Source organism: Lissotriton vulgaris, chromosome 8, assembly GCF_964263255.1.
Source record: "Lissotriton vulgaris chromosome 8, aLisVul1.2, whole genome shotgun sequence".
NCBI classification, from domain to species: Eukaryota; Metazoa; Chordata; class Amphibia; order Caudata; family Salamandridae; genus Lissotriton; species Lissotriton vulgaris.
The window spans coordinates 1,524,307,876-1,524,529,787 of NC_141696.1; the positions used below are offsets into that span (position 1 = coordinate 1,524,307,876).

The 221,912-nt window shown below is 45.3% G+C and overlaps 1 protein-coding gene and 2 long non-coding RNA genes across 4 annotated transcripts; 2 read left to right on the plus strand and 1 right to left on the minus strand.

Annotated features, from left to right (window-relative positions):
* The first annotated feature begins 1,159 nt into the window (after positions 1 to 1,159).
* On the plus strand, positions 1,160 to 140,099 carry LOC147699082 (immunoglobulin superfamily member 3-like). Of its 2 annotated transcripts, XR_015299394.1 has the most exons (11): positions 1,160 to 1,316; positions 4,996 to 5,373; positions 24,842 to 25,249; positions 56,062 to 56,451; positions 76,268 to 76,660; positions 81,392 to 81,784; positions 88,973 to 89,383; positions 102,614 to 103,006; positions 128,489 to 128,905; positions 138,517 to 139,035; positions 139,402 to 140,099. XR_015299394.1 is itself a non-coding variant. In XM_086935652.1 (10 exons), exons 1-10 carry the CDS (start codon positions 1,274 to 1,276, stop codon positions 138,780 to 138,782), a joined length of 3,492 nt encoding a protein of 1,163 aa, XP_086791778.1. In that variant the 5' UTR covers positions 1,160 to 1,273; the 3' UTR covers positions 138,783 to 140,099. The 2 variants fall into 2 exon arrangements, 1 of the variants encoding a protein (XP_086791778.1); XM_086935652.1 differs by having other exon boundaries at positions 138,517 to 140,099.
* On the minus strand, positions 120,043 to 121,161 carry LOC147699083 (uncharacterized). The gene is made up of 3 exons (XR_015299395.1): positions 121,063 to 121,161; positions 120,888 to 120,967; positions 120,043 to 120,561 (listed from the first exon to the last, which is right to left on the minus strand). It is a non-coding gene; the product is annotated as an uncharacterized LOC147699083 (long non-coding RNA).
* On the plus strand, positions 123,334 to 123,990 carry LOC147699084 (uncharacterized). Its single transcript, XR_015299396.1, has 3 exons — positions 123,334 to 123,357; positions 123,453 to 123,532; positions 123,859 to 123,990. It is a non-coding gene; the product is annotated as an uncharacterized LOC147699084 (long non-coding RNA).
* Positions 140,100 to 221,912: the final 81,813 nt, after the last annotated feature.

Genomic DNA, 221,912 nt, shown 5'->3' on the forward strand with positions numbered 1-221,912 from the left:
CATGGCTGGTTGCAAAACCCAGCACCAGATTCCTGCTCTGCTGCTGGCATGGAGCCGCTGGGGAGCCAGCAGAAGAAACAGGTCAATAAAAAGAAATGTTATTTCTCTACGTATGTGTGCACATGTTTGTGAGTGGTTGAGAGTGAATGGGGTTGAGTGAAAGTGTATGTTTGGGAGTGTCAATGAGGGTGAAAGTGAGTGAGAATCTGAGTTTGAGAGTATGTATGAATAAGCGGAAGTGAGTACGAGGGAGCGAGTGAAGGATTATGAGTGTGTTAAAACAAGTGATTGTAAGAGGGAGTGGAAGTGAGTCAGGGGTGTAGCTAAAGGTGGTGCAGCAGGTGCAGTTGCACCAGGGCCCAGAGACAGTGAGTGTGTATAAGTGAGAATGAGAACCAGTGAGGATGAGTACGTTTGTGTGTGAGTGACAGTGTGTGAATATGAGTGAGAATGAGTTAGTGAGAGAATGTGAGTTAGGGTGAATGAGGTGAACTAGAGTAAATATGAGAGGGAGTGAGTATGAGTGAGGCAGATTTCTTTTTTAATCGAGTGCACTCCTGGCCGCTATTACGCACCACCACTTTCAAAGATCACCAGCCGCCACTGTCTGACCCCACAAAAGGTTACTGTGCCTATGTCTTAACACTATACCGTGTGCTGACGTGTTAGTCTAAACTTTATTATATACTTTCTTTATGTAAAACTTTATCAAATTAAATTTCATATAATGTGAAAGGAATCCCCATGGTTCTCCATTAGTTCTAGAGGGCCTATATGTGTATGGTAAAATCTCAGAGATGTCACACAATGCTTGAAAGTGGTAAATACAAGTTCTAGCTGCTATGTGTCACGACAGTAAAGATTTGATCACTAAAGAGCCCCCGTCCCACCAGCCCCCAATTCCTCCGCTAAAAACTCTGTACTGGACTGCCTCCTGAGCAACAAAACCCAGTGCAGCCAGCCCTCAACCCAGCAACCACTTACTTCTGTTGGTACCCTTGTTAAAACAACACCTCTCAGACTTTGTGACTTGCTATTTTTTTCAGTCTGACACCACTTCCTGTGCAGAATTGGTTTCAGCGTCCTACAAGCTGTTTCCTTTTTCATTTCCATAACTTGTGTCTCAATGACCTTGAAACAGGAACCACAGAGAAGCCCACATTGAGACACCAGAGTCTGCAGGAGATCGTCTCTGCCTGGCAGTCTCGCTGAAGAGCAGCTGTGAGCGACTTGCCGGCGCTGGTGAAGGACCAGCGGATGCATTCTTCCTTCCATGGCCTCCGTCCTGCACATCGCCCTCTCGCTGATGGCACTTGGTGAGTTTTGCTTCCCACTGGATCTAGTTGGCCACATTAATCTTTAATGGAACCGTCTAGCTTCAAAGGTCTGCACCTTGTCCTATGGAACGAATGCACCATTGGGAGATGAACCAACGTCAGCTGGATCAATCGATCTAACAACGTCCATACGTTCAACTCTAGCTGCAAAGCAAGGGAGTGCCGACCAACACGCTAAGCCATGAGATACGACTCATGATTGCGAATGGAGAAGGATGACACTGGAGAATAAGAAACATTTGGGTGGGATTGAGTAGTTGCACCAACCTAACAATAGGAAATGGACTGAGTGTGGTAGGCAATGTGACGTAGGAGAACCGGGCGAGTACAAATGTGGTGATCGCCCTTCTTAACTTTGGAGTATTGACACCAACTCCACAGTATAAGGTTGTGTAACAATGGAAGACTGCACTAGGTTAGAAGGACCGGGAGCAAAGACCCAAGAAAACCTGGCTATCATTAAAACAGATATTTTGAAGGTTAAAGTGGATTATAAACCAGAGATTTGAGAGTTTGACTTAATTTTGGATAGACTTTTTTGTTATAAGATCTTCAGTAAATAATGCTGCATATGGACTACAGTTATGTTTAATTTCATGATACAACATCTGTATTTGTGGAAAAAAAATTTAATCTCATGGTTCAATTTGCAGATAGATTAAAACTCAAGACCTGATGTACAAAATTTTTTAAATGTATATATAATTAACTCACAATTGTTAGGTATGGGAAGTTCTGTCATGGGTAAATATTACAGACCATGTCAGTTCTAAAGCTTTATCAGAAGTAAGAAAACACAAAGTATGTTGACAGTTTTCTAACAGTTGTGAAGTGGCAGTAAATGTGAAGCGGGACATATGAGGAAGGAAACACTCATGCTCCCACACTGGCCACTGCTGTAATTGGGGTGCAGTTACACTGTACCCTGTGTTACCCATACCACAGATGTCGCGAATTCTATAGTGGATTACTACCCTGGAAGCCCAATAAACTGTGGGAATAGGTATTGCATCCTCAAGTTCCACAAGATAAGTCTTGAATCCTGGACCTTTTGTGGGGACAAATCCCACCAAGTTGGTGCATTTTCCCCTTGATTCATTGGTAGTAATGCTGCATGTCGTTTTACGTCCCGGCTGAGTGAGTCAGCGTCTTACCCGGTGTTCGGTGAAGTAGCTCCTCTCTCTCATGTTGAGGCAAAAATCCCTTCTTCTATTTTATTTTATTCCATGCTTTCCAATCACTATGGTCTCTGGGTTGAGCAGATGTCCTAGATTTCTCTGTAAGTTGACATCATGTCTCCTTGTTGCCTGGATCCACCTTTTGTTAGAGAGCTCTTGGAAAGGAGAAGCAGGGGTAACATTTGGGTTCCAAGAGCTGTAGCAGGTACAAGTTGATCTTCAGTTCTCAAAAACTCTCCCGGTCCTGATGGAGCAAATTCCCAGCCACAAGGAATCAATTATTTTACATTAGGGAATTCTGAAATAAATTAATACATTTTAATACATAGACATTACTTGCAATTGTATTAAATCTAAATAAACCATGCGTAAATCTCTCTATCATAAGGCACCCTTTGAAAGTGAGTGGTCGCCCCTACATATCTATTACAAATCTAATCACTTCCCACATGTCCTCACATCTTTCCTGAAGGCTTACTTACTCTTCCCATGTTTATTTTAGAGATTTGTAAACTCCCTGATCATTCCTTATGATAAGTCACCGACTCCTAAATTCCTGACACGCGGTGCATACATCTTCCGTGATGTTCCAGGAAAGATGAGCATCATCTTCTGTTTATCTCTTGGTCATTTAGGGCCATATGTATCAAGCAAATTCGCATTCGCAAACGCCGAAATTCGCAGAATTTCGGCATTTGCGAATGCTAATTTGCTAAATGGTAGGTATTAAGGAAAATCTGGTGCAAAATAAGGAATCGCAAAATTTGCAATTCCTTATTTTGCAATTGCATTTAAGGAATCACAAAGTTTGCGATTCCTTAAATGCAATGTATGAAGCAAAAAATGTTTGCAAATTGTCCTTAAGGAATGGCAAATTACCGGGAAACAACCTTTACAATGCAACTTTTACAACGGACTACCATTACAACGCAGTCATTACAACGCATGCCATTACAACGCAACCATTACCACGCATGACACTACAACACATACAATTACAACTCATGTCATTACAACGCAGTCATTACAACGCATACCATTACAACGCATACCATTACAACGCATAGTACCCTTACACTATCCAACACTTACCTTACTGTTGCACCCCCTGGAGTTAGAATAGTAATTTTTACCCCTACACTGTCCAACACTTACCCTACTGTTGCACCCCCCTGAAGTTAGAATAGTAATTTTTACCCCTACACTATCCAATACTTTCTAAACATGCAATGTAATGGTATGCGTTGTAAAGGTAGTATACGTTGTAATGGAATGCGTTGTAAAGGTGGTTTTTAAAAATGTGTTGTAATGGCATGCGTTGTAATGGAATGCGTTGTAATTGATGTTGCGTTGTAAAAAATGCGTTGTAAAGGTATGCGTTGTAAAAGTATGCGTTGTAACGTCATACATCCCAAATTACCACCAACTTCAAGTTGGTGGTAAGTTGCGAATTCCTTGAAAAATGCTCATTTTTGCATTTTTCAAAGAGCCATGTGACGCACATACATGCCCTTAAGGCATGTATGTGCGCCACATGTGCACCCATGCTTTTTTCAGGGGTGCAACATGGTGTCCTTAGAACGCCCCTGCACCCTTGAAATTATTCTCAATTTGCGATTCTCTGTGAGACTCAATATCTTCTCCTAAATCTCTTTGTGAGATTGGATGAATCCTTTCAGTTATCTCGTAGAGAGTCATAGACTTGCTTAATTTTCTCTTGAATGCAGAAATGATCCTTCCTATAGATTTTGTTAGAAATATTTATTTAAAAGTTTTCTGTAGCGCTACTGTGTCATCTTTCTACCACTTCAAAGTGCTCCATGTCAAACACACTAAAGGCCTGTGAGAGGGCAAAACAAAAATAGAGTTATTCGGAGGGTCGGGGAGTATGTAGGGTCCTTTCTGAATATAATGTTGGTCTCCCTTTATTTTTAGTCTCTGCAGGTTGAGGCGAGGCCCTGTTCACTGGTTGCTGACTGTAGTGTAAAGTTTTGTTTATCCTACTTTCATCTCTTCGTAGTGCCCTCTCATGACAGATCTGCCTTGAAATTAACTTATGCCACGTGGGAAATGTTTCCTGGTTCTCCTAAATGTCACTGGGTGATTACATGTTTCCTCCTACGTGAGTGAATGTTTGTTCCTAGATAGTTTACAAAGATGGATTGACACCTCTTCGATATATTTTTGGTATGAATTGGCTCATTCCAGATAGCTTTTTGATACTAAGTGCCTGATTTGGATCTCTGTGGACAGTTTACAACTGTGACGGCCATCCCATCCGCCGAAATATAAATCCCATTATATCCTATGGTATTCATAATTCCACAGGCCGGCTATCCGTCATTGTTGTGATGGAGTAACCCATCTGCCGAGATCTAAATCTTTAATTTCTTTGTAAAATCTAATTGTTCAGATACACAAAATCTTTTCCGATTCCTAGTGGGCACTGACTATTCCTGTTCTGTCGCCTTTGTCCACAGGGCTCTCGGCTGCGCAGAGGAATGTAATGGTTCCGAAAGGTCCTCTGATTCGGGCAAAGGGCTACAACATCACCATCTGGTGCAGAGTGAGTGGCTACCAGGGGCCTTCAGAGCAGACCTTCCACTGGTCCGTCTACCTCCCCTCTGCTCCTCAGCAAGAGATCCAGGTAGTCAGCACACAAGGTCCAGGTTTTGCCTACAGCATGTACGGGGAACGCGTCAAGAGTCGAGGCATCTTCGTGGAGCGGATCACAGGCGACCACGTGCTGCTGCACATCACTGACCTGCAGGCCAACGATGTCGGCGAGTACGAGTGCCACACGCCCAACACGGATCCGAGCTACCTTGGAAACTACAGCGCTAAGACAAATTTACTGGGTAAGAATTTGTTTTAGGATACTGGTGGAGAGGTGTGCTGTGAGTATGTTGGAAGATAGCAATGCCCAAGTGACTGGATGAGATTGACCGTGTAGTTTGAGACAGGGGAGGAGGTGGCTCAGAAAAATGTCTCTGAAAGTTATGTGTACCTTGTGGTAGAACACTCAGGGCAGCATCTCTGGAAAGTAGGGTGCCGTTGTTACATTGCTAGGGAGGAGTTACTTTCTCATTGGGAGGTTGGAACCCCAAACTGTACTTCTGTAAATTACATCAAAATACTACACAAAGGTTAGTGTGTGTTGTACAGTTGTCAAGTGACAATGAAGATTACTAAAGCCAACGACGTGATATGCAAGAGAGGAACAAAGCCTTTATCATCACCCACGGATACGTCATCAGAGGGTGGTCATTCAATGTTTCCACTCTCTCCCTGTGTATTAAGAGCGGGGCTCGATGTACGAGGAAGAATAATAGCGATTTTTTTGCGAATTGCTATTTGGTAATCACTATCACTAATGTACAAAGGGGTTATTTAGCCTTTAATAGCGATTCATAGTGGTTCTCAAATAGACCTCCCTCATAAATATTAATGAGGTAGGTGGCAATCTTAAAAAAATATTTTTCAACCATTCTCAAAGGACCCTTTCCTATTTGCAAATGGGTTAGCATCAACTTTGAGTTGGCGGTAAAGTGCAAATGCTTTGTGTCCACATTTCGGTGGCAAAACAGTCATACATACCAATGTGAATCAGTATTTGGAAGGGACGCCCTAAACACGCCCCTTTGAAGTACCGGTCAGCAAACGCAAATTGTGATTCGGTAATAGGTTACTGAATCACATTTAGGGTTTTGTATATTACTGCTGTTTTGCGTTCGATAATCAGAATGTTTGCAACCCAAAAAAGGTTTTGTACATCTAGCCCTTAGTACCATTGCGGGATTGTTAGTTTGTACAATCGGAATACGTTTGAGAATAGATTTTAAATAAATTCTGCTTTTACTTTCACTTCCATGCAGTCAAATTGTCTTTTGTTTACAAGAGTTGTTTATGTTCTTCAATGCATTTAGAGTTATTTTGTGAGTTAAGTGCCACATCCAGAGGGGGCTTCGCTGCTCTGCCTAGGGACAGTATTAATACCTTAATGATAATATTGGTACCTTTACACACCAGGTGGTAGTGACGCTGCTGCACCGAAGGTAAGGCAGAGCCAGCCTGCCTTGAACAAGGCGAGGCGGGGGGGAGGGAGGGCTGTATCTGCTGGCACATTCAATGCATCTGACGCCTTCGGGTAAAGTCTGCGCTATATAAAAACGCATAAATAAATAAATAAATAAATCTCTGAAGTTTCGGATCTCTGAACCCTGATGACATCAGCGTCACGAACGTGGGGAGTGGGGGAGGTGGGGGCGGGGACACAGGAAGTGTTTGCAAGAGGAGGCGGCACTGCAGGAGACTGCGGTGAGCCTACAGACGCCCTGCACCGATGCGCTGTGCAGGTCGGGGCTGGAGGGGGAGGGGTGATGGGGAAGGAAGACAAAATGGTGGTGAGACAGAGGGTGCTTTACTGAACAGAGGGTGGGCACCTCGGGGGGCACGTGCTATGCCCGTCTTCCACCCCTAGAAGCAGACTCCTCGCACTGCTGACCTGGCTCTCTCACCACCCTGAGGGGTGGAGCCTTGAACCCTTAACCCGTGACCCTCTCACCACCCTGAGGCATGGAGCCTTGAACACTTAACCCATGAATGACCCTCTCACTACCCTGAGGCATGGAGCCTTGAACCCGTAACCCATGAATGACCCTCTCACCACCCTGAGGCATGGAGCCTTGAACCCGTAACCCATGAATGACCCTCTCACCACCCTGAGGCATGGAGCCTTGAACCCTTAAGCTATCGTCCTCTTGCCACTCTGAGGCATGGAGCCTTGAACCCTTAACCCAGTGGTTCCCAAACTTTTTTGACTCGTGGCTCCCTTGACCTAATTGGCAGTTGGCCGTGGCTCCCCACCATTTTTTTACCTGCGCACCGGGGTGCTGCGGCGCACCCTTTGGGAACCACTGGCCTACATGAAGAATCAAGCCTAGACGTGATGAAGGATTCAGAGAGTAGCCATCACTGTCATAAAACTTTATTTGCAATCACAAAGATCTTATAAAGTGCATTTCAATGCATACAACACCATCATAGAGTAGTATAAAGCACTCCCACTAAAAGTAACCAGGCTAACGAGACTCAAGGAGCTCTGTGGCGTTACAAGAAGTTTACGTGGGGTGGGCTCTGATCATGAGCATCCGCAGAAATGTTTTGGGGGGGGGCAAATTTGTAACTTCATCACCATCCCCCTTGCTCCCTTCTCCCCTCTGCCTTACACCCTTCTCGCCCTCCCCCTTGCACCCTTCTCACTCGCCCCCTTGCAACATTCTCCCCCTCCCCCTTATACCCTACTCCACCTCTGCCTTGCACCATTTTCCCCTCTGCCTTGCACCCTTATCCTCTCTGCCTTGCACCCTTCTCCCCTCTGCCTTGCACCCTTCTCCTCTCTGCCTTGCACCCTTCTCCTCTCTTCCTTGCACCCTTCTCCCCTCTGCCTTGCACCCTTCTCCCCTCTGCCTTGCACCATTCTCCCCTCTGCCTTGCACCCTTCTCCCCTCTCCCTTGCACCCTTCTCCCCTCTGCCTCGCACCCTTCTACCCTCTGTACCCACCCACCCAACGCTCTCCACCAGGCCCCTGAACCTGCACTCACAAATGCTCTCCACCAGGCCCCTGACCCCGCACCCACCCACCCAACGCTCTCCACCAGGCATCTGACCCTGTACTCACCCAACGCTCTCCACCAGGCCTCTGATCCTGTACCCACCCAACGCTCTCCACCAGGCCCCTCACCCTGCAACTACCCACCCAATGCTCTCCACCAGGTCCCTGACCCCGCACCCACCCACCCAACGCTCTCCACCAGGCCTCCGACCCTGCACCCTGCATCCAGCCACCCAACGCTCTCCATGAGGCCTCTGGCCCTGCACCCACCCCACACAACGCTCTCCACCAGGCCCCCAGACACCTGACCCTGCAGCCACCCACCCAACGGTCTCCACCAGGCCCCTAACCCTGCACCCACCCAAAGCTCTCCACCAGGCCCCTGACCCTGCACCCACCCACCCAACGGTCTCCACCAGGCCCCTGACCCTGCACCCACCCACCCACCCAACACTTTCCACCAGGACCCTAACCCTGCACCCTCCCACCCAACGCTCTCCACCAGGCCCCTGACCCTGCACCACCCACCCACCGCTCTCCACCAGTCACATAACCCTGCACCCTCCCACCCAACGCTCTCCACCAGGCCCCTGACCCTGCACCACCCACCCACCGCTCTCCACCAGTCACATAACCCTGCACCCACCCACCCAACGCTCTCCACCAGGCCCCTGACCCTGCACCACCCACCCACCGCTCTCCACCAGTCACATAACCCTGCACCCACCCACCCAATGCTCTCCACCAGGCCCCTGACCCTGCATCCCTCCCCCCACTCACCCCACCCAACGCTCTCCACCAGGCCCCTGACCCTGCATTCACCCAACGCTCTCCAACATGCAGCAGTCACGAATGACGACACCTCAACGAGGAGTGAGGCAAAGACAGAAGCTAGCAGAGTGCGGCTGCATCAGGGCATAGGCCTCGTCCTGGGACGAGCTCTAGAGGACATAAAAAGAAGCACTTTGAGAATCTGTTCGAGTTCACCGACCAAGGGTCAAAGGTCAGCTGATTCTGCAATCGTTCAGAGTCGCCTCCTGAAAGGAAGGCTAAAGGACCCCTAAGCCTTAGGAGTGACCACTCATCTGGGCCCATTAGCAGTAATTACAGAGTCCCCTAGTCCAGTAATGAGCAGCTCGCCACTGCGGCGGCAGGAGCAGGTAAGGCGCTGGGGCTGATGAGCGCAATAAGCAATCACCAGATACAGTGGCATCACTAGGGGGTGCGGGGGGTGAGGACCGCACCGGGTGACACCATCACATGGGGTGACACCGGCCTGTCTGATGTTATTTTTTATAACGAAATGCAGCAAACTGGTTATGTACGTTTCTTGTTTTGTGTAATTAAAATGGAACACGCTTACTTTGCTTCATGTCCCCCCATCTTTCAGATGTGAAAAGAAGGGAAATGTGTTTCACCCCACCCCGCTTTAATATATAAACAGTGTACAAATAGTGTGACATTAGTTCCTGCTATGTTTGTTGTCTTGCACAAGCAGCTTAATAAAGGGGGCACGTTGGCTACTCCTGTGTTTTTGTACCACTGAAACTTATCTATGAAAAGCTCCCCTGTAGGAACTTCAGCGAAAACTCAAAACGTCACTGTTCATGCATTGCTCACAAGTCTGTGCCCCGCTCACATGCACACAACCTTCAGCCACTCAGTTACACCAGGGACCTCACAGTGCCCCCAACTTTCCTCTCTCCCCAAGCACAGCATGCAGGGTGCAAGTGGCAGCTGTATAATACAGCTACATGACCAGCAGATGGCAATGGAGGCCCAGGGGTGCAGCAGGCAGCTCGGGAAGGGGCAGGGAGCATTAGGACGCCCTCTCTCAGCGTGGCGACTGGGCTTGGCCACACAGGGGACAGGCCCTGAGCTGGGGACAGTCTGGGACAGACTGCCACTTGTTCATGCAGGAAACCGGGCGACCCAGAGGAGACAGGGCAGAGCCGACAGCTCATTGAGTGAAGACTGTCCATGCCAGGGGGCAGGGCGCTGCACCTCAACCATAGGTAGAGTGCAAGTGGGTACATGGCAGTGGGACATTCTGCCTACTGTGGACACGGCGCATTCAGACAGGACAGGCTCTCCTTGCAGAAAAATAGGGCAACAGCAGCCTCAGAGACTCAGAGAGTGACAAGACAGGAAGACATGCACTGGACTCATTCACAGAGAATCCGGACAGTCAGCTTAACCGGGCTCACAGAAACAGGACAGGCAGCTCCACTGGGCACAGAAGCAGGACAGGCAGCTTTACTGGACTCACTGAAAGAACTGCACTGGGGGCAGAGAAACAGGACAAGCAGCGCAATCGGGCTCACAGAAAAGGACAGGCTGCTCCACCGGGGTACAGAAAAGAACAGGCTGCTCCACAGGGTCCCAGAAGCAGGACAGTCAGCTACATAGGGGCTCAGAGAAACAGGACAGGCTGCTGCACCGGGCTCAGAGAAGCAGTCCAGATAGGAGCGAGAAGAAAACGCCGGGAGATGCCATGTGTGAGAATTAAAGGCTTTCTCCATCAATCACTAATTGAGATGCAGAGTGACCTGGCAGCACAAAGAAGGGGGAGGAATTGCGGCTGCATTTTCCACGACCCACATCCTGCGCCGCGGCGCCCCTGGCTTCTAATCACGGCGCACCAGGGCGCCGCGGCGCACACTTTGGGAACCCCAGCCGTAACCCATGAATGACCCTCTCACCACCCTGAGGGGTGGAACCTTGAACCCTTAATCATGAATGACCCTCTCACCACCCTGACGGGTGGAGCCTTGAACCCTTAACCCATGGCCCTCTCACCACCCTGAGGGGTGGAGCCTTGTGTGAGAAGTTGGCCTGGTATATGATGTTCACTATTCTAGTGAGCACCTTGCACCAGTCCAAACAACCCTTATGGTGATGGGTGTAAGTCAACCTTATAGACCAGCTATCCTAGGGGTAGCATGGACAAAGCAGACTTAGGCTAAACTCAAGAGGGCATGTGAAGCCAGCTGTTTTACCATATGAAATCCCTTTAATACCAAATGAAAGGGCACCACACAAGATATATATTGAAAATATATATGTATTTATTTCTAAACAAACCCCTGAACTCTTTATGAGCACAGAAGCACAAGCGCAAAACAAGTAACTTAATAGAATAGACAAAAGTTGCACAATTATGGATAGGGCGGGGTGGCCCGTCAAACCATATATCAAAAAAGTGGTATAAGTACCACGACACGAAGAATGGTAAGGCCTAGGGCCTTGGGAATCGCTGGGGCTACACTGGACTAACAATGGTTAGGGAGCAGGAGGCCCACGGGATGCGTGTGCAGTGTCTAAAAGCACACGAGTTCACACATAGAAGTCAATGGGTGCGTAAAAGTTATAAAGTTAAAGATTTAGGAGCCTTCTGACTGGAATAGGACTTAACCACTTGAAACTAGGACACTAGGAGTGTAAACCTCTACAGGAGCACCGTAGTACTCGCGTTACCTAACCCACAGGAAGCGGTGCATAGGTCCCAAAGTGTGTCGGGTTTCGTCATGGAGATCTATGGAGCCTTGGAGTAAAGATGCTGCAGGCGGCCAGAAGAGAAGAGTCCGGGTGGATCCAAGGGTGGATCGGAGATGTAGAGGACCTGAAAGCAGAGGGGACAGAGTCTGGGTCACTAGCCAGTGACCAGGGTGGAACCAGGATGGAACCAGGCGATGTCGGGATGCGATCAGGTGCTGATGGGAAGCTTGTCTCTGCAGCCACGTGGTCCAGGAGTCATCGACGACAACCAGGATAGAGGCACGAACTGTCCCAGAAAGGCTCTCGCTGTCGGCGGTGTCGGCTTCAAAATTGGAGGCAACAAGCCTTGGCAAAGGCAACCCACGCAGGAATTGATGTAGGCTTTTTACTCAGATCAGCAAGCTCGGAGGGGCTGCTTCTTTTGAGGGCAGCAAGGGCCAGTCTGGAGCAACCAGACCAGCAGTGTAGTTTCTCAGTTTCGTTGCCAAGATGGCCACTAGCCAACGGGCAAGTGACCGGGCAGACGCGTCGAGCAGGAAAATGCAAAAGGGCCCCACGCAGAACTCGTGGAGTGTGCAGGGATGATCTTTGGTGCAGATGCTGCTCGGGGCTGGGGCTTCTCAATCCCCAATGCACAGCTTCGAGGAGGCCTCGGGGGCTGCACAGTATATCTGGGCAGTTATATGTTTGAACTGTCACTGACTACATTTTAATATTGGAAGGGCGGGTAGCAACAGAATAAATGTTACCTTCAGTATTCGCTCATCCAATTTTATGACCCTTTTTTCCCCTTTTTTTACTCACTCACTTTATTGCACTGCAACATCAGTCACCCTGTTGTTTCAAAAATTTCACACAATAAGTAACGGGACCTTAGAAAGGCCTGTCTGACCAGGCGAGGGCTTTTTCCTTCTAGGCCCTCGACTGCGAAGACATTTGCCTCCCTCTGAGAAGGTCTCAAGTGAATCCCATATGATGAAGGGCGGTTCCGTGTGGTGACTGATGGGCATCCTTGCCTGACCATCTCATAGGTCTCATGGTGGGTTGACCTGAGGTGTTGGGACACGTGGTAAGGTCTGGTGTGCCTTATGGTTAACATTGTTGGTTTATATCCCCTTTTGTATAGACCCTCTGACATTCTTGTGTAGTTGAATGTATGTGGGGGTTATGTCAGAGCCTGGTCTTTAAAACTCCCCTTGGCCCTCTTCAAGTTGTTGTGTTCGTGGGACTTTTCAAGATGGCCTGTCCCACGTCTCTCGTCGCCTCCACGGGTCTCAGCTTTGCAGGGACTGTGGATCGGGTTGTTGGATGTCTGGGAATCCGGTTCTTGTCAGGCTCTGGACTCGGGCTCCGGCGGGAGGCGGCGGCAAAGCAAGTCGTTGATTGCTGGATGGTGCCTGCTTGTGCAGGGTGGTCACTCCTTGACCAGAAGGGAGATTCTTCAGTCGTCTTCTTCCAAAGTAGAGTGATGAAGGTCCAGAGTTTCGTTTAAAAGTTTCAGTCAGGATAATCTAAAGTCCTAGTGACTCAGCTCCTACCTATATACTGATCTTAGGGGCTGGATTACCTGCTAGGTCCCTCCTATGGGTGGGACCAAGGAAGGGGGCGGTTACACCCCATTCCCTTTGTCCAGTTTCACATCAGAGCTGGGGCAGGGAAGCCCCAGCACCGGTTTGAACTGGACTATGCATGGGACACCTTGTGTGCCCCAGGCAGTGTCTCAATCCTTTCAGCCCTCCCTGTCCCAATACACAGAGTCCTGTCTGGGGTGGTGCTAGCACCTCCCAAGGCAGGAAACCTATTGTCCAAGCCTCCCTCGCTGGAAGGACTCCCAGCAGCAGGAGGACAGACTTGTGTCTGTGGCAGCAGCATCCATTTTGTGATGCTGAGGCTCTGGTTAACTTTAACCGAGAATAGTTAGAACAACATGTCTTCTCCCTCTAGGAGGGTGGAATGCTACCCCCGATGCCAGGACTGGCGAGGGGGTAGTATTCCAAATCGTATGACACCTTACTCGACATGTTTTGATAAAGCCAAACCATAGTTAGCATCTAACTGCGAGGATTATAATGCACTTAAGAGTATATGGTATGGCAATATCCCAGAACAGCTAAAGGACATGGTTCCGAAAGCTGCAGACAGGCTCAGCTCATGCTAGAGCACCATCTCACATAAAACCAAGCACTGCCTCCAGGATTGTTAAGGCCTGCCATAGAAGTGACTTTTAGGTGTATATGTGTCCAGATATAAGGTTAGATATAGGTGTACTATATCTAAGCAAGGGGTGATTACACCACCTTTCCCCAGCTGAGTGATCAGCCAGTTGTGTCGATTTGAATGGCCAGCCAGGGGTGGCAAAAGATATGCTGCAGCCCCTGGTAGGCCTTGGATGCACCAATGCCCTGGGTACCTATGGTACACTGTACAGGGGCTCATAAGGTGACCCAGTATCCAATTGGTAATGTACCTAAAGTACATTGTAGTGAATTTAGAGAGAGAGCAGCTGGGCTGTGGGTCTGATTAGCAGGCCCACAGCCACATTAAGTCGAAAACCAGTGAAGCAAAAAGCAAAAAGTGGGGTGACCATAGGAAAGCAGACCCTACTCTCCTACACAACCCCTCCCCCCCCCCAACGCAGGGACATTAGACTAACCTTGACCAGTTGTGTCTTCATGTTCTAAGTCAAAGTACCTGGAGAGACCATCTGCATTACCATGGTCAGTCCCTGGGCGGTGCTCCACTGTAAAGTCTATCCCCTGTAGGGTAATGGACCACCTGAGCAGTTTGGGGTTTTCACCCTTCATCTGATTTAGCCACAAGAGGGGCTTATGGTCGGTCTGAATCTTTAAGTGAGTGGCAAACAAGTATGGTCTCAACTTCTTCAGGGCCCATACCACAGCAAAGGCCTCCCTCTCAATGGCTGACCAACGTTTCTCTATAGGGGTCAGCCTTCTCCTAATAAAAGCAATAGGCTGGTCTTGACCATCTACATTAAGTTGTGAAAGCACAGCTCCCACCCCCAACTCAGAAGCATCTGTTTTTTGACAATAAACTCTTTGGAGTAGTCAGGACTCTTTAAGATAGGTGCAGAGCACATGGCCTTCTTCAGGTCATCAAATGCCTGTTGACAGCTTATGTCCACTGAACCTTCTTTAGCATCTTCTTTGAAGTCAAGTCATTAAGAGGAGTCACAATGGACCCATAGTTCTTAACAAACTTTCTGTAGTACCCAGACAGGCCCAGGAAAGCTCTGACCTTTGTCAGGGCGGTTGGAGGAGCCCAGTCCTTGATGGTCTGGATCTTACTCTCCAGTGGTTGAACCTGACCCCCACCTACCAGGTGGCTCAGGTACACAACCTTACTCTGCCCTATCTGGCACTTGGTTGCCTTGATAGTGAGGCCTGCCTTCTGCAGAGCCTCTAAGACCTTCTCCAGGTGGATCAGGTGATCCTCCCAGGTGGAGCTGAAGACAGCAATATCATCTAGATATGCTGCTCAAAAGTCATCCAACCAAGTGAGGACTTGGTTCACCAACCTTTGGAAAGTGGCAGGTGCATTCTTCAATCCAAAGGGCATTACCACAAATTGATAATGACCTCCTGGGGTTGAGAAAGCAGTTTTGGCCTTGGCATCCTCAGCTAACCTGATTTGCCAATAGCCAGCTGTCAAGTCAAATGTGCTCAAAAACTTGGCAGAAGCCAATCTGTCAATGAGCTCATCTGCTCTTGGTATTGGGTGGGCATCTGTCCTAGTGACAGCATTGAGACCTCTGTAGTCCACACAGAACCTCATCTCTCTCTTACCATCTTGGGTGTGAGGTTTTGGCACAAGGACTACTGGGCTGGCCCATGGGCTCTCTGATGGCTCAATCACTCCCAGTTCCAGCATTTTCTGCACCTCAGTCTTTATACAATCCCTGACATGGTCAGGTTGCCTGTAGATCTTATTCTTCACAGGCAGACTGTCACCAGTGTCAACCTCATGGGTGCAGCATGGGTGTCAATGAAAACATATGTCTAAAAGACTGAAAACATATGTCTAAAAGACTGTAGAACTTGTCTGCAGTCCTTTTGCTGCTGGTCAGTGAGGCTGTCAGCTAAGGCCATACCTTCAACTGATCCATCATCAGGGTTCTGAGATAACAGGTCTGGTAGAGGGGCACTCTCTTCCTCCTGCCTCTCATCTGTAGCCATGAGCAAGCCCATGTCTGCCCTGTCAACATATGCCTTCAGTGTGTTGACATGGAGCACCCTGTGGGGGCTCCTGGGAGTGCCTAGGTCCACCAAATAGGTGACCTCTCCCTTTTTCTCAACAATGGTGTGGGGTCCAGACCATTTGTCCTGGAGTGCTGCTGGGGCCACTGGCGCCAACACCCATACCTTCTGTCCTGGCTGGTACTCAGTCAGCACAGCCTTTTGGTCATGCCAAGCTTTTTAAAGTTCTTGGCTAGCCTCAAGGTTTTTGGATGCCGTCTTCATGTATTCAGCCATCCTGGAGCGGAGACCAAGTACATAGTCCACTATGTCTTGTTTAGGCTTGTTGAGAGGTAACTCTCATCCTTCCTTCACTAGACATAGGGGTCCCCTTACAAGATATACAAACAAAAGTTCAAAAGGGCTGTAGCCAACCCCCTTCTGTGGGACCTCTCTGTAAGCAAACAGAAGGCAGGGTAGAAGGATGTCCCATCTTCGCCTAAGCTTTTCAGGTAATCCCTTAATCAAACCCTTTAAGGTCTTGTTGAATCTTTCAACAAGCCCATTGACTGAGGATGGTAGGATGTAGTGAACTTATAGTTTACACCACACTCTTTCCACATTGCAGTTAGGTATCCTGACATAATGTTTGCACCTCTGTCAGATACAACCTCCTTTGGAAAGCCCACTCTTGAGAATACTCCCAGGAGGGCTCTTGCCACAACAGGAGCTGTTGTGGTCCTTGAGGGAATTGCCTCTGGATACCTGGTGGCATGATCCACCACCACCAGTATAAATCTGTGCCCAGATGCTGTTTGGGGATCCATTGGTCCAACAATGTCTATTCCAACTCTCTCAAAGGGTACCCCCACCACAGGTAGTGGTATCAGGGGGGCCTTTGTAGTGCCACCTGCTTTGCCACTTGCTTGGCAGGTTACACAGGAGCGACAAAACTCCTTTGTATCTTCAGACATATGGGGCCAGTGAAAATGAGGGACAAGCCTGTCCCAAGTCTTGTTCTGGCCCAAGTGTCCTGCAAGGGGAATATCATGGTCTAAGGTAAGAAAGAAACCCCTAAAGGACTGAGGTATGACCAACCTCCTGGAAGCACCAGGCTTGGGGTCTCTAGCCTCAGAATAAAGGAGTCCTTCATCACAGTACACTTTGTGGGTACCTGTAGCATTCCCTGCAGCCTCAGAAGCACCTTGCTGTCTGAGGCGTTCAAGAGATGGACAGTCTAACTATGCCTGCCTCAAGTCTGCCTTTGAGGGTCCCCCTGTCCCAAGAAACTCAACCTGGTCAGGTTCAAGCTCTTCTAGGACAGTTCCCTCTGAGGCCTCAAAATCAGCTTTCTGTAAAGGCTGATCTTCATTTGAAGGCAGGGGGGAAGGCACTGCCTTGACCCTACTGCTCTTTCTCTTGGAAGGTACTTGGTCCATTGTTCCAGGATCCAAGACCTGTTCAGTGAGGCACTTTGTGGCCTGTGACCTGGTCACAGCAAGGACATGTGATGATATACCTAACATCTCAGCATGAGTCCTGTACTCCACTTCTGACCACTGTGAGTTTTCAAGGTCATTGCCCAAAAGACATTCAACCGGGAGGTCTGCACTTACCACAACCCTTTTTAGGCCAGTTATCCTTCCCCAGGAGAAATTACCAACTGCCACACTATGTGTAGTGGTGACATTGCTGGCATTGGTCACTAGGTAATTGTCACCCAGTATAACCTGACCAGGGTCCACAAAGTAAGGTGTCACCATTGGCACATGTGTCCCAGTATGCTTGAGCCACTTTATCATTTATCAAAGGTGTCTGTCTGTAGTTGCCCAGAGTACTGGGACTCACAGTAGAGGACATAGCCATGTCCACATCACAAACTAGAACAGCCTGAGTTGGTATTCTGACTAGGTCAGAATCCATCTCAGTTCCCAGGGTTAACCCTACTATACCCTTGGATTGATTACTACCACTGCCAGCTGTACTCAGGGGTGCAGGTGCCTTAGGGGCAGCAATGGTAGGGGCTGAATCTTTCTTGATGCAATCACTAGTCCAGTGACTAGTGGATTTACATACATTACACCAAGGTTTCCTTTGGCCATCTTTCTTCTTTTTCTTGGAAGTTTGGGACCCCCCCTCATTGGTCTTTTGGGGCCCTGGAGAAGACTTCTGGTCTTTTTGTTTCTGCTCCCCACCCTTCTGGTCTGCCTTTTTCTGATCACCACCTTGGCCCTAGTTTTTCTGCTTAACCCTGGTTCTGACCCACTTATCTGCCCTCTTTCCCAATTCTTGGGGAGAGGTTAGATCTGAGTCAATCAGGTGTTGGTGCAACAACTGGTTCTGACAATTATTAAGGATTTGCTCTCTCATGATCAAATTATACAATCCTGTATAGTCCTTAGCTTTACTTCCCAACAACCAGCCTTCCAGAGCCTTAGTGGCACAATCAACAAAATCAGTCCAGTCCTGAGTCTGTGTCTTCTGGGTCTCTCTGAACATTAACCTGTACTGTTCAGTGGTTAAGCAAAACCCATCAATCAGAGCACTCTTCAGGACAGTGTAATTGTTAGCATCATCATCACTAACTGTGAGGAGCTTATCTCTACCTTTTTCAGAAAAGGAGAGCCACAAGATTGCTGCCCACTGACTTTGGGGTACCTGCTGTACTTTGCAGGCCCTCTCCAAAGCAGTTATCCATTTGTGGATGTCATCCCCTATCTTGTAGGGGGGCACAATCTTACTCAGGTGTCTATTGTCATATGACCTGTCTTTTGTCCTTAGGGATACTGCTGCCACCAGTGGGTTCTACCCCACCTAACTTCCTTTCTCTGTCCAAGGCAAGTTTCTCTTTGGCTAGGGCAAGTTCTTCTCTCTCAGTTCTGAGATTGACTTCCCTCATCCTAGCCTGGTGTTCTCTCCTCTGAGGAGATGTCATTCCACTCTGAGAACCCCTTGAAGCATTGGAGTGATGAGAATCTCCTGAGTGAGATCTCCCCCTCCTATACCTGGGGTTAAGCCCACTTGGAGGCCTGAATGGGACTGTCCTATTCTCAGCTCCAAATTGGCTTAAGTTAGCCTGGCCTAAGTCTCCTGACCTGAACCTGGCTACCATCCTCATCAGACTCATCCCCACCTCATCCTCATTATCTACAATGGGGGGATCAGTGGCATCTTCAGTGGAGGGTAGGACCACATCTGTATTACCTGAAGAGACTACACCAGAGGCCTTTTGAGCCTCATACTCATCTAAGAGATCTAAGAGGTGTTGAAGTGTAGGGTTAGACCCTTGCTTCATGTTCTTGTTCTACACAAGTGCCTCAGTTCCTTGAATCTGAGGATAGAAAATCTGGAGGGTACCTTGTGAGGGTTACCTTCCACAGGTTGGAGTCCACTGGGCTCTCCTGTATCAGACATTCTCTAGTGAGGTGGATGTGATGCAACTACCTACACTAAGTGTTTACCTACTAAACCTCTCCAGTAGTTGTAGTCAGGGTGTGCTAGACCCTTTGCTCTACAACAACTAAGTTTAGTAGAACTTAAGTATTCTAAACTTGTTTTATATGTACCTATAGGTACCTGTATGATCTTTCAAATGATATTGCAAAGATTCCACTTGGTAAAACAACAGCAAGCTCAAATCCCAACCGCTGCACACCAATGTGAGAAGTTGGCCTGGTATATGATGTTCACTATTCTAGTGAGCACCTTGCACCAGTCCAAACAACCCTTATGGTGTTGGTTGTAAAGTCAACCTTATAGACCAGCTATCCTAGGGGTTGCATGGACAAAGCAGTCTTAGGCTAAACTCAAGAGGGCATGTGAAGCCAGCTGTTTTACCATATGAAATCCCTTTAATACCAAATGAAAAGACACCACACAAGATATATATTGAAAATATATATGTATTTATTTCTAAACAAACCTGTGAACTCTTTATGAGCACAGAAGCACAAGCGCAAAACAAGTAACTTAATAGAATAGACAAAAGTTGCACAATTATGGATAGGGCGGGGTGGCACGTCAAACCATATATCAAAAAAGTGGTATAAGTACCACAACACGAACAATGGTAAGGCCTAGGGACTAACAATGGTTAGGGAGCAGGAGGCCCACGGGATGCGTGTGCAGTGTCTAAAAGCACACGAGTTCACACATTGAAGTCAATGGGTGCGTAAAAGTTATAAAGTTAAAGATTTAGGAGCCTTCCGACTGGAATAGAACTTAACCACTTGAAACTAGGACACTAGGAGTGTAAACCTCTACAGTAGCACCGTAGTACTCGCGTTACCTAACCCACAGGAAGCGGGTGCATAGGTCCCAAAGTGTTTTGGGTTTCGTCGTGGAGATCTATGGAGCCTTGGAGTAAAGATGCTGCAGGCGGCCAGAAGAGAAGTGTCCGGTTGGATCCAAGGGTGGATCGGAGATGTAGAGGACCTGAAAGCAGAGGGGACAGAGTCTGGGTCACTAGCCAGTGACCAGGGTGGAACCAGGCGATGTCGGGATGCGATCAGGTGCTGATGGGAAGCTTGTCTCTGCAGCCACGTGGTCCAGGAGTCATCGACGACAACCAGGATGGAGGCACAGATTTTCCCACAAAGGCTCTCGCAGTCGGCGGTGTCGGCTTCAAGATTGGAGGCAACAAGTCTTGGCAAAGGCAACCCATGCAGGAATCGATGTAGGCTTCTTACTCAGACCAGCAAGGTCTGAGGGGCTGCTTCTTTTGAGGGTAGCAAGGGCCAGTCTTGAGCAACCAGACCAGCAGTGTAGTTTCTCGGTTTCATTGCCAAGATGGCCACTAGCCAACGGGCAAGTGACTGGGCAGACGCGTCAAGCAGGAAAATGCGAAAGGGCCCCACGCAGAACTTGTGGAGTTTGCAGAGCTGATATTTGGTGCAGATGCTGCTCGATGCTGGGGCTTCTCAATTCCTAATGCACAGCTTCGAGGGGGCCTCGGGGGCTGCACAGTTAGCAGGTCGCAGACTATTCAAGATGGCCGGTCCCACATCTCTTGACGCCTCCAGGGGTCTCAGCTTTGCAGGGACTGTGAATCGAGCTATTGGATGTCTGGAAATCCAGTTCTTGTCAGGCTCTGGGCTCGGGTTCCGGCGGGAGGTGGCGGCAAAGCAAGTCGTCAATCGCTGGATGGTGCCTGCTTGTGCAGGGTGGTCACTCCTTGACCACAAGGGAGATTCTTCAGTCGTCTTCTTCCAAAGTGGAGTGATGAAGGTCCAGAGTTTCATTTCAAAGTTTCAGTCAGGATAATCTAAAGTCCTAGTAACTCAGCTCCTACCTATATACTGATCTTAGGGGCTGGATTACCTGCTAGGTCCCTCCTAAGGGTGAGACCAGGATAGGGGGCGGTTACACCCCTTTCCCTTTGTCCAGTTTTGCGCCAGAGCTGGGGCTGGGAAGCCCCAGCACCGGTTTGAACTGGACTATGCATGGGACACCTTGTGTGCCCCAGGCAGTGTCTCAATCCTTTCAGCCCTCCCTGTCCCAATACACAAAGTCCTGTCTGGGGTGGTACTAGCACCTCCCAAGGCAGGAAACCTATTGTCCAAGCCTCCCTCGCTGGAAGGACTCCCATCAGCAGGAGGTCAGACATGTGTCTGTGGCAGCAGCATCCATTTTGTGATGCTGAGGCTCTGGTTAACTTTAACCGGGAATAGTTAGAACAACATGTCTTCTCCCTCTAGGAGGGTGGAATGCTACCCCCGTCACCAGGACTGACGAGAGGGTAGTATTCCAAATTGTATGACACCTTACTCGACATGTTTCGATCAAGCCAAACCATAGTTAGCATCTAACCGCGAGGATTATAATGCACTTAAGAGTATATGGTATGGCAATATCCCAGAACAGCTAACGGACCTGGTTCCGAAAGCTGCAGACAGGCTGAGCTCATGCTAGAGCACCATCTCACATAAAACCAAGCAGTCTGCCTCCAGGATTGTTAAGGCCTGCCATAGGAGTGACTTATAGGTGTATATGTATCCAGCTATAAGGTTAGATATAGGTATACTATATCTAAGCAAGGGGTGATTACACCACCTTGCCCCAGCTGAGTGATCAGCCAGTTGTGTCGATTTGAATGGCCAGCCAGGGGTGGAAAAAGATATGCTGCAGCCCCTGGTAGGCCTTAGATGCACCTATGCCCTGGGTACCTATGGTACACTGTACAGGGGCTCATAAGGTGACCCAGTATCCAATTGGTAATGTACCTAAAGTACATTGTAGTGAATTTAGAGAGAGAGCAACTGGGCTGTGGGTCTGATTAGCAGGCCCACAGCCACATTAAGTCGAAAACCAGTGAAGCAAAAAGCAAAAAGTGGGGTGACCATAGGAAAGCAGACCCTACTATCCTACACCTTGAACCCCTAACCCGTGACCCTCTCACCACCCTGAGGCGTGGAGCCTTGAACCCTTAACCCGTGACCCTCTCACCAGCCTGAGGGATGGAGCTTGAACCCTTAACCCATGACCCTCTCACCACCCTGAGGGGTGGAGCCTTGAATCCTTAACCCATGAATGACCCTCTCACCACTCTGAGGGGTGGAGCCTTGACCCTTAACCCACGACCCTCTCACCTGCCTGAGGGATGGAGCTTGAACCCTTAACCAGTGACCCTCTCAACACCCTGAGGCATGGAGCCTTGAACCCTTAAGCTATCGCTCTCTTGCCACTGTGAGGCATGGAGCCTTGAACTCAACCCATGAATGGCCCTCTCACCACTCTGAGGGGTGGAGCCTTGAACCCTTAACCCATGAATGACCCTCTCACCAGCCTGAGGGGTGGAGCCTTGAACCCTTAACGCATGAATGACCCTCTCACCACCCTGAGGGGTGGAGCCTTGAACCCTTAACCCATGACCCTCTCACCACCCTGAGGGGTGGAGCCTTGAACCCTTAACCCATGAATGACCCTCTCACCACCCTGAGGGGTGGAGCCTTGAACCCTTAACCTGTGACCCTCTCACCACCCTGAGGGGTGGAGCTTTGAACCCTTAACCCGTGACCCTCTCACCACCCTAAGGGGTGGAGCCTTGAACCCTTAACCCATGAATGACCCTCTCCCCATCCTGAGGGGTGGAGCCTTGAACCCTTAACCCGTGACCCTCTCACCACCCGGAGGGGTGGAGCCTTGAACCCTTAACCCATGAATGACCCTCTCACCACCCGGAGGGGTGGAGCCTTGAACCCTTAACCCATGAATGACCCTCTCACCACCCTGAGGGGTGGCGCTTTGAACCCTAATCAATGAGTGCTCCGCCATCGGACGCAGGAGGGTGAACAGAACCATTTGTGATTTTTACTCCTGCTGTTGGAGTCAACACTGTGACCCTGGAGAGGGCGGTGCCGCTGCATTTTAATAACATTACACTCTGCTGTAATTAGGCGTATAACCTTGAAAGGTGGCATTTTAATTTCAGATTTTCCTGATATATGCATGTGAAGTGACTGCCACAGCCCTCTGCATGAGGCGTCCTGAACTCCAACAGCCTAGTGCTGCTCAGTGGCGGAGCAAGGTCAGGTGGTACCCGGTGCGGAAAATTTCTTATCACCCTCCCTTGACAATGGCAAAAATATGTGTTTAAAGCACATATTTTTGCCATTTTGTCACCACCTTCAGTGATGACACCCAGGGCGGCCCACACCCACAAGCACCCCCCTTCCTATGCCACTGGTGCTGCTTCATTGAGAGCTGAGAAGACGAGAAGGGCTTGAGTCAAAAACTGCATTGTGGAGTCCTTGAAGCAGAACTCCAGTGCCAGGGGCAGTGGTAGGAAAATGGGAAATAATTACTTCAAAAACAGGTGATTAAGGGAAAATTAAGGAGGGATTTAGGGAGGGCTATGCCAATAACAAAAACACACCCACAATGTAGTAATACTATTGGAAATCACAAAATTAACTTCTTCTCTCCCTCTCTCCCTCTCCCTCTCCCCCCCTCTCTCTCTCTTTCTCTCTCTCTCTCTCTCTTTCTCCCTGTCTCTGTCTCCCTCTCCCTCTCTCTCTCTTGCTCTCTTTTGTAGCTGACATACGCTGTACTCCAAATCGAAGGGGAGTATCGGCAGTTGTAGGAGTAATCACAGTCCTATTAGTTATCATTAAATTCTCCCGACATTTCACAGACAGGGAGCCGACATCACAGGCTGTGTCATAATGCTTCTTTATATAAAAAATCAGCTGTGACGTGTTTCGACATTGTCTTCAAAGAAGCTCTCAGATTTCCAGTGTTCTAATATAGCCTTAGAGCAAGGCCTCGAGGGCTCAACCGGCCACAAAAGGCCAGCTCCAGCATTAACAAGCCTTTAGCAGCGGTGCAGGTCTTTAATATAGCCCACTGCAGCGGGCTATACCGGCTATTAAAGGCCCACTGCAGCGTTAAAGGCACGAGCTGAAGGTGAGGGCCTTTAACAAGGCAGCGGGACTTAAAATAGCCGGTATAGCCCTACTACGAAGGGCTATAAGGCTATTAGAACATTCTGCCACTAGAGGGCAGAATGTTCTAACAAATAAAACAAAGCCTTCAGGGAGCGCGAGGTGATTGAAATCCCCTCAGGCTCCCTGAAGCCTTTGTTCACAGCCAGAAATGTGAACAAAGAAACATTAGAATGTTGGCGCTCCGGATTTATAGCAGCCATTATAAGCCCGGAGCACTCCATTGTTTTCAATCGAACTATCAACATTCCAATGTTCTAATGGCCAGGAGAGCCGATACGGCTATTAGAACATTCTGCTGTATAGGGGCAGAATGTTCTAATTTGTAAAACAAAGGCCTCACGGAGCCCGAGGGGGTTAAAATCCCCTCGGGCTCTGTGAGGCCTTTGTTCACAGCTATTGCAGCTATTGCTGTGAACAAACATTGGACTGTTGATGCCCCGGGCTGGCTACTACCAGCCATTAGAAGCCCAGAGCACTCCATTACCTTCAATGAAGCACTCAACATTCCAATGTTCTAATCGGCCACAGTGTTGTCTGCTAGCTGCATTAACTATTATTGTTGTTTTCTGATTTCAGTAATACCAGACACACTAAATGTCACCATGACGCCTCAAATTCTGAAGAAAGTTGAAGGGGAGCGACTAAAGCTAATCTGCACAGTGTCCAAAGCTACATCCCAGCACACCCACCTTTCGGTCGCCTGGCACCTGAGCTCAGGCGGTGACAGCAAGGAGATCCTATCCCTGTCCAGGGACTTTGTCTTATCGTCAGAGCTTTCATACAGACAGAGGTTCACGTCAGGAGATCTTCGAATGGATAAGACGGGGAGAACCGTCTACCAGATGACCATCACCAAACTGCATCCCTCGGACCAGGGGGAGATTTACTGCGAGGCCATTGAATGGATCCAGGATCCAGATGGGAGCTGGAAGGATATCGCAAAGAAGAAATCGGAGACTACGCTCGTATCTGTCGAAAGATTGGGTAAGTTGTGTGATCTTCACATGATTTAAAGATTCTCATGTTTCACTAACATCTCACTAAAGCAGGAAATGAATTGGTGCCACTGATCCAGCTGGGCTTAGCCACTATGGACACCATGTGACATTTTACAAGCCCCTTTCGCTGCCCGTGTGTCAATTATAATATGGAAAAAAGTGATGTACTGGTGGTGTACAAGGGTTGTAAATAAGCCCCCATGTTGTTACCAATTCAACCCACTTAGTGCATAATAGCCTCTGACAATGAGGAATAGACAATCCCATCTCCGGTTGTGTAACAGCTCCCACTTAACACTTCCAGCTCAACACTCCCTAAAATGTAAAAGTAATGACCACAACAAGGTCAACTGCAGTCATAAACAACAACACTGACAACCTGAGATTCCTAAAACTGCTAGTCGTCGTTTTTGACCAGCGCTAACCCTCTCCCTGTATACGCACTGCCTTACGTAACAGGTCAAGAGTTTTTGCATCTGGAAGCCAATCGCTGAATCAAAGAGTGCTGGTTTCCATTAGTACCAAAGGAATGCTCCCGGCAAAGCCTGCTGGGTGCTCCCAGTCCTATCAATCACACCTGAGGAGCACTCCCTCTGGGCGCTCTGAAACTCTTCGCCTAGTGCTCCTAGCACATCGCAGAACAATCTCAACACTCCTGGCCACAGCTGCAAGCATTGGTAACCATTCACTGCTGGTAGAAAGTCCAGCAAAGCAGACAATGTTTCCAGTATTCGTAGGTGATTATGTGAGCCCAGACTCTTAATCTAAATCCCAAAATACCATGGCAAACCCATAAATTACCAACCATGAAAGTTAATACATCCAGTGCACCTGCTCCATGGTTTAAGACTAAACCCACAATAACCTCAGCCAGTTGTATTAATCTAACAATGCTGTTCCACAGAACCACAGTTACCAGGTTATCACCACCACAAATTCATACCTGAGTCAAGTGCCTACCATGCAAACGCCTACTCAACACTGGAAAAGTGACGCTGTCAACTCACTGTTCCCAATCCAACACTAACAGTGGGTGGAACACTTGGGAATTTGTTGAATTGGTTTATTTTGTGATTCAGAAGAAAAAAACATTGACCTGGCTGCTGTGGTGTATGATGGATGGATTCATACAACATGTGTGGTTGATTGTTGTGTAGTCACTTTGGCACTGTTGACTTGGCTCTTGTGAGGTGCAATGGATCACTGAATCAGCCACAAGACGAGTGGTTTGTAGTTGTGGATTAGGAGCAGGGTCGGTAAAGTATGCTTGTGATTAGCTATTGCTCCATATCTTCAGGCTGCTCAGCAGAATGGTTGTGCCTTTGTGGACAAACATCTCATTTCTAAGAAGGTTGTATTGTTAAAACTCTACTCTGGAAAAATAGAAGCAGTGGAAGTGCTGATTTTACTTTAGTGGTGGGAGTAGAAGCATATGGGAGAGCCGAGTTTACTCTTCCAGCAGTAGTGCCTCACAAGCCGTTCAAACCCTCATTTTCCCAGATAGGTAGTTAGTCAGGATCACTGGAATTCTGTGGCAGGGGAGGACCAAATTATGTGGCAGAGTTAAATGAATTCTGTGGCAAGAAAAGGCAAATTATACAGCATAATGTGGCACATTTTGTGATGGTATACTTGCTTATTTTGTCATTTTGACCCATGGTAACGTTGTCTGGGCAAAGATTTCACCTTATTAGTACCAGTTTAACATCATAATAAGGAAATAAGAAGCTTAAAGATGACCAGTCAACCTTTCACTGCATGGCAACACAATGTGTTTCCCCTTTGTCATAGAAACCACATTTGTGTGTTAAAATCTGCAGATTATGCAGCAAATGATGCATTGTGTAGCAAATGAGGCAAACACTGGTGTAGCTGGTCCGGTCTGCTTTTTGGGGGTGGCGGGAGTCGTGTCTGTCGATTACCACCTCCCACCCAGCCCTGAGAACAAGTTGTCAGTCGGGCTGACCCCCACCGGAACAAGATGCCCTTCTGCTGCCACCCCACCACCTCCCATTGTACCTGCACTTGGGTGGGAAACTTAGGGGCCGCCCCAGGTGGCAGTACGTCTAGCGGCACATCCACAATTATGCAGAAAATGCCACGGCCACAGAATCTCATAATTTCTGTGGCTCCGGTAGCATAGGATTGGAAGTATCTGAGGCTTTGTGTTGGTTGTTTTGGTTAAAGTGGATTTTTTGGAAATGTTATGTTGCATGTTTTGCTACAGCCGATAAAAAACACGGGAAGAGTTGAGTTGGCTATCTTGGTAGCATGAAGAATGGGAAGTGTTAGGTTGGCTGTTTTGGTAGTGTGAAGAATGGTAAATGTTGAGTTCTCGGTTTTGGAAGTGTGGAGAATGGGAAGCGTTGGTTTGGCTGTTTTATAGTGTGAAGAATGGGAAGTGTTGAGCTGGCTGTTTCGGTGGGGTGAAGAATGGTAAGTGTTGTGTTTGCTGTTTCGGTGGAGTGAAGAATTGTAAGTGTTGAGTTGGCTGTTTCGATGGACTGAAGAATGGTAAGTGTTGAGTTGGCTGTTTCGGTGGAGTGAAGATTGGTAAGTGGTGAGTTGGCTGTTTCGGTGGAGGGAAGAATGGTAAGTGTTGAGTTGGCTGTTTCGGTGGGGTGAAGAATGGTAAGTGTTGAGTTGTCTGTTTCGGTGGAGTGAAGAATGGTAAGTGTTGAGTTGGCTGTTTTGGTGGAGTGAAGAATGGTAAGTGTTGAGTTGGCTATTTTGGCAGCGTGAAGAATGGGAATTGTTGAGTTGGCTGTTTCGGTGGACTGAAGAATGGTAAGTGTTGAGTTGGCTGTTTCGGTGGACTGAAGAATGGTAAGTGTTGAGTTGGCTGTTTTGACAGCGTGAAGAATGGGAATTGTTGAGTTGGCTGTTTCGGTGGACTGAGAATGGGAATTGTTGAGTTGGCTGTTTCGGTGGACTGAAGAATGGTAAGTGTTGAGTTGGCTGTTTCGGTGGAGTGAAGAATGGTAAGTGTTGAGTTGGCTGTTTTGGCAGCGTGAAGAATGGGAATTGTTGAGTTGGCTGTTTCGGTGGACTGAAGAATGGTAAGTGTTGAGTTGGCCGTTTCAGTGGACTGTAGAATGGTAAGTGTTGAGTTGGCTGTTTCGGTGGAGTGAAGAATGATAAGTGTTGAATTTGCTGCTTCGGGAGAGTAAAGAATGGTAAGTGTTGAGTTGGCTGTTTCGGTGGAGTGAAGAATGGTAAGTTTTGAGTTGGCTGTTTCGGTGGAGTGAAGAATAGTAAGTGTTGAGTTGACTGTTTCGGTGGAGTGAAGAATGGTAAGTGTTGTGTTTGCTGTTTCGGTGGAGTGAAGAATTATAAGTGTTGAGTTGGCTGTTTCGGTGGACTGAAGAATGGTAAGTGTTGAGTTGGCTGTTTTGGTGGAGTGAAGAATGGTAAGTGTTGAGTTGGCTGTTTTGGTGGATTGAAGAATGGTAAGTGTTGAGTTGGCTGTTTCGGTGGAGTGAAGAATTGTAAGTGTTGAGTTGGCTGTTTCGATGGACTGAAGAATGGTAAGTGTTGAGTTGGCTGTTTCGGTGGAGTGAAGATTGGTAAGTGGTGAGTTGGCTGTTTCGGTGGAGGGAAGAATGGTAAGTGTTGAGTTGGCTGTTTCGGTGGGGTGAAGAATGGTAAGTGTTGAGTTGTCTGTTTCGGTGGAGTGAAGAATGGTAAGTGTTGAGTTGGCTGTTTTGGTGGAGTGAAGAATGGTAAGTGTTGAGTTGGCTATTTTGGCAGCGTGAAGAATGGGAATTGTTGAGTTGGCTGTTTCGGTGGACTGAAGAATGGTAAGTGTTGAGTTGGCTGTTTCGGTGGACTGAAGAATGGTAAGTGTTGAGTTGGCTGTTTTGACAGCGTGAAGAATGGGAATTGTTGAGTTGGCTGTTTCGGTGGACTGAGAATGGGAATTGTTGAGTTGGCTGTTTCGGTGGACTGAAGAATGGTAAGTGTTGAGTTGGCTGTTTCGGTGGAGTGAAGAATGGTAAGTGTTGAGTTGGCTGTTTTGGCAGCGTGAAGAATGGGAATTGTTGAGTTGGCTGTTTCGGTGGACTGAAGAATGGTAAGTGTTGAGTTGGCCGTTTCAGTGGACTGAAGAATGGTAAGTGTTGAGTTGGCTGTTTCGGTGGAGTGAAGAATGATAAGTGGTGAATTTGCTGCTTCGGTAGAGTAAAGAATGGTAAGTGTTGAGTTGGCTGTTTCGGTGGAGTGAAGAATGGTAAGTTTTGAGTTGGCTGTTTCGGTGGAGTGAAGAATGGTAAGTGTTGAGTTGACTGTTTCGGTGGAGTGAAGAATGGTAAGTGTTGTGTTTGCTGTTTCGGTGGAGTGAAGAATTATAAGTGTTGAGTTGGCTGTTTCGGTGGACTGAAGAATGGTAAGTGTTGAGTTGGCTGTTTTGGTGGAGTGAAGAATGGTAAGTGTTGAGTTGGCTGTTTTGGTGGATTGAAGAATGGTAAGTGTTGAGTTGGCTGTTTCGGTGGAGTGAAGAATGGTAAGTGTTGAGTTTGCTGTTTCGGTGGAGTGAAGAATGGTAAGTGTTGAGTTGGCTGTTTCGGTGGACTGAAGAATGGTAAGTATTGAGTTGGCTGTTTCGGTGGAGTGAAGAATGGTAAGTGTTGAGTTGGTTGGTTCGATGGAGTGAAGAATGGTAAGTGTTGAGTTTGCTGTTTCAGTGGAGTGAAGAATGGTAAGTGTTGAGTTGGCTGTTTTGGTGGACTGAAGAATACTATGTGTTGAGTTGGCTGTTTTGGCAGCGTGAAGAATGGTAAGTGTTGAGTTGGCTGTTTTGGCAGCGTGAAGAATGGGAAGTGTTGGGTTGGCTGTTTTGGTAGCAGCGGGTCAGAAGGATAGGGCGTGTTGAGGTCACTATTCCAGCAGAGCTTCAAAGGTGATACAGGGAGAGACATGCTTGACCCGTCGCTTTCCTTTTGGTGGTCGCAGAAAGATTGCAAGAACACGCCAGCACTCATTTTGAAGATAGATAAAGTGAACCCTTTTTCACTCCATGTGGTTGTACAGTTTTCACATTCCAAAAACGTTACAAAATACAAGCAAACGAGCAGATGCACTGACTTTAACACACAGTGCACACCTGCAGCCATACAGACAGCAGCTCTTGCATTTGGGCTGAGGAGGCGCCAAGGCTTTTGGGGTGGGGTTTGAAGCCAGAGCACAAGATGGATTGCTGAACTTGACACAAGTGTTCCAGGTGGCAACAATGTCAAAGAGGAATCAAATTCTTATTGACATGATCTGTTGAAGCATGAACCTTACGTTTGAGCACTTATATTTCTGTGCTGTTTGTTTGACATTCACCTCTAGGAAACACTATTTCACTCTCTTTTTTTACCCATTCCTATGTTTTTTCTCATTTATATTTTGTAACAATACATGTATATACATTTTATTTTGCACTAATGATATATTTCCTTCCCCTGCTCTGCTATGTAATTTGCTTGTACTTGATTGAAATATTGAACATTTAATTTAGATTGTGCATTTTATTTGATTGATTCAGTACCATACGCACAACGCTTTGGAGTCATATGACCAGGTTCATCAAAAACACATACATCTACAACTGTAGTTTTGCACCTATTTTCAGGTTGTAGATGTATCATGATTTTTTTATTCTCAGTAAACTCCAGGAGTACTCATGAAAAGCTGAAACTGGATCCACATTCATGATTAGTTAAACATGCATAATTTTCACATTTGAAAAAGTTAAAGACCCTGTCCAGTTACCTTGACCAATTTTGAGGTTGTTCAATTTGCCCCTGTAAACAGATCTGTTCTGGCCCATGGCAGTAGTTAGTGTTTGTGAGAAACTGGGTTGTTGTTTGAAAGGGGTGTGAGCCCTTCTCAAGCAAAAGCCACAATCCATGTCAGGGTGAACCACAAAAGCCGCAAAATTAACTTGCGCTTAACCCTCTGGTAGCTTGGTACATAAGTACTCAAACCTAACTTAGAGGCAATGCGTCAAGTATTTATGCAGCACACAAACCGTAATCAAGTGAAAACACGAGGTAAATCCCCCACCAATTTGGAATAATAGAGTAAATTGTAATAATTAAAATGACACTAAAACAACAAAAATCCAAATCAGTAGAAATGGAGGAATGCAATTTTAAAGATTTAGGCCTAGATGTATCAAGCATTTTGCAATTCGTTAAGGCCGAAATTCGCAAACGGACATTTTGCATCTTTTGGGATGTATGTGAAATTAGCAAAATAAGGAATCGCAAAAATTTGCGATTCCTTATTTTGCTTAAGCATTTAAGGAATCGCAATTTTGCGATTTCTTAAATGCCATGTGTGAAGCTTTTTTAATTTGCGAATTCAGGTTAAGAAATCGCAAATTAACACCAACTTGAGGTTCGTGTTAATTTGCGAAATCCTTTCAAAAACCAAAATGTGGCAATTTTGAGGGTGGCATGTGACACACATACATGCCCATAGGGCATGTATGTGCGCCATATGCACACACATGTAAGTTTCAGGGGTGCAGCAGGGTGTCCATGAGACACCCCTGCACCCTTGCAATAATTCTCAAATTGCGTTTAGCAAATTGCGAATTCGCAATTTGAGAATTATTTCGCAATCATTCCTATGGGCCTGCTGGCCCATAGGAATGAATGGGAAATTATTCCTTATTTGCGAATCCGTAACTTTCGAATTCGCAAATTAGGAATAATAAGGAATCGCAAAAAAATAGCGATTTAAAACATACATCCCATTTTGCGATTTCTTAATAGCGATTCGGTAAAAATCGCTATTAAGAAATCGCAAATAGGAACGATGATACATCTAGGCCTTAGATAAAAGTAGCATCAAAAGGTGCTAAGCGCTGACTTAGAGGATCTGTTCACGCTGGACTGGGACAGAGTCACAGGTTCAGGCCGACCGTGTTGGAGTGCAAGCTAAGCACAGGACCAAGTTTTTCCGACTGAGGATTGTACTTTATGTCCTTAGTGTGCGGTCTGCGCGTCGCTGCCTTTCAGGGCTTTGCATCCCTTCACGCTGAATTCGTCTGAACCTTCAGTTAGGCTGGTACAGCACGTTTAACCCCACCTCCAAGGGTCTAGGACTGGAGGGTACTACTTAGAAGGTCCGATTCAGTCAAGGTTTGTCCAGGTCCAGGTTCAAGATAGTTGGAGGCTTTTCTGTCCCTGAGGCTCTGATTAGGGGGCCAGTCAACTAGCCCATGGAGTCACTCTGTTGGTCCTGGTTTTAAGTAGAAAAGCAAGTCTCACGCAGCAGGGCAGTCCTCTAAGGTACAAGGCAGCCTTCAGGCAGCTGAGCAGTCATCCTGGTGCAACAAGGCAGTCCTCTCAAGCACACAGTAGGACACAGACAGCAAGACAGTCCACTGGGAGTCCTTCCACATGTCCAAAAGTGAACTGAAGAGTTAGTCTAGGGGTCTACTTTTATACATGGTGCCCCCTATGAAGTGAGGGAAGCTTCAGGAGTTTTCACCCCACAGACATACCTGGAATTTCCTGCCCTGGTCCCAAGTTGTCTGGGGCACAACAACTTAGTGTGAAGTCCTTTATGAGTGTGCTGATGCAACCCCTTTGAAGTGCATGTCTCGATGACCCAGTTTCTCTATTGTGTGGCCGTCTGGGAGAAATAAACAAAGGCCAACTGCCACTCACACCTAGTTATGTGACATAGGAGCAGACTGCAGGTACAAAATGATTAGGATAAGAAAATGTCAACTTTCTAAAAGTGTCATTTTCAGTATTGTGACTTGAAATCTGACTTTACCATTAAGGAGGGGTTTAAATTACAACTCTTTAGAGACCAAACTTGATATTCATACCTACTCCCAATCAAAAGTTATCACTTAATAATTGTGAAAAAGTAGCCCAATGCTATCCTATTGGAAGAGTAGGTCTTGCCATGGTGAAAACATATTTAAGAGTTTTTCACTACCTGGACATGTAAAACCTAACGGTACATGCTCAACTGTTTTAATACACTGCACCCTGTCCTATGGGTTTTTAAGGGCTGTTTAGAGCCTACCCTATGGGGGTGACTTATATGTATTAAAAAGGAAGGTTTAGGACTGACAGAAGTCACTTGACTTGGGAACCCACTCCTCGCATGTAGACCCCATCTGTGAAGCACCCAACCTTAATCTGCTCTCCGATGCATCCTAGTAGGCATACGGTACTGCCATGGCCAGCAAGGTGATGTGGCCCTTTCTGCCCTTTGGTTCAGACTTCTGTCCAGAACTCAAGGTAAATTCTGGCCATATGGACAACAACTAACAAAGGCCACTGACAGCTGCAGTGTCATGAGCCAGGCCCGGGCCATCCAGGGTTATCTGACCTCTGAGGTTTCTCAGAGTGGTGGGAGCAACAACTCTGGGTGTTAGGCACCCTTCTTTCACTCTCTCGCTCTCACCAGTCCGGGGGTTATCCTGAGACTGGTTCACCAGCCCAGGTTCAGTACCCTGTGGTTGAACAGGAGTCTGGGGTGGGCATTTCCTCCTCCTGCCCCTCCATTTGGGACTCTGTACCCTCTGTTTGAGTTTGGTACTCCCTGAACTTTCAGGGTTCCATGGGTGGCTGCCACCCCCCGCTCCCCTGACACCGGGGGCAAATCATTTTAGAAAATGCAGTCATAGGGCATCTACCTATGGTCCCCTCAGGGTCACCTCCTGACCCTTTATCAGGGATATCAGAGCCATGGGGGAGAAAAAGTTCTGCCCCTGGGCCCAAATCACCCTACACACCTGTCTGGTGTCCTGCTCTTGGGAAACCACTCTTTCCACTACCATCATCTAGGTAGCCCCAGTGGCCCTCAAAGCAGTAAGAGGGATTCCATTCATATTCACCTGGTGGAAGAGACGACATCCACCCTCAGCGGTCACAAGCTCACCCTCTGAATCTGTCTCCCAGCTAAAGAGATTAGGGCATGGTCTACCACCTGCCCATGGGGGACCACTTCCCCAGTAAGCCACATTGGCCATCACTGCAAAGGTTCCACCAGTGGGTGGTCATGGGAACCCTTTCCCCCTACTTTACTTTGGGACATTTCTCTGTTACCCTGGCCATCCCCGTCACTCGGCTGGGAGGAACCTGAAACTTGGGGTCTGTCTCAGGTACCTTCTTGCAGTCTCTAGTACTGACCCAAAGGTCCGCCTCTCTAGCAAGCTCCCAGGAGTCAATAAGCTTAATATGCACTAGGTGTTGGCGCAGCTCTGTAACACAAGTATTGAACATGCGCTCCTTCAGAATCAGACTGTACAGCCCAATGTAATCATTAACTTTGCTGCCCCTCTCCCGACCACTCGGTGCCTTCCTGGACTAGTCAAAGATATCCACCTAAGACTGGTTTGGGAGTTTGTGGTTCTCTGAAAGCCTAAGGTGGTACCTTTCAGGTTTCAGTCCAAACTTAGCAAGTAAAATGGCCTTCATAGGACAAAGACACTGCCAGCTTTGCTTCTCATAAGCAAGGGCTATAAGTACAAAGTGCTTGTTTACGCACAGCTTGCAGGTTTTCAAATGCTTAAATAAAAGGCATTGTCATTTACAATGTCAATAGCTCAAACTCTCGCAAATGCGAGACCCATTGCAGAGCAAATACTTGTTTAAAGGGGGCCTTGAAACAGGTCTCTATCGGTCTCTGTTTTGTGCCCTGGCACAGGCAGTCCAATTTTTTCCAGACTGTAGTGACAGCAGCATATCGATGTGCGCTGCTCACACTGCTCAGTGCTCAGTAGTGGAGAAGTTGCGGCATGACGTCATGCCAGGTGAGCGTTGTAGGGGGAGGGAAATCCTTTAAAGAGTGTCATTTTCTCACTAGATTTACCTTCTCTTTTTGAAACTCAGGAGCAGCAACATTGTTGTGGTGTCACCAGGGCTTCAAGTGGAAGTTTTTTCAATATCATATACAAGCCATAGTTGCTGCTTATTTATCTTATGCAACTAACAACCATTGGCAAAACTAATAGCCATGACTTGTTGTAGGTATGATGTTACTTTTTGTATCCTATATCTGGATGCAATGACAGAAACAGCAAAATAGAAGTTGGGTGGCACACTATGCTAAGCACAGATGTTTAGCTTGCATGTTTTAAGCCATGCCATTAATTACATTGGCCATGCCTCTTCGAGAACCCCCCCCCCCCCCTCCAGTTTTTTAATTCTACTTAAGCCCTGTTTAGCCATGTTAGCTGCCTCGCTGGTAACAAACAGGACAGGCTTGCTTTAAAATATATAAATAAATATTGCAGCAGGGGTGCTGAACCTGAAAAGCTATGGGGCCTGGGGAATGATGACCCCCTCTGCCCGCTCCTTCTTTTTGGGGGGCTGGTCCTAGCCCTTAACCTTTCAAATTTGGTGTACATCAGTCACTCCCGGTGGGTAAGAGGATTACCATGTTTGTGTGTGTCTCTGAGCTGGCCCCTGTCCGCAGAGCTGGGTTACCTGGGTTCGAGTCTAGGGGGCCGATTCACAGAACTAACTTAAGAGAAAATCCTAACAAACACAAGACAGACTTAAGACAGACTTAAGGCAAAATCTTAACTTCTGTGAATACCAAAAGTAGTAAGTTTAGGATTTTGTCTTAAGTTAGTTCTGTGAATCAGGCCCTAGATATTGTTACACAATTCCCTTTCCTCTAGACTTGTCTCGGTGTTGTGAAACACACACAGACAGGCTGCGGTTCCAAGGGATTTCTTTATTAGTGACTCATTCTTAGGTTCTGTTTCATATCATCATCAGCTTTGACTTCTGCTTTTATAATGTCGCAGTTGACAGCCGATACATTATTACTTAGAAGGTGTTTAATAGCTGTGGTCGAAATGCATTAACAAAAATATGGGAACTGTGATGCCGCACTGCGTGGGGGCGTGGTCAAAGGCTTGGCTAAAAACATATATATATTCTGTAACTTTTATCTGTCTTTCACCCCCAAGTAACTGCATATAAAATAACGAGCAAGGTTAAATAAAAATTAAATAGAAGTAAGTTAATCATTCTGAAATGTACTATTGTACATTATGAAACCTCTATTAGTTAATGCACTGCACCAGAGACCCACAAAATTGAATCCTGGTTGGTGCAGTAGAGAATAGTGACTTGTGTATGTTAGTGCTACGAGGTCCCAGTGTGTGACAGAAAGCACTGTGAATATGTAAGTCATTATTTTATACTTGCATTATAAACAGTATATGTTATGTTATGTTATGTTATTGTTATTTGTTGTGCGCACAGCTACTCCAGCGAAGGAGCGTCCTGGCGCATAGACAAGGAGAAACATAACACAACAGTGTTAAAAGTGCTTCCAAAATATAGATTTTAGCAATACCCAGACTGTACGTAATGCATTTTTTAAAAAATAACTGTCTTTTAAAAGCACACACTTTACAGCTTAGCTGGTAGCTCCTTTGTAATACCTCACAAAAAGGATACATATGTGTCATCAGGAAGCTTCAAGTGACTCCATCAATTAAAGCCAATACCGGCTTCCAGGCACCTTTTACATTTTCATATTGACCAGTTGCAGACATTTACATTTTTTTCAGGCAGCAGGCACCCTGGCAAGAAGGCTTGTTTAGCTGTGTGCCTGCCTTCGATTTCGCAGTACAGGACCTGAAGCATTTCAACTCTCGGAATTAACAGTGCGTGACAGTTGTCTTTTCACAAAAAGTATGGGAACCGTTTTCCCCAAATCAAAAAAAACGATTGATACAAATCCGTAGCGGTGAAGGCAGCAAAAAGAGTGCTCACTGGTGTGAAATTAGGGAGTTTAGCAAATCGATATAGTCACACTCTACTCTCTGTGGTACCGCCGCCCCATGGCCACTTACAACAAAACTACAATATAAACAAAAGGAGCGTGCAGTTCATAAATACTTCAAGAGCAAGATGCTATCCAGTTTCAATGTCACACGCAAAGAAAGTCTTCAGGGGGGCCCATATTATATTCTCAATTCTTTGTTTATTCCGTAGTCCATTAATTCATCCAGCAAACATCAGTCAATACAATCCAGCCAACGCGTTTCGTCCTCAGTGGACATCATCAGGGCTCTGGAATTCACGACGATCACAAGTCCTATTTCATCAATAAGACTGTGACAATTAGGCATGGGAATAGCGTCGTGAATACGCTATATTGCCAGTGCTGGCAGGGGGGGCTCCCACATGGGCATCTGTCTCAGTCTCTCAGCCACACCCTGCTGCTTCCTGTACGTGTGGAAAGGGGGTGCTCCCTATATGGGGGCCTTTGAAAGACAGGTGTTCTCATTACCTGTCAGAGCATATATTGTCTCAAAGGGTTAAGTGAAGGAGTGTGTGCTGACTTTCAGTACTGGGCCCTCACCTGTACAAGAGGCCCAGTGCCCTCAACAACCACTCTTGCTTGGGAGCCATGCAGCTGTTACCAGGAAGTAAGTCATGTTGCATGGTATACCAAGCCCTAATAGGAAGGGAGCCCCCCCCCACCCAGGGTCTGGGAAGTAGAGCATTCATAGGGGCATGTCTTTCTCCATGAGATTCGGGGTGGGGCGAATGGGGAGTTTGAGATTTTTCAGCAATCGATGCACCGCACCCAACTAAAAAAGATGGTGCGATGGCATGGGGTGGGAAGTAGCTCACCAGGAGAGGTTGTGGAGGAAGTGGTGCCACTGGGAAGTGAGACCATATTCTAAAAGTAAAAGAATACACAACATACTGGAAGCTCTTCAAATCTTAGAATTGAGGTTTCTGAGCGTCGCCCCACTGCTATTTCAGCAGTGCAAAAAATGTAAATACACTGATAATAACAGGACGTTATTATCATTTTATTTTTCTATGCGATACTCGGAGACTGGGCGGGCTTGGCTCTGTGATGCCAGAGCAGAGTGAGTATTGGTTTGCACTCTTCTAAGTGCGCATGACAGTTTGGCCGACCCACTTGGGCCGTCCAAACCGTCATGCGCACTTGGCAAGCTCTCCACGGGGCCTGTCGCTTTCAAAGTCAGGATGCCATCCTGACTTTGGAAGATGGAGGTTGTCGTCGCTTTCACTCGATGGAAATAAAAATGTATCCTGAGACCTCTTTAAGAAATTATTTTCCTCTTGGATGAAGAAGGGCCTACATATACGTACCGAAGTTTCACATATACTATAAGATGATTCACTTTGATACGACCATCCAATGATTTGGATTCAGCGCAAGGTATTTTCCAAACACAACAACATCTGGAACTAGATGACAAATTACAACCCTGATGAAGTCCTGATATAGGACGAAACGTGTTGGCTGGGCTGAACATTTATATGTATCTGCAAAAGGAATGTAAATAAATCAAGAAGTTTTTCAACAGAAACCACGTGACTCCTGTGCATAATTAATGACAACTCGGCGATGCAGTGAGCGCAAGGTAAATATTTGTATTTATTTATTTACTTACTTTACTCCTGGCTGTCGTATGTCCGACTCCACTACCCCTTCCACCCTGCCCCTCCCCTGGCCCGCTGAACCACCACGCAGCACTTCCTTTGCGAGCTGCCACTGACCCTACCCCTCCATCTCTGGACAGCTCCCTCCCTGGCAGAGTTAAATAAGTAGCACAAAACCTGGCTTTTCGATGGAGAAATGGCAACTCAGCACCCAGATGCCCCCAGGAGTGACAGAGTGTGCTCTACAAATACTGATTATTTGATTGATATCAGTGCAATTCTGAGGCCATGAATCAGATGCGCAACGCTCATTGGGCTGAAAGGGCTTCAGCCCTCCCGTTGCCCAGGCTGAGGCTGTGTTAGTGTCTCTCGGGCGGAAAGCCTGGGCAAGTATGGCTGTAAAACAGTGCATCATAATAAACATTTTCTTTTATCCGACAGTCAGCTTATCTCGCTGCTTGCAGTGTCCTCAAAGGAGGGGGTGGGCCAATCACAGGTGATTTGCAACATTCAGGACAAAAGAACACAGAGTGGGGGTTCTAATTGTGCAAGGCAGTGTGCTTTACTGATCACCCTTGGTTTTAAAGCGAGACAGTGCTGGCCGATTAACACTGGTATGTGAGACCACATCTGTACTTTAAAGGCAATCTCTGCCATCTACCTGTGCTTCCAAGGAACCAAGGCAGAAATCCCAAATTGTCTTGATTTGTAGTTGCATTTATATAGTGCTTAGTACTCATGTGAGGGGTGATATGTGCTAAACAGTGCCTAATTTGTGCTGGTACTTTCCGGTGCTTAGCACAAGCTCTTATTTCTCAGGGCCCGGGTCTGTTGACAAACCTGCCAACTGTGGCAACGTGTGTCACACAATATCGGCTCAATATGTTCACATGGTCTCCCCGGTGAAGATCTGATATCGCGTGGTAAATCCATGCATGCCTCGGTTCAGTGTTTCCAGATTGGGCGATTTCCTGTACAAATTGCTAATTTTTTCTTTAGCTTTGCTTTTCTGCTCAGTCCCACTCTTTCCTTCCCTTAAGCTAGGGTGCAGTTTAACCTCTATTGCATTACCCATGATTAGTCGCCTGGACCTCAGCACTGTTCATCCTGCCCTATGTTCCTCTTTTTCCTCTCTCCGCATGTCACTGCTTTCTCTCCTGTCATCTTCCCCTTTCATTTTTCTCTACCTGCCCCTCCCACCACCCCAGACATTTCACCTTTGTCTAGTTTCATAATAACATTGACTCTTTGTCTCAGCCTGGTCTTCCCTGTTCTTTCTAAATTTCCTTAGTACAAATGTAGATCAAAAGGCCATATCAAGTAAGTACAGCACCGCCGAACACCAGCACTTCCAGATCCACACCGACCCCAACACCACCCTCAGAGGAACCCTCATCTACAGACCGCCTGGACCCCGACCACAGTTCAGCGACGCCATCGCCGATTTCGTCAGCACACACGCCCTTGCCTCCACGGACTACATCCTCCTCAGGGACCTGAACTTCCACCTCGAGAACAATGACGACACCAACTCCACCACCGTGATCGTCAACCTAGCCAACATCAGACTCAAACAACTCGTCACAACACCCACCCACTCTGCCGGTCACACGCTTGACCCCATCTTCTCTGCAAGCCCCCATGTCTCCTTCAACCATACCACCGAACTCCACTCGACCGACCACCGCTGCTTCCACTTCACCTTCAAGAAACCCACCACGCACCACCTCACCCAACAGATGCCTCACCGCTGCTGGAGCAAACTCACCGAAGACCAGCTAACCACCGCCCTCGCCCAGAGCCCACCCCGACACCGCCGCCTGCAACCTCAGACAGTGGATCAACGACTGCGCCAACACCCTCGCCCCGATCAAGAAACCCTCCAACAATCATACCAAGAAGAAAGCCAGCTGGTTCACTGAAGACCTCCGGGCCTCCAAGCAAACCTGACGAAAGCTGGAGAACATCTGGCTCCGTGAACGAACACCGGACAGCCACGCCACCCACAAGAATGCCACCCGCAGACACCATCACCTCATCAGATCCGCCAAAAGGGCCTCCTTCAAAGACCGCCTAGAGAACAACGCGCACAACAGCAAAGAGCTCTTCAACATCGTGAAAGAACTCTCGAACCCCAGCACCAACACCAACGACGTCCCACCCTCGCAAGACCTGTGCGACTCGCTGGCCACCTTCTTCCACCGCTAAATCACAGACATCAACAACAGTTTCAACGCCACGACCGCCCCGACAACCACTGAGACCTCCGCCCCCACGACCACCATCCGCACCAACCGCCTGCTCTACTGGAACAACATCAACGACGAGGACACCATCAAAATCATGAATACCATCCACTCCGGATCTCCGTCAGATCCATTCCCATGCCACATCTTCAACAAAGCCAGCACATCCATCGCACCCCATCTCTGGAAAGTCATCAACACCTCCTTCGAGACAGCAACCTTCCCGGAGAGCTGGAAGCACGCCGAGATCAACGCCTTACTCAGGAAACCCAAGGCGGAACCCAAGGACCTCAAGAACATCCGGCCCACCTCCCTGCTCTCGTTCCCGGCAAAGGTCATTGAGAAGACCATCAACGAACAACTGACCCGCTACCTCTAAGAGAAAAACATCCTGGACCCTTCCCAGTCTGGGTTCCGCAGCAACCAGAGCACTGAGACTGCCCTCATTGCCGCCACCGATGACATCAAGTCCCTGCTGGACAACGGAGAAACGGCGGCCCTCATCCTCCTGGACCTGTCAGCCGCCTTCGACACGGTCTGTCACCACACACTACGAACACGCCTCCACAACGCTGGGATCCAAGAGAAGGCCCTGGACTGGACCACCTCCTTCCTCTCCGGCAGAACACAGAGCGTCCGCCTTCCCCCCTTCCGCTCCCAAGCCACCGAGATCATCTGCGGCGTACCCCAGGGCTCATGCCTCAGCCCAACTCTGTTTAACATCTACATGGCACCGCTCGCCCACGTCGCCCATCGGCACGACCTCAACATCCTCTCCTATGCCGATGACACTTAGCTGATTCTCTCCCTCACTAAGGACCCCCACACCGCCAAAACCAACCTTCACAAAGGAATGAAGGCCGTTGCTGAATGGATGAGGAACAGCCGACTGAAGCTGAACTCGGACAAGACGGAGGTACTCATTCTCTGATCTAACCCTTTGGCCTGGGATGACTCCTGGTGGCCGACCGCATTGGGAACCGCTCCAACACCCACCGACGACGCACGCAACCTAGGGGTCATCCTCGACTCCACCCTCTCCACGACTAAACAGGTCAACGCCGTCTCCTCCTCCTGCTTCAACACCCTCCGCATGCTCCGTAGGATCTACAAGTGGATCCCAACTGAAACGAGAAGAACAGTCACCCAGGCCCTTGTCAGCAGTAGGTTGGACTATGGAAACGCCCTCTATGCAGAAGCCTCGGCCAAACTCATGAAATTGTTCCAACGCATCCAGAACGCCTCTGCACGCCTTATCCTCGACATCCCTTGCCACATTTACATCACACCCCACCTGAGAGACCTGCACTGGCTCCCGGTCAACAAGAGGATAACCTTCAAGCTCCTCACCCACGCACACAAGTCACTCCACAACACCGGACCAACGTACCTCAACAGACGACTCAGCTTCTACACCCTCACCCGTCAGCTCCGCTCCGCCGACCACGCCCTCGCTACAGTCCGCCGTTTCTGAAGAGCGACCTCAGGCAGCAGATCGTTCTCCCACCTCGCCGCAAAGACCTGGAACACCCTCCTCATCCACCTACGGCAGACCCAAGACCTGCTGACCTTCAGAAAACTCCTCAAGACCTGGCTTTTCGAGCAGTCGCAGCATTCCTCACCCCAGCGCCTTGAGACCCTCACGGGTGAGTAGTGCGCTTTACAAATGATATGATTGATTGATTTATCAAATGACATAAAAGCAATAAACATCAAGAAGATGTTCACAACAAATCACACTCTGGCACAGAAAAGGCTTTGCTATTGAGAGGGGATAAGAAGATAGGGTAAATAGACATCAGCAGCAAGTGTCCAAACTCTTGTACCACTTTTCTCAGAAGACTTTGGAAAATGCGGGGTCGGGGGAATTTTGTGGATCCACGCAGATTCCAGAACTTTCCACCACAGAAATGTGAGGAAAATGTGCTTTTTTTACAAATCTTTAGGTTTGCAAGGTATTCTGGGTAATAGAACCTGGTGAGAGCCAGTCAAGTCACCCCATTCTGGATTCCCCTTGGTGTCTAGTTTTCAAAAATGTATAGGTTTGCTAGGTTTCCATAGGTGCCGGCAGAGCTAGGGTTCAAAATCTACAGGCACTTTACAAAAAAAGGGTCAGTTTTCACTGTAAAATTGTAAATTGATACTTGTATAGCGCACTACTCACCCGCAAGGGTCTCAAGGCGCTTGTACGAATACCGCTGTGGAACCCATCCTGGCTTTCCCTGTGAGGCATCCACTCCTGGGCACCCCCAAGGTGGAGACCAGGCATCCTTAGCGTTGTGGGGGCCGTTGTGGAGGTTAAGCAAGCTATTGCCCAGAGGTGCAGAGTGGAACTCCATGATTGGAATAGGCACCGAGGCAAGAATTATCAGGTCTGTGGAATTTTGAGCCCAAGACCCACCAAGGTGGGGAATTGAACCCGGGTCCCGGGCTAGACCTCTGCATCAGGGTCTGCCGCTCTAATCATTGAGCCACACTTCTCCACTGTAAAAATGTGGGGGCAGATTTACAAGACCCTTGCGCCTCATTTATGCCACCGTTGCGTCACTTTTATTATGCAGCGGCGGCGCAAATCCTGTGCCATGGTGTGGGATACTTACAACGTGACGCATCTGGGAGACGGGTCACGTTGTAAAGCCCTGCGCCACATGTAGGCGTTCCTGTGCAGGGGGTTGGGGGGGGTGGGGGGCGTTCCGGCGCAGGAACGCCTCCTAAAAGTGGTTGAGTGAAATCTACAAGATTTCACTCAGTCACTTTTAAGCCCATGCTGCGTCAAAACCCTGCGCCTGCCTGAAGCAGGCGTAAGTATTGACGCAGCATTAACAAGATAGGGCCCCCCCAGAGCACTGCTGGAGCTGCGTCGCACTTGCGACGCAACTCCTGCAATGCGCCGCCTGTGCCGTTTTTGCCCCATGGTGCGCCGCACTGTAAATGCGGTGCATCCATGCTGGCGGAGCCGTGGCGCACAATAACTGGCGCATCCCTGCTGATATGCAGGGATGCTCCAGTTATTGTAAATCTGCCCCTAGTGTGTCCACATTGCGTTTTGGGTTGTTTCCTGTTGCGGGCAGTAGGCCCACCCACACAAGTGAGGTACCATTTTTTATTGGGAGATTTAGGGTAAAACAGAATTGTAGAGCAACTGTTATTACCTATTGACTTTCGATGCATTTCTGCCTTCCAAATGAAAGACAATGATTAAACAAGCATTTGCAATGCAATAGGACTCGCATTTGCGAGATTTTTAGCTATTTTTTATTGTAAATGATATTGCCTTTCATTTATGTTTTAGTTTTTGTAACACAAATAAAGGCCATTGTCATTTACAATGCCAATAGGTCAACCTTGCGTAAATGCGATATCTATTGCATTGCAAATGCTTGTTTAAATAAACTTCTTATGTAACTGTTAGTCACCTGTTGATGCCTTTCCATCAATTTATTGAAGGACCTACATTTTTCTTTAGTTATAGGTGGACCCGGCCTCACTTCAGTCTAAACATAGGTGTGGGTTATGTTACCTTAAATGATTTACTTTGTTTACTATGATTCAGTAAACAGTAATACGGGTAGACAGCAATGCTCGCGCCTATTCTCACAGCTGCAATCAAAAGTTGTAAAAATATGCGCTGACGCTTTCCTCCTAAATTTTGATTAGATTTCTCAGTTGTCGTTTTTTTTTTAATCACCCGGAGTAACCATGTACATGTATTCAAGTCACAGATTAAAGAGAATTCCTGAAGCCACACATTTACTTCTGTGGATGGTCTTGAAAAACGCAAGTCACAAGAGTGAATGTGGCTGAAATCTGTTAAAAAGTCGTGGATTTTTAGTGTAAGTAAACTCTTTATTCAGACTTAAATCTCTGCAGAGTTTGATTTGGAGTCGGGATATGGGAATTACAGGAACAGGTGGAATGTGTGCACCGAGGGAGGGAACTTAGTATGCATAAAGCTTTGTGAATCAGTCGATTTGAAGCATTACAGGCTTCTAAGTGTGTGTGTCTAAACGTCATCCTAACTTAATGATAGCAAACATTTTAAATCAGTCACCGTTTGTGCATGTGACAATCCACTGTCATATTCTATGGATTTCACATTGGCCTGGCTTCTAGGCAGACAGACGCCTAGTTCCGCAGGCTAAATTAATTCGTTAAAACCCGGATTTATTCATTAGGTTTCGCCTGTCGAAAGCTGGGCAGCAGCCTTTTGCGCAGGCGAAATCTTATGTCTTTACACTGTGTGGCTTTGTTCCGCCTCTCTGTTCCATTGGCTAGCTCCATAAATGGAGGCTAGCCATTGGAACAGACATCTGTCCGTAATTGCCGGAGCAGATTCGTGGGCGTTCCTGAGAATTTTTCGCTTTTTGCCCACGTCATGCGGCGGTGGGTGGTGCTTTTTTTTTTTGTTGTCTCTGCATCCTTCATCACACCAGCCTGCTCGCTCTCCCTGTGAGGACGCAGACCCGACCCGCTCCCTACTCCGAGCAGGGGTGGGCTGCACGATTTCACTTTCATTGCAGGTAATCAGCATTTTCACTATTTTTTATCCTGTTCCCGCCCCCCTCCCGCTGTCCGTGTGTCCGTTCCCGCCCCCCCTCCCGCTGTCCGTGTGCCCGTTAACCCGCCCCCCTCCCGCTGTCCGTGTGCCCGTCCCCCCTCCCGCTGTCCGTGAGCCCGTCCCCCCTCCCGCTGTCCGTGAGCCCGTCCCCCCTCCCGCTGTCCGTGAGCCCGTCCCCCCTCCCGCTGTCCGTGTCTAGTATAACCTGGTCTCTACTAATGCCCGTTCTCTACTAATGGCCAGTCTCTACTAAAGCCCAGGCTCTGTTAATGCCCGGTCTCTACTAATGGCCAGTCTCTACTAAAGCCCAGGCTCTGCTAATGCCCGGTCTCTACTAATACCCAGTCTCTAGTAGGATTAAGTTCCTCTTTAGGTTAGATCTCTAGTTAGGCTCGGTCAAGTCTCTAGTAAATTCCAGTCTCAATTAACGCCCAGTCTCTAGTAAGGCCAGGTGTCTTTCACATGCTTTTTTGCCCCTCTACTCTGGCGTGATATTGAATTCCTTCTCTGCGCCCGGTGGATTCCCGCTGGGCTGTGCCTGCTGTTCAGCACTGGTTATGTGTATCGCGTGATAACGTGTGGTGTGGTGTGGCTGGCTCGCAGGGAGTGCCTGATTGCGTCACCCTCCACAAACAGTGATCTGCAGATTACACTGTATGTGGGAGGAAGTAAATACCTGTGATAAAAATAGAGAGGCATTGATTGAAGATAGCGAGCACGAGAATTACTCGATGAGTCCATGGTAACGGGGGTGGGGTATCAATTAAAAGGAAATAAGGAAAGGATAGGACCTTAATCACTTTGTCTTGTAAAGGAGTAGCCAATGTATTCATTATAAACTAGAACAAAAAGTCAATAACATCAAGAACTGCCTGGCTGGCGCTGCCCAAATCAGCTAATTGGAACTGTGGAGACATGAGTGGCAGGAGCATGTCACAGCATGGTGGTTGTAAACTAACGGATGCTCCAGGGGGCACACGAGAGCGGGAAGAACCTCTACGTATTCCCGCCCAGGGGGACGCCGGGCCTTCTTTGGTGTCTGTAAACAATGTGTGTGTGGGTCTCTGTGTGTGTGTGTGTGGGTCTGTGTGTGTGTGGGTCTGTGTGTGTGTGGCTCTGTGTGTGTGGCTCTGTGTGTGTGGCTCTCTGTGTGTGTGTGTGTGTGTGTGTGTGGGGCTCTGTTGGTGTGTGTGGGTCTGTGTGTGTGTGTGGGGGTCTGTGTGTTTTTGTGTGGCATTTGCCAGAGATTAAACTATTGGCATTGTAAATGACAATGCCATTTATTTATTTGTTTTCAAAACCAACACATAAATAAAAATGTTGTCATTTACAATGCCAATAGCTCAAACTTTTCAAAAGGCGAAACCATCGCATTGTAAATGCTTGTTTTTTTACTTTTGGGCCTGCAGGTTAGGTGAAAGGGTGTGGGTACCCTGTCTGAAGAGCACAGCTAGTGAAGTGCACGCCTAGAGTCCAGGCCACGAGCCTCATATCGGTTACCAGATGTCTACTGACTTCTTTATAAACAGAAATGTAATTTGTACTCTCCTTGTAATATAAAAAATACAATGTTTGAAGCATGAAGACTACACAGCTCTACGCGTCAATGCTCCTGCTGATGGCTGCAACTTGCAGAACAGGGATTGTAGACTAGCAGTCACACTCAGGCTTTCAGTCTCCCATATCGATAAAATGAGCACAAGTACACTAGTACCTCCTTCTGAAAATACTACAAGCCTGTGTCAGGAAGCAGATATGAAAAGCAGCAGGCGTGCTCATAGCAGCCAAAAAGTTCCCTGCCAGTCTCGGGCACAGTCACTCTGTCCTGTTTTTTTTTTATTTTTATAAAAGCACTTCCCTCTCATTTGTACACTAATGTTAGTAAAGCTAAGGCGGATAGTAGGAATCCCAGAATGCAAAGTACTCTCGGCTCAAAACTCAGGACTGGATTTAGGTTTCACTCAAACACGACTTGCGGCCCACAGGTAAGCAGCCCCCTTCATTCATGTCCCCCTGTCGCACCTCTCAGAGCACCCTGCAGGCACCTGTTACTCGCACTGTTGACAGAAGCCGCTCGTTACAACGTGTCTTCCTCCCATTGCCCCTTGCACTGCCGTCTCACCTACTGGGAAGTTTGGGGATACTGAACTGCTGTCCTTTTCCTCCGCTGCAACAGGGCAGGTGTCTACAGTCGGGAAGCAGCAGCCCCCGCGGGAATAAATCCGGGCACCTTCCTGTCCCCAGGGCGATGCCGCTCTGCCCAGCTGGACCAGGCCACGGGCGCCGGCTAACTACCAGTGCTAAGACGATGCTTGGCAAAGCCTAGAACAGCATGAGCCCCCAGTTGACTCACTTAACAACGAACGGTACTTAGACTGTTTCACTCGTTCTTAGCAGTTTAACATCGGTGTCACCCTGTGGGGCACCCAGGGATTAGTGTTCTCAGGGCAGCAATAAGAGTTGCTTTTCACACAGTCCCCTCATTGGAAACTAATAAATGGGTGCAGACGGCAAGCCATGCTGAAAAAGTGACGTTTGCGGCTCCAGATTTCACTGGAAATTCCGGAGAACAGCAGACAAATCTCACAAACTCATCACTCAGAACCTCTCCCTAAACAAGCATTGCTAAAGCAATGCCTGAGGCTCAACCTAAAAAGAAGGGTCTTGTAAACCTGCATATATACAACAGTAATTCGGTACAGTTGAATAAAAAATTGGTTCAAATCCTGATCACCATTATTACAAAGATTAGAAATGTTATCCATATTTACTGACTTGGACCAATTGGCAGTTAGAACTGTTAGGGTCAGAATGTTTAAGTGTAATAGGGCCTATGTAATAGGACCACATGTTCCAGGTCTAACTTTCGCTAAAACTCCATTTACTGAAGTGATCACCTTTTATAAGTTCTGTATATAATTCCATGATCTACTTTATATTTGCTTTTAACCACATGGTTTACTAAAACTCATGGTTGACTGCAAGTCAAAATTAAGAGAGCGTAGACAATTTTTTCCACTTGGCAAAATATTAAAATACTATCAAACGTTTACCTAATTTTCTATTCTAAAATCAAATATATCAGCAACAAAAGCAAAAGGGCAGCACAGGGCTCTGTAACTTTTGTCATGCAAAAGAATGCCAATGTATTACAGAAATGGAAAAGACAAGAGAGCTGGATAATTTTCCTTTGTTTCTAACTGTACGTACGTCTTCTTAAATATGTACAACACCGAAGCCTCACCGGGTTTTGGGCAACATGCAGAATGCAACCTGTGCAAGGGTGTCATTGCTTAATCGCATACATAAGGGGCCTGCGTAGTCAGCCATGCCTTAAAAGTGGCATGCCAGGCAGTAGTCAGTGTGACAGCAGGGTGCTACTCGAACCAGTTTCACGAAATAAAAAAAGAATATCTAGGATCAGTAAACGCTAGCGATTCCACGCGTTTACTGAACTGCCACCTCCACATCTTGCAGGACCCTGCAAGGCAGTCACTGGCCTGGCTTGAACTCCAGGAGCTTGGGTAGCAGCCAATGCGACGTCCGGCTGCCAGTCGTCAACATACTGTGACGCTGTAAGGACGCTCCGGGGAGACAGTTCTAGCGGCACTCAGCCGCCCTTTCTCGTTTCTTATCCTTAGTCTTTCCCTTCCAGACGTTAGGAAGCAACAGTCACCTAACCTGGTCAAACTGGTTGGATGAAGGCTATCACTTTCCGGTCCATGACTGACAGGCCAGGCACACCTCTAGCCCAGCCCACCCGGCTGCACCTATCGGCTGCCTGTGGACTGTTTGGGCAGAGGAACGTGTTGACTCCAAAGCCAATCAGCATTTCGAAATTTTATGCAGAGCATTGGGGTTGGCTGAGGTGACCTGATGCTCCAATCCTAGATCGCCTTACACAAATAAGCAGTACCGCCCTCACTCAGACGACTTCCTTGAACATGTTCAGCTGTGGCATTGGTTGTTGTGCGTCGTGAAAGTGTTAGCATTGTGGACAAATGATATCCATTAACAAGCAGAGCTGAGGACTCGCGATAAGCACACGGGGGTGTTGGTGTTGTGTGGGTGCGCATGCGTGTGTGTGTGTGTGTGCGCGCGTGCATGTGTATGTCTGTGCGTGCGTGTCTGCAGGGGGGCTGGGTGTGTGTGTGTGTGTGTGTGTGTGTGCGCGGGCACGCTCACCGTTACTGCATGCGAGCCAAGCGGAAGCAGGGGCTGTGTGTGCGCGTCTGAGAAGCAGCTCCACAGACCAAAATCGGCGCATGCACCGGTCTGTCTCCCTTTGGAGGCAAAACAATAACAATAGGTCTCGCTGGCGACAGCGCTTTCGCGCTGCAACGCCAGGCGAGACCTAAAAATAAGTGATTTTGAAAAATTACCGATAATTCTCATGCTAGTATGGATACTCACAATTTTGGAAATGTGCAAATATCTACTGTTTCTAACTCTATATTTTGTTTCAATTTCAAAAATACTTAGGTGTCTTTCATACTGATTTTTCCATGTATATATTTTCCCAATTTAATTGATATATACTCGGTACATAATAAAAAACCATTGCAAGACGCTGCTCAGTTATTGGCTTTGGATTCCTGGGGTTCTTGGTGAACCTATAAGGATGCAAATTTGGCATGTATACCTAATGTGGTCAAAAAGTTATAGGGGCCTAAGTGCGAACTACCTCAAATAGCCCAAAAAAGGCTTAGCACAGGGGGAAAAGGCCTAGCAGCGAAGGGGTTAAGGAGAGGAAGTTGTTTCTTCTGGAGATAGGCTGAACACTTAGAAGACATACATTCCACAGAGAAAAGTAGGTTCTTGACATACAGAGAGAGTGGAGCTCTGCTTCAAATGTACCGTATCTTCTTGTAGAGCTGAACTCACTCCCCTGCAGATAGAGCTGAGCTCCCGCACAGATGCATCCAAGTCCCTGCATACGTAGTCCTGAACCCATGCACAGACAGAGCAGAGACTGTGTACCCATAAGTCAATTCTTTTATTGAGCTGGAGCTGAGTTCCTGCATACATAGCACTGTGACCCTGGGCAGACAGAGCTGAGCTCTTCCTGAGGTCAAGTGCAGGCAGTGGTGAGCCCTTGCACAGACACAGATCGAGGTGCGATGGTTCGCAGCCAGAGTTGATCTCTTTCAGCATTCATTACTATAATGTAAACCCAGAGGTTCTGTGGGAACTGGGAAACCAGGACCAACTGATATTCTGTGGATGTATCACACATCTCTCGCCCAGGTTAATTTTCTTCATAGGGAGTGAAAAGGAGAAGGTGGCTGACAGAAAAAGAGGAGGGATTGAGAGAAGAGAAGGAAGAGAGAAAGAGTGAGAGAAAGAAAGACAAGGGAGAGATAGTAGAGAGTTAAGTATTTGTGCGAATATAGACATAAAGGTGAGAAAGAAATGAGGAGAGTGTGACTCAGATGGAAAAGAACAGAGACAGAGTGTGAAACAGGAGATACCAAAGTGAGAGGTGTGTGAACAACACCACAACAATAACGCTAAGGCCAACGTTATGTTATGTTACGGGAATTTATGAACTGTGCAGCTCAGCCTGGTGAGTATCCTGTTGTTGAGAAAGCAGGGGTTCTGTCGCATCTGACTTGTACTTGTCCACGTGAAGAGCCATGTTTTCAGTTTCTTGCAGAGCTCAAGTACTGTGTCGGCAGCTCAAATGTGTGGTGGTAGGTCGTACCAGACTTTGGGCACGAGGTAGGGGAAAGCACAACAGCCAACTTTGGTTCTTTGTAGGTGGGGGATGTGTGTGAGCAGGATTCTGACTGAGCAGAAAGTCTGGTGGGTGTGTTGTGTGTGGGTTAGTGAATGGGAGTCAGTTGAGGTCTTTGTCGGGTGGCCTGATGTGAACACGGGGTAAAGCCTAAGTGTGAGTCTGGTCGCTGTTTTTTTTAATGGTCTGAAGTCTTTCGAGCAGATAGAGGGTGATTCCGACAGCGTGCATTGCCGTAGTGCAGCTTGCTGGCGATGAGGGCTGGGTGACCATTCTGCATGCGCTGACTGTGAGTCATTTGAAGATAACATTGAGCATTTTGAGGGTGTGGAAGTAGGAGGTAGTAACTACATTGAACATTGCAAACTTTACAGCATATTTTACCCATATTTTATTTATAATTGTAAAAGGGGATCCAGTCAATATTTTCATAGTGTTTCATCTGAAACATCAAAGGTAAACCCTTTACTTACTGAAAGAGTTTGGCGTTTCATATATTCACTTCCGTGGCTTGGTTGAAGCAGGCAAACTCCAAAGTGAGTGGATGGAGGGTAAATCATAAATCTTGTGAGAACAGGTCAGCTTCAATGGTGCAATGGTGCCTGACCCCAAGATGGCTTCGATAGTGGTCCCCTATACAGTGTTTTACTTCCCTGGGACAACAATTGGACATTGACCAGACCTTCAACCTATCCCCTAACCTGCCTACACATCAGGACTTGGATCCTGCGGAACTTACCCCAGACTATGGAGACCTAGCGATTTGTCTGATGCCTGGTGGAGCTACCACATAGCTAAAGAGGAGATGGGTTGTGGACTCCCCCTCCCTACAGTCACCTACCCAGCCGGACCTTGGGCAGATTTTCCCCTCGTCTCTACCTCCTATCTTCCTCCTACCCCTTTATCCTATCCCCTTACTCTTCCTTGCGACATTCACCTTGTCCCCTATGTTCTTTAAATGCTTTTCGTGATACTTTTGTAACTTTTAGCTGATGTAAATTGCAACATTATTGTCCCTCATGTAAAGCGCTCTGATTCCATCGGGTCTAGCCAGCGCTATATAATAACTCATTAATTAAATGTGTTCCCCTTTAGTACTCTTTCTCTCTTTGTCTACCTCCCTAGCTCCTATCCACTCTCCCCTGAATCTCTCCCCTTGCCTGCTAGTCTGCCTAGCCCCCTGTCCTTTGTGCCCTTTGACTAAGTACTCCTTTTCCCCTTGTTGGGGAAAGATCCAATATTTATACTCTGGAGTCTCAGCAAACCCGCTGAGAGAGTCCACTGCGCCAAGGGAGCCACTCACAGCTGAGGTATGGTATGGCACCCCTTGCCAAAGCACTCCCTCTCCCCTTTTTGGGGAAGGATCCAGTATGTAGGCCTTGGTGTCTCTGAGACCCCTCTGAGAGAGTCCACTGTGTAAAGGAAGCCTCTCGCTACAGAGATGGGGAAATGATACCACTTCCCCTGGGATCACAGCTTACTGGACTTTGGACGTTGCTTTGACTTGTCTACCGGTTTGTGTCCCCGTCCCTCTTCCCCCCCCTTTCCATGCGGTGTCCTTCATCCTCCCCTCCTCTTTCCCGCCTTCATTACCTGTCTACTTCCCCTGCTCCAAACCCCTCCCCTGAATCTTTCCCCTTGCCTGCGTTTCCCCTTACGTATTTGTGCTTATTGTTTATCTTGACCTTACAAGTAACTATGTTGCCATGCGCTAATAACTGTGTAACCTTTGTAATGATGTAACCTGTAACTGTGGGCCCGATTCACAGAATGAATTTAAGACTCAATCCTAAACTTACTACTATTTTGGTATTCACAGAATGCACTTACTACTTTAGGCATTCACAGAATGAATTTACTACTTTTGGTATTCACAGAAGTTAGGATTTTGTCTTAAGTTTGTCTTATGACAAACTTAAAACAAACTTAAGACAAACTTAAGACAAAATCCTAACTTCTGTGAATGCCAAAAGTAGTAAGTGCATTCTGTGAACACCAAAATAGTAGTAAGTTTAGGATTGAGTCTTAAGTTCATTCTGTGAATTGGGCCCTATGATCTGATGCTCATGTAAAGTGCTCAGATACCTCCGGGTCTAGCCAGCGCTATATAAAACCTTTAAAATAAAAAAATTCCTGCAGGATCCTCTGTTAGTGGATGTGCGCGAATCGTTAATGTATGGCTTGGTGGCACCACAAGCAAAGGGATGACTCCAATCATGCTGCCCTCAAACATGTTCCCCTCAGGAGACAAAGCTCCTCGTACTCCCCTCTGCTGCTAGCTGTACCTCCCCTTTTCCTGCGAGAGAGCACCCGGCATCTGTTAAGGTGAAGGAACATGAGCTCTGCACTGGCTGAGGGTGCAGGCGTTGTGCACTGGCTGGAGCTACAGGAGCCCTTTGAGAGCGGTGCAGCGGGGTACGGGCATGCACAAACACCCTCACACATGCGAGGGTCTACTCACAGGTCTCCTTCTGGCTATCCCAAAGTAATCCTGCAGTAGTGTCTTGTGCTGTCGATGCTCAGCACAGCAAGACTGAATGTAATATTTACATGGATTCAACTATTTCACTAACATGGCTGCCAACACTACTTCCCATGGTGAATTTCTGCTGCTGCACGCACACACTTAGATCTGTGCATCTTTGTCTAACCTTCTTTCATTTAGAGAGAAACAGTGACTGAGTGCAAGTCTGGCTTAGGTGTGTGTACTTTATGAAATTAATCTAGAGCTAACACATTGCGACCTGGCTGGATATAGCCTCATTTCTCTCACATCAGTTTAGCCATTTAAAAGAAGTATTGCAGGGCCAAAAATTGAAAAAAGATGTATCAACTGTTTGAACACTGCCTTAGATGACAGAAAATACCACTTTAAAAATATGCTCATCCCCACCACAATCTCTAATAAATAAATAATACATAATTTCTATTTGTAAAGTGCGAACATATCACCCCTTAAGGTTTCAAGGCACTGGGGGCCGCCAGGAAGATTAAATGTGCTAATGCGCAGAATCACATGTTGCTGAACCGAGCTGGCTCCGGCTCCAGGGATCGACCCATGAGCCTTCACTCTGGAGTCAGCCTCTCTGACCGCTGTGCCACACCTCACCTCTCTGCTCCACACTGATGGGTGCAATAGAGATTATTGAAAAGTCATTATATCGTTGGGTAAAAATGCATGTATTATATGTTTTGGTGCTTTTATTGCAAAAAAAAAAAGTGTTTTAAGGAACCGGGAAATATGGAAAATATTTTACGGTTAAATGTGAAATACAGATTTTATTGCCACTGTGCAAAGGTTTTACATTGACCTGGATACTAGGTTTATGCAGCTTGTAGGACCAAAGTTATCAAAATTATGCGACAAAAAATACAAATTATGTGGCACTTTGTCTGGCGGTATTATTTTCATCCGTTTGAGTTGAAAACAACAATTTTGGTGAAACTGCATATTTTGGAAATTATGTGGAAAATTCAGTAAATCCATAATTATGCTGTAAACTCTGCAGTCAGAGTCACTTAAATCCACTGATCTCCCATTGCCTATTGTTTTATCAAGAATTTGTTTGTGACAGGTAAACAAAACCTCAGCATTTTAATTCCAGTCAATGCCTATTGTTAGCTGCGGTTTGAATAAAACAGCTGGTAAAATAGAAAATACACAATACGTGCCTCGTCATTACCATCTCAGATGTCTGGAGACATTTCCAAACTACAAGGCCAAAAATATCCCCAGAACCCCTCAATGGAAATATTGGACCAGATTAGACAGTTACCCACTATGCTTCTCCGTATGTACTCAAATGTAAACTATTGTCTATATACAAATATATAATCCTCAGCCTTAAACAAGAGAAATTTCATTTTGGTGCAACTCATGTATAAAACATAAATACCAAAATAATTTCCATTTGGCCCACTCACTAGATAGCATGAGGAATGCGGCTAAATGGCTGCGTCAAAACATCAACAGAACATGAGTGCTCACATTGAGTGGTGGAATTGAATATTTGGATGTTAGAAAGCGTTGTTGGACTCATGTTGGAGTTTATGTCGATTACTTTCCCTACTGTTGCGCTCACTGGAGTTGGAATAATAAATTATACTATTCGATCTCAAGAGCTTTCCCTAAGGCAAGTCGTTGTAACGACTCGCTTGGTAAATAAATACATTGTAAAGATGCATTCGTGGCTCAGACAGGGTTGTTAAGGCCGGCGTGGTAAATGCCTGCATGGTTCCGACATACAGCCAAGTCACATTCTTGCTGTTGTAACATCTGGAAGATAAGTTGCTGTACACAGAGCAGTGTTGTGTATGTCTGGTGTGATTGAGACTGGGTTGTTGAAATCATGTCCCGATGGAGAACTGAGAGGTTTATGTTACTGGGACAGTACACTGCACAGTTGGTTCTGACATGGTGTGAATTTCCAATTTGAGGCACAGATAAATGATGAGATATGCCTTGGCTCACGCAATTGCTTGGTCATATACTGAATTCCGGTTTGAACGCAGATAGGCCGATTCTGAAACTTGCTGTGAGGCTGTGTTTCCTCCAAACTAATGGGAAAACATCTGTGTCTGGACTCCAAAGTAGGAAAAGTTTTCCAAAAATGAAAATAATTTTTAATAAATGTTCAAAAGAGTATGTCTATTGTCTATGATTCGTGAGGGTATACTGTAAGGGAGGTGGGACAATTTACAAAGCCTTGTATTTAATAGAGCTTTCTGGAAGTAGGTCCTTAACTTCTGGAGTCACCAACAACATCATATAGATGGATCCCACACTAATATTAATCATTTAGAATTTTTCCCAAAAATTCATAATATTTCTGCTAATTAGTGCTTTCTTCCCAGGTCGAAATTTCACAACGAGCATCAAAACCAACAAAAATCCACTGGTGACGGGAGACTCGCTCGATGTCACCTGCTCTATACGAGCCCAAAACCTTGCTGGCCGGTTCTTTCACGTGTCCTGGCTCCTCGAAGGCGCGGAGGTCGCTGCCATGGATCCTCACGGTGTAACCACCCTCCTGAAGGAGTACAGCGCTAGAGCAAGCCTGGGGCAGCTGCAGGTGGCCAGGAGAAGCTTGGAGGAGTACAACCTGTCGCTGTTCCACGTGACACCTGTCGATGGAGGCGTCTACAGCTGTGAGGTCTCCGAGGTGGACAGAGGCTCTTCTCGACCCCTGGTGGTCACTCAGAGCCAGAGGTCTGCAGAAGTATCTGTTCATGTAGCACCAGCAGGTGAGTGTGTCTGAGTCAACTCTGAAAGTCCACCAGGAAGTTGTACACCATTGTCCCAGCTCACTAAACTCTGCAGGTGTCTCTGTTCAGGTAGCACCAGCAGGTGAGTGTGTCTGAGTCAACTCTGAAAATCTACCAGGAAGTTGTACACCATTGTCCCAGCTCACTACACTTGTTATCCTATCCGAGGAACAAAAGTTCAATTTTGGCTTGTAATTCCCATATAATAGATCAAAAAATCAGGATTTACAGTATTTTACGATTTTAAATTTCACTTACAAAGGCAGCAGTTGACCAGGTGGTCGATTTTCCATTGTTGTAACTTTAGAAAAGGATTGGACAAAGGGTTTTTTGGGATGCTCACAGGATGGTCACCTGGAACAGTCTAACCATTGTGGGTGTTCATAAACATTGAAAGTGTTTTACCCTCCCCAAATGAGAGGAAAATTGAGTTCCAAAAACATGTTGCTCCAGTTACATTTTGAGTGAGAAAGTAGAATTTTCGTGGAGTGCAGGTGATTGGATGTTTCCACATGGAACAACATTCTCAAGTGGAGAGGAAAGCGGTGAAAAATATATGTGGAGTTGCACATTTACCCTAATCACAACCCTGGCGTTATTAGGAGACAAGAGTTGGGGCCTTGGGTTAGTGCAACCAGTAATATGGCTAATAATGTATGGCTGCCCTAGATTTCTGCATGTCCGCCTTAGGGTTTTGGTAATATCCCAAAAAATAAAATAATAATAATTGATTGACTAAGATCATAGGTAGGTTCCGAAGAGTGCTAGATTTACCGTTTTATGTTATCAATCACACCTTATATTGTGATGGTTGAATGATGTAGAACTGAGCAGTTCAGTGTTGGCACTTAGTCTCACGTAGTGCGGAAAATTGGGATATTGACAAGCGCTAAAACAAATCACACACCTTCACTCAGTCACCCCTCACTTATCCTAGATGCTTCTACCCAAACCCCTGTAGCTAAGGTTTCAGTCCCTCTACGCTAATACGGGTACCACTGACCCAAAAACATCTTCCCTCTCCGCAGTGTACCCAACAACCACTTGGCTCTCGCATCAGATGAGTGGATGGATTTAAGACCCTCTATGCTAATACAGGTACCACTGACCCAAAGACAACTGACACCTCCGCAGTGTACCCAGAGACCACTTGGCTCTCGCATCAGATGAGTGGATGGATTTAAGACCCTCTACACTAATACGGGTGCCACTGACCCAAAGACAACTGACACCTCTTAAGTGTACCCAGAGACAACTTGACTCTCGCATCAGATGAGTAGATGGATTTAAGACCCTCTACGCTAATACGGGTACCACTGACCCAAAGACAACTTCCCTCTCCGTAGTGTACCCAACAACCACTTGGCTCTCGCATCAGATGAGTGGATGGATTTAAGACCCTCTATGCTAATACAGGTACCACTGACCCAAAGACAACTGACACCTCCGCAGTGTACCCAGAGACCACTTGGCTCTCGCATCAGATGAGTGGATGGATTTAAGACCCTCTACACTAATACGGGTGCCACTGACCCAAAGACAACTGACACCTCTGCAGTGTACCCAGAGACAACTTGACTCTCGCATCAGATGAGTAGATGGATTTAAGACCCTCTACGCTAATACGGGTACCACTGACCCAAAGACAACTTCCCTCTCCGTAGTGTACCCAACAACCACTTGGCTCTCGCATCAGATGAGTGGATGGATTTAAGACCCTCTATGCTAATACAGGTACCACTGACCCAAAGACAACTGACACCTCCGCAGTGTACCCAGAGACCACTTGGCTCTCGCATCAGATGAGTGGATGGATTGAAGACCCTCTACACTAATACGGGTGCCACTGACCCAAAGACAACTGACACCTCTGCAGTGTACCCAGAGACAACTTGACTCTCGCATCAGATGAGTAGATGGATTTAAGACCCTCTACGCTAATACGGGTACCACTGACCCAAAGACAACTTCCCTCTCCGTAGTGTACCCAGAGACCACTTGGCTCTCGCATCAGATGAGTGGATGGATTTAAGACCCTCTACACTAATACGGGTGCCACATACCCAAAGACAACTGACACCTCTGCAGTGTACCCAGAGACAACTTGACTCTCGCATCAGATGAGTAGATGGATTTAAGACCCTCTACACTAATACGGGTACCACTGACCCAAAGACAACTTCCCTCTCCGTAGTGTACCCAACAACCACTTGGCTCTCGCATCAGATGAGTGGATGGATTTAAGACCCTCTACGCTAATACAGGTACCACTGACCCAAAGACAACTGACACCTCCGCAGTGTACCCAGAGACCACTTGGCTCTCGCATCAGATGAGTGGATGGATTTAAGACCCTCTACACTAATACGGGTGCCACTGACCCAAAGACAACTGACACCTCTGCAGTGTACCCAGAGACAACTTGACTCTCGCATCAGATGAGTAGATGGATTTAAGACCCTCTACACTAATACGGGTGCCACTGACCCAAAGACAACTTCCCTCTCCGTAGTGTACCCAACAACCACTTAGCTCTCGCATCAGATGAGTGGATGGATTTAAGACCCTCTACGCTAATACAGGTACCACTGACCCAAAGACAACTTCCCTCTCCGTAGTGTACCCAACAACCACTTGGCTCTCGCATCAGATGAGTAGATGGATTTAAGACCCTCTACGCTAATACGGGTACCACTGACCCAAAGACAACTGACACCTCCGCAGGGTACCCAGAGACCACTTGGCTCTCGCATCAGATGAGTGGATGGATTTAAGACCTTCTACGCTAATACGTGTACCACTGACCCAAAGACAACTTCCCTCTCCGCAGTGTACCCAGAGACCACTTGGCTCTCGCATCAGATGAGTAGATGGATTTAAGACCCTCTACGCTAATACGGGTACCACTGACCCAAAGTCAACTGACCCCTCCGCAGTGTACCCAACGACCCCTTGGCTCTCCCCTTCAGATGAGTCTATGAGTATAAGACCTTCTACACTAATATGGGTACCACTGACCCAAAGACAACTTCCCTCTCCGCAGTGTACCCAGAGACCACTTGGCTCTCGCATTAGATGAGTGGATGGATTTAAGACCCTCTACGCTAATACGGGTACCACTGACCCAAAGACAACGGACACCTCCGCAGTGTACCCAGAGACCACTTGGCTCTCGCATCAGATGAGTAGATGAATTTAAGACCCTCTATGCTAATATGGGTACCACTGACCCAAAGACAACTGACACCTACGCAGTGTACCCAGAGACCACTTGGCTATCGCATCAGATGAGTAGATGGATTTAAGACCCTCTACTCTAATACAGGTACCACTGACCCAAAGACAACTTCCCTCTCCGCAGTGTACCAAACAACCACTTGGCTCTCGCATCAGATGAGTAGATGGATTTAAGACCCTCTACGCTAATACAGGTACCACTGACCCAAAGACAACTTCCCTCTCCGCAGTGTACCCAGAGACCACTTGTCTCTCGCATCAGATGAGTAGATGAATTTAAGACCATCTACGCTAATATGGGTACCACTGACACAAAGGCAACTGACACCTCCGCAGTGTACCCAGCGACCACTTGGCTCTCGCATCAGATGAGTAGATGGATTTAAGACCCTCTACGCTAATACGGGTACCACTGACCCAAAGACAACTTCCCTCTCTGCAGTGTACCCAGAGACCAATTGCCTCTCGCATCAGATGAGTAGATGAATTTAAGACCCTCTACGCTAATATGGGTACCACTGACCCAAAGACAACTGACACCTCCGCAGTGTACCCAGCGACCACTTGGCTCTCGCATCAGATGAGTAGATGGATTTAAGACCATCTACGCTAATACGGGTACCACTGACCCAAAGACAACTTCCCTCTCCGCAGTGTACCCAGAGACCACTTGGCTATCGCATCAGATGAGTAGATGGATTTAAGACCCTCTACTCTAATACAGGTACCACTGACCCAAAGACAACTTCCCTCTCCGCAGTGTACCAAACAACCACTTGGCTATCGCATCAGATGAGTAGATGGATTTAAGACCCTCTACGCTAATACAGGTAACACTGACCCAAAGACAATTTCCCTCTCCGCAGTGTGCCCAGAGACCACTTGGCTCTTGCATCAGATGAGTAGATGGATTTAAGACCCTCTACGCTAATACAGGTACCATTGACCCAAAGACAGCTTCCCTCTTCGTAGTGTACCCAGAGACCACTTGGCTCTCGCATCAGATGAGTGGATGGATTTAAGACCCTCTACGCTAATACGGGTACCACTGACCCAAAGACAACTGACACCTCCGCAGTGTACCCAGCGACCACTTGGCTCTCGCATCAGATGAGTGGATGGATTTAAGACCCTCTACGCTAATATGGGTACCACTGACCCAAAGGCAACTGACAACTCAGCAGTGTACCCAGAGACCACTTGGCTCTCGCATCAGATGAGTAGATGGATTTAATACCCTCTACGCTAATACGGGTACCACTGACCCAAAGACAACTTCCCTCTCTGCAGTGTACCCAACGACCACTTGGCTCTCACCTTCAGATGAGTAGATGGATTTAAGACCCTCTAAGCTAAAACGGGTACCACTGCCCCAAAGACAACTGACACCTCCGCAGTGTACCCAACGACCACTTGGCTCTCCCCTTCAGATGCGTCTTTGAGTATAAGCCCCTCTATGCTAATACAGGTACCACTGACCCAAAGACAACTTTCCTCTCCGCAGTGTACCCAGAGACCACTTGTCTCTCGCATCAGATGAGTAGATGAATTTAAGACCCTCTACGCTAATATGGGTACCACTGACCTAAAGGCAACTGACACCTCCGCAGTGTACCCAGCGACCACTTGGCTCTCGCATCAGATGAGTAGATGGATTTAAGACCCTCTACGCTAATACGGGTACCACTGACCCAAAGACAACTTCCCTCTCCGCAGTGTACCCAGAGACCTCTTGGCTCTCGCATCAGATGAGTAGATGGATTTAAGACCCTCTACGCTAATACAGGTACCACTGACCCAAAGACAACTTCCCTCTCCGCAGTGTACCCAGAGACCACTTGTCTCTCGCATCAGATGAGTAGATGAATTTAAGACCATCTACGCTAATATGGGTACCACTGACACAAAGGCAACTGACACCTCCGCAGTGTACCCAGCGACCACTTGGCTCTCGCATCAGATGAGTAGATGGATTTAAGACCCTCTACGCTAATACGGGTACCACTGACCCAAAGACAACTTCCCTCTCTGCAGTGTACCCAGAGACCAATTGCCTCTCGCATCAGATGAGTAGATGAATTTAAGACCCTCTACGCTAATATGGGTACCACTGACCCAAAGGCAACTGACACCTCGGCAGTGTACCCAGAGACCACTTGGCTCTCGCATCAGATGAGTAGATGGATTTAAGACCCTCTTCGCTAATACGGGTACCACTGACCCAAAGACAATTTCCCTCTCCGCAGTGTGCCCAGAGAGCACTTGGCTCTTGCATCAGATGAGTAGATGGATTTAAGACCCTCTACGCTAATACAGGTACCACTGACCCAAAGACAGCTTCCCTCTTCGTAGTGTACCCAGAGACCACTTGGCTCTCGCATCAGATGAGTGGATGGATTTAAGACCCTCTACGCTAATACGGGTACCACTGACCCAAAAACAACTGACACCTCCGCAGTGTACCCAGCGACCACTTGGCTCTCGCATCAGATGAGTGGATGGATTTAAGACCCTCTATGCTAATATGGGTACCACTGACCCAAAGGCAACTGACACCTCGGCAGTGTACCCAGAGACCACTTGGCTCTCGCATCAGATGAGTAGATGGATTTAATACCCTCTACGCTAATACGGGTACCACTGACCCAAAGACAACTTCCCTCTCTGCAGTGTACCCAACGACCACTTGGCTCTCACCTTCAGATGAGTAGATGGATTTAAGACCCTCTAAGCTAATACGGGTACCACTGACCTAAAGACAACTGACACCTCCACAGTGTACCCAACGACCACTTGGCTCTCCCCTTCAGATGCGTCTTTGAGTATAAGACCCTCCACGCTAATAAAGGTACCACTGACCCAAAGACAACTTCCCTCTCCGCAGTGTACCCAGAGACCACTTGTCTCTCGCATCAGATGAGTAGATGAATTTAATACCCTCTACGCTAATATGGGTACCACTGACCCAAAGGCAACTGACACCTCCGCAGTGTACCCAGCGACCACTTGGCTCTCGCATCAGATGAGTAGATGGATTTAAGACCCTCTACGCTAATACGGGTACCACTGACCCAAAGACAACTTCCCTCTCCGCAGTGTACCCAGAGACCACTTGGCTCTCGCATCAGATGAGTAGATGGATTTAAGACCCTCTACGCTAATACAGGTACCACTGACCCAAAGACAACTTCCCTTTCCGCAGTGTACCCAGAGACCACTTGTCTCTCGCATCAGATGAGTAGATGAATTTAAGACCCTCTACGCTAATATGGGTACCACTGACCCAAAGGCAACTGACACCTCCGCAGTGTACCCAGCGACCACTTGTCTCTCGCATCAGATGAGTAGATGGATTTAAGACCCTCTACGCTAATACGGGTACCACTGACCCAAAGACAACTTCCCTCTCCGCAGTGTACCCAGAGACCACTTGGCTCTCGCATCAGATGAGTGGATGGATTTAAGACCCTCTACGCTAATACAGGTACCACTGACCCAAAGACAACTTCCCTCTCCGCAGTGTACCCAGAGACCACTTGTCTCTCGCATCAGATGAGTAGATGGATTTAAGACCCTCTACGCTAATACGGGTACCACTGACCCAAAGACAACTTCCCTCTCCGCAGTGTACCTAGAGACTACTTGGCTCTACCTTCAGATGAGTAGATGGATTTAAGACCTTCTACGCTAATACAGGTACCACTGACCCAAAGACAACTTCCCTCTCTGCAGTGTACCCAGAGACCACTTGCCTCTCGCATCAGATGAGTAGATGAATTTAAGACCCTCTACGCTAATATGGGTACCACTGACCCAAAGGCAACTGACACCTCGGCAGTGTACCCAGAGACCACTTGGCTCTCGCATCAGATGAGTGAATGGATTTAAGACCCTCTACGCTAATACAGGTACCACTGACCCAAAGACAACTTCCCTCTCCGCAGTGTACCCAGAGACCACTTGTCTCTCGCATCAGATGAGTGGATGGATTTAAGACCCTCTACGCTAATACAGGTACCACTGACCCAAAGACAACTTCCCTCTCCGCAGTGTACCTAGAGACTACTTGGCTCTCGCATCAGATGAGTAGATGGATTTAAGACCCTCTACGCTAATACAGGTACCACTGCCCCAAAGACAACTGACACCTCCGCAGTGTACCCAGAGACCACTTGTCTCTCGCATCAGATGAGTAGATGAATTTAAGACCCTCTACGCTAATATGGGTACCTGTAAGAATCCAATCCAGAAGTCTTTTAAAGGTTTATTAGATAAACAGCAGAAGAACAGCACAGCATAAGTCCTGACTGGATGGCAGCAGGATACAACTGCCTTACTATCCCAGAATGCTACATTAACAAAGCTCTGTTTGGAACACAGAGCCAGTTACAGAAGATAACAAGTCTCATGCCTTAAAGTGGTATATACAATACATGTAAATGATGTGCATGCGCTATGTACAAGATGTAACACATCTCCCCCTTACAATAAAACAACCGATGAATAAGCGAACACAATGAACTTATACACAAGTGAATAAACTAATACAATAACTTATACAAAATCACGTAAGGAAACGGGCCTGTTTTTGACCCGAACATTTCTTTTGATCCTAGATGCTACAGAATCACAAATAGGTACATTATCACAATTGTTATCATTCATAGAATCTTCCTGGAACCGTTTAACATTTTGTACAGGACACTTAGCCACCCTTCTTGAATTCCAAACCTTACCGTCTTGAGTAATGACAGTATACCTGAAAACTTTTTTAATTTGAATGGGTCTACCATATTTACTCATTCCTTTACTGACAAGAAAAGATTTGAGAATCCTGACCCAATCACCAACTTCAAAGTCATGTTCTTTTGTCTTCCATTTGTTATTGTACCATGATGTAGCTTTGTCCTGTTTACAAATCACTCTATCAGCAACAACCTGGACATCAATTTTGTTCTCCACTAATTTTGTACACTTTTCTTTAAACCACCAAGGACAAATAACCGAAGCTGGTTCTCGACCCTTAAGCAGTCTAAAAGGACTAACCTCTGTGGTGGTATGTGGAGTGATGCGATAAGTCCATAATTTTTCTCTAACAATATTCAACCAATCACTTTTTTCCTTAACCGCATCCGCTACAAACCCTTTCAACACCCGGTTAAAGCGCTCAACCTGGCCATTCTCATGAGGTTCATACAAAGAAGTGCGAATATGTTTGATCTGACAGCCCTTCAGAAAGCTCTCCATCTCTGCAGAGACTAATTGCACGCCATTATCTGAAACCAGAGTAGAAGGACAACCCTCACGTGCAAAAACTTCTCTAAAAAAACTAATGACAGCATTCGTAGTAGCCTTAGCAACAAATTTGACCTCAGGCCATTTCGAGTGATAGTCGATCATGACCAGTGCAAAACGTGAGGTTTCCGGTAAAATAGAAAATGGACCAGAAATGTCAAAAGCAATCTTACTCCATGGAGCTTGGGGCCATTGAACAGGTTTAAGCGGTGGAATGTGAACTCTTAACATTTTATCCTTGTCACAACATTCACTACACTCTCTGACAGTGCGATCTATGAATCTGTCCATGCCTGGCCACCAAAAATGCAATCTTACCAAACGTTTCATTGCAGAAATGCCAGGATGTGTTTTATGCGCCAGATTTAAAATCAAGTCTCGCACACCATGTGGTGGAATACATTTTCCGGATTTAAATAGAAAATCTCCTTCAAATAATAACTCATCAGCAATGTTAAAAAATGGCAACAATTCTGACCTAATACAATTCTTGCTGGGCCAGCCCTCCATCACATATTTCTTGAGAAGTACCAATATTTCATCTGTATTTTGCGACTCTTTCCACTTACTTTCAGTAATCTCTTGATATTGGGATGGAATTAGATCCGTAACACCCAACACAAAATCCATATCATTAACTGCATTCACTTTGTCTGAGCAAACACTACAAGGAAGACGTGAAAGAAAATCCGCAGTAACATTTTTTTTTCCAGGAATATACTCTACTGTGAAATTATATTCTTGCAATTTAGATGCCAGGCGCGCAATCCTTGCCGTAGAATTCCATCCCCCTCCCACTGATAATATGTGTATTAGAGGTTTATGGTCTGTCCTAAGCACAAAATTGCTGCCCCAAACATAAATTCTAAAATGTTCCACCGCCCACACACATGCGAGCAACTCTCTCTCTATGACCGCATATCTTCGTTCAGTTTCATTAAGTGTTCTAGAAGAAAAAGCAACATTCCACTCAGTATTTCCATCTCGTTGAGACAGAAAACACCCCAGACCCTATAAACTGGCGTCAGTAGTTATAATGCACTTATGGCCCATCCTAAATGGTTTCAAGGTAGGAGCACTAATAATATCGTTTTTTATATCCTGAAAAGCCTTGTCTTGTTCATCTTTCCACTCAAAAACAACCTTCTGCCTCAACAACTTTCTTAACGGTTCCATTTTGGTTGCAAAATTTTCTACAAACTTACTGTAGTACTCGCACATACCTGAAAAAGAAAGTAGTTGTTCTCTATTTACTGGAGCTGGTGCTTTAAGAATAGCTTCTATATTAGATTTCTTAGGAACTAAACCTTCACCTGACAATGTATGTCCTAAGTATTCAACTGATTTACAAAACAGTTTACATTTATCTGCTTTTAAAGTGAGCCCACTATCCTCTAGTCTTTTGCAAACCTGATCCAAATGTGATGCATGTTCAAGTTCATTTTTAGAGAACACCAAAATGTCATCTTGGAAACACTTAACGAAAGAATCCAAGTCTCTAAATATTTGAAACATTACTCTCTGAAAAACAGAGGCCGCTGAGGCTAAACCAAATGGCATTCTTTTATATTGAAATAACCCCATAGGTGTGATGAATGCAGTATATTTTTTGGACTCCTCAGTTAACTCTATTTGATGATACGCTGATCTGAGATCAAGGGTGGTAAAAATCTGGGCACCATCAAATAGGGAAACCAGCTCATTAATGTTGGGAAGTGGATGACAGTCTATTATAATATTTGAATTCAATGCTCTTAAATCAATGCATACACGCAATTTTTGATCAGGTTTTCGCACAAGAACAATGGGAGAAACCCATTCTGATGACTCAATTGGTTCTATTATATCCTCTTTAAGAAGGTCATTCAACATCTCCTTCAATTCATCTCTCACATTAAGAGGAACACCCCTCAATTTCTGTTTAACCGGAATTGCATCATTCTTCAAAACAATTTTGTGTGAAAAATGTCTTAACTTCCCCAAATCATCACAAAACACTTTGCTGTATTTATGACTCCAAAAACTTGTGCCTTCCCTTATATCTTCTTTTCCAACATCTTCATGACTAACAGTACTTACCATGTCTTTTTCACTACATAAAGAAACCGGGTCTTTTGAACGTGGGTTGAGAATGATACCTAGCTCATATTGATCATGCCACCCTAAAACATTAACACCTTTGACCGCAATGTATAATTTAATCATGGCAGTTCTGTTTCTAAAAGTAAGGGGTACCTTTAAGAAACCCTCAATATCAATGATTGAACCATTAAAACTTTCAGCAATAATATCAGATGGTAGTAGATGTTTAAGATCGCACACATCCACAAGTCTCTCACTAAAATATTCTTTGGTAATGATCGTCCATGGCGATCCTGAATCTACCATAAGTTTAATTTCTTTACTATATACATAAAAAGAACATATAGGAGACTTCCTGTTACCTATGACCACACAACCCCTTTGTACAATAGAAACAACAAAACCTTTGTTGAGTTCTTGAGTTTGATTAACTTCTGTACTTTCACTAATACAAGACACTTTTGTGGGATCTAACTTGTTGGAAGAAGTGCGCGTCTGGTTAGAACGTCTGTCTCTACAAACATTGCTAAAATGTCCTAACCTTCCACAATTCTTACACTCTTTGTTGATAGCTGGACATCCCTGAAATGAAGCAATGTGTGACTTACTACCACACCTAAAACAAGAAAAAGAATTATTATAGTTATCTTGTCTTTTGTAAAGAAAATTATTAGCATTTCCTTTGTTCTTCCCCTGCGCAAAATAGGAACCCTTATTGTCAAATTTTGGTTTGACAACGCAAACCTCTTCTTCAGAAGTGGATTTGTTAGAGTTAGAATTTTGCTTAACGACATCCATCCATTTCTCAGACATTTCGGTGGATTTAGCTACTGCAATGGTTTCTTCCAAATTGGGATCTCCCATGCACCATAGTTTCTCCAGGATCTTTTTATTTTTAACATGGACGATGATTTGATCTCGCAACATTTCATCACACATTGTCCCAAAGTTACAATGTAGACTAAGAGATCTTAAAGCCGTAAGAAAATCATCAAAGGATTCATCCATTTTTTGCGCTCTGGTGTAGAATTGAAATCTATTTAAAGCAATGCTAGCGGTTGGCTTGAATCTTTTTTCAAGTCTGGACAATGCTTCAACGTACACATTCAAAGCATCACCTTCACCCATGCGTGAAGAGGATTGTGGCAAAGTTCTGAAAATTTCTTGGCCTTCTGAGCCAAGGCAGTGAAGTAAAATGCTTTTCTTTCTCTCAGCACCCATGCGTTCCCCGTCAATAGCCTTCATGTAATTAAAGAACTCCTCTTTCCATCTGGACCATGGCATGGGAGGGTCTTCTTTGTTTTGTAAAAATTTCGCTGGGGGATCAAACTGCATGTTTTAAACTATGTTTAAAATCCAGTGAAGAAAAAAAATAGTAATAACTCACAAATCAATGAAGAATAAAACAAAGTAATTATGGTGCAAAATAACAAAATAGTATATATAATGCTAAAATCTGACTTTGTCTAGGTATAAAGGCTTGGTTTCATAAAAGTGACAAAAACAAAATTCCTTCGTTTTAAGTATAAAGTTACCGTGTGAAAACTTCAGTCAGAAAGCAGAAATCCAATGAACAGCAAACTTCTGTGTCCTTCCATTGTGTTTTAATGCGCTTCCGTGTAGTCAAATTTTGTTGTAAAATATCAAGTACAACAGCGTAATGAAAGCGCACTGCTTCCGTGTTATTTGTGTGTTGCCAAGCAACAAGGCGCACTGCTTCCGTGTTATTTGTGTGTTTCCAAGCAACCAAATGAACGAGACACGGCAGCTGCTTCCGTATTGTTTGGTGGTTGCCTAGTAACAACGTCTTCGTTGTGACGCGTGTATTAGATCAGACGCACAGAAATCAGCGTCGTCATCGGACTGTTACTAAGGCAGCAGCGCGAGTAAAGAAAACTCCAGTTCCTCACGCGTCCAAACACACGGGGAATTTAAAGAATGCAGAGGCTTCGTTGCACTTAAAAATGAAGAGCTAAGCTTGACACAGGTACGATAAAAGCAATTAAATAAATAAAAATAAAAGTGTCCATGAAGGTTTCACAGGAACAATTCACAGAAGTTAAAATGGGTGTGAAATAATCCAAACAAAGTGTCTTTGACATCAAAGCGCTGGCAAGTTGAATAAAACGATATAGAAAAAAAATTGTAGAAGATGCCAGAATAGATGGTAATAATCACTCCAGGAATAATGTAAATAAAACAGTACCTTAAGATGTGAACAATCTTTAGAAGTTTCAGGAAATGAAAAATGCTTGTAAAATTCCAATGGGTTCAAATATACTCCGCTCCTGTGCTGGGAAAAGGCAGGAGTAATAGGTCCTCGTCGCCAAATTTGTAAGAATCCAATCCAGAAGTCTTTTAAAGGTTTATTAGATAAACAACAGAAGAACAGCACAGCATAAGTCCTGACTGGATGGCAGCAGGATACAACTGCCTTACTATCACAGAATGCTACATTAACAAAGCTCTGTTTGGAACACAGAGCCAGTTACAGAAGATAACAAGTCTCATGCCTTAAAGTGGTATATACAATACATGTAAATGATGTGCATGCGCTATGTACAAGATGTAACAGTACCACTGACCCAAATGCAACTGACACCTCGGCAGTGTACCCAGAGACCACTTGGCTCTCGCATCAGATGAGTAGATGGATTTAATACCCTCTACGCTAATACGGGTACCACTGACCCAAAGACAACTTCCCTCTCTGGAGTGTACCCAACGACCACTTGGCTCTCACCTTCAGATGAGTAGATGGATTTAAGACCCTCTAAGCTAATACGGGTACCACTGACCCAAAGACAACTGACACCTCCGCAGTGTACCCAACGACCACTTGGCTCTCCCCTTCAGATGCGTCTTTGAGTATAAGACCCTCTACGCTAATACAGGTACCACTGACCCAAAGACAACTTCCCTCTCCGCAGTGTACCTAGAGACCACTTGGCTCTCACCTTCAGATGAGTAGATGGATTTAAGACCCTCTAAGCTAATACGGGTACCACTGACCCAAAGACAACTGACACCTCCGCAGTGTACCCAACGACCACTTGGCTCTCCCCTTCAGATGCGTCTTTGAGTATAAGACCCTCTACACTAATATGGGTACCACTGACCCAAAGACAACTTCCCCCTACGCAGTGTATCCAACGACCACTTGGCTCTCGCATCAGATGAGTAGATGGATTTAAGACCCTCTACACTAATATGGGTACCCCTGACCCAAAGACAACTTCCCCCTACGCAGGGTATCCAGCGACCACTTGGCTCTGGCATCAGATGAGTAGATGGATTTAAGACCCTCTACGCTAATACGGGTACCACTGACCCAAAGACAACTTCCCTCTCCGCAGTGTATCCAACGACCACTTGGCTCTACCTTCAGATGAGTCTTTGAGTATAAGACCCTCTACACTAATATGGGTACCACTGACCCAAAGACAACTTCCCCCTACGCAGTGTATCCAACGACCACTTGGCTCTCGCATCAGATGAGTAGATGGATTTAAGACCCTCTACACTAATATGGGTACCACTGACCCAAAGACAACTTCCCCCTGCGCAGTGTATCCAACGACCACTTGGCTCTCGCATCAGATGAGTAGATGGATTTAAGACCCTCTACGCTAATACGGGTACCACTGACCCAAAGACAACTTCCCTCTCCGCAGTGTATCCAACTACCACTTGGCTCTACCTTCAGATGAGTCTTTGAGTATAAGACCCTCTACACTAATACGGGTACCACTGACCCAAAGACAACTGACACCTCCGCAGTGTACCCAACGACCACTTGGCTCTCCCCTTCAGATGCGTCTTTGAGTATAAGCCCCTCTACACTAATATGGGTACCACTGACCCAAAGACAACTTCCCCCTACGCAGTGTATCCAACGACCACTTGGCTCTCGCATCAGATGAGTAGATGGATTTAAGACCCTCTACGCTAATACTGGTACCACTGACCCAAAGACAACTTCCCCCTACGCAGTGTACCCAACGACCACTTGGCTCTACCTTCAGATGAGTCTATGGGTTTCAGACCCTCTACGCTAATATGGGTACCACTGACCCAAAGACAACTGACACTTTCATATTGTACTCAAGGACCAATTGGCTCTCGCCTTCATATAGGACTATGATGGTTTACAATGTGCCATGGTGTGTATCCCAAACTTTGATTGGCAGTTGACAAGTGGTGAGATTTCGTGGATCATAGTGGTGCAGAAGGCACTTCTTTACCCTGGTATCCCAGTACCCAAGCACTAGCCATGAAGAGGTCACATTCGATGAATAACGGAAGGTCTCAACATTAACCGATTGCATCTTTGTCCAGATACCAATGATATATCCCTCTGAAATTCAAGAATAGGGTCAGATAAGGCGTCTCTTTTGTGTGTGTGTATAGACCAGACATATTTTTGTGTTTATTTGGCATGGGATAGGCTTATCCACTAGAATTGATGCACAGCAACAGGACCTCGATGGGAAGGTCATATATAGTTCAGGTGGCAACCAGTGTCATCTTAAGGATTGTGGGGGCTCTGAGTAATACATAATTTAGAACAACTTTATATTTTTATTTTCTGCGAATTAAGGTCATGATTCCAAGCAATATTGGCTAATATGTTAGAGGCAAAGATAGAGAGGAAGACAGTTGATATAGACAAAAAAGACAAAAAAGCCCCCTTTGCCAGGGGGTCCTTGGAATGAGGAGGCCCTGGGCCCACTGTGCCAATGCCTTAAAACTTCTCTGGTGGCGAGGGATGCATTGTATTTCTTAGTTGGTGCATGGTAGGTATTGATTGAGGGACAAACTACCCATAGTCCAACAAATTAAATGAAGCACTTTATGTAACTTGGAATATGTACATATGCATGAAATTTCGTTAGGGGGTAAAGAGAGGACCTGGTAATGTAAAAGCTGGTAAGTGTTAGGTGTAGACAGTTCCCATCATAAGTTTGGAAGCTGGAAGAGAAGAGGGGAACTAGCTCTGGTTTCCTGGCTTGTGAGTAAACTGCAGACATCTGGTATGTATTCATGCATTCATGCTTTGAAATGACCAATGTCCAGGTGTTGGGACTGTGATATGAACTGGGACTGACTCAGATGTTCCAATATTTAGCATGTGAATACTGCCACTGTCAGCTGTAGTGTCGATTTAATATCACCGTAGGATGTACTCAAGTGTCAGAGGTCACGAAGCTGCACTGGTGCAGGGCAGTTCTGGAGTAGGAATAATAATAATACATTTATTGCTTAGTTAATGAAAAACGTTGCATTGAAAGTAAAATCACATTACAATTTGGTCATAATCAAACTGCTGAAAGTTTCAATAAAAAGCAGAAAAATAAAACACCCTCTTAGGAGATGCACACACTCATTATGAGAGCTGCACCCCAGTAGTGCTTCCAGCTGGACAGTCAGTATTTCATAACAGTAAAAAAATAGTATAAATAAATTAAGCATGTCATTTTTTTTAAGTTACTACATAATAAATAAAAATAAACATATTGTTACGGTGAGCATTTTTAAAATTCTTCTTTGAACATTAATATTTCTAAATGAAATTAATATATATAAATATACATACATGAATATATGTACATTAACTATTTAATTTGATAAGTAACCATGCTGTAACATTTCATTTTCTTAGCTCTAGATTAAAAATGAATACTTACAATTGATTTACATTTATAGTTTACATTAAAAAATGTTTCAAATAGTTTTAAAAATATACTAGACTCTAATAATCCTCCCTGTGCTTTCCTGTAGTGGTATTTCCACCTGCACGTGCAAAGTTACTCGCAGTAACGTAATACTTATAAGTTCTGTTGTTGGAGGCTCCAGTCCCTTGATTTGAGTTTTGGAGATCTGGAACTACACCCATGTGTAAATGCACACTCGGAAATAGCAATAAAGTGCAGAGTTACACTCGGAAGCAGTGAATAGAAAAAAAGGATAGAGTCACAACCTGAAGTAGTGAAAAGCAATAAAGGATAGAGTCACAACCTGAAGTAGTGAATAGCAATAAAGCATTGTGTTACACTCGGAAGAAGTGAATGGTAATATAGTGTAGAGTTTCAGTCAGAAGTAGTGAATAGCAATAAAGTGTCAAGTAACTCCTAGGAGTAACAGTAAATATACATGTCCATATTCACATTTGTGAACAGGCAACCTTTACTCCAAGTGAGGTGCAGGAAACCTACACACTAGATGGTGACTATCCGCTCTACTCTTCACACATTGTCCGGAACAATAAGTTATAAACTCTGAGCTCGACTTTGTCATATAATAAATTTTATTGGTGACATATAAAAGTCTTACTTGTGAGAATTATCACCAACTAAAGACCAGCCATATGTAGGGCAAATACCGCTGGGTAAATGTGGAGTGAACGTGTCGGTGACATACTCTGCCCATTGCCTTGCCACAGTAACCGATGAATATTGATTATAGGTTCCCATTTAATCCATACATACTTCATATCTGAAGATTAACTCAAGGACATTATTAAGACCTACCTAATGCACTGGAGCAAAACTGACATTTTGTGCATTGACAGTGCACGTGCATTTGCTGACTGATGCAAAATGACAATTTACACCATTATGTCCTTGCAAACAGCGTGTGAAGTCGGCAATATAGGACTTCAACATGTTTTGTTTCTTAACTTCACCAACAATCATGAAAAAAGGCAAGCTTTTAGGGAGAACCAGAATTACAATGCCTGCTTCTTGTAGGTAATTCTTGTACAATAACTGCAAATAAAATCTTCCCCAAAATCTTTTCCAGGCAGGAAATTACATTTCCGCCAGCAAAATTATGCTGGTGTAAATATATAGTTTTACACACCCTTAGTAAACATATGGTGAAAAGTTGCCAGTCCTACATTTTTTTATATTTATAATGCAGTATTTTAAGATTTCGTTTCAAAGGGAATCTTTTGGACTTCAAATAGATTTCTCTGTTTCATTACACCCAACAATACCAGATATGTCAATAAAATATTGGAAGCTGGAACTAGTAACAGTGTCCTAGGGAGGGGGTGCAGGGACTGGGGTGTGAGAATTAAAAAGCTGTCATATACATCTCTTTGTCCGAATGCAAGGATACCTTTTGGGCTGTGCATGGTATTGCAAAGAGGGTCACTCACAGCACTCCCCCCTCATGCTGTTCCTCACAAACGTCATCAAGAAGGGTCTATGGATACATTTGCGAATGAACAGTGTAAACAAATTGGCAAATTATCAACATATAACAAGGGAGAAAAAGTAAGGAGGACACCAAACTAGGTAAATAAAAAAGTAGGTTACATTTAATATATTAACAAATATTCATGGTTAAAAACAAGTAATAAAAATACATGAGGAGAACCTATTGTATAAACAACAAAGATACTCAAAACACAATATACTTCATAAAAAATACTTATAGCATAACAGGTAATAGTGGCAGACAATTTATATTATTCGACGCGCGTTTCGGCGTTTTTCGGAACGCCTTCTTCAGGAGCCACAGTAATATCTGAAAAACATATTGAATATATATAAAAAAAGGGGGCAAATAATTTTATTTACAACAGAAGAACCAATACATTTCAAGTCTATATGTAAAAAATTACAGAATCACTACGGTGTCACAATCACAAAATCACAATAACTCCCTACTTATACAGCAGGACGGTATATTGCTGTATAAGGAACAAACTAACACAATTATATTTTGAGCAGTGGTAAATATGAAGGAGAAAACTATGGATGTATTAGGACATATAATGACCAGGCATATGTATGTGGCACAGGTATTCACACGCATCTAATAATTTCAACGTGGCTATTACGCCTGGGGAATCATATTACAGTCTATATTTAAGGGCTCTGATGTTTGAGGAAGAGAGCTCAGAAGTGAGTGCTTAAATGATAAATTAGGGTGGACAATACAAATACAGGGGTCACCAGTACAAGTATTACGGCTCACTTTAACATCAGAGCCCTTAAATATAGACTCTAATATGATTCCCCAGGCGTAATAGCCACGTTGAAATTATTAGATGCGTGTGAATACCTGTGCCACATACATATGCCTGGTCATTATATGTCCTAATACATCCATAGTTTTCTCCTTCATATTTACCACTGCTCAAAATATAATTGTGTTAGTTTGTTCCTTATACAGCAATATACCGTCCTGCTGTATAAGTAGGGAGTTATTGTGATTGTGACACCGTAGTGATTCTGTAATTTTTTACATATAGACTTGAAATGAATTGGTTCTTCTGTTGTAAATAAAAATATTTGCCCCCTTTTTTTATATATATTCAATATGTTTTTCAGATATTACTGTGGCTCCTGAAGAAGGCGTCCCGAAAAACGCCGAAACGCGCGTCGAATAATATAAATTGTCTGCCACTATTACCTGTTATGCTATATGTATTTTTTATGAAGTATATTGTGTTTTGAGTATCTTTGTTGTTTATACAATAGGTTCTCCTCATGTATTTTTATTACTTGTTTTTAACCATGAATATTTGTTAATATATTAAATGTAACCTACTTTTTTATTTACCTAGTTTGGTGTCCTCCTTACTTTTTCTCCCTTGTTATATGTTGATAATTTGCCAATTTGTTTACACTGTTTATTTCCCTGTACTCTGAATTAAATTTCTGAACAGGGGGTCCTTGTTATTTACATTATACATTTGCGAATGAGAAATGGTTATCACCGAGGAGCAGAGAGAACACATTTTGCTGGTGGCTTGAAAGAGTAAAACTGAGCTGCAGATAATGATTCCTTTGGAGTGCCTGATTCACAAAGATTAACTTATACTTTTGTGTAAGTTTACGATGTTTTGCAATTCACAAAGAAATGTTACGAGTAGTATATTTATGACTGTAGTCTCCACACTCTTAGCGGAGACTTCACACATAAAAAGTTAGGCTGTCCAAAAGATGCTACTCATAAAATTGCTTAGTTAATTGTAAAACTTTGTAAACGTATGTAAAAGTGTAACTTTACCTTTGTGAACCAGGCCATACATTGTAAGGCTCTATTGCCCACAGGGATATGATTATTCCAGGTATCAGCCACCTCATTGAAAAACTCTCTACTTAAGGAGTTTTCTCGTAATACCATGAATGTTGTCAATAAACTTTCCATTTTACTTTTGGTACAGAAAACAACTTGGAAGTATCCATCAGAAGCAACAAGTCGCTTGTAATGGAAGGCCAATCCGTTGTGTTTCTCTGCACCGCAAGTGGGACCACCAACCCTCTGTCTGTTACTTGGTACCGCATCCGAGAACAGGAACACACAAAGCAGATAGCACGACTGGAGCGGGACGGCTCGCTGAGGGTGGGACCCTCCTACCAGGGGCGTTGGACCCATGGGACCCTCAGGCTGGAGAAGACGGGGCCCACCTCGTTCGAGCTGGAACTGGACCATGCACTGATGAATGACAGCGGACTCTACGGGTGCCAAGTGAAGGAGTGGTCACAAGCAGCCGATGGCAAGTGGGGCGCACTGGACGAGAAGCACCAGGAAACATCTCTCAATGTCACATGGCTAGGTATGTGAGAATGGTTGCCAACATGGCGCCATTTTGTTTCCATAAAGCCAACTGGGTTGCAATGATGTCTGATTGTGAGGAACCGAGAAAGAGAGGTCTTTGCAGATGGAGACACTAATGTAGGAAGAGGAGGGGGTTCCTCTGAGGGTCCCAGGTGACATCTACAATGGTCATCTTTGCCCTTTGCCCCTGCTTCTAGTGATCTTGGCATGATGGTGGGAGTGGCACAGCTGCTGGGCAGTCTGTACACATTCTGGGGTTGGTAATTGGTTGAGTGTGTAAATGATTGTATCTAGTTATAGTGTGTGGATGAAAGTGCAATGTTGATGATAACGATCAGTTCACAAACTGAGGAAATGAAGAGTAAAGGGTCAAGGAAGAGGAAAGGGGGAATACAGAAAGAAGAAAGGAAAGATCAAACATTCAGACTAGGGACCTGGGGAGAAAAAATGGCAGAACGAGTAAGAATGAGCTCAGAGATAATGTAAATGTTGTATTACTTGTATAGCGCCCGAATCACCCCACATGGGGTCTCTCTGGCGCTTGTACGCATACCGCTGTGGAACCCATCCTGGCTTTTTCTCTGTGCGGCGTCCACTCCTAGGCACCCCCAAGGTGCAGCCAGGCATCCTTAGCGTTGTGGGGGCCGTTGTGGAGATTAAGCAAGCTATTGCCCAGAGTTGCAGAGTTGGACTCCATGATTGGAATAGGCACCGAGGCGAGAATTATCAGCCCAAGACCCGCCGAGGCGGGAATTGAACCCTGGTTTCGGGCTAGACCTCTGCATCAGGGTCTGATGTTCTAACCATTGAGCCACACTGCCCCTCTGGGTGTATGTTTTAAAGAAATGCACAGACAGCTGTGCTATCAAGCCTAATCTAAAACCAGGGAAGATTGCCCCCCAGTAACTTTCATTGTATTCACTTCATGAACTAATCGTGTGCCTTTTGCCTGAGCAGAATCGGCCAAATAAGGCGTAATAAAACCTGTTATCAATAATCCTATAGAAATAATGTAATGGTCCGCAGGCATCATCTCTAAAGCTTGACCGAAGGCCAAACGGTGTGCTCTTTTAATTCTGCAGGAGGTGGGTGCCTTATATATAGGTATGTGATGAGCCCACGGCAGCAGGCGTGGTTGGGGTCAAGTCAGCAGGTGGATCAGGCTTCAGGTTATCAAGCTGCGTCCTGCTGGAGGTCTCTTGTTATAACTTCAAGATCTTCTCCCGCTGTTTATTCCAGAGTCTGGCATAGAGTAGGGCTTCCCAACCTGGGGTGCCCGCACCCCCAGTGGGTGCGAGATAGCATTTAAGGGGGTGCGACAAAGAGGGAAAGCATGTACTGTATGCATAATAGGAATCTAGCGAGACTTTTGTAGGGGGTGTGAACATTAATCAAACATTTCCTAGGGTTGCGGTGCATAGGGTAGTTTGGGAACCCCTGGCATAGAGCCTTGTTAATAGTTGTGGAAACATAGAAATAGGTCACTATGGATTGTTTTCATTATACCCCTTACTCTTCTTCGAGTGAGAAGCAAATAGACGTGTGACACATTCAGGAGTTCGCTTCGTTAATCGCGAGGGGCGCCATTACTTCAGACGCGGCTCACCTGAGCTAGTTCACCTTGCGTTGTTTTGTGAGAAGTGTAAGGGTTGGCACAACACGCGGTAGGTGGCCTGAGTGTTGGCTGTCCACCTTTGGAACGGCTAGGGTTCTGAATACTTGTCTTTGCTTCCCTGCTGGCTGGTGTTGTGGCGGGGCATGTACTTTGACCCCATGGTGGACAGCAGATGTGATGGAGGACTCCTTGTCTCATGCTTCTAAGCAGGACCAATGCAGAGAGGGCCACCCTCAACATGGAGGCCTCCATCAGCTTTGAATAATGTGAACCGGGGTTCAGGTCACTTTATCACTTCCCCTAAACTCTATCATAGACCTTCGCTGTGTCCAAGACCACGCAGCCCCACAACTCCCGCGAGCCTGAGTCCGCACCATCACGAGACCCTCTAATGTTGGCCAAGAGTTTGCTCCTTAAGTTTCTGTTATGACCAATGTTAATAGCATGTAAAGTCACCTGTGGAGTGGACTGTAAAGGAGGAAGCTTGACACACACTGTGCAACAGTTAATGGGATTGTTAATGGGATTTTATAGCGCGCCTAATCCCCTGCAGGCCTCTAAGCGCCAGGATTGATGGTAGTAAACAATAACTTAGCAAGATGGAAGCTGGATTATGCTGTGCTCATGCTTTTTCTGAACAGGAATGTTTTTAGGCTCTTCCTGAATCGTAGTAGGTTCCCTTCCCGACGCAGTGCCTCCGGCAACCTGTTCCATAGCTGAGGGACTAGCACTGAGAAGGCTCTCCCTCCCTTGGTCACTAGCCTGTAGCGGGGGCAGACCAATAGTTGGGAGTCTGAGGATCGAAGTGTTCTCGTAGGGCAGTAAAGTTGCAGACGATCTTTGATGTAAATTGGGGCTTTTCCATAGATTGCCCTATGGGCCGTGCATAAGTTCTTAAATTCCACTCTCTCTTTAATGGGGAGCCAGTGCAAGCTTTGTAGTAGGGGAGTAGCTTTAGATCTCCTCGGTAATCTGAAAATCAACCGGGCAGCGTCATTCATTATGACCTGGAGTCTACTGGTCAGAGTTTTCGGTAAGCCAAGGTACAGGGCATTCCCGTAATCAATTCTGGAGATGATGGTGGCCGCTACTATTGATCGCATCATGGATTGTGAGAGGACAGGAGTTAACTTCCGCAGTTGCCTAATGATGTTTGTGCAACTTCCCACAACCACAGAGATCTGAGGGGCCATTGACAGATCATCATCCAGTTTGATCCCCAAGCTCTTTACAGATGAGCTTGGTTTTGGAGCCGGACCCAGCTCTGTAGGCCAATAGAGATCACACCAAGGTGAGGCAGTAGATGGAATCACTGATGGAATCACTGATCAGTGATGACTTGGGAGGCCTAGAATGCTTAGTGCACCATTCCTGCCAGAACAAGAGAGCTAAACATACTAGTCTCAAAAATTACAAGTCAAAATAGTCCATCTGTGTCAAGGGGGTTTGAGTGCATTGAAGGTGAGAGGGTCTGGTGGCTCAGTGGGCTAATACAACTATTGCAGGGGCCTGTGTTCAACCTCATGGTCACAGGTGCAAACCCTGATGGGTTCACTCAGCCTTTCATCCATCTGAGGTCGATAAAATGAGTGTCATTTGAGTTAGGTAACATTAAACATCCATTATTCAGCACCAAGATACCTTCGTGTGAACGTGCGCTTTACCAATACACCTGTTATGCTATGTTAGGGTAAGGTATCCTCAGAGGCTGGAAGGAGGCAGTTGCTGCCCCTGCTTCAGCCTTTGTTACCCCACGCACAGCCCAGCCCAGCCCAGCCCTTGCTATCTCTAGGTCCAGGGACCACAGGGGCAGAAAGACCAAAGTCCGGAGGGCTCTAAACACCGGTTTTACTATCTGCACTTTTCACTTACTGCCTTACCTTAACATCTGAGATGAAATAGGAGGCTATTGAGGGACTGAGAGTGGCAAGTGGTCTACTCAGTGATGTCATCAGTAGTCAAAGGGAGTATGATGTCACTTCCGTGTCATGAATGGACATCCATGTTCTTGGTTTCTCCCCAGTGATGTCATCGTTGGTCAAAGGGAGTATGATGTCACTTCCGTGTCATGAATGGACATCCATGTTCTTGGTTTCTCCCCAGTGATTTCATCGTTGGTCAAAGGGATTATGATGTGACTTCCGTGTAATGAATGGACATCCATGCTCTGGGTGTCTGCCCAGTGATGTCATCAATGGTCAAAGGGAGTATGATGTCACTTCCGTGTGATGAATGGACATCCATGCTCTGGGTGTCTCCCCAGTGATGTCATCGTTGGTCAAAGAGAGTATGATGTCACTTCCGTGTCATCAATGGACATCCATGCTCTGGGTGTCCCCCAGTGATGTCATCGTTGGTCAAAGAGAGTATGATGTCACTTCCGTGTAATGAACGGACATCCATGCTCTGGGTGTCTGCCCAGTGATGTCATCAGTGGTCAAAGGGAGTATGATGTCACTTCCGCGTCATCAATGGATATCCATGCTCTGGGTGTCTCCTCAGTGATGTCATCAGTGGTCAAAGGGAGTATGATGTCACTTCCGTGTAATGAATGGACATCCATGCTCTGGGTGTCTGCCCAGTGATGTCATCAGTGGTCAAAGGGAGTATGATGTCACTTCCGCGTCATCAATGGATATCCATGCTCTGGGTGTCTCCCTTTGTCGTTGACGTGTGCAGTGTGACCTCATGACCCATCTCCTCACCAAGGGTGAATTCGCTCACTGTGGGTAAAGGGAGTATCTCCTGCAATCATTAATCTATGAACTGTGCTCTATTTTGCCTTTCATTCATTAAAAACAAAGTATATATGAAGGTAAAGCGAGGCCGCCTGGATTGTGCTAGGGTTTGAGAGCAGAGTGGAAGGATCCAAGTGTTCCTTTAAGCGGTCATGGCGGAGGGCAGGTGCAAGGTTTCATAGCGCGGGAGGTTATTGGGCTGCACAGGTTCTTATCATTGCTTTAGGGGGAGGGGTAGATTAGTATTGCCCCTGTTTCTTTCTCTGTTGTTAAGTTTGCTGTGTACATGCGTTGCATATTTTTGCAGTCAATGTGCTAGATATTCCTGGCAGACCTCATTGCTTTCAGTGTGTAAGTATGTTTTCTATTTCTACAGGTACTGGCCTGGGGGTGACCTTACAAAGCCGCACGCACACTGTCCAGCTTGGAGACACCATTGTCCTCATGTGTATGATCTCTGCGCCTGTAGAGGCCCCCGTGTCCATCACCTGGCAGGTGCTGCCCCCTGGCGCCACGGATGACTCCTTCCGCCCCCTGGTTCGGGTCATACACGGTGGTGGCGTGGAGTGGATGGGTCAGTACTTCCAGGACAAGGGTGTGGTCACCGGGACAGCCACATCCTCTAAGCTGACCCTACGGAGGGTGAGCTGGAAGGATGCCACAAGCTACAGGTGCAAGGTGGAGGCGCTGAGGAGGAGTCCAGAGAATACATGGGTCGCTGCAGCGATGACCAGATCCAACCGCCTGACCATAGAAGTGACCCTAAAGAGTAAGGAACCAGACCGAAGGGTTTCGGTTATATAGGGGACTGGGAGCTGGTGGCCCCGGGATGGGGGGAATTTGTGTAACATAGAGAACTTGTGGGCATCTCTCACTCAGATCAGGGTCACACTAATGTAAGGTTTACAAGGGACGGTGAGCATCTCTCACTCAGATCAGAGGCACATTAATGTCTGGTTTACAAGGGACGGTGAGCATCTCTCACTCAGATCAGAGGCACATTAATGTCTGGTTTACAAGAAACGGTGCACAACTCTCACTCAGATCAGGGTCACACTAATGTCTGGTTTACAAGGGACGGTGAGTATCTCTCACTCAGATCAGGGTCACACTAATGTAAGGTTTACAAGGGACGGTGAGCATCTCTCACTCAGATCAGAGGCACATTAATGTCTGGTTTACATGGGACGGTGAGCATTTCTCACTCAGATCAGGGTCACACTAATGTCTGGTTTACAAGGGACGGTGAGCATCTCCCACTCAGATCAGGGTCACACTAATGTCTGGTTTACAAGGGACGGTAAGCATCTCTCACTCAGATCAGGGTCACATTAATGTCTGGTTTACTTGGGATGGTGAGCATCTCTCACTCAGATCAGGGGCACATTAATGTCTGGTTTACATGGGACAGTGAGCATCTCTCACTCAGATCAGGGTGCACATTAATGTCTGGTTTACATGGGACGGTGAGCATCTCTCACTCAGATCAGAGGCACATTAGTGTCTGGTTTACAGGGGGCAGTGGGCATCTCTCACTCAGATCAGGGTCACACTAATGTCTGGTTTACAAGGGACGGTGAGCATCTCTCACTCAGATCAGGGTCACACTAATGTCTGGTTTACAAGGGACGGTAAGCATCTCTCACTCAGATCAGGGTCACATTAATGTCTGGTTTACTTGGGATAGTGAGCATCTCTCACTCAGATCAGGGGCACATTAATGTCTGGTTTACATGGGACAGTGAGCATCTCTCACTCAGATCAGGGTGCACATTAATGTCTGGTTTACATGGGACGGTGAGCATCTCTCACTCAGATCAGGGTCACATTAATGTCTGGTTTACTTGGGACTGTGAGCATCTCTCACTCAGATCAGGGTCACATTAATGTCTGGTTTACATGGGACGGTGAGCATCTCTCACTCAGATCAGGGTGCACATTAATGTCTGGTTTACATGGGACGGTGAGCATCTCTCACTCAGATCAGAGGCACATTAATGTCTGGTTTACAAGGGACGGTGAGCATCTCTTACTCAGATCAGAGGCACATTAATGCCTGGTTTACAAGGGACGGTGAGCATCTCTCACTCAGATCAGAGGCACATTAATGTCTGGTTTAGAAGGGACGGTGTGCATCTCTCACTCAGATCAGAGGCACATTGATGTCTGGTTTACAAGGGACGGTGCGCATCTCTCACTCAGATCAGAGGGACATTAATGTCTGGTTTACATGGGACGGTGAGCATCTCTCACTCAGATCAGGGTCACACTAATGTCTGGTTTACAAGGGACAGTGAGCATCTCTCACTCAGATCAGAGGCACATTAGTGTCTGGTTTACAGGGGGCAGTGGGAATCTCTCACTCAGATCAGGGTCACACTAATGTCTGGTGTACATGGGACGGTGAGCATCTCTCACTCAGATCAGGGTCACACTAATGTCTCGTTTACAAGGGACGGTGAGCATCTCTCACTCAGATCAGGGTCACACTAATGTCTGGTTTACATGGGACGGTGAGCATCTCTCACTCAGATCAGGGTCACACTAATGTCTGGTTTACAAGGGACGGTGAGCATCTCTCACTCAGATCAGGGTCACACTAATGTCTGGTTTACAAGGGACAGTGAGCATCTCTCACTCAGATCAGAGGCACATTAGTGTCTGGTTTACAGGGGGCAGTGGGCATCTCTCACTCAGATCAGGGTCAAACTAATGTCTGGTTTACAAGGGACGGTGAGCATCTCTCACTCAGATCAGGGTCACATTAATGTCTGGTTTACAAGGGACGGTGAGCATCTCTCACTCAGATCAGGGTCACATTAATGTCTGGTTTACAAGGGACGGTGAGCATCTCTCACTTAGATCAGGGTCACATTAATGTCTGGTTTACAAGGGACGGTGAGCATCTCTCACTCAGATCAGGGTCACACTAATGTCTGGTTTACAAGGGACGGTGAGCATCTCTCACTCAGATCAGAGGCACATTAATGTCTGGTTTACATGGGACGGTGAGCATCTCTCACTCAGATCAGGGTCACACTAATGTCTGGTTTACAAGGGACAGTGAGCATCTCTCACTCAGATCAGGGTCACACTAATGTCTTGTTTACAAGGGACGGTGAGCATCTCTCACTCAGATCAGGGTCACACTAATGTCTGGTTTACAAGGGACGGCGAGCATCTCTCACTCAGATCAGGGTCACATTAATGTCTGGTTTACAAGGGACGGTGAGCATCTCTCACTCAGATCAGGGTCACACTAATGTCTGGTTTACAAGGGACAGTGAGCATCTCTCACTCAGATCAGGGTCACACTAATGTAAGGTTTACAAGGGACGGTGAGCATCTCTCACTCAGATCAGCGTCACACTAATGTCTGGTTTACAAGGGACGGTGAGCATCTCTCACTCAGAACAGGGTCACACTAATGTCTGGTTTACAAGGGACGGTGAGCATCTCTCACTCAGATCAGGGTCACATTAATGTCTGGTTTACAAGGGATGGTAATCATCTCTCACTCAGATCAGGGTCACACTAATTTCTGGTTTACATGGGGTGGTGAGCATCTCTCACTCAGATCAGAGGCACATTAATGTCTGGTTTACAAGGGACGGTGAGCATCTCTCACTTAGATCAGGGTCACACTAATGTCTGGTTTACAAGGGACGGTGAGCTTCTCTCACTCAGATCAGGGTCACACTAATGTCTGGTTTACAAGGGACGGTGAGCTTCTCTCACTCAGATCAGTGCACACATTAATGTCTAGTTTACAGGGGACAGTGAGCATTTCTCACTCAGATCAGAGGCACACTAATGTCTGGTTTACAGGGGGCAGTGGGCATCTCTCACTCTGATCAGTGCACACATTAATGTCTGGTTTACAGGGGGCGGTGGGCATCTCTCACTCTGATCAGGGTCACATTAATGTCTGGTTCACAGGGGACTGGTGGGCGACTCTCACTCAGACCAGTGTGCACATTAATGTCTGGTTTACAAGGGACGTGAGCTTCACTCACTCAGATCAGGGTCACACTAATGTCTGGTTTACAAGGGACGGTGAGCTTCTCTCACTCAGATCAGGGTCACATTAATGTCTGGTTTACAAGGGACGGTGAGCTTCTCTCACTCAGATCAGTGCACACATTAATGTCTAGTTTACAGGGGACAGTGAGCATTTCTCACTCAGATCAGAGGCACACTAATGTCTGGTTTACAAGGGGGCAGTGGGCATCTCTCACTCTGATCAGTGCACACAATAATGTCTGGTTTACAGGGGGCGGTGGGCATCTCTCACTCTGATCAGGGTCACATTAATGTCTGGTTCACAGGGGACTGGTGGGCGACTCTCACTCAGACCAGTGTGCACATTAATGTCTGGTTTACAGGGGGCAGTGGGCATCTCTCACTCAGCTCAGGGCACACAATAATGTTGTGTTTACAGGAGACTGGTAGGCGTCGCTCACTCACACCAGGGTGCACATTAATATCTGGTTCATAGGGGACGGGTGGGCATCTCTCACTCAGATCAGGGTCACACTAATGTAAGGTTTACAAGGGACGGTGAGCATCTCTCACTCAGATCAGGGTGACACTAATGTAAGGTTTACAAGGGAAGGTGAGCATCTCTCACTCAGATCAGGGTGACACTAATGTCTGGTTCACAGGGGACAGGTGGGCGTCGCTCACTCAGACCAGTGTGCACATTAGTGTCTGGTTTACATGGGACAGTGAGCATCTCTCACTCAGCTCAGGGCACACATTAGTGTCTGGTTTACAGGGAACTCGTTGCATCGCCTGCTCAGATCAGGTTGCTTAGTGATGTCTGGTTCATAGAAGACTGACAAGCAGCTCTCACTAAGATTGGGGGTGGGGAGTAATGTCTCTTTCTTGGAGCACTGGTGTTTTACTGTCACCAAAATCAGGAGTTAATAGAGGAATCCATCACTGCTTTCACCAGGAAGCAGGGTGGCGCAGGAATGTCTGTTTCATTAATGGTGTATTTCTCTCACTGAGAATAGGGCGCATAGAAATGTCCAGAGAAGGCTGACGGGCAGCTCTCACTGAGACCAGAGAAGATAGGGATACCTGGTTCGTAGAGGAGACCAGGTGCTGAGTAATGTCTCTTTCAGAGGAACTGGTGGGCATCTTTCACTCAGATCATGGGGCACATTAATGTCTGGTTTACAGGGGACTAGTGGCAATTCCTAACTCAGAAAAGGGTGCCTAGTAATGTCTGATTTACAGGGGACTGGTGGGTGTCTTTCACTCAGATCAGGATGCAATGTAATGTCTGGTTTACATGGGACAGTGAGCATCTCTCACACAGTTCAGGGTGCACATTAGTGTCCAGTTTATAGGGGACCGGTGGGCATCTTTCACTTAGAAGAGGGTCACATGAATGTCAGCTTTACATGGGACCAGGGGCTTCTTTCGCTCAGATCAGGGCGCAAATTAATGTCTGATTCACGGGGGACTAGTGGGCATCTCTCACTAAGATCAGGGCATCTCCTATGCCGGTCAGTGCTAGAGAAAAGCTGTGCTCTTGCCGTCCTCACATAGCCCTTATGCCGGTCAGTGCTAGAAAGCCGCTATGCCGGTCAGTGCTAGAGAAAAGCTGTGCTCTTGCTGTCCTCACACAGTTCCTGTGTCGGTCAGTGCTAGAGAGCCCCTATGCAGGTCAGTGGTAGAGAAAAGCTGTGCCCTTACTGTCCTCACACAGTCCCTATGACTGTCAGTGCTAGAGAAAAGCTGTGCCCTTGCTGTCCTCACTCAGCCCCTATGCCGGTCAGTGCTAGAGAGCCCCTATGCAGGTCAGTGCTAGAGAAAAGCTGTGCCCTTGCTGTCCTCACTCAGCCCCTATGCCGGTCAGTGCTAGAGAGCCCCTATGCAGGTCAGTGCTAGAGAAAAGCGGTGCCCTTGCTGTTCTCACTCAACCCCTATGCCGGTCAGAGATAGAGAAAAGCTGTGTCCTTGCTGTCCTCACTTAGCCCCTATGCTGGTCAGTGCTAGAGAGCCCCTATGCAGGGCAGTGCTAGAGAAAAGCTGTGCCCTTGCTGTCCTCACTCAGCCCCTATGACTGTCAGTGCTAGAGAAAAGCTGTGCCCTTGCTGTCCTCACTCAGCCCCTATGCCGGTCAGTGCTAGAGAGCCCCTATGCAGGGCAGTGCTAGAGAAAAGCTGTGCCCTTGCTGTCCTCACTCAGCCCCTATGCCGATCAGTGCTAGAGAGCCCCTATGCAGGTCAGTGGTAGAGAAAAGCTGTGCCCTTACTGTCCTCACACAGTCCCTATGACTGTCAGTGCTAGAGAAAAGCTGTGCCCTTGCTGTCCTCACTCAGCCCCTATGCCGGTCAGTGCTAGAGAGCCCCTATGCAGGTCAGTGCTAGAGAAAAGCTGTGCCCTTGCTGTCCTAACTCAGCCCCTATGCCGGTCAGTGCTAGAGAGCCCCTATGCAGGTCAGTGCTAGAGAAAAGCGGTGCCCTTGCTGTCCTCACTCAACCCCTATGCCCGTCAGAGATAGAGAAAAGCTGTGTCCTTGCTGTCCTCACTTAGCCCCTATGCTGGTCAGTGCTAGAGAGCCCCTATGCAGGGCAGTGCTAGAGAAAAGCTGTGCCCTTGCTGTCCTCACTCAGCCCCTATGACTGTCAGTGCTAGAGAAAAGCTGTGCCCTTGCTGTCCTCACTCAGCCCCTATGCCGGTCAGTGCTAGAGAGCCCCTATGCAGGGCAGTGCTAGAGAAAAGCTGTGCCCTTGCTGTCCTCACTCAGCCCCTATGCCGATCAGTGCTAGAGAGCCCCTATGCAGGTCAGTGGTGGAGAAAAGCTGTGCCCTTACTGTCCTCACACAGTCCCTATGACTGTCAGTGCTAGAGAAAAGCTGTGCCCTTGCTGTCCTCACTCAGCCCCTATGCCGGTCAGTGCTAGAGAAAAACTGTGCCCTTGCTGTCCTCACTCAGCTCCTTTGCCGGTCAGTGCTAGAGAGCCCCTATACAGGTCAGTGCTAGAGAAAAGTGGTGCCCTTGCTGTCCTCACTCAACCCCTATGCCGGTCAGAGATAGAGAAAAGCTGTGTCCTTGCTGTCCTCACTCAGCCCCTATGCCGGTCAGAGATAGAGAAAAGCTGTGTCCTTGCTGTCCTCACTCAGCCCCTATGCTAATCAGTGCTAGAGAAAAGCTGTGCCCTTGCTGTCCTCACTCAGCCCCTATGCCGGGCAGTGCTAGAGAGCCCCTATGCAGGGCAGTGATATAGAAAAACTGTGCCCTTGCTGTCCTCACTCAGCCCCTATGACTGTCTGTGCTAGAGAAAAGCTGTGCCCTTGCTGTCCTCACTCAGCCCCTATGCCAGTCAGTGCTAGAGAGCCCCTATGCAGGTCAGTGCTAGAGAAAAGCTGTGCCCTTGCTGTCCTCACTCAACCCCTATGCCGGTCAGAGATAGAGAAAAGCTGTGCCCTTGCTGTCCTCACTCAGCCCCTATGCTGGTCAGTGGAGTATGACCAGCGGTGGACCAGAGCTCACTGGACCTGTGGGTTAAATCTGCACCTCACACACGAGGCCCATTTACGTAACAAATCTCTGGAGTTGGATGTTTTCCCAATAGGAGGGCATGCCGGGCAGTCCAGTCCGGCTCACCCCTTTCGAGAAAGACCAGCGATAACTTGTATATCAGTAACGTGTATATATTAGAGCACAAATAAGGTAAAATGATGGAATGGAATGTTACCCAGAGGAATTCCCAGTACCTCATGAATGTTGTCTCAGATACACCCTTCATTTTAATTCTGCTTGCTGTAACGTTGTTATTGTCTGGGTGCATTTGCAAACGTCCAAATTCCACCACAGCACATAGTTATTTCAGTGCATCTCATTGCCACTGTAGGAACCAGTCATTACTGGAGCTCATATAACATTGAATATGTGACCTCTAGCCTAAAGTGACTGTATTTCTCTATTTCTCCACCACCAGAAAGCGCGTTGATGCTCGACTCCAACAACAGGCACATCGAAATAGGTCCCGCCACGGACACATTTCAGGTTGTCTGTCGGCTCACACAACTGCAGGATGGCTCTCGATACAATGTGACGTGGTACCTACTCCCACCATCAGACAACGTGCAGCCCAGCAGACTCCTGGGTACCGACTTGGACGGGGTGGTGCAATACAGCCCGGAGGTTGAGTCACTGGACGTGAAGACGAAATATCACACAGAGCGAGTCTCCAAGACCATGTACAAGCTGCATGTCCTGAGGGTGGACCACAGTGACCAGGGGGCATACTACTGTGCCGTGGAGGAATGGGCGTGGCCTGCCGAGGATGGCTGGATCTTCTTAGGAAGGCGTGAATCAGGGAAAACCACCGTGGAGTTTAAACGCTCAGGTAAAGCCACTGAAATGAGATGGGGTCTCACCCAGCTCTGAAACCTATCAAGCAAAGGTGCTCCCCACATACACAGTCATCTGAAGGGTTAATATTCAGCTGTTGGAATATTCTAGTTGTTAATAGGCATTCTAACCTCTACCAACGTAATCTGCGTGGTTATCAAGCATTCATAAAATATTACAACAATCGGAGGAGCTCATTGGTTATCTGTGACCCTTACTATCCTAATCTGACGCAGTTACAGTTCTCCAACCTCTTATTACAGTAACACAAGAGGTTAACAGGCATCTCCAGCTCTTCAAATGCTAGTCTGGGGGGTGAATGGGAATCCAAGGCCCCTTTTTTTAAAGCTACTTCGAGGATTTATTAGGAATCTATCTATTTTAGCAAACTAGTCTCAGGAGTTATAATAAATATACATCCTATTACTGCACTAATCTGAGAAGGTATTAATAAATATACATCCCTATTATGACATTAATATGGGGCGGTAATAATAAGAATCCATCCCTCTTATCACACTAATCCGATGGGTCATAATAAAAATATGTCCCTCTTAACAAACGAATATGAGGGGGTAATAATAAAAATCCATCCCTCTTATCACACTCCTCTGAGCGGGTAATAATAAGAATCCATCCCGTTTACCACACTAATCCAATGGCTAATAATAAGAACCATCCCTCTTATCACACTAATTCGATGGCTAATAATAAGAATCCATCACTTTTATCATACTAATCTGATGGGTCATAATAAGAATATGTCCCTCTTAACAAACAAATATGAGGGGGTAATAATAAAAATCCATCAATTTTATCACACTCATCTGAGTGGGTAATTATAAGAATGCATCCCTCTTATCACACTAATCTGATGGGTCATAATAAGAATTGTCCCCCTTAACAAACGAATATGAGGGGGTAATAATAAGAATCCATCCCTTTTACCACACTAATCCAATGGGTAATAATAAGAATCCATCCCTCTTATCACACTAATCCGATGGTAATAATAGGAATCCATCCCTCTTATCACACTAATCCGATGGTAATAATAGGAATCCATCCCTCTTATCACACTAATTTGATGGCTAATAATGAGAATCCATCACTTTTATCACACTAATCCAATGGGTAATAATAAGAATCCATCCCTCTTATCACACTAATTCGATGACTAATAATAAGAATCCATCCATCTTATCACACTAATTCAATGACTAATAATAAGAATCCATCCCTCTTCTCACACTAATCTGATGGGTCATGATAATAATCCATCCCTATTACCACACTAATCCAATGGGTAATAATAAGAATCCATCCCTCTTATCACACTAATCCGAAGGGTAATAATAAGAATCGATCACTCTTATCACACTAATCCGATGGTAATAATAGGAATCCATCCCTCTTATCACACTAATTTGATGGCTAATAATGAGAATCCATCACTTTTATCACACTAATCCAATGGGTAATAATAAGAATCCATCCCTCTTATCACACTAATTCGATGACTAATAATAAGAATCCATCCATCTTATCACACTAATTCGATGACTAATAATAAGAATCCATCCCTCTTCTCACATTAATCTGATGGGTCATAATAATAATCCATCCCTATTACCACACTAATCCAATGGGTAATAATAAGAATCCATCCCTCTTATCACACTAATTCGATGACTTATAATAAGAATCCATCCATTTTATCACACTAATTCGATGACTAATAATAAGAATCCATCCCTCTTCTCTTACTAATCTGATGGGTCATAATAATAATCCATCCCTATTACCACACTAATCCAATGGGTAATAATAAGAATCCATCCCTCTTATCACACTAATCCGATGGGTAATAATAAGAATCCATCCCTCTTATCACACTAATCTGATGGGTATTAATACGAATCAATCCTTCTTATCACACTAATTCAATGGCTAATAATGAGAATCCATAACTTTTATCACACTAATCCAATGGCTAATAATAAGAATCCATCACTTTTACCACACTAACCCGATGGGTCATAATAAGAACCCATCACTCTTATCATACTAATCTGATGGGTATTAATAAGAATCCATCCTTCTTATCACACTATTTCAATGGCTAATAATGAGAATCCATAACTTTTATCACACTAATCCAATGGCTAATAATAAGAATCCATCACTTTTACCACACTAATCCGATGGGTCATAATAAGAACCCATCACTCTTATCACACTAATCTGATGGGCCATAATAAGAATATGTCCCTCTCATCAAACTAATATGAGGCGGTAATAATAAGAATCCATCCCTCTTATCACACTCATCTGAGTGGGTAATAATAGGAATCCATCCCTCTTACCAGAATAATCTGATGTGTCAAAATAAGAATATGTTCCTCTTAACAAACAAATATGAGGGAGTAATAATAAGAACCCATCCCTTTTACCACACTAATCCGATGGGTAATAATGAGAATCCATCCCTCTTATCACACTAATCTGATGGGTCATAATAAGAATCCATCCCTCTTATCACACTAATCTGATGGGTCATAATAAGAATCCATCCCTTTTACCACATTAATCCAATGGGTAATAATAAGAATCCATCCCTTTTATCACACTAATCCGATGGGTAATAATAAGAAGCCATCCCTCTTCTCACACTAATCCGATGGGTAAAAATAAGAATACATCCCTTTTATCACACTAATCTGAAGGGTCATAATAAGAATTGTCCCCCTTAACAAACGAATATGAGGGGGTAATAATAAGAATCCATCCCTTTTACCACACTAATCCAATGGGTAATAATAAGAATCCATCCCTCTTATCACACTAATCCGATGGGTAAAAATAAGAATACATCCCTTTTATCACACTAATCTGAAGGGTCATAATAAGAATCCATCCCTCTTATCACTCTAATCCGATGGGTAATAATAAGAATCCATCCCTCTTCTCACACTAATCTGATGGGTCATAATATTAATCCATCCCTTTTACCACACTAATCCAATGGGTAATAATAAGAATCCATCCCTCTTCTCACACTAATTCAATGGCTAATAATGAGAATCCATCACTTTTATCACACTAATCCAATGGCTAATAATAAGAATCCATCACTTTTACCACACTCATCTGATGGGTCATAATAAGAATATGTCCCTCTTAACAAACGAACATGAGGGGGTAATATTACAAATCCATCCCTCTTATCACACTCATCTGAGCGGGTAATAATAAGAATCCATCACTCTTATCACACTAATCCAATGGGTCATAACAAGAATATGTCCCTCTTATCAAACTAATATGAGGGGGTAATAATAAGAATCCATTCCTTTCATCACACTCATCTGAGTGGGTAATAATGAGAATCCATCCATTTTAACACACTAATCCGATGGGCCATAATAAGAACCCATCCCTCTTACCATACTAATCTGATAGGTCATAATAAGAATATGTCCCTCTTAACAAACACATTTGAGGGGGTAATAATAAGAATCCATCCCTTTCACCACACTAATCCAATGGGTAATAATAGGAATCCATCCATTTTATCACACTAATCCGATGGGTAATAATAAAAATCCATCCCTCTTATCACACTAATCCGATGGGTAATAATAAGAATCCATCCCTCTTATCACACTAATTCGATGACTAATATTAAGAATCCATCACTCTTATCACACTAATTCGATGACTAATAATAAGAATCCATCCCTCTTCTCACACTAATCTGATGGGTCATAATAATAATCCATCCCTATTACCACACTAATTCAATGGGTAATAATAAGAATCCATCCCTCTTATCACATTAATCCAATGGGCAATAATAAGAATCCATCCCTCTTATCACACTAATTTGATGACTAATAATAAGAATCCATCCCTCTTATCACACTAATTCGATGACTAATAATAAGAATCCATCCCTCTTCTCACACTAATCTGATGGGTCATAATAATAATCCATCCCTATTACCACACTAATCTGATGGGAATTATTAAGAATCCATCCCTATTACCACACTAATCCAATGGCTAATAATAAGAATCCATCACTTTTACCACACTAATCTGATGGGTCATAATAAGAACCCATCACTCTTATCCCACTAATCTGATGGGCCATAATAAGAGTTGCCTTTTTTGGCTAAAGTGATTGAGCAGCATGTGTTAGCTCTACTCTCGGGCCATCTAGAGAGTAACAACCTGTTGGAGACCAATCAGGCAGGGTTCCGTGCCAATCATAGCACGGAACTAGTCATGTTATCCATTCTAGATGAGCTAAGAACTCGGGCTGATGTAAAAACACCGAGCGCCCTGATACTACTGGATCTCTCCGCGGCGTTTGATACCGTGTGTCACAAACAGCTTCTGTCGCGGTTGAGATCCTTTGGCGTCAGGGGTACAGCACATGCATGGCTTACATCATTCTTGCAGGGTAGGACACAACGAGTACAGCTGGGCGATCTACTTTCCACCTCCGCTCCGATCACCTGCGGGGTCCCACAGGGCTCTGCTTTGTCACCCCTACTTTTCAATATCTACCTGCAGCCACTAATTGCTCTCCTGAATAGGATGGACTGCCTAGTGTACAACTATGCCGATGACACCCAGATAATCATCCGGCTGGATGATGGCCCGGGAGCATCCACTAGGCTACAGGACATACTGAAAACCACAGTTAACTGGATGTCCGAGAACTCTTTGAAAGTCAATCCGGATAAGACGGAAGTGTTGCCCATCTCCATCTCGGGCAACCCTTGGAGTGAGAAATTTTGGCCTAGGGAGCTGGGTACACCACCGAAACCGGCAGCCGCAGTCAAAAGCTTAGGCCTATATGTGGACAATAAATTATCCATGGAAAAACAAGTTACCACTGTAGTGGGTACTTGCATAGGCCTCCTAAGACAACTAAGGAAGATCTCTGCCTTACTTTCATTCCCTACTTTGAGACACGTGGTCTCAGCCACAATTGTGGCCAGGCTGGACTACGGGAACTCCCTATATATAGGTTTGCCCCAGCGGTTGCTGGACAAACTACAGGGAGTTATGAATGATGCAGCGAGGCTGATATTTAAAAAACCCAGGACTGCTCATGCCTCTCCCCTGAAGCAGGAGCTGCACTGGCTCCCAATTCGTCAGAGAATTGTCTTTAAAGGACTGTGTATCGCTCACAAGGCTCTGTATGGCAAAGCACCAAAATATCTGAAATCCCGACTATCCCCCTACACACCGGGTAGGACCTTGCGTTCGTCGGACGCCACTCTTTTGTCCCAATCCCGCTTCAAATTGACCACGGTGGGGGGCCGTGCGTTTTCCAACACGCTCCCAGCTTTATGGCACAAACTGGATCCAGAGCTCAGGAAGGAAAGCAACTTACTTTTCTTCAGAAAAAAACTAAAAACTGTATTGTTTAAACAAGCATGGAGCAGATCTTAGGTGCACAGTTGGTTTCAAGTGAATGTAATATCTCATCACGTAAATCTGGACAGACAGCGCTTAGAGACCCCTGTGGTTATAACGCGCCATATAAATTAAATAAATAAATAAAAATAAATGTCCCTCTCTTCAAACTAATATGAGGCGGTAATAATAAGAATCCATCCCTCTTATCACACTCATCTGAGTGGGTAATAATAAGAATCCATCCCTCTTACCAGAATAATCTGATGTGTCAAAATAAGAATATGTTCCTCTTAACAAACGAATATGAGGGGGTAATAATAAGAATCCATCCCTTTTACCACACTAATCCGATAGGTAATAATAAGAATCCATCCCTCTTATCACACTAATCCGACGGTAATAATTGGAATCCATCCCTTTTACCACATTAATCCAATGGGTAATAATAAGAATCCATCCCTCTTATCACACTAATCCGATAGGTAATAATAGGAATCCATCCCTCTTATCACACTAATCCGATGGTAATAATAGGAATCCATCCCTTTTACCACATTAATCCAATGGGTAATAATAAGAATCCATCCCTCTTATCACACTAATCCGATGGGTAATAATAGGAATCCATCCCTCTTCTCTCACTAATCTGATGGGTCATAATAAGAATTGTCCCCCTTAACAAACGAATATGAGGGGGTAATAATAAGAATCCATCCCTTTTACCACACTAATCCAATGGGTAATAATAAGAATCCATCCCTTTTATCACACTAATCCGATGGGTAAAAATAAGAATCCATCCCTCTTATCACACTAATCTGATGGGTCACAATAAGAATCCATCCCTCTTATCACACTAATCCGATGGGTAATAATAAGAATCCATCCCTCTTCTCACACTAATCTGATGGGTCATAATCTTAATCCATCCCTTTTACCACACTAATCCAATGGGTAATAATAAGAATCCATCCCTCTTATCACACTAATCCGATGGGTAATAATAAGAATCCATCCCTCTTCTCACACTAATCTGATGGGTCATAAGAAGAATCCATCCCTCTTATCACACTAATCTGATGGGTATTAGTAAGAATCCATCCCTCTTATCACACTAATTCAATGGCTAATAATGAGTATCCATCACTTTTATCACACTAATCCAATGGCTAATAATAAGAATCCATCACTTTTACCACACTAATCTGATGGGTCATAGTAAGAATATGTCCCGCTTAACAAACGAACATGAGGGGGTAAAATTACAAATCCATCCCTCTTATCACACTCATCTGAGCGGGTAATAATAAGAATCCATCACTCTTATCACACTAATCCGATGGGTCATAACAAGAATATGTCCCTCTTATCAAACTAATATGAGGGGGTAATAATAAGAATCTATTCCTCTTATCACACTCATCTGAGTGGGTAATAATGAGAATCCATCCATTTTAACACACTAATCCGATGGGTCATAATAAGAACCCATCCCTCTTACCACACTAATCTGATAGGTCATAATAAGAATATGTCCCTCTTAAAAAACACATTTGAGGGGATAATAATAAGAATCCATCCCTTTCACCACACTAATCCAATGGGTAATAATAAGAATCCATCCCTCTTATCACACTAATCAGATGGGTAAAAATAAGAATACATCCCTCTTATCACACTAATCTGATGGGTCATAATAAGAATCCATCCCTCTTATCACACTAATCCAATGGGTAATATTAAGAATCCATCCCTCTTCTCACACTAATCTGATGGGTCATAATATTAATCCATCCCTTTTACCACACTAATCCAATGGGTAATAATAAGAATCCATCCCTCTTCTCACACTAATTCAATGGCTAATAATGAGAATCCATCACTTTTATCACACTAATCCAATGGCTAATAATAAGAATCCATCACTTTTACCACACTCATCTGATGGGTCATAATAAGAATATGTCCCTCTTAACAAACGAACATGAGGGGGTAATATTACAAATCCATCCCTCTTATCACACTCATCTGAGCGGGTAATAATAAGATTCCATCACTCTTATCACACCAATCCAATGGGTCATAAGAAGAATATGTCCAATCTTATCAGAATAATATGAGGGTGTAATAATAAGAATCCATTCCTCTTATCACACTCATCTGAGTGGGTAATAATGAGAATCCATCCATTTTAACACACTAATCCGATGGGTCATAATAAGAACCCATCCCTCTTACCACACTAATCTGATAGGTCATAATAAGAATATGTCCCTCTTAACAAACACATTTGAGGGGGTAATAATAAGAATCCATCCCTTTCACCACACTAATCCAATGGGTAATAATAGGAATCCATCCATTTTATCACACTAATCCGATGGGTAATAATAAAAATCCATCCCTCTTATCACACTAATCCGATGGGTAATAATAAGAATCCATCCCTCTTAGCACACTAATTCGATGACTAATATTAAGAATCCATCACTCTTATCACACTAATTCGATGACTGATAATAAGAATCCATCCCTCTTCTCACACTAATCTGATGGGTCATAATAATAATCCATCCCTATTACCACACTAATGCAATGGGTAATAATAAGAATCCATCCCTCTTATCACACTAATCCGATGGTAATATTAGGAATCCATCCCTCTTATCACACTAATTTGATGGCTAATAATTAGAATCCATCACTTTTATCACATTAATCCAATGGGTAATAATAAGAATCCATCCCTCTTATCACACTAATTCGATGACTAATAATAAGAATCCATCCCTCTTATCACACTAATTCGATGACTAATAATAAGAATCCATCCCTCTTCTCACACTAATCTGATGGGTCATAATAATAATCCATCCCTATTACCACACTAATCCAATGGGTAATAATAAGAATCCATCCCTCTTATCACACTAATCCGATGGTTAATAATAAGAATCCATCCCTCTTATCACACTAATCTGATGGGAATTATTAAGGATCCATCCTTCTTATCACACTAATTCAATGGCTAATAATGAGAATCCATAACTTTTATCACACTAATCCAATGGCTAATAATAAGAATCCATCACTTTTACCACACTAATCTGATGGGTCATAATAAGAACCCATCACTCTTATCACACTAATCTGATGGGCCATAATAAGAATATGTCCCTCTCATCAAACTAATATGAGGTGGTAATAATAAGAATCCATCCCTCTTATCACACTCATCTGAGTGGGTAATAATAAGAATCCATCCCTCTTACCAGAATAATCTGATGTGTCAAAATAAGAATATGTTCCTCTTAACAAACGAATATGAGGGGGTAATAATAAGAATCCATCCCTTTTACCACACTAATCCAATGGGTAATAATAAGAATCCATCCCTCTTATCACACTAATCCGATAGGTAATGATAGGAATCCATCCCTCTTATCACACTAATCCGATGGTAATATTAGGAATCCATCCCTTTTACCACATTAATCCAATGGGTAATAATAAGAATCCATCCCTCTTATCACACTAATCCGATGGGTAATAATAGGAATCCATCCCTCTTCTCACACTAATCTGATGGGTCATAATAAGAATTGTCCCCCTTAACAAACGAATATGAGGGGGTAATAATAAGAATCCATCCCTTTTACCACACTAATCCAATGGGTAATAATAAGAATCCATCCCTCTTATCACACTAATCCGATGGGTAAAAATAAGAATCCATCCCTCTTATCACACTAATCTGATGGGTCATAATAAGAATCCATCCCTCTTATCACACTAATCCGATGGGTAATAATAAGAATCCATCCCTCTTCTCACACTAATCTGATGGGTCATAATATTAATCCATCCCTTTTACCACACTAATCCAATGGGTAATAATAAGAATCCATCGCTCTTATCACACTAATCCGATGGGTAATAATAAGAATCCATCCCTCTTCTCACACTAATCTGATGGGTCATAATAAGAATCCATCCCTCTTATCACACTAATCTGATGGGTATTAATAAGAATTCATCCCTCTTATCACACTAATTCAATGGCTAATAATGAGTATCCATCACTTTTATCACACTAATCCAATGGCTAATAATAAGAATCCATCACTTTTACCACACTAATCTGATGGGTCATAATAAGAATATGTCGCGCTTAACAAACGAACATGAGGGGGTAATATTACAAATCCATCCCTCTTATCACACTCATCTGAGCGGGTAATAATAAGAATCCATCACTCTTATCACACTAATCCGATGGGTCATAACAAGAATATGTCCCTCTTATCAAACTAATATGAGCGGGTAATAATAAGAATCTATTCCTCTTATCACACTCATCTGAGTGGGTAATAATGAGAATCCATCCATTTTAACACACTAATCCGATGGGTCATAATAAGAACCCATCCCTCTTACCACACTAATCTGATAGGTCATAATAAAAATATGTCCCTCTTAACAAACACATTTGAGGGTGTAATAATAACAATCCATCCCTTTCACCACACTAATCCAATGGGTAATAATAAGAATCCATCCATTTTATCACACTAATCCGATGGGTAATAATAAAAATCCATCCCTCTTATCACACTAATCCGATGGGTATAATAAGAATCCATCCCTCTTATCACACTAATCCAATGGGTCATAATAAGAATATGTTCCTCTTAACAAACGAATATGAGGGGGGCATAATACAAATTCATCCCTCTTATCACACTCACCTGAGCGGGTAATAATAAGAATCCATCCCTTTTACCAGACTAATCCAATGGATAATAATAAGAATCCATCCCTTTATCACACTAATCTGCTGGGTCATAATAAGAACCCATCACTCTTATCACACTAATATGATGGGCCATAATAAGAATATGTCCCTCTTATCAAACTAATATGATGGGGTAATAATAAGAATCCATCCCTCTTATCACACTCATCTGAGTGGGTAATAATAAGAATAGATCCCTCTTATCACACTAATCCGATGGGTAATAATAAGAATCCATCTCTCTTATCACACTAATCAGATGGGTCATAATAAGAATATGTCCCTCTTAACAAACGAATATGAGGGGGTAATATTAAGAATCCATTCCTTTTACCACACTACTCCAATGGGTAATAATAAGAATCCATCCCTTTATCACACTAATCTGCTGGGTCATAATAAGAACCCATCACTCTTATCACACTACTCTGATGGGCCATAATAAGAATATGTCCCTCTTATCAAACTAATATGAGGGGGTAATAATAAGAATCCATCCCTCTTATCACACTCATCTGAGTGGGTAATAATAAGAATAGATCCCTCTTATCACACTAATCCGATGGGTAATAATAAGAATCTATCTCTCTTATCACACTAATCAGATGGGTCATAATACGAATATGTCCCTCTTAACAAACGAATATGAGGGGGTAATTATAAAAATCCATCCCTCTTATCACACTCATCTGAGCGGGTAATAATAAGAATCCATCCCTTTTACCGCACTAATCCAATGGGTAATAATAAGAATCCATCACTTTTACCACACTAATCTGATGGGTCATAATAAGAATATGTCCCTCTTAACAAACTAATAGGATGGGGTGATAATTATAATGCATCCCTCGCGTTACACTAAGGCCGAATTGTAGTAATAAGAATCCATTCCTCTTATCACACTCATTTTAGTGGGTAAGAATAAGAATCCATCCCTCTTAACACACTAATCTGATGGGCCATAATAAGAATATGTCCCTCTTATCAAACTAATAGGATGGGGTGATAATGATAATGCATCCCTCGCGTTACACTAAGGCCGAATTGTAATAATAAGAATCCATTCCTCTTATCACTAAACTGATGAGTCACAATAATAATCCATCCCTTGGATTACACTAAACTAAAGGGGTAATAATAAGAATCCATCCCTCTTATCACACTAATCCGATGGGTAGTATAAAGAATCCATCCCTTTTACCAGACTAATAAAATCGGGTGATAATAATAGTCCATCTGTTGTATTACAGTAATCTATATTCCTATTAGCCACTAAGTGAGTGGGTAATAATAAGAATGAATTTCTCTTAAAACTCTAAAACAGTGTGGCAATGGGCATCTTTTCCCCTCTTTACTTATATCTGAGGACTTAATAATAAGCACCTATTCTTCTTACTATTCTAATCTAAGGGGATAATAGTCGACACCCACATCTCACTAAACCTAGGGACAATAACCCTTGTATTACACTTATATAATGGGGACATAATAAGCTTCAATCCCTCTGAGGGGTTACCAGTTAACATCCAACCCTCCTATTACTCTCATCCAAGTAGTTAATAGGCCCTCACAGCCCCTACTGCTGTAATTTTAGAAAGTAAAATAAAACACCCGTCCATCTCATTACACTACTCTAAGACGGTATTAATAAGCATCCATCATTTTTATACACTTACCAGAGACAGTTATATTAATCGTCAATCTCTCTTATTGTACTAATCTAAAGGAGGGATAGCACGCATCCATTACTCAGATTGGAGGGAATAATACTAAGCAACCATCTTTCTTACTACACTCTATGGTGTCTCGGTGCAAAGAAGATCATAGCCGCAGAGCTGGTGGTGGTGTTTTACAGACGGTGGTGTTTTACAGGGTGCGGTGACATATCTAATGTAGCACACTGAAGGCAGTCACAGTCACACATTTACAATAAACAGAACACAACATAAGACACACGCAGAATAAAGTACGATGCAAAATAAAATACAACACAAAATGCAACAGCACGCGAATTACAACACAAGACAAAACACAACCAAACATAAAATATCTCACTTTAAGATAAAATACAGCACAAAATAAAACAACACAGCGTAGAACATTAACTCCAAAATACATCATAAAACACAACAGAATTCGTGGCAGTGCTCAGTCCATCATCTTGTTTTGTTTGCTATGTTCGCCCTAAGTTGGCTAAGGGTATGCCTAGGTGTGGGTCCCTTGCTCGCTGTGCCTCTGGATTCAAGCTAGCCTGGATGACGAAGGGTGTTACCCAGAAACCGGTCCCAGGATATCAAGGGAGGACCTGGCTTGGTAGTTCGGGCTGGACTGCTCCCATGAGGCACAGGGTGAAGACTGATTTGCATACGGCTGGGTCTAAGCTGGGGTGGCGGAGTGAGCTAAAGAATGATGGATTAAACATTGATCTCTTGACTGGGGGTGAGTGGTTGAAAAGTTTCAGCACTCGGGCCTTCATCTTGTTGTGTTTGCAACAATCTAGACAACCACACATTTATGTAAAAACAAAATTAGAATTCTTGTCAAAGGGAAGACTTCATGGGACATACTCAAAATGCATTTTAGTTTAGTATTTTAATGTTACCGATTGGGAGAGGATGCAGCCTTACTGCTAGAGCGGTCGACCTAGAAGTTGGGGAGCTGGGTTCAAATATCGGCAACAACGCTCAACATCCTGTGATTCTGGGCAAATCCCTTAATCTCCCCGTGCCTAACAAAAATGAATGTGTCCTTGTGTAACAAAACTGGTGCTCATGTAAAGCGCTTTGATACCCGATATCTTCGGGTCTAGTTCACGCTATATAAAACTCTACAAAAAAAAAATCTCAGTTTTGCTCCTTTTCGAGAGGTCTGCACAAGATATATATTTTTAATAATGTTGCTTTTGAAATTATGGAAGATTTCCTATGAACTCAGTGGAAAGAGATGTGAATTTGTCACCTAATGTTATCTTTGCCTTCTTCAACTCCTAAACAGATAGTAACCTGCAGCTCGTGAAATCTAACAGCACTATCGTGGTGACTGAAAGTGAGGAGGTGACTATGAACTGTGGCTTGGCGAGTTCCGCAAGGCCCGACTCTCTCTTCTCCGTCACCTGGTTCTACAAGCCAGACCCCGGCCGATCAAGGACCCTGCTTAAAATGGGCCACCATATACTGGTGGAATATCCCGATAAGGAGAAGGGACAGAGGATACGGTTCGAAACGCCCTCCCGGGGGAACTATAGCCTGACTCTGCAGGCATTGGAGGAGAAAGATGGAGGCCTGTACTACTGCCAGGTGGAGGAGTGGCTACTGGACCCCACGGGCTCATGGGTAAAGGAAGGCGCAGATCTTTCAGGATTCACACATCTCACCGTGCATCGACCAGGTAATGCTTCAGGCCTGTCTTTTGTGTGCACCTTCTGTGCTTTGAGATCTCACACCTAGGACTTAGTCAGGTGGTGTGGTCCACTACTCTGTAAATTATGCTCACTGCCATTGTCCTAGCCAATCAGCTGCAAATAGGATGGGCCTAGATGACTACCCTGTGAAGTCATCGATGGGCAAAAGGGGCACGATACCACTACTTCTACCCAAGACGTTTTGATGCCTCAATCTCCACATGAAACCCCACACGTGGACTACTCCGAAGTGCATGGCAGAGAGACATAAAAGACGAAAAGTGTTGGTTAAAGTGCCCATGTTTGTGGAAGGCTTTTACAATGCATTCTCTTACACTGGATGGGGTCTCATAGTTCTTTTGAGGTGACATAATTTATTTGACCTGTAACCTGTACCTCATTCATCAAAGAGTGAGGACTTTTGACTGTAGCATACCTTTCAGCTTATAAGAGGAGGGTACTAGTGATAGAGTTTCAAAGTAAGGTAGCCTGTGTCACAAACATGGCTCCCTCTAATGATCACACCTAACTAGTACTAATATAATAGTTCACAAAGTAATTGGAGTAAATGCATGCAATGTTGTTTCTTGAAACAACACGATTTATCACAATAACTAACATTTAACCACTGTATTGACCACTATTCTTGGGTCCTGGAGTAACGTGCTACTTGCCACAAAGTGCTCCAATGCATCGTCAAGAGTAGTAATCACTATATAAGTTTAATCAGAATTCCAATTATAAACCTACTCATGACAGAACGTGGGAACCGTAACCTGTCTGAAGGCTTCTGCCCAAGCATGCGATAAGGGGTGTATCTAATGAACGTCCGTCAGATAAAGACAGAATCTGCATTACAGAAGGCTCTATTAACTATACAATGGGCCTCAAAGCAAATGTCTTTTTGACACCATCACTGGGAGATCCTGATCTAATATCTGGAGGTCTCTGGCCTTATTAGACCCTGCAGTGAATCAGATCTTACCTGTTTTGCATCGTGCAGATAATGGCTAGTCCTCCGTTTTCACCTAAGCCAGCAGGGATCACCCGTGAGGAACCTCAAGGTTCCTCTCTTTCACCCATCTCTTCAGGGCCTGATTCACAGAATGAACTTAAGACTCAATCCTAAACTTACTACTATTTTGGCATTCACAGAATGCCCTTACTACTAATTTGGTAATGTGAATACCAAAAGTAGTAAGTTCATTCTGTGAATACCAAAAGTAGTAAATTCATTCTGTGAATGCCAAAAGTAGTAAGTGCATTCTGTGAATACCAAATTAGTAGTAAGTTTAGGATTGAGTCTTAAGTTCATTCTGTGAATCAGGCCCTCAGTGTCTTCATCCACCCTCTCGTTACACATAGCCATGCCAGCAACTTTGCGTTCTATTCAAGCTGTCGAAAGGAAACCCAGGTCATCCCAAAACTACAGAGCGATATATTGGCTTGAAAGTCATCAATAGGCGAGTTGACGTTGGCTAAAAATTAAACCGGCAGGAAACAGATTTTTCTGCTTAGACGTGAAAGACATCTTAGGTCCTCTGCAATATTGTCAGAGAGGATGGCAACATCCTGGGTTTCTTTTTTGACTCAACTCTTCCACTTCTGCCTCAAGCAGATGCTGTTAAATAATCTTGCTTTTGTCACCTTTGGGTGTCACATAATCTTCTTTCAGCGTTGGCACGGGAGGGTTGCGCTAAATGTTATGTTATGTTATTTGCTTTTATAACGAGAACAGCTACTCCAAAAAGTGTCCCGGCGCGATCAGGAAAGAGTCGTAAATGTTTAAAAAACTGACACTAGAAGAGAAAGGTTTTCAGTTTTCTTTTAAAGTCCACAGAATCGTGGATTCTGCGTAAAGCTAGAGCCAGGGCTTTCCAAGCCTATGCAGCCTTCAAGCCCAGGGAACACCCTCCCAGCCTCTGGCGAGTGAACCGAGGGATCCGGGCAAGAAGTTGTGAGGAAGGAAAATCTCTTCTGTAGATAAATGGGCACGTGGCCATAGAGGTCACTGTGAGCAATGGTAAGAATTTTAAATTTGATCCGCGCCTTCATTTATAGCCTCTCATAAAGAAATTAAAGAAGATCCTACCATAGATCCCTACAGACTCTAAAAAGACAGTGGGAACCACACTAATCCAGTCAAAACTGGATTATTGCAATGGGCTCTACCTGAGCATGCAGAAGCAATTTCTAAAAAAGCTTCAGACAGTTCAAAACACAGTTGCTCGACTGTTGGCAAACATCCCTAATTTTGAATCAGTAACCAAGGAGATCCGTAGACTCCGGTGGCACAACAAATTAAATTCAAGTCTCTATGTGTAGCATATAAGGCACTGAGCAACACAACACCTTCTTTTCTCAGAAATATCTTTGCTTGGTATGAACTGTCCAGACATTTATGCTCTACAGGGACTGGACTCATGAAAGTGCCGAGAATATGGTCCGCAGGTTCGGGAGGCCGAAGTTTCTCCTATGGCACCGCGAAACCCTGGAATATGCTGCCAATAAAGCTCAGAAGTGCAAGCTCCCAGACCATCTTCAGGAACGGGCTAAAAACCTGGCTATTCCAGAACTAGATGCCTGGCTGGGCTTACTGCGTCCATGGTGCCAAGACACCTCCGGGTATTCTCGCGCTCAATAAATCTCATTAACATAAGATCTAATATGTGTTTAATGAAAAATAGCCGCTATGCAAGCAAAATAATGCATGACAATTGTCGTTTCAATGGACCAGACCTTCTGCAGAAACTCAGCTGGGTCATATAATGCTAAAACCCATACATTTCCTGATCATTTTCCAACTGTTTCATCTCAATACAATTGAATGGAAGTGAGAACACGCGATCATGACTGCAACCTGCCAACACTGTCTAAGGACGGGGTGCCAGGACCTCCTCACGGTGAAGATTGCAAACAGATCTTGAAGAGCTGATTCTGGAGGCACAGGTGGGAGCTAACTCCAAAGATTTCTAAAATTCTCACTTAATTGTGCCAATCCTGAGAACACGGCTACGCTTGCTATAAGGGTGCAGAAAATGTGCAATTGTTCAACACAAATAAAATGACTGAGGTGCAGCTGGGGGTAACTTACTAGGTGTAATAGGATTTTAGTGGTCTGTAGGCTGGTATAAAAATTACATAGCAATGCAGTAATAAACATAACAGAATATATTACGGCATACATGAGCGTTAGCAAGTTTGCGATACATGGAATGGTATCACGGCACAGGTCCAAGTAAATCTAATTTCTTACATTGGATGGTGTGTAGAGTAGGCTCACACTTTGTATCAGGGTGCTCACAAATAAAGTCATCAATAACCTCCATTTCACCAAGAAAGATGCTTCTAGAACCATCCTTAACATTGAGACATATGACTTTCTCGATCTGCCTCTCACAAGCCTTGACCGGCTCTCTGTTCATCAACATATCATGTGTAGAGTTCTATGCATTATCCGTCATGACATTACCAATGTTTAATCAAAATAAGTTTGAGTGATACTCCCTAGTGCACTCTTTGCATTCTTCAAATGTTTCACTGCAAAACTTTCCTGTCTAGGCATGTCTGAACCATACCCTATCTCATGGCCTGACACCTGTGACATGCCATAGTTGTCCTTGTGCTCTCTGCATGGATCGCTCTTACCACCAATGTAGAAAGGAACTGAAAACTCCTCCTTCACTTTCATGTTTACCTATATTTAGCATAACTATCCAGTGTCAGCAAAGAATAGGGTGCTTATGCTTATGTGCAGTGCAACAATAATACAATGATGATTGAGTAGTTCAATACACAAAAACATACGTGGGCACACACACAAAACTAAAATGTGAGACTGGAGCAAATGTCTGCCCCCCTACACGTGTTATGTCTGACACCTTCAGCTAGGGCATTTTGAGGAAAGTTAGGGTCTTTTTGCTAAGCTGAGACAAGTGGCAACCCCAAGAAAAATCCAGACTCTAATGGCCTACATGAAGAACGTATGAAAACAAAACAACTGCCAGTACTGCTCGTGTTATTTTATCGAAGACACAAGGAGCTGAGTGTACTTTTCACAACTCCGTGGACCAAACATTCAGTCTACACCTAATGTTTGTATAAAGAAATTTATTATCTACTTCCAAAATTATCAATTTCAAAAGGCTTTTTTTAAAAATTTTGTATATATCAACAGAGAATTGGTTTTCAAGAATCAAACACAAAAATTGGGAAAGAAATTTTCAATATTTACAATCTAAAGTGAACCATGGGAAAGGAGTGTGGGTGATGCGGGGGTTGACAATACACAACAGAAAATGTCCAATACGATTCACTCAAATTCACAAGCTTGGCATTCATACTACAGTCATTCTACATGAAAAAACTTGGACAAGTGAGGGGATGTGATTGGGTTATGTACAAGGGGAAAGGATTCTCATCTACTATGTACAATTTGAGTAAGCAAAAGTCAAGACTCAGTTCTATGCAAAAAACACAAAATACATTCAATAGAAAAATGTAAGCTTGGTCAGCTCGATTCAAATGCACTATATGCACAAACTAGCTAAATCTCAATCGACCAGATGACACAAAGTCACCATGGGGAGAAGTTGGATAATTATTCAATCTAGAGGGGTCGACGCGTTTCGAATCCCATTATTCCTTGGGATTCTCCTCAGGACCAGAAACAGACATAGATCTGTAAAACATAAGATCGACAAAAAAACACTCAGTCAGATGTCTGCACACCAACGGGAAACTCGACAAATCATTCAGCCTCACACACACACAAGTAGTACCTGTCAAGTTTTCCTGTTGAATTCTTCGGGGAAAGCTGTAAAAAGGAAGGGATGGTCCGTGAATACTTTAATCAATCGGGGACTCAAGGTTAAAGGGGGGCGGTAGGTCGCTGAACAACTTACTGGAATGTGTTTTGTAGTCCCTTTTGTGAAATTCGCGTTTTTTCAAATCCGGTCTCAATCACGAGTTGGAAGCGGAAGCTGTCGTTAAGCGTCCATCTGTCAAGAGATCACCAAGAACGTGTAAGCACGGTTAAATGTTACCGTCCCAATTGACCAAACTCCGTTTGAATTGTGGGTTGTTTGCAGTGGGCTCTTACCATCCGCCGTCTATGTCCGTATCCTTCGTTTGGCAATGGAATTAGGCGCCGTGTTGAATGGTCATAACTGGGGCGATTTAAACAATCGTCATCCAGGTCTCTAAGGATTCTGGGATTTGTAGTTTGTTGCATCTTTTTCTACAAATGATACAATTCCGCCATTTCATTTAATCCTTTTGTAGTGGTGTTGAATTTAAGTATAAGCATTGCCTCCCGTTGTCTGAGTTTAGCCTCCAAATCACCTCCTCTTTTATCTGGGTCAATCTTGGAAATGACTGTCCACTTCAGGTCGGTTTCAGTGTGTCCATTTTCTAGCCAGTGTTGGACTAGTGGTGCTGTGAGGGTTTTCATCTTAATTCTCGATTTATGTTGTGAGATGCGTTGTCTTATCTCCTGGTTTGTCTTACCAATGTATAGCTTACCGCAGGGGCAAAAAATCCCATAAACGACATTGCGGGTTTTGCAATTAGAAAAGCTCTCATGTTTCCAGAAAATTCCGTCATGTTCAAACAATGATCCTTCCAATGTTAACGGGCAATTCACACATGTCCCACATTTGTGATGGCCTTTTATCGGTGGCAAACCTACATATTCTCTCAATGTGGGAGTTGGTGTTTTTGGTACCATTGCACGTACAAGTTGATTGGCAATGCTCTTGTCTTTTTTGAACGCAAAGAGTGGTTTGTTTTGAAATTGAGGGTCCAGTTCTTCTAATAGGTGCCAATTTTGGTGGATGGTTTTCTTTAGCCAGTTAGATGATGGACAGTAGGTAGAAACACACACTACTCTAGACAGTTTTTCACGTTTACTTCTTTTAAGTAGTTCTTCCCGTGGTGTCCACCACGCTCTTTTCTGTGCTTGTTTCAGCAATTTCGACGGATACCCTCTTTGTAAAAGTCTCTCTCTTAGGGCATTCGCGTGTTCGGTATATTCTTCCTTGAATGTACAATTCCTCCTGATGCGGAGGAATTGGCCCACTGGTAAATTTTGTTTCAAGTGTCGAGGATGATTACTTGAAAAGTCAAGGGCCTTATTTCTGTCCGATTTTTTCCGGTATAAAGTTGTTACCAATTTATCTTCTGTACAGTAGACCTCTATGTCTAAAAAGGTGATTCTGGTCTTTGAAAATTGAATACTGAATTGGATGTCCCTGGTACGATTGTTCAGCCAGCTATGGAAATTAATTAATTCATCTTCACTGCCTGTCCATGTTAGGAAGATATCATCAATGAATCGTACCCATCCTCTTATTTGGTCTTTGTACGGATTGTTGTTGTATATGAAGCACTCCTCATACTGGCTCATAAAAAGTACGGCAAGCTCTGGGGCAAAGGGGCAGCCCATCGCTACTCCCTTAGTTTGGAAATAAAAATCATCTCTGAACTTAAAATAATTTCTGGTCAGAGCTATTTTGGAAAGTTCCAAATTAAAGCTTGTCGGAATTTTCATTGGTCTCTCTCTGGTCCAGGTATATTTCTAGAACCTCTAGGGCTTGATCTTGTGGAATCTGTGTGTACAATGACACTATGTCCATACTTACGAGTAGATCTTGATTCTCAGTAAATGGTAAGGTGTCCAACTTGGAAATAAAATCCGTAGTGTCTTGTAAGTAAGACTTTACTTGTGACATAAATGGTTTTAAAAAAGAAATCGATGAATTTTGAAATGGGCTCAAACAGCGACTCACAACCGGAAATGATAGGTCTTCCTGGTGGTGTCTTTTCATCCTTGTGTACTTTAGGAAGCACGTAGAATAGTGGTATTCGTGGGTGTCTATTTTGCAAATACTCATACTCATTTTTTCCTAGAAACCCTTCTGAAAAGCCTTTGTTCAAGACAGAAAATAATTCCTTTTGTAGCTCTTTTGTCGGATCATGATCTATTTTGCGATAACATTCTTGATCTGATAGTTGGCGAGTAGCCTCTGTGATGTATTCATTAGTGCCCCAGACGACAATCGATCCGCCCTTGTCGGCTTGTTTTATTATAATGTTGTTATCGTTTTTTAGGGTGAGTAATGCCTCTTTTTGGGCTTTTGAAATATTAGGTTTGATGAAATTCCGCTTCTTTTTTTCTTCAAAGGAGATGGCTGAGAGTACTGTTTTTTCGAATGTTACTACCTCCTTTGGGACCTTGTAGGCCGGTGGGCAGAAAATCGATTTTTTCCTTAGTCCTGTTGTTTCTGAACTTAACGTTGTTTCTTGTCCCGAGAAGAAGGCGGTCAGTCTGATTTTTCTGCAAAATTCTATGAATTCTGTTTTTAGTCTTACAAAATCCATAGCTTTTGTTGGTACGAAAGTAAGTCCTTTTTCCAAAATACTTTTTTCAATCTCAGTAAGAGGTCTCTGCGAAAGATTGTAAATGGATGATTCTTTTAATTTTTGTAATTGTGATGCCTCGTCGACATTTCCCATGGCTGGTGATACCTTGTTTTGCCTCTGGGGTTTGTATGATCCTGTCCTAAAAAAGGCTGCTGTTGTTGAGATTGTAATTGGGAAGTGTTCTGTTGATAATTTGATTGAAAATTTTGTTGGTAATTTGGTTGATAACCTCCTCTTCGTGGAAAAGTTTGTCGATAATTGCCACTCTCTGAGTCACTGCCTCCGGAAGCTGATGTATCCGAGAAAGTTATATATTTATTCCGTGATCTTCCTTGGTTATCCGGTAGAAATCTTTTTGCCTCTGGTCTTGAATAGAAATCTGGTTGGAGGTATGGGTACGCCTTTTCAAAGGCAAAATTTCTCTTATCTCTCTCGAAATTACTCTCCTTTAAAGTAACAGTATAGTCTTTAAACTCTAATATTTCTTTATCGATTTTTTCCAACAAGGTTTTTGAATCAGTGATCTGTTGGTTATTTTTTATCGCTGATTCCAGTAGTTCGATCTCTTTCAGTTGTTCTTTTGACAGTCGTTGGGCAGTCTCTATTGTTAAAACCATGAGATCTCGGCTACATTTAGTCTCTATGAAACTATAGCCCTTTTTGTACAACACGTCCTCTGTGAAGATGACTGGTACGTTTTTGACTATTAGGCCTGTTGGAATTGTGCCTGCTCTAAGGTGTTGAAGCAAATAATGTCCGTGAAGGTCTGTCCGTATTTGTTTTTTCTTTAGTCGAATCAGTTTATCAGACTCGTTATTGGTCTGTGCGGTGCTACTGAGTGTGGCTGAGCCAAATGTTGGAGGATCCCTTAGGAGCTTTTTTATGTGGTCTTCGCTGTATGCGAAGGTTTGTTCTTCACTCATCCTCCACGTGAACTGCACGTGTCTAAGTCACACTAGATCTGAACCCCGCGGGTACTAAACCCACACTCTATTCAAGCAACAATCATTCATAATCACACACACTGGAACAAAAAATAATAAGTAAAAGAAGTAGAAAGGAAACAGTTTTTGAAATGACACAAGAGGAATGACCGAGTGAGAACACAATAAATGTAAACAACCAGATGAATGCACAGGAAAGGGTCTACCACACTGAGTAGACTCACGCAGCCAAAGCGTGAAAAAGCGATACCTCGCGAACTATTGTCCGCTATCACAACCTTGAAACAAAGAAGGGTTTGGCTTGAGCGCAGTAAGGCTACGCCTACAAGAGTATGAAAACAAAACAACTGCCAGTACTGCTCGTGTTATTTTATCGAAGACACAAGGAGCTGAGTGTACCTTTCACAACTCCGTGGACCAAACATTCAGTCTACACCTAATGTTTGTATAAAGAAATTTATTATCTACTTCCAAAATTATCAATTTCAAAAGGCTTTTTTAAAAAATTTTGTACATATCAACAGAGAATTGGTTTTCAAGAATCAAACACAAAAATTGGGAAAGAAATTTTCAATATTTACAATCTAAAGTGAACCATGGGAAAGGAGTGTGGGTGATGCGGGGGTTGACAATACACAACAGAAAATGTCCAATACGATTCACTCAAATTCACAAGCTTGGCATTCATACTACAGTCATTCTACATGAAAAAACTTGGACAAGTGAGGGAATGTGATTGGGTTATGTACAAGGGGAAAGGATTCTCATCTACTATGTACAATTTGAGTAAGCAAAAGTCAAGACTCAGTTCTATGCAAAAAACACAAAATACATTCAATAGAAAAATGTAAGCTTGGTCAGCTCGATTCAAATGCACTATATGCACAAACTAGCTAAATCTCAATCGACCAGATGACACAAAGTCACCATGGGGAGAAGTTGGATAATTATTCAATCTAGAGGGGTCGACGCGTTTCGAATCCCATTATTCCTTGGGATTCTCCTCAGGCCCAGAAACAGACATAGATCTGTAAAACATAAGATCGACAAAAAAACACTCAGTCAGATGTCTGCACACCAACGGGAAACTCGACAAATCATTCAGCCTCACACACACACAAGTAGTACCTGTCAAGTTTTCCTGTTGAATTCTTCGGGGAAAGCTGTAAAAAGGAAGGGATGGTCCGTGAATACTTTAATCAATCGGGAACTCAAGGTTAAAGGGGGGCGGTAGGTCGCTGAACAACTTACTGGAATGTGTTTTGTAGTCCCTTTTGTGAAATTCGTGTTTTTTCAAATCCGGTCTCAATCACGAGTTGGAAGCGGAAGCTGTCGTTAAGCGTCCATCTGTCAAGAGATCACCAAGAACGTGTAAGCACGGTTAAATGTTGCCGTCCCAATTGACCAAACTCCGTTTGAATTGTGGGTTGTTTGCAGTGGGCTCTTACCATCCGCCGTCTATGTCCGTATCCTTCGTCTGGCAATGGAATTAGGCGCCGTGTTGAATGGTCATAACTGGGGCGATTTAAACAATCGTCATCCAGGTCTCTAAGGATTCTGGGATTTGTAGTTTGTTGCATCTTTTTCTACAAATGATACAATTCCGCCATTTCATTTAATCCTTTTGTAGTGGTGTTGAATTTAAGTATAAGCATTGCCTCCCGTTGTCTGAGTTTAGCCTCCAAATCACCTCCTCTTTTATCTGGGTCAATCTTGGAAATTACTGTCCACTTCAGGTCGGTTTCAGTGTGTCCATTTTCTAGCCAGTGTTGGACTAGTGGTGCTGTGAGGGTTTTCATCTTAATTCTCGATTTATGTTGTGAGATGCGTTGTCTTATCTCCTGGTTTGTCTTACCAATGTATAGCTTACCGCAGGGGCAAAAAATCCCATAAACGACATTGCGGGTTTTGCAATTAGAAAAGCTCTCATGTTTCCAGAAAATTCCGTCATGTTCAAACAATGATCCTTCCAATGTTAACGGGCAATTCACACATGTCCCACATTTGTGATGGCCTTTTATCGGAGGCAAACCTACATATTCTCTCAATGTGGGAGTTGGTGTTTTTGGTACCATTGCACGTACAAGTTGATTGGCAATGCTCTTGTCTTTTTTGAACGCAAAGAGTGGTTTGTTTTGAAATTGAGGGTCCAGTTCTTCTAATACGTGCCAATTTTGGTGGATGGTTTTCTTTAGCCAGTTAGATGGACAGTAGGTAGAAACACACACTACTCTAGACAGTTTTTCACGTTTACTTCTTTTAAGTAGTTCTTCCCGTGGTGTCCACCACGCTCTTTTCTGTGCTTGTTTCAGCAATTTCGACGGATACCCTCTTTGTAAAAGTCTCTCTCTTAGGGCATTCGCGTGTTCGGTATATTCTTCCTTGAATGTACAATTCCTCCTGATGCGGAGGAATTGGCCCACTGGTAAATTTTGTTTCAAGTGTCGAGGATGATTACTTGAAAAGTCAAGGGCCTTATTTCTGTCCGATTTTTTCCGGTATAAAGTTGTTACCAATTTATCTTCTGTACAGTAGACCTCTATGTCTAAAAAGGTGATTCTGGTCTTTGACAATTGAATACTGAATTGGATGTCCCTGGTACGATTGTTCAGCCAGCTATGGAAATTAATTCATCTTCACTGCCTGTCCATGTTAGGAAGATATCATCAATGAATCGTACCCATCCTCTTATTTGGTCTTTGTACGGATTGTTGTTGTATATGAAGCACTCCTCATACTGGCTCATAAAAAGTACGGCAAGCTCTGGGGCAAAGGGGCAGCCCATCGCTACTCCCTTAGTTTGGAAATAAAAATCATCTCTGAACTTAAAATAATTTCTGGTCAGAGCTATTTTGGCAAGTTCCAAAATAAAGCTTGTCGGAATTTTCATTGGTCTCTCTCTGGTCCAGGTATATTTCTAGAACCTCTAGGGCTTGATCTTGTGGAATCTGTGTGTACAATGACACTATGTCCATACTTACGAGTAGATCTTGATTCTCAGTAAATGGTAAGGTGTCCAACTTGGAAATAAAATCCGTAGTGTCTTGTAAGTAAGACTTTACTTGTGACATAAATGGTTTTAAAAAAGAAAATCGATGAATTTTGAAATGGGCTCAAACAGCGACTCACAACCGGAAATGATAGGTCTTCCTGGTGGTGTCTTTTCATCCTTGTGTACTTTAGGAAGCACGTAGAATAGTGGTATTCGTGGGTGTCTATTTTGCAAATACTCATACTCATTTTTTCCTAGAAACCCTTCTGAAAAGCCTTTGTTCAAGACAGAAAATAATTCCTTTTGTAGCTCTTTTGTCGGATCATGATCTATTTTGCGATAACATTCTTGATCTGATAGTTGGCGAGTAGCCTCTGTGATGTATTCATTAGTGCCCCAGACGACAATCGATCCGCCCTTGTCGGCTTGTTTTATTATAATGTTGTTATCGTTTTTTAGGGTGAGTAATGCCTCTTTTTGGGCTTTTGAAATATTAGGTTTGATGAAATTCCGCTTCTCTTTTTCTTCAAAGGAGATGGCTGAGAGTACTGTTTTTTCGAATGTTACTACCTCCTTTGGGACCTTGTAGGCCGGTGGGCAGAAAATCGATTTTTTCCTTAGTCCTGTTGTTTCTGAACTTAATGTTGTTTCTTGTCCCGAGAAGAAGGCGGTCAGTCTGATTTTTCTGCAAAATTCTATGAATTCTGTTTTTAGTCTTACAAAATCCATAGCTTTTGTTGGTACGAAAGTAAGTCCTTTTTCCAAAATACTTTTTTCAATCTCAGTAAGAGGTCTCTGCGAAAGATTGTAAATGGATGATTCTTTTAATTTTTGTAATTGTGACGCCTCGTCGACATTTCCCATGGCTGGTGATACCTTGTTTTGCCTCTGGGTTTTGTATGATCCTGTCCTAAAAAAGGCTGCTGTTGTTGATGTTGTAATTGGGAAGTGTTCTGTTGATAATTTGATTGAAAATTTTGTTGGTAATTTGGTTGATAACCTCCTCTTCGTGGAAAAGTTTGTCGATAATTGCCACTCTCTGACTCACTGCCTCCGGAAGATGATGTATCCGAGAAAGTTATATATTTATTCCGTGATCTTCCTTGGTTATCCGGTAGAAATCTTTTTGCCTCTGGTCTTGAATAGAAATCTGGTTGGAGGTATGGGTACGCCTTTTCAAAGGCAAAATTTCTCTTATCTCTCTCGAAATTACTCTCCTTTAAAGTAACAGTATAGTCTTTAAACTCTAATATTTCTTTATCGATTTTTTCCAACAAGGTTTTTGAATCAGTGATCTGTTGGTTATTTTTTATCGCTGATTCCAGTAGTTCGATCTCTTTCAGTTGTTCTTTTGACAGTCGTTGGGCAGTCTCTATTGTTAAAACCATGAGATCTCGGCTACATTTAGTCTCTATGAAACTATAGCCCTTTTTGTACAACACGTCCTCTGTGAAGATGACTGGTACGTTTTTGACTATTAGGCCTGTTGGAATTGTGCCTGCTCTAAGGTGTTGAAGCAAATAATGTCCGTGAAGGTCTGTCCGTATTTGTTTTTTCTTTAGTCGAATCAGTTTATCAGACTCGTTATTGGTCTGTGCGGTGCTACTGAGTGTGGCTGAGCCAAATGTTGGAGGATCCCTCAGGAGCTTTTTTATGTGGTCTTCGCTGTATGCGAAGGTTTGTTCTTCACTCATCCTCCACGTGAACTGCACGTGTCTAAGTCACACTAGATCTGAACCCCGCGGGTACTAAACCCACACTCTATTCAAGCAACAATCATTCATAATCACACACACTGGAACAAAAAAGTAATAAGTAAAAGAAGTTGAAAGGAAACAGTTTTTGAAATGACACAAGAGGAATGACTGAGTGAGAACACAATAAATGTAAACAACCAGATGAATGCACAGGAAAGGGTCTACCACACTGAGTAGACTCACGCAGCCAAAGCGTGAAAAAGCGATACCTCGCGAACTATTGTCCGCTATCACAACCTTGAAACAAAGAAAGGTTTGGCTTGAGCGCAGTAAGGCTACACCTACAAGAGTATGAAAACAAAACTACTGCCAGTACTGCTCATGTTATTTTATCGAAGACACAAGGAGCTGAGTGTACCTTTCACAACTCCGTGGACCAAACATTCAGTCTACACCTAATGTTTGTATAAAGAAATGTATTATCTACTTCCAAAATTATCAATTTCAAAAGGCTTTTTTAATTTTTTTTTGTATATATCAACAGAGAATTGGTTTTCAAGAATCAAACACAAAAATTGGGAAAGAAATTTTCAATATTTACAATCTAAAGTGAACCATGGGAAAGGAGTGTGGGTGATGCGGGGGTTGACAATACACAACAGAAAATGTCCAATACGATTCACTCAAATTCACAAGCTGGCATTCATACTACAGTCATTCTACATGAAAAAACTTGGACAAGTGAGGGAATGTGATTGGGTTATGTACAAGGGGAAAGGATTCTCATCTACTATGTACAATTTGAGTAAGCAAAAGTCAAGACTCAGTTCTATGCAAAAAACACAAAATACATTCAATAGAAAAATGTAAGCTTGGTCAGCTCGATTCAAATGCACTATATGAACAAACTAGCTAAATCTCAATCGACCAGATGACACAAAGTCACCATGGGGAGAAGTTGGATAATTATTCAATCTAGAGGGGTCGACGCGTTTCGAATCCCATTATTCCTTGGGATTCTCCTCAGGACCAGAAAAGAGGCATTACTCACCCTAAAAAACGATAACAACATTATAATAAAACAAGCCGACAAGGGCGGATCGATTGTCGTCTGGGGCACTAATGAATACATCACAGAGGCTACTCGCCAACTATCAGATCAAGAATGTTATCGCAAAATAGATCATGATCCGACAAAAGAGCTACAAAAGGAATTATTTTCTGTCTTGAACAAAGGCTTTTCAGAAGGGTTTCTAGGAAAAAATGAGTATGAGTATTTGCAAAATAGACACCCACGAATACCACTATTCTACGTGCTTCCTAAAGTACACAAGGATGAAAAGACACCACCAGGAAGACCTATCATTTCCGGTTGTGAGTCGCTGTTTGAGCCCATTTCAAAATTCATCGATTTCTTTTTAAAACCATTTATGTCACAAGTAAAGTCTTACTTACAAGACACTACGGATTTTATTTCCAAGTTGGACACCTTACCATTTACTGAGAATCAAGATCTACTCGTAAGTATGGACATAGTGTCATTGTACACACAGATTCCACAAGATCAAGCCCTAGAGGTTCTAGAAATATACCTGGACCAGAGAGAGACCAATGAAAATTCCGACAAGCTTTATTTTGGAACTTGCCAAAATAGCTCTGACCAGAAATTATTTTAAGTTCAGAGATGATTTTTATTTCCAAACTAAGGGAGTAGCGATGGGCTGCCCCTTTGCCCCAGAGCTTGCCGTACTTTTTATGAGCCAGTATGAGGAGTGCTTCATATACAACAACAATCCGTACAAAGACCAAATAAGAGGATGGGTACGATTCATTGATGATATCTTCCTAACATGGACAGGCAGTGAAGATGAATTAATTTCCATAGCTGGCTGAACAATCGTACCAGGGACATCCAATTCAGTATTCAATTTTCAAAGACCAGAATCACCTTTTTAGACATAGAGGTCTACTGTACAGAAGATAAATTGGTAACAACTTTATACCGGAAAAAATCGGACAGAAATAAGGCCCTTGACTTTTCAAGTAATCATCCTCGACACTTGAAACAAAATTTACCAGTGGGCCAATTCCTCCGCATCAGGAGGAATTGTACATTCAAGGAAGAATATACCGAACACGCGAATGCCCTAAGAGAGAGACTTTTACAAAGAGGGTATCCGTCGAAATTGCTGAAACAAGCACAGAAAAGAGCGTGGTGGACACCACGGGAAGAACTACTTAAAAGAAGTAAATGTGAAAAACTGTCTAGAGTAGTGTGTGTTTCTACCTACTGTCCATCATTTAACTGGCTAAAGAAAACCATCCACCAAAATTGGCACCTATTAGAAGAACTGGACCCTCAATTTCAAAACAAACCACTCTTTGCGTTCAAAAAAGACAAGAGCATTGCCAATCAACTTGTACGTGCAATGGTACCAAAAACACCAACTCCCACATTGAGAGAATATGTAGGTTTGCCACCGATAAAAGGCCATCACAAATGTGGGACATGTGTGAATTGCCCGTTAACATTGGAAGGATCATTGTTTGAACATGACGGAATTTTCTGGAAACATGAGAGCTTTTCTAATTGCAAAACCTGCAATGTCGTTTATGGGATTTTTTGCCCCTGCGGTAAGCTATACATTGGTAAGACAAACCAGGAGATAAGACAACGCATCTCACAACATAAATCGAGAATTAAGATGAAAACCCTCACAGCACCACTAGTCCAACACTGGCTAGAAAATGGACACACTGAAACCGACCTGAAGTGGACAGTCATTTCCAAGATTGACCCAGATAAAAGAGGAGGTGATTTGGAGGCTAAACTCAGACAACGGGAGGCAATGCTTATACTTAAATTCAACACCACTACAAAAGGATTAAATGAAATGGCGGAATTGTATCATTTGTAGAAAAAGATGCAACAAACTACAAATCCCAGAATCCTTAGAGACCTGGATGACGATTGTTTAAATCGCCCCAGTTATGACCAATCAACACGGCGCCTAATTCCATTGCCAAACGAAGGATACGGACATAGACGGCGGATGGTAAGAGCCCACTGCAAACAACCCACAATTCAAACGGAGTTTGGTCAATTGGGACGGTAACATTTAACCGTGCTTACACGTTCTTGGTGATCTCTTGACAGATGGACGCTTAACGACAGCTTCCGCTTCCAACTCGTGATTGAGACCGGATTTGAAAAAACGCGAATTTCACAAAAGGGACTACAAAACACATTCCAGTAAGTTGTTCAGCGACCTACCGCCCCCCTTTAACCTTGAGTCCCCGATTGATGAAAGTATTCACGGACCATCCCTTCCTTTTTACAGCTTTCCCCGAAGAATTCAACAGGAAAACTTGACAGGTACTTGTGTGTGTGTGAGGCTGAATGATTTGTCGAGTTTCCCGTTGGTGTGCAGACATCTGACTGAGTGTTTTTTTGTCGATCTTATGTTTTACAGATCTATGTCTGTTTCTGGTCCTGAGGAGAATCCCAAGGAATAATGGGATTCGAAACGCGTCGACCCCTCTAGATTGAATAATTATCCAACTTCTCCCCATGGTGACTTTGTGTCATCTGGTCGATTGAGATTTAGCTAGTTTGTGCATATAGTGCATTTGAATCGAGCTGACCAAGCTTACATTTTTCTATTGAATGTATTTTTTGCATAGAACTGAGTCTTGACTTTTGCTTACTCAAATTGTACATAGTAGATGAGAATCCTTTCCCCTTGACATAGGTGAATGGGGACTCCCTGTGATACTTTAAGGTCTAGAGGAGGGAGTGACAGTCTATGACAAACAATGAGGGGAACCTCTATACTGACCTATATTTCTTTACATCTGAGCATTAAAGTCTCTACAAGGTTACAATTATGATGCTGCATAAGAACAAGAGATAATTCATTCAGACATGGAATGTATATTTGATTTCTTTCATTTATTTTATATCTTTTGCATAACAAATTATTTTTTTCTTCATTTTCTAGTGATCATTTTATCAAAGTTACAAAACAGTGACATGGTAACATATGTATATATAATTAAAAAATGCATGGTTGGATCATGTCTAAACACAAACCCCTAAGCAATACACATAAAATAACTTTCACTCATACCTTCATTCATACAAATTCAAACTTTCATACCCATTATTCTAACACTACTGACAATAACACAAAACAGTGAAAAAAAGTGAACAACATGTATCGTGTCCTTCGATAGACTCCTCAGAATATGGCTAGACCCCGTTATCTTATTTCTTCCTTTTTGTTTTAAGGGTTAGCAGTTTTTAGTGCTCCTTTCCTTTCCTTCTCCAGATTTTGATTTCTGATTTAAACTGAGGGTGTCTGATGCGTACGGCCTACGTACGTTTCGGTGATGTGCTTAGTTTGCTTCACCTTCTTCAGGGCCAACATGTAAATGGACAACAGACAGGTGCATACATACAGTTAAAACCAGGGGGTTTTCATTATCTGCAATGAGAACATATATACCATGATTAAATTATGAGCATCCTGAATTCAGATAAATGTTTCAAAGGTTTAATAAAACTGTTTTGTGCTATGGTTCAACCTGTGACCAGATCAAAGTTAAAAATTAGTCGGATGTGGTAGGAATACTGAATAGTTTAGTACCTTGTTACCCAAGCTGAAAAGGAAAGTTGTGTGAGAAAGTAGTTTAGTAAAGCCTTATACCTCCCAAAAGAATAAGAAAGCAGATTAGGTGACACCTGGTGTGTGGACACATGCATGACAAGTATGTGTCATCTACAACTAGGTTGAGGAGTTACTTATATCACCTGTGTCTGCGTTGACACTATTAGGACCCTTTTAGGAAAATAGATTTTATGGACAGTCGTGTCTCTGTGAGGGTAGCTTCCTGTAGATAGGGATACAAAAATGAAGCCTCTTAATTTTCTATGCTATTTTTTAGAGACGTTTCTTTATATAAGTTTGTTTGTGACTGCATATTACCGAAGAGTTTTGGATCCTCCAGATGTATCTGCGGTTAGGATTAAGGGCTATAATGTGAGTTCACTGGGCCTATGTTATCGGTCATTATTTCTTTGGGACCTAAAACAAAGCAAAACAACGCGGGTCACAGATTTGTAATGGATACCAAGGTATGTTCATAGTTTGGGAGATGACAAGAATAAGAAACGCCTCGGCATATGACCTATCGGGCATATATGTCTTATTTGTGGGGGTAACACAGTGTTTTCTGTGTTCATAATTTTTGTGTTGCTGATCTTTCGGGCTCTGAGTGGTAGCTAAACTCTGTCTCTTTTTACTGTCCTGTACTAAGGTGCGTTCTGCTATTCATATTGACTAAGAGGCGCAAGATATGAACAGTGAGATATTAACTTCTAGCAGACTGATGTTATGTTAAATGATGACCCTCTGTGCGCAGTATTTGGTTGTGTTAATATTCTTAGCTGTGTACTGCCTGTCCTCGAATTTGCCATTAGTACTAGTTGCAGTGTGATTGCTTCTGCTTGTGACAGAAATGATATCTGTTCACTTTTATATAGGAATGCTACACTGTAAACTTAATGATTAAAATTTCTGCGCCGAGATGAGATGGGGGCTCTCTCTGTCTGATTGAAAGTGCTTACTCGGGAGGGCTGCAGTCTGGTAGTTTTCTAATTTTTGGCTCGCTATGATTGTATAAACAAATTCCAATGCATTAATTCCAACCCTTAGACATAGCAGAGCAAGGGGAGTTCGAGCCTATAAGGAGAAAGTGCTGCACGGAAAACATTTTCCTAAGCACTGACAAATCTTTCGCATCCTCGGGCGCTATTGTGTGCTGATACTGCGTGTTTATCCTAATGTGTGCATCTAGTGATATTACTGGGATAGAGGCTCTTACTGTCTGTAAGGACGTGCCAACTGCGGATAAGGAGTGTTAAATAATACACTAGTTGGCCTTCTGTTACGTTTGCAAGGTGAATAGCAAGTGCGCTGGCTGCAACTTTCAATTAAAACCGAGCGTCTGGGAATTGAAACTATTAAGGGAAACATGCAGTGAGGGAAGAGAGTTATGTAATATTCCTGGGATTAGTGCTTTCCCTGACTGCGAGGACGTACTTACTACGGACAAAGAGTATTAGGTCATTCCCTAGCTGGCAGCCCACTACATTTATCAGATGAAGAGCAAGTGCGCTGGCTGCAACTTTTACTATTGGCCCAACATTGAGGGATTTAAACCAATAAAGGGAACATGCCGTGAAGAGTGCTTACCTATATGCAGAGAAATCTACTCGCATCCATGGGCGCCTCCGGCCGATGTCACTGCCACTGACATTCGGCCGTAGTGAGTGTGACGCTTATATAGCGCTCTCAATGGGGAATTGGTAACAGCTGCGCTATAACCCGCGATAACGTTAAACCTGTTCTTGAGATGATGATAGAAAGGGGACTCAGCCAGAGCAAACCGAAAGTGCAGTGGTGAGCACAAAGAAAGGACTGAGATGTGACTATGTTGAGAGACTACAACATGGCGCTCGTTGCCAATAATGCCTCGGTCTGCTCTAGTTATACGTGCTGTTGTAGGTACTGTGTATAACTTCAATGGTGATGTAACCTTGTGTGTTTGTATAGTTTTAGTATCCACTTAGTGGTGTAATAGGGCACTTTCAATCTGACAGTGAGAGCCCCCATCTCATCTCGGCGCAGAAATTTTAATCATTAAGTTTACAGTGTAGCATTCCTATATAAAAGTGAACAGATATCATTTCTGTCACAAGCAGAAGCAATCACACTGCAACTAGTACTAATGGCAAATTCGAGGACAGGCAGTACACAGTTAAGAATATTAACACAACCAAATACTGCACACAGAGGGTCATCATTTAACATAACATCAGTCTGCTAGAAGTTAATATCTCACTGTTCATATCTTGCGCCTCTTAGTCAATATGAATAGCAGAACGCACCTTAGTACAGGACAGTAAAAAGAGACAGAGTTTAGCTACCACTCAGAGCCCGAAAGATCAGCAACACAAAAATTATGAACACAGAAAACACTGTGTTACCCCCACAAATAAGACATATATGCCCGATAGGTCATATGCCGAGGCGTTTCTTATTCTTGTCATCTCCCAAACTATGAACATACCTTGGTATCCATTACAAATCTGTGACCCGCGTTGTTTTGCTTTGTTTTAGGTCCCAAAGAAATAATGACCGATAACATAGGCCCAGAGAACTCACATTATAGCCCTTAATCCTAACCGCAGATACATCTGGAGGATCCAAAACTCTTCGGTAATATGCAGTCACAAACAAACTTATATAAAGAAACGTCTCTAAAAAATAGCATAGAAAATTAAGAGGCTTCATTTTTGTATCCCTATCTACAGGAAGCTACCCTCACAGAGACACGACTGTCCATAAAATCTATTTTCCTAAAAGGGTCCTAATAGTGTCAACGCAGACACAGGTGATATAAGTAACTCCTCAACCTAGTTGTAGATGACACATACTTGTCATGCATGTGTCCACACACCAGGTGTCACCTAATCTGCTTTCTTATTCTTTTGGGAGGTATAAGGCTTTACTAAACTACTTTCTCACACAACTTTCCTTTTCAGCTTGGGTAACAAGGTACTAAACTATTCAGTATTCCTACCACATCCGACTAATTTTTAACTTTGATCTGGTCACAGGTTGAACCATAGCACAAAACAGTTTTATTAAACCTTTGAAACATTTATCTGAATTCAGGATGCTCATAATTTAATCATGGTATATATGTTCTCATTGCAGATAATGAAAACCCCCTGGTTTTAACTGTATGTATGCACCTGTCTGTTGTCCATTTACATGTTGGCCCTGAAGAAGGTGAAGCAAACTAAGCACATCACCGAAACGTACGTAGGCCGTACGCATCAGACACCCTCAGTTTAAATCAGAAATCAAAATCTGGAGAAGGAAAGGAAAGGAGCACTAAAAACTGCTAACCCTTAAAACAAAAAGGAAGAAATAAGATAACGGGGTCTAGCCATATTCTGAGGAGTCTATCGAAGGACACGATACATGTTGTTCACTTTTTTTCACTGTTTTGTGTTATTGTCAGTAGTGTTAGAATAATGGGTATGAAAGTTTGAATTTGTATGAATGAAGGTATGAGTGAAAGTTATTTTATGTGTATTGCTTAGGGGTTTGTGTTTAGACATGATCCAACCATGCATTTTTTAATTATATATACATATGTTACCATGTCACTGTTTTGTAACTTTGATAAAATGATCACTAGAAAATGAAGAAAAAAATAATTTGTTATGCAAAAGATATAAAATAAATGAAAGAAATCAAATATACATTCCATGTCTGAATGAATTATCTCTTGTTCTTATGCAGCATCATAATTGTAACCTTGTAGAGACTTTAATGCTCAGATGTAAAGAAATATAGGTCAGTATAGAGGTTCCCCTCATTGTTAATCCTTTTCCCTTGTACATAACCCAATCACATTCCCTCACTTGTCCAAGTTTTTTCATGTAGAATGACTGTAGTATGAATGCCAAGCTTGTGAATTTGAGTGAATCGTATTGGACATTTTCTGTTGTGTATTGTCAACCCCCGCATCACCCACACTCCTTTCCCATGGTTCACTTTAGATTGTAAATATTGAACATTTCTTTCCCAATTTTTGTGTTTGATTCTTGAAAACCAATTCTCTGTTGATATATACAAAATTTTTAAAAAAAGCCTTTTGAAATTGATAATTTTGGAAGTAGATAATAAATTTCTTTATACAAACATTAGGTGTAGACTGAATGTTTGGTCCACGGAGTTGTGAAAGGTACACTCAGCTCCTTGTGTCTTCGATAAAATAACACGAGCAGTACTGGCAGTTGTTTTGTTTTCATAGTCTTGTAGGCGTAGCCTTACTGCGCTCAAGCCAAACCCTTCTTTGTTTCAAGGCTACATGAAGAACGTGGCACAGCACCAGGGAAGTGTTTGAGAAGAATGAATGAATGAAAGAAGATTTATACAGCGCAACTTATCCCAAGGGCATCAAGGTGCCAGGGAGGTCTTTTGGACTGCAATTCTCACCAGTACACTATTACGGATAGGCCTTAGCAAAGAACCACGTTTTTAATGCTTTACGGAAGAGCACAGTAAAGGGTTGCCCAGCAAGTTCAGAGGGAAGCGAGTTCCACAGCCTAGGGGCTAAGGTTGAAAAAGCTCTACCTCCCCGTGTCGCTTTTGTAAATCTGGGAACCATGAGAAGGATTTTATTGGATGAGCGAAGGACTCTGCTGGGGGTATAGGGATGGAGAAGGGACCTGATACCCTCTGGGCCTGTACCGTACACAGCCCCATGAGCAAGGCAAAGGATCTTAAAGGAGATCCTAGCCTGGATGGGCAGCCAATGCAGGTTTCTTCCAGCCATGAGGCTGAAGAAAGCCGGGGAAGATTGAGAACCATCTTAGCCGCCGCATTCTGTACTATCTGCAAGCGGTGGATATGGCTCTTATTAATACCCACATACAGTGCATTGCCGTAGTCCAGTCTTGAAGAGACAAGTGCCACAGCGGCCTGCTTCCGGGCATAGTGACCGATCTTTTGGAGGATCCGGATGATACCGCAGCAGGTAGAACAGTCCTGCTGACCTAACAGTCAAAAGAAAATGAGGTATCTATCAGAACCCCCAGATTTTTGGCAAATTGAGAGGGTGTAGGACAGTCCCCAAGGGAGGCAGGCCACCAGTCACTTGACCAGATGTCCTGGTTGCCCCCAAAGATAAGAACCTCTGTCTTCTCCCCATTCACCTTCAAAAAGTTCTGAATCATCTATTGTGAAACCGCCTCCATACAATTCCTGAAGTTCAGGGCAGAGTCACTCACAGATTGTGTTAGAGAGACCATAATTTGGGTGTCGTCGGCATACAACAACATCTCCAGCCCAAAAGATCTCACCACCCTGGCCAGTGGGGCCACATAGATATTAAAAAGGGTAGGGCTCAACGAGGAGCCCTGAGGGACCCCACACTGTACAGGTTTAGGGGAGGAGAGGAAACCACCCAGCTTTACCCTTTGTTCTCTTTGGTTGAGAAAAGAGGCCAGGAGGCTCAGAGCCGGACCTCCGACTCCTATCTCCCTAAGACGAGTGACCAGAATGGAGGGAGATAGGGTATCGAAGGCTGCTGTAGGGTCCAACAGGACCAAAAGAGTAGTATGGCCCTTGTCGACTTTCGAGCGGATGTTGTTAATGACCACAGTAAGGGCAGATTCAGTACTGTGGGATCTTCTGAAGCCATGTTGTGACACATCTAAGAGAGTGGAATCATCCAAGAAAGAACTACGGTGGTTATTGAGATGTAGCTCAAGGATTTTTGCAAGGGCAGGTAAAAGAGAGATCTGCCTAAAATTTTTCAAAACCCCTGGATCCAAAGTAGTCTTCTTCAGGAGGGTTTGACAACCACCATCTTCCATGAGAGAGGGAAGATACCCTCTGTGATTGCAGAATTCATCACCTCCAGAAGCGGAGGAATAACTACTTCCCTACAGGCCTTCAGGACCTTAAGCGGACATGAGTCCAGGGAGGAGCCAGATTTGATATGGTCGAGAAGCTGGTTAATCCGTAGCGGGGTGAGAAGAGGGAAATTCAGGAGACTGGCAGAAGGCCCATCCACCTGGCACTCCATAGTAAGGGGGGCAGAGGCGGGGAGAGAACCAAGTTCCAAGTTGAGAGATTCAAGAGTGTCATAGATACCTACAATTTTAGAATGGAAAAATGAGGAAATGTTATCACACAACTCCTGAGTTTCCACTATGGGGCGGAAAGGGAGTCTATGATCTTAAAAAGATCTCTAGGTGAGTTAAGGGAGGCAGTCAAGTTAGCAAAATGGGCCCTCTTTCCCTCAATAATAGCTAATTTATATTCTTTTAGGAGAAGTTTGTGTTGATCCTTCTCCTTGGGAACAAGACGGGTCCGCCAGAGCCTCTCCTGTTTTCAACATCCCTGCCTCATCAGCCTGAGATTATCTGAAAACCAGGGGGCCGAGGGGCTCTTCCTAGCCGAGTAGTGCAACTTGGCTGGGGCCAGAATGTCCAAAGCCCCAGAGATGGTGTTTGACAATTCAAGAGCGGCGGAATTGGTATCCCTCATTTTAGTGGACCTAAGTCTATTCATAAATGGGAAGAGGGTTTCATTATAAATTACCTTAAGATTTCTTCTGAGTTCCCATTTCCTAGTGTCCGAGAGGGAAGGGGCGGTATGATGGTATTTATACTCCAAAGGGACGGCCATATGATCGGACCATGCCAGCGGGATAGGGGTGCCTGCCTTAAGTCTAGAGTCGTTGGAGAAAACTTTGTCAAGCGTGTGGCCCGCTAGATGGGTAGGGCTAGCCACAAGCTGTATAAGGCCGCATGAGTCGAGAGATTCCACCAGGGAGAGGGTGTCTCTAGAACTCATGTTTTCCCGATGGAAATTAAAGTCACCGAGAAGGGTGATATTGGAAAGAGAAAGAAGTAGTTGGAGTTGTCTGTTTGAATTGCCTCCTCTTTGAAGGATGTCGGCATGACAGACTTCCCATCTGCATTCAGCCGGGTCATGGTCAAAACTGACAGACAGGCTCTGAGCCAAGGGTAACAGTGTTATTAGGTGGCAACCACCAATATTTCTTTTTTTTTAAACTGGCATAGCAATTCAATGGAACTTGCAATATAGTGCCCTATGGTGTCCGCATAGCTTCAACAACACTCTCCCTCAAGCACAGACAGGGATCTTGGGTGATTGGTGGTCCCCATCCAGCAACATTACGCTTACATCACTATTCAATACACCCTGCACCTCAAACCTGCATCGGCCTGTCATGAGCATTCATTAAATGCCAAAGAACTAGGTGGTCACCTGCATCAGTGAAGCTGAGTAAGAGGAAGGTTACAATTCCTAATTTGAGAGATGGCAGTACTCCTTCCTCACTGATGTGCAGTAAAACTGGTTGTTTCCACCTAGCAATACGCATGTGTTCCCTACTAGGACAATGAAATTCACCTGGCATCAGTGGGCTCCAGGGGGCTTGTGGGCATTCTCACAGGATAGATGACACTCAGGATTTCTGGGAGCTATTTGTTTTCAATTAAATCAAAACACTGCTGAGGAGTTTGATTGAAATGCTTGTTTAATAACGGAGGCCCTTGTTGATCTCCTGTCTTTGGTGGCAATTAGCAACCACTGCTGCATTGCATTTTCTCTCTCACTCATGCTTTCTTCCCATCAGGGTTACTTAATTGTAACATTCAAGGTTATAACCCCTTTAGTTCATCCATGTAATGTATTCATTCACCTTAGTGTGGTTCTTTCATGGATAAATGAGCGAGTTGTTATTGTAAAACTTATGTTTATAAGATAAACTTGTGACACGTTTTCTCTTTCTATGTAGCCGATAATCTGCGGATAAACACCACTGAGCTGGCTCTTCTCCTGCCAGAAGAAGACCACAGCAGCCTCATTTTACCATGTGAGATCACCTCAAGGTCCAGCCCCTCTTCTATCTTTTCCGTGGCCTGGTGGAAAGTCTCTGGCACAGCGGAGGAGCTGGTCTTCAGAGTTGGGCAGGATTTGGTCTTCCAGTTCGGCCGCACCAGTAACCATGAGAGCGACAAGAAAAGGGATGGCAAGCTGAGGTTTGAGAGGCCATCTGAGATGTGGTACCAGCTCACTATGATGAGGCCGGAGGCGTCCGACAGTGGCGTATACTTCTGTCGAGTGGAGGAGTGGATGAGGAGCCCTGCAGAAAGTCTGTACAGGATCAGCAAAAAGAGGTCTGGGAACTTCAACGTTACTGTTCAACCTGCAGGTAAATATACAGGCATTGGGTCAATGTTGGTCATCGTAAGGCATCTTGGTGGAATCGATCCAGTGTTCGGTGTGAGCATCAGGAAGTAGCTGTCTCTATTTGATGATCTGTTGCTGAACCTACCATGTGAGGTTATGCTTTGTTAGTCTATGTGTTAAAGGGACATAGCCATACTCCATTTTAGAAGGAGGCCTTCATAGCTCCGGTGCCAGGTGTCCATTTTCATGTTCCTGATGGAGGGAGACTCTGCTTACTGTAGCTGGAAATCACAAGATGTCCAGTTTTACTGTCCCTATAGATCTGTAGGGTGAGGTTCTAGCTTTGCTGTACAGAATGCACCAGGATGCAGCTCTTAACAGGCTACCTCTCTGAACATACATCAACTCCCATAAATATTCGCTCCCTCAAGCATGTTACAGGCTCCTCATCCCCGATTTACAAGTACAAAACCATTCCTGAGTAGCATGATGTGTCCTTTATTTCTCTCTTGAGGTAAACACTGCCATGGGCCTCTGCTAACCCCTTCTTTCCCATGGTCATCTGTAGGTGCCTTCACACTTTGGTCCCTTACTAAACTGGAGAGGTGTGGTGCAGCGGCCAGGGCAGCTACTTTCAGGGCACAGGGTTCACGGTTCGATCCCCGGCTCCGGCGGCAGATCAGCTCAGCACCATGTGCTCACTTAATTTCCACGACGGCCCCCAGCGCCTTGAGACCCGTAAGGGGGATTAGTTCACACTTTACAAATATGGATTTACATTTATTCTTTTTACATTTCTTTAAGAAACCAGAGAAGTACTCGGATAGAGCGGCTCTCACCACCTTCATGATCCAGTGTCTTGCTCAGTAAATTTGTTTATAAAGAGACAATTCGAGTGTACCTCTGAAAGCTGGGAAGGGTCAAGCTTTTCCTTGGCAAAATCAGCATTATGATACAATGAGTACCAACCAAACAGTAAAGTTCCCAAACCACTTAGTGTAAAGACAAAACATATATGGATTAAAACAAAACTAAGACTTGATTTAGATCTCGCGGATGGCTTACTATGTCACAACGGTGACGGATATCCCATCTACCAAAATTAAATCCCATAGGGTATAACGGGATTTATACTTTAGCACATGGGATATCGATCACTATTGCAACAGAGTAACCCGTTCACCAAGAGCTAAATCAGGCCCTTAAACAGTACAAATTATGCCAGATAATCAGGATATGTAGAATGTTGACCAAAATGACACAAAACGCACGTGAGCACGGTTTGATGTAAAATCAATGGGATTCTCTGTGCCGTTCTCGAATGGAACAACTTCCACAGAGGCTGGGCGATCCCGGCTGTGTCAGGCTGCATGGTCTAGCCCCCACCAATGTATCAAATCTTTCCAGAGTGGTCATGAAGGGACTCAGTTTATCGTCTGCCATGAGAAGGCAGGCTTGTCTGCCCATCGACTCCCCAGTCATGACCAATAATTGTCCCTCTTTCAAGATTTTGGTTGGATAATATCATTACTCTTCAACTTCCAAGAGCATGGTGTGGGATCTCCAGCCTCAGCTTCTAGAGAGAAAATCGCCCTCTGTCTCTTTGTCCTTCACTTACGGCAACAGCCACGACTCCAGTTCTACTGAATTTAAGGGTTGTTCACAAAGGTTCTACTCTTCCTTGGGATCACAACCACGCAGTCCCTGTTTTGCTCTTTATGTCTTATGGACTCTTTGAGACCCACCTCCAGAGCCGGCGTGCCTTTGTTTGGCCGCAGGTGACAATAGAATCTTGTTCTCTACTTGTTTGTTTCAAGGTGTTTTCAACAACCTACAGTCTTGTGCTGATTTCCAGATAGCAACGCAACTAGATATTGTGGCACCTAACTAGGAAGAAATATCAAGTGGAGTGAAACCTCACTTTATACAGAACCTGAGTCTCTTGGAAAATTGAGAACCTCAAAAGCTAATTTCTAGCAGTGGTATATTATCTCCACTGATGAACTAGTAGCTGGTAGCTTCATCATCGGGTCTCTCCTATACCAGAAGAGAGAGAGTCTCTGAATGTGGAGACTTGACGGGATCTGTGAAGAGTGCAGTGAAAATAAAATTATCACATATCCCAGAGAAGTGTTATTTATGAAAACTAGGATGTGGTAAGGTTAAAAAAACAGTGTTATGTGACAGGGACAAGTTATATATGCTTCACATCAATATGGTCAACATGTTTCAACCTACTTGCAACTGATTAGGTCACCGGCTTTCTTCAGGCCCTCAATATGCCAGATTCCAATACTCCCAAGTGGGACAGTACCCACTGGAACCTTAATTCTAAGTGCATTGACTTATTTAATCTGGGAAGTTGCATGCTATTCCCTTAAGAGAAGAATGTCTATGCCCCATAGGACATGGGGAGGAGGTGCGTCATTATCCAGCACTGCTTGTGAGGCTTCTCATCCGTACTCTGCTCTCAATTTCCTCCCCGCCTGGATAACCTAACTAGAAGAGCCAAGTGGGACTCCATTGCCTATAAATTCCCTTTACATGGCACCTGGCCCTACACACAGACAGAAGGTCTCTAGAAAGTCATGCACCCTTGAATTCTCCCTGAGGCATCAACACACCTCAGAGGAGGCTGCCAGCTTAGCCCTAGAGTGTTTCTGGTATCACAGTTATTCCTAGCACTTTCCAGTCATACATAAGTCTCAGCAAGCCCAGAGCTCTAGGTTCAGATGAAGGCTTCATGTTATTCTAGTATTCAGGCATCGCAACTGCTTAAACTTATACAAACCTAGTTTCAATTCTGTTTATACATATTTCTTTCCATCATAGTGGTGTAAATCAACCCTTCTACTCACAGTGGACCTCTAACCTGTATGACACTCATAATTAACCACTGTGACCATGTGTAGGGGCAGAGCACATGCAGAGGGTATTGCTTTTAGGTCTCTGGTGCCAAGAGTCAAATTCAGTCAAAGATGTATAGGGGAACCACTCCAAGGGGCGCACTTTCCTGAAAGGTCAAACGGTGGACCTGAAACTGCTGGAATATGAAACCCTTATGCGGTATAAGTACTCTAGTGGGAAAAGTTTTTCTCCCACTTTTATATAGCGCAAACTCAACCCTGAAGTATTCGAGCATTTCACATGAGCACCAGTTACACTACATAAGGACACATTCATTTGTTAGGCACTGGGACATTAAGTGATTTGCCCAGCATCACAGGTTCTTGAGCCCACGCAGAGATTCAAACCTGGTTTAACCACTCCAAAGTCAGCAGCTCTGGCCGTGAACCACCTCCCAATCCCCTCAAGCAGGAGCTCTCAAGCAGGAGAAGCCCTAGTGCAGAAGAAGCCCTCGTGCAGAAGAAGCCCTCGTGCAGAAGAAGCCCTAGTGCAGAAGAAGCCCTCATGCAGAAGAAGCCCTCGTGCAGAAGAAGCCCTCGTGCAGAAGAAGCCCTAGTGCAGAAGAAGCCCTCGTGCAGAAGAAGCCCTCGTGCAGAAGAAGCCCTCGTGCAGAAGAAGCCCTAGTGCAGAAGAAGCCCTCGTGCAGAAGAAGCCCTAGTGCAGAAGAAGCCCTAGTGCAGAAGAAGCCCTCGTGCAGAAGAAGCCCTCGTGCAGAAGAAGCCCTAGTGCAGAAGAAGCCCTCGTGCAGAAGAAGCCCTAGTGCAGAAGAAGCCCTAGTGCAGAAGAAGCCCTCGTGCAGAAGAAGCCCTAGTGCAGAAGAAGCCCTAGTGCAGAAGAAGCCCTCGTGCAGAAGAAGCCCTAGTGCAGAAGAAGCCCTAGTGCAGAAGAAGCCCTCGTGCAGAAGAAGCCCTAGTGCAGAAGAAGCCCTAGTGCAGAAGAAGCCCTCGTGCAGAAGAAGCCCTCGTGCAGCAAAGGAGCTGTTAATCGCAGAGGAAGACACAAAAGTAAATCTTGTGGTCTTTCCTTGCGTGGACTAATTGAGAAGGGAATCCCTCAGTTTCATTCACCATTTGAGGAACGGAGACGCACATGTACAGCTTGTGACACCAACATACCTCCACTAGCCACATGAAAAGAGCTCCATCAATGAAACCACCACATAAAAGACAGACACCCAAGTAACACATGGATCTTTCCCAGCATAGAGCACGAGGAAAGAAAACCTTTGGGGATACCATTACGTGAGAGACAAAGAAATACCAAGAAAGCTTGAGGTACTTCCTGGCATAGAGCACTTGAAAAGGGATCCATTGGTGACACCTGCACGTGAGAGACAAAGAAACAGAAAGAAAGCGTGAGGTCCTTCCTGGCTTAGGGCTTATGAAAAGAGAGCCATTGGTGAGACCACCACATGAGTGACAAAGAAACACAAAGAAAGCTTGAGGTCCTTCCTGGCATAGGGCTTGTGAAAAGAGAGCCATTGGTAAGACCACCACATGAGTGACAAAGAAACACAAAGAAAGCTTGAGGTCCTTCCTGGCATAGGGCTTGTGAAAAGAGAGCCATTGGTAAGACCACCACATGAGTGACAAAGAAACACAAAGAAAGCTTGAGGTCCTTCCTGAAGTAGGGCACATGAAAAGAGAGACATTGGTGACACAACCACCTGAGAGACAAAGAAACACAGAAAATACTGAGTTCCTTCCTGGCGCAGGGCACGTGAAAATAGATCCATTGATGAGACCATTACGCGAGAGACAAAGAAGCACGAGCAAAGCTTGAGTTCCTTCCTGACACATGATACGTGAAAAGAGAACCATTGGTGACACCACCACGCGAGAGACAAAGAAGCACCAGCAAAGCTTGAGGTCCTTCCTGGCATAGGGCGCGTGCAAAGATATCCATTGGTGACACCACCACGTGAGAGACAAAGATACAAAAAGAAAGCTTGAGGTCCTTCCTGATGTAGAGCAAGTGAAAAGAGACCCATTGGTGACACCAAAATGTGAAAGCCAAAGAAACACAAAGAAATCTTGAGGTCCTTCCTGGTATGGGGCACATGAAAAGATAGTCATTAGTGACACCACTACATGAGAGACGAAGACACACAAGGAAATCTTGAGTTCTCTCCAGGCATGGGACACGTGAAAAGAAATCCAGTAGTAACACTACTGTATGCATGAGGTATATGATATTTCTATACTGCAAACCTAGCCAATGAGGAGGACTGCCTTATGAAAGATGAAGATGCACAATGTTTAACCTCCTTCTTGGCATAGGCTCTGGGAAACGAGATCTTTTAGTCACTCACCACGTATAGATTGAAGTAACACAAGGAAGGCATGGGGTTCTTTGTGGCATAAGGCACATAAAAACAGATCCATTAGTGACACCACAACATGAGAGACAAAGACATCGAAGTAACGCACGGGTCTTACCAGGCGTAGAGCACATCAAAAGAGATCCATTAGCGACTCCACAACATGAGAGACAAAGACATCGAAGCAACACTCGGGTCTTACCAGGCATGGAGCACATCGAAGGAGATCCATTAATGACACCACAATATGAGAGACAAAGACATCGAAGTAACACTCGGGTCTTACCAGGCGTAGAGCACATCGAAAGAGATCCATTAATGACACCACAACATGAGAGACAAAGACATCGAAGTAACACTCGGGTCTTACCAGGCGTAGAGCACATCGAAAGAGATCCATGAGCGACACCACAATATGAGAGACAAAGACATCGAAGTAACACTCGGGTCTTACCAGGCATGGAGCACATCGAAGGAGATCCATTAATGACACCACAACATGAGAGACAAAGACATCGAAGTAACACTCGGGTCTTACCAGGCGTAGAGCACATCGAAAGAGATCCATGAGCGACACCACAACATGAGAGACAAAGACATCGAAGTAACGCTGGGGTCTTACCAGGCCTAGAGCAAATCGAAAGGGATCCATTAGTGACACCACAACATGAGAGACAAAGACATCGAAGTAATGCTCGGGTCTTACCAGGCGTAGAGCACATCCAAAGAGATCCATTAGCGACTCCACAACATGAGAGACAAAGACATCAAAGTAACGCTCGGGTCTTACCAGGCGTAGAGCACATCATAAGAGATCCATTGATAACACCACCACATGAGAGCTGAAAACACACAAGTAACAACTGGGTGTTTTCTCACATTGGTACCTTAAAAGTGATCTGTTAGTGACACCACCACTTGAGATGCGAAGAAACACAAGGAAAGCTTGAAGTCTTTCCTGGCATTGGGCCATCAAGAAAAAGACAGTGGCTAAATGCCTCATTGTCACAGAGGAGAGTTTTTTTATATAGAAGATCCGCAATGATATTAGGTAACTCCTTGCTGGAAAAGGTGGAAATCCCTTCTGGTGCCTTAAGTACCTCTCCTTCAGCCCTCTGTGGTAGGGCCACGTACTGCTGTCAATGAGCTCATGGCTGAACAGCGCATGTGCAGGAAATACTGTGCCCTGCTGGGTTTCACCTGACACTTACCACATTGTGCGTGTGACACTGCATCACCCGAGCCAGATTCTCTGTTGTTTCTCTGCAGGTCCAATCATTGCACGACTCGTTGATGTGTTCTGTGGGGGTAGCAAGTCAGTTACATATCACTAATGTAGCTTCCGGAAGCTCTCTATGCTCTCCTGAGCTGCTGAATTTTCTCAAACCTCTTCACCACTCTCCTAGCAGTACTGTGAAGAGATGGGGACGTCTTAAAGCTCCCCACCACTCTCCTAGCAGTAAAATGAGCAGATGCGGACCTATTGAGCTCCCCACTAGTTTCCTAGCAGTACTGTGAAGAGATGGGGAGCTCTTTGATCTCCCCATCACTCTTCTAGTATTAAAGTGAAAGTATGGGGGGGTCACTTAAAACTCTCCACCACTATCCCACCAGCGCGTCGAAGAGACAGGACCCTCCTAAACTTCTCCTCCACTCTCTTAGCAGCATTGTGAACAGATGGAGACCTCTCAAAGCTCCCCATCACTCTCCTAGCAGTATTGTGAAGAGATAGAGACCGCCTAAACTTCTTCTCCACTCTCCTAGCAGTACTGTGAAGAGATGGGACCTCTTAAAGCTCTCCACCACTCTCCTAGCAAGACTCTGAAGAGATGGGACCTCTCAGAGCTCCCCAACACTTTCCTAGCAGTACAGTGAAGAGATGGGGACCTCTAAAAAGCTCTCCACCACTCTCTCACCAGCCCTGTGAAGAGACAGGACCCTCCAAAACTTCCCCCATTCTCCTAGAAACAGATAGGGGTTTCTCAAAGCTCCCCTCCTCTTCTCTCCCGTCCTCAAGTGAAGAAATCTGAACCTCTTAAAGATCTCCACCTTTCTCTCAGCAGCTTTCTCAACAGATGTTCTCCACTTCTCCCCTGAGCAGGTCTGCAGCCCAGACGTGAACGTTTTACAGCTCTTTACTGGTCCCCCAGCCATGGTAGGGTAGGGTGTAAATGTATATTTCAAAAGTCAAATTCTGCTTATTTATTTAGCATCACCTTATGTGGGCTGTTTTTTTAAGTCCTTGCCCTCATTCTCGTGTTGGGAGTTAGTTCCACTACTCATGAGTGGCCATCGGTTGAGCTGAACTTACTCCAGGTCTGAGCTGGAGTGCTTTTATTATTATTTTGGGACCTTTTTGTCGGTAGTAGTTTCAGAAGTGCAGTTTGTGAATAGAAATGTTGTACCCTTTATCCTCCTTAACCCTCCCTAAATCCCCCCTAATTCCCCACTGACCCCCTCCTATTAGGTCACATGTGCTCCCCATTATCTCTCCCTGCCCTGGTCCTGCCTACATGTACTACAATAATGTATTGGTACATGTGTAGACATCTCCCCAATTGGGCAGGGGTTCTCTACACATAAAAGGCATGAGAGGGCGAGACCTCCACATGTAGGTTTGTGAATCGCATTTTTTAGTATCTGAGTAGGACTATTTTAATACTACTAAAAATGTAAAAATTGTAAATTGATACTTGTATAGCGCACTACTCACCCGCAAGGGACTCAAGGCGCTTGTACGAATACCGCTGTGAACCCATCCTGGCTTTCCCTGTGAGGCGTCCACTCCTGGGCACCCCCAAGGTGGAGGCCAGGCATCCTTAGCGTTGTGGGAGCCTTTGAGGAGATTAAGCAAGCTATTGCCCAGAGTTGCAGAGTGGGACTCCATGATTGGAATAGGCACCGAGGCGAGAATTATCAGGTCCGTGGAATTTTGAGCCCAAGACCCGCCGAGGCGGGGAATTGAACCCTGGTCCCGGGCTAGACCTCTGCATCAGGGTCTTCCGCTCTAACCAGTGAGCCACACTTCTCCACTAAACACACTACTGAATGCAGTTTGTGAATAGCTCCTTTAGATTTGTGAATTGCATTTTGTAGTATTTAAGTAGAATTACTCTAGTGTTACTTTACGTACTACGAAATGCATTTTGTGACTCAGTCCCCAGATAGCACCATCTGATTGGTGGGAGTGGAAACATGCAAGTCTACACTTTAGGGACTGATTTTGATCTTGGTGGACGGGTTACTCTGTCACAACGGTGACGGATAACCTGCCTGCCGAAATATAAATCCCATTACATCCTATTATATTTATATATCGGCTAACGGGATATTCATCCCCATTCTAATGGACTAACCCATCCGCCAAGATCTAAATCAGGCCCTTAGTGTAAATCTATGCTTGGAATGCTGGATAGCTCAAAGGTCTCGATTTACACCCAGGTGCAGGAGTAGATTTACACGACTAAATTTACATGAGCCAATTTACACATGGTAAATGTCCCTGTTTGAATTGGCCCCGTTATGTTGAACTGCAGCTGGCACCCGTCTATTGACTCCGTCAGTGTTCTATGCAGTAATATAATATGCGCATTCCCTGGTGCCTTTCCTTATGCCCTCTTCATTTTGACTCCTATAGACTGGCAGCACCCATCCTGTAAGTCGCTGCTCCCTCACAGATAATGCTGACAGCAAGGAGAAGTGTGGCTCAGTGGTTAGAGCGGCAGACTCTGAAGCAGAGGTCTAGCCCTGGACCAGGGTTCAATTCCCGCCTCGGTGGGTCTTGGGCTCAATGTCCACGGACTCGATAATTCTCGCCTCGGCGGCTCTTCTAATCATGGGTCCCACTCTGTGACTCTGGGCAATAGCTTGCTTAATCTCCACAACGGCCCCAACAGCGCTGGGATGCCTGGCTTCACCTTGGGGGTGCCCAGTAGGGGGCATCTCACAGGGAATGCCTGGAAGGGTTCCACAGCGGTATACAGCGCCAGGATGCCTGAAAGGTGATAGTGCGCTTTACAAGTATTACATTTTTACAAGCCCACCAGGTTTAAAACTTTGGGTCTGATTTAGATCTTGCGTACGGGGTCCGTCATCACAACGGTGACGGATATCCCATCTGCCGAATATAAATTCCATAGGATATAATGGGATTTATATTTCGGCGGACGGGATATCCATCATTGTTGTGACGGAGTAACCCATCCACAAAGATCTAAATCAAACCCTCTGTCCAGATTCCGGCTCTAGCAGCGACAGTGCTATAAGGCTAATTCACAAACCGCATGGTCAGTGCGATTGATTGTAGGAGTTATCAGTTAAGCAAATGTCAGATTGTTTTTACAATGTACAGAGTTGACAATGGATCAGTCTTTGCATGAAATTCAATTTCCGTTTTGTTCCTACAGAAAAATCCGTCTCCTCCTCGGTCTGTTCCTCAACCTCGTTGGCCACCTACATCCTGGTCGTTGCCATCATCTTGGTGGTCATTCTGGTCATCGTCATTGTGGTCCTGTGGAGGAAGTTAAGGCGCTCTGACCATCAACGTTTTCATCAGAAAAAGGACCTGTGGGTGGCTTCGGGTGAGCCAGTGCGGCCCATCAGTGTCCGGTCAAAGCGAGATGATGAAGACGAAGATGAAGGAGGAGAAGCAGAAGAAAAAAGTGTCCTCTGAGAATGCTCTTGTGTTGCCTTCTTGTCTGGAAACCTTTATTATTGGACAAGCCGGAGGACTCAGCTGCGGAGCGTGGCCAGGGCCAAAGCAAGCCCCGAGCCAGGCACGGCTTCACAGTCCACCCCTGCTACAGATGCATTTTCAAAACAAAATGCTTATAGTACAGAGTCTGCTGGCAAATGAAGGATGCACTCAGTTTTGTTTATTTGTATTGTCAGCAAAATTATGTTTCCTACCTCCCTACTGGAGAAGTGTGGCTCAATGGTTAGAGCGGCAGACCCTAATGCAGAGCTCTGGCCCGGGACCAGGGTTCAATTCACCGCCTCGGCGGGTCTTGGGCTCATAAATTCCACGGACCTGATAATTCTCGCCTCAGTGCCTATTCCAATCATGGCGTCCCACTCTGCAACTCTGGGCAATAGCTTCCTTAATCTCCACAACGGCCCCTGCAACGCTAAGGATGCCTGGCCTCCACCTTGGGGGTGCCCAGGAGTGGACGCCTCACAGGGAAATCCAGGATGGGTTCCACAGCGGTATTCGTACAAGCGCCTTGAGACCCTTGCGGGTGGGTAGTGCGCTATACAAGTATCAATTTACATTTACATATCCCTCCCTGAAGTTTGATGGCTCTTATGATGACAAATCCATCTTGACTCTGGCTCTTTCTCCACCAAAACCCCTGGGGTAGACGTCTATGCACTTATAGTAAAGCTTAATACAACAAGGGTGAATATGAGGTAGGAAGGTGCCTAGGTGCAGGCAGATACACAAGGGTCCGGGGCTCTGCACTCTCTGGTATTTACTGGCCATGTTGGTGCCAAGACTGAAGTCAACAGTGGTGCATAGTCACTCACCTGTGTGTGCAGGAGTACCATGCACTTTATCCACATAAAATGGCTGCACCAGTATCATTTGTGGATGCATCTGGTTACCTATAACTGTATAACCTTTTCAACAGTGACTGTCAATGTCCCCAGTGCAGGCACATAAGGGTGCTGTGTCTGCCTGTGCAGCGTAGCCACCGCGCCTGCTTTCTTAGAGCCAGCACCAGGCTTCCAAAGCTTAAGGTGTTGCTGGAGAGCCCCGCAGTCTGCGTACTGCAACCACCTAAGGCCACATGAACTACCAATCTGTGTCCCCTCAGAGGGGGGACAGTTTTAGTAATGTGCCCAAGAAGTGTACGCGTTGTATTGGGTGTACAGCGCTTTGCCATATAGTTGGCTAAGTGTCCGACCGAAGTCAAACACAAGCAAAATTCCGAAAAAAACATATTATTAAAGTAATAAAATTCATCCTTAGAATTTTTTTGTGCCCACAGTTTTTGTATTCATCATATATTTATTCACCATAAATTGCATACTTAAGCAAGAAAATTAATTAAGCAACAAAACAGAAATATGACATTTTCAGGACTGAATCATTTAAATTCATTAATTTGCACTATGTTTTTCTTTCAAATAAACATTTTGGCGAGCATTAGTTTTTGGTTTCACACTGTGAGAGGTAAATATGGAAGTGACTGAAGGTCGATATATGAATTTTTCAAAAACCAAGGTACTCACTCACAGCACCGGTGACCCTTGTCATGTGTGACACCTTCATACAGTCCTTGCTTTTTGCTACATGGCAGGTTGTATTCTGGGATTGGTACTGTCCTTTTTCACTTTATTAGAATGTTGCTAAATGTTCAACAAACAAAGGCCAGTTCTGCATGTGGTTCCCCTATGGGACAGTGTTTTAAATGACGTCGGATTTCTCAGTGGTTGCTGTCTGTAAATATTCTTGTAGGATTCAGTTCCCTACTAATGGTCTCAGGTCCTCGCGTAGACGTTTCCTGTGGCTCAACCTGGGACAACCTGTGCTGGTCTTCCTGTAAGAAACTCATGTGATTGGCTCGGAAGTTCATCGGAATTAGTAGGAAACAAAAAACGAGTTCTCTCCAAACCTGATCACAGACCCCGGAAGTAATTAGGATGGATTTATTCGGTTGTAGCTATTGTCCCGAAATCTCATTAGACCTTTTTGTCACAATAGGAGGTAAACTAACTGGGATAGGAAACAGGTGAGAATTCTGTTAATGAATACTAAGGGACAGCGGGATTAAGGGGGGCATTTGTTAATAAATAAAATCGTACCTCTTTCAGATTCATTCACTGTGTCAAATTAACTTTCTTTCAATTCTATATTTGAATTTCATTTTACCTTGCATGTTCTTCTGTTTCATAGTGTGGACAATAAAAAATAATTTTTTGTCAGCCTCCCAGATGCTCCAGATCTTACTCCTGCACCTTTAAAATTTGTACTTCATATCATAGCTTTATTGGAGGCGTCTACTAAAAGGTCTCATCTCTCCGCTGGCTTCCCTTAACTCATGTTCAGTTTTTGTTTTCCTCTCTCCAGCCCTGAGTAGGACAGATTGTAGCATGAGACTCTGGGCTGCAGCAGTGGCGGCCCCTCCACTAAGGCGGAGGAGCGTCTCCCCACTGCTCACTGAGCACTTCAAAATGGAAAAATAAAATTATAACGCAACGTTATCATTTTATTTTGCCGTACTGGCTCAGTTGGTTTAGGGCCGGGCAGGGCTGGGCGGGGCTGTTCAGAGCTGATGGAGGAGTGGTGGGTACTTTCTAAGTGCGCATGACATGATGGCCGGCCGTCTTGGGCAAGCCAGTCATGCGCACTTAGCATGTTCTACACCAGGCTGTATTGCACATCCTGCATGGAGAACCTCCCAGCCCCTGCCTGAGCGCCAAACCATGGCGCTCAGGCCAATCACACCACTCCTGTCCCGCAGCATCATGATTGGCTAGGGAATTCTGGGAGACTGTGTAGTTCCTGCTGCCGTAGAAGAGAAGAGGACGAAGGCGAGGCGGCTGCCAGCCGGCTGGCTGTACCCAGGTAAGTGATTTTATATGTGTTTGTTCTCTGCTCTTGTAATTGTATTTATATAGTGCCTGCTACCCCTGACGAGGTGTTGAAGTGCTTTTTTGCAGTGAAGCACGCTACTCCGGAACCGACAGTGGATTAGTGGTCATTTAGTACAGGAAATGAAAAGCTGTAAATTGGAGTGCTGGTGGACATGTGAGTCTGTTAGTCAGGTTGTTATAAAGGAGGGATAAAGGAGGGAAGAGTCTAGAAGGTTTTATTTGGGAAATCTAGTAGTAAAATGAGGTATGTAATGCGTCATAGAGTGGAGGTAGAGGATACATTGAAAAAGGTATAGAGTGAGACAGAGTAGTGTGCGTGAGAGAGTTGAAGTTTTTTTTTCTACAGAGTAAAGTGATAGATATGTAGATACACAACTACATAAAAGGTATACATGCATATTGAAAACAACAAAGATATATAAAATTGTTTTATATAAAGTCATAAATGTACATGTATGGTTATATACTTAGAAACTCAAACTTTGAAGCGTTGCTGTACATAAAACTAATTTATTTATTTTTATTATTTTTTTATTTTATTTTTTGCGGTATTTTTTTTTAATTTAAAAAAAAAGGAAGTATATAATTACCCAAACTATTCAATGCGGCACAAGAAGACTGTTAGGAGGCACAGGGTCGGGTCTACTATTGTGATTCTTTGTGTAAGGTTATGCTAAATTGATGAGCATGGAAAAGTGGACCGCTATTGGCTTACAATGTGAGGAATAAACAGCTTCTTGTTTCTTAGACCATTAGGTTACTCTTCTGGATAATATCTGCAGTCTCACTCAGGCTCGAAGGAGGGCGGTCGGGCCCACTGTTTTGCTTGGTGTGTTGAGGTGGGACCCTGATGACTGGATCTGCTTTTCAGTTTGCGTCTGGCCCCGCCGTCCTCCAGGCACAAGTGGTTGTTTCAGAAAGACAGCCGAGTAAGCCTGAGAAAGCCTGCAGAGTAGTGGTCGCCGTTCATGACGCTGTTCAAACCCAAAGCAAAACACCCAGGACCAAACCAAGCGACACAACCCAGCAACGGATCTTGAGTGACATTTAGAGGGGGGGGAGTTGGTGCCTCTGACGCATGCTCCAGGATCTTTGGCTCACGTTGAGGAGGGTCAAAGATTACAAGGCACACAGAGCAGTGTCAGCACAGTCTGGTTGCAGCAACATCTGCAGATGTTGGTTTGTTATGTCCATTTTGTGCCATACAATTTGTGACCACAGTTCACTTCTGCCCGTGGGATGTCGCCGCATTTGTTCACAGTGTAGCACACCTTCATCAGGGGATACACAGAGTCTCATTTCGATCAAGCTAGGATTGGTTCCTGCAGTGTGACTCCTTATGGCCCTGCTAACCCAATGCTTAATTTGAGCCAGTGGTTTGCGGTGCTGAGCACCGGCACTACATTGTCGACACCTGCACTTATGACAACTGCCACATGGTGGCGCTGTTTATGTAATTTAGAGATGAGCAGAACAGCAGTTGTTTATTAATTCAATGTACATTAAAAACACTAATACCTGCTGCCCAAGCCATTCTTATAGCTTTGTGGACTTTGAATAGGCTGAATTGTCACAGTATGATATTTAATAGTTGTGTATGTACTGACATTGGCAGCGCTGGAAGTGGGATTAGGTGGTTCACGCTGCTGTGGTCTTCTGACGAGGGCCCTGACACTTATTTTTTTACAAACGAAGCACTGTGTTGACCACCGTCCTGATTGCTCCGAGGCCAGGGAAGAGGAAGAAAAACTTCTGAAGCACCGAATGAGGGTAGCCACAGACGCTAACCATAGGAGCTTGGAGCTACCACAGTTGCAGGCGCAGCGTCTGTTATATTGTTGGTCCGAGCTTGACATCTCATCAGTGGGCCAGTCCACTGTTCTGGGCATTTCCTCCTGAAGCTAGCTGGGCTTCTTCATGTTGGCATGCTCCAACTGCAGGGATAATTCCAGCAGGCCTCTCTCAGAGGCAGGCAGGCTCCATACCAGACCAAACCCACTGGGGCTTCCATTAAATAGCTGGAGACTTTTTCAGGTGATGTCCCCTCGCCTCTGGGTGGCAAGCTGGTATAGACGCCAGTCTTGTGTCTCAGAAGTTTCCCCAAGACCCTTCAAGGAGTCACCCACACCGGACATTGAAAAGTCCTGAAACACTGACTGGCATCTTCAGTTCTATTTGTTGGCTTTTACTGAGGATGTGGATCTGTACCGACCACCAAACTAGGGATACTTGATGTAATATATTGTAGAAATGCAAGGGATGATTATGCCCTGACTCTCCCAAATTGGTCACGCTGAAAAATATAGCAGGACCTTTCAGTCATTACATATCCTGAGAAGGGGAAAACAACCAAGACCACTTAGATTAGGCCTGAACGAACGCTAATTATTGAGGGGCCCATTACGATCTCGGTCAGAGGCTTCACGATCAAGATCGTCAGTTTCAATACCAATGACGGTCAGAATTGAAACTGGCCGGTCAATCTGGCTGGCTTTTGATTGCTCCAGGAGCCAGTCGGCCAGTCCGAGACTGGCCCGTAACCCCATTGGAAGGCGTTCCGCCTTCGGGATTACCATGCTGGGTTTCCGACAGGCTTTCCATATCGGGCTTTCCGACATGGAAAGCCTCTCGGAAAGCGAGTTTGGGGGCCCCTGGCAGGGCTCCCTTTTCCTTGCGGCCTCTGGCTGTGGGCCGAGGGGGAACTTATGGTGCCCCCCTGTTCATTCATTCATTCATTAATCCTTTATTCGGTATTTAGAAAATACCATAAAAGTACAAATTGTACAGTTAAAATACGATAAATTACAATTCATGAAAAGATACATTGGAGACAGTTAACCAGCAATTCATTCAGCACAACCCTCTTGAGTTCCTGAGTCTTAAAGCGACCTTTATAAAATTCATAATACATAGCAGTGTGAGGGGATCGTTAGGCCTTTGCAAGAATAAAAGGGCAACCTTGGCATGTCTAAACTTCGCCTGTTTTAAGATCTTTACTAAAAAACTACACCTAGGTGCTCTCCGGTTAATCCCTGCACCTTGTGGCAGGCACCTTGAGGTGCCTGCCACGGGGCGCTGGGCCTAACACAACCCCCATTTCCCTATGGGAGCTTGTGCTACAGCTGGCTTATGGCAGTAACACATGCTCCCATAGAGAAAGGTGGGAATGGAGCGGTTGCTTCGTAATTAGGCGGTCAGTACCGCCGGCCAGAGGTCGGTTGGTCCCATTTCCGCCATGGTGTCGGTCAGAGTAAATTCCGACCGACATTGTAATAAGCCCTAAGAGTCTTTGGGTTAGACCCAGTATAGCCCCACGATGTCCCATATACTTAACGTGGAAAAGTAATACAAACTGGCAACTCTGCAATTAGTTCACAGAAGTCGACCAAAGGATAGTAATTCATACATCTAGGTAAATGTAGTAAAGAAGAGTGAATTTTTATTACTAATAGTGTAAACTTTGTGATGCAGCAACGCACTATTGTACAGTAGGATTGTTGGTCTAAAGAAAAACATGCTCACTGTATACATGTACAGCTATGGTCGAACTATACTAATGTTTTTTATATTGAAAACCTTAAAGGAAAAAGTTTGGAATGCTTTTTACAAAAAGACAAGTCGTGACATTGTTCCTATCCCCATTTACACCATTGTGGGGGAAGGCAGAATCCTTCCCCGGCCTGGAGAGGCAGGCATTTGCTTGTTGGAGAGAGGGGGAAATCAGACCCTCTGGCACATGTTCATGAAAGTGGATGTAACATCCTTCAATCTGATAGAGACTTCTAGCTGCAGATTCCCCACCTCAGAACAATCCCCAGGCGTCAGACTGGAAAGAGAATTTCCTGTGAGCAGCATCTCCCTAAGGCAGAGATGACGTGGGCGGGGTCTAAACAGACGCCACCCCAGAGGGCTAACATCAAGTCTCATCTTTCCGTGCCAGTCAACCCAGATCTGGAAAAGAGCTACCCCAGTCTCTTTTGACTGACCTTTTTTGATTTTTTGTTCGGATTTATTTTTAACTTTGCCTCCTGGTGCCTCAGGATGTCAGCAAGGAAAACTTGTTTCAGTTGAAAATCCCATCTTGACTACAAACTACTTACCTGCCCTGGCTGGGGAAGGAGAGAGATTGGAACAGTATGTACAATAAGAGATCATAGTTTCATCCTCTCTCTCTCTCTCTTTCTTTCTTTTTTCTCTTGCTTTCACTCTCTCTCTTAAAGCTTCAAAAGAAGAATAGTAAATCTCTGATATGCAAAATATGTAAAATCAAGTGCTTCACTCACCGGCTCTCAAGTAACCCAACATGGCGCACATTTGCCTGACCCCTGACTGCTCTCCTTGCCCACTACCTGGAGAATTTGCACTGTTTCTCACAATGTTCAAAAGTAACCTTAACCATTGCTCAATTCCTCCATCACAGCAATCGTTCAGTACACGCCAGAGAACGCCACATGCTGCTTGCGGGGTGTAGAGGACCACACAAGTTCTATTTTCATTGCAAGCCAAACTGAATCTAGACAACAAACGCTTCACAAGCTGGACACATAGGAGTCTCCATCTACCTTTAAAGTCAGGGAAAATAAACTCTTGTTATAACCTCAATGGTAATTACTGTCATGGCTAAACACTGGTCTCCAGAAATGCTTCAGAACATGGGGCATCCTTTGTGCGGCAACAGCTCCCTGATGGCGCATAACACGCGTGATTAACACCAGGTACGTTCTCCTGGAGCTTCATACAGAATGATCTCATTAACTAATAATACCACTGACTCGGGGCAATATCACCCGAAAAATTGATGGCCTCACTACTGGTGACACTCAGCAGTGTTCTGTTAGGTTTCAACACTGGTCATACTGAACAAGGGATTTCCACACTTGTAGGCCCCATTTACTCAGCAACTGCATCAACATCATCAAAACTGTGGCAACATGTTCGGCTCTCGAAGACTCCATGCCTTCTATAAGAGACACAATAAAAGTCATAGTTTACCATCCTAACACTGTGGTATTTCTTCACTCTACTAACCAAAATGGCAGAGATTAAGGAGAAAGAGAAGGGTCATGAAGAGAATCAAAGACTTGAAAGAACAAAAGTTGGTTAGAAATGATCCACACAAGAACCACTGATACCCGACTACCCTATTAAAGGGAAATCAGAGAATACAAATAAAGTGGAGGTGATGCTACAATGCTTAAATTCATTGCAATCAGAGCACCAATGCAACCAAGAACTCCGGCAATCAGAGATAATGGAGCTAAGTGGTGACATTAAAGTTCTAACAAACAGAATAGAAGAAGCGGGAGCAAGAATTGGGAAAGCAGAGAACAATAAAATGCCCTATGGAAGAAAATAGACCTCATACCCAACAAGATGGATAACCTTGAAAAGCGAATTACAGAGCTTGAAGGCAGACACAGGAAAAAAAACTTGAGAATCCTTTGCCTCCCAGAAAATATAGAGCAAGATGTGATGAAAATGTACATTGCGTGTTTAGAATCATAGATTCCGCAAGCCTCGGAATATCCTTTGACAAGGATTCTGAAATCGAACAGGCCCACAGAACCTCCTCCAGAAGCTCAACAGATCCCCACAATCTGAGGCCAATGATCTTCAGAGCACTTCATTAGGAACATTTGTAAAAAATAAAATTGTAGGGTATATGAGAAAAATACAATTTCTGGAAAGGCCGTACACCTGGCACTTCTCAAGACTATACAAACCCCACAATAAAATGCAGAAAAGGCTTCTTGGCCCTAAGAAATTAACAGACATCTCTGACCATTTCCTTCTCCTTCATAGGTCCAGCAAAACGAAAATAATACACAGCGCAAGGCCAATCATGAACCAATGGGGATGGAAACATTTATGAAGGACCTTTCAGATGCACTAATGCCCTATTATCAGAGGCTGCCGCCACCCTCTCTCTTCATCTGTACTAGCACACTAAGACATATCTCCCATGATTAATCTACAATATTATAATCTCCTTTTATAATTAAACTATAATAAACAGCACTATTTCAAATCGCTAATCACAATTAAGGTACCCTTCTACTAATGACCTGCTTATCCTCACCATTACACTAACACTTGTAGAAACAACCAACAGATAACCATCAAATTATTAAGTGCCAATCATACTTGTCTGGTCATACTTTACCCTGTGCAGCATACCCACCCCCAACATCTTCTTGCCTCATAGACACCCTAACACTCTTTCTGACCACCCTCACTAATAGTGATGCTCTTTTCCTTCCCTAAAAACTGAGTCTGTTTATTACATCTTCTGAAGCAGACATAGAGCCTAATTTATATGTTGGAAGGGAAGGATCTCATTAGCAACAGCGACGGTGTTCCCTCCCCTCCAACACAGTGGTCTGTCCACAGGATTTAAATGCAGGCGGACCACAGGTTTAATCACAGCAGAGACTACTGTTGCCCCAGTGCTTAAACCCCTCCGACGTCCTTTGGACGATGGGTCATTGGAGGTAGACATGCAATTCCGCTGACTAATTTAGATGGACAAAATTAGAGGTCAGTTTTTACTGCTTGACATTGCCAGAAAAACCCTGGCAGTAAGAGGCAATGGAAACTGCAAAACGCCATCTTCACCATACGAGTGGACTCCCATAGCAAGGGGAGCATTTTCTATTTTATTTTCAAAAAGAAATCTCTGTCAGAATGATGGAGTCATTTACTCTGTTGCCCTCATGGAGAAATGGGCCGCCTGCCTACATTTGAATTAGGTCTCTAGTCACTACTGATTCTTTGTCTTATGGAACTATTACTGAGTTAGAACAGGGTTTAGCATTGGTAGGATTGCTAAAACATAGGGCTATCAATACATATGCTTCACTTAAATATAACGCTCCTGTGTCTCACCTTACTGTTTCAGGTTATTTAGTTTAGCACAAAATAATAATTGTTGTTTTCCTAGTCTGCGTTGAGCCTCTTTTGACTGGCCATACGAGGCCTCCACTGTTCCTCTACGTCGGTATTGGGTTGGGATGGGAATGGGGTGAGTTTTGAGTATGGTTTTAGGTAATTAAAACCTTGGTCGCCCTCCTATTTTTACTCTCCTCTACTCTCTCTCTTTCTTAATGTTTCCTTCTTTCCTTTATTCACTCTGTGTCTTCTTTAAAGCCCTTCCTGGCGGGTGATTATATTATGGGTTACAGATGTGAACATCCCTGCTATATCAATAACCCAATAAACAGATATGTTACAAGGAAACATATATACACATCAACGCAGAGCCGTTATCAATAAGCTACATATTATTAATCCATACACCTTCCCTCTTTTAGCTTTTTCTTTTCTTGAAAAAAAACAATTTTCATTTAAAATCCTCTTTCACAAAAACTTTTTACTTCTTATATCAGAGAATTTCTTCCAAAATTTCTTGACAGTGATTACTTTCTAATCACATTTAAAACAAAGTACAAGCCCCATGGATAGTTCTTGATACTCTGGTACAGTCACAGCCAACATGTGTTTCACGGCTCACCGACTGTTTCTTCAGGGCTGTGAAAAGTGAGCAAACAAAGCACAATAAATATCACTTATTATTTACAGCATTAAAATTTGTATAAAAATACCACATAGCAGACAAAAAGATCATTGTGTAACTAAATGCAATAAACACGGCTTAGTACTAGTCCTCCTGGAGAGATAGCAAGATTTTAATATATAGCCATGATTGAAAGGAACCCTAATCAATGTATAAAAGCAGTGAAGCGCAGTGGGAATGTTTGTAGAATGGGAACATGAGAAAAGAAGCCATGCTGATTAGAGTTAGAAAAACGTTTTGTAATACACTAGAGAATGTCTGAGGTTCAGCACCCTATATAGATTTGAGGTATTCCTTTTTCAGCTTTTAAAGAATTCTGAGCATGTTCCTCAGAAGCTCAGACAAAATTATTCACAACTAAAATTACAACGAGACCAGATCTAGACAGCTCTGGCTACCCCTAGACCCGTATCTAAATAATAATGTACTCCCTGGACCAGGTCCTGAGCTGAAAATTACTCATCTACCCCCTCCATACCGCCGCAATCTTGGGATACCCCTACCATCCCACGTCCATCTGCCTGTCTATCAATTATAGAGGAGTCCACCATCAAGTTTTTCACCATCCTTTAGTTTTTCCTCTCCTATAAGTGATAAAAAATTTATCTAGACATTCTAATCAACGTGACGGCACCAGGCCACACCCCAGCCTGACTGCAGTGCACACTGCAGGCAGACTGCCTGAAAGGGAAGTGACTGTCTGAAAGGAGGTACACGCTGCCACAACAGTCTCTTAAATGTGTCTATATCATAGCCTTCCCTAAAAGCCAGAAGGGTGCACAAGTAGTCAGAAGTGGAAGGACCTTGGCAGCATAGGGCCCTTCTTATATGCTAAGAACGAAATTCTAACTTGTCGCCTGTTAAATCTGGCCACGCTGGAAGACAGAGAAATAATACTGCTGTCAAGGGTATGGCCAACCAAGGGTACGGCCAACCAAGGGTGCGGCCAAGCCAGGTTATGGCTAACCAAGGGTACGGCCAACCAAGGGTACTGCCACCCAAGGGTGCGGCCAACCAAGGGTACAGCCAACCAAGGGTGCGGCCAACCAAGGGTGCGGCCAACCAAGGGTGCGGCCAACCAAGGGTGCGGCCAACCAAGGGTATGGCCAACCAAGGCTACGGCCAACCAAGGGTACGGCCAACCAAGGGTACGGGGAACCAAGGGTGCGGCCAACCAAGGGTGCGGACAACCAAGGGTGCGGCCAACGAAGGGTATGGCCAACCAAGGGTACGGCCAACCAAGGGTATGGCCAACCAAGGGTATGGCCAACCAAGGGTACGGCCAACCAAGGGTACGGCCAACCAAGGGTAGGGCCCACCAAGGGTACAGCCAACCACAATGCCAAGATAGCACTGACTGGTAATCTGTGTGAGTCTTGGTGCTCCTGGGTTCTAGTTAAATGCTGTTATCCTTAACCCCAAGATGCATGGCTTTTTATTTAGACCCTCTGGACCACTCTGAGGCCCACCAGGTGCTCCATCTGGTAACAGCAGCTCTTCTGCAGAGAACAAGGGAGAGACTTGTCTGGTTCCCCGTTTTGAAAGGCAGCCCCCCTTAAACCCACCTTGCTCTGGAAATACTGATTCAGGGCAGCAAGGACCTCAGCCCAGTCTTATGTCAAAAGCACTATAAATGAGATGTAAAGTCGCTGCCTCTGGGTACTTGGGCCTTGTTTACAAGAGGCCGCCAGAGCACCTCTTTTCGTGGCAGTCCAGCGGTGCAGGCCTTTCAATCAGTGTGGCTTATCATGGCCTCATAGATTTGGAGTAAGGCAAGGCAGCGCAAAGCCAGTATAGACACCTCACAAAAGTATTTCTTTCCATAAAATTCTGTTTGCGAATTCAAGAAATGTGCAATGCTGCAGCCCATCACTGTCCCTAAGGGCCCGCATTGAAAAAGGTGCTTTTAAAAGAACAATGGTTCGAGGTAGGCCTAAAGAGGTCCTTAGGGGAGAGTAGAACAAAAAGTGAGTACTTAATAAGTCGCTAGGGAGCAAAGGTAGTAGGTACAGGTAGGAGGTTTTATTTTACTCTTTTTTCTCAAGGATATACATAAATAATTATACTGTATTGCAGGTGCTCAAGTGAATAGTATGGTGCAGGACGTGACATAAGTGATCAAAGTGAACGGACTGTCACACAACAACAACAAGGATAAAAACACAACAATTATGTACAAATAGAACGAGTGAAATTCCTTGGGTAGGTCGACGGCGTTTCGATCTATATAGCTTTAGATCATCATCAGGACAGATGAGCCTCCTGAAACTTGCCGATGCATTTTAGGCAAGGATGATTATTTGCCAGTACAGCTGATTGGATGTCGCTGTTCTCAATAGAATACTGTAGTTAAAGAGTTTGGATCTTTCAGAGAAGGGAATCAAGTAGCGCTCAGTCACTTCTACTTGAACGAGGGTCCTACTTGAATTGAAGGGTTTAAACGAGCAGAACCCGAGTTAGTATAAGGGGAGTTCTGTTAGCGCGTTCGTCGCTATTGTATTGGGAGAATATAGGCGCCTGAAATTAATCTGGCAGGACGTCGTGGCAGGAGAAGGGGGTCCGAGTACCTCTTCCGCAGTTGCTCACCTGAAAGATCCAAACTCTTTAACTACAGTATTCTATTGAGAACAGCGACATCCAATCAGCTGTACTGGCAAATAATCATCCTTGCCTAAAATGCATCGGCAAGTTTCAGGAGGCTCATCTGTCCTGATGATGATCTAAAGCTATATAGATCGAAACGCCGTCGACCTACCCAAGGAATTTCACTCGTTCTATTTGTACATAATTGTTGTGTTTTTATCCTTGTTGTTGTTGTTGTGTGACAGTCCGTTCACTTTGATCACTTATGTCACGTCCTGCACCATACTATTCAATTGAGCACCTGCAATACAGTATAATTATTTATGTATATCCTTGACAAAAAAGAGTAAAATAAAAACTCCTACCTGTACCTACTACCTTTGCTCCCTAGCGACTTATTAAGTACTCGCTTTTTGTTCTACTCTCCCCTAAGGACCTCTTAAGGCCTACCTCGAACCATTGTTCTTTTAAAAGCATCTCGTTACCCCAGGTTCTACTGTATGGGGTCCCCTTGTTTTTAACAAACACGCATTGAAAAAGGGACACATGCTGGTGTAATGCGCGAGATCAGGAGAGCAGACTGGGGGGTTGGGTGAAGTGGGAAATGGGCAGGGTTTGGGGGAAGCAGGGAAAAAAGGCAGGGCAGGAGAATAAGCCCTCTTCTTCCTGGGCTACTCATCCTTTCTGATGGAGCAGTCCTCTTGTTTTATCCCAAAAGATGCCCTTTCACAGCACGCTTGACCTTTACCCCTTGTAGTCTTCCTAACTCCTCTCTCTCTCTTTCGCTCTTCAGACGTCACCCTCTGCTCTCCTCTCTCCCACCCAGGCTGTCATATACAGGCAATTCAATGAGCAGCGTTTGTGTAATAACTGCACGTATGAAAGTCACAGCATGATGTAAGAGTGACGTAATTACTGAGCAGTCTGTGAGGACCAGTGCTTTCCCACCCAGGCCGCCGCCATGTCGTAGGCAGTGGTCGAAGTTGGGAGGATCTGCATGGCACATCGGGGCCCTACTTCTGTTATTCAATAGATTCCGTTCCCCTACTTTTTTATTTTAACCCCTTCGCTGCGGCGGCTATTCCGCCGCAGAGCTAAGGGGGTGGGGCGGCAGCGCGGCGGCTCCATACTAGTGACGGAACCGCTCCGTCACGCCTCGCGGGTGAGCTGTGCTTGTGACGGAACGGTTCCGTCACGAAAGCGTCAGCGCAGGCGCGAAATCAGCGCCGCGCAGGCGCGGCGAGCGGGACGTGACGGAACTGTTCCGTCACAAGCACAGCTCATCCGTGGCTTGTGACGGAGCGGTTCCGTCACAAGCATGGGAGGGGTTAAACATTCATCCCAGGACGGCAGAAATAGCCAAGCCTGCAGGGAAGCGCAGGGAAGAAGGAGAGGTGTGGCACCGCGGCCAGGGTGACTGACTCCGGAATCTGGGGATTACTGTTCGATCCCCGGGGCCGGCGGCAGATTGGTCCAGCACCATGTGACCCTGGGCAATAGCTTGCTTAATCTTCCCGACGGCCCGCAGCACCTAGAGACCCAAACGGGGGATGGTTCGCGCTTAATAAATTCGTGCCAGTTCGGGAACAGTTGTGGCAGACAGAGACGGAAAAGGGTTTTACTTCTTTCCCAGAGAAGACAAGAACAGTGGCCGCTTCTGCTCTGCCACTGGCAGCTGTCCCCCTTTATGGCTCTCACCTCCTCACTTCCTGAAAACTGTGACTCAAGAAACTGTTCTCACCCTCTCTTTCTTCCTTTCGTTTCTTTGTTCCCCTGTGAAATGGGTCCAAAATATAAAAACATTTTTTGTTGTCTTTTTCTGACATTTTTCTTTTCCACAGTGCAGTCTCGGGAATAAAAGGTTGAAAATATGAAAAATAAATAAAAAATGAAACCAAACAAGACAGAGTGGTCTCAAAGTGGCAAGATTGATTGTATTCACTTCCAAACAAATTTGTGTCACTTTACAGAGTTTGCCAGTGAATCACTACTTTTGTTTTCTTGTCTTTCTTTGAACAGCACTGGGGAAGTGCACCAATCCTGGAGGGACTGCAATGCCTGACTGATGGGTGGATTGCTAAACAAAATGTGTACCACGGCTCTGTGTTCACGGAGGTGGTCTTTTTAAACCATACTGCTTACGTTTTGTAAGGATATAAGCAATGGACATTAAAATGGGTCCCTTCCGGCGCCCTGTAATCAGGTCATTAACTTTTCGGGCAAAAGCACTCACCGATTTCTGAATAGTGTAAAGACTTTAAAGAAACCATGTTGTTCCTGCATAGATTTCACATGCTTTAATTAATCTTGCTTTCCCCACAAGTGTTTTCTTTTTCCAGGTTGTTGGTACTTTTTGTTTCTAGGCAGCATATTGCTCTTGTTCGGTGCGTAATTTGAATTGAGCCGCATCCAGGTGTTTATAGCGGGGCTCAATTCGGTTGCAGTTGAAGGCAGTGTGAGTGTCTCTCAGTGGGGCAGTATGGTGTTCAGTGGGGGAAAGGATGTGGCACTTTTGTCAGAGCTGCCGAATTTGGAACTGGGGAACCAGGTTCAGCCTTCATGACCAGTCCCCCAGACGACTTTCCTGAGGGAGCACATTCCCATGCTGGACCTTAGAATACCAACCAAGACCTTAGAAGCCCTCGTCTCTTAGCACCAGCAGGTGGACCCGAGCGATGGCAAGTTTAGGTTAACCTTGATGCCTGTCCTGTCCACCACAAACCATACTGAAGTTCACCTCCAGTCTTGTGGGCAGGACTATGAAGCAGCACACCTGAGAGCAACACTGACTCTGTCACTGAGGTCACAGGACCCTTGAGAAGAGCTGGCTATAAGGCGCTGTGACCGGTGTGACCACACTGGGCGTGGACTTTGGGTGGGGGCGTTGTGTTTGCAAGTAAAATATGGTTTTAAAAGCACTTGCTGCCTCCTAACTGGCCTCCAGCAATGTTCGGAAACAATAAAAATGTTGATTAATGTTCTTCCTAGAGAGAGAGAGATCCGAGTTTTGTCTAGTAAAAGTTTTGACTCATAGAAAGGTAGCGCAGAGGGTTAATGTGCCTGCTGCAAAGAACATGTACCATGCAGATCACAAAGTGCACATAATGTAAATTGGTCAGTGAGTTAGTGCTTTGTCAGAGGGATCCTTTTGTTACTTGCAGTTTATAAGTTAAAATCCTAACATAGAACAGTGAGTTATTAACTGTCATGTAAGAGCTGCTTGCAAACTGCAAGGTATAGATTAGAGCAGGTTTTTTTCCCAGTCTTCGATTATCTTAATGTTGCAAAAGGTGTTAATTCAGAGGAAAATCAATTCTGGTTATTAAAGAGAATCCGCAACCAGGGTATTACGTTTAAAATTAAGAGTTTGTGTTTCTCCCGACCAATCACTATTACCTATACTGCTTACGAGTATGAATGACATGTGACTCCTATACAGTAATAACAGTAATAATAATACATGTATTTATTATTTAGTTAATTAAAACCATAACAATATTGCAAACGCTATTTAGAAAAAGAGCAAATTGTGTAAAAGTTACATTTCTCCAAAAACGTCTTAAAATATATATACTTGTAAAAGTATTCTTCATGTTTCATCATTGCTCAGATTTAGCTTTCAGTTCTTGTTCATGAATACGTAAAAACGTAATCACTTTACAGTTTATTTGGGGGTCGTTGGAATCCAGTCCTCTTATGATGGCTATTCTACAAGACTTTTTGCCTCTGTCCAGGAATGCTCGCCGTAATATTGTAGTTAGTTCTGGTTGCAGTATCTTACAGTGGCATACAAGATGAACCAAATCTTCCTTTTTATAGCCCCAATACCCGCAGTTTTCGTTTTCCATATATATCCAATAAGGGACATCCGCAAGAATAGGGAACAGTCCAAACCTTAATGTTCTTTTTAAGTAGATAGAGAAAGTGGATTCCAAATAGGCCGAGTGTTTCAGTGTTTTATAAGTATTAATCACTGTCCAAGAATGAGTTCTTGTAGAAAAAAAGCCTTTATCTACCAACAGCGAGTGGAACTTTGAGGCCTTATTTAGTGTTAATTTGAATGTTTGGTAGGGCATATGTTTGTTCCAGAGCTCAGTTGTCCAGGTAACCTTTAAAGCATGTTCCAAAAATGTATAGGCTGGCGAGTATTTATCCTGTTCCATTTCCTGCCATAAAGATTCGATAAGACTATTATCCTCTACATTTTGTTAAATCTGATACCACACTTTTATGTATGTGTAGAGTTTGCCCAGTGATTTGATCAGTAGCCCGAACTCCAGGCGCATCTGTGCCAGAGAGGCAGTCTTCGGGAGCAGAAGAACCTTTTTGTAAATGCTCGTTATTAGTTTGTTTAGGGTTTATGAGTCCTTCCCATGCATTGCAGCACTGGCGTATGATAGTGTTGGCAGTGCTTTAGCAGGAATTGTCATTAATAATGGTTTCAAAGACGGTCCCTCCAGTTTCTTTGCAAGTGTTTTGAGGGCAAATGTTAGGGCCCCTGCTTGTTGCGTCATATTTGTAGCTTGATACGTTCTCCGGTAGATTACCTTTTAAAATATGTTGTAGTTCGAGGCTGTTCAATTTGTAATAAGCATAGATTTGTTTTTTTTAAATATTTAGTTCCAGGTTATTTACTGACAGAAATTCAGAGAGTTAATTTAGTAGTCTTGTCAAGCCTACCTTAGTCAAGCTTACAAGGATGATGTCATCTGCGTAGGCAAGACGCGGCAATTGTTGTTTTCCCAACTTCGGTGAATGTGAATTAATTCCGTCTAGTTTTCTCGAAAGGTCTGAGATGAATAAATTACATAGGTGCGGAGCCTGTACGCACCCCTGTTTCAGTCCAGAGTTGGTGTACACTTTTCTGGATATTCTAGCTCCATTCCCAAGCTTCACGCGTACCCAGGTATCTCTATAAAACAGCGATAGACCCTTCAATATTCTGTCCGGTATACCCCAGGATTTTGATTTAGACCACATGAATTTCTTGTCTACGCTGTCGAAGGCAGCTTTTAGGTCAATGTAACACAGGTGAAGATCCTGTTTTCTGCTTTTGCATCTTTCGGCAATCAGTGAAATGGACAGAATGTTTGGGATAGTTCTGATGCCCTTCCTAAATCCTGTTTGATTTTTTAGTTAGGTTACATTCTCTTGACCAATCAGCTAGGTCTTTAAGGATTATTGAGGCAAAGTATTTGGCTGCAACATCCTGTAAGGCGATTAGCCTATAATTTTTTGGACTGGATCTGTCACCTCCTTTCTAGGTAGGGGTAATGATTGATCCTTGCCAACGTTCTGGGATTTGGTTGTCAATTTCTCTGTCAGTATAAAGTTTTCTAGGATCAAGCTCCAGTACTCTGAATCATATTTAAAAGTAGCTTGGAGAATGCCGTTTGGGCCAGAAGCGCCGTCAATTTTGCCTTTCTTTATTATGTTTGTTATTTCTTCTCTTGTGTAAATCTATTGCTTGGTCTGTGACTGCAATTCATTCTCATTAGTCTGCTTCACAGTCAGCAATTTGCAAGTTTCTATGTCTTGGTGTTGTTTTTCTTTAAATTTGCCCCTAAAGAAATTTACCCATTACTGCTCTTGTATGTACAATGTTAAGGCGTTTTGAGGTCTCGACATGTTGTTTATTGTCTGCCAGAATATATTCAGATTTGAGCGTTTTACATTGTAGATTAGTTTTGACCAGAAACTCTAGGCTTTCACTTTTTTAAATTCCCATATTCTTTTTTTGAATTGTTTTCTCAATTGTTGAAAATTTTCCAACATAACCCCTTGGATTTATCCAATCGCAGAAGCTGCGTGTCTCTGAGACAAATGGCTTGTGCTTCCACTTTTGAGTGTATTTGGGACAATCTGTGATTGGAAACGTATCCCACTTTGTGAATGTATTTTGATGTCAATAACTCATATTAAACCTTAAATAATCATGCATACTTATTGGTCTAATTAAATAACATAATAAGCTGTAACTGGTCTGTGAAATGCCAAACAAATACTACAAATTGGGATGGTTGTGCATTGTGGCCACACCTCTGACTCTGCAACTGATCCAGTTCTCGAGTAATTCCCGCCCTCTGATTGTCCGCCCACAGTTCCCCACAGTTCCCCTCCTTTTTTCCCCCACTTCGACCACTGGTCTTAGGTCATTGATGGGGGCCCCTGGTGAATGTAGGGAAGAGGGCCCCTGAGACTGTCACAGATATCTTACCTGAATTCAGAGGCCTTAGTCTGTATAAAGTGTTCAATGAAGTCTGCCCCCCCGACCCCCGCACAGCGGAGGCTGCAGAGGCCTGTTTTACATCCCTGTCGTAGGCAGCACTTTAAATGGGCTGGTACTGTCTGGTACGGGGTACCGGCACTGTTTTATTTTGAGAGGGAGAGTACTGTCACTTCTCAAGAGAAATGCTATACTTTTAATTGGAGAGTACCGGCACTTATCAGAAACAAGTAGGTAATCTGCTACAGAGTACCTGCACTTCTATTTTTTCATTTCAGGCACTAGTCGTAAGGAACTGGAGTCCACTGACAACTGATGGTTAACCACGTGCAGCAATGCTGATGGAATCATCCCATGCATTAGGTGTGATATGCATGGGGAACAGTTTCATCAGAGCTAGAAAAACAAATGTATGTAACTGCACATTCATGCCTGTGAAATGTTGCACCTGGCAGTAAATCTGCAGAAGTAATATTCCGAGTTGCTCCTGTGCTGGTTATCTATCAAAGATTCCATCCACTCCTTTCTTTGTGAATCTCTCTTTTTGGGTGTGTATCAATTATTATACTGATAAAATTAAGAATTGAGAAATAACAGTTCATATAGTGACATGCAAGTCCGTCTTATACCCATAAAGAGATACAAATGTGGAGTGTGATACATGAATCTCTCAAAAGCGATACATTTTCAACAACCATAAGATGCCTCACGTGTGTTCAAGTTTCCAACTAGTTTTAAACAGTGACATTGTGACTCGGCCCTAAGCACCGATGCATGCTCACAGCAGGAGCCACAGCGGTTGCCTCTCTGAGCTCCGAAGAAATTCATGTACCCCCAGAGGGTGTGGTATTTCAAAGTGAGAACCTCTCGGGTCGATTCCCAGCTCAGCCGCTTGACACTATGGGGTCGATTCCGATCTCTTTCAGAATGGCTCCGAAATCGATCCGGCCGGAAAAGTACGAAATGGACGCGTGCTTTTCGACCGACTCGTACAACTGTACGAGCGAGCAATTACGATGTGGGAAACGTGAAATTGCCGACCGAGACATTTCCAGGTCCGGATCACTCCGTACGTGACGGCCGTAAGCGAACGGTGCCGTGCAATAGATGAGATTTCCGACCAAGCCAGTACGATGCACGATTCAGACAGCCGGATCAAGATGGAGTTCCCGACTCGTAAAAGCTCCGGGAAGCGGACTTCGGGGGTCCACGCCGGAACCCCCTTCACCCGTAGCATTACAAGTCGGTCACAGGGGGGACCTAAGGGTCCCCCCAACACGTGCATGTACGGTGCAGGTGGCACAGGCGCGTCCCCACTACAGGGGGTGCCCTTTTGTGCAAAAATCATCCCATTGGGTGTACATTTTTTTGTTATTAACTCCAGTAGAAGCAATATTTTTGTACACACTATTTAAAATACAAAATGGATGGAAACCATATTCTATTTATGACATTGTTAGAATATTACATTTCAGGAAAGAGTTCTGTGAGCAAATAAAGAAACAAGGCTGAAACATGAGTTTCTTTATAAATCATAGAATTCAGAGTGGTTTGGGGTGTTCTTTTTAAATAGGGTGGGTGGGGTGGGGATGTTAGTGGTCCTGTCATCACCCTCGCACCCGAGCTTTTCATTACATTCGGGGTCCCTCACTCTTTCTAATCAGAGAGATGCTCTGGGTGTAATTAATGCCCGATAATTGTGACTTCTGTAGCTATAGAATAAAAAGCACCACAGGCAGATTGTAATTACTTGCAAGTTCAGACTCTTAAGCAGTTTCATGTAATCGAGAATACACATTTTATCTTCAACAGCGAATTATGGAGGTTTGAAGCGGAACATTTTTTTTTGTTTTTTTTAAATGTTTTTATTGACAGCACAAGAAACATAAAAGGAAAAAAAAAATAGAGTTCATTCAATTGAAGCATACGATTAAACAGTTCAATATAAGTAATTCCATACAGATGTATAATTAATGGCAGTTAAGAAAGATTCGGCACCACAAGGAATTCATAACAAACATAATAAACTTAATACAGTTACAGCCTTGACAGTAATTTAAACTTATCGCCAGTTAAGCACAAAGGAGGGTTAAAGTGAAATTAAAAATTATATAAACGTTCCCCAAATTTTATCCCGTTTCATCATTGATCATATTCCCCTTACTTTAGCTAACGTTAACTCCATGGTATGAATTTCGTTAACCAGTGTCCACCATTCCATAATATGCGGAGGTTTCGCAGAGATCCAAGCCCTAACGATAGTCAGCCTAGCACACGCAAATAAAATAGTAATTAGATCTTTATGTGGGCCATTTATTGATTGTATATCTAATAAAACCGTAGTTACTGAAAGAGGAGAAAAAATAATCTGCTTCTGATTAAGAATACTTTCCAGTCCAGACCAAAACTCCGACAGTGCGGGGCATGAAAAAAGCATATGTTCTAAATCCGCCGCCACAAGATCACATTTGGGACCCTCAGAGCGATCATTTGCTAAACTGTTTGATGACCATTTTGATATTCTTTGCTCGGTATAATACAAAAAACATATAGTCCTATATAATTGGAGTCTTAAAATGGAGGACTGAACCACGCGGTTAATGCTACAAAAAGAGGCAGAAATCTGATGACATGTTATGTTAATACCCAATCTAGTAGTCCACTTTATGGCAAGTTTTATACAATCATCAGCCTTTTGTTGATTAAGACATTTATAACTCTCGCTGATTAATGATTTTGTCTTATCAGAATAAAGACAAGTCCAAATATGTGAATCAGAGACTTCCGACACCTTCATTTTGCGGACTAAATAATCCCGATTTCGTATGTATTTAAACCACATGGAGTCAATCGAATTGTAGAGAAGTTTAAGCGTTGTAAAATCTAAGAATCCAACTGGAACATAAAGATCCCCTAAAGTATTAATGCCACAACTCGCCCAACTGGTCTCCGCACCATCATTGAATATTCCGGAAAGTCCTGGATTGCCCCAGATTTGTAAATTTGAATGAAAAAAGAAAGTTTTACTAATAGTCAAAATCAAGTTCCATAATCTGACTGTCTCCCTAGCAGTCTTAAACTTGACCCTCTTAAAATAATTTGGGGGGGCGTGGCCGAGACAGCGATGTGATCGGACGCGTCTCGTGAGAGCTCCGTCACCCTGCTGCCTTAATACGCCTGTTTCAGCGAAGATCCGGGGGGTGCCTGCCCCTGGGGGTCCCCTGTCCACTGCCACCCTGCCAGCGATCCCCTCCGGTGGCAGTTTGCAGCCGTCCAGATCCCCGCCATCGGCGATTGCTGCCCGGGGACCTCCGAGCTTGACCTCCGGCCGCCATCTTGCAGCGGAGCTCGCCGGCGAGACGCCTGTCTGATCCCTGAAGAGTGGGCTAGAGCGACGATCAGCGGGGGCCGTCGGACGCCCCCAGGCTCCCCCAGCGGCTGTGCCTCTCCAGCGGACCCCCACCGGTCACCTGCATCGCTACCTGGAGGCTGCTGGGGCCGGTCTACCTCCAGCGAGGGACGCTGCGGCTGCCCGGACTCCACTGCCACGGGAGGTCCCGGCTTTGGCGGGAACACCAGGCCTGCCACGGAGAGATCGCCGGAGGCCCCCTGCCGAGAGCGCCGACAGCGACCTTCGCACCCGCCGAGGGACTCTCCCGGTGAGCAGCGGCGCACCGCACCCCCCCCTACTGCCCCCCCCTCCCCCTGTCTGTCCTCGGAGGGGCCCGGCGGTGGGGGGTCCTGTTCGCGGCACTGCCCGCCATCTTCGCTCCTTGGGGTGCTCTTGGCAGCGACGCACCTGGGGACGGCGACCTGGCTCCCCTGCACCCGCGATCCCTGCCGGCACCTCTGGTTGCCATGGATGCCTCGGCAACGGCCCGGGGGGACGATTGAGGGCCGAGTGCTGTTGAGACACGGGCCTTGGAGGGCCCCGGCGCTGTGAGCCCCAACTCCTGGCTGCTTCTCCCACACAACCCACTGTCTGGGGGCCCCTGCCTGGCAGCCTGACACCCCCGCTCGTGGACTACTTATTGCTGGATTGGTGGCTTGTTTAGGGGGCCCACCTGACCGCAACCCCCAGTCACGAACGCAGGACCACGTGGCCCCCTGCACGGGCTCACTCTGGTCACCGCCTAGGGACAGCCTGTCGCCGGTGAAATCGCGCCGGAGCTGCTGGAACTGCGGCGGCCTTGGCGCCGAATCTACGTGAGCTCCCGGCCCTGTACAGCCAGTAGGCCCTGCCACGAGGACAACCAGGTGGCCCATGCCCACGAACTTCTGCACCGTCGCCCGGCGCTGGACCCACCCGGTGAGCTGCAGCGCGCTGACCTCCTCCCTTCCCCGGCTGCCTCCCCGGGGGTCCGGCGGCTGCGGGGCCTGACAATTGACCTTTCCGCCTTCTTCTCCTCTCGGCGACACAGACACAGAGGAGCCCTACTGGGGGGCCCTCGCTTGCCCTGCGCTTGCTGACGGCGACCTGGGGAGCAGTCCGGTCGTTGCTTGCAGGCGGGCCCTGCTTCTTGGTGGTCCCCGCATTCTATAGCTGTGCCCTCTGGCCCCCCCCTTGCTGAGGCCCGGTCCCGCCAAGCCTGGTGGGCCGCGGACCGGACGCACCTGCCGCGCCTGCACGGGGACCCCGAGGACCTCGGCCTTCTGCTTTTCCCGCCGCATTTGGGGAGCTGTGACACCCGGGGGGCCCCCCGGGCACCCTCTAGCTGCTACTCAGGGGCTGACCGGACGCTGCGCTGAGACCTGGCCCTGACCCTGGTGGGGCATAGGGACTGCGCCTTGCCAGGGATCTCCGGCGGCCTCCACCTGTGGGCCTCAGGCCCGAACCACCGTGGGTCAGCCGTGCCCTTCCACGCTGCACGCCACCCCTGCCTTGTCTCTGCCTGAACCCACCGGTTGAGCTGCCTACTCCCGCTCCAGCGGCCCTGCAACGTTCAGGTCCCCCCACCTTGAGTGCGCCCCGCGCCCTGCCAGCAGACGGACCCAGCTGCGGACTCGCCCTGCGACGCCTCGAGTGGACCATGACTCGCGGCAAGGGGAACAAACCGGACCCTCCGTCCGCGACGACCAGGGGGGCGTCAGTAGCTTCTATGTGGGGCAAAGCGGGCTCCTCATCGCCTTCCGGGGGCCCCCCAACAGCCTCGGGGGGCAAACCCCTGCCGCCAGCCGACTCTCCACCGGTGACGCAGGCCTTCATGACCTCCTTCATGGCTGATCTGAAGACCGAAATCGGATCCCTCAGAACGGAGGTCCACACCTGTGTTAAGGAACTGCGCGGGGAAGTCACTGACCTCGGCGAGCGAGTCGACGGCCTGGAGAAAACGGTTGACTCCCGCACCGAAGACCTGGAGCAGATCTGGCAGAGAGTGGCGACCCTAGAGGAACAGCACATCCAGCTCCAGATCAAGCAGGAGGATTTGGAAAACAGGGGGCGACGCAACAACCTCCGCATACGGGGTGTGCCACTTGGAGAAGAAGGGACTAATACCATGGCCTACGTGGCCCTGCTCTTGCAGGCGGTGTGGGGTGAGGAGGACGCCCCCCCGCCACGCCTCGACCGTGCACACCGGGTCTTTGGAGCGGGAGGGAAAGCGGGCCTTCTGCCCGACATCGTCACTAGACTCCACTACTTTACCGAGAAGGAGGCCATCTTGAAGGCAGCCAGGGACAACCCGGACTTACAGTACGAGGGACACAGGATCCAGATCTTCCAGGACTTGGCCCCCACGACGCTCCATAGAAGGAAGGTCTTCCGCCCAATCACCGAGAAACTTCGGACCCTCAATGTCTCCTACCAGTGGGGCCATCCTTTTGCTCTTATCTTCAAGTGGGAGGGCAAGCGTAGGGCTCTCCGATCCTATCGAGAGGCCGCACACCTGCTAGGCATGCCAGAATCCCCGGACCACAGCCCGGCTCGCCCCTCCCGCCCGGAGAGGGCCCCCCCACGTCCGGATTGGTCCACTGTGCGCCCCCGCAGGAGGTCCCCCCCAGTGGACACACTCTCTACTTCCCAGACCAAACAGGACATCATAGCACACATTCGCTCCCTCGAGGGCGATCACGAGGAGCGGGCCTCCCAGCCTTTTGCTTCTGGCTCGGAGGGTGGAGATCGCCCCTCAACGCCGGACGGACTCTGATCGCTGCTGTTACGCCTTGAGCTACCCTGAGCACACGCTCAACTCCTGGGCGCCTGGACTCGCCCTCATCTGCCACGGTGGCCTGACCCCACTGTTCCACACATGGCTGGCACCCTTCGCCTCTCCCTGATCAAGCTCCACGTTGCTGCATCCCAGCGCCCTGTGGGCGCCTGCTCGGGCTGACTGGTCCCCACGGACCCTGTGCACCCCCCGATCTACTTTGAGGCAGCGGGGTGGACGGGCTCTGAGACAACTTGTCTTCATACTACTTCTCCAGATCTCCGCTCCCCCCCCCTTTGTCCCGTAGGAAGTGACATTCCTGAGTTCGTCCAAACCCTTGGGTAGAGGATGTCTGGTACCTGGGACACTGTACTTTGGGCCCGTTGGCCTGTTATGGTTCTGTTTTTACTCTGTGTCTTTTTCTCTTTCCTCCTCTCCTCTTTTCCTACTTCTCCCTTGCGCGCCCTTCTCTTCCTGTTCCCTCCCCGTGCTTGCGAAGGGGTGGTATGGTGGGACCTGCGGGGGCTGCTGTGCGGGCACTGTGCTGACGCTTCTACTGCCCCGCCTGCGAGGGACCTCACTGGGCCAGGACTTGCGCGACCTCCACCTGCCTTAGCACTATGACAGCAAACCTCCCCACCCCCCTGAAGGTCCTCTCCCTCAACGTCAAGGGGCTCAACTCTCCCAATAAGCGTAGGCAGATATGGTGATACCTCCTGCACCACTCCCCTGACATAGTACTCCTCCAGGAGATGCACCTCCTCAGAGGGGACTCCGCGCGCATGGCACACCCTAGGTACCCCACACAGTTCTGGGCATCCTCTGGCGCCAAGACAGCGGGGGTGGCAATCCTCTGTAGGGCTGGCATTAGGCGGGGACCCGGGAAGCCCTTCAAAAGCACTGACGGACGCTTCCTCCGAACCACAGTACAGATGGGCTGTGCACGGCTCACTCTGGGATGTGTGTATGCTCCCAACCAGTCGCAGGACAAATATCTCCAGGCGATACTGCGGGAACACTTCCCGACGGGCGACGCTGCTACAATCCTGGGCGGCGACTTCAACCTTGTCTGGGACCCCGAGCTGGACCGCGCGGGCGGCCCCCTCAACGGCGCAGGGGCGATGTCCTCAACCCTCAAGACGCGGCTCACGGACCTGGGTCTTGTGGACGTGTGGCGCTATCACAATCCAGGGACCCGAGATTACTCCTTCTACTCGCACTCCCATCGGACATACTCCCGTATCGACTATCTGTTCACCTCCCTTGAACTAGCCCGAGACTCCTTGGCTACCGCTATTTCTGACATCTCTCTGTCGGACCACGCCCACGTGGAGCTGTTGTTGCAGGACCCTCAGACCCGTGCCCCTCGCGAACGCCGATGGGTGCTCCCGCCAACGGTTCTTCGCGACCCGGACGACGTCAATAGCATCCGTGACGCCATAGACTCGTACTTCACCGTTAATGACACCCCTGACATGCCCTTCCACACGGTGTGGGATGCCTTCAAAGCCACCATTCGGGGCCACATCACCTCCTTGGCGGCGGCGCGGAAGAAGGAGGCGTACAAGTTGGAAACCGACCTGGCCAGTGAGATCAAGCTGGCTGAGGCCCGAGACCGGGACGCCCCCAATCGAGCGACGAAAAGAACCCTTGCTAACCTCAGGGGGCAACTCCGCGCGCTACGCACTAACAAGGCGGAACTCTCCCTGCTTGCGCTCAAGCAACGGTACTATGAGGGGGGAGACAAGGTAGGTCGCCTGCTGGCTAGTAGGCTGCGGGCGCGCGCCGCTAGGGCCCACATTGCCAATGTCAAACGGCCGGATGGCACCCGAGTCACCTCTGAAAGGGCCAAACAGGCTGCGTTTGTTGATTACTACTCTTCTCTCTATGCTGAGGAACCCACCTCTGCGGAGGCACGGGAGGCCGTACTTGCGAACCTTGGGGGCTCCCCACTGTCCCCGGCATCCGCAGCCTCGCTGGAGGAACCCCTGCGGGAGGAGGAAGTGACAGAGGCGGTGGGGGACCTCCCCGTGGGAAAAACCCCGGGCCCGGACGGCCTGCCACTGGCCTTCTATCGCCTGTTCCTGACACAGCTCCGTCCGCATCTGCTGCGCCTCTACAGCTCCTTTTCTGACGCCACAGGCCCATCCCCTGACATGGGCATGGCGGAAATAGCCTTGATCCCCAAACCTGGGAAGGACCCTGAATTGTGTGCCTCCTACCGCCCCATCGCCCTCCTTAACACCGACCTCAAAATCTATACCAAGATCCTGGCCAAACGGCTGGATCCGCATATGCCGGGTTTGGTGAACCCGGACCAAGTGGGCTTCATTCGGGACCGCCAGGGGGCTGACAATGTTCGCAGGTTGGCGCACCTAGTGGGAAAGGTACACCATTGCAAGATCCCGGCCTGCCTCCTCTCGCTAGACGCGGAAAAGGCCTTTGACCGGGTCGACTAGACCTTTCTGAAGGCGGTCCTCGAGAAGCTGGGTCTTGGCCCCACCATGATCTCCAGGTGCATGGCCCCCTACATCGGGCCACAGGCTAGGATCCGGGTCAACGGTCACCTGACACCGCCGCTCTCAATCCACAGGGGCACGAGGCAGGGATGCCCGCTTTCGCCGCTCCTGTTCGCCCTGGCGGTCGAACCACTGGCGGAGTTAATTAGGCGTGCTCCTGACATACATGGCATCCCCCACGGGGGACGTGCCAACAAGGTGGCGCTCTTTGCAGATGACCTGATCCTTACTCTCACGAACCCTCGGGTCTCCCTCCCTGCGGTGCATGACGCCCTCACGCTGTTCGAGCGGGCATCCGGCCTTAAAATTAACCACACCAAATCTTGGGCGCTTAATCTCACTATCCCTGAGGAGGAAGTCTCCTCCCTGAAGGGGACCACGCCCTACCGCTGGGCGGACGACCACATCAAGTACTTGGGTCTAGACCTCACCCCCCACCTCGACTCGTGGTCCTCGCGGAACTGGGCTCTCTGCCGTAAGGAAGTACTGGCGGACCTGCGGAAATGGAAGCCCCTGATGGTCTCCTGGCTGGGGCGGCTCAACGCGGTCAAGATGTCAATCCTCCCCCGCATCCTGTATGTCTTCCAGTGTCTCCCCACCCCGATACCGGTCCATTGCATCAAGCACCTCCAACGCGACCTCACGTCTTTCATATGGGGGGGCAAACGGCCCCGGTTCTCACAAAAAGTCCTCATGGAGCCGCGTGACAGGGGCGGCCTCGCCTGTCCGAATCTTCTCCACTACTACTGGGCGGCGCACCTCAGGTTCGTGATCGAGTGGGGCGCACGCGAAAGCGACAAACACTGGTTCCACATGGACCGAGTGGTCACGGGACGCACCATCTGGGACCTGCCCTGGCTGCCGCGGGCGGCGCGCTCCAGAAGTGCGTACATGGCGGTCCCCACGAGGACGGTTCTTGAGGTATGGGACAAAGTGGCAGTGTCCAAAGGTCTGACCACGTTCCCCTCCCCACATACCCCCATTGCAGGTAACCCGCACTTTCCCCCTGCTGCTCAGACCCGGGCGTTTGAGAACTGGACCCAGGGTGACTGTAGAGTTGCAGGTGATCTCTTTCTTGGTGGGTCGCCTAAATCGTGGCCGGACTGCAAGGAAGAATTCAACCTTCCTCGCACCGCCAGCTTGCAGTACGCGCAGCTGCGCCACTGGACCACGGGAGAAGATATGTACCAGGCTGCTTCCAGGGAGCACACTCCATTTGAGAAGCTGGCTCGCACCCTTGGGGGACTGAAGCGGCTCATCTCCCAAATCTACAATATCTTGCAACATCCCGCCGCTCCGCCTACACATCCATACCAGAGACAGTGGCAGACCGCCACTGGCTCTAACATCACACCGTCTCAATGGTCTAGACTCTGGAACGACATACCCAAATCCTACCGCAGCATCCCGCAGAGGGAGAACGCATACAAGATGTTAACACAATGGTACTACACCCCCCTGCGGCTCAGCAAAATGTTCCCTGCCTCCTCGCCGCTATGCTGGAGGTGTGGCGCTGCGACTGGCGACTTCATACACATCTGGTGGTCGTGTCCTGCCTTGGCTGTCTTTTGGAAGGAGGTCCTCAGTCACATTAAGGAGGTGTTGGGCTTCCCTCTCCCTGAGGAGGTTTGCACACTACTGCTAGGCGTACGACCCCCTGCACTTAAAGCACTCACGCGCAGCGACTGGATCCTCACCCTCCACATGCTAGGTGCTGCCAAACAACTCATTGCCCTGTATTGGAAGAGGGCCGAGCCACCACCGGTAGCCTCCTGGTTTGTGCGTCTCTGGCAGGTCCTGACCATGGAACTCCTTACGGCCCGGATACAATCAAGGGGGGTGCGCTTTAAGGCGGTGTGGGAACCTCTTGTGCGTCACCTGTGCTCCATCAGCTACGCCCGCCACATGCCTCCCAGACTCCGCGCTCTGCAACTGTTCGAGGACGCCCTTATCCCCGCTGATCCAAGCAGGCTTGGCCCATAGTCGCCTCCCCCCCCAGCACTGATTTGCGTCTTAGGCCCCTGGTAGACGAACGCAGGCACACCTCCCTGGCCCCTCTTCACCTCACCCCTGCTCTCCCATTTCCGACTTTCGCTTTCCTCCTACCTTGCCACTCTGGCTTCCGTCCCCCTTCGGGACAGTTTGGTCCCTGTTGGGCCGTTGAAAATGTGACACCACTGCTCTCCTTTCCATAAGCGCCTCCACCGTACTGTGGCACACTGCCGACCCACGGCTACTCCTTGCTTTCTGCTCCCTTAAGCCACGCGGCCGGCCCCCCCAGGGGTTGTAGGCAGGGCGCTGTGTTTAAAACTTCATCTTCCCCTGGTTACCTGCTCCTATTGCCAATTTTTTCTCTCTGCGCGGCCGGCCCCGAAGAGGGGTTGTAGGCTTATCGCTGTGTTCACAATAAAAACAGATTTAAACAAAATAATTTGGGTTGTTGACTCTTGCCAAAAACTGGTTACAATCTGTGCCCAACATAAACTGATGAAAGTAAAAATGAATATTAGTTTTAAGCAAGCTTCGAAGAAGACCCAAAAAAGTTGCAAAAAAATATAGTCTAAAATCAGGAAAATGTAACCCTCCTTTTTCGATTGGTAATTTAAGCAAGGAGATCGATCTACGAGCTTTTTTGTATCCCCAGATATAACTGCTGCATATCCCATCAAGTTTAAAAAAAAAAATTACTAACGCGTAAAGGGATTGATCTAAATAATTAAAGAAATTTTGGTAGTATTTTCATTTTAATTAAGTTAATCCGTCCACCTAAGCTAAGTGGGATCTTGAGCCATTTTTTATTGAAAGTGCTACTTCTTTTAGGCCCAGATGTAGGTAAATCTGATTAACCGACTCTAGACTACCGAATTGTACTGATTTGGTATTCTAGATTCGGTAAATCAGACGTAGGAAAAAAATCGGTAATTTTTACAGAATCTGTATGATTCGGTAATTACCTATGGGCCTACAGGCCCATAGGAATCAAAATTTCCGAATTTGCAAGGGTGACAGGGTGGTACTTTGACACCCTGTTGCACCCCTGATTTTGGCTTGTGTGCCCTAAGGGCATGTATGTGTGTCACATGGCACGGGTGTACATGCACATATGTGCATGTACACAGGTATTCGTTATTTACCATGCAATAGAATTACATGGTAAATAACGAATCGGTAATGGCCTGTGGCACTGTTTGGAGTGCCACCTACATCTGGATTTGCCAATTCGGTATATTTACCAATTCGGTATTTTACAGAATCGGTAAATTTACCGAATCGGTAAATTTACCGATTCTGTATATTTGACGGCCCCTACATCTCCATTTGCAAATACCTGTCGGTAACGGCCGAAATCGGCCGTTACCGACCGGTATTTGCCGACCTACATCTGGCCCTTAGTAAAGAATCATAACTAAGCGTGATTATTTCTTTTATATTCGACTAGCAGCCCTTCCCGACGTTGTCAGGGTATGAATTGCTGCCGGCTAGTAGTATATTGTTTTGTGGGATTTCGTTTTGATAGCATTTCTTATCTGTGACAAGCCTGTGAAACGCTCCGATTCACAGTGCACTACTGATGCACTTAAGAGTGCGCGTTCAGTTGTGTGTGAACTCGAGTTTCCCTACTTTATTTTTCCTTGCAATATTATATAGCGCGAACTCTACAACATGGCATGACCACAATTTACATTACAGAAGAACACATTCATTTGTGGTAGGCACGGGGAGACAAAGCGATTTGCCTGTAATCACAGGATGTTGAGCTGATGCCGAGATTCGAACGTAGCTCCCCATCCCTAAAGTTCGCAATTCTAGAACTTGTGGCAGGAGGTGTGTCTAAAAGTGTATGTCGTGCTGGCCATCAATGAGAGAGACCTGTGCATTTTTCAAATGGGTGACGAAAGAATATGAGTATGTTGCTGTAGATGTGGGCCGCCATGCCACCAAATTACTTACCGGGGGAGGGTAAACACCCATTATTCCACTTCTTTCTTTCCGCATACCATCACTCCGCATACTTTCATTACGAAAGTACCATGACTCCGCAATGCCATTATAACGCATGGCATTACATTTTATATGCTTTTACCACGCATACATTTACAACGAAATTCGTTGTAAATGCATGAATGGTAAAAGCATGTTTTTTTTTAATGTTTCGATAAGGTAAGTATGGATATAGGTGTATATGTTTTGGGGTACTGCGGTATATGTTTTGGGGTGTTTGGGTATTTTAAGGGTTCAGATAAAGTTTTGGGTTATGGGGACAGGGCCAGTTTTAGGGTTTAGGGATAGGTATGGGTTTTGGGGTGCAGGGGTATTTTTAGGGTTCAGGGCTAGGTTTGGGTTTTGGGGTATAGGGGTATTTTTAGGGTTATGGGGTAGGTTTGGGTTTTGGGGTACAGAGGTATTTTAAGGGTTCAGGGCTAGGTTTGGGTTTTGGGGTACAGGGGTATTTTTATGGTTCAGGGCTAGTTTGGGTTTTGGGGTACAGGGGTATTTTAGGGTTCAGGGGTAGGTTTGAGTTTTGGGGTAAAAGGTTATTTTTAGGGTTCAGGGCTAGGTTTGGGTTTTGGGGTACAGGGGTATTTTTAGGGTTCAGGGGTAGGTTTGGGTTTTGGGGTACAGGGGTATTTTAGGGTTCATGGGTAGGTTTGGGTTTTGGGATACAGTGATATTTTTAGGGTTCAGGGCTAGGTTTGGGTTTTGGGGTACAGGAGTATTTTTAGGGTTCAGGGGTAGGTTTAGGTTTTGAGGTACAGGCGCATTTTTAGGATTTAGGGATAGATTTGGGATTTGGGGTACAGGGTATATTTATAGGGTTAAGATGGGTTGGTGTTTAAGGGTATTGGGGTATTTTAAGGAGTAAGGGTGGGTTATGATTATGGGGTGCAGGGGTATTTAAAGGGAGCAGGGTGGGAGTAGCACACAATATGAGACATGGCATGAAGGGCGGAACGTACCACACGCCCCAGTGTTTGTCACGCCCCAAGCACATGGCCACAGCACAACGCAGTGAATTATGATGGGTTGTGATACCCACCCAATCGCGCACTGTTCACTTGGTGCTCTGCAATTTCAACTATTTAGCTATGAATCAATTCGCTTTCATTTGTCAACAATTATACTTTTAATCATATTTTTTCATTGTCAACTGTTCAACTGATTGTTCATTATTTACTCAACATCATTGTCAGCATTCATTATTTTGATATGTGAGCATTTACATTGCTTTACATTTCATTTTAGGTCAAACAAAACAATTTTTTATATAAACTTTTCAACAAATTTCACATTGAAGCCCAATGCATTTCGGCACCAGGATGGTATTTGTAACCAAATACACTACTCAGTCGAATAACATAAGAAAAATAATCAACAAGAGATGGGAACTACTGGTTATGGAGCGAGACTTTAATGGATTATTCAATGAACCTCCATTACACGCATATACCAGATGATTGAATTTGAAAGAGAGACTAAAACATAAGTACCAACCACAATTGATGAGTTGAACAGTTGACAATGAAAAATATGATTAAAAGTATAATTGTTGACAAATGAAAGCGAATTGATTCATAGCTAAATAGTTGAAAGTGCAGAGCACCAAGTGAACAGTGCGCGATTGGGTGGGTATCACAACCCATCATAATTCACTAGTATCTGAGGACTGACTATCCTCCAATAATCGCAGCACCATTTAAGAACAATATAAACAAGAAATAAAACGGAGTGCTCCTCACAACCACAATTTATTGATTCAAAAAATAGTCAAAAACTGAGGAGGCACCCAACCAACATAACAAAATGCAGTTCGAAACAATCACAGCTATCACGGATAACAGGGCCAACACAATGGCCTACACCAGCGAACAGGCAGACCAAATTTATTCACTAATTAAAGAAGTGAGAAACATGGATGCACATGGGGGTTCCATTAGTCAACAACTCAAGCAGTTGGAATACTTAACTCGACGTCAACTCAACCAAAGGATGCACGCTTCAACGTTAATCCAATACCACAGAGCGAAACGTATCCCCAGAGGTCTAAGGTTATCCATAAAACCGATGCTGTTCAGGTTCAATCTCAATTCCAAGTTCATGGACAAGTGGTATAGCATATTAAACAAATGCTCACTAGATCTAATACTACTAATCATCGAGGAGTTAGCGAAAACGATACGAGATCTGGAAGATGAAATATATACCCTTAAAACAGAATTGGAAACAAGAATGGAATCAGACACCTGGAAGATGAGCTTGGAGGGCATAAATATAAAATTGGACAAATATGAAAAGGAATTACAAGAAGGAAAGCTGCGTAAATACAAGCGAGACACCATAGATTATAAGCTCAACGAAGTTTATACATGGGCTGACATCTATGCCCGACGAAAGTTTGTCCCAAAGAAAGCAGGACCAACCACACATTCCTCGGAAGAGAGCCTTGTAACGGACAAGGAAACATCAATAAGAAGAGGACCAATTAGAGTAACAGAGTCCGGAGAGATACTGTCCGCGGACAGTAGTCAACAAGCAACCACAAGTAGGGATGCAGCTTTTTTGTTACAGGAACAGGACCAAGGCCAACCTCCAACACCGCAAATACCAACACCAGCATCAAGCGGAAAACAAGGAGAGGAAGTGGCAGGCAAAGCTCTGAGAAGCGGACGGACAGTAGTCTGATTATCAATATTTCTTCCACAATTCTATCACAACAACAAATTAGGACTCTGAACAAGGGACTCTCGTTTGTACCAACGACAATAACCAATGAATTGGAAACCGAAGGAGCCTTTTTCAGGTTCATGCGAACATTAAGACTGAAACATTATTTTGAGAACGTCATGGAATCATCCAATAGTTTGACTGAACAAACGGAGAGACAATTTAAACCCAAGAGCACATACCAGGCCCCAGTGTCACATAAAATGCTAGACACATTTGAAATTATGGTGAAAAATGACCTTAAAACTTTGGATTACAGAAAAACACGACATCAAATCTTGACTAAGTCTGAACAAAACATCATTAATAATTTGGCCAGTGATGAGACAATAACTATTCAACAGGCAGACAAGGGTGGAGCACTTGTAATCATGGACACGCATTATTATGTACTCAAAGTCAATGAACATGTATCGAATCAAGAGATCTACTTATCCTTACCATCAGATCCTACGATGACGCTTCAGAATATGTTAAACGGATTGTTACAAACAGCAAAACTCAATGGAAGCGTTGACGACCAAACAGTACAATTTCTCTCAGTAAAGAATCCTAGGCGACCACATTTGTACATGATTCCCAAGATCCATAAACATCCGACAAACCCACCATTCAGACCAATAGTGTCGGGGTGCGGGTCAATATTTGACCCCCTTGGACAATACATTGATTATCATCTACAGAAATTTGTACAACATTGGGGATCCTACATCAAGGACACAACGGACTTCTTAAACAAATTGGCATGGATTCAAGAAGGGTTTCAAGAACATTGGATAATGTGCACCATAGACGTGGTGGCACTCTACACTTCTATACCTCACGCAGCTGGTCTTGAAGCCGCAGAATGGGCATTGCTCAAATTGGAAGATGTGTCAACTGATAAAAAGATTTTTGTGTTGCAGCTGTTGAAATTTTGCTTACACAATAGTTATTTTACATGGCAAAATGACTTTCATGCTCAACTTAACGGAACTTCCATGGGCTTTTCTGGAGCCCCAGCGTATGCAAACGCATTCATGGCCCAGTTCGAAGCACAGAACATAATGAGCACAGAGGAATGGCCACATGTGAAATTATACTGTTGATTCATCGACGACATTTTTCTAATTTGGGACGACACTGAGGAGTTACTGGAACAGTTGATCTTGGGAATGAATCAAGTAGATGAGAGAATCAAATTCACACACAAGATTAACAAGGAAGTCATTGATTTTTTTGGATGTAAGAATCAGAAAAACAGACAGTGGGTTCTAAACTGAACTGTATACCAAACCGACAGACCGGAACAACGCATTAATATATACAAGCTTTCATCCGAAAAGACTTATCACAAATCTACCATTATCACAGTTCATTCGGATCAAACGCATTTGTTCAAACCCAGTAACTTGTGAAACCACATTGGCAAAACAAGTACAAAAATATGAGGAGAGAGGCTATCCGGCGGAGGAACTGCAGAAACAGATACAGAAGGTCACACAGATGAATAGAGCTGAACTACTGAAAACTCGGGAAAGGACCCAAAAAACCAGGATGGTATTTGTAACCAAATACACTACTCAGTCAAATAACATAAGAAAAATAATCAACAAGAGATGGGAACTACTGGTTATGGAGCGAGACTTTAATGGATTATTCAATGAACCTCCATTACACGCATATACCAGATGATTGAATTTGAAAGAGAGACTAAAACATAAGCACCAACCACAATTGACGATGACACACAAAGGAACAATACGCTGTCTTAATTGTACAAATTGTAACAATGTGATACCTGGGAACGTGTGTACACATCCAACTACAGGCAAACAGATTCAATTAAAACACACCAGTGACTGTAAATCACAGAATGTTGTGTACGGAATCAAATGCCCGTGTGGCAAAATGTACGTTGGGAAAACGGAGAGGAAAATAAAAGTTCGGATTACAGAACATAAAAGCCGAATTCGTAATGTAAACTTGACTTCTCCATTAGTACAACACTGGAACCTTGAGAAACACAGTATCTCACAATTAAGATTTTTAGTGTTAGAACAGGTTCAAATTAAACCAGGGGTTAACAACCATCAGAAATTACTACAAAGGGAGTTATTTTGGATAAAATACCTTAAAACCATGGTACCCATAGGTCTCAATGACAAGTATGATCTGGCATGTTATCTGTAGTAAATCAATCTAATTGTACCTGTTGAGATACTGACAAAGTATAATATGAACACTACCAATAGTCGATAGATCTATTTGTACCTGTTGAGACAATTATAATGTATAACGTGAACATTAATGCAGCAGTAATTTGACTTGTAGCTTACAGATCTAATTGTACCTGCAGAGATCATCATAAAGCAAAATATGAACACTATTGTACAAGCAATTTGATAATGCACTATACAATTACTCATACATCCAAATGATAAGATGTATTCACAGAGGTTTCATTGTATCCAAAACTGTCACATTATATCATGAAATCACAACAATTCAACATGTAAAATTAGTGTAGAACATGAACTCCTAAAATAGTTATTTTCTTTCTTCTTCCTCGCAACGCTAGAACGTGGGTATTTTGGCCACTATAAGATGACGTTCAATCAGGTTTGCACATTTAGTGAATACCGATCAAAACCCGTTTTCTATTTTTATTTTTTAACTTCGCGACCAGTGAGGAAGTCACTATATGTAAAAACGTCACACCGTGATATTACAACAATTTAATATGGCCACACATGCATATTATTCAGAGCTAGAACAGATAGAACGATATCCACGGACAACAATTAGAGACTGACTCGTGGCGAGCACACATTCATTAGATCAGGTCACATCAGCCCGCACTGGTGATCACATAAGGTTATGGCTCATTATGGGTATAGCGAAAGGACTATTAGAGTAGAACGAGAACATTAAGTTTCTTTATTCATATTAGCAACGTTAGAACATGGGTATTTTGGCCATTACAAGATGGCGTTCAGTTAGGATCTCATCTTCCGTGAATATTGATCAAAGTCCGTTTGCGATTTTTATTCAACTACGCGACCGTAGTGGAGTTCATGAAGTTTCTAAATCTAGAGACCCCACAGTGAGCACACGCGAAAATAGAGACGGAACGGGGATTGTTCAAGGTGACATAGCGGTACTTAAAGGTAGGAGCAGAGAATATAAGTCTAATTGAGTTGGTGTGAATAGTACTTAAATAGCAGTGGGTAACACACCACTATTTTTCATTCCGTTTTTTTAGACGCCATTACAGAGAAGATAAGGTATGGAGCAGTAATTTTTTACTGTTGATTTAGGTTGGTTTAATGGTTTCGGTAAATTTGAGAAGGCACAGCAGGTTGTAAGTGTGTTTATATTTGTTGTTGCAGAGAGCTACAGTAAAGAACACGAGGTATGTAGACAATCCATGAGACACTAATTATATTGAACACATCTAGGCATTAGTGGGTTATAATCCGACATTATGTCTTATCTCCAACACACTTAGGTTGATAGCGGCGATTTAGGAACACGTGAGTTACATAACAGCAATACTAAGGTATGATTACCTTCACATTCATTCTAAACAGAGAACCCCCAATCAAAGTACAACATTGATTACTTACACCACGTATTTTTTATTCTTACAGAACTGCCCCTGATGAAGGCACCCCACTGGTGCCGAAATGCATTGGGCTTCAATGTGAAATTTGTTGAAAAGTTTATATAAAAATTGTTTTGTTTGACCTAAAATGAAATGTAAAGCAATGTAAATGCTCACATATCAAAATAATGAATGCTGACAATGATGTTGAGTAAATAATGAACAATCAGTTGAACAGTTGACAATGAAAAAATATGATTAAAAGTATAATTGTTGACAAATGAAAGCGAATTGATTCATAGCTAAATAGTTGAAAGTGCAGAGCACCAAGTGAACAGTGCGCGATTGGGTGGGTATCACAACCCATCATAATTCACTAGTACCTGAGGACTGACTATCCTCCAATAATCGCAGCACCATTTAAGAACAATATAAACAAGAAATAAAACGGAGTACTCCTCACAACCACAATTTATTGACACAGCACAACGGAAACACGCCCACAAGGGACTACTTTGCTGGTACGGTTCTTTTACCTTTTAAATGTATATGGTGGGCGTCTGCATAGCCTATATCCTTCTGTGATTGGTGCTGTGGTTCCTGAGATTACCCGCCTCAAAGGTTTGGGCTCTCTCTTTATTATATTAGTATGGATGAAACTTTTACTCCCAGATATATAGCAGTCCTACATGTACCTTGAACCGGAACAGAGGGTTTATAGTTCACTATGACCTGTGTTTTCTTTATATTTAATTTGCATCCGGAGATAGCCCCAAATATATTAGCCTCCTTTGTTATCCCCGAAAGAGCTTTTACCACATCAGTAGTAAAGATCACAATATCATCCGCGTAAGCGGTTATTTTAAGAATGTTTAAACCATATTTGAAAGGAATAATATAGGATTGGGTCTGTAGTGCATTTATGAATGGTTCCATAGAGAGTGCAAACAGCAAGGGTGACAGAGGATACCCTTGCCGAGTGCCCCTGGCTATTGAAAAGTTGGAAGATATCATACCTGCATAGCTGATTTTCGCAGTGGGGTAGTCATATAGCGACTGCATCCACCTTAAGTATTGGCCCTGAAAGCCATATGCCTTCATCACCGCCCATAAATAGTCCCAACCCACTCGATCGAATGCTTTTTTAGCATCTAACAGTACCATTCCGAGTGGGGTGGAATTAATTGTTGCTACATCAAAGGCAGTTATTGACATATTGGGCGGTGGTATCCCTCCCCATAACAAATCCATGTTGTTGTGTGTTAACTAACTTCGGCATAAGGGGTGCAAGTTGCATAGCTACAAATTTTGAGAATGCTTTTGCATCCGTGTTAATTAGCGAAATGGGTCTATATGACCCGCACTCATCAGCAGGTTTGTGCTTTTTCAGGAAAAATACAATTTTAGATGTGTTCCTCGTCATCACTACACATTTTATAAAGTTCCATAGGAAGCATATCCACCCCCGCAGTCTTGCCAGAAGGGAGAGAGGCGATTGCAAGTCTTATCTCTGTTAGAGTAATATTTTCAGCCAGTTGTCCTATTCCTTCTCTTTCTCCATCATTCATCAAATTATTATTGATATATGATAATATGTTATTCTTTGTAGGATAATTTTCAGGAGTGTATAGATTACTATAATAGTTAACAAATTGCTCTAACATCTGTTCTGATTGATTATAAATTGTAGTATTCAATCCTTTAATTGACTTGATTAATGTGTTAGCCTTCTTATCAGCAACTTTATTTGCTAAAATTTTCCCAATTTTGTCATCGCTCTCGTACTGGGATAGGTGATATTTGTGTAGTTTAACACTACATTTCTCCCTAAGTATCTTTTTCATGGCAGACTGTAGGCTCACTAATTTCAATCTTAATTCAACAATATTTTGTGTTCCTTGGCGAAGTGCTTCTGCCAGGTGGTTTTCTAATAACAGGATGTTAGATGTCATAGTTTTAATATCTTTCCTACATTCTAGATTCTTTTTCAAAATATATTGCTGAACAAAACCTCTAATGCTAACCTTACAAGCATCCCAAACAAATATAGATAAAGTAGAGTTTAGATTAATTTTAATACATTTATTAATGTGTACTTTAACCCCTTCACTGCGGCGGCTATTCCGCCGCAGTGCTAAGGGGGTGGGGCGGCCGTGCGGCGGCCGATTACTGGGGACGGAACTGCTCCGTCACCAGCGTCGGTGGCGCTGTGCTTATGACGGAGCGGTTCCGTCATGGCCCGCCCCGCTCAATAGAACGCTAAGCGCAGGCGCGGAGTTCGCGCCGCGCATGAGCAGCGAGCGGGCCATGACGGAACCGCTCCGTCATCAGCACAGCGCACCCGCAGCTGATGACGGAGCGGTTCCGTCATCAGCACTTAAGGGGTTAAGTTGAGAAATAAATGCTGAGTCTGACAAAGGATATCTAGGAAATGTAAACAACCTTAAACCTTGCTTCTTTGTTGTAATATTGAATTCAAAAAGGATAAGATTATGGTCTGATGTAACTCTTGGGCATATCTTTATAATACTAGAGTCTAAGATCTTATCCTCTGCCCAGAACATATCTATTCGTGAACATAATTTGTGGGGTGCAGAATAATAAGTATACCCTGCTACATTAGGGTGTAGAGTCCGCCAAATATCTTTTAAATTATGTAAGCGGCTTAGTTCTAATATGGCAGCTCGAGTCTTACGCATTCGTTGGAAGGCACCCCGCCTAGTAGTATCCACGTCATAATTCATTACACAGTTAAAATCACCCATTATTATCAACTCTCCATCCCAATCCAATAATTCAACATTTAACCGATCGAACATAAATGGGTCATCAATATTAGGTCCGTATATCTCACAAAATACATACTTGCAGTTTTCAAGTTCTATTTGGGCAATTGCCCATCTACCCCATTTATCTGCCACTGTTTGGGTAGTTTCAAATCTTAATTGCTTTTGTTTCAAAATTGCAACCCCTCTAATTGAGGCGTTTAAAGTAGAACATACTATTAGCTCATAACCTAATTGTCCTAGTAATTTCCTATCTTTATAGCCAATATGAGTTTCTGATAGCAACACTAGATGGGGTTTGCACATTTTAAGCTCTTCTTGTACTAGACGTCTCTTATTCTTACTGTTAAGGCCTGCAACATTCCAGGCTAAACACCTAAACCGATACATTTCTTAAATAAATTGCTTTCCTCTGTTCTGTTAAGTACCAAAGTATAAATGCTTAATCATAATAATTTTTGAGAATTCTATATCTCGTGCTGTCATTTTTATCATTTTTTCCCCCATCCCTCCCCTGAAAACCACCCTCCCTTACTCGCCACCATCCTACTCCCACCCATTTTTCCCTGTAAATGTAAAATGTAAATGTAAATGTACAGGAATTTATATAGCGCAAATCACCGAGCGGTTTCCAAGCGCTTGCTTAGGGAACCCGTCCTGGTATTCCCCTGTGAGATAACCCTGGCAGGGTATCCGCAAGGTGAAAGCCAGGCATCCCGCCGCGAGGGGCCGTTGTGGAGATTAAGCAAGCTATTGCCCAGAGTCGCAGAGTGTCAACCCATGAATCGAGTAGGCACCAGAGCGAGAATTGTAGACTCCATGGACATTTTAGGACTCAAGACCTCGCCGTGCTGGGAATTGAACCTGGTCCCGGGATGACCTCTGCTTCCAGGTCTGCCTCCTCTAACCAGTGAAACCATCCCTCTATTCCTTGCTGCCGCTGGTGGGCCGCCTAACAGATAGGTAGCATCAGAGTCCCCCACTGCAACCCATAATCTAAAAAAGATTAAAAAAAAGCATAGATAAAAAGGAAAGGAAAACACTGGAAATTAAGAAAATTGTAACTCTGGTAGTTTCAATCCATGCAGTTTTTTTCTAATCAGAGAACTATTAAACCCGAGATGTAAACCAGAATCCCTAAAAAAAGAAAATAACCATACAAGCCAGATTTCCACTATACCATAATCAAATTCAGACAGGCCCCATATTCCTTACTATATAGTTGATATTCCTTCCCCTGTTAAATATTCATTAACCGGATTTAGAACCAAATTTGGAGGGTGCCACCTCTGCTTCTTTAACATCAATAAAGGAGTATGTATGGCCATCCTTAATCACTTTGAAACTGGCTGGTTCCTGTCCCCCCAGTGATTTAAAAGGATCAATCAGCTGACGTAATTGCCACCTTTTTCCATTGTTGCCTTACTTAAATCAGATACAACAAAAAAAATGATGTTTTCGATCGTAACAGGAGAATTAGGTCTAGCTTTAAGAGATACAGCTCGCCTAAGTAAAAAGTTACCTAAATAAATCAGAAAGAGACGAGCGAATTTACTCTCTCTATTTCTATGTATTATTGGTAGTTTATGCACTCTTTGGAGTTGCAATCCCCAGTCCGCCAGATCCGGGAAGGCCCTTTGAATAAGTATGGGCGGAAAATTCGTTCCGCTCGTGGAATTTGTGGATTTTCCGCGATTTCGCGATCCGCGATTCGCGCAAAATCGCGGCAAAATCCACGAATTCGCGAGCGTAACAAATTTTGCTCAGGAAGCACTTACAGGGTTACAGCAGGTGCCCAAGTTGAACGAGGCTCACAGGAAGCACTTACAGATATAGATAAAGCAGGTGCCAGAGTTGAAGGTCAAATTCAGTAACTCCTTAATCAGCCCCAAAAAATCATGCGCTTTGTCGAGGTGGGGCAGGTGTGCTTTCTCCCTATATCTACAGTCGAAAATTAGCTATGATGCTTGATGGAGGGCTTTGCATCCTTGACTTTCACGAGTGCAATCCCCGTGTAGTTCCTGTAACCAGTAGCTTCTTTCTCTTCATCTGCTGCTCTGGTCTGTGCCTGACCTTTTATACATTCAAGAAGAGGCATGTGAACTTGCAAAGAAGCCCCTCCCCTTTACCCCCCACACACACTAGCGGTGTGCACCGTCTTCCCACCCTTTACCCACTATGAAGGACAACTTACTCGAGGGACCCCAGCGACCTTCGGCGCGATGGCAAAGTTATTCAGCCCCAAAAAATCATGCGCTTTGTCGAGGCTGGGCTGGTGTGCTTTCTCCCCATATCTAAAGTCGAAAATAAGCTATGATGCTTGATGGAGGCCTTTGCATCCTTCACTTTCAGGAGTGCAATCCCCTTGCAGTTCCTGTAACCAGTAGCTTCTTTCTCCCCATCTGCTTGCTGCTCTGATCGGTGCCTGACCTTTTATATACACAATAGGCATGTGAACTCGCAAAGAGGCCCCCCCCCGTTTCCTCCCCCCACACACACGAGCGGTGTGCACCGTCTTCCAGCCCTTTACCCACTATGATGGACAGCTCACTCGAGGGACCCCCGGCGCCCTTCGGCGCGATGGCAAAGTTAATCAGCCCCAAAAAATCATGCGCTTTGTCGAGGTTGGGCAGGTGTGCTTTCTCCCCATATCTACAGTTGAAAATTAGCTATGATGCTTGATGGAGGCCTTTGCATCCATGACTTTCACGAGTGCAATCCCTGTCAGTTCCTGTGACCAGGAGCTTCTTTCTCCCCATCTGCTGCTCTGATCAGTGCCTGACCTTCTATACACACAAGAGGCATGTGAACTCGCAAAGAAGCCCCCCCTGTTTGCCCCCTCTGCACACTAGCGGTGTGCACCGTCTTCCTGCCCTTTACCCACTATGATGGACAGCTCACTCGAGGGACCCCGGCACCCTTCGGCGCGATGGCAAAGTTAATCAGCCCCAAAAAATCATGCGCTTTGTCGAGGCTGGGCAGGTGTGCTTTCTCCCCATATCTACAGTCGAAAATTAGCTATAATGCTTGATGGAGGCCTTTGCATCCTTGTCTTTCATGAGTGCAATCCCCGTGCAGTTCCTGTAAACAGTAGCTTCTTTCTCCCCATCTGCTGCTCTGATCGGTGCCTGACCTTTTATACACACAAGAGGCATGTTAACTCGCAAAGAAGCCCCCCACCTGTCCCCCCCCCACACACTAGCGGTGTGCACCGTCTTCCCGCCCTTTACCCACTATGATGGACAGCCCACTTGAGGGATCCCTTTCGATGGCAAAGTTAATCAGCCCCAAAATATTGTGCGCTTTGTCGAGGCTGGGCAGGTGTGCTTTCTCCCCATATCTACAGTCGAAAATTAGCTATGATGCTTGATGGAGGCCTTTACATCCTTGACTTTCACGAGTGCAATCCCTGTGCAGTTCCTGTAACTAGTAGCTTCTTTCTCCCCATCTGCTGCTCAGATCGGTGCCTGACCTTTTATACACACAAGACGCATGTGAACTCGCAAAGAAGGCCCCCCCGTTTGCCCTCCCACACACCACTAGCGGTGTGCACCGTCTTCCCGCCCTTTACTCACTATGATGGACAGCTCACTCGAGGAACCCCGGCGCCCTTCGGCGCAATGGCAAAGTTATTCAGCCCCAAAAAATAATTGTGCGCTTTGTCGAGGCTGGGCAGGTGTGCTTTCTCCCCATATCTACAGTCGAAAATTAGCTATGATGCTTGATGGAGGCCTTTGCATCCTTGACTTTCACGAGTGCAATGCCCGTGCAGTTCCTGTAACCAGTAGCTTCTTTCTCCTCATCTGCTGCTCTGATCTGTGTCTGACCTATTATACACACAAGAGGCATGTGAACTCGCAAAGAAGCCCCCCCGTTTGCCCCCCCCACACACTAGCGTCTACCGTCTTTCCTCCCTTTACACACTATGATGGACAGCTCACTCGAGGGACCCCGGCGCCCTTCGGTGCGATGGCAAAGTTACACACACATGGTCACTGGAGGCAACTCTTCTGGCCCTACGCAGCTATAGTGCAAGAAAAGCACTATACATTTACCCAACGAGGTAGCACTTACTGATTAGCCTGTAGAAAGTACTCCACTGAAGTATGGTGCAAAATCGCAAAACAATCCGCGATTTTGTGGGGAAATTCACGAATTTGCGGATTTTTTTGCAATTTCGCACAAATTTGCGAACCGCTGATTGACAAAATTCACCCATACTTACCTTTGAAATAGTTTAACAATATAGACTTGTGGATCTGCTCCCTCTGATCCTTCGGGTATACCAAAGAGTCTGAGGTTTTGCCTCCTTTGACGATTCTCCATATCTTCAATCTTACTCTGTAGATTCGTAATCTGCATATCATGTTGAGTCTGCATATCATGTTGAGTACCTAAAACCTCATACGAGCAGATAGTTCTTCAACATCCACCACTCTTTGTTGGAGTTCTTCTATTTCTAGAATGATCCCACCAAGCTTGTTGGTCACTTCTGATAAAGAATTCTTCATCCTACTGTTGTCCTCTCTCAGCTGTAGGAAGTGCTGTTGTGCTTCCTGTCGATTCTCCGTTAGTGTCTTTAATATCAAATCGAGAGAGAAATGATTAGCCACTGGGTCTTCTGTGAGCTCTAATGCAGGCAAATCTGAGACATTAGCAGCATTGTCCTTGTAATTATCTAGATTAGCTGAAGAGACGTCATTTACCCTTATACGTTGAATTTCAAGACCTGTTTCAATTGTATCAACTATTTCAATTGTTTCAGCAGTTATAAACTGTATTAATTGGCGTAGTACATTCAGGTTCGAGTAACGTTTCTGGCTCATCTGAAAGACTTAATACAGAGCTTGCATGTATTATAGAAGCGACCGGTAAGTCGGAAGAAACAGAAGGGGGTGAATTATGGTCAGTCGTTGCAATAATATCTTTCAGATATTCCCCTTCAGTAGGGCTATTGCCAGATAGACGTAATACCATACCCGTAACCCCTCCTTTTACCTGGATCCATTTACGTAAGAGGCTCTCCTCGTTGATAGGATTCCCTCGTGAATTCAAATTAGAGATAGAGCTGGAAAGGAGAGCTACATTAGAACTTTTCCCTTTCTTTGTTTTATTCTTTGCTTTAGACTTCCCCTTTTTATGCCCCAATTGTTTTATCATGTTTACAGGGGAATTAGATATATCATCTTCCTCTACCAACTCTTCGTAGTTGTCATTTGAGCAATCCTCGCCCTCATTGGCATTAGCATTAATCTTCTTTGTCGAACAGTCCATCGCACCTGATATCCTTTTATCCACAGGGTTGCCTATTTTTTTTTAGAATTTTCCGACTCAGATGAAAGAATCAGGCTGAGAGCTTCTGAGCTTGAATTAGGAAGAGTCTCTGCTTGATTAGCTTGATTGGCTTTTTGTAAAAGCATAGACACTGGTTTAACACATTCAGCTATTCCACTTACTTCCAGATTATTAAAATTCGCGGTAGTTGCACTTAAACTCATTCCGTCAAAGGAAGCTAAATCTTTCTCAGCACATAGGTTAAGCATTTCACTGTTGCGAGACAGCTCTTTTGATGTTAAATCTAGGTCTGACACGTTAGACCCATTCGATATAGCCATCTTAACATTAGTATCTTTGTTTGCCATGCTATCCTGGGGGCCCCACTTTTAAAGTCTGTGCTGAATCATCCTCGGGAATAGCAACAATTTTATGAGTCATGTTATCATGAAGTCCATCTAAGTTTAAGGTCTGTACTGTGTCTTCCTTCTGCTTAGCTACAATGTTCCCAGCCTTTAGCATCCGGGGTATTATCTGATACCGTAAATAGTGGGGCACGGATTAGTTGCTCAGACTTCTCGGTAGCTGGAGTAAAAGTAGATACTGATCCCTTTGCCGTCGCTGCGACCGCTACTCCGCCTACGATGTCTCCTCCGCCTGTGACCGCTGTATTCTCCGTCACAGCACCTCTTCCAGCGCGAGTCGGTCGAGGGACATTTATAGGCGCCATAGTATGAGCTGTCGAGCGAGCCCGCACGCGGAACATTTGAAGGAAAATCCAGCCCCCCTTTAATAGTTTAAGTGGCAGTTATGAGTTCTCTCTGTGAATTCCGACGCCATCACTCACCTGTAATACGGCTTTACAGTAGAGTAACTATGTAATCTTATAGTGGTGTTACAGCTAGACTGTAATAAGAGGGTCGCCAGCAGTTTGTACTGTGGTAATTGCAGTCTCCATGATTTACAGACATCTTACGTGTAATAAGTCTTTAGAGTAGAGTAGCTATGCCATCTTACTTCAGACGAGTAGTGGTGATTTACAGGCATCTCACGTGTAATAAGTCCTAACAGTAGAGTAACTATGCCATCTTACTTCATATGAGTAGTGGTGTGACAGCTAGACTGTAATAAGAGGGTCCCCAGCAGCTTGTAGTGTGGTAATTGCAGTCTCCCCGATTTATAGGCATCTCACGTGTAATAAGTATTTAGAGTAGAGTAGCTGTGCCATCTTACTTCAGACGACTAGTGGTGTCACAGCTAGACTGTAATAAGAGAGTCCCCAGCAGCTTGTAGTGTGGTAATTGCAGTCTCCATGATTTACAGGTATCTCACGTGTAATAAGTCTTTACAGTAGAGTAGCTAGGCCATCTTACTTCAGATGAGTAGTGGTTTGATAGCAAGACTGTAATGAGAGAGTCCCCAGAAGCTTGTACTGTGGTGATTGCAAGCTCTGTGTTTTACAGGCAACTCACCTGTAATAAGTCTTTACAGTAGAGTAGCTAGGCCATCTTACTTCAGATGAGTAGTGGTTTGATAGCAAGACTGTAATGAGAGGGTCCCCAGAAGCTTATACTGTGGTGATTGCAAGCTCTGTGTTTTACAGGCACCTCACCTATACTAAGTCTTTACAGTAGAGTAGCTATGTAAGCGTATTTCAGATGAGTAGTGGTGTCACGCCTGGAATGTAATAAGAGGGTCCGCAGAAGCTTGTACTGTGATGATTGCAGGCTCTGTGTCTTACAGGCAACTCACCTGTAATAAGTCTTTACAGTAAAGTAGTTATGTAATCTTACATAAAATGAGTAGTGGTGTGACAGTGAGACTGTAATAAGAGGGTCCCCCGAAGCTTGTGCTGTGGTGGTTGCAGGTTCTGTGCCTTACAGGCATCTCACTTGTAATAAGTCTTTACAGTAGAGTAACCATGTAATCTTACTTCAGATGAGTAGTGGTGCAGCACAACTAGACTATAATAAGAGGGTCCCCAGAAGCCCCTGCTATAGTGGTTGCAGGTTCCGTCTCTTACAGGCATCTCACTTGTAATAAGTCTTTAGAGTAGAGTAGCCATGTAATCTTACTTCAGATGAGTAGTGGTGTAGCACAGCTAGACTGTAATAAGAGGGCCCCCAGAAGCCTGTGCTATGGTGGTTGCAGGTTCCGTGTCTTAGTTACAGGCGTCTCACCTGTAATAAGGTTTTACATTAGAGTAGTTATGTAATCTTACTTCAGATGAGTGTTGGTGTCGCACAGCTAGACTGTAATACGAAAAGCCCCATAAGCTTCTACTGTGTTGATTGCAGGATCCGTGTCTTACAGGCATCTCACTTGTAATACGTCTTTACAGTAGAGTAGCCATGTAATCCAATTTCCGAGGAGTAGTGGTGTAACAGCTAGACTGTAATATGAGGATTCCCAGAAGCTTCTACCGTGGTGGTTGCAGGCTCCATCTCTCTCTCCTGAGCTTCACTGCAGTGTTTTTGGGAGGCAGGCATATGTTTTTGCAGCATCCCGCTGTGCCGATGCACCGCGCATCCCTGCCAGATGCGCGCATCAGCCGCCCCCGGCTCTGCCGCACGTGCAGCCCGCGCATTCAATCAAACGTCCTCGCTGCGTTATCATATCTGGATACAGCTCATCAAAGCGGCATTAATCAAGGCGCTGCTCTCCCCTTCTAAATTACTTACGATGCGAGGGAAATAATCCGCCAACGCGTGAGCCGCTGAAGCGAGGGCGGGGAGCTCCGATCTGTGCCCTCGCCATAACCCGGGGCGCTGAGCAGCAAGAACAGAAGGGGGCAGCAGCGAACCCCATAAATACTGGGGTGCTGACAGGCGCGTGCTGTCCCGGTGCGGTACGTTATAGGCTCACGAGGGCCAATCAGGAATGACTCTGTAATGTATCACAGTCAGATTCATCGCATGCAAATAAACTCATCTGCATAGGCTTGAAATATGGCATGGACGGGACCCGGCCTTCCTGGACCAGCGTTGGACACCTCATCTCTCTCCACCTGCTACCTTCCGCCCAGAGTTCAAGCCCAAAATAAAAGAAGTGGGGGGACTAACCAAGTTAGGCAGTATGCAAGTTACATAGTGGCCCGACATCGCATGTGGCATCACAGGAAGTGACATCACGACAAATGAGCTCACAGGAGGTGACATCAGACCTCACCCATATGTTTAGCAGGTCTATCACGAGTACAGGTGAGCACATTACAAAATTTAACAAAGAAGAGTTTGCTTCAAGGTTGTGATAAAAAAATGTGAGGCAGCCCGGATGGAAAATGTGGGCCTTAATGTATATATTTATCTTTTAATACACTGCAGCAAAGAAAACATGGCAGTACATCTGTTCTGCTTAGTTGATTGCAAAGTCTGCATTTTACAATATCTTAAGGGGTTAACGCACCTGCTGCAGAGATCTTTGTACCCCAGTAAATCTCAGGGAGTAATGGTGTGATAACTATGGAGGTTAACGCATTTGCTGGAGAGATCTGTGTTTTGTTTTGTCTAGAGCAGTGGTTCTTATTCTGTAGTCCAGGGACCACTGGGGACAGCAAATCCTACTCAGGGAGTCTGTGACTACTTAGAAAACGAAATAATGATTATTAACGTATTAACGTACTATATATATATATATATATATATATATATAAAGATATATACATATACATATATATATATATATATATATATATATATACATATATATACATATATATATATATATATATATATATATATATATATATATATATATATATATGTATATATATATATATATATGATTCCAAAGTCCGCTCGAAAGCGTGAACAAGGCTGTCCGCAGCCGAAACATGTTGTTAGTTTAATAAACACCCTTGGAGCTTTGAGAGGTGTTGCGTGGATTTGTGGGCTGAGAGCACCGTTACTTTGGAACTCTTTTGAACATATATATATATATATATATATATATTCCAAAAATGTTAAACTTTCTGTAAATGTGAATGAAATTGAAAACTGTCACATCGCTGCGATAAAAAAGCGATGCAACACTTTTCACTGCGCCCTCCTTGCGACACGAAGGATGCGCCATGTTTAATGTACGGTGCTCAGTGTTACAAGGAATGACAGTCGGGAATCCTGACGTATCTGTCAGCGCAAAAGTCACGCATTGCTGGAATTGTGTTGCAAGCATGACTCAACTCCAGCAATGCATGGTGTAGGCGTTTTACCATTGCAATAGGTCACCCTTACGCCTGCCATGAGGCAGGCTTACGGTTTTGATGCAGTGGCGTCCTAGAAGTGTCGCAGTGAAATCTCATAGGTTTCACTGCGCCACTCCTACGAGGCTTTGTTGCGTGGGAACGCCCACCCTGCATACATTATACCTGTTGCAGGTATAATGTAACAAGAACAATTGATGGACAGAATAAAGAACAATGTTATACATTCACCCCAGTACGGAGATCTGGGCCCAAATCCATTGTTTTTTTGCTCCCCATTCCATTCCAGTTTGGACCCAGCCATATGCAAATCAGTCTTGACCCTGCGCCCAATGGGAACAGTCCAGCCCGAACTGCCAGACCAGGTCCTCCCTGGAGTGGAAACAGCCATGAAAGCTTGGCTCGTTCTGTGCTCGAGGTTACTACAGTACCCCGAGCTAAGCCAGAGACAAGCCTCGGACTCCCCTCTGGCTCACACTTTCAGTGGATCTCCCACCTTAGATATGCCTCCTTCACCCTGGAACCCTGACTATTTTATGTACAACAGCCTTTTATTGATTTACACACCTACATGATTTATTGTCAATCTATAATCTGAATGCGTGATGTAAAGCGCTCCGATACCCTGCACTGGGATGAGTAGCGCTATAAAAGAAGTAAAACAAAATAGTGGTACTTCAAATGTTATCTGTGTAAATACTGGGGTTGACCAACACATCCGACATTCTTACAGCGCATGCATATCTCTTATTTACAGGGGCTGAACAAAGTCAAAAGCATGGCTTCCACAAGAACTTGGGAAGTAATAACCAGCTGTGAGCCTTTTCTTTCCCCTCCAGTGCATTTGCATCTCGGTTTGAGGCTTCAGACCACGCACAGCCAGGATGCCCCAACAAAGGGAGGCCTGATGGACCTCAAATTCAGCTTTTGTTTTGGGCCCAGCTGGAATTTAAAATAACAAAGCTCCCTCCCCGCCTGTACGGTACTGCTCGGAACTAAAGGCAGACAACGTGAAGGCGCTGCTGAACGTGTCCTGAGGTCTGAAAATTAAACAGGGACAAATTCAGCATATTTCAGTGGGGCCAAACTTTTTGGCAGGGTCCTTGGCTAAAGCAACTGCAAGCATGTCATTGTTCACCGCTGTGTCAATGAAGTCTGCTAGTCACATGTCTGTGCATGACCAGCTCACAGGGCTTCCTAGCTTCACTGGGCTGCATGTAGTGGGATCTCTGAAAAGCCTGTTGGGCTGGGGCAGAGCCAGAAGCATATCTGTAGATGGGGAGGTGAAACATCAGTGATAGAATTCAGACAGCCCTGTGAAAAGACAGGGGACCATATTATCAAGAAAGAGCGATAAATTATCGCCGCTTTAGCGGCAGGAAACTGCTGCTAAAGCGGCGATAATGGGCTTGATAATATGCCCTTGTGAATTCCCATAGCAGCCCAGGTTCTTGTGTTAACCTGGGCTTCCATGGGAATTCACTAGGGCCTATTATCAAGCCCAGTGTCGCCGCTTTAACAGCAGTTTCCTGCCAATAAAAGCGGCAATAGTGTATCGCCCTTTTGTTATGTTATGTTACGTTATGTTATTTTTACTTATACCTCGCACAGCTGCCCCAGCGAAGGGGCGTCCTGGCGCTTTGACAAGGCAAACACAACACAACACCGGAAAAACAGAAGGGCCACAGGAACAGCATGAGAGCTAAACAAATAAGAAGGTCTTGATGGCACGTCTAAACTGAAGAAGATCATCAATAGCCCGGATATGAAGAGGAAGAGAGTTCCACCAATTCGCCGCTAGCACTTGAAAAGAGCGGCCACCTGCTCTACTCAGCCTGAAGCGCGGAACCACAACCAGATTCTGACCCAAAGATCTGAGGGTCAGAATAATATGGCCCCGGATGATTCTAAGAGTGTGGTTTTGGGACAGAGCTGGACACCCAGTAGATATTTGCTTCTGAGTGTCCCAGATCTCAAGTGATCTTATAAAATACGCGAGATAAGTGCTCTTAGCTTATATTTGTCCTGACCTTAAGGCCTTGAACACAAATCCCGCAAGGCCAACTCATCCATTCATCCTTCCTTGTGTTGGGAGGCAGGGGCAGCTATCCTTCTAAATCATGTCCTCGACTATGACCCAAGAAAATAGGACCTTAGTCACTTTCATAAGACATGGGAAATATTGGGGCATATTATCAAGGGGGTTTATCTCCGCTTTTTTGGCTTTAAAAGCCAAGAAAGCGGAGATAAAATGATCTCCCTATTACCTAGCTGTCGCTAACACCAGTTAGCGACAGCTAGTAGGAGATAGCGACCATCTTGGGCCCCGCTTTGCATGTCAGTGATATTTATCACTAATGACATGCAAAGTGGGCGTGCCAAGATGTTAGCAACTGGAAACAGTCACTAACATCGCTATCTCCAAAAGCTAACACCTGCCCCTGAGCAGTTCTTAGCCATGTTATCCAATGGTAGGTGGATAACATGGCTAAGAGCATTAGCTCGGTAATGCATGAATTCGTGCATTTCGGGCCGATTTTTATCGCTTAGGAGATAAACCTTGAAAATAGCAATGTTCCTAAGCGATAAAAATCGCTGCAGCTCGGCGATAAAAATATCGCAACTAAACCAACATAGCGATAATTATCGGTAGTTGTTGGTAATATGCCCCTTTGTTTTTTTATTTATGGGGACCTATTCCTAAATTTCTGATAACTTATTTATCAGTGTAAGTGCCTGACCCTATCATGATGGTAGAAAATGTTCCCTCTTGTACCTGAGTCCTGCCTAAACTCTTCACTACCACTCCCAGGACTCAAGGGGGCTGCCCCTCATTTTCTCCTAACATTCATTTGATATTAACTACCTCAGTTCAATGGGAAGCACCACACTAGAAGCCCAACATACCCTGCTCTGGGGCGTGTCCCCTTCGGCTGACGTCAGATCCGCAAGTAACAAAGCACCCCCTCTATTTTTGGTTCATCAAATACGACTTTGTGTTTTTGAAGCAGAAGTGGATCACCAGTCTAGGAATTTTTCCAAATAGGCCTCCAACAATAACAAGCATTGGCAAAGCCAATAGGTCTCACCTTTGGGATCTATCAGCTTAGTCAGTGATATTAGCCATGCAGCAAAGCACCACTGATACTCTGGCATATGGCCAAAGAATTAAAAAAAAAATGCTAGGACCCACACAATGATGCAACAGCTTTTTTTTCTTCTTATGTACTGATCCAAGTTGAAATAGTAAATAAAACAATGGAGAGAGTTCTTTTTTAAGCAAGGGTAGGTAACACAGGGTAAGCAACCTGTGGGGGAGCAAAATGGGAGGGGTGGAAGCAACACAGGGGGGCAAGGGTGGGGGGCAGAAGCAAAATGAGGATTGCGAAAGTAAAACTGGGGTGTAGATGGGGGAACCAACATAGTGGATGAGGGTGGGGGGAATCAAAGGGATAAAGGCAGGAATGTGCAGATGGTGGGGAGAAAGCCCCTGGGCAAGAAGGCAATGCCGCGTGAGTGGGGGTGAAAGCACCTCGGTCAGAAGGCAACACAGGTGGAGCGGGCGAGAAGCACACCTGTGACAGAGAGAGGAACAGGGAGGAGTGAAGCATACATGGGAAAACCAATGCACTCTAATAGTTCTTAAACAAAAAGCAAAATGAAGCACTTGAAAAAGGTGATCAGTGGAAGAACACAGTAATGCTTCAATGCTCCAGGGGCAGGCAAAGACATGAAGAGGAACGAAAGTCCACACAGCTGATGAATGAGAAGTAAGCAAATGAGGGTGACTATGAAGACAACCAATGGTAAGCAATGAGGAGCCTTTAAGCCAACTGCAAAGTTATCAATACGTCTCACAACACACAGCATATGCGCTGACTCGTATGTGAGACCAAAAAAGGACTAAGCATAGTGTATCCTACAAAGCACAAGATAATACTCAGAGGAAAGGTACTTTATACAGCTCCAGAAATCTTTAACATTATATATTTATCCAGTTTATTTTTAATTCACAAATGTTTCTATTCACCTTTTTAGCCTCCACAATTCCATGAGCCTGTGAGTGCAACACCACCATTAATTCCTGATGGAAAGGAGCACACCTTGGGCTGTTCCAGTAGTGCACTCTCACACATGGTTTTGTGCATTCAGCTGTAGCATTACTTCATTCATATTTACAAATAGGAGATGCCATGTCTTACCCCTGAGGACACCGCTGAAACAACATGGGCCGAAACATGTCGACACTTCCACACTGGTGTCAACGAAATGCTCGATAAATCCAGTGGGGCAAATTCAACATCTAGAAGAAACCCTTCACTGCCCCCAAAGACATCTCTTTCACCACCAGGGACCCATCAGATACTATTGGAACAATTGAATGTAAGTACTTAATTGTGTTCCCTTCTTGGAATCTAACAAAACACATATCATTTTGGAATGAGATGGTGTTTTTAGAATCCTTGATTGATATCCAAATGTGCTGTCGACAAATTTCACAGACTGTTCAGTATCTGCTCAGCGGTGACTGGATTCCCTCCCCTTACTGGCTTAACACAAATTGATGACTTGTGATTGATTAAAAAAGGATCAAAGGTTTTATTTGGTTTGATTTAGACATCTACTGAGGTCAACAAATCCAAAATACATGAGTTAAAAACAATTAATATTATATACTTTAAAAGAACTTTAAAAAACTTTAAAAACTTGAACAAATTATGACAGACAAATTCATCAGGAGGCGACTTGCATAACATAATTAAACCTTGAGCAGAAGAGACCTTGGGCCCGATTCACAAAAGTTATCTGAGACAAAATCCTAACTTTACGGCTTTCGGTATTCACAAAATGCATTTAGGAGTACTGAATCAGGCCCCTTGTATTTAAAACAAATGGGCCTAATAAACCTTCACCGGGCCATGACTAGGAGCAAATTTGGGCAGAATTATAGAACATGGGGTAGCTCTTGTACTCCTCCCTTACACAAATCACAAGTAGCTGCCATGTTTTCAAGGTCATTCCATCTGGAAGTACACGCTTTTAATGGAAGAATCACCAACCGCAATAAAATAATACAGCGCCGTACTCTGTGTTCTAGCTGAAAGTGTAGATATTGCTCAGGAGATTTATATTCTATACTTTTTGCAAATTGTTCTTAGTGCAATAATTGCAAACAGTTTTCTGCATTCAAATTGGAGCTTATCCCAGGAGTCAAGTTCTTTAGAAAGTGCTTCAAATGTGGTGGCGCCAAGGATTGTAAAAGTGCTATAGTGCAATGAGATTTTTAGTTACAAGAAAAGGGTAAAGCCGGAATCACTGGGACCTCGGTACTAGACGGTAGATATTAAAGTGGTCCCAGTGTATTACTGTCTTTCACATGGAGGGGAGAAACAATTAAATACATAAATCATGAAACTGGGCATTCAACAGCATGAGAGAGAAAACAGGAATGTTCGACCAATGTTATTTAATCATATTGGGAATGCATTTTAATGAAAAATCGTAGGAACAAACCTAACAAGGTATCAAATTCACATGAGTGGTGCCCAGGGGAAGGGGGTGTTAGATAGTAAGTTATGGCAGAGAGAGTTTGGTGATGGTGACAAACATATCACAAACAGTTTTGGTATATATTGGTCATATACCGGATAGTCATACATATTTGCCATATAACACATGAGATCACGGTTTATTTATCACTGTCACTTCTACTGGTTGCCAAGTTTTACTCAGTATATTTATTTATTTATTTTACTTTATTTATTTATAAAGTTTTATATAGCGCAAACTAGATCCCGAAGGATATGAGAGCGCTTTACAAGAGAGGCCAAGAGTGTAATGACAACAACAAATGAGTAAAAGACGGGGATCATACACTAAATAGGAGTACGCGGGCCATGGGGAGGGGGATGGAGGGGGGGCAGTAATATGCCCAGTAGAATATCCGTATGAAATGAAGGTACTATGGTAATAAGAACAAAAGTCACCCGATCACGTGAGCCTAACCAGCTAGGGTAAGAATTTGCTCATTAGGAATCTTTTGGTTTCCAGTTTGAACGCCGTCGTCGAGGTGAGTTTGCGTACTTCCGGTGGTAGATGCTCGAGGGCATAAGATAAAAAAGGAGGAATGTTCATACAGTAGACCTCAAGTAAGGGTTGAAAGTGTCTGTTCCGGGAGGAAGAGTAGAGCCTCTGCAATGCCCCTACATGAACATCTGCCTTTCACCTTATGTGTTGGAAGTGGGAGGAATTTTGAAAAGTTTGGGAAAACATACACCGCAAGTAAGTGTATTCATTAACGGTCTCAATTGATTTACCTCCCAGTGACCATTTAAAAGGACAGTATTGCTTTTTCCCTCTCAAAGGTAAGGCTTTAGTTTTCGATACGAGTGGGACCAGAAAATTTTCAATTGCATAAGGATTTAATTCTTTTAAGTGTCTTTGAAGGCCTATTGGAGTACGGCCAAGAAAAACGATGTAGTCAGCGTACATTAAGTTATGGATATCGCTGCACTCTATTTTTGGAAGGGAATTATTGATTTGAAGAAAATACTCTGGGTGATCACTTATGTAGAAAAAAAATAACATGCGGGCCAGAGACAACCTTGTTTCAAACCGTTCATTACCCTCCCCCTGAATTTGTACTCAGTAATAATATTATTGTGAGTAAGTCATATGGAATCCTAGCCTCTCTAGCTTCTTCCAGAGTGTTGGCATGTCCACTGTCAAAAGATGTAGTAAAATCAATAAAAGCACATTAGACAACTTGTGATTTTGACACTACGTATTTGTAAAGGACAGTTAGTAAAACTGCGATATTGCCTGTTACTGAATGTTTTGAGCGGAAGCCTGGCTGGTTCATAGGAATCACTCCACTCGAAAAAGCCCAGTCCTTCAAATGGTCCAAGATGCAGGCCGCTAAGATCTTTCCTGTAGCATCTAGTAATGCAAGTTGACCATAGCTGTTTGGAATCGTCCTTGGGCCTTTTTTTAAGAGAGGGCCACAATGCTCCCCCGCCATGATTTTGGAATATTTCCAGTTGCAATGCAATGAAGAAATAAGGGGGATAAAAATGTGCTCACCTCATCGGGGTTGGATTGAAGGACTTTGATTAGAATATTGTCTGGATTAAAAAAGTATTCTAGCACCTTACTGAAATATGAAACCATGCAAATGAATAAAATAAAAATAAATATATGATCGCGTTGTGATTTTGGAAATGTTTTAGATTCATACGACTGTTCCATAAATGTATGACTTTGTTGATAAGGAGGTAGGGCCCGATTCACAGACCTAACTTAAGACAAAATCCTAAACTTACTACCATTTTGGTATTCACAGAAGGCACTTACTCATTTCGGTATTCACAGAAGTTAGGAGTCCTAACTTTAGGACTCCTAAATGCCTTCTGTGAATACCGAAAGTCTTAAAGTTAGGATTTTTCTCAGTTTATATCTAACTTTACTACTCCTAAACTAAGAAAAATCTTATCTTTAAGACTTTAGGTAATAATAATAATAATAATAATAATAATAATAATAATAATAATAATAATAATAATAATAATAATAATAATAATAATATTTTTATTGTATAGTTAGTAAAAACCATTACAAAATGTAAACACGACAATATTAAAACACAAGAAATTTACACTGCTGAGTGAATATAAAAAATTATAAAATGAGAAGGTCTTTTAAGTTAAAAAAGTAAAAGTGTTCAGGGCTCAAGACTTTGCCAGTGTTTTTTGCTTTTTCTCGAAATTGTCAATGAATTTGACTGCCCTGCAAATGAGTTGCGGATCTACTGAGCATAGGATTAGTATGATCGAGGACCGGCAGGTGCGTATTCCATATTCCTTAAACTTGGTCTTTAACCTACTCCGACGTTCCTGGATCAGGGCGGGGCAAATACAGATCAGATGGATAAAGTCTTGTCTTCCTGCGCCACATAAACCACATCCATCACATTCTTGGGGCTTCCATTTTGGTGACTCAGCATTTGTTGGTAAGCTACCCAGCCTTAAATTGAGGTGTTTCCGTTTGATGAATGGCGAGAAAGCGAGGTCTAGGAAGGCTGCCGGTACTAATTTTTTATAAGATTGAATTGTCATCCAGGCATGGGACCGATGACTGAGAGTTATTTTATCATTAAGCAACGAATGCCTGTTGGCAGCCTTTTTTACCAACTGTTTAAAGGAAAGCACTGGAAGCTTGGACTCCCAAAGTGCAGCCAAGTTAGTTGATTCTAGTGATGATTTAAGGTACTTGGCATAGTGCGAGTTGGGACTTTTACTGATTATTTCCCACATGGCACGGTGAAGGACTGGGTTCTTTAAGACCCAGCGGTGCCAGGGCACGACACCTGAAACCTTCGTGGGTAACCTGCTCCGGCGTACGAATCACAGAGACACGGGACACTTCCTTCGACGTCAAAGATTCAAGGTTTATTTGCTGCAGGGAACACAGAAGTCACGACAAGTACACCACGTGCAACTTGGGGAGACTGCTTCAAATTGGTTCTGTGGATCGCTCCTTTTATACAGTTTTTACCCATAGGACAACATGGTACACAAAAGTTTACAACCTAGTTCTCATCATTATCCCCCAGAGGGGTCGCTTTGGTCACTTTGAAACACATGAGGTCCGGAACATAAGTGCGGAAACATTTGGCGGTTCCCAACTGTAAAAACCCATCTTCCCACCATTAGCAAATTCCAATCAGCAGTAAAACAGATCGAAATAGGAACAAGGACAGGTGTAGAGGAAGACGGAGACAGTGGGGAGATCGGAAAGGGTGTAAAAGGGGAGGTATCGGGAAACACGAGATACAGGCATCAAAGGGACGTGCCTAATGAGATGCACGGCTGAGACAATAAGTCCGTGCGGCAAGATGAGCCTCGAGCGGCGCCATCTGCCTTACAGTAGCATCCCCCTCGTCATAAAGACACTTACAAAGAACATGTGTCTTCCGCAAATATCTTGGGAGTCCCAGGGTCGCGAAGCGGACAACGTCCGTTCGCTGGCTACTTGAGGGCAAGAGACAAAATGGATGCCGTATCTAAGATGGAACCCGTGGGTACAGATGAAAAACCCACATAACAAACGAACGGTTTAAGTTAGCACAGCGAAACTGCGCACACTTACTAAACTCGTCATTTGCGGTTCATAGATACCAGACTCGACCATATTCGTGCGAGTCGAAAACACCACTTACAATTGTCACGGAACCTCAGACGCTCCTTTTGCCCTCATGTAGGCAAGCACTAGTCAGAATCATATTCGATATTCATCAGACCATCGAGATGTTGTTGTAGCATAGCTCTGTCCAACTGAGTCCCCTTGGTAACAGGTGGTTGTCTTATACACGTTGTAGCACAGAGGCCACATAAGGCAGGACCACACTGCACACAAAGGCAACATGTGAACAGGAACACTACAACGACTCCGATGATCATCAGAATCTTCCAACCCCAAGTCGACATCAGGCCCCAAAACCATCCAAGCAGCGTCCAATCCCCTACATCCACGTGTATGGATTCGGAGATCTTATGCAACCTCGAGATGGCTTGATAGACAGTAGGAGCATTATCTGGAATAAAAATGCAGCAGCTCGAATGGATCACCTTACATACCCCACCTCGATCTGCTAAGATGACATCTAAAACCATACGGTTTTGTAACGTCATAAGTCTATCCGCCTGAAGTTCTGTGGTGATATTACCGAGGGCACTGGCAGTAATATTAGCTGTCGATTCTACCACTCGAGTCAACTGTCTCAGGTTCCTACTATTGACCATAGGTCCCCAAAACGGGAGGAAACCCTTGAAAAAGTCTCCTGCCTCTTGACCGGCAGTATCCTCTTCGCTAATTACGCCTCGCACAACTCTAGTCTTATGATAATCGGCATCTACAGTGAACGTCGGAGGCAACAGATTTGCAATGAAACATGAGCCCATGAAGTCAGCGGGCAACCATGCGTATGCACGATCATAACAGATAAAGTATGTACCCTTGGCAGCCAAAAACACAGGGGACGAGACCATCGGCAGAATGTAATTTTCAGTGCAAGCACTCTCTCCAAGTCGGGCTTTCGATCTTCGGCCACGACCCATGAGACAAAAATTACCAGTGTGGGGTACGACCCATATCGGAGGCGAGCTTTTAAGCTGCTTTTCGCTAGTGAACGCACTATATTCACCTCTACTTAGGACCCTATAGGCCTGTATCTCTTCTTCGGGAATAAGCGAGGGATCATAGATATCGCTATCTAAATCCTCTATTGCTATCGACAAAGGTTTTTGATACGAGGTAGGACCAGAGTAGGGGGAACGTGGTTCTCGAATGGGGTGGAAACCCAGTGCGCTTCGAAACATTGTTTGAAATGCTCGAGCTGACCCTTGGGAACTATACGGTAACACCAGATATGGAATTCCCTTATCCGTAGTATGTGGCATCAACCCACACACCCAACAATTAGTAGTGTTAACCACTAACTGATGCTGATGAAGGAGTTGAATAAAGGAATTGTTGCGGAATTCTACACGTCTAGCCTGTTCGTGTTCCGGTAACATGTGAAAGGAATGAGGAGAAACAGTATAGACAAGTTTAGGGTCAGGAGTAGGAGTAGGTGTAGCAGGTAAGAAGTAAGACATCGTGTAATACACCCCACCCGCCAATAATGCAGAAGCAGTCAAGAATAATACAAACAGTTAGAATATAAAACATTTGGTACGACTGAGTTGCTGCAGCTTGAATCTGTGAACCTGAGCTCCCTCCAAATCATTCAGCTTCGAGAATGCCATTCCCTACGACCGTCCGCAACGTTTCTTGACGCACTTCGTTCTGCGTAGCAATAGTCAATCCCTAGGAGTTCCCAAGAACCGACGGCCTTTAACCTAGCGTCAAGACCTACTATCCAGAAGGAAGTACGCGCGCGGCCCTACGGCCTTTAATGCACAATATGTATATATGCAAAAAACAAAGTCTCTCAGCTGTGGAAGCAAAAAGTACAAGGAATGAAGCACAACATATATACAGAAATAATTACAGTAATACGAAGGTTCAAAACTGATCACGGAAAACGGGATAATGCAGTTATCAATACAGCAAGGCAAGATCTTTTTTATTTGTCCTTAGTGCGAGATCGCAAAAAGTATCGGGTTTTCCCAGGACGTGTCTGCTCGTCAAACAAAGGATCCGTTGAAGGGACAGCGTCCTGCTGATCAGTTGAGTGTTCTGGTCTTGAGTCTTGTGATGCCAAATGTTCGACAGTGTCTTTCTGCTGCGCTGAGGATTCTCCAACAGGCTGTGCGTCGCTAAAAGGCACAAACGCCGGCAATGTTTCTGTTTCGGTTGATGCAATGCCTCTCCTTACCCACGGGTCTGCCGGCAAAGGGATGGGGACTTTTTTGGTGTGGGTGGCATGCACCCAATTCTTACGTCCCTCGAGACGAACGGCAGTCCTCGTGGCCAGGAGCACTTGATAGGGTCCGGTAAACCTCGGGTCCAGGTTATTTTTGCGTGAAAAATTTCTCGTCACCACCCAGTCTCCGGGCTGGAGCTGGTGGCCTGGACCCTCTGTCTGCGTCGGCAATGCGTCGTAAACCTGTTGGTGAATTAACCTCAGTTTAGCAGTCAAGTCATGTAGATAATCGATCAACATTGGGTACTCAAGATCAGAAAACATTCCTGGCCTAGGAACCCCCCACACATTCGCAGGACGGCCGAACACTATTTCATAGGGACTAAGCCCTACTCGGGAGTGTACAGTCGCCCTAGTTGACAGTAATGCTAAGGGTAAAGCGTCAGGCCACGAAAGACCAGTCGTAGCCTGAATCTTCGCTAACTTTAGTTTAAGGGTGCCGTTGTACCCTTCAACCAATCCAGCTGACTGGGGATGATTGGCGCTGTGGAATTTCTGATTAATTCCAAGGCCCTTACACACACTCCTCATCACAATTCCAACAAACTCACTTCCGTTATCTGACCACACGACTCTAGGCATTCCGTACCGAGGAAAATATTCCTTCAGTAGGATTTTCGCAGTAGACAAAGCAGTATTGTCTTTGAGAGGATAGGCCTCGATCCATCGGGAGAATGCGCAAACCACAACTAAAACGTATTTCAGGTTATTGCATCTCTCCATATGGATGAAGTCCAATTGAATCACCTCAAAGGGACATGAAGGGGGAGCAAAACTGCCAGGAGGAGTTGGGGTTCCTTTGCCAGGATTGTACATCATACACACCATACAATTCTTCACCAGACGTTCAGCACATTTCGTAATGCCATCATTTTTCCACACCGGAGACAACAATTTACAAATACCTTTCGCGCTAATATGTGCTAACCCATGTGCCATTGTCACAACGGCCAGCACATACGCATCAGGCAACATCCATCTTTTCTGATCAGACAAATCAATCCAACAACCATTCGCATCCAACTTTCCCGTACTTTCTTTCCACTTCGTCTTTTCAGTGTCGGTAGCCTCACTCTGAATTGCTTTCACACTTTCGATAGTGTCCTCACACATACTCGATTCTGTAGGCCACCTAACCGAACTCGTCACATACATCCGAGTGCTAAGGTTCCGGGCAGTCTCCTTAGCAATCTCATCCGCAAACGCATTACCACGACCAACATCATCCGTCACCTTACGATGCGCACTACATTTAACGATCGCAACTTGCGTAGGCAAAGTCAATGCATCCAAAAGGTCATTCACAAGCTGGCCATGCTGAATCTTCGTACCGTGCGACGTCAAGAAACCTCTCTCTCTCCACAATCGTCCAAAACTGTGAGCGACGCCAAACGCGTATTGGCTGTCGGTAAACACATTCACACGTTTCCCTTTCGCTAACACACACGCTCTAGTAAGAGCAATCAATTCTGCAGCCTGGGCAGAATTCTGATTCAATCTTGCAGTCTCAACAACAGTATTCAACGTTACAACAGCATAAGCAGTAGTCACATCGCCATTCGGCAATTTAAAACATGACCCATCCACATACAAAGTGCCATCCGGATCTTCCAATGGGGTGTTTTTAAGGTCCACTCGACCCTTTGTTTCTTCTTCGGTCCTCAAGTAGCAATCATGTTCTGCTACTTCATCTGACTCCGCGCTAATTGATAACAAAGTTGCCGGGTTCAAAACATTACAACGTTTTATTTGAATGTGGCTTGCCAATAACGTCAACTCGTACCCAGACAACCTCGCACTCGTCAAGTGCTGAGTTTTCGTTCGATTCAAAAGAGTATCGACTGCATGCGGAACCATCACCGTAAGCATATTATCCATGACCAATCCTGCTGATTGTCGGATGGAGACCGCAGCTGCCGCTGTTGCTCGTAAACAACTCGGCAACGCTCTAGCTACTGGGTCCAAGGTCGAGGAAAAATATGCACATGGACGTTGCTTACCACCAAAAGGTTGCGTTAAGACACTCAACGCACAACCTTCCCTCTCGTGAACATATAACGTAAACGGCTTACTGTAGTCAGGAGTACCTAACACAGGAGCCGAACACAATGAATCACGCAGTTCAGAAAAACTTTTCTGACATTCTTCCGTCCATGGTAAAGGAGTTGAAACATCCTTGCACGTAAGAGCCACCAATGGTTTCGCTAGCAATGAAAAATTAGGAATCCATTGCCTGCAGTACGACGTGATACCTAGAAAGGCACGCACATCTCTTTGGGTTTTCGGCACAGCCATTCGCGCAATCGCTGCAATTCTCTCTGGGGTCAATCTCCTTCCCTCCTTTGACAATAAGTGACCTAGATAGGTTACTTCTTGACAACAATATTGGAGTTTAGAAGGTGACACCTTGTGATTTAACTCACAGAGATGTTGCAGCAACGATACTGTAGCAATTTTGCAAATGTCCTGAGTATCCGCAGCCACCAATAAGTCGTCGACGTATTGGATTAAGGCCGCACCAACCGGCAACCTAAATGCATCCAGTTGACCCTTCAAGGCTTGGCTGTAAATAGATGGACTTTCACAGTAGCCCTGAGGAGCGCGTTTGAACCGGAAGCTGCGTCCACCGAGAGAGAAACCGAAAAGGTCCCTGCTCTCCTCGGCAATCGGGATGCTGAAAAACGCATTTTTCAAGTCAATCACCGAAAACCATGATGCAGAAGCTGGAATCAGAGTCAGTAGCGCCGTGATGTCAGGCACAACGGGAAATTGAGGAACCACAATTTTATTCACCTCCCGTAAATCGATAACAAAGCGATAAACAGGCGGTTTTGAAGGATCAGTACGTTTAAGAATGGGCAGCACAGGGCTGTTGCACACGTTTCCCCGAGTCTCTTCAATAACATCTTTCTCGATCAAATCATAGATGATCGCTAACAGTGCTCGTTCACCATCAAGGGAGATACGATACTGGGGAATACGTGGCAAACGCACATTAGATTTCAACCGAACAACATAAGGGGAGATATCAAGTAGGCCCACGTCATTCGGACCCGTTGCCCACAAAGACGCAGGAAGAGAACTCAATTCCGGTGGAAGCTTATCGAGGGACAAGTACATGGGAGAGATAACCCTCTCTCCTAACGTAAGCTTTACACCCGCAGGAGAACAATACAAAGTCGCGTACAACCGTTTAAGCAAATCCAAGCCCAAAAGATTTTCACCACAACCAGTAGTTAGAATCAACGGAGCTTCTAGCTCACGTGGCCCAATTTTAAGGGGCAAAGGGCACGAAACTGGATTGCTAACAGGGGCGCCAGAGAATCCAACGGAAACATTTGTTAAGCCAGACAAAGGTGCGCCAGGGAGTTTCGAATGCATGATAGAACTTTTCGCTGCACCAGTGTCCAACAGAAAAGGCTCAACGACGCCCGATGTAGCAACTGCGACGTAAGGCCCTCTCTGATCAACCGGAACTGATACCACTCCCTCTCCTTGTCTATGGCTGTCCTAGTAATTACTGTCATCAGTTCCCTGATCGACGTAATAATCGTCTACATTGTACTGCGCAGATCGTCCTTGCGATGATCCACGTCGATCGAAACAATTATCAGAATTGGATGAGTTGTCTGAGCGATCATTCTGAGCACCACGACCTCTACCACGTGATGCCTGCTGTGAAGCACCACGACCTCCTCTAGATGAGTTACCACTATTACGTTCATTTAAAACAGGGCAATTGAACTTAATGTGTCCCTCCTGTCTACAATAAGCACATTGATTGTACCCTAACGAGGATCTTTGGGAAGAGGAGTCATTACGAGTTTGGGATCTATTCGATTGCGGCTGCAATCTATTCTGTTGTGAATTATTCTGATTCGAACGTGGAGGACACGCTTGCTGAAGCAACACTTTAGTTTTCAATTCCTTCGTCTTTTTGTCAGCGCGGTCGTTCTCTTCTTTCTCCCTATTCTCATAATATTGTGCCGTAGCCAATATCTGAGCCGAAGTAGAAACGGCCCATGCACTTTCCGAATTCTTTAACTTATTGCTCAAATTGGGCAATAAATTCGAAACAAATTTGTCCACAAACAATCTCTGACCACCCTCAGTACCCATATCCTGTCCACTATGGTCGATGAATGCTTCCTCGAACCTCGTAAAGAAGTCGGAAACACTCTCATCTTTCTTCTGTTTACAAGCTGACAATTTGTCCCAGTTCACCTTCATCGCTGGCATAAGAGTTTTCATTAATGTTATTATTCTTTGGGGAAGAGCAGTAATCATCTGGTCGGGCTTAGCACCACCAACTTGTCCGGCATCTGCCGCTACAATGGCAGCCCAATCACCGCCTAATTCATTCGGATGATTCTCCTGCCGAATCTTAGCCCATACCGGTTGCGGTACGACATTGCCGAACAACATATCGATATCGGAAAGATTCATTACCGTAGCATCTACGAGCTGCGATAATTCTTTGTAATACCCTGTAGGATTTTTGCGAGGGTCAGGCAAAGATTGCTTCACCTGTAACACTTCCGAGCGTTTCCATGGGAGATGTATCCATACTCTCTCAAAATGCCCCACTGTCGTCGGAGGTTGAGCATTAGGATTAGGTGGTATCCAGACCGGTGGAACTTCTCGCATGGGATATTGGCCAGACTCGTCTGGTTGTTTTTCAATATCCTCAATGAACAATGAAAGAGGTATCGGAGCGGGACGAAAAGATAGCAATCGCTCAACAGCACGTCGAACGTTGGTATCCACTATCAGCCCATTTGCGAACTGAAGCTGAAGATCAGACAGAGCGGTGAGCACCTCGTCAGGCGCATCGGCCGCTATCTGATCATGTAGGAACTTACACATTTCGTTAAACACATATCTCTGGGTTGGTATATTGAATTGGCAAAATGTATCACGGACAACACGGGGTGGACATCTAAGAGGGTTTACCATCCAACCCATCGCCATATTATATAGCGCAACGCGTTCTCTGTTTCCGGGAAGCTGACTACGTCTCTGAGGACCATCAGAACCAGCGGACCCATGAACAGGTCCGAGCGAATGGAAGAAGCTAGCCGCAAGAGGAGAATTGCGACTACGAGTAGAGGGAGAAGAATAAGACACAGGACTAACAAGAGAAGGAGTAGAAACAGTAGCAACAACAGGAGTTAACAAAACAGGAGCAGTAGCAGGAGCAGTAGCAGGAGCAGTAGCGGGAGCAGGAGTATATGGAAGCGGAGGAGCAGTAGGGATAGCAACAGGCAAAGGAGCAGGAACAGTCTGAAGGGCAGGTGCAGGTTGAGGAACAGGCGGAGGAAGAATAGGCGGAAGAATAGGTACGGCAGGGACCACAGGAGCTGCGGTACCCTGTACATACGGAGGTGGTGACTTCATGAGATAAGACATTAAGGGATCCTCAACTGGCTCTTCCTTCTTTTCCGACTCCGTAGGCAAAGCAGGATAACATTTATCTACAGTCATACGCTGTAGTCTATCAAACACTTCCTTATCCTTAACCTCCGTATCTCGCTGAAATTGCTCTGCTTTCTTCACTATGGTAGCAACATTATCTCGCTGATTACGTTTAGTCTGTCTGATTTCTTTCTGTCGGGCTTCTTTACGCCACAACCGAAAGGCATCAAACATGGCCGGCCTTGACTTTCTTTCGAACAATTTAATCTCTAGATTATCTAAGATCGGGGCCTCGAAGCTACCATGAGGTGGCCAACGAAGGTCGCCGTCCTTTTTCGTGTATTTAATCCAGTAATCGTTAAAGGTAATTGGGCCTAGCCCATGTTTACTATAGAGCTCATAAGTGGGAGTTCCAACCGGAGGTATCGGACACGAGTCCTCCAGTCGGGAATCCGTACCACAAGGTCTGAAACAACTAAACAAAGTACTGCGACCAGGCATCTTGCACACTAGCCGAGTTTCACAAACTTCAAGGGTTACGGGATTTACCAAGTCCCAGCAAAGAACAAAACCCTCGGTTTTTGGCGGCTGCAGTCGTCAAACAACACAACAAAGTACGCTAGCAAAGTGTCACCGACAAAAACACTCACACAGCGCTAACAACAAAAACACTCGCTAAAGTGTCAACAACCAAGAACTCTGGGAGCGACCCACAAATACTTAACTCAAAAATCGATGGCGTCACCAGGAAGGCCCGTCAATCGTCTCGCTATACCAAGGTCTACGCCAGGCGCCAAAACAGGTCTACAGTCAGGGCAGCAGTCCGTCGCAGCCGTCCGGAGGCGGGAATCTTCGCGGGAAAAGTCTTCGGGCCACTTATTTCGACAACAGGATCGATGAAGCGGAGTGCACCTTCCCTCGGAGATTTCACACGAAGTTCCTCACGATCGTCGGGCTTGGACCGGTACCACTGATGCAGCCCCACATGGGCGCCAACTGAAGGACTGGGTTCTTTAAGACCCAGCGGTGCCAGGGCACGACACCTGAAACCTTCGTGGGTAACCTGCTCCGGCGTACGAATCACAGAGACACGGGACACTTCCTTCGACGTCAAAGATTCAAGGTTTATTTGCTGCAGGGAACACAGAAGTCACGACAAGTACACCACGTGCAACTTGGGGAGACTGCTTCAAATTGGTTCTGTGGATCGCTCCTTTTATACAGTTTTTACCCATAGGACAACATGGTACACAAAAGTTTACAACCTAGTTCTCATCATTATCCCCCAGAGGGGTCGCTTTGGTCACTTTGAAACACATGAGGTCCGGAACATAAGTGCGGAAACATTTGGCGGTTCCCAACTGTAAAAACCCATCTTCCCACCATTAGCAAATTCCAATCAGCAGTAAAACAGATCGAAATAGGAACAAGGACAGGTGTAGAGGAAGACGGAGACAGTGGGGAGATCGGAAAGGGTGTAAAAGGGGAGGTATCGGGAAACACGAGATACAGGCATCAAAGGGACGTGCCTAATGAGATGCACGGCTGAGACAATAAGTCCGTGCGGCAAGATGAGCCTCGAGCGGCGCCATCTGCCTTACAGTAGCATCCCCCTCGTCATAAAGACACTTACAAAGAACATGTGTCTTCCGCAAATATCTTGGGAGTCCCAGGGTCGCGAAGCGGACAACGTCCGTTCGCTGGCTACTTGAGGGCAAGAGACAAAATGGATGCCGTATCTAAGATGGAACCCGTGGGTACAGATGAAAAACCCACATAACAAACGAACGGTTTAAGTTAGCACAGCGAAACTGCGCACACTTACTAAACTCGTCATTTGCGGTTCATAGATACCAGACTCGACCATATTCGTGCGAGTCGAAAACACCACTTACAATTGTCACGGAACCTCAAAGGTACAGCTCAATTTCTTGGTTCATCCAGACATAGTACCAGAATTTTATGGTCTCGTACTTTTTCAGCAGCACTTGAGATTGCAAGCCGAATTCAAGTCTGACTTGTGCGGGTGATGCATTGCTTGGTAACGCAAATACACGCTTGTAGATTTTCATTTGAACTTTGTCCAAGAGTTGTGCACTCTTGCCATGATGTAATACACTCCTGTGAGAAGTTGGCCTGATATATAATGTTCACTATTCTAGTGAGCACTTTGTATCAGTCCAAACAACCCTTATGGTGATTGGTTGTAAGTCAACCTTAGACCAGCTATCCTAGTAGCATGGATACGAGCAGTCTTCGGGCTAACCTCTAGAGGGCGTGTTAAGCCAGCTGTTATACCATCACATATACCCCTTGAACACCAAGTGAAAGGACACCACACAAGTGTTATGAAAATAAACAGTGTATTTATTTAGATCACAACAGCCCTGTACTCTTTATGAGGACAGGGTACTAAGCACACAACAAAACTCTTAAGAAAATACTATAAGTTACACAATTTACACAAATACCTGAGGGGCACCAAAAACCATATACTCTAAAAGTGGAATGCGAAATTACTAGCAGGTAAGTACTAATCTCATAGGGTTTGGAATCGCTAGGACTGGACTACTGAACCTTCAGATTACTAGCAGGAGGCCTAGGGGACTCGGGTGCAGAGTGTGCACTCTCACGCGGGATGCGGGACAAAGTCTATGGATACTAGTAAATGCAAAGTTAGTGTTCTCGGGCGAACCCGACTAGGTAGAGCTGAAACGAAAAAGGATCTGGACCCTTGGATAGTGAGGCTATGCTGGGGCACCGAAATGCCGAAGTTACCTAGCCCAGGGGCTGCGGATGCATAGGTCTGGAAAGACGTCGGGAATCCTCGTTGCAGTCTATGGAGCCTGAAAGAAGAAGTTGCTGGCAGGCGACCAGTGAAGAGATTCGGAGGGATCCAAGCCTGGATCGATGATGGAGGATACCTGTAAGCAGAGGGGACCAAGATCTGAATCACTAGCCAGTGATTAGATGGGCACCAGGATGGCACCGGATGGAGTCACCTCGACCAGGTGAGTGGGCGATGCTGGACTCTGCAGTCTCACGGACCAGGAGGCGTTGTCGGCGACCAGGATGGAGGTGCGAGCTGTCCCACGATGGTATCTGCTGTCGACGTTGCTGGACCCAGGATTGGGGCAACAAGTCTTGGCAAATGCAAGCCCACGCGGTGTACTTAAAATGGCGTCTGGAGTGGACCAGGAGGGTCCGGGGCGCTCCTCTTTTGGAGGGGAGCAAGGGCCAGTCTGGAGCAACCAGACCAGCAGTGTTGATGTCGTCGTCGGGAAGGCCACAAGCCAGCAGGCTAGTAGCCAGACAACGCGGTGAGCAGCAAAAAGCAGAAGGGCCCCACGCAGATCTAGTGGATGCTGGAGGGCTGAACTTCGGTGCTGGAGCTGCTCAGGGTGGGGGCTTCTCGGACTCCAAAGCACTCACTCGAGGATCCCTCGGCGGTCGTGCTGGGCAAGAGTCGTGCAGTCTTGAAGATGGCCGGTCCCTCGAGGTCTCGTCGCACCCACGGATCTCAGCTGAGCTGACGATGTGGGTAGAGGTCAGAGGTGCCAGGGAAGCTGGGTCTCGTCGTGCTGGTCAGTCGGATTCTGGAGGAAGGACGTGCAGCAAACCGCAGTGTTCTTGGATGGTGCCTGCGGGTGCAGGGTGACTACTCCTTAGTCACAAGGGAGAAATCTTGAGAAGAAGTTGAGAGTTCCTTTCGTAGAAAGTAGTTTCAGGATTCAAAGATGATCTAATTTGGAAGGGGGCCCGCTCCTATCTTTATACTAGTAAAAGGGGCTGGCACGCGACTAGGTCCTGCCCATGGGTGGGACCAGGAAGGGGGGTGGTTACACCCCTCTCCCATGCCGGACTTTCCCCAGGTCAGGGGCTGGTGTGCCCCTGGAACTGGTTCTAGCCGGCCTATGTATAGTGAGCACCGGGGTGCCATTTGCAGTCACCTTCCTCTAAAGCCCTGCCTACCCAGGATACACAAAACCCTGTCTGGGATGGTGCTAGCACCGCCCCTGACAGGAAACCCTTTGTCCAAGCTCCCCTCGCTGGAAGGACTCCCAGCTGCAGGGGGTCAGACTTGTGTCTGTGGTGGCAACATCCATTTTGTGATGCTGAGGCTCGAGTTAACTTTAACCGGGGTTCACAGTTACATACATGTCGTGTCCCTCTAGAAGGGTGGAATGCTAACCCCGTCGCCAGAATTGGCGAGGGGTTAGTATTCCAATTCGTATGACACCTTACTCGACATGTTTTGATAAAGCGATACCAGAGATAGCAGATAGCATATAGCCGCGAGGATTATAATGCACTTAAGAGTATATGGTATGCGTTATCATGGAACAGCTATTAGGATTTGGTTCCGCAAGCTGCAAACGGGCTCAGCTCATGCCAGAGCACCATCTCACACGATTCCAAGCACTCTGCCTTCAGGATTGTCAAGGCCTGCCATAGGAGTGACTGATAGGAATCTGTGTGCCCATTTTAGGGTTAGATATAGGTAAACTATATCTAAAGCAAAGGGTGATTACACCACCTTGCCCCAGCTGTCATGCAGCCAGTTGTGTCAGATTTAGATGGCCAGCCAGGGGTGGCATAATACCTGGGTACACCTATGCCCCGAGTTACAGGGTCTGATAAGGTGGCCCAGTACCAATTGAATATGTACCTAAGGTACATGGAATCCATTTTACAGAGAGAGCAGTAGGCCTGGGGTCCTGATTGGCAGGGTCCCAGGCCAACTATGTCAAAAACCAGCTAAAACACAGGGCAAAAAGATGGGGGCAACCATAGTCAGGATCTACCTTCCTACAGCTCCCATAAGCTATTGTTGGAAGTAGCTTGGCTTTCATTATTGTTAGCAGGGGGGAGACCAGGGGGCCTCTGAGTTCGGTCGCCAAGCTACTGAAAGTGTGCAATAGGACCATGCCCTTCTTTTCCATGCTATTGAGATGCGTAGTAAAGTTAAGGCGCTTGTTCAGTAGTGTCCTGAGATACTTATAACTTTCAACCGCTTCCAGTTTGACATTGTCTGTAGTGAAGGTTGGTTGCACTTTGTGGCTTCGGGTTATGACCATAGTCTTAGTTTTTGTAAGGTTTATTACTAGCAAATTCTGTTTGATATAGCAGGTCAATTCCTGTAGTAGACGTTGCCGGCCTATTCTTGTCTGGCTTAGTAGGACCACATCATCGGCATAGGATAGGTGTGTTATACAAAGATTACCTAGCCGCTTAAGACTTTAGGTATTCACAGAAGGCATTTAGTAGTCCTAAAGTTAGGACTCCTAACTTTAGGACTCCTAAACTGAGAAAAATCCTAACTTTAAGACTTTCGGTATTCACAAAAGGCATTTAGGAGTCCTAACTTTACTACTCCTAAACTGAGAAAGGTTCTAACTTCTGTGAATACCGAAATGAGTAAGTGCTTTCTGTGAATACCAAAATGGTAGTAAGTTTAGGATTTTGTCTTAAGTTAGTTCTGTGAATCGGGCCTGTATATTTTATGTTTATCCACGTTTGAGAGTCCAACTTCAACTAATGTAACAAAGACCCAAACACCTATTTGTATACCTTTTGTAGGACGATGGCTGCTCCCTTAGTCGGCCTAATGCTGTACAACAACAATATTATAACAAGCACTGGCAAAGTCAATAGGTCCTGATTTGGGACCAATTGGCTTTGCCAATGGATTTAGCCAAGCTGTATGTACAGCGTGGCTAAATAAAACAAACAAAAAAAGGCACTATGACGCGTCAGTTGTGTTATTTTGTAGCAGGCGCACCATGCATATGCACACCTGCATGTCAGTGCTTTATTTTTTGCTGAGTTGAATTGGTGAATAAAAAAAAGAAGTGGCATGAAACCATTTTTTTTTTTTACGTGCAGATGATGGGAGCATCGCAAACAGTGGGGAGAAGCAACACAGAGGGGGGATTGGAAGGAACGCAGAGGACGAGGGGTTAGATGGAGAAAAAACATGTGACAGACAGCATTGTGGATAGGCAGGAGAGAAGCACATAGGTGACGGAGAGCAAAACATAGTGCTGTCGGGGCAGAAGTACACGAGGGAGAAGACTGGAAAACACATGCATTCTCTTGGAATGTTAAAACCACAAGAAAAAAAGTGCTTGAAAAGTAAGCAGTGGTAGGATACAGGTAATACATCCATGCTCCATGGGAGGGATGAACATAAGAGAAGGAAGGAAAAACAACACAAAACAATGAATAAAAAGCAGGCAAATGAGAGTGAAAGGAAAGAGAAGAAATGTTAAGTGATGTAAGCCTGTAAGCACACTTTGAGCTGACAGGAGGCCTTTTCACCAATGAACAGCTTGTGCTGTCTTATAGCAGAGGCCTAAACACATACATCCGGAATGGATTTTAAATGATGTTCCTTGCATGCAGTGCATTGAATTCACAAAGCAAACTGAAGCGTTATTGCACAAAAAAAAGTAATGCTTGCAAAATAATAAGCACTAAGCCCCTTTAGCCATGCCCTGCACTACGCACTAGCCCCAGGAGTGGCCTTTAAACATGGCTAGTATTCAATCGTCCCACCCCCACTGCACGCTAGCCCCCAGAGTGGCCTTTATAGATGCCCATGTATCCTGTCATCCCACCCCCACTGCATGCTAGCTCCGAGAGTGGCCTGTATACATGGCCTGTATCCAATCACCCCACCCCAGTGCACATTAGCCCAGGAGTGGCTTTAAACATGGCCTGTATCCAGTCATCCCACCCCCACTACATGCTAGCCCCGGGAGTGGCCTTTATACATGGCCTGAATCCAATCATAGCACCCCCACTGCATGCTAGCCCCCTGAGTGACCTGTATCCAGTAATCCCACCCCCACTGCACGCTAGCCCCGGAGGTGGCCTTTAGGCATGACCTGCAACCAATCATTCCAGACCTACTGCACACTAGCCCCAGGATTGACCTTGATATGTGGTCTGTATCCGGTCATCCCATCCCACTGCATCCGCCTTTAGATATGACCTGTATCCAATCATCCCACCCCCACTGCACGCTACCCCCCCCCCCCCCGGAGTGGCCTTGGGGCATGCCCTGAGCACAGTCCTGACTCCCTCCAGGCCTCTATCTCCAGTATCTGCTTGGTCAGTGCACATCCTATTCAGTCTTGGGACCACCAGAGTCTTTGAGTTTTCTATCTTAATGTCCGATGCGAGAGTCCATCTAAACCTTGGAGATGAGTAAGACAGGTTAGATCCCTTGCAGAGTTTGGGGGCCAGTGCCTCGAGCCTTGGGTTGTTGTCTCCTCTCAGTGTTCAACCCATGGAGTTGTTTACCACAGGAGAGAGGGGCTCTTCATGAGTAGTCCAGTTGGTTGCGGGTGGTCGAGGTGAAGCCTACTAAGCAGGCATTTAGGGGAGCCAAGGTAAACAGTTTCCATAAGATGTCCTTGAAGTTACTATTACAGATATAATAATAACTTTTTCTGGATAGCACAGAAGGGCTGGGCCAATCACAGAACACAATTCAACATTCTGTTGTCCTGGCCAGAATCAATTAAAAACTGGAGTGTTTTCATTTGCTTCAAGATGGCAACAGCGACCAGTGTTAGTAGGCCATGAATTGGATGCCATAAGGTCCATGGACCACCCGCAAGCACTACATCTGTTGTCTGATGTTCACCTTCATCTGGTGCTTGGGCATCCACCTGCCGACTGTGCCGAGGCACGTGCTTCGTCTGTTAGAGGTAGACCTCCGGTCTCCATGCAACCTCAGCATCATTTCAGCCTTATCGGCAGAAGCAACAAAAGTGAAGCCAAACATTAGAATAAGGCAGTTGACTTGGAGAGACTGATGTTATTTTATGTGAATTTGTAGAGTGCAGCTAATCATACGTGAGGGTATTCAGGGGCCAACTGTGATAGGTGATAAGGAGAACCCCTACAAGACCCTATAATTCCAAAGAACTGGTAATGATGTGCATAGCGACACCTGTTTGGCCTCAGTCAGTTTAGAAAGATGCTGGTGAGTCCAGTACATGACCTCTTCTCTCTCCTCAACACATGTATACAGCATGATCAACCGTGTTGAATATACCAATATGCTTCACATGATAGAGCCGTCAAAGTTGTCTTCAATGATTGGAAATCAGAAACCAAACAAGATGGCAGCAACCCAACTCTGTCCATCTGGCCAGTCTTAACCCGGTGTAGAGGTGGCTTGGGCAGCTCTGCCCTGCATTGAAGCCCACAGCATATTCTCAAGGACTCATTGCTGATTTAGCGGGACTTTTCCACCACAAAAGTGGCGATAGATTTATTGCCCTATTCAATAGCCTGCTAACAGCTGACATCGTCAGTTTACCTGCGATAGCTGCCATGACAACATCGCCAAGACCGATTGCAACAAATAACGCTAATCATATGCAGAGTAGGCGTTCCTGTGCAAAAACTCATGATAACAACACTTTGCGATATTCTCAGCGACCAGCCAGATCGGCGATGCGGTCCAAAAACAGGCGATAAGGAACTGTAGGAGCAGGGACTTAAGAGCTGCTTTTTTCTGGTCTTAAGTAGGACAAAAACCTGCAGTATAAAGGGAGCCCATCTCAGAGCCATATCAGAAGACCAACATATGCCATTAAGCTACTAATCAAGCAGCTCAGAGACCTAAGAGGGCCACAACACCCACCTCTACCACCACAAGGCCACCCCCCCCGGACTACCACTGAGGCAGCGCAGAACAAGACAGCGGACCTTCTGAAAATGCACCAGCCTCAGAGACTTAACGCCAGAGGATGTCATTGCCCACTAAGGCTCAAAAGGACAACCATCCTCCACATCCTGACCCACTTTGCCCACAGGCTGACAGTACCAACACAGCGGACAACCAACATCCCTCCGGAGACAAAGCTGCTGGCTGTGCTGCACTTGTTGGCCTCTGGTACCTTCCAACCCACAACTGCCAGAGTCGGAGAAGTCTCACAGCCTGCCCTATCAAAGATCCTCACACCTGTCTAGGATGCCATCTTCTGCTTGATACCCCAGCACCTTCACTTCCCCCACACTGCGCAGGAACAGCAAGGCTTCTACGCCATAGCTGGATTCCCGCACATGTTGGGGGCAATTGCCTGCACACATGTCCTACTTGTACCCCCTGCAGACACTGCACACAATTACCGCAACAGAAAGCCACGCATTCCATCAATGTGCAGGAAACAGTGGACCATCAGGAACTGTTCACCAATGTCGTTGCCAACTTCCCAGGCAGTGTGCATGATTCCTACATCTTCCGACAGTCCATCATCAACCAGCGCTTTCAGGATGGCACCTATGGAAATGCACTGTTCGTTGGTAAGTATCAACGGAACACACCACACACCTCAACTCCACAATCATACAACTCACGTCTGTGGGAATGCACATGTAACAAAATCACATACAACATTCCAACCAACATGCCCACCGATCAGACACGACAACACAAGTAACTGTGGTAATAGAGGCCAGACATGTAGACAAACCATCCACAAGGATTAGCCCCTCTGCCAAACAATTGCAGAATGTGGGGAGAGGTGGGAACCAAGAATGTGCGAAGGAGGCAAGTGACCCATGAATGAGAATGTACACAATGCCAAGTGTGGCAGTGATCTGCTGGACAGTCTGAGTATGCAGAGAACAGACATGTCCATGTGGACATATACTGCAGGTGTTTGTAGTTTCTTGGACATGGTTTGTACGCAGATGTCTTGTTGATGTCAGGGGTTGTTTGTGCAAGTGGATGTGTCGGAGTGTGACCTGCTCCTTTACGGATGTTGTCCACACTCAGCCACCTTAGTGTCATGGCGTGCACCATGTAATGATAATAGGACTGCAGCCATGCTAATTGTAATGCAGTGTCACTTGCATTGTCAGTGTGGCTCATGGAGCCGCAGCTTTGCTGGGTTCAGCACATGTGCATGGGTTTGTTGTGAGATTAGTGATGTGTGGGGAGGGCCCCCTCTGGGCACATTGTCGCTGGTGGCCTACTTGCCGTTTCTATGTGCGCTGCAGTATGCCAAGGGGATCAGGGTCATGATCCAGAGTCATTGTGGGTGTGCACTGTGCTATACTTAATTGTGCATGTGTGTCATTGTGCCCATCTACCCCATCCCTCCAGTCCCTGGTTGTTACTCACCCTGTTGCTATTGGGTCAGGTCATGTTGAGCAGTGTCCGGTCCTCCAACTCCTGCCACTGTCTCCCCACTGATCACTGTGGACACCATTTCCTCCATCTCATCCAGCTCCTGCTGTGGCGCTGGACTCCCACCACCAGTCTGCATTGCTGCTTTCCGGTTGTTTTCAGTTTGGTTTTGTGCTTCACATCATTCCAGAGCTTCTTGCAGTCATCCACTTCCCTTCTCTTCACTGTGACTGCATTCACCTTGGCCAAGACAGACTGCCATATTGCATTATTAGTTACCAATGACACAGTGGAGGTGATGAACAGTTGTTGGTGGTGTTCTATCACCTCCGTAATCAGGATCTTGTTTTCCTGCAGACTGAATCACGGGTTCCTCTTCTTCTCCTTGCCCTCCTCCTTCCCCGAGGTCTCTGGATGGTCCTCCGGGGGGTTGTGGGGTTCTGGTTGGCCTCTGTAGTTGCTCTAGCTTCCTCCATGGTGCTTCTAAGTTGTTTGGGTTTTGTTTTTATATATATATATATTTTTTGTGCAGCTTTTATGGTGATTTTTCCTGCCTGACGTGGGAATAGCAAGCCTGGCCCTGCCTATAGATGATATTTTTTATCGCTGTTGGGCCCATCGCCACTTTTTTCACGGTCGGATTTCCTTTTTTATCGGCGTCCCGGTAATTTTAACGCTGACATTTGACGTGTTTTCGGGAAACTATCGCCTGTTGCTGGCGTGTTGAGAATATGCCGTTAACACGGCGTTAGTTAACCGCGATAGATGGCGTTATGTAAAATTGCGTTAACCTAGGTTGGCGATAATTATTGCCCGTTCTTGAGAATATCCCTCATGGTAGCTTACAGGTTTCTTCATAAACTCTGAAGACTTCCTTCCATGGATGGTAAATTGCACTGTGGACTTGTAAATTCTTCTGTCCTCTACAAGACGTAGTTAGAGGGGCAGTAAATGGATTGTGAAAGGTGATCCAAGACCTGAGTTTTCTTTTTTTTTTTCACTCTCAGTCCCATCTTATAATCCAAAGAGCACATTTCTGCGCCTCTGACAGTCAATTCATGATCAGGGCAGAGGCTGGGTCTAAATTAAGCCTGGGCGAAATTCGGGGAGTTTTACTCCATGGAACTCCACGAAGAGCCAGTAAAACTCCGCCGCACTCTGCGTAGTTCCGCCAGCAGCCGAGTATGTTAAGTCGAGCTGCTCCCACTAATTTTTAGTGCCCAGATTTTGTCTCGCACTGTAAAATTAATGCGAAAGGCACTGCGTGTCACGCCAGAGGGCACTGGTGCTTTTTGCCCCTCGAGTAGTCATTTTACTCGAGCGGAAGCTTGCTCAACGCAAATGGCAGATTTCTCAACACGAGTGGTTGGGACCACCCACAATGAGAAACCTCACCAGGAGGAGGTCTAGCTCGTTATTTTTTTCTCGCAAGCACTTCGCAACTTACCATTGTCACCCGAGAAAAAACTGCTCGGCGGCACTTGGTGGGGTTTTTCAGAACTTCGAACTCTGCATGGAGAGAGGAGTTGGTAAAACTCTGCAAACTCCATCGGTGGAGTGGAATTCTTCGTCCACCCCTACTCTAGATTGTAGTCAAGTGCCTACACTCACTGGGAGACACCATTGCCACTACTATCAAACGTGCAGACTCCAAGGCGACAATATCAATCAGGAATAAAAGAGTGCATGGCATATTCTTGTATTAGAGAAAAGTTGCACAAATCAACCTTAGAAAAAGATGCTAAGTTAAAACGAGAACCTAAAATGGAGGCTACATGCAAACCCTACAACACTAATGCTAGTTCTTTTTCCTGATCACATGAAAGGTTACCTGCCCTGCTGGTATTCAAGGGTCTGAGGCCATACAAGCACACCATTACTACCTTTTATTTTCTAAATCGTTAGCTGACTGCCAGCTTCAGCTGCTCATTTCCAGCTGGGTGACCAGTTGAGCAGGGATCGAATGTTTTCCAAAATAATACTGCTTATTTTCAGTCCCAAGTTCTTGGGGTCGAATCACTTAACCGCTACTATGTCCACATTCCAGCTATTAAAATCAGCCACCTCTTTCACTAAATGGTTTCTAGCTATTGCCATCTGACGACCAGCACCGTTGCAAAATGCTGTGCAGGCGAGTGGCAGGTAAATGCTGGATTTCACCAGGGGAGCCGGGCATTACTAAGCAGGACTGTCTCCCACGTTAACCTCACAAACAATGTGCTATACTGCCCCAGAAGTCACTGATGCAACTGTGCGACAAGCCACCGACCATCGATCTGTGCCTTTTACAGAACCCTGAGGCCCACATTTACTAAAAGCTTGCATTGCCCTTGCGTCACATGAGGGCAACGCGTCAAACGAGGGCAACGCGTCAAATGAGGTCAACGCGTCAAACGAGGGCAACGCGTCAAATGAGGTCAACGTGTCAAACGAGGGCAACGCGTCAAATGAGGTCAACGCGTCAAACGAGGGCAACGCGTCAAATGAGGTCAATGCGTCAAACTAGGGCAAAGCGTCAAATGAGGGCAACGCGTCAAACGAGGGCAACGCGTCAAATGAGGTCAACGTGTCAAACGAGGGCAACGCGTCAAACGAGGGCAACGTGTCAAATGAGGTCAACGCGTCAAACGAGGGCAACGCGTCAAATGAGGGCAACGCGTCAAACGAGGGCAACGCGTCAAACGAGGGCGACGCGTCAAACGAGGGCAACGCGTCAAATGAGGTCAACGTGTCAAACGAGGGCAACGCGTCAAATGAGGTCAACGTGTCAAACGAGGGCAACGCGTCAAATGAGGTCAACGCGTCAAACGAGGGCAACGCGTCAAACGAGGGCAACGCGTCAAACGAGGGCAACGCGTCAAACGAGGGCAACGCGTCAAATGAGGTCAACGTGTCAAACGAGGGCAACGCGTCAAATGAGGTCAACGTGTCAAACGAGGGCAACGCGTCAAATGAGGGCAACGCGTCAAACGAGGGCAACGCGTCAAATGAGGTCAACGCGTCAAACGAGGGCAACGCGTCAAATGAGGGCAACGCGTCAAACGAGGGCAACGCGTCAAATGAGGTCAACGTGTCAAACGAGGGCAACGCATCAAACGAGGGCAACGCGTCAAATGAGGTCAACGCGTCAAACGAGGGCAACGCGTCAAATGAGGGCAACGCGTCAAACGAGGGCAACGCGTCAAATGAGGGCAACGCGTCAAACGAGGGCAACGCGTCAAACGAGGGCAACGCGTCAAATGAGGGCAACGCGTCAAATGAGGTCAACGTGTCAAACGAGGGCAACGCGTCAAATGAGGTCAACGCGTCAAACGAGGGCAACGCGTCAAATGAGGGCAACGCGTCAAACGAGGGCAACGCGTCAAATGAGGTCAACGCGTCAAACGAGGGCAACGCGTCAAATGAGGGCAACGCGTCAAACGAGGGCAACGCGTCAAATGAGTGCAACGCGTCAAACGAGGGCAACGCGTCAAATGAGGTCAACGTGTCAAACGAGGGCAACGCAAACCCTTAATTCAGATTTACTAAGCCACACAAGGCCACCATGTGTTGCTCTGGGTTGATTAGTAAATCTAGAGTAAGACAACACAGTGCAAGTTGCTGCCTTGCGTTACTCTGTGTTGGGAAGGCGTACCATGGGGTGGAGAGCGGGCATTCCATGGGTGGAGAGCGGGCATTCCATGGGTGGAGAGTGGGCATTCCATGGGTGGAGAGCGGGCATTCCATGGGTGGAGAGCGGGCATTCCATGGGTGGAGAGTGGGCATTCCATGGGTAGAGAGTGGGCGTTCCATGGGTGGAGAGTGGGCATTCCATGGGTGGAGAGTGGGCATTCCATGGGTGGAGCGTGGGCGCTCCATGGGTGGAGAGCGGGTGTTCCATGGGTGGAGAGTGGGCATTTCATGGGTGGAGCGTGGGCGCTCCATGGGTGGAGAGTGGGCATTCCATGGGTAGAGAGTGGGCGTTCCATGGGTGGAGAGTGGGCATTCCATGGGTGGAGAGTGGGCATTCCATGGGTGGAGCGTGGGCGCTCCATGGGTGGAGAGCGGGTGTTCCATGGGTGGAGAGTGGGCATTCCATGGGTGGAGAGTGGGCATTCCATGGGTGGAGCGTGGGCGCTCCATGGGTGGAGAGTGGGCATTCCATGGGTAGAGAGTGGGCGTTCCATGGGTGGAGAGTGGGCATTCCATGGGTGGAGAGTGGGCATTCCATGGGTGGAGCGTGGGCGCTCCATGGGTGGAGAGCGGGTGTTCCATGGGTGGAGAGTGGGCATTCCATGGGTGGAGAGTGGGCGTTCCATGGGTGGAGCGTGGGCGCTCCATGGGTGGAGAGCGGGTGTTCCATGGGTGGAGAGTGGGCATTCCATGGGTGGAGAGTGGGCGTTCTATGGGTGGAGAGTGGGCATTCCATGGGTGGAGAGTGGGCATTCCATGGGTGGAGCGTGGGCGCTCCATGGGTGGAGAGCGGGTGTTCCATGGGTGGAGAGTGGGCATTCCATGGGTGGAGAGTGGGCGTTCCATGGGTGGAGAGTGGGCATTCCATGGGTGGAGAGTGGGCATTCCATGGGTGGAGAGTGGGCGTTCCCATGCATCCACCAATGGATTTTGTTGCATTCCCAAATTTCCTAAGACCTGCAAACCTGGAAATTTATAAAAAATGGTACGCTTTCCCAACAGCGGCATAATGAGGAGAAGTAGGTTTATTTCGCCTCTTCTTTTCCTCTTTTTATTTAGGCTGCATTTTGCAGCACACATCGAAAAAAAAGAAAATGTTTCTTAGGATTGCTTTTGTTGAGGAAGGTGTTTCTTCCTGCACATAAACACTTCTGCATGCAGTACAGGCACCCTTGCCCCATGGCTCAAACGTTCCTGCATTGGTGCTAGGCAGCACTCAGTGCGCCATTGCACGGGGACAGTAGTCATATCTTAGTAGATGTGGCGCATCCCTACTTTCTCCCTGTCACGCAGTGCAGTGCAGCAAGTTCTCTAAATCTGGGCCCGAGTTTCAAAACAACCTGTTAATCTAAGCGAGAGAAGGAGAGACCTTGAACTATGCTCTCTCCTGTAGCTTGTAGGAGGTGTCCTACAGAATCTAGAGTTCTTCATAAGTCCTTACAGATGTTAACAATTTGATTTCCCCATGAACGGATTGGTTTTAAATCACTGACCATGGGAAGATGACATAGGAGGGCACGGATTAAGTGCTTGCGCTGCTGTGGCCAAATACACCTACATTCAGGGGGCGCTGCGGGTGTGAGTCTGGCCCCCTCAGGTGTACATGGTCAGTGTTGTAATGAACGAGTGATACTTGTTTACTACAGGACGTTTTATTTCTCGTCTGAAGCATGTCTTCTCTCCAGAATGGCCGCAGGTCTTTGCAATGGCTCCTTCAAGGCCCTCACTGCCCCCTCTTTTCAATGGCTTACCATCCAGTAGCTCTAATCTCAGCAGTACATGTTTCAATAGGCTCAGCAACACCTACCTACCTACCTACCTACCTACCTACCTGTCTGCCTGTCTGTCTGTCTATCTATCTATGACTCATTCAACAATCAGAGATGTTTTAAGGCATGGGCAAAGTGGGAAATCACCCAGG

Bases quoted from the DNA above. Each gene is read 5' to 3' on its own strand.
- LOC147699082 (XM_086935652.1), top strand. From the start codon at position 1,274: ATGGCCTCCGTCCTGCACATCGCCCTCTCGCTGATGGCACTTG. The intron at 56,452-76,267 runs GTGAGTGTGTCT...CTTTTGGTACAG, and splicing joins TGTTCATGTAGCACCAGCAG to AAAACAACTTGGAAGTATCC. The intron at 89,384-102,613 runs GTAAAGCCACTG...ACTCCTAAACAG, and splicing joins CGTGGAGTTTAAACGCTCAG to ATAGTAACCTGCAGCTCGTG.